Source organism: Megascapheus bottae, chromosome 23 (assembly GCF_031878675.1).
Source record: "Megascapheus bottae isolate mThoBot1 chromosome 23, mThoBot2.hap1, whole genome shotgun sequence".
NCBI classification, from domain to species: domain Eukaryota; kingdom Metazoa; phylum Chordata; class Mammalia; order Rodentia; family Geomyidae; genus Megascapheus; species Megascapheus bottae.
The window spans coordinates 24,363,693-24,652,050 of NC_143531.1; the positions used below are offsets into that span (position 1 = coordinate 24,363,693).

The window sequence follows — 288,358 nt, forward strand, 5'->3', positions numbered from 1 at the left end:
CTCTACCGGGACTTCCGATGCTGGAAATAGAATTCACAATAACGAGAGCAGGGTTTTTGGAGACAAGGAAAGGTATATGTATCTTGCCAGCCTAAAATGAGGACTGCATGAGCTGCTATGGAAATAGCATGTAGTTCTATTTGGGGGCAAGGATGGGATTTTTTAAAGGACAGCCTTGGCCATGTGGCCAAGGTAGGCCTTGGTGGTAGCTAACAGCCTGCGCTCAGCTTCCTTCCCAATGTGCTGGTTTTCGTCTCCAGATTTGTACCCTTCACTCTCCCAGGTGTTGCCTCATGATGGTGACCACAGTGTCTCTAGGAGCTGTAAAGATAGTCTTAAATTCCCTCCCATGTGTGTGGTTAAGGACAAAGAAGATGTTAACACATCTTCTGTGACCCAAAAGGCCAGTTAGTGAAGTGAGTTGGCTGTGGAGCTGAAGCTACCACTGTGAGCACATTTGGAGTCTTGCTATGTCTTAATCAGGAGTGGCCTGAGGTCTTGCTGCCCCTGCGTAGTGCTATTCTGATGCAAGGTGATGCTGTGTCTCAGGATGTCTTACCACTGGAAGCCCCGTTCTTGTCTTCAGCACTGGTTAACCAATCAAAGGAGCTGAATACTTTCCACTGGGAAGAGAATATGGAATTCTAGTAGGAGGATTTTAAAAAAAAAGTTATTCTTCAATGTAACTTTCAGGCAAGCCGAATCCCGTATAAAAAAATTCTTGCCCTCTGTCTTGATATTAAAATTTGGTATGACAATGAGAACGGATTAATCTGTGTGTGTGTGTTTGATATTACTATATCTGGGGAAATTTTTAAATCCAGTTTTATATTTTTTAATCTCATTCAAATTGCTGTTTTGGATTTTGTTTTGTTTAAAAGACAGGGTCCTACGATCGAACCCTACCATCTATTGTAACTTAGAATACAAGTTGAGATCCTGCTGTTTTAGTCTGGTATTATAGGCATGTACTGCCTTGTCTACCTTACAGACTTAAAATGGGCAGAGGAGACAGCTGCAGGAAAGTGGGGGGAGTAGATACAGCAAACCTGAGGAGGAGTTCGTACTCCCAGGGACAGCGCTCCGACTCACATGTCTGTAGCCAAAGATGCTGAAACCTCAGAGAACGCTCTCCATAAATGATCACCATTGCTAAGAAATGCACACCAATTCGACCACGAGGAAGCACTACCCAGGGACCAAGCAGAGATGCACAGGTCCAGCCACCAACTGGGTCTCACAGAAGCTGCTCACAAAGATGTGAAACCTCAACAGTATAAAGGGAAACACAAGAAATATCTGAACTCCAAGCACGACCAGGTATGGAAATTCATCTCTGGAGCGCAAGGGCAGCAAGAAACACAGAAGCACTGGGGCAAGTACAGGGCTACTACCAAGGAGCCAGCAGAGGTGCCCACTGCAAAGGCTCAGTGACCTGCTGGGTTGCCCTAAACAGGGATCCTCAGAGATGAACCAGGGCACCACAATTAGGATACCACATACATGCTATGTGACTTCCCTGTCATCTGGAACGGAGTCTGTACTCTACACACAATGGGTCCGTGTCATATATTAAGTGTATGCACACTTCAAGTATGCCCACCATTTCCTGGACACTCAGTGCATGGCAGATGCCACTGACAGCAATGCTGCCCACTATTGCAGCACCAGCAGCAGAAGGGGGAAACCCCAGATGAGAACATTCTGAAATCTAGTGCTGCGAAGCCAGAGCAGGCTCTGAAGAGAGCTAAGGAAAGTGAGGGACAGCCACTAAGTTGCCTGGACCAAAAGAATTCAGCAGGAGCAACAACACAAAGACGCTGAGAACAGAAGACATTTTTCCTAGCATAGATGTACGACAGCAATTCACTTCCCACATAGAACAGAAGCGTCCATCTTCCTCCTCAGAAAGGCAAATGCATGGAGCCCAGTCACAGATGCCTCTGCCTCTAGACCCACCTTCAGGTGGGAGCTGAAGCACAACAGAAAAGACAGCCAGAGTCCTTGACGCACAGTGTGCCCTTAGACAGGGCTGCTTCCCTTTCTGAGCCTTAGAATCCTCAGACCATGAACTGGGAATTTTTCCCCTACCCTAAACACTTGACCCAGGGAATCCCATTTCTAGGCTAGTGATCTACTGCTTTGAGCCCATACTCCATTTCCAGTTTTCAAGGGGTTACTTGGAGATAAGAGTCTTACAGACTTTCCTGCCCAGGTCGGTTTCAAATCAGGATCCTCAGATCCTAGTCTCTTCCTCAGCATCTGGTTCTCCACTTCTTGCATGTCCAGAGAACCATGTCACACATGGCAACACAATCACCAAAGCACATGTGGCGAAATGCCAAATGTCACATGCATGCATGTTCATGTAGCTATTCATGCTCAGGAATATATGTGCACATATCCTAAACATTCTACTACCTGCTGCCATTTTCCCAGCCTGGAGTCTTCATGCCTACCTGCCTGGCTTAGCAAACTCTACTTTGATCCTGAGATCTACTTCAAATGGCATCATCTGTGACTCGTTTATTGGCTTTTCTTCTCTTGTCCTAACTCACCGAAGGCCTTGTCCTAGGGACAGCACTGGTCCCAAGTCCTGCTGTCCCCTGGAGTGGGGCTGCTTCCTGGCACAACAAGGACAAAAGAGGAATCAGAAGCTGTGGCTCAGAAGCTTAAAGTGAACTCCAGGAGCTACAGAGCTATGGCCAATCTGAGTGTGGAAATTGTGCCACTTATTTCAACAAAGGCCCGAGAACCCAGCCCAGATCCCACTCTCACCAAGATGCACAGCTCCACCTGCACTCTGCACTTTGCCCCTCAGCTCTGGACAACAGTTTGAAACTAACCACTTTGTACATGGTTTCTGAAGGGTCATCTTCCTCACATCATTCCATCATTCATATTCAACAGCTAAAAAAACAAATGGGCGGAGGAGGGTTTCCTGTGCTCATCTCTCTCCAATTTTCATGCGGTAGCACTAATACAGAGAGGTAGAAAATGAACAGGAAGCAAAGTTATTCACATCGTCGTCCATTCACTGCAGTTCACTTCTCCCGCGGCCTCCCCTCCTCGCCTGTACCGCTAGCCAGAGACGTGTGCTTTATACAACTTCCACAGACTTTCTCCATTTCTGGTCAGGCTCCAGTCTTGAACAGTGATCCCTGAGGAGCTGAAGGGTCACTGTAACAGTGGGTCTTGTGTGGGGGTTTATTGGCCTGCCCCTCTCTCCCCTTCAGCCCTCATCCAGCACCCATAAATCAGGCAGGATTTTTCTCAGCAAAGGAGTCTGTGTGTCAGAGTGAACTAAGCTGAGCTCCCATAACTCTACATAGATTCTCCGTGGGCCTTGGAAAGGGGTCTGAGACACTGGAACTACAGCCAGGCTGGGTGGATGGGACCCTGAGACCAGAAAGTGGGACAGGACTTGGAAGTTACATTGAGGCCAGAACCTAGTATGCTGATCTTAATAGTGTTTTCTTTCTTGGAAGGGACTGGCTGAGCAGCTCATCAACTCTTGAGTGGTTCTGTTTTTACTGAATTATTTCAGTTCTACTGACTCCCGCCTCCACCTTTTCCTGGGTGGTTCAGGGGATGATTTCCAATTGCTTTCACTCAGGGCCATGGCTTTCCAGGGGTACTTAAGGTCTTGAAAAACTTTCTACTCTTTCTGGATATTTCACTGTGATAGGATATCACAGTTAATAGATCTACACAGTTAATATCTATGAAGCTATTTAAAATCACCGAAGAGGTAGAGTACACACACATCCACCCATCCTTCCATACATACGTAGTTATGGGGAAATGTTAAGCTTGAAAAAAATGGAATGGTTGAAAATATTGTCAAAGTTTAAAAAAGGAAGCAATTAAAAACTCAAAAGTAGACTACATGGCACAAATCATGTAACACTCTAGGCATGGGTTAATATTTTTTAATTAAAGAATTTATTAACATTGATTTGTACATATTTCAAATGATGTATTTAACAAGTATTCAAGAAGGGAATCTCTATATACAATCACTGGCACTTAGATTTTAGAACATAATTAAAATTTGGCTGTATGTCATAGATATTAATCTATGTAATAAAACATTGTGTCTATAGAGTCATAGATTTTTATGTCTTATGTAGTTGTGTTTATAGTTCCAGTACCATGTCCATAGCATTGGGTATGTAAATATTGAGTCCTTGCTCTTGTACTGTTTGGATCTAATATGGGTTAATATTTTTATGACTGCACAAATACATCATAAGAAATTAAAAACCTTTCAGGAAGTATAATCAAAAGAATTTACCTTTATGTGGTGCAATTATATGTGATTTTGATTTTTAAAAATAATTTACGGGGGCCGGGAGTTTGGCCTAGTGGTAGAGTGCTTCCCTAGCATGCACAAAGACCCGGGTTCGATTCCTCGGTACCACATACATAGAAAAAAAAGCTGGAAGTGGTGCAGAGGCTCAAGTGTTAGAGCTCTAACCTTGAGAAAGTCCAAGGACAGTGCTCAGGCCCTGAGCTCAAGCCCAGGACTGGCAAAATAAAAATATATATAAAAAAATTTATGGGCTGGGAGTTTGGCCTAGTGGTAAAGTGCTTGCCTAGCATGCACAAAGACTCGGGTTTGATTCCTCTGCACCACATACATAGAAAAAAGCCGGAGGTGGTGCTGAGGCTCAAGTGATAGAGTGCTAGCCTTGAGAAAGTCCAAGGACAGTGCTCAGGCCCTGAGACCAAGCCCAGGACTGGCAAAAAAAAAAATTACTTCAAAATGTTTCTGTATTGGACACATGTAAGTGTTATATTAAGAAAAGCAATTTAAAAGCTACAAGCTATTTTTCTTTTTCACATCAGCTAATATGTCAAGTGTCCTGGCATGACAATATCTCAGTTTCCTGAGTAGCTTTATAGGTGTGAGCCTGGTATTCATATCTAAAACCAGTAGACATTAAGTTCTTATGTGAATTGCCTGAAAGTTTTCAGTTCTCAACAGTTGACTCTGCCCTGTGATACACAGTGCTAGGTTCTGACAACTCAGAATACATTTTGTTTTTCTAAGAACAGTTTTCTTTCCAGAAATTACCTCTTATTCAGCCAAGTGCAACTGTTTCCAGAGTCGAAAACTTTCCCTTAGGATGGAGACAGGCACAGAACCTGAGTTAAGCCACTGAAACCTTCTTTTCCCCATAAGTTTGAGTTTTTTAGAAGGACGGAGGGACAGTAAAATTGATTGTGGCTCGCTCAAGGACAAGCACCTTGTTCTTCCTGCTTCCTCATGTTGAAATGTTTTATTAAATGTCTGTTCCCAAGACTAAACAATTACCCTTGGCTAATGGGAATTCTTTTCCTTTGCTTGTAATGAGCCGACTTGCCCATTACTTTAGAGCTGGATGGAGACAGCTGTGTGCTTATCTCTATGGCTGCCTGGCTGTTTTGCTTCAGCTCTGGCCAAATTCAAGGTCACTGGGCTAAGTAACCAACTAGGGAAGGATTTATGCAGCACTGTTTAGAACCCAAACTCTGTTTTAGAAACAAGGCAGGCCTTCTGGTTAATAGCAATCCTTTGACCATATCAGATGGCCTAGTTTGGTTAATGTGACTAGAAAACATGAAAGATCTCAACAGAAACTTCTGCCTAGAAGTCTGAAGAAGTGGAGATTTACATCACAAATCTTACTGAATCTGGAGGGAGCTATGCAACTAAGACTATCACAGAACTGTGCTTTGGAGTTTCTTTGCCCCCACCCCCACACCAGGCTTGGATGTGCTCCCCGTCTCCTGTCTCCTGGGGCTACAGAACAATGACATTATTTGAAGCTGGTAAGAGTGAACGCTGCTGTGGCTCACATCTGTAATCCTAGTTACTCAGAAGGCTGAGATCCCAGTTCCTAGTTAGCCTAGGCAGGAAAGTCCATGAGACTCCTCTCTCTCAGAAGACATTTGCAGAACCAAAGTTTGTGTGTACATTTTCATAGCTAGGGCAAGGCATCAAAAACTGTCAAAAATTTTTGAAGGATAAAAGGAAGGGCAATAAGTTGATACAAGGAAGAAATGTTAATATTTGGCTTAGATAAACCCAAGAGGGTAAAACATCCACCTTTGCAAAGTAGGTTTAGAGGATCACTTGAGCCAGTTTCTTTGCCATGGAATAAGATAGCATTTCTTCTTTGCCATATAAATCACTCTAGCAAGTCCACGATATATCCCAGATGGCTGCTCTGAGCCTCAGATTTTGTGGAACCCTTTTGCTGACTTACCCTGACATATTCTCTCTCTGTGTCCCCCCCCCCCCCTGTTTTGTGTGTGTGTGTGTGTGTGTGAGAGAGAGAGAGAGAGAGAGAGAGAGAGAGAGAGAGAGAGAGAGAGAAGACAGAGAGAGAGAGAGAGAAAGACAAAGACAGACAGAGAGAGACAGAGACAGAGAGACAGAGACACACAGAGAGACAGCCTCGACCTTTTCTGTTGGTGCTCTATCACCTGAACCACACCCTCATGCCATGTTTTTGGTGGGTAAGTGGAGGTAAGAATCTCATGGATTTCTCTGCTCTGGCTGGCTTCAAATAGAGATCTTGAGATCTCAGCCTCCTTAGTAGCTAGTTTGGCTGCATGGCTCACCAGTGTCTGGTTCCTTTGATCTGTTCTTTTTCTTCCTTTGTACTATCTATAAATGACAGTATATATGTGTGCAGCTATAGAAATCTCACTCACGCAAGTGACTTAGGAACCAACTTTTGCACACAGAGGAATGGCTTCAAACATTAGGAGGACAAAAGCTAGGAAGGCTTCTAGAAAAAATATCTCAGAGCACTGTAACCCACTAAGACCCGTCTCTACAAAGGAGCTTACTTGTCCCATATAAAAGGCCCAGGTCTCAGGAAGCCTGAGTGGAGAGGAAAACTGATGGATTTGCCAAAGCTCAAAATGGGCTGGGTGATTGCCCTGATTTGAGAGACTCCTCATCTGAAAGCCTCTCTTGGAAGCTGTACCTTGAATCACCTTTGAATCCACAAACACAAGAGAACTTCCGTGTTATTTTTAGGGTTAGACAAACACAACATTGCTGTGGACTGACCCCTACTTGTGATTTTTAACATTTGAAGGCACAAAAGTTTGGGGATTCTAGGAATTATAACTGCTCAATCATCTTTACTGAAATTTGCATGTGGTTCAACTTGAAATTTTCCCCAACCCAATCCCCTCATGTCTTCAGTTGACCACTAGATGGCAACATTGCTCTTTTACTGTTTGTTTTTGAGGCCCTTAAACAAGATGGATTTATTTTCCCAAAACCAATTTAAAAAGAAACTGCAAAAGATGATCATTTAAATACATCAGTTTGTAAAGTGGGATCAGGACAGAACACATTTAATTGTTAATTTGCAATTGTGTTGCCTAAAGAGTATCCTTAACAATGCCCCATCTTTGTGCATCCTTAGAGAGCAAACATTTGTACCTTTAGAGGTAGGGGGGGCCTTACCCATCAGGTCCCTGTGGCTTAATGGAGTCACTAGATTCTTTCTTTTCCCCCACTCAACTCACTTCAAATCTCTTTTGCAATACTTTGGAGCAGTGCTTTGCAAACTTGCAGGTAGAATGGTCAATAAATGAACAAATAAGTAAAAGAGAAAAGAGTCCAGGAACTTGGAATTGATTTGGTAGTGTTGGGTTTGGAACAAGTATCACATTTGTTTTTTTTTAAATGGTGTTCTGTAGGCTTCTGAACATCAAGTTTGGGAGACCCTTTAGGGTCTTCAACTTTTCCAGCAATAGAAACTCAACATCCCATGAACTTTAAAAGAAAAATCTTGCCTATGAAAACAGCCAAACATCTCAATGACAAGCAAGCCGAATTTGCAGTAAAAGTTTCAGAGTTCCAGCAATTGAAATATTTATTCCTTGCGTATATCTAAGCACAGATTATGACCTGCATTTGGCTGGAACCAAAGTGATAAGAAAGATAGATAGCTTGCCAATGGCATAGCCTGTGCTTTGTTTCATATAAAGAACCATTTCCAGACTGGAGAGTGGTGGATTTCTGCAGAAATCACTTCTTACATTCCAGAATAAGGTTCTTATATTTTTGTTCTATCAGATGTTAAGATGGGAAGATTTTTAAAGGTCATGATTATTGCTAATTTTTTGAGGGTTCCATTAACTATATAAAACAATTTTTGTCAGTTTTTTAAATGTTTTCCCTTGACTTCTCCTTTCCTCGGCTTCTGTTTCCTGTCCCCTTTATTTCATTCTGGGTGTCTCTCTCCCTCTTTCTCTTCCTGTCTCTCTGTCTCACTTTATCTCTTTAGTTGAAGTTAATAGGTTGAAATCAATTGATCCCTGATCAACTATTACTTGCTTTGATCTATTTATATCAGTTAACCCCCTAAGATTATTTTTTCTTTGCCTACTAACATGCTTCCTTTCTTTGTAGTTAAAAAATATATAGCATGAAAAGCCAGGTGCTCATGTTTCACGTTTTAATCTTAGATGCGTAGGAAGCTGAGATCTAAGGGAAAATATTTGAAGCTAGCCTGGGCAAGGGAGTTGATGAGACTCCTATCTCCAAGTAAGCCCCCTCAAAAAGCTGGGGTGAAGCAAGTGGGAGGACATTAGGCTTCAGTGAAAAAGCTCAGGGCAGTGCCCAGGCCCTGAGTTAAAGCCCTAGAACTGGCAAAAGAAAGAAAAAGTATCATGAAGGTATCATGGGGGTGAATACTTAAAAATGACAAAATCATTTTCTAAAACTAATTATTGGATTTATATAAAAGCCCTGTGTTGACAAACAAAAAGTGAACGTTGCTTTCTTGTACAGGTTTATGATTACAAATACTGCTTTAACCTTCTAGAACAATTTTATTCCCAAAGGGAAAGAATAAATAGCACAATACCACAGCAGGATCTTCTGGCATAAATAGATCAAAGCTGAGACGTTTCCTGGCAAGAGGGCAGTGCCCTAAGAAACTTAGTACATTGCTACATTTTTATGTCTTTTGTTTCCTTGGTTCTTTATGAAATCCTTGAATTTAAAGACAGAAAGCCTTGTATAAGATTGCTTTTTAGTTTCACAAAAGCCACTTCTAATAGTAAAAGACAGTTGAATGCTTGGGGGAGGGGTACTGGTGACTCACGCCTAGAGACTGAGATCTGAGGATCACAGTTCAAAGCCAGCCTAGGAAAGAAAATCTGTGAGACTCTTATCTCCAATTAATCACCAAACAGCCAAAAGTAGAGCCATGAATTAAGCAATTGCAAGCTAGATTTGAGCAAATAAAAACTTGGGAACAGAGCCCAGACCCTGAATTCAAGTCCCAGGACCACACACACACACACACATACACATACACACACACACACACACACACACAAACACACACACAGACACACACACACACACATATACACACATGCCAATTGCCAAATGAATAAATAGGAAGGAAGGAAGGAAGGAAGGAAGGAAGGAAAACAGAATAGAATAGAAAATAAATCACAGTAAGTATGGAAGCATGCCTTGGCCTCTCAGAGATGAATCAGTTGGGGTAGCTATTTGGTTCTTGTGTCATATTTGGAGTCTACACTTCCAAATTTTGCTTTCCAGTGTTGGTTATTGGCATGGGGGTGAGAGCCAACAACACAAATGGTTTACACGTTTTAATACAGAAGTGGGCATTTCTGAGTCCACTGAATGGGTCCAGCAGAGGGACCTGGAGCTCTGCTCAGTGTCTACTGTCCCTACAGTAATCTGTGTGCCCAAATAAGCACTCTTTCCTAAGAATTCGATTCCTGTTTCTTTCCTTTAAAAAATGCAAGGGAATTATTTGCAGAAAACAGGTTTATATCCAAACAAAAGAACATGGAAGCTGAGCTCTCGGGTGAGAGAACTAAAATATAGCGCTCTCCCGGTCTCCAGGGCCAGTGGTTTTAACAGAGATCACTGACACAACCAATCAACTTGCTTTTAATTTTTAAAAGACACTTGAGGTGTGTTTCACAGGACCTCGTGCCTGTGCAAACTAAAAACTTAATAAAATATAAAAGTCTACTTGTTGATTGTTGTTTTGGAGTCCTTGTTGTTTTAAAGAAAGGACAGAAGGTGGAAGGGAAGGCCTCTGAGTTGAGAAGATGCTGGAATTTGTATAGCAGAAAACAGGTCCTGGTTTCTATATGTTTCCCTTTTTGCAGAGCCGGCCCCCAAACCTTCTTGCTTCAAAAGCAGGCCTGGCATGCATGCGCTGACAGCCAGGATTAAAATGGCTTGTTTAATGAGGAGCAGGACTGAGCGGCCATCTAGAGAGGAGGCATTTTCTCCCAAGGACTCAGCTTTATGTTTACATTTTATTATGTTTCCACTGTCCCTTATTTTGACAAGCTATCGAAAGTTTGGAATGAAGATAGGCATTTTTTTTTTTAACTTGGTGGCTGAAAAGGAGACGGTGCCATTTCTCCTGCGTTCTCACAACACACAGGCTGTGCCATTAAGGGAGAGCAGGGAAAATTCTTGAAGTCTGCGTAGTTTTGATGAGCAGGGGCTATGCTTACTGCGTTAAAGAACCAGAATGCTCTCCACTAAGGAAAGGCTATTTGCAATGTGGTGGGGAAATTTCCAGATCCTCGATGGATCATTAGCTGGTTAGCACTCACTCTGCCTACTCTCTCTAGGTAGAACTATGAGTGCTACCCCTGTGACTGAATTACTCATGCATTCACCCCAGTCTCTACTTAGTTTTGTGTCTTACTAATGGTTATCGTCTTAAAGGTGTTGTGCAAAGGACTTGTTAACTGTATGTGTGTGTGCATGTGCGTGAGTTCGTGTGTGTGTGTGTGTGTGTGTGTGTGTGTGTGTGTGTGTGTGTGTGTGTGCCAGTCCTGGGGCTTGAATGCAGGGCCTGGGTGCTGTCCCTGGGCTTTTTTGATCAAAGCTAGCACTCTTTCATTTGAGACACAGCTTCACTTCTGGCTTTTTGAGATTTCTTTTTGTGTGTATGATTAATCATCAAGTCTTACAGACTTTTCCTGCCAGGGCTGGTCTTGAACCATGATCCTCAGATGGTGAACAACTCAGTATGAGTTCCCAGTGCCCTCTGAGTCTTTTCTTTTGGGTGTACTTGACCACATCTTCTCACCGCACGCGAGAGCGTTTTCTTTATGTTTGAGGAGGAGATTGTCTTAAATAAGCTTCCATCTATGTGATGGGAATGAGATTTTCTTGCTAGAACAAATGAAGAACATTTCTTTCCTTTGCCAAATACAAATCCACCAAATTCTATCTGCTTTGTTTGTCATCTTGCTTTGCAATTTTGGTGAGTTCCCAGTTAATTCAATTTTATCTTCTCAGTCATTTTAAACTGTTCACTAACTTCCCTTACCTATGGAATGATTTACTGAATAAGATGATGTGAAATAATAAACTAACAGAACTAATAGAAACTCTGGATATAATTGAAAAATCATATGTGCTATAAAGGACACATCTAAAATATTCAGTTCTAAGATTGGTGACTGACTTGCAGAAATAATAAAATTATTTATACATAGGCTTCTTTATTTTCTTCTACTTCATAGAATTTAACTCATTGACTTCATTGGATCAAGCCCTTATAAATAGCCTAAATATTCCAGCCTTGTTATTTTTATCACAAGATTTCAAGATATTTGTAAACAGTATTTTTTTCTTTGTGTCTTCAAGGGGAAAAAGGAGTATGTGTTGTTCAAAGAATTTACATGTGTGTCTCCATTGCAGCCATTTGCAAAGGCAAGTTAATGGTTAGGAAATAACTACAAATATCTAAAATTCAAGAAGTGCATATTTCTTTTTTTCAAAGTTGGTGGACTTATATTTAATTCACAAGATTCAGAAAAGGCTGGATTTAAATTTCTTACAGAAACACTGAGGTTAAATAAGTTGATACAATAGTGAAAATTATTATGGAAGACTTCTTGAAGGAAATGACTTTATTTTTAAAATCAAGACTCAACATTTAAAAATCTTAGCACCTTGGAAACTAGAGTACTTACCATGAAAGTGAATATTTCTTTCACAGATAGATGTGGGTTTTAAAGGGAAAAAGACTAACATATATAACTGATTTTGATGAGGTGCTACATTATTCCCATCAAAGAAAAAAACTGTTTTCATCTGGACAGATTTCTACATTACCAGTTTCTGAGATTTCTCTTCGTATTGATCAGAAATAAATGCTACAATTTTAGGGAGAAAGCTGTCAGTATAAGGAAATGCAGAGATGGAAATGATCGGTAAAAGAGTGGTTGTTTGTGGGAGAAAAATCTTCAAGCAGGATCAGAAGAAAACATGCATGGGGCACTGACTTTAAAAATTGGGGGTTGTGTCCCGCACAACGAAGATATGTGTGTGTGCGCGTGCATGTGTGTCTGTGTGTTTGTGTGTAAGCATGTGTGTGTATCTGTTGATGTGTATGCATGTGTGTTTGTGTGGGCACATATATGCACATGTGGGTTCCTCCGTGTGTGTGTGTGTGTGTGTGTGTGTGTTCTTCTGCCAATGCCTTTCCCCTCTATGGCACCCGGAGAACAAGGACTTGGGGTCAGCCTTGACTCAGTTAAGTCTTTCTCAGTTTTGATGACCAGATCCCACAAAACCCAAATGTTTGATCTGGAAAATGAGAGAATAAAGTTCCATACAAAACCAAAGAAAATGTCACCAGCACGCCAGGGGAGCAGGCATTTGCAAAGCAGGTGTAGGTTCAGGGACCACCCAAACAGGAAGGGCTGAGAAGATGTGGCGTGCAGGTTGCAGGGAAGCCATGTCTTTCTGCGACTGCTGGCAAAGGCCAGGCCCTGCAAACCTGGCTTCCTCCTGTGTTGAAATAGATTGCTGCTCTCCATCTTTCCTCTACTCTACAGACACTCTTCTTCCTCTCTCTTCTCAAGGGGAGACCTTCATGAGGTACTAGTGTGAGTACTTGTTACAATCTGTCTAGGTTCATTAAAAACCTTAAGGTTTCAGCCACACTCCAGGCACAGAACAGAGTCTAAGGGGTTTACTTTCAAGCTGTTCCAGTTGGCTTTTGCTAGGAACATAGGGAAGAGCTCGATATGATTCACTTTCTTACTGCCAAGGCTCCTGGAATGCCAGCCACAAGGCAGACGATTGGTGAGTGCTTTGATGTGACCTGTGGGGAGAAAATGAACATTTACACGGTAGGACTGACTCGGGGGCAGCTAGCGACACTATTTTAATTTCTGATGCTTTGAACTTAGGAGCAGGGAGTTGTTTCTTTATTGCTTAGGCTGATGGAAAGCGCCATTGACTGGGCAAAAGGCAGTTAGGCTACCAGGTGCATTTCAGAATGGAAATCCCGAAAAGGACCAGACTGATTTCTACTGAAGCCTCAGTTTCCCAAAAAAAGGCAAACCAAGCCTTTACTACAAAGAAGATAGTGAAGACAGATGTTTGTCCAGAAATACAACAAAGGCAAAATATTCGATATCTGTGGTCCCTGACCAATGCCTAGGCGATGTCAGTTGTGATGAGATGTCAATTTGGGGGGGATCACACATGCTGGAAAAACACTACCACCCAGCTGCCTGCTTGCTGTGGGGCACACACCGCTTACAGGCCCGACACTATGAATGTTGCCCTAAAGAGCTCAACTTCTTTCATTTTTTTGTTTTTATTTTTTTTCTCTGTCCTAGGGCTTGAACTCAGGGCTTGGGCTGTATCCCTAATCTTTTGTGCTCAAGGCTAGCACTCTACCACTTGAGCCACAGCTCCATTTTCAGCTTTTAGATGATTCTCAAGGACTTTCCAGCCCAGGGTTGACTTTGAACTGCGATCCTCAGATCTCAGTTTCCTAAGTAGCTAGGATTACAGGCGTGAGCCACCAGCACCTAGCTGCACTCACGTTTAAACTCAGGCCTGGAGAGGAGGTTATAGACTGGGGGCAAAGGGGTGAACTGGCACCTGGGGACCTGTGCCCCTACCTTCCCACAGTCACACAGCAACAGCAAACAGTGTTACATTCACATACCTTAAAATACTTCCTTTGGCAGTGGAGTGAGTTATTTAACCCAAAGTAGGTGTATAATGGGGTTTCAATTCAGCTGGTGAGAACCACATAACTTGAGTACCGTTCTCTTGCTCCCTGCATCGCTTCCAACCCCTCCTATCCTCTCCATTTGCCTGGTCCCATGTTCACACACACACACACACACACACACACACACATATGTGTATATATACATTTATATCAAATATCATAGTTGAATTCTTGACATTCATTTTTGTACTCTTAGCCTCTTGGCTCCAAATCACAGCAGTAAGCTACAGCCTTTTGTACTGTGGCTTACATCTTTTGTGGAATGATGGCAGACAGGAGGAAAGAAAAGAAAGAAGGAAGAAAGAGAATATATATAATGTTGTCCTTAGGAACTGTAATCATCTCATTAAGTACATATATTATTATCATTTTTTAAGTAGCTCTATGTTGAGTCTGCCCTGAGTAAAGGCAAAGGCTTTGCATTAGGTCTCACATGCATTTTCACGATTGAGTGCATTATATGCTTGTGGAGGACATGACCCAGACAGCTTTAGCATTTTAGGGCCGACGGGTCTTTGCTCTTCTGCTTCCCATTCTATCACTATGCATATCGATGCATTAAATAAATGCAGCCAGAACAAGTGAGCGCAGCTCACCACTTTTACCCAGCGAGGGGTGTGAGAAAAGACTTGGGGAGCCAGTTGATTCTAAATTGCATAATAGGTTACCCTGAGCCCTTTACATTCAAACAAAGGAAGGCTTCAACCTGATTGGAATTAACCCACACGGGCTTGACTTCTGCTTCATCTTTCATGGATGCTGTGGCTGGATTCATGCGGAGTCAGATGGGTGCTAATAGGGGGGGTTTCGAGCTTGTCTTGCTTTTCTTAAACTATTATGAAAGAACAAAAGACATTATTTAGAATAGAATCGGTTTTCAGAAAGGGAAGAAAGAAAATGGAGAATTTATTATTAAAGAAAGAAATGGAGCCAAGATGGAAAGAAAAAAAAAAGGCTGTCTCCCATCTCCTGGCCAGGTGCTCTGTGCATATAAATGTTTCAAGTTAAGCTTTAAGATCAAGGGAAGGTCTGTAGGGAGTCTTGTTTCCTAGAGGTCTGCTGGCTGGAGCTGCTCCCGAATACCGGCTGCCCATTTTTATTTGGTTATTAAGGATTAAAGGAGGCAACAGTTCTGGGCTGGTAGCTCCTTGCTGTCCATTAACTTTGTACAAGAGAGTGAAATGCAAGCTTCCTAGGGATAGTTTGCATATGGATTTAGTTCTATCTGCTCATCTCCTTTCCTGTCATCTTGTGTGCATCTTTAACGTGAAATCCCCCCCCCCCGAACTGGAAGAAAGCTGCCTAGTTGCAATGATTGAGAATCTCTGTGCCCTCAGAAATCCTCCTGGTTTTCGCAGGAGAGTGGAGGAAAGATGAAAAGAATTTCACAGCAGATAGCTGGGCAAACCCTCGATACAGCAATTGCCTCAGAAAGCTCTTCACTGTGGTGGGATTTCTCAAGGCCTTCAGTGTCTGGACTCCATGTCAGGGAGGCAACGCATCCCTTCTTTTTTTCTTTTGTGTTGCTTTGGTTTGTTTCACAGCTTATGGTAAACAATTAAAGGGGGGGTCATCGTTATTTTCCTAATGTGATTAGGTTGAATGGTGGGGTTTGTGCCCCACTAGACCCTAAGTGTCTGCTCAGGGATAGAGCTATCCTCCAGAGGTGACTGAGAAGCCAGCCTGGGACGCACTGTAATCCCAGCAGAGCTCTGGACCAGCGCTTTCCAGTCTCACGGCCAGCCAGGAGAGACTACAAGTGTGAATCTCACAAAGCTTGCCCCTTATCTCTCCAGCTAACAAATCACAAAAGTTGGCAGGCAACCTACATATTTTAATTTCTGTTCTCAAGACATCTAGCAGCACTATTGTGGCTTCTATACTCTGTGAATGGGAGAAGATTCCCCGAAGGAAAATCCAGTTCTTAGACACTGTCTCTTCTAATATGATTTTTAATGGAAATCTTACATACTTGTAGCCAATTTATTTTACCTTAAATCACCTATGTTCACATACAGCCATTATTTAAAAAGCTATAGTTAATCATTATAATTATATTGCATAGTCATTTCTACTTAATGGTGAGCAGAGTTAACGGTTTCTAGACTCCGAGTTTAACTTCGAGGTATTTGTTCTGTTGTATTTGGAATAATAGCCTCAAGATAAAGATGTAAACATTTTGGGGGCCCTCTGTTGTCTTTCTTGCTGTTGTTTGGCACTCCTCTGTGAGCTGCCTTTCCCTGCTCTGTGACGAGGGGAGTCAGGGAGAGCATCTCTAAGAACACCAGTGCCCAGGATAGAAGGATGGCATCCATTGCTCAGACTCACTGCTTGCACCTTAGCAAGTGGTGAGCACCTGACCAGTGATTGAGGGCTGCTGAGTTTGCTACTTACCCCTTCACGTCTCTCTGCAGGGCCTTCAACATACAGGCCTTTGAGGAGACAAGCCAGTGATCTCACCCGGGCACCCACCAGATTCTCACCAGTTCCTTCCACATGCTTTTGAGAGCAGGGCGTTGTCTTCATGCAGGGCCAGTGTCCAGTGGAGGACAATGGAAACACCCAGAACTGTCTCAGTACAGGTGCTACTGGGAGTGATTTCCTACTAAAATTTGTGTTTCCAGAATGCGTGGAAAAAGGCATCATAGTTACCAAATATTGGCCAGATTTCTGATTACACACTGTTATGTGGTGGTGGTGGTGGTGGTGGTGTGTGTGTGTGTGTGTGTGTGTGTGTGTTGTTAAACAAAGAGAAAACTATAAGAATTAAGCAAACCAACAACATAAAAGTGACAATTCCTATGGCCTCAGGAAACACAGGCTGTAAACACCTCTAGACCAGCAGTAGGTTTCTTTATGCTTTTTCAGGAACTTCTGTTTTGGGTCTTATAATAACAACTTTGATCCCATAGCACAAAATGGTTTATAGAGTCCAATTACAGGCATTAAAAAAATCTCTATGACTATGAGCTTGTTAGAGCAGATTTTCTTATTCCCATGATATGGACAGGTAAACAGAGACACGGGAATGTAGTAAGAATCACCACTAAATGGGTTAGACTGGAGCTCATCTCCCAATCCAGGCATGATTCTAAATCAAATCTAAGTAGTTCAGTTAGATTTAAACATGATCATATGTTATCCCAGAAAGAGGAAGGAATGCAAACAGGAGGATTGTAATCCTGGCCAGACCTATCGGAACTGCAGAGCCTGTCTCAAAAAAAAATGTGACTCAGAAAGAGGTGGCAGAATGGCTCAAGTAATAGAAGAGCTACCTAGCAAACATAAAACCCTGAGTCTAATTTCTGATCACACCACTCAACAAACAAACAGATACATCTATAAGTAATGAAACCTGAGTACCAGCGGTATCCAGAAGTTTTATACACCTCACGTGTTGGGTTCAGGAGATGCTTTCTGCCACCCTGATCCTCCAAATCTCATCGCAAAACCCAGAGGTAATTAAAGGTTTTCTCCCCCTGGTTTCAGAACAGAGACTACTTTGGGAGGATAATTTTATTGGTATACGGATCACCAGTTCACTTAAAAAGGACTATCTCTTTGCTGCCTGTGGCTGGACCCGCACACATTCAGACCTTGTGCAAAAATGCCAATGCCTGCACATTTTCCTTCCAAACAGACATTTGCCATCAAAGCAGAGAGAAATGAGGTTTCGCCTGTCTGTTGCAATCACATTAACATGATCTCTGTACCGATGCTCTTAGAAACAGGAAGCTCTGAGATGCGCTGGGAGCGAGCGCACACAAGCTGTGCACAGCCTTTCGTGGAAGACCTGAGAAGCTGAAAATCTGCCGGATCAACTTTTTCGCCGTGACAAAGGAGAGCAAGGTCGCCTGTGCCACGATGAGACTGACAGCAGGGAGTGATGACAAGGAGACTGGTGTGGGGTGTATTTAGGCCACAGAGGCAGAGGAGGGCCTACATACGTGGCTTATATATGCTGATTTGGTCTTGGAGGATTTTGTAAAACGGAGACTGAATTCTGAAGGCCGTAAAGGGAATCCAGCGGTAGGCGAGAAGAGTGTCAATAAGTGTGGACTCAACCTTCACCACCACTCCTTGGTCAGAAGACGGTTGAATGAAGAGCCGGCATTTCAGAATTCAGAGGAGAGGAGCAGCTCTGCAGTCTTCCCTGCTGTGTGCTTGGGATGCATGGACCACAAACATGAGGGCGTCTTGTGGCTTGTGGCCCATTTCATTCCCATCCATTCTGCTGCTGTTAAATGAGGGAAGGGTCGCACCTCCACGCATGTGTCTGTGTACAAGCATGTTGATAGTGGGGCAGCGGTCGATTTCCTGTCTATTCTTCTAACTTTATGAATGAGAGGACAGTTTCTAAGGGGTAAAAATACAAAGCAGATCCATTGGAACTACCTGAGCCTGTAGGAAAAGGAGAAGAGTTCCCAGCTCATTGCCCAAGAGGATGGTTGAGAATCCACCACTGAAGATGAAGTTGAGCGTTTCTGACCCAGTCAGCAGCTCCAACCACCTGTTACATCTAATAGCCTTCTTCATGTCCTCAGCTCAGTGCAGGCCCTGTCCCATTGCCTTGGTTTTAATGTCTCTCCCAAATCTTGCAAACAACAGGTTTTCTTTTTAAAGATGGCGGTGATTAGAGGATCCACGATCTTATTGGGTATTGGGGCAGGAACTCAGGACTTTACACTTTCACTTGGTTTTTTCACTTCAGGCTGAACGCTACCTCTTAAATCACATTTCCACTTCCTCCACAGCCTTGTAGTTATCTAAAATCCCCGCAGATGTGAGATGAACAGTCTGGCGCAGACTGCAATCGTCCTGATTGTGCTCCATATCTAACCTAACTAAAAGTTGCTTTGCAATCCTCTTGTAATACAGAGTACAAGTGATTTACACATTTTCTAGCCACAGACACTCTGGAAGGATTCACTCCCTTGCCATTCAGGTCTCGCCTTTCATGTCTCATGGAATTAGAGCCAAGATGTTATTATTTCCAAAGTAATGAAATTAGAAACCAGAGTGCAGAAACTGGGAGAGTCAAGAGTGGGTCTTCACTTTTAGCCACAGGCAGTTGATTATACTTGGTAGGGGGGTTGTTTCTTTATTCCACTAAGAAAGGGCGGCTGAAGGATTCGTCTCATAGGAATTTAATGTGTGCCTCCTGAGTACCAGGAAGGGATGATGGTGAGTGTTAGGCATGCATGTACACACAGTCTGTGTCTTAAAAGAGCACCTAGGAAAAGGTAGGAGATGAGTAACGAGGGAAGTAATACTATAAATGCCCTAACAGAGGTGAAGTCAGAGTTTCCTACAAGGTAAGAAGAGGAAGAAAAGGTAGCATTGGGGAGATGACATATCACTCAGGTCATTAGTACTTCTTTGTTGTTACTTAGTTATGAGTACGGACTGATTATTTTCATCGATTCTTTTTAAAAATACACGGGGCACTTTATTCTACGATAGCTCGCCACCAGCTGTCAACACTGGCTTTCACTCTGCATCCATCATCTACCTTACTAGTGTCTTAACGGTGCCCTCTCTTATTGAAATTCACTTATGCTATTAATATATTTTCAGAATTATCTTTAGGTAGGGGTAAAAAGGGGTTCCCACTCGGTAAGTACCTCAGTTTGTGCTGTCTTGATCCATGCCACCCTTTCAACAACTGCTTCTCCGGGTAAAATAGTCACAGCGGTGAATCACCCTGCCCTATCCCCACCCATCAAGACCCCAACAGAGACCTCGCCTATGGCTTGTAGCACCCATGTCTATGCACGGATATTATTCTCCCCGTTTCATGTCAGAAAACTGAGGCCCATGGGATAAGTAACATCTCCTGGGATTTGGTAAACATGGCCTGGTTTTAAAACCTCGACTCTCTTTCAAAACCAGAAAGGTCCCCCCTTGATGACATGAACAGTGACATCCAGCCCTATCCAGTCATTTGGCTTCCTGTTTAAAAGGGGGCTGGTTGGTTGCACACTTGCTCCTAGGGAGACCGACTGCCCTTCTGGCTCAGGTACCTCAGAGCCAAAAACTTAGGAGAGTCACAGGCTCCGTTCACCCAATCTTGTGGTGACAACAGAGGCCTGAAGAGACTCCCCAGGGAAGGACAGCGTTTCTCTCCCTGACATTAACCTTAAAGGTTAGGTGTACTCTGAGTAGCCATTTATAGCTCTGACATTCATAAATTTGGTCAAAACCTTTATGAATCCATTTATATTCCTGGCCCGTACACCTCTTAGTGATAATGAGCTCCATATGGTTATCATTTTCTGTGTAAAGCTATGCCTCCTTTGATTCCTCTTTAATCCATCTCACTCAAGTTTTGAGGGACTCTCCCACTTTCTGCCTGTGCTCCATTTGTATTTGGTGCCCACAGTCTCCAGCTCTATTTTATTTTGTCTTGAGCAAGAATAAGTAATGCTTTCTGTGGAGAGACCAATATTTTATTTAAAGATTAGGATTCTGTCTCCTGACATCTTCTTCAATACACATTTTGAGGATGCTAAGATGATTCTCGAATCCTTTTGGAATAGCCCCATTCTTATTTGTGACATGCATTTACATACCAAAGACAGCTCCCATCTGGCTGTCTGAGAAGCTGGAGCTAATTTTTATTCTAATGTACAACACATTTGGAGGGCAAGGACATGCTGTTACAGTATATAGATTTTGGAAATGATTATAACTGCATTCAAGGATACCTTTGAATAAATAGTAGGAGAATGCTAGCCTCAGTGTCAGAAGTCAAATGTTTTAAACCATTCCTGGATGATAGTTTCTAAAGGAATGAGGTTAGGGGTTGAGTTAGGTAATTCTTAAGATGGCTTCACCTAGAGAATTTCAGTTCTCTGTTCCCGATACCGGGACGTGTCTTGGAGGTTTCATGGAATAAATTCATTTCTGTCTTCACTGAGCCCCAACCACCAGTTTCTAGTCCCACCATGACTAATTTTCTCTTTTATCTTATCATCCACCTCCCATCACAGAGATCTTGGTAAAGGACAAAAAGTTCTCTCTACATCCCCACTCAGAAGTTACTCCTAATTGGCGAGAATATTTTAGGCTTCACAATCTAAAATAGGTCAAGCTAGTTCTGTTTGGTGTGGGCTTAAAAATCCATGGGACTGTTTTCTTCTGTAAATGGTCAGGGCCATCTTTTAGGACTCGTTATGTATCAAAGATAGATATTGATCCAAGTCTCTCCGTTTCCATCTTTGAAATTGCTCAAAAATCTGAGGCTGATGCTATTTACCCCAACTACATTGGTTCATGGACTTGGGTTAGAAACTTGCCTGTCATTGGCTTCTTAACTGATTTTATACAAGGAGTTGACGGTGGGTCAGAGTTCTAAAGGCAGGGTAACAAAGTCCTCAACCAGCGGAACACAGCATCACTGTGGTCAGAAAACACTCCTTATATGTTCACCTGTGGCCAGGCCTGTGGCCCTACAGAGTGACACCATTGGTTCAAGCACATGATGCTGAGTCAGGACATGGATGTGAAGGCCCACCACGCCCATCTGTGAGGTGGATCCAGTGACACATCCATCCTGCAGCTGTGCTGTGACTGGTGTAAATCACACCTCTGTCACACAGAGCGCTTTGTAAATGTTTTAGCGATGCCAATTCTTTTTCTTTTTTAAAACTACTTTCTAGCTTTCTAGTTAGGTCACCGAGCTATTCAAAGAGAGATGACAGTTATCCGAGAGGCAGGAAAATCTTCTGACATGGACTTCAGGAAAGTCACTGCTTGCCGCGAGATGCTGTGATGTGTGAAAACAGACGTAAGTGAAGAGGATGCCCCTTCGAAAGCTGAGCGGACGGATGCTCATTGTGTTAAGAAGAGTCGTTCCTTCATGCTCTGATTGCTGGGGTCACCCTCAGATGCGGTGCTACCACGCTTTCTTGTTGTCTGTGCGGCTGGTATCAGCTGCAGTGCTCTGGCTCTCTCTGGTTCATAACTGACTTTATTAAGGTGTGTGAAATCAGGAGTCTTCTTTCATGATTTTTCCTGACAGGCCAATGATTCTCTCAGCCTCTTTTTGAGTGAGTTGATTTCCTCTACTTGCCCTAGTATAGCCTTAAAAGATTTTTTTCTCCCTATTTACCATTCAGTGTCACATTAGACATTTCTATAGAAAGGAGGGAAAAAGGAAACGCATATCCTGGAAATAAATACCTTGAAAATTTAAGTTTCCTGTACAGCTTACATTCATTGCTTCAGATTTTTCAAAGAGCCCCAAGAGGAGCAAACCAAAAGATAAACCACCATCTGGTCAGGACATTGCTGCTTTCTTGTTCTGGGTGGTCTTTAGGCTGCTGGGGAGGTAGAAATCCATTGATTTTACCAAGGAACATTTGTCGGTTATGGGGCTTGAACTCTGGGCCTGCACATTGGCCCTGAGCTCTTCAGCTCAAAGCTACTGCCCTACCCACAGAGCCACAGTGCCACTTTCCATTTTCTAGTCATTAATTGGAGATAAGAGTCTCACGGCTTTATAGTGTCCCAGCTGGCTTTGAACCAAGATCCTCAGATCTCAACCTCCTGAGTAGATAGGATTAGAGGCGTGAGCCACCATGCCTGATTCACCAAGGAACTTCTTTAAAAGGTTGTTAATATAGAGGTTACCATTTCATAGGTCAGGTAAGGAGTGCACTTCTTTTTGGATAAGGACTTTTTTGTCCCTATTCATAGTTTACTATGCAAAATAGAGAAGGCCAGGTTTACGATTAGGCACATGAGAAAGAGGCGTTGGTTCCAGTCGATGTTAAATGTGCAGTCTCTTCCTCAAGGCCTGCCGTGTGGGGCTGGGCGGGATGACCTTTGCCCATGCACGGAGGCTGGACTCCCAGGGCCTTCCTAGCAATGGTCCATTTCCCATCTCGTAATATTTATGATCCTCTCTGAGAGAAGACAGTGGACTGAACTAGGAAGTCATATGAAGAGAGAGAATGCAGGAGACAGTCTCCATAGTACAAGACGAAACCATAATGTAAACTCATTTGGTGGGAAAGATAAATGCAGATAAAAGCCCTGTGAACAGGCGCCAAACGCCTTGGCACAGGAAGTTCACAGACAATAGACTTGGCTGTGGGCCATGGAGTGTCCGCCGAGGATCTCCCCCTGAGTGCCGGGTGGGGAGTTAGACTAGCTGGAAGAGGACCATGGGGAAGCAACTGTAGGCAGAAAGGACTTGAGAGGAACCACAGGGCAGCCAGGAGCCGAGGCAGCCATTCTTCAACAGCTACACAGTCAGAAATTGCCTGAGGCCACAGGGCTCAGGAAACTTTCTCAGATATGCCCTTTGCTTTTAGAAAGAAAGCCTGGCATACCTTTGTCCTTCTTCATAGTGAAACATCGCTTTTCACCAGAGAATATCTTCATCCAGGAATGCCTAGAAGCACGCTGGCATGACGTGTGTGTGCGTGTGTGTGTGTGTGTGTGCGCGTGCGTGCGTGTGTGTGTGTGTGTGTGTGTGTGTGTTCTGATTTCATCTGATGAAGAAGACAAGGTACCACCTAGAGTGGCTCACACAGCCTGAGGCAATGCTGCCTCTTTGGGACAATCGGCCATGACGGTAGAATTTTTGGTGTTGGTGGTTTGGGGGAAAGGATGTTGTTGAAATCTGATGGACAGAAGCCAAGGTGATGCCTAAGCCTCCTAGAAGATAGAAGACAGAACCAACGAAGACTCATCCAGTCCCAAATGTCAGTAGTGTTGAGATTGGCAGGCTGCACAAAAAGAAAAAAAAAGAAAGCACTGGGTAAAATAAAAATGTGAGAAAGAATAAGACTGAATTAAAAAAAAATCCCAGTGGGGAAAAATGTGTGAATTGTAGGACTTGTGGATTTTGTCTAAAAGAATGTATGAAAGATACGAGAGTGATATAAAGTCTCCAATAGCTTTTGAAGGATCATGAGACATTAGGTAAAGGATGAGGGAGAGAATCAACTACAAGTAGGAGTATATGAGCAAGAGAAGGCAAGCTTAGAAATTTCACATTGTATCTTATGAGAGGTCAGAGGAGCCAGGAAATGATTCTGGAGTGGTAAGAGAAAAAAATTATAAATGGTCAGACTAAGGATTTTGAACTCAGGCCTATCAACTGAACACCACGAAAATATTCCATAACATAATCTACGTGGCAAAATCAAATTGTTTTTTTTTTCCCGCTCACACTTAACATATAGCATGTCTATTAGGACCCCTAAGAATTTTCCCACACCGAGAAGCTATCTACTTCTCTGTGGATATCAGCTGAGTAGTCTGTGATTTGACTCAGTCAAAGGTCACAGGTCGGGGACTCAAGACACTTTGTAGTCTCTGTTGTTTCTGTTAGCCATGCGACCTTCTTCCTCCCCATCAAGTTTCTACCCTCGCTGTCTTTCTTTCATCATTAGTCATACGGGTCCACAGCGCCTCCCATTAGAGCCCAGGTTTCTCTCTTCTTTGGACCCATGGAAACTACCATTTCAGGGTTCCTCAAGTCTTTTTGGCTTTACTTATTTGGGGGGACAGCATTTCATGCTTTCTCCTGGCTTGTGGTCCTCCTGTCTCTGAGTCCACATAGCTGGGGTGATAAGTACATGTCACCATACCTAGATATTGCTTGAGAGAGGATCTTGCCATCTTTCCTCTGGGCTGGCCTCAAAACTGTGATCCTCCAAAATTCTGCATCCTTAGTAGCTGGGATTACAGATATGAGCCACCAGGACCTGGCTTTGTTTTTCTTCTTTTCAACTGCATAAAAAATGACTTTGTATTGCTACCTGGATGAAGGAGTTCAAATGCTTATAAGAATGAACCATAGCAGGTAAGTAATTTAATGACACCATTAATCCTAAGAGTCATAAAACATTTAGCTGAAATGTATCCAGATTGCATGAGAAATGGAAACGAAGAAAAGATGTTCTTGGATAATATTTAAAATGTCAAAACTGTTAGACTTATGGGCCAGTGAAGACATTTTTCATATTCGAATAAGCAGTCACTTACTGTGTAACCAGTAAGCAGTATTCTGTTGTCTCACATGATAAGAAGGCCAAGTTCTAAATGAAAATAGGGCTCCTCTGGTTCCAGGACTAAGAATTTAAAGATGAAGACAACAGAGCATTAAAAAGAAGTGCAAGGCCCTTCCAGCCAAGGTCAGAGTTCTAGGTAATGGTTATGGGTACTTCTGGAATTAAAAATGTAAAAGAAAAAACTCAGAAACTTTGTATTAACAGAAACTCTTTTTTGAGGTTTGTGCCTGCAAGTGGAGTCGATTTGTCGGTGTGAGAAGTCTTAGGCTAGGTTGTGAACTATTTCAGTAGGTGAAAAAGGCATTTGGTAGATTGTTTCCTTCACTTCATTTATTAGCATTGGCTAATCACAATGAAACAGCTTAACCAGACTTTAAAAACTTCTTCATGAGGCTTTAAGGTTTTGTTTTTGTTTTGTTTTGTAAAACTAATTTGGCCAATCAATTCACTTTGATTTGGGTAAGTTATTACTTGATGCTGAGTGCAACTCTGTGATCCTGGCTGTCACTTATGACAAATTAGGGCGTCCGGCCTCGCAAATGCAGAAGCCTGTTCACAGGTCCCAGAAATGGAAAATGCGATTTCTCCCCAGGGTCAGATAGACAGACCATTATATCATCTCACACTCTGAGCCTCTCAGGCCCCCCCACTCCTGCCCCACCCCTCCATCCCCCCATCTAGACTGGCTGAGCCTCCCCGCATGGGACAGCATCTTTATCTCTGACCTCTACACAGGGTCACTGTTGTAACAGCCGACAGAAAGCTTTCAGGAATGAATGAGTGCTTAGAGGAATCAGGTAGCCTGCTCGGCCCAGCACGGTGATCCTTTCTGACAACGCTGATAGAGGGACTCATGGAGCAGTGCATTGATTTCAGTGTCAGGCAGATGAAGAGTAGCATATTGATGAGCCTTTGTCATTACTTTGCCAAAGGTGTCTTGTCAGATAAAAGACCGATAGAAGAAGCCAAGTTCAGACAGCCATCACATCAATGTTCTTGGTGCTGAAAGGGAAGAGAATGAGCTGTGATATTTAAACTAATCGATGCCTATCTGGGCACTCTTAAACTCTTACAGTAAATTGTTTTGATTTGAAAAAACAGTAGTCTGAATTATAAGTAGGAGGGAGAAAAATAGTTCACGGAGTAAAGTGTCCATTCATGAGGACACTGAAGTTACAACAAAGACTTGAAAATGTTTTGATATTCTAGATTTTTCTAGAATGTAAATGAATGCCTTGTGTGCTATGTTTGAACTTTCTGCTATTGGCTTGTGGCACCCAAAGTGGACAGGATAGCCATTCTGGTGCATTCTAAGTTCAGACAGAACTCTAGGCCTGGGTGCCAGTCATGTCCTCAAAGCCATTCACGGCAGTGCCATTTGGACAGAAGCAACTATACGGAAATTTCTCTTTCTTCCTTATCTTTCTCATTCTCATCCTGCTTATAGAAAGAAGACTGGGCATTGGCCCAGTGGTTTTCAGTTGTAATCCCAGAGATTCAGAAGTCAGATATCAGAAGGATCAGGTTCAAGGCCAGCCTAGACAAGAAGATATCACGTCAATAGCTGGGTATGGTGATATTCACCTGTGTGCAAGCTTTATAGGAGGCAGACAGAGGAGGATCATGGTCTAAGCACGTATTATTGAAATTATGAGATGCTGTCCCTCAAATAACTACATCAGAAAGGACTTGAGGAGTCCGCAAGTGGCTTAAGTGGTAGAGTATCTGCCTAGCAAACACAAGCTTTGAGTTTATGCCCCAGTACTGTAGGCCTTGGGAGCGGAGAGGAGAAAGGGAGGGAAGAAAAGGAGGAAGAAAAAGAGAACAGAAAAAGGAAGAGGGAGAGGAGGAGGAGGAGACTGAAAAAAGGCCACGGTTGTTTTTATTGCTCTTGTCATTGTGAGAAAATACCTGAGATACTCGAGCTAATCACCATATGGGGAGGAAAGGTTTATTCTGGAGTTTTAGCCTGTGCTCAGCCAGTCTGTTACTTCGGAGCCTGTGGCAGCTCAGTATACCATGATTGGAAGCACATGACAAAAGCAGCTGCTTACCTCCTAGGGACCAAACATTGAAAACACAGGGTCAGACAATAACAGCGGCCCATCTCCCCCAGGGGAGAGGTTCTGCTCCTCTTTTCCCATAGGAGAGGTTCTGTTCCTTCTATTGGGTGAAACACACAAGCTCGAGGTGGTAATGCCTGACCAGCTGGCCGCACTCACACCCAAGAAGCCAGAAAAGAATGTCTGCTGGCTTGCCTGACCCTCATGTCCTTGTCCTCTTTCTCCTCATTCCATACAATACCACAGCCAACTGCATTTAACACAGAATCTTCACAGATGGACCCACAAAAAGCCCTGACTACAAATGTGCCAATTTCAGCAAACAAGCAGAATAATTAGATAGTAAAGACAATGAAATTACTAGAAAAAAAAACACTTGAGCACATTGCATGAGTAGTATTAATATTTTCCTTAGGACAAGATAATATTCTTATCAAGGCATTAACAAAGCAAAATGCTTTGTTGAGAAATTAGCAATACAAGAAATACAAATATCATTGTCAAAATTAATAAATTTCCCATGGGCAAACGTTTATGTTGATCCTCTCTTTCAGAGCCAAATGAGATGATGGAAACACACAGAAAACACACATTGTAATTCATAAGGAAAATCACTTTGAATTCTAAAGTCTAACTATGGCCAAATCATCAGTATTGTATCCATAAGGAAAGTTCTTTGGAGATGAAGGTATTTTAACAAATTTTTAAAAATGAATACAAAAGAATGATAGGAGTTATTCAGTTAACACTAATAAGAAGCAAAAAGAATAAATAAAGTTTAGTCAGTTGTAAACATAACATAGCAAAAGAATCTCTCTGGGTTCCAGTGACTCATGTTTATAGTCCTAAGTACTTGGGGTATTTTAGACTGAGGCCATCCAGCTTAGACAAGGAAGTTTATAAGACTCCTTCTTCTTTTTCCTTTTTCTTTCTTTTTTTTTTCTGTTTTGATGCTAGTCCTCACGCTTGAACCCAGTCACAGTCCTTTAGCCTTTTTTTTCCTCAAGGCTAGCACTCTATTATTTGAGCCACAGCTCTTCTTCTGACTTTTGAATAGTTAATTAGAGATAGGAGTCACAAGAACTTTCCTGCCCACGCTGCCTTGGGATTTTAATCCTCAGATCTCAGCCTTCTGAACAGCTAGGACCACAGGCGTGAGCCACCAGCGCCTGGCTGGACTGCTTGACTAATAGTTTGATACAGTGATATATACCGGTCATTCTAGCTTTGCAGAAAGCATAACTAGGTAGATTGTTACTCTCAAAAACAATCAACCCAAACATTACTGGAGGCATGGTTTATGGAGACAGAATGCCCATTTAGCAGGTGCAAAGTCTGTCATTCAGCTCCAGTATGTTTTCCAAAAGAAAAGAAGAGAAAAGGAAAGAAAAGAAGTCTCAACATGACTGCTAGAGCAGTGAGGAGGCACTGGAAGAGAGCAATGAGGGTTATTCAGCATTGGTATCTACCAATCCTGCCTCACTGACTCCTCTATGAAAGGACAGAAAAGTGGATGTGAAAATACAAAGAGAACAGAAGTAAGGGCATGAGAGCATCACAGACTTAACACAGAGATTGGGAGTAGAGTGTGATGGTTGCAGCAGCGGGGGAGAAATTCTAGAGCCTAGAGGGCAGAGGCACAGGCGAATAGCAAGGGAATGAATGCTCTGACCCTGTGGCTCTCAGTGCTTGGTGTACAGTTGGAGCCCAGATTACCAGACCCCATGCCTCTAGTTGATTATGGAAGCTGGAAGAGAATCTGAGGATTTTCATCATTAATGAATCCTCAAATGATGTTCATGTGATTGGTTTGGAGAAAGCATTTATTCAGCCATACTTCTGAATTCATGGGGCAGTTTGAGGATGTTATATCATATATGATGGAGGGGAAGAATTATCCAGTCTGCCCTTCAAATACACAGGATGCCTCCCAACTGGAAAGACATCTCAGACAAGTAGTCAGAGAGTTTTCGTTGTTATTCTGGACACCAGTGAAATGGCTGGTGAGGAATTCATCTCCATTGTTTGAATTTCCTACAAGAATCATGTGTTCACATAGTACTTACACAACTAAAAATCATATTCTGATCATTATTGTAGTGGGATTTTATTCCTGTTTCTGTATTTACTCAGGTTGCTCTAAAAAGGCCATTTGGTCCTCAAGAAAAGAGACTTAAGCATCATTTCTTTGGTCTTTTGAAAAACTGAAAAGAAGAAGCAGAAAGGAAAACAATATATCTTCCTCATATACAGAAGAGTAAGTTTCTCCTTTCCTGTCAGAAAACAGATTATAGAATGTACAGATATGCATGATGAGCCTCTTAATATCTATATTTATAATGAAAACTTCTGTACAAGTGTTTGTAATGTGTCTCAGAGCCCAGATTTTCTTGCTAAAATTGCATTATTTAGGACCAGACAAGAAAGTTATAATTCATGAGACAAATAATCACTTTCTCTCTACAAAACGAACAAACATGAGGATATATGCCTTCTGGCATATGATTTTTAAAACAGCACATCAAATCTCTGTACCTTCAAGTGCTATTTTTTGCTTCTCAGATCTCTATGACTTAACAAATGTTACTTGAAGCAGTTAAGAATTTAATACCATACCCATCCTAAACAATACCTGCCTTTTCTCTACTGATGTAAACCTCCACCTTGGTGCATTACAAATTTCAGCTGAAACCATGAAAGCATTTGAAAGCAAAGGCTAGGAAATAATTTTGCTCATTAATAGGGAAGTCTGCAGACTATGTTTATTGCAAACCAAACAGACAGCAAGTAGAGCTAACTTTGTCCTAATTTAAGGCCCATTGTGAAGTAAATATTTTAACCCAGGTAACTTGTGCCAAAATCTATTTGCAAAACCCACTTGCTTTCCCGATTTTCCCACATGGCCTTCTTCTTAGTTAGCGTCACCAGTCAACTCATCACCAACACTGTAGGAGAAAAGGATGTTGCCAAAATTTCATGACTAGGATAATGCTAGACTGCTGAGTAGTAATTTAAATTAGCATTTCATTGGAAAACTAGATTACCTCACATTGGCATATAAAACCATCGCATCCCCAATTTTGCTTATCTACTAACCAGATTTCCAGTTGTCTGCTCGTGTTCCTAGTTTGTCTGTAGGCGTTGGACAGCTCCAATATTTGATTCACGATTCTTCAGTAAAGTTCCTTTTTGAGAAAAATTCCTCATTCTGTATCACAATCATATTTGTGTGCTTAGAATACAACTTTGACTTTAATACATACATATATCTGATAAATTAAAATAAATGTGACAGTAAAAAGGTTTTCCAGCCCAGCACTGGTGGCTACTGTCTGTAATCCTAGTTACTCAGGGTGCTGAGATATGAGGGTCATGGTTTGAAGCCGCCCTGGCTAAGGAAGTCTGTCAGACTCTTATCTCCAGTTAACCACCAGAAAACTCTAAGTAGTACGGTGGCTCAAAGTGGTAGAGTGCTAGCCTTGAGCAAAAAGAACTCAGAGATAGCATCTAGGCCATGAGCTCAAACCCCACAACCAACAAAAAAATTAAAAAAATTTCTAGCCGGGTATGGTGCCTCATAACTAGAATCCTAGCTGTGCAGGAGGATGAAATCTGAGGATTTAGTTTCAAAGCCAGCTTATCTCCACTTAACCAGAAATAGAGATGTAGTTCAAGTAATAGAGTATCAGCTTTGAGTGGAAAAGCAAAATGAGAGCATGAGTTCCTGAGTTCATACCCCAGCACATACACATGTGTGCATGTACACACACACACACACACACACACACACACACTTTTCAACTCACAACTTGTAAATAATGACATTGCCAGTGGCTACATAAGACAGCTGGTAGAAACTTGACAGAATTGAAAATAGCATCTACTTTTTAGCTAAGGGACTTGAAAGCTCTGTCTTTTCATCACCTCCCCCCCACACAATTTGTTCAAATTTACTTTTATTTTGTTACTCATAATTCAAAAACAGTTTAATGGAAAACTTCAAATGTTATATATATATACTGGTCCTTGATGAGAACTAGCAGGCGAGAATAATTTTACCAACATGGACTCTAAAGATTTATTTATTGAAGGTTAATTTTTCTCTTCTCAGGAGATCACCATGAGGTCTCTGCTGGCAACATCATTTCCACCAGGCAGCTGGCAATATTTTCACTAAACCACGGTTTCATTTTGAAAAATAACATGCCCAGTCCTTCCCCTGCAAGGACAAAAATTGGTGCCATAAAACCATTTCCTGGGGTAGAAGTTTGTCATACTTCTATAAAGTCACCATTGTCCCCTTTCTCCCTCTCCCCTTCCCCAATTGGCTCTATTTTCCTTTCATCTGTGTTGTTCTGTTTCTCCTTTCCTTGCAGATCTTTTTGGTTGAAGTTCCCAGAATGTCTCCCTGTCTGTCTTTACCAAATGAGAGGATTGGCCCAAGCAAAAGAGAGAGGTTCAGCACCCCCTCTTTAGATATCCCCAAGGAAAAGACCTGTGAGTGATCTGAGGTGTCCCTGCCTGGCTCTTCCATTAGAGTGAGAGGACCCTGCCTGTGTGCCCGGAGTGGATGAGAGCTGCCGCCTCTCCTCAGGCTGGCTGCCTGAGCTGCCTGAGCTGCCTGCGCTGCCTGCGCTGCTGCGAGTCTGGCCTAAAGATAACATTGTCCACGCCTTCTCCAAAGATGCATCAGGTCCAACAGCAACGGCCAGTATCTGGGCAGCCAGGTGGGAGGGGAAATGGAGGTTGCAGCGTGGAGACCCGGCTTGCTCTCTTTACACATGCCATGGATGGCTTAATGCTTACACAAAACCCAGGGCCATAAACTTCCTTCCAGTGGATGCTTAGAGGAAACCACGGCCTTCCCATTATGGACGGCAAGCCAGGCTGCCTTGCCCTGTGGGGATGAAGGCCCTTTGGCTCCACAAAGTCTCGGGGTTTTCTTTTCAGCTTGAGAGGTGGAACTGCTGAACTGTCATCTTTAGGAAGGAAATGATAATAAACAGGTTAAGAAAGCATTAAGGCAAACTTCACTCACTGGTGACGTTTCTTTCACATTCTTTTTTTTATTATTATTATTAAATGCTTTTAAAGCTCGCCATCAAATAGCTTTACAATGCATTAAAACTCATGCTGAAAGGCTCTGCCTAATAGAATATGGGCAGAGATGAAGGGCCATGAAATACCACATGGAGTTCATTGGCTCAGAGATGGAGCAAGCATCATCTTTGCGGTTCATTCTGCCATTATGAACTCCACTAGCGATGACGTATCCTTACCACAGTCGATGTGCGTAGCAGACACAATGTGAACTTTGGAGCAACATCACAGACCAAAGGGGCTTTTCCATCTCAGGGCACGTACAACCCCCTCCCCGCATCCCCAGCCTTGAAACAACACGCAGGCCTTCATCAGCAAGGAGACACTGTTTTATCTGGTCCATCCCTGGGAACATTTCTATTAGCCTCAGTTAATCCTTGACCCCTCTTCTTGTGTTGCTATTTAGGTTGCTTCCAGAGGGTGAACTGATGCTCCTGAGTTTAATCTGCCTTAGCAGTTCTGTCCTTTGAAAGGATTCCAAATAGGTTCTGCCCTGTGTGCTGCCATCCGGACTGGGGGTTGGCTGGCTGTTCATTCCTAGCATTTTTGCACCCTGAATGTGGTCAGGAAGTAGCCAACAGTTGGTGAAAGGAAGAAAAAGATTGTTGACAGCACAGCAGTAATAAACTCTCGAAGCCCCAACCGGGGAATTCGTCTGAGCTAGAAGATCAGCAAGACTGGAGAGGTCAAGAAGCAATGAACCTTAAAACGGCTTTAAAAGGAAACAGATGAAGAGAGGGACAAATTCACCAGGACACTACACACACACACACACACACACACACACACACACACACACACACACACACACACAGACTAAAAGCAGACCCAGGAATCTCAATAACACTACGGAGAGTAGGAATTCTCACCAAAGGAAGTCACAGCTGGATGTGGGTATTTGGGAAAGGAGACATTTTTGCAGGCAACCGAACTCCATGAGAGTGGGGAATGTGGGGAGATGGGTAGAATTCACAAGAATGTAATATTATTGCATTTTGCATTAAGGAGAGAATCTTAAAAACCTTCTGAAATGAACAGTTCAGATTTGGGAGCCATTTCACGTTGTATGTCTCTCTGGTTGCCTTCGTGCTCCATATGGATGCAAACCATTCAATTATTGTTTTATTTTTCTAATTCACAAATGTGGTACTTGGGTTACATAAGCTGTTTCCATAGATAAGCTAGCATTTCATCTGTACATCAGCCTCAGAATGCAGGTTCATTTTACAGATGAGGAAGTTATTTGACCAGGTCCACACAGCAAGTAAGCGTTGATTCCAGGATCCAGACCCAGGAGCTGGTTGTAGAGTCATGATCTTTGTCCAACATGGTGTTTAAGCTGGATTTTCCCTAGAAGACAGATATGGGAAGGAATGAGACAACAGCACTTTTATGAGATGATTTGCAAAGAATTTTATTAGCTAACTATAGACTTTTATGGAGGCCATTTAACTAATCTGAAACCATTCTTGCTATAATTTGGATCTGGAATGTTCTCCAAAGCATATGTGTTAGAAACTTGGTTCCCAGGGTGCCCTATTGAAAGGTGGCGGAACGTGGAACAGGTAGAACCTCATTGGGAATGTGTTGTTGAGTGGGATTGTGGGATCCCTGCTCTGTCATCCTCTCTTTGCTTCCTGGCTATGATGTGGTTTTGGTATACCCCATGAGAAGCAGGATGAGTTAACTTGCCATAGGTTCAAAGAAAATATTGACTAGAAACCCACTGACATTATAAAATTTGTAATATAAATGCTTTGTACAAACTCATTATTTTTTGCTTTATTTGAAAATTTTTTTTGCCAGCCCTGGGGCTTGAACTCAGAGCCTGGGCACTGTCCTTGGGCTTTCTCAAGGCCAGTGCTCTGCCACCACTTGAGTCACAGCACCATTTCTGGGTTTTTCTGTGTTGTACTGAGGAATCGAGTGCAGGGCTTCATGCATGCTAGGCAAGCACTCTACCACTAGGCCATGCTCCTGGCCTAATTTGAAAATTTTGTATATGAAGTTTGTGTAAGTTTTTTTTTGTTGTTGTTGTTTTTGTCAGTTGTGGATTTAACTCTTGGACCTGGGCATTGTCCCTGAGCTTTTCAGCTCAAGGCTACCACCCTACCCCTTCAGCCAAAGCACCACGTCCGATTTTCTGGTGGTTAATTGGAGATTAGAGTCTCATGGACTTTTTAGGGCCTGGGCTGTCTTTGAACTGAGATTCTCAGATCTCAGCCTCCTGAGTAGCTGGGATTACAGGTGTGAGCCACTGCGCCTCACTTGTTTTTTTTTTAAATGTGAGTTCAGCAGATAGAAATGATTATGAAGATGTCACTTTAGTTTGATAGTTTTGTGAGAAAAATTCTGAAGTAAAATGGAAGACGCAATTATGAAAACTGAGTCTTGTAAAGTTTAGCCTCAGTTCTGAGTCCTGCTGTACAACATAACATCATTAAAATAATATTTATGTCTGCTCAATAAAGGAATTGATGTGGATAAAATGGATTTTTAAGAAGTAAAGTCAATTGCTATGTTCTTCCAAGTTCAAGTTGTACATTTGTAGTTTGGCATTTACTTTATCCAGGAATATGGAAATTAAAAAAAAACAAAATAAGTACAATTCAAATGTTCCCATGAAGAATATGTTTTAAGATGAGAATCTTGGAGTCACTATTTTTTTTAGGTGACTAGAGGTGTAATAGAGCAGCTAGTTGAAATTCCAGTTGCTCTTGAAGGAGAAACACACACACACACACACACACACACACACACACACACACTCATTGAGGCTAAGGAATGTTATTGAGAGTATCATACAATAATTTTTTTAAAAAAATTCTAGACACTAATACTTTTAACTAAATGGTCTATAACACAAAATTTTATTGTCTTTAATAATCCTTTCCAGTTTTGGTTTTGAAGGTCACTCTCTATTTTGTTTTTCTTAGATATGCTGCATCATTGTGGCTTTCAGATCAGAGAAGTAAGCATGTAGTTCTCACATAGAAGAGGAGAAAGTAAAAAAACCTAAGGAACAAAGTCAGATGTCGACAAGTAAGAACTTTTGTGTTTTCTCCCTTCTTTAACATTGCTTTTTTTAAAAATAACTTTTATTGTGATTAATAGAAGGGTTACATTATATTACTTTTTTTATTTGTTTGTTTCTTGTTTAAAAAAAAAACTTCCCCAAGTTACTCATAATATTTTGGGGAAGTTCTTCTGAATGAGCTTCCTCATTTTGAGAATTTTTAACCTTTTGCATCTCTTCATTACCTCTACTGGACATTTTTGCTTTCATAACACCCTAAGTTATACAGATTCCAAATTGCTAACCTTTTGAATTCGCAAGAGTCCTTAAATAAATGTATTATGAGCAAAGTTTGGTTACAGAATTTGGCTTTTTTTCCCCAAAGAAACCACTAAACTCTCTTTCCACCCTCTATGTAAAATCCACAGTTTTTATGTTAAGTGGCACTTTAATGAAATGAAATAACTGGGTTCACAAACAAGTTTGATATGCTCTTTTCCCCCCGTATCACCTACCTTTGTTCACACATCTTGTTTTGGTGTTTTAAATTGCATGTGCTAACCTGGGAGCCCTCTTTCCTCCCTTCGAACATGGCTCTGTACACCTTGTCTCCAGATTCCACCATGTATGAAGACTGCTCGTGCTTGTGAGAGATAGAATTTCCCCGGAGCCCCACAAAACATTTAATGAAGTGTGAAACACAAACATTTCATTACAACATATTGTGTACTTTTGCCTTTAATAACTACATTCTTCATCCAAGAAGTCTCAATAGCTTTCAAAAATGAATTACAGTAGTATTATATCCCCCAGAATATAGTTTTTCCATGACAGAAGCAGCACTTTCCTAAACTATTGTATTTATTAGCAACCTGTTGCCCTTCAACACCAGTGCCATTTTCATCAACCCTGATCGAGTGTGTATCATTTAAACTTCCTTTAGAAATTATTAAAATAGTTTCATGTTATTGGATTCTCTTTCCTTAAGTGTGGGCAGCTATCACTGAAAATGGCGCCCTCGGCGGGACAGAGGAGCGTCGTTGCACATTGCATGTGGTGAATTGTTCTCCACTGCACTGTGCAAGTGTTTCATTGTGGAGTTCAATATGAGTGGGGTCTTTCCCTAAACTGGGCACCAAGGAGCCAAGTAAAGTCTGAAAACTGTGGCTAACTACTCCCTAATGAATCAAAAATAACAAGTTATTTTCTAACAAATAAATATTTATTCTACTCAGAAAAATTATTTCTATCATTTAGGTATGTATTAAACTGACGAAACTTGGTAATTTTTGTAACTTAGTTTTGAACTCAGGGTCTCATTGCTTATAAGTCAGGCTTCAGCCATACTTCCAGTCTCTTTTGCTCAGCTTATTTTTGAGATGAGAATTGGCTCTTTGACTGGGTTGACCTAGATTGAGATCTACCTTTTCACTTCTCCCTGATGATAGGCAGAGATTGCGTAACATTTTATATTAAGATTCGATCTTGTCAATTTTCTTCCTTCCTGTGTTGGCTACAAACTGGATCTTCCTGATTTCAGTCTCCCGGGTAGCTAGGACTACAGGTATGAACCACTGCTGCCTGGCTAAGCTGGCAACTATTTATCCATCAATATTTTCACTAACTCTGGTTCCCCGAGTTGCCTCCAACTTCCTGAAAAATTCTGACATTGGAGGATCTGTTATTAAATTGTTAGAGACTAAAAGAAACTTGTTTCTGTTTGTTGGTGATTTAGGGAATTGGGAATAGCAGTACCCTTGTTTGATAATGCCTGTCCTAGCTTCATCAGTGAAGTAGGTTACCCAAAACATATTTTACCATTGTTAATTTTTATCTCACTTCTGAGTTACCAGTAATTTACATCTAAACCATCATTACAAAATGTTCATTACCTTCTAGGATTTTTTTTCTTGGTGCATAACCCATGATCCTTAGATGCTGGCAAAATTATATAAGCAAATGAGCTTATATTGGTGCTTGCTAAATTTTTCTTAGATGGATTTTTCAAGAGAAGACATAAGTAAAATCATTCCAGTCATTTATGACTATGACACATATATTATCTTTTCTTATGGTTTAATTTGGTCTATAAAATTTCTGAACAAAATATGTATCGTTGTGGGGGGTAGGGGCATAGGACAAGAAAAGCGAAGCACTTTTTCATTATGAGAGAAAAGAAGATGCCATTGATGAGGACCCCATTTCTCTGTTCCTTAATTCCACACAGGTTTTGATAAACCAAGTAACTTAGTTTATGGCATGGTGGTTTGATGATTCCAATAAAAGAATCCATTAAAGGAAATCATAAGATTTTCACAGATTCCAGTTTCCTCTCCATAACCCACGTTTACCTTTATTTTGTTGGCTGTGCACTTGGTATTCATTCACTCATGCATTTTCTCATTGGACACAGCCATTGCAAACTTTCCCCTTTCTAGGGCAGACACAAATGACCAGGTCTACTGTGCTCTCAGTAGATCTATTAAATCTGAACAGTGTGTGTTCATCTGCATCCTCCCCAGCAAACCTACTTCTCCTGTGCTGCTCCGTGTCAGATGGGAGGACATCTTGAGCCCTATATTTCACCAAAACGGACACTCAGGTAAGACTTCAAAAGTGAAGATTAGCAGAATGACCATGGGGTCATGGGTTAAGGAGACCAAATGCGTGGTGGAAACATTTGGTTTTCTCCTGGCATAGAAGATAACAGACTTGATTCTTGGTCCTGGTAATATAAGAACCATGAGCCAAGAGGAGGCTGTAGCAGTAGAAATTCTATGTGAATATTTCCCTATTGTAACTTAACTGTCCTTCTGCTTGCATTGTTCTTGGTGGAAATGATAAAAGTTGGATTGGCTATCTATCTCACAGAAACCCCACAAATGGCAGTATGTTCCATTCTGCTTAAACAAATGGTAGCAATGAAGAACTCCAACCTCATTGATAAAGAGTTGGCAAATGGCGTGCCCCAAATGACTTGATTATCAAATGAACTAATTGGTGCCACAGACATATGAAGTTAAGTTGGTATGATAGATGAGAATCAGAGTTCTCATTTCTTGCTCCATTGTTTAGGCGGCGGCCAATTGTTGATACTCAAGAAAGGCCTTGAAAAAAAATGTATAAAGGCAAAACTTCTGATAGGGACAAAGCATGCCCAGCAAAAGAAGAATCTAGAAGATGAGATAAAAATGGCAGCAGGGCCGATACCTATGTGCATAATGAGCAATAACGAGAGAGAATGAGGTAGAAAGTTAGAAAGATAAATAGACAATAATGAGACTCAGCAATATTTGTGTCAGATGGATAAGAATCGCTGATTGATCCATTCATTTCATCAGTGGCTCTTGAGATCCTATTCTGTGCCAGGCATTGTGCCAAACAGAATTCTGCCTCATTATGATTAATTTAGTAGCAAAATAAAGAATAGATTTTAGTGGTAGGAGCATTAGAGGCAGGAAGTCATGAGGCTTTTTAACCATAGTCTAATGAGAAGTAAATAATGAGCAGCAGTTTCAGGAAAGGCATTTACTATGCTCTATGCCTTGCTGCCCAGTTGAATTGCACAGAACAATATGTGATTCCTTTACTGTTAAAATTTCTCATTCTATGTTTACACATATGTAATTTGCTTCTGTTTCATGTATGTATGGCTCAGCACCTCCCATGATGAGTAGGCATATAATAGACATTTAATAAATGCATATCGATTGACAGCTTTAAAGGTAAAAAAATCCCCAAATCTGCATAAGATGTGCAGAAATTTGTCACAGGACTCTATGACTGTATGGCACCACATGTAAACTGAGTGTTGGACATTAGCACAGGCCTGGGAGATTCCAGAAAACTGGGCTGGAACCCCTATTTCCTCTACAATGGCAGTTGGCCTCCCTGAGAATCTCTGAGTCTTCAGGGAATGAATTTAGTATTACCCACATATTCTCTGGCCCCGTTTCTGACAACCATCTCTGTTGTGTCCTTTCGTTCTATAGGAAACCCTAACTTCCCCCCACACTTTTTTCTTTTCTTTTCACAGTTCTGGGGTTTGAACTCAGATTCTGGTGTTTTCTAGGCATCCACTCTATGCCTGAGGCCTTAGTTCTGAGATTATAGTCATGAATAACCATCTGAGACATGTTTTAAAATTAAGGCCTCATTATCTTTTGCTGTGATTGGCCTCAAATTTTGTTCCTCCTGTCTTTCCCTCCTGAGCTACCCTGAGTGTTTACTGGCTCAAATACTAACAAACTCCAGTCTTGGTACAGAGTTGACTTGCAAAGAAAGGGTTCGTAAGGAATAAGGCAAATGCCTTGCATATGTTTCTCTTGTCAATTTTCTGTCAGGTCGAGCTCCCAACACACCAATCAGCTTATTCTCTCTCTTTCCCCTGATCTCATTTGGTCTTCTGTTCTTTCCATTTTGCTCCCATCTATACTGAGTTTTGTAAATGGCACAATTCAATTATTTGTTAGTTTTCTGCTCTCTCCTTCCAGCCATCTCTTCGGGTTCTTAGATTTCTCACCCAAGGCCAATCCACCCAAGTGAACTTTTTTAAACCTACAGAATGAGACTGTTTTGTTCTATGAAGACACTATTCATTCTGCCACACAAATGTGAACGAAGGAGGATGTATTCCAGGGAGATTCTTGGGTGAGAAGAGGATCTGTAGTCCTGAGAGGATAAAAGAAAGTAAAACTAATAGAATAAATTGGTGCTAGTTTACAGGAAAGCATGCCACACGATTAAAGTTTCAAGTTTTAAATTTCATGAAAGAGGGGCCGGGAGTTTGGCCTAGTGGTAGAGTGCTTTGCCTAGCATGCAGAAAGACGTGGGTTCAATAACTCGGTACCACACACATAGAAAAAAGCCAGAAGTGGTGCTGAGGCTCAAGTGGTAGAGCTCTAGCCTTGAGAAAGTCCAAGGACAGTGCTCAGGCCCTGAGCTCAAGCCCATGACTGGCAAAAAAAAATTTCATGAAAGAGTTAACTTATATTACCACTGAATAAAGGAGATTATTAAAATGTTCACATGTTTAGCTGTTGTGATTGCTGTTTAGTTTTTAAATGTGTGTGCTAGCTGGGCATGGAGTGGGCAGCTGGGGAAAGAAAATCTGTGAGACACTTATCTCCACCAAACTATCAAAACAGCCAGAAGTGGAGCTGTGTGTCAAGTGCTAGAGAGCTAGCCTTGACCAAAAGAAGTTCAGGGATAGATCCCAGGCCTTGAGTTCAAGCCATAGGATGGGCACACATACACAAAAATGATAAACGTGTGTGTTTATGAGTATGTAAGAAATTTCTTCAGCATTATTTTCAGAAAAAACTCCATTAATCTAATTTGTTACTCAAGAAGCATGGAAAATATCTAAAATATATCAACAGCTAAAAAAATTGAATCAATCCAAAACTAATCTCCAAAGAAATAACCATCCCATTAAAAAATGGGCCAAAGACTTAAAGAGAGTCTTCTCTGAAGAAGAATTAAAAATGGCCTATAGACACATGAAGAAATGCTCGACATCTCTGGTCATAAAAGAAATGAAAATCAAAACAACTCTAAGATTCCAGTTAGAATGGCCAGGATCAAGAAAACTAATAACAACAGATGCTGGAGGGGATGTGGCCAGGAGGGATCACTACTACACTGTTGGTGGGAGTGCAAACTCGTTCAACCACTATGGAAAGCAGTATGGCAGTTCCTCAAAAGACTAAACATAGAGCTCCCCTATGACCCAGCAATTCCACTACTTGGCATTTACCCAATCGTCCAGAAACAAGGACATACTAAATCCACTAGCACAACCATGTTCATTGCAGCACTATTTACCATAGCAAAGATATGGAACCAACCTAGATGTCCCTCAGTTGATGAGTAGATCAACAAGATGTGGAACAATGGAATTCTATGCTGCTGTCAGAAAGAACGACATCACCCCATTTGTAAGGAAATGGAAAGACTTAGACAAAATCATATTAAGCCAGACTCAAAGGAACATAGGCTCAATGTTTCCCTCATTTGTCATAATCAGTAGAAACCTTGGGCTCTCCTAGCAGAGATTTACAACAGAACAAAACCTAGATACATAAGGCCATATAGTATGATGCTAAATGAAAGGACCCTCAGGATATAGGAACAAAAGCCATATGATGAGTGATTGTTGTCCTTAATGTGCTATGTTATCTCTCATCTCTTTTGCTGTCCCTTGGTTATCTCATATTGTTATAGTATCTCACTTTGTTATCTGATATATTGTATACATGTTTATTTGGTTATTTGAAATAGGATAGGGAAGGGGGGAAAACAAGATGAGGGGTGGGGGTGGGGAGAGGGAAATGGGGACCAAGACATGAGAAAGGGTATCAATGTTTTTGAAGAAATGCGCCTTCTATCTGGTGAATATAATGTAACCCTTCTATTAATTATAACAAAAATATAAAAAAAGAAACATGGAAAGTCTTTGATTGTTGTTAAGTAGTTCTAATTACTTTCAAGAGATTTTGCTGCCAATAGAGTAAGAGAGTAGCCATTTGTCAAGTGGCCATTTTGGTTACAATCTCTTTCATTCTAGAATTTATTATTTTTTGTACCTTTTCTAAAAACTACATTGTTTTTTTTATTAATGGCTTAGTAAACAATCATAAACTTAATGGCATAAAGAAAACGAATACTACTTATACTTCTGGAGACCAGAAATTTGAAACTGATTTCACTTGCTGAGGCTTCTAAGAAAGAATCTGTATTCTTACCTTTTTGAGCCTGGAGGCTACCCTTATACCCTGGCCAGGAGCCTTTCCATCTTTAAAGCCAATACTAGCCAAGAGGAGTCTTTACCACACATCTCTCAGGTCCCAACTCTTCTGTCATTCGGTTCTCATTTTCTAATCTGATTTCATATGAGAATCTTTATCAGATAAAGCTTATCTCAAGGTCCTCCTTGTCAACCGTAATTTCCTCTTTCTGGTAACCTCCAGAATCAACTAGGCACAGGCACAAGGGGGTAGCTGTCATTCAATGTACCACATGCTTCATCTCTTATAAAGGAAAATATGACACAATGAGCCATTTTAATGGGTTAAAGATGTAATTATATGTGGGTCATTTCATAGATGTTGTACTTCTATGTGAATGGAGCTATGAGAATTTATATGCTTCCTTCTATACAATTTCTGAGACTTGAGACACCAGCTATATCAATGTCACTTAGATAATTAAATGTTTTGATAAGCAGGCAGGACATTTGAGCTTTAGAAAGGAGATCTTGGGGAAAAAAATAGTTGCAACTGCATAGAATTCATCATCCCCACGTTGAAAATACAAGGTTTTAGAGGCACTTTCATAGCTTCTCTTCTTGTCACTGATGCCCCGAAGATTTCAGGGTAGAGCAGACTCTTGGCATCCTCAAGAATAGGATTTTAGGGAGAACACTATTCAAAAGAAGCCCTTGAGTGAATGGGGGCAGATTTCAGCACTTTAAAATTCTGCAGGTTTAGCTGTGTGGTGTGTGGTCGGTCTGAAGGTTCGTGGAGTGAAATCACATGAAGGAAGCTACATGCCTGTCACAAAAATGACTGCTATCCACATTAATACTGCTCACCCAAATCCAGATCCTAGTCTGTGACCTTCATCTCAAATACTGTGCATGTTTGACTCATTTATTTCCATCAGGTAGCCCAGCTTCTGCTAAAAACACGCCACATTTCAACCCTTCCCAAATGATCACTGTATCACGTCAATTAAACACAGTCACTTTCACTTTGCTTTGGGGGCTACTTCACTGACCTGTTGGAAATGTATTTTCACAAAAGTAAGGGCAGGTAAACATTCATCAGCTCTCACAACTAAGTAAACACAACTATGCCCAATGCAAGGTGGACTGAGATCTGCGTGGGAATTTAAAGTTTGTTCTTGAAATTTCTTCTGCTATTTTTTCATTGGTAATCATTTTTGGCCATGTTAGGTCAACACTGCCTGTACTGCATCTTACATATAGGCCAGCGTATTGTATTTTCTTGCTTCGTTGGCATTGTTGCTGGGTAAAACATAAACCGATGAACCAGTAGATTGGACTCTGCAGTAGTCCTTCTCAAAGTGCATATTGGAAGGGGAGATTTTTAGACTATGCACTGAGCCAAGAGTGTGAGTGAATACAACTCGGCTTTCTGTGCCCCGGATGCTATATTATAACACCAAGACAGGTTCCAGACTGGAGTTTACTCAAATTAATTGTTTGGGAAAAAAATCAAAGTCTAGAGTAAGGTCTAAAGTGAGTAGAATGTTTTCCCTCAGAGTAAACTTGCAAGGAAGGGTGAAGGCTGGCTACCATGGCTTAGGTCCATCCAGAGCAACGCGAGCAGATAGCTCAGGCATAGTTTTAGCACCTCTGGTTTTCAGAACACAGTTGGCTGCAATGTCAACATCAAGGAACTGACAGAATGAAGCTAACTGGTGTGAAAAAACCCTCCATGCCTCATCCTTCTGAGGAAACTTCTAAATATCAGGTGTCTGAGCCTATTGATAAGTCTGGATGCATTATTGATGAAGCCAGCAGCCTGCCTGGTGCTACTCAGATGGTTCAAGCGTTTAGTAGGAAATGTTTCTGTGAAGTTCTGCACAAAATAATGACAGTGTCTGTCTTAAATCGAAACAAATGGCTGTTGCAAGCTCTGGGGAGGTGGAGAGCAGGCAGCTGTTCAGCAGAGCAAGGCAGAGGGCCCGCCACCTGCTGAAGGCAGGCAGGCAGGCAGCAGCCCACAGAATATGGACTGCTGAATAATTTAGGAGAACAGGAACCCTTGGCTCTTCAAACATGGCGCTGCCCCTTTTCATCACCCTAATGAGCTACTTGAAGACTTGGAAGTTAAAAAGTCTTCCAGCAATCCTCCGAAGTCTAGGACTCAGATTGCCGCCCCATGAAAGGTTGTCTGTCACTAAAGGATCGTTGTCTTCTTTTCATCTCTTTGCTTCTTTCCTGTTGTTCTTTTCATTCTTCCCCTATCTTCTCTTCCTTTTGTCTCTCTTAAATCATTTCCTTTGGCCTTTCAGGAGAAGTTAGAAGGCCTTTGAATTCACAACTCCTTGTGAACATGCGGTATGTTCAAACAGTAGGGGAAGAGACACAACTGGTGTCACTGGTGTCTACTGGCCGCTCGTGAAGAATGCCACGTGTTCCTGTGGCCATCCTGGACCTGCACAGCTGTGCCTGCAGAGAAACCCAAGCTTGCTAGCATTTAAAACAGACATGAGCTCTTGCTTCTAATGACTCCAGATACATGGACAGCCCCTTACACGGCTGCGTGCGAGCCTAATTCTTGTGATTCCTAACCACCCAACACACAAAACAACATGGTGAACTGATTTACTGGTTGAGGACCCAGTTTTCTTGGTGTGTTGCTATTTGCTTGGCAAGCTTTTACTGAACAGTGTGCAGGCAGAATGCTAGTTTCTGGGACAATAACCATGAGCAAAGGCCTCATGGGATTTTTACTTTCTTTGGGGATCTAAAAATAATCAATGAATTAACACTTTCTTTAGGGATATAAACATAAAGAACAAATGAACAAATCAGCTATTGCTGATTGTGTCCAGTGGTTTGGGAGTGCTCTCCACGGGAGAAACTGATGGCCTGGGGATGATTTGAGTTGTGATGACTCCTTGCTCAATGTCCTGGGTCAAGAGACAGTATGTTAGTTAGGACTTGAGAAAGGTCTGAACGTGCCCTCATGAGAAAGGGCCAGCTGTGGACAAAGCCTGATGCTGAGCATAATTCCCCTGTGGCTTCGCTCCTTTTCCTCTTTCTTCATACACAAAGTCTAGCTGTCGGCTGGGGTTCCGATAGCCATTGTGGGCTGTGGGCCTGAGGGACAGAGCATGCACGTGAGCAGAGGTGTGGTGGCAGAGCAATGGCCAGAAGTAGTCATTCAAGTGCAATCACTTGATCCATGATTCCTAGATCACAAGTTATACATGGGCAACAGAGTAGAGAGGAAGAAAGAGGCAGAGAGGAGCCAGGCACTGGTGGCTCACACCTGCAATCCTAGCTACTGGGGAGGCTGAGATCTGAGGATTGTGGTTCAAAGCCAGCCTGGACAGGAAAATCTGTGTGACTCATCTCTAATGAATCATCAGCAAACCTGAAGTGGGACTGTGGCCTAAAGTGGTAGAGCTCTTGCTTTGAGCAAAAGAGCTCAGGGACAGTGCCCAAACCCTAAATTCAAGCCCTGAAGCCAACAAAAGAAAAAAATAAGAGGCTGTGAGGTCAGGCTAAAGAACTCAGAGATGAAAATGCTGGTGACTTAATGCAGGAATGGAACCAGGAGGTGGTGGTAGTGGGTTTGGGATTGAGTTGTGAGGGTTCACTAAAAGATTGAATGGGACATTGGGACAGTGGGAAGGGAGGAGTGATATATGAGACTCTATGCTCCATACTTAAGGCCTAATATATTAGGAAGATGTTACATGAAGGCAGATTCTCTAAAATTTTCAAGATGTCTATTCTCCTTAATAATTATAGAGAAGCAAACTACCACAGAATCTCAAAAGAATAGTTTTTGTCTTGAAATACTTTCAAGTGTCTCCTTTGTTTTCATTAACTTCTCTTCTTGATTCTGGAAATTTAGAGCTTAACTTCCTTTTCTGGCATCCATGGTGAAATATTTATTTCCTGGGATGGTGGTGGAAAGATTCAATGGAATAATGGCACATCCCCTGAATGAAATTCTACCAATGGATGGAATCATTTTTCCTACCAAAACTTTGACTGGATTTATAATGAGTCGCAAAGAAGATAGATTTTTGTTCCACTTCGCATTCTCAGGTTTGCTCTTCATTTGGGGCAGTGCAGAGCTGAACAACCCTAGAGGCAGAAATGGATGCACAGTGTTTAGGTGCAGTGAGGTCACTTGCGTGACTAATTAGTGGTTGAAAAGTTATTTTAAACTTATCTCTGGACTACCATCTCACACACAGCCCTTTTAAACACTGGGAAGCTATGGATGGATAGGCCTTCCTTCCTCCCTGTTTGCCTATCTGCCTGCCTCCCTGTTTTCCTTCCTTCCTTCCTTCCTTCCTTCCTTCCTTCCTTCCTTCCTTCCTTCCTTCCTTCTTTCCTCCCTCCCTCCCTTCCTCCCTCCCTCCCTTCCTTCCTTCCTTCCTTCCTTCCTTCCTTCCTTCCTTCCTTCCTTCCTTCCTTCCTTCCTTCCTCCCTGCTTGCCTTTATTTCTTTCCTTCTTTCATCCTAATTTCAAACAAAAGTTTTCAGAACTCCAGTAAGGGAGAAAGTCAGTAATATTTTACTTATCTATCGGTGTTTCACGGCACTGAAGGAGAACTTCTTTTGAAAAATGTATTTTTAAGCGTCTTTCAAAGAAGTTTAGGTCTCGGCTCCTTGTGGTGCCCAGGAAGTGAAACGAACCATAAATGAGCCACATCAAAAGTAACTTACAAAGAACTTTTTTTAATATTAAAGTGATGAATCAGAGCTCAAATTAACAAGGCAAGAAGTCTGTCTATAATGAAAATCTTTTTCCAACATAACACTTCATTATAAAGGGAGTTTTTCTATAATAGAAGCAAGTGTAATTACATTTTTATATATAATTAGGACATTATTATCATTTCCCCATATCAAAGTTCATTAGAAGACATCTCCAATACATTTTTCATAGAGCAAAAATAAAAAGAGGAACAGGAGCCCTTCAATTAGACTCATATCAGGACATCCATAGAGACTTAAAGAAGCTGATCAAACAACTCAATCCAAAAGGGACCAGGTAGAAACCACATTGCTTTTATAACACAGAAATTGCTGCCCCCTCTTCTTTCTCTTTTCTAATTATAGTTTCTAATTATAGTTTTCAATCTCTCCTGTTCTACCACAAGAAATTAAAGGTACAAATGTTTTTGGTAGAAAGTCAACTTTGCTAGCTTCTAAGCCTCATTGTTTCCTGGGTTTAAAGTCATTTTCATTACCCTTCACCTGAACTAAACAGAAAGAGGTACACAAGCCGTTCTGCTTTATCTACTCCTTAGCATAACTAAGATTCCTTTCTTAACTTAATATTTTATTTATTTGTTTGGTAGTACTAGGGATTGAACTCAGGGCCTTGGGCTTGCTCAGCAAGCATTCTTCCATTTGAGCCAGGCCTCCAGCCTGAGTTCTTTCTAACGATGTTAGAAGAGCTTTTCGTAGCCCCACTATCTGATACCATTTTTTAAAGAGAGTTCAAGTAGTTTGTAAAAGCCAAGTGGCACATTTTAAAATACATAACTGAAATGTCTAGTGGGACAAGAGAAGTTAAGTCTTCTGTCAGGATTTTTAAGCATGTGTGCAAATAAATTTTGACTTGGGATTATTAGCATATTAATATGTTCAAAGTTAATTGAAACCAAATACATTTTTCATGCGGTGCTTTACCAGTCATGAAGCTCTGGGGACAGTTGAAATGTGAATCCAATGGGATTCCTGAAACTGACTCCAATGTCGAAATTTCTACTTCCTGTGATGACCCTCAATGAGCAATGACCCTGTGAATTTGTCATGTATGTTTACTGTGGTTTTCATATGCTGAGCCTTTCTTGTGCCTACATGGTATGCAGAATACAGTCCTGGATATTAGAATACTAGGGTTCCAGAGCCTCCCTGCAAATACACAGCAAGAGTGGGGCTCTCAGAACTCCTTTGCTCGCTCAGAATCTGATGTCCCAGTGCCACAGCCAGGGCTCTTTCTGTTCCCATCCATTCCAACAGCATTTGTGGTGGCTCAGGTGTCAGAGCTGTGATTTACAATTCTCATGCTTGGTGAAAAGAACTTTTTGAATTAAGTCATCTCTACTGCATTATGTAGTTTATCTTTATGTTAAAGGTCTTCTTATGTGTGGGGACTTTTTTTGTCTTATGCCATCTCAAATACCCTGATTTTTATTCATTTGGGGGAGGCGTGAACAGTTTAATACGAATTTAGCATGTGTAAGCACATAAAATAAATGTAGATTGTCTTCCCAAACTCATGATTAAGAAGGTATTTTAAAGCTTTTAAGTTAACAAATTAAAATGCCAATTACAGTTAAGCTATAACAGAAATATCATTTGACTGTTGATAAAAGGAATGTGCTTATTTATTTTAAATTATCTTTAAGTAGTTGTACAAAGAAGATACCATATAACAAGGCAGTTTATAAATACAATGCATCTTGATCAACATTCTCACTCCCTTTCCCATCCCTTCCCTTACTTTTCTTAGTTTTGTGATATATACAATCAATTCTTGAGATAAATAGAATTTAAATAGGAATTTACACATGGCTGTTTTAACTGAGGGGAGTCGCATATAATTTCTTATATTTTTCAGATATGTATTACCTGTTATAATATCCCCATAGATTGTTCATGAAAAATGTGAAAGAAGACTCTAAAGAGCCAGTTCATTAAGGCAGAGATTGATTCAAAATAACATTTTTTTTCGGTCCATCATGGAGCTTGAACTCTGGGGATGGGTGTTATCCCTGAGCTCTTCTGCTCAAGGCTACTGCCCTACCCCTGGAGCCACAGCCCCACTTCCCATTTTTTTCTAGGGATTAATTGGAGATTAGAGTCTCATGGTTTTCAGTGCCCAGGCTGGCTTTGAATTGTGATCCTCAGATCTCAGCCTCCTGAGTAGCTAGGATTACAGGTGTGAGCCACTGTTCTCAACATTTTAATCTCTGATATCACCCTGCTTCTCTATGCATATGATGGCTCAGGTGTCAGAGCTGTGATTCACAGGCTAGATGATTTCCCAGCATTGATATAATGTAGTTTCTTTACACTGAGTGGACCTTGTACCCCCCCCTTTTGTTTAAGCCAGAACAAATTCAGTAGTTGGTATAAAACAATCAGCAGAAGGGTAAGAAGGTAAGTTAGTAAATCAAGGATATGATTAATTTTATTAAACTTTTATAATCTCATTAAACTAGAAAAACTACTGTCCTGCTAATGTTGTCACAAAAAACCAAATGCTTTGACAGGAAAAGTATGATGTACATTGGTGGGCGGTACTGTCACCCAGCTGCGTTCATGTGTCTGGCTGTCCATGTGTCCAGACTGCGTCAGACAAAACCACACTGTCATGTCATTTTACTTGGATATGTAACAAAAAAATAGACTCTTGGTTTTCTTTTTCCATGGCAGCTACTGTTAGAAGTCTTTCTTCCCGACCCTCTGCACCAAGCTGTATATATTTTGTACACATCACATAACAAGCTGCCCGCCTGTATTCTAGGAGTTGCTTAAGGACTCGCCATGATGCTGAGGGTAGTTCTCCTGGGGTCTCAGCCTAGCAGGAAGGCACGCAAGAAACACTTGTATGCAGTTAATGTCTGTGCTATTTGGAAGCAAGGCTCCATTGGAAGAGAAGAAAGCTGTTACCTGCAGCCAATGGAACTAAGGAAATACAAGGCGAGGTTGGCTGACAAGGACAGTTGAGCAGTGAGCCTTATTAGATTACCTTGTTTGGCCTCATCATCTTTCTGAGAAAGTTGCATTGCCCCAGAACCTGATCCATTGGTTGAGAAAACAGGGAGTACCAGTGGCCAGAACCCCTTTTGTGTGAGAAACTGCAACTCCAGCTCTGTGAGGTTGCATCTCAAGGGCCAGGGCGACAGCTGTCATGATCAGCTCAGTTCTTGTCTCTTCTGACCTGTTCTGCGCTCCTTTCATCCATAAGTAATGTCTGGAGTCCCGTTCAGTAGAGGATGCTCTTGCTCTGATAATGCAGTTATTAGGGTCCAGTGGTGGACCAGTTGGCCGGACGAATGTGGAGAGCAATCTCTTCCAGACAACCATCAGTGCCTGACAGATGGCCATGTCAGTCACATTTAGAACACAGGCACTGATTCCTTTCCAGTCCCTTTAATGCTGCACCAGCAAAGTGCAGAGAGAGGAGAGAGAGAGGTGGGGGGGGAGGGGGGAGAGAGAGAGAGAGAGAGAGAGAGAGAGAGAGAGAGAGAGAGAGAGAGAGAGAGAGAGAGAGAGAGAGAGAGATTCAAACAGTATAACAGATAGGAAGCCACAGGCATAAAGGGAACACAGTTAAAAATAATAATAAGGAAACAAAAAAAAGAAAAGAAATGATAAGGAAACAACAGAGGCTAGTAGGTAATCAGGTTTGAGGCATTCTCCAGGAAACTGGACTTAGAAATGTTCTTTCCAATTCCTAGGTAATTATCCTGACTCTAATCTAGCCAGTATTTGTGTGTGGCTAGAAGAAAGGCTTCCTTCAAGGTGAACCCTCCTCTTAGATTTCAGTCATGACTGGTGTCTCAGCAGGGTGAGATTTGCAGGGGACAGCTGTATAACTGTCGCTTGGGTCATCTCTCCCCACCCTTTTCTACTATTTACCTCCTGTCAGCACAGGCCATGTCTTTCTTTTACAAATCAAGAGCTCATCGCCTCAAAAAGCACGAGGCTCTGGGATGTCACCACTGGAGCAGACCGGCCATGTGACCACATGTACCTGCCCCACATGCCACTTGTAGGTCCCGAGGTCACTGTGACCAACCATTACTTTGGCCACATACTCACTGTCTTATCTCTCATGACATTCTTCTAATACAAGATGGGAACTTTGCTGTTGTTTATGGTAAACTGTCACTTCTGTCTTCCCTAGAGAGAAAAAGGTAGCCTTTACAGGCTGACACGTATGTTAAACAAACACGGTGTGTTTTCAGTCCATGGGGGAGTCTTGCATTCCATCACATTCCATCTGTGTCATTTATTCAGATGGCATGAAGTGTGTGGCTGTGGTGATGTCCTCTTCAGATGCTGGCAAAAATAATACAGTGCACGTGGAGATGGGGAATGTGGCTTAATGAAAGAGTGCTTGCCTGGCATGCATGAGGCCCTGGGTTCAATTACTTGGCACCACATAAAGAAAAAAATACATTAAAAATAATAATACAGTGCACGGGACCTGCTCACAGCAAGGACACATGACCTTTCTATTAGGAGTAGGATGAGAATTTTAAGCACTGATGTTCCTTTGTCCCAAAAGAAGCCTGAGCTTCTCAGCAGATTCTCTCATCCATCTCAGGTTAAGAGAGTCCTGGGGGGTAGGGGAAGGGGATGGCTGTTAGTTCTAGATGAAGCTTCATCCCTCCCTCACCTCTTAGACTGCTTTTCTCCAGTTGTGTCTGTCATGCTAGACTGGAAGAATTCACCTACCTTCTGCTACCCATCTCTCCTACAAGGGGCTCTCATTGTTTCTAGACAGCCGTCAGAGTTGCCCACAGGAGGACATCTAACTGTCATGCTTCCCCTTTGCTGGAAGCTTCCAGTGTTTTTCCTCTTCCCTGGGAGGTGGATTCTGAAAGCTTGAGCTCAGCATTTCGAGGTACTTGTGTGGCGCAGGGCTTACAGTCTGAGGACTTACAGAGAATGCTCCGAAGCCATTTCCCCAATACACAACCTAAACTCTGTAGATGTCCACACCATTTCCCAGCTCTGCTGCTTTTCCGGGGTTCCCAGCCCTACCCATTATGTAAGCCGTAGGTGAGTGTCTCCTCACCCATCCCCGAAGCAGACCACACATGTGGCCTGGCAGGCAGTATCCATCCTTCCCCAGGGGTGCAGAGGATCTCTTCCCTCCTCCTTCAGACATGAAATGGCTGGTTTTTCTGCCCATAGACACCCTCTCCACTGGGCAGAGCCTTTCCATCCCAAAAGGCAAAGGACCTAGCAAAATCCTTAGCAAGGAAAACAATGCTAACAAATGTTTCTTGAGAGAAAATATGCATGGAAGGGAAATTGAATGTGTCTGCTCCAAGGCCGTATGTCATCAGAGGTTCTTTTTTTCTTCATTGTTTCAAAGAGCTTGATGATAAAGTCATTCTTTGGTATCTGGAGTGAGCATGTGAACAGCTCTGAGAACACACCACAGTCAGTATGAAGAAGAAGAAGAAGAAGAAGAAGAAGAAGAAGAAGAAGAAGAAGAAGAAGAAGAAGAAGAAGAGGAGGAGGAGGAGGAGGAGGAGGAGGAGGAGGAGGAGGAGGAGGAGGAGGAGGAGGAGGAGGAGGAGCAGGAGGAGGAGGAAGCTGCAGATATATTGAGTGGAGCTGCAAAGAGCAGAGTATATATACACTCACAGGTAACTCCTTAAGTTTTTGGAAACATGGTTCCCTGTTTCTCCCAGGTCCTAAACTCTCAGCAGTTGGGGGCAAATCTCTCTCTTCAGAACAACCTGTAACCTTTGTTTTTTTTTTCCATTAGTATTTTCTCAAAGAGGTACGGCAATGCTTTTTGGATGGGCGTTTCTCTGTGAAGTCAAGATGTTTCAGAACAATGTTATGATGCTTGGTCTTACCTACTACCACTGAGAGAAACCCAGAAGTTAAATTATGAAGCAAAAGTAAGCTTTGAAGAATTTTTTTATTTAATCTGTATTCCCCTGTTTCATCTGCAGATCCATCCAGCACAATCTGCATCATTATTAGCCACATCAACTTGCTTTAAAAAAAGAGAGAGAGAGAGTAAAAAGTAAGACATCTGTGTTATAGCATTAATATATTCAAAGGTTTTCACTTTCATCTTGCAGGCATTAACAGTGTGTAAATGCAATGTAAGCCCAGCTTACAACAGCACCAAGTTAGCAGAAGGAAAAGAATATACCTAGGAGCATGCAGAAAGAAGAGGACTCTCCCAAGGAAAAAAAAAGGCAAAAGAAAAGAATGAAGGGAAGAAAAGGTGGGAAAGAAAAAGAGAGGAAAAATGGAAAGGAAGGGACAAATGAGATGGCAATGATGGAAAAGAAAGATTTATCCACAAGTAGATTAGTTTGCCTATTGCTCTTCCATTGCTTCATTTCTAATTGCCAGCACAGTTTCTAAGGCACTGAGGCAAGCCTCTAGCAGTGTGCTGAAGGTGTGTTTGTGCTGCTATGCCCTCTGGCTTGGCTGCCAGCCTATTCCCTCAGATCAGAGCCATAAGGCAGACTGTTTTCGAATACCGATCACCTCACCCGGACCTAATCCTTTGAGTTCTCTTTGGCATCTATTCCTTCTGCCAGTTTCCTCTTCTGTTCCTCTCTTTTCTTCTGAAGTTGACAACAAAGACATCCTCGGGGCCTTCCTTGATGTAAGACCACTCTTGATGTTATTACAGTGTGGTTTTTTTTCCCTGTACCCTAAAGTTGTGCTACTTTTATATTCAGCTAGCACAATATTTGCACACCAGAAGATAAAGAAAATGTGAATATGTTATACAGAGCAATAGGTTCTTTTTCATTTATACCTCTCTATGTTTCTTTTGCTTTCTTTCTTTGTGATATAACCCTTTTTGTTCCCTGTCACTCATCTACATACCTGATCAAGAACCCTGAGGTCTGCCTTTTATAACCAGTGCTACTTCTATACCCTAAATTGGCCTGCCCTGCCACTTTTAATTTAAAAAATATATGGCTGTACAGGATATGGATGAATATGGAATTTCTCTGAAGCGCAAAACTTTTGAACAGTTCCTGTCCTCTGTGATAGTGAGTTTTAAAAGGGAAATCTCCAAAGAGCTAATTAGTAGACAAGTAGAGCCCAGCCTGAACAAAGCTGAAAAGATAGCAGATAACTAAAAGGACCTGGCCATAGCTGACAAAAATCAAAGCCCTGACAGAGGGCTGGCAATAACCTTGGGCTGCTAACTGACAGGGACAATAAAATAAATAAATAAAATAAAACCCTTCTGAACCCAGTCAAGTGACAAGTATACTACAGGCTCTCTGAAAAGCACAATCTCTCTACCTCAAGGAAGTAATCATCTTCCAGCAGGCAAAAACCAAAGGCTTTCTGGAGCCCACTTCAACTTCCAAAAGATGTGAGCTCACTATATGCAACGTTCACAGAGGAGGAGACAGCAAGGGAGGCCCAAGAGCTTTGACAAAACTGGTTACATCAAGAGTTGGAAATGTCTTCCTGGAATGATGGGAAATTTTGGGACAGTTCAGGGAAAAGAAAGAGCCAGGCTGTGGTGGCCTAGCCAGGCAAGCTGACAAAGAAGAGCTGCCCTGAAATCTAGATAGGCAACATCACATGGCTTCCAGGACTTAGCAGGCCCAAAGGCCATAAAAAACAGAGTGCCAGACACAGCCGTCATTGTTCTTCATTAGAAAAAGAATCTGCAAGGAGACAAATATCTGTATAAATAGTTCCATTTTAAAAAGCAAGAGCTGAGATATTACTGGCTCATGTTCGCAACACTAGCTACTCAGGAGACTGAGATCTGAGAATCGTGATCTGAAGCCTGTTGAGCCGACAAATCTAATGACTCTCCAATTAGCCAGGCAACAAGTAGGGAACCAAGACTCAAGGGCTAAAGCACCAGCTTTGAGCATGAAAATAAAGAAAGAAACAAAAATACTAGGCAAGAGCATGAGTCCCTGAGGTCAAACTTCAGTGCTGACACAAATTAAAAATAAATAAATAAAAAACAAAAAACCACAAAAATATGATATTTGGAGAAAAATGCCTTTAATCATCATGGAGAGAGAGAGGAAGTTACGGTTTATGTTAGGCACAAACGAGGCCTATTTTAAGATTGTAAGGATAAATGAGTGTGAGAAATAAGAAAAGGTGCTTCAAATCGAGTTACCTTAAAATTTTTCTCCATGTACCAACCCAGATGCCCCTCAGTTGATGAGTGGATCAACAAGATGTGGTATTTATACACAATGGAATTCTATGCTGCTGTCAGAAAGAATGACATCGCCCCATTTGTAAGGAAATGGAAAGACTTAGAAAAAAATCATATTAAGTGAAGTAAGCCAGACTCAAAGGAACATAGGCTCAATGGTTTCCCTCATTTGTCATAACCAGAAGAAACCTTGGGCTCTCCTAGCAGAGATTTACAACAGAACAAAACCTAGATACATAAGACCATATAGGATGACGCTAAATGGAAGGACCTCCAGGACATAGAGACAAAAGCCATATAATGAGTGATTGTTGTCCTTAATGTACTATGTTATCTCTCATCTCTTTTGCTGTCCCTTGGTTAGCTCATATTATTACAGTATTTCACCTTGTTACCTGATATATTGTATATATGTGTATTTGGTTATTTGAAGTCAGTTAGGGAAGGGGGGAAAAACAAGATGAGGGGTGAGGGTGGGGAAGGGAAATGGGGACCAAGACATGAGAAAGGGTATTAATGTATGTGAAGTAATGTACCTTCTATCTGGTGAATGTAACCCTTCTATTAATTACAATTAAAAATATATGAAAAAAATTCTGTCCATGTATGTGACATGCTATATTGAGGAAATAAACCAATTCCTTATCAAGTACTGCTGTCATGATGAGGAGTAGACCTTGAAAACAGACTCTTAAAAAACCTTCTGCTCTAAAACCCAAAGGCTAATACCATACATTGGGCTATTTTTTTTTAAATTTTCCCTAAATAAGGGTCTTAGATCCAGATGCATTCTTCTGGTTTTCTGAGACTGGAAAGTGAATTCTTACTGGCATTTTAGCGTTTGGAGGTACAATCAGCAATTGCAAAGGGACATTATCTGGGAGAGGAGTCAGCCAAAAGACCAGATGAAAACATCAGTGGTAAAAGCCCAGGGGATTCTTGATACGAAAAGAATAAGAGCATATAAATATACTTACGTTCCAAGAAAACACAACTTCATTTTTGTCCTTTCTCAGCGGCTAGTGTGTGTGATACCTCACCACGGAGGAGATAAACAAAAAACACTTATGTCATCCATTCGTTTCCACTGCCCTCAGATTCCCACATGAGCATGTGTTTGGTTACTTATAAAGCTTAGTTTCATGCACAGTGAGTCCAGACTCATCTATCTTCCTGAATCTAACCAGGAGTGATGGAGCACTGAGAAAGTTCTTTCAGGTCAAGGCTGGGAGACTTGGTTCCCTGCATTGAACTGGGGGGAGAGGATGAGAACAATTTCCCCTTTGATTTGGGTTTGAGATTAGACCTTTATTTTGGAAACTACATCAAAAATAATATTTCATAATCTATTTGCTCACCTTTAGAATTGCATATACACATTTTTTTTAAATTTATTTTAAGCAAAGGACTAAAAACCTATTCTAAAGCACAACGGAGAGAGTGGTTTTGAGTAGTCTGTCATTCAGACCTACAAGAAAATGAGCGCTTTTTTATTTATAGTTGAGGATGATAATCCAAGTTCACTCCGAGTAGAGTACATTATAAGTTTATTTGCTCTAGGAATGGGAAAATAAGATTTTTGGTGAGCCATTGCAAAGCTTATTAAACATAATCCTGGATAATAACATATATTAGTGTATTTGTGAGACCTGAGCCGGCATCACATGGATAATGGCTTTCTGCTCCCCACTCCCCTTTTGTTTCTTAGTTGTGGGGCTTCCACTATGGGCCTGAGTGCTGTTCCGGGCCTCTATGTGCTCAAGGCTAGTGCTCTATCACATGAGCCACAGGGCCAGTTCTGGTTTTGGAGTGGTTAAATGGCTGCTTTATGTCCTTTCATACAGTACTCAAAGCCCAGAAAAGCAGAAAACCTTCAGTTCAATAACCACTGTGGAAGTAGAAGTCAGGCCTGACTCTCCATAGACCTTTGTCTATTAAAAATAAACGAACCAAAATGGTTGGGTGCTGCTTTGGTATAAATCTGCTACACGGCTTTTGTTTGTATTGCTTTTGTTTTTACAGAATGGGGGCTTGAGCTCCAGGCCTCACACATACTAAGAGACAGTTGACCATTAGGTGACCACACCTCTCCCCTTATTACCACAGCTAGCTCTCCAAAGACAAATGGTTTAAGAATCCACTGTAGGCTGAGATCCCTCTGTAGGTGGTGAATCTACTGAGATCCCTTCATAGCAGGAAGTAATCTTTATCCTCATTTTCTTCTAGAGTTCTCACTTTTGTTTTTCTTCATAAGACATAGGAGCTTGCAAAAGCAGAACAGAATTTGATTAGCTCCCCTTCTAATGGTATCTGATACACAGATAAAACGAGAGCTAGCACACTCTGGATGCTCAAAAATGGCCTTTGTGCCATGCATATTGGATTTCGCTTCTTCAGTGCCAATCAGATAGTGGCCTGTATAAGTTTATTTTAAAAAGAGGTCCCTTTGTGAATTTCAGTGATCATGCATGAAAATCACCCAACTTGTCTGACTGCCTTTACTTGGAATTTTTACCGATGGTGCTAACCTACTTAGTTGGTCCATAAAATGGTTTATTATATGTGACTATTGGTGGCTATTTTCCAGATCTTCGGATAGCAAAGCAGAGAGCAAATGTGTTAGAAAAGTTCCAACTCAGAATTAAGCCTGCGATTCCCAGATCCCTACAGCGTCCATGAAGCCTGCTCTCCTCATGCATTCCTTTCACACTCTTCCTCTCTTGTCTAAACTGTCACAAAACACTATTCAATAGGAAAGCGAATAAATTTTTATATTCTTTATATTGAAACAGTTTCCCAGTACCATAGCCTGACATCTTTTAAAAGAATACAAGATTTAGCCTCAGAGTTAAGTGTTGTAAGTGAAGATGAATGCATCGTGCTTTGCTCAAATACTTTTTCTTATCTGACCACTGCAACAAATGCCTGCATTCATCACAGATTTGGATTTTCTGAGATTTGATTAGGTTTGCTCATAGCAAACACCAACAATGGGTGCACGGAAGCCTGGTGGAAGGCACTGTAAAAGCCAGCAGCTGTTCTGCGGAATGGGCTAATTACGTATAATGAGTGTCTAATTTAAGAACAACGCAATGCACATTTTGTCTAACTAGCAAAGAAATTGATGTGGCATGACTGATGGCTCTCTTCTGAATTTGTTGATTGACCTGACCGAGTACAAAGATGAGGAGTGGAATGACGGGAAAATGTCACTTTCTTCTCCAGACTCAGGAACCAAAGAAGAGAGTTGGTATTGCTTGGGGAAGAACTTACGGCCTATCCATCCCACTGCAATTTAAGCTACTGCATTTGAAGGGCTATGTGTTGGCACTGAAGGCACATTGTGCCTTTATAAGTATGCCTGCAGAGCATCAGGGTACATGGTGATTTCATCGTGTTGACAAATTCTGAGACTTGGCCACAAATATCTCCACTTACCACTTTGCATGTTTAGAGGATGTTGGTTGAAATACATCTGATGAAATTAATGACCAGTTGAAGCCTGACAATCTGTACTATAATACTGGTGCTATTGATAAACTATTTCAAAGAAGCAGAATCTATTCAGACTTGACACTGCCATCTAGCACAGACAATAGAAGTCCATAGACCACTTTGAAATCCATACTGGCCAATCTGCAACATGTTGGTTCTGTGAGAAACATTTCCATCTGGCTGAGAATTTTATCCAAAATGTATACTTTGGATGAATGAAGGGATGGGTAGAAATGAAACAATTATGATTTCCTAATTATTTAAATGCCAAGGCAATTAGATGGGCAATTTCTCATTATTCCTATATTTTCTAATTCTTTTTATCTTTTGTAGGGCATGTGGCATGCCAACAATGGTGAGATGAGATCCTTAGAGGGCTGAATCCTCCATGCTGTTGTGCAACCACCAGGTAAATAAACATACAATTTAGAACTACACAGAATTAGTATCTCAAGATGGTTAAATCCTTGCCTTTAACATACTCACCTTGAAGCTGGAAATGTAACTGAGTGATAAGACTGTTTGATTAGCCTACACGAGGAAACTGGGTTCAATCCCCAGTATGGAAAATGAAAACTCGAAAAGCTGCTTTAGAATGTCAGTCTAGATGCATGCTACTCGTGACCTACTTTGTTGAATGGTAGCTCTTTCGAACAACAACTTAAAGATAATCAAAATAAAAGAAAATTTCCCTTCCATTGAGTGTCAGTGAAAATAAGAAAAGTATTGATGGAACATAAAACTAAAACAACTTCCCTCAATGAGATGAAAAAAAATGAACAGAAACTCCGCAACATTATAAGAAAATAGCTTCCCTTACCTTTAGAGCTATATAAAAATAATTACTAGATTCAGATCGAGAATTTGAGTGGAAGAATTCTTAATAACACATTAAAATATTAACCTTCTCTTTTAAGTTCACCGTAACCTGTGAATTATGCATTATTCTGCTGTCTTCACTTACAGCTCTGGTAGGCCTCTCATCTGCTTATTTGCCTTAGCATTCCAATTAAACAGAGGCACAGGGACATACATTTCTTATAGGAAGGACAGAAAGGGTCACTTCCAGGATGGCAACTCAGTGAGCTGCACCAGCACACGGGATCCATGTGAGCTGGCCTCTCCTCTTGACAGGCTAATTGTAAGGGAGAGAGGTGAACTGGAGGGGGCGGGACCTCACAGATGGTGGCAGAGTGGGAGACAGGTGTTGGAACAGACTCAACTTCCTACTTAGTGTGTCCAACTCAATGATTCTCCGTAGGTTTTGTATTCCTCGCCCCAGAAGTTCCATTTTAACTCCCATTGGTTTTGCAGATGGCTAATGAATAAACAGAAAAAACCGTGTTGAAATATTTACCATCAACAGAGGCTGATGAAGCCACTGGAGATATAATTGTGTACACAGTGTCCTTTTGTGATGAGAGGCCCCCAAGTGTTTAAAGTCGTCAGGGGGAATGAATTCTAAAAGCTACAAGCAGGACTGGCTGCTAGGGGCATATTGGGAAATCATAAGAATTATAGCTGATGGCCCCATTAGAGTTGACCATGCCATTGTCTAAAGAGACAAAGCACGTGTAATCAGTCAGCTAAGTCAACATCTCTCAAGCAATGAGGAAAGGGGTGGCATTGATTAAGATGCATTGTGTGCGCAAACTGAAACACCTTGTACAACTACTTGAAGATGATTTTTTTAACTTTCAAGTACTTTTTACTGTTTTAAAACATTTTAATACGACAAAGATATAAAATAATATATATTAGTTAAATCGGGATGTAATGTAGAATCAAAATTTACTTATGTACAATACTGTGCTTCAGGTATGGCTACCACAGAAGCTTTCATATCTTCAAGTAATACTAGCTTCTCTGTGGATGGGAGACTTTTAAGTAGAATTCTTAAAACTAAACATGCCCAAGCTAACTTTGTTTTTCCACTATTAGCTTCCACTTTCCTTGTTCAGTATCAGAAATAGTTCACTGCTGTTAACAATCCATAATTTTCTGAATGAAAAATTATTAAAATGAAACATTTTAAAAATAATCTTACTAACTGATAATCTTACTAACTGATAATTACAATATGGTCTGGCTCTGTTCAGTTTTTCAGACTATCAAGGAGTTCAGATAGAATCTAACATCGTGTTCTTTGTATAAAACTTCACTATGCTAAGGCATGAGGTTCACTGAATAAAAAGTCCTTTGGTTAGTTTGGAGTAGAATGTATTCTAAAACTCAACTTATTAGAAGCTTAAATACTAGCTTATAGATTTTTGAAGATAATTTTTAAAGCAATTTTAAGATCTAGCACTGGTGATTCATGCCTGTAATCCTAACTACTCAGGAGGCTGAGATTTGAGGATTGAGATTCAATGCCTGTCCAGGACAGAAAGTCTGTGGGAATAATTCATATTCCTGAATGATGATAAATTATCATTGAAGCTGCATTACTTCTACTTTCTTGGTGAAGTGTCTTCTATACTTTGTACCTGGAGAAAAACTGATTGTAGATAAAGAACATGATTAGTACTAAAATTTAGTAAGATTAAATGAAATTCTTGGACTATCATAGCTTAAACTGCAAGAACTCTAAGTCAATGATATGTATTTTATTTAGACTCCAATCAGTCCTTAGCTAGGCATAAACATTGGCTCTTCCCCATCTTCAGCTATCCCTATTCTGTCTTTAACTTAGCCCCCACTTGCCTGCTGAGCTGTCTCAGTTGCCTGTAAAATCTTCTCCATATTTTTTATTGTGCTACTTCTCCTCCTCTCTGCTCTCCCGTGTATTTCCTGCCTTTTTCCTGTTGGTTTTAGTTTCTGACTTTGTCTTTGTGTGTCTGTGCATTTCTCCGTGTTTATCTCACTGCATCTTGCTGATTCTGTCTGCTCTGTCTCCTGTCTCTGTTCTGTCTCCTTTCCCCTCTCACACTCTCTTTCTCTCTCTCTCTCTCTCTCTCTCTCTCTCTCTCTCTCTCTCTCTCTCTCTCTGTCTCTCTCTGTCTCTCTCTCTGTCTCTGTCTCTCTCTCTCTCTCTCTCTCTCTCTCTCTCTCTCTCTCTCTCTCTCTCTCTCTCTCTCTCTCTCTCTCTCTCTTCTATTTCCTTCTTACCTGCCATCTCTCTTCTGTCATTACACACTATTCTGATTTCTTGTCCTCACCTCCTATTCTTTGCTCTTTATTTTCTCTTCTACCCTACTGGTGCTTTCTCTCAGGAAATTCAGGAAATGCTGCTACTTTTCAAATGAGAAGTAAACCAACACACCCCCCATTCTGATTCTGTGCCCCTAATGAGGTCAGAAGTTCCATGGCTGTCCTGGGACCATGGCTCTGTGAAGGAGCAAGGCTTCATCAAGGCAGAATCTTGTTCTAAAAGTTAAATTTTATGCTCGAGTTCTCCTGCTACAGCTCCTGTTTCACATTATTAGATGGAAGGCAAGTGTTAGTGCACTTGTAATATTCCAATATCCTCACACACAGAGAAGCTGTGAAGTCACCACACCGTTATTCAGCTCTGTGGACACAGACATTTCGACCTGGAGGGGACATTAGAGCAATTCGAACAGCAAGCTGTTTTGTAAGAGTAATTAGATATCACCTATCGGGAAGATGCCTTATGGCAATGAAACGAAGGGCATCTCATTTTCATGAGACAAAGACACAGAAACAACTTGAGGCCCAGGGAGAAGGTTCTGTCCATCCTTGACGCCTATGGCGAGGTGTGCAGGAAAAGGCCACAGGCACGAATAACAGCCAAGAGCATGAGTGATGTGTACTTGCAATCTGGCTTGCTGGGCCATGTCTGTCAGCTTGGACACCCCAGATTATGTCCTGCCACTCATTTCTGAACTTCAGTAGCCAAGTCCCAAAGTCTCAGACGAAAGTAGTAAATCCATCATTCATTCATTCACTCATTCTGCAGATGTCATCAGTGAAGGTGGTATACCGTAGAATCACCAGCCCCTCTGGAGTCTGAGGCCCTGGAGCTCAGCTCTGGAATGTTCAGTGAGCAACCTCACTATGTGGACCTCGCTCTGTGACTTGCTACTCAGCTCACAGGGTTTGTTTCTCTCTGGGTGGAAGTAGTGATGTGATGAGGAACTCGGCTTTATGCTTGCTTTCGGGACAGGACCGAGGAAGGCACAGCAGACTTTACAACAGATCTGGGTACTCTAGACCACAGATGAATCACCAAGGTAGACAGACCGCACCTTCCCAACCCTGCTGATCTATTACCCATCCACAATGCGGTCCTTACAACACAGCCTAGGATATTTAAGTAGGTCTTCCCTGGTCCCTCCAGCCCAGATGGCTCCCCCAGCGCTGGTGCACCCTCTATTCCTACAAAACAAACCAAAAAGCCCACAGAGAATAACATTTCCTTGTGTATGTTGAAAGACCTTTATTTCTTACCGGGGAACGCTCCCTGGTACATCTTGTGTCTGCCCTTATTTCTGTATATGTTGTAACCGGCTCCCACATACAAATAGGACTTCTTTAAAGGTTAGGACTCTGTTTTAATTTTTTTTCCTTCCAAGAACATAATATTATGCTAACTGCATACAAAATGCTACGCAAATACTGATTTGATATGCTGTTGATAGGAATAATCATAAAAGAAGAAAACGGGTACACAATTCAATAATGAATTTAACACTGTGGTATGTTTAATAATGCTTAACACTATTTTTTATGCCAGTAAATTTGTGTGACAAAATGCCAGTGATGACTCTAGATTTACCAAGTGACAAAGAAATTTTATCTTCCAAAAGAATTTCGAAGGAGATGCACCCTCATGGTTTATAAGTAAATGATGAAAAAGAAAATAGATCCACCTGGCTTCTAATGACTTGGTGGGGGGAGAGGGAGGGAGAGTATTAATAGCATCTTAGAGCTTCTGAGTAATCATCTCCACACATTAATTATTAGATGGTTGTATTTAGCATTTTCTGACATATCTTTGGATTCCTTTACTATCCGTCCACTTTATGCAAATAAACAGATTCCAAAAGCCATGCAGTGTTTAAAACACATCATTTGATTTGATTTTGGAGACAGATGATTAATAATAAAAAGCAAATGTTAGCACTTTTTGTGAGGGGGAAGCATTTCAGTATAATGAAGCTCTTTGCAACATACATTTAATAAAACAGTAAAAACAAAAAACCAGTAGCTCAATTTGCATACACCATATGCTTTTTTAGCACAGTGTATTCTGTCTTTTTTAGAGAAAAATGATCTATCTTTTGTTTTCCTTCTTAATTTTTTTTGCAATTAAAAGATACATCGCGTGATAAACTAACACAGCCACATAAAAGAAGACTATGCAGTCATTGGCATGGAGTTGCCTTAGATGATATAAACTGGATCAAAATTAGATATTGAAGTAGACAACATTCATGGGGAAACTTTCCATTTCTTTATTCCCAATCCCTCCTCTCCCCCCACCCCCCAGAAACTTGTTTATTTCAGCCAAGAGTCTTCCTGCCTTCTTCCAAAGACATCAGCCTTTCGGAAGCTTTATTTAAATGCCTCTGCCAAATGAAAGGCTCCTTTCATGCCATTTCAAGCCCTGAAGTACCAAAAGGGTAAATAACTTGAAGTATCATTTTTGACTGACTTGGCTTTGAACCAGGCACAGCCTGCGTAAACAGCTGCTCAGCTGCAAGCTGCCCTCCTGTCTCCTTAAACACATCCCTCCCCACCCATCCTGCTAATGCAGGTAACTATGATAAACACCCTAATTCGCCAGATTAATGAGTTAGAGCCCATAGAAAAGGACAAAAACCCATAACTTTTCCACAAACTTAGTTAAATGTCAAGGTTTTTAAAGGCCTAGTTAGCAAGTATATTAGATGAGATATGTCAGTTTCCCAATTTACGACTCTGACTTGTCTCTTGTGATTCCTTATAGCCTCTAGCCATTCTCCTCTTTCCTGAGGCATTCTCTGGCAAAAACCTGATGCTTCCAGTCATTCAGCATTCTTGTGTTTCTTCAAAAATAATTGGACAGGCACCTTTCCATAAACAATCATCATTAGTTATATGCAGTACACAGATAAGAATACCACACAAATACATTTCAATGGAATGTCTTGAGCCACATGATAATAATTTGGCCTGCGTCTTACAGATGTGATTGACAGAGAGTTAATGCACTTAGCACTCTTCCTGGAGACTCTGAGAATGAGCTCCTTGATGCTCAGAAAGTCCTGCTCCCAGAAAAGTGACACAGACATTGACCATTGAGTTTGTTGCGTTTCCAGACTCTATGATTAAAGTCATTATAGAAACTGTCAGCAGAGGGGGAGAAATAGAAGCTGTCACAAGAAGCGACTGTCTGAAATGCTAAAGATTTCCATAATGTTTAACACTTTTAAAGCAGGGAATTTGGACTTAATGAATCAACTGAAATTGGAAAGCTTCGAGTTTCAAAAAATCTTCAGATTGATTATCTCTGCATCCTTCTTGGGTTTTTTGTTGTTACTGTTTTGTTTCACTTTTTTTAAAAGAAAAATGAATAAGCCTTTAAAACTCTGAAAATAAAGCCAAAACATCTTTGTAAACAAGTTCACAAAACAAAATTTTGGAATGATCAAATTTTGAGTGAACCACAAATATTGAATTGATCTACTTCAGCAGTTCTTTTTCCTTAAAAGCACAAATAATCGGTAGTAAAGACAGAGGAAATGGAAGTAGAAACAGTAAAAGGAAATCATATTATTTTACATGTTTTAGTAATTGTCTTTATACACAAAACTCCATACTAAAATGTTCAGCTCCTCATGGAATCTCAATTCCAGTGAGAAGCTTGGACACATTTGTAAGTTGCTACTAGATTTGATTTTAATTTTGTCCTCATTAAAATGAGAATGTGTGATTTACTTTTGAGATTTGTTACTATCATGTACATATATATCACTGGACATATAGACTATGAAATTATTTTTACAAGGGATACAGCTTCTGGAATTCATTAATTTTAGAAATTAGGTTTTGAGTACATCTATCCAGAGTTTCCTAGCATTGTTAGATGGTTGGTAAGTTATTTGTGCTCACAATATAATGTACTTAAAGCATGTAGGAGGTCTCTGAAGCTATTGCAAACCAAAGGAGCCACTGGGAACACTTATGCCCCAATATTAAGGTGGTACTGAGATTGAGTTCGTAGAACAGAAAAGAAACATGAGGAGAAAACAAGTGACATTCAGAGGAAGTCTCAAATACAGCTCACCTAAATTGGATCCTTAATTATGACAGTTGTTGCAGAGGTATCTCAGTAACCAAAGTGGACACAAGACACCCAAATACTGAGAAAGCATTTTATTATTTAGAACAGAAATTCATGTTGAGCTGGGTTTCCTGTATTTTGTCAGTTAAATCTGGGCACCCTTAGAATGAGGGTGGGCTACATGCAGCATGTGTCTCGGGGACAGGAATTCTCAGTAATACCTGTGCCACTTTTCTTGAAATTGGGAATTATTCTGAAAAGAAAAGTACATTTATACTTAAGCCAATTGGAGAAATACACACAATGGATTTAACTTTATTATTTTAGTTGGAGCATTTTTCTACCCCTTCCCCCTAAAAGATTAAGTTTTGATAAAGTTTTTTCCCTCCAACATGTAAACAAAAGCATATATTTAAAAATATATGTTATAACCACACTTGCCAGGTAGAAGAGACCATGATACAATATATACTAACAGTAATATTCTATTTACTTTTCTCTCTTCACCTGCTTGGCCCGGGTTTTGACATTAAGAATATTGTGTTTGATATTTTCTGCATTAAAAACCTCTTTAGGCTTTGGTTGCATTTTACTTCCAGTGAGAAAGATCAGAAAAAGCTCAAGTCACACAGAGAGAAACTTTACCCACTGAACGAGACATGATCCATTCCACCAGACTGCAAATCAAAGAGTATCTCTTATGCTGCTTAAAAATTCATTTTAAAATCTGATCCTGATTGTACTTTTATGGTAATTTTATACCATCAATCACCCTTTTACCTTTAGTCTCTGGGTCCACAGCTTTCCCAATAGATCTCATTCACTCTACCTCATTATAATTCGTTAGGTGAGAAAACAGGATAAGAAACCTTAACAGAAAATGAGAGAAAGATGTAAATTTCTTGAGAAAAGTCAGGTTCACTAAGAAACAGAGCTAATGATATGTGCTTCTGATCTTTTTCTTTTCTTTTTTTTATAATTCAAATATGTGAGGCCACATGTACCTGAAACCACCCACCCCCCAAAAAGAGAAAAAATATCTTCCATCAAATAATATCAGAGTAATCTGTGGGCAGTCTCAATTGTGTACCTTACAGTTTTTTTTTGTTGCTGTTGTTGTTTTGTTTTTAGCTATCAGAGCTCTGACTTGATTCTGCCATTTGAAATGAAATGAAGAAATACTTGCGAAACTTTTGAGAACTTTTCTCTCGGGGTGTGATGGCTGCCTGTTTCTAGCAGAGGTCCCCTCCCCTCGGACTATCTTTTCAGTCAGTGAAATCACCAGAGTGGAACCATGTACACAGCTGGGGGCCCTGCAAAGCAGGCCCCTTGCTCTGTCTTAGACGTTCATGTAGAGTTATGGGAAATCAATAATACAACTTTGGCTATTATTCTCCATTTGGCAATGTATACATGCCTGCTCCCACTAACAATTAATCATTGGGAGGGAATAATGTGTGGCTGTGTCAGCCAGAAAGCGCTCGTGGCAAGCGAAATGAATTCTAACATCCAGTTTCAGTCAAGCATTCATTCAGCCCTTTTCCACATGATTCAATTTTCCTCACAATAAATGTTAGATTTTTTTGTCCTATTGATTTGAATGCTGACTCCGGTGTAAAGCATATTTCTTAGAGCAACGAGAAATGTAGCAGGTAATAAAGCCCAGCTCTCAGCCTCAGTACATTTGGATTGGAATTAAAAAATAAATAAAAGAGAGAGAAAAGGAACAGGAAAAAGACAAAACCGAAATGGCCATTCAGCAGGATGGAAAGGATGGCTTTCTCAGAAACCCCAAGTCCAGCTCCACTGCCGCCTTCCAACGTTGTGAACAAAACGTTGCTATAAACCACAGAATGCCAATAATAGCAGTCATCTCTCCAAAACGGTTGTTACCAGCAGTTAGTGACCGGCTTCTTAGTTAATGGCCTGAGGGGAAAGGCTTGAAGAAAGCTGTATTCACTATTTCCTCTCAGGCAATTTAACGGGATGCATTAAACTGCATTTTCATTGGGATTTCAAATGTTTGTGCTCTGACAAGGTACTCGTAGGAAGGTCTTTTGATTAAATCTCCATTTCCTCAGTCTTAGGAAGTTAGCCCAAATAAGCCACACATCCGGGGTGGGAGAGTGATCCTTTAAAGTCTCTTAATTAACAACTTAAGTGATATACATTTATTTATAACACACACACATATGTGTATATAAATCATATATGCCCATGCGTTCACACCCAACTGCTTTGTTTGTGACTTTTGTGCTCTGTGCTGATGATAGAGCTGGAAACTGACCCCTGGAGTTCATTCAATGGTTTCCATGGGGAGAGGAGAGCTCTCCATCTTCCCGACCTCCCATGGTGAGTGAGGATCAAAGTGGACTGGATTTGTGGGGTAGAAAATTAAGCAGCGCTCTCTCCATACCAGAAAGCAGGGACTCCAGCCAGCCCTGCTCCTTCATCAGGGGTAACCTAAACGCCTGTGCTCTGACAGAGCCAACTGGTTAATTCTCATGTGTGCCTGGAGGGTTAAGTTTAACTCTGTGTCACAGGGTGGGGTGGGGGGAGGTGTGTGAGTGTGGAAGTGGGGACATGGCCAAGGAAATGCGTTTTGCTTCTAGCAAATCTGGACCCATTCAAATTTGTATTGAACATTCGAGGTTTAAGGGATTTAACTTTTAGAGCTTATGAAACACCATTACTCTACTTCTTTTGGAAATGTGAACATAATTTTTTTTGAATCAGAAGTCATGAAACATTTGATTCTTAGAGGATGGCTTCTGTTATATCTAGCATGCAAATGAACCCAGATTTGGGACTTTGAAGAGATGAGGTAATTCATAAGTAATTCCCGTATGTGCACCAGAGTAAACTCATAAGTGTAGGAGTGGGTGACAGAAGGTTTGGGGTGACAATCTTGTGTTCCATCATTGAAATGGTCATTACTATATCATAGTAATAACATACTATTTTAATGATCGCCTGTGAAGAACTTTATTTCCATAACCTCCTATCTGACATGTGGTTTTCTCTGACTGCCCTTAAAATAATTTCTGCTCCTGATTTGTATTTTACCTATATTGTTAGCATGCTAAATGAAACATGCCCCCCAAAATACTTTTCTTGTTTTAATGCATTGATGTTCAGAACAATCTCTCAGGTTTAAGCTAAAATATCCAGACATTATTCATAAATCACCCCAAAACCAGAATAGGTTACACAGTGTTATTTTGTTTGTTCACATCCTGGCTCATTGGTTTTACGTGAAATACTTCACATAGTCATTAATTTGCAAACATTAACCCAACTGAAAATATAGGCAAAGATGATGAACATTGCAAAGATTTGTGTCAGGCACAGCTCTTCTCATATTAGCTAAATCTAATAGTATCTAAGGCCGCAAGCACTTTTACATGTGTCTAGAGAGGATGGTGGTCAAAAGCATGCTGTCTCTTCCTGTGTGTTATATGTATGTATACATATATATACATATAAACTATAGGTTATATAATTGTAATCCATAGCATATTTTTCTGTGTAAAAAAAATCAAAGAATGTAAGTGAATCCTCACAGAATAAGTTTATCAGGTTGAAATCACATTTTGAGGAACATGACATACATGCACGAAATCAGAAGTTTTTTGTTTTCCAGTAACCACTACACACACTGGGTGTAGTCTCCAGCTCCACCGAAAGGACTGTACAAAGGCAGATGTGTCATCTCGAGTGGGTCAGTGAAGAGCTCAGAGGGAGATAGAGAGCCGGCTGAGAAATTCTCCCCCAAGGACCAGGCTTGAGCTGTGGCCCAGGAGAGTGAAGCAAACCCTGGTTTCCTCAGTTCTGCTCATTTTCTTCAGGATATTTGACATTCTTGCAATTTAAAAAACAAAAAAGAAAATGACCTGCAGGGCTTTTGACCAGCCATCTTGCCAGTCCATTTATATCTTAGAAATATCACAGAGATTTACAGTAGATAAGGAGAGCTGAGTTCCTCACAAAAAGATAAACAAGAGTTTCAAGAAATAAACAGAGATGCAGATCTGACCCCCTCCTCGTCTGGCTCTCAAAGTTTCTGTCACCCTGGTTCTTGCTCAACTTAGTATTGTGTTATCTCTCTCTACTATGCCCCTGTTGTACTTAGCTTCTCTCTGCTCCATCTGTGAACCAAATTGTTTCCAACTCAGTCATGCTCTGCCTGCAGAGGCCTACAGACTACTTGTCATGAAGGCCCAAGTGAACGCTCCCCTTGAAAAGGCTTTCTCTGATACAAACGTGGACCTCAGTGTGTCCATCCTTCTCATTACTAGTACTCATCATCACCATCATCATCAGCTTTTCTTTCTTTGTTTGTTTGTTGTTTACAATGCTCCAGGGACAGGACATGGGGCCTTGCACATGTTGTGCATGTATTCTTCCACTGAATTGATTGTTTTCTTCTACTGCACTAAAAGTTGAATACTATCAGAGCTTGTTCAAGAATGAATCTCTAAGACCCAAGCAAGTCTGACTTTGAATAAAATACTCAAAAATGAAACAAACAAGTGAGAACTTTGTCTTGGCTTGAGAGTTTGTCTTGGCTTGAGAGTTTGTCTTGGCTTGAGAGTTTGCCTTGGCTTGCGGATTCTTGCTAGAGGATCTTGACAAAGAATGGTCATTCTCTGTATTCCTCTGTATTATGTCCCAGTACCCAAATGATATAACTGGCAATATCAGTTAAGCAAGAATAATGTTTACTACTAGGTTAGCATGTACCCCAATGGCTTCGTGAGCAGTATTCTTGACCTATTTAGAGTTCATGTCAGAGGAATGAGCTGAACTGCATTTAGTAGTTTCTGATGACTATATTTTTAAGTAGTTTTTAACAAGGCATTTATAAATACAATGAGTATTTATCAGTGTCAACCCTTTTCAACCCTCACCCATCTCTCCCCTTCTCATTCCTTCCCTCACCCATCTTAAGTTTGTAGGATACACACTGAATTCCTGACTGCTTTCTCCCCATCTTCTCTTCTTTATTCACTACTCTTTTCCCCTGACTCTACCCTCTCTTTCAAGTACTCATTTGTTTTTGAACTTTGATTTTGCCTTCCTAAGGAATTACACTATTTAAGTTTTCCCTTGAGTCTACCATATTTCAGTTAACATATTTATATGCACTTGTATACTCCCCAACATATTTACTGATAAGTGTATAAGCTAAACTCTAGCTTCCAGGTAGAAGGGAAAGCATGTATCCTTTGTCTCTCTGAGACTGACTTATTTCATTTTATCTGTGGGGTTTCAGGTGTCATTTTTTCCCATCCAGTCAGGATGGGTTTTTGCCTATCAAGTTTATGAAATGGTTGACAAATAAAACTGGCTGTCTCTGGAGGCAGTGGAGCATCCCAATAGAATTTGCAGTGGGTTGGAGGAAGGAGGAAGGATGGTGAAATGGGAATCTGTCCACCCACACTGGCTTGAAAGTCTGCTTTCAGACTCACCCAGCACCAATGGAGCTTAGTATGGTTGTTACCGGGAGTCTGCGCGCTGTGATGGTAATGTGTCAAGCCTAATTGGGACCTTCTGAAAGCTAAGAGGACGTGTGGTTCTAGCAGGAAGATGTTAATCCAGTCGCAAACACTGCAGTCGCAGGAAAACTTCCTTCAGCTCTCCCTCCCTCTCTCCCTTCCTTAGCTATTCAAGAGAAGTGATCGATGCATGCAAAACTTATAAAAATTTAAACTATTTGGGTGCTTTTGGAAATGTGTTACAGAATGCCACTGACTGAACAAACAAACAAAAAAATTTCTCCATGAAAATGAGATGCTTATTAAGTCTTGCTGACCTCTCTCTCGTGCCCGTTCTTTCTCTCTCCTGTTCTGGACAGGTCCAGCCAGGAAGCAAGCCACCTGGATTTAGAGGAGTGACATGTACAGGTGATTCAAATTCCACCCAGGCTTATCCAGTGACAGAATCCCACACATGGCATTTGTATCTCTCCAGATCATTATCTAAAATTAAGGAAAGTGTTTCTGAAGCAATAGGTGGAAAGTAATATGAAGGGATCTGGAGGCAGAGGAGAGAGAACATTGTCCGTGCTGAGAAGATTGATTCTGGAGTTGTCATGAACCATGCTGACATCTGACGTTTGTTCTCTTCTGGGCGCTAGCAACATAGGTCCATGGGGCCTCTGCAGGTCATGAGGAGGTGCTCATTGGAGAAGGATGGACAAGAAAAGCAGCCAGTACCTAGATGCACCAAAATAGTTTCCATCCCGCCTTCTGATGTAGTACAATGTGTTCTACCCCACAGAGATGCTCTCTCTGGCAATCTATGATGCCCCCGAGACCAGGCCACAGGAAATGAAGCCACAGACCTTAGACACTCGTACTTTTCCTTTTTATTTAGAAAGCAGCCCAACAACCTCTCACGGGGTTCTCTGGGTATCCAGATCCATTAGGGGAAGTTTGATGTGATTATTGAATATTCCTTGTCTTAGCCTGCTTTGCTCTAACATTTGCAAATCACTTACTATGTGCCAAACATTAGTGTTTATGGGCATTCACTCACTTGGTTTCCACAAGCACTTAGAGAGGCAGGAATCCCTGTTTTGAGGCAAGGAAATGCACAGGGTCATTGCTTGAAAATTGTAACACAAAGGATTTGAGCAAAAGTGGGAGAAAAATGTATTATATTAAAAGATTTAATTAGATTAGACTGGGGATATATAGGAAAGGCAACAGACAGGAGAGGAAGAAAGAAAGAAGGAAATAGAGGAAGGAAGGAGAAAGAGAGTAGAGGAGAATGAGGAAGGGACGATAAAGAGGAAGGGAAGAGGAGGTATGAAGGAAGGAGAAGGAAGAAGGCAAGAGGAGGAGGAAGAAAGGAAGAAGAAGGAAGAGAGGAAAAGGAGGGAAGGAAGAGGAGAAAAAAGGAAAAGAGGAAGAAAAGAGGGAGCAGGGTAGGGCATTCTAGACTGAAACATGACCTCTCGTCATAGATCGGGGCACTTCTAATTCATAACCTAGAGTTTGAAAAAAATCAGAAGCCTTGAAGTCCTCCTTTCCTTCTGCTACCAAAAGTGAAAGGAGATTCTGGTAAACTTCACCTGCCATGCTGGCCCACCATGCATCCTATCAGCTGTTGACACTGTGTCTGTGTTGAGCTGTGCAAACCTCTAGTCCCAAGGGTGCAGGCAGCATGGCTGAGCAGAGGTACTCTCCCGGTACCCGGAAATCACTCACAGGGGTGAATGGTGACACTGGAGACTGGATGGCGTGATGTGCCACGCCAGGATCCCCCAGAAGCAATTCTTTGTTCATCCAGATTTCTTCCAGATCTCCTCCAATGGTCTATCTGCTTGTGTTTTAATCACCCATGTTTTATTTACAGCATCATGCTGAGACCAGGAAGTACAGAAAGAGACTTGGGTTTTGTGACAGATTCTCCTTTCAAGCCCTCATGCTCAAAGAGAATTGATTGCAGGGTGTCAGGTGACCTTTCACTGATGCTTCGCCACAAAGGAGGAAACAGGGATCAGAAAATGGTTTTTTTGGATGTCACATACCAAGCCACAGAAAAATGTCATGCGTCCTTACCACATCTCCAAAATTTGAGTACTTTACATTTATAAAAAGAAATTTAAGAACATTCATGGCACAATTTGATTTTGTCCCCTGTTATATTTTCATCCCAAGTAAAACTTACTCAGAAGTTGCCATATTTGGCTCAGCAGGAAACAATGTCAGTCAGAGATACTAACTCTTGCTTGTGTGCACATGAAAGTGTCCTCCTTACCTACCATGCCAGCCCTAACCTTATTTGAGAAGAGAGAGAAAGAAATAAAAAGATCTCAGCATGCAGCTCCGTCTAACTCTAGGATACCCCATGAACTATGCTGAAAAATTCAGCAGAAAATATCCTTGTCCCACACGTGAGGTTCATTTTTAAATGCCTAAGGCTTCAAATTTTAGGAGTTCTTTTCATGATTGTGTTCCCATGGAGTCTATAAAAGCAAGGAAAGACGCTGCTATCGGTGGCATTGTCTGCAAAAGATGGGTTCCCTGCTACAGCGCTCCATGCAGCCTCGGCACTCCTTGCTGGATTTTGCACAAATAATGAATGTTTTCAGCACTGCCTTGTAATACTTACTTCTGAGGCCAGTGAAGCAGTATGTTAGTCAGATTTTTGTTACTATGACAAAACACCCACAAAATCAACTTAAAGAAGAAAAAATATTTATTTTGGTTTAGTGTCTCAGAGCATGATGGGTTGGCCTGAATGTCTTGGGGCCAATGACAGCACAGTGCTATGTAGTGGGGACAGATTGTGGCGAGGAATATGCTTACTGTGGCAGCCAGAAGTGAAGCTAAGAGGGGGGAGAAGCAGAGGTTCCACGCCTTCAAGAGTGTGCCTCCAATGACCTAACTTCCTCCCACCGAGGAACGTTCCACCCCTGCTCAATTGTGCCACGAGCTAGAGACCAAGCCCTTAATATGTAGGCCTTTAGGGAAATCTACAGTCCAACTAGAGCAACCTGCCAATGACAAAATAAAGGACACTATCAAACAGTGTCAGACAGTCAGAAGGCCAAAATGGTGCATGGGATTGGACCGGTGGCACTACAAGAGGCAAAAGGCTTGTGTTCTAGTGGTTCCAGAGGACTGAGCAACATATTGGGAAGTGCAGAATTATTAGAGGACTGTGGGTCCATTTCCAGGTATTTAACAGCACCACTGGGTTCTCTCGGTGACACCCCCCAATTCAGGCCAGCTAAAAGACATTTCTAAATGGTCAAGGGCATTAAATTGAGGAATTACTAGAAACCAGAGTTGGAGAAGAAAGTTAGGATCAGAATCAGAGATTCCTGATTCTGGCATGCTGTTTATTCTCAGCTTCTAGTCATTGGGTACTTGGGGCTAGAGAATTAGAGAATTGCTATTGTCGTTTATGAACAATAAGTGGACAGTATGCACATGTTTATGAAAATGTGTGTATTTACATTTCCATATAATGCCGGAAATTTTTTAGTTTTGGTGCATCAGTTTTCTCAAATATAAAGCAGGACCAACCATGGCTTTGTAATGAGGATTAAGTGAAATGATTCACTTAAAAATTGTACCAGTGAGTCGGGTGAGGTGGCTCAAGCCTGTAATCCTAGCTACTCAGGAGGCTGAGATCTTAGGATCATGGTTCAAAGCCAGCCCTGGTGCTAAAGACCATGAAATTCTTATCTCCAATTAACCACTCGGAAACAGGAAGTGGTGTTATGGCTCAAGCGGTAGGGCAGTAGCCTTGAGCTGAAGAGCTCAGGGACAGCACCCAGGCCCAGAGTTCAAGCCCCACGACTTACAAAAAATAATGTGCCAGTGTCCTGTTGTTTTCTTTTAATTTTAATTTTTTGTAATGTCAGGGTGATGTATAGAGGGGTTACAGTTACATTGGTCAGGTAGTGGGTACATTTCTTCTTAAAGGTCCTGATCAGAATCAATAGCACATCATCCTCCTGGGAAGATGTTTGCTCCCATTCATCCTTCAATCTCAGAGTCAGAGCTAATGAAATCACCTTTCAACCCCTAACTGGGGACAATGTTCAAGAGAGAATTGAAGCTGATTTTTTTTTTAATCTCAAAAATATATATGGGGATGCCCCAGAAACCATGGAAAGACAGACTGAAGGAAGGCAGCAGTCTAAAACTCCTCTGCTGGGGCGGCTTTGAATGGGTCGCCTTTCCACCGTGTAATTGCTAACAAGCCACAGGTGCCAAGCCACGGGAGTCGAAGATAGCCTGATTCTTGAGGGGAGAAGTGACAATTCTCTACCCATCATTCATCCCCAGGTGCGCCTGTCATCTCCCATCGCATGGAGCGAGTTACCTTTTTATTAGCGGCTTTGGGAATATGTTCACAGCGAGGCTGCCGCAGAGACCCTCTCTGCAAAACTCTGTGTAAATGAGACTGTGTGGAAGGCACGCGAGACACCTGCCAGGAAGATGAAAGGTTTGGGTTTGAGCTCTCCAGCACCACGGCCAGGCATTGCTTCCTCCCTGCCTTTCCAGGTCCAAACCATAACAGGAGTGAAAGGATCTCTTGCTGGTACAACTGGTAATGTCCAATATTATGTCCACTAGTATATGAAGTCATGTAATTGGGTATCAAAATCAAGACCTGACAAAATAGTGAAGGAGAGTTTTGTCTCGTCCTTTTCTAACTACCAGGGCTCCAGAGGGTGCTTGCAGTCAAGTGGTGCAAATTCTGCCATCCATCTAAATTTTGTCCTTGTTTTATTCTAATCTTTAATCTCTAAGAATAATTAACACTGGATAAATTTTTGTGGTTGTTATTCTAGCCTAGGGCTTGAACTCAGGGCACAGTTATTTGTCCTGGGGTTGTTTTTGTTCAAGGCTAGCATTCTACCCTTAGAGCTACAGCTCCGCTTCTAGCTTTTTGGTAGATAATTGGAGTTAAGAGTCTTGATGGGCTGTCGTGCCTGGGCTGGCTTCAAACTGTAATCCTCATATTTCAGCCTCCTGAATACCTAAGATTACAGGGATGAGACACAGTCCCCTAGCCAAATAATTTTCTTCAATGAAATAAGTGATAATGATCTTTTGTTTTCAAATGTGGAGAGCAGAATGGGATCATACATAGATTAAGAAGTTTTGGTATTCGATCTATAGTTTAGGCTCTTCTTCAAGTGTGTGAATCTAGAAGGACAAAATTCTAATTGTCACTTCTATATTCCTAAGAAATCTTCATCATTAACGGGGTGATAAATTGTACTTAAGTAATCCACTTGGCTCAACTTGTTCATTGATGTGATAAGATGAAAATTTGAGATTTGTTGAAAAGCCGCATATCTTTGGCAGAAGTTGAGATGCATTGTGGGGACGATGAGTCACTGTTCTGAACTGTCTGTGGCCTGAGCATCCGGTGTCTCCTCAAGGGTTGGTCCCTGGATCCATCTTCCCGTGGGTACCAAAGGTCTTAGGTGGAGGAGCCAAAGCACAGCCAGGTTAGTAACTTCCCCCGTGATCTCAGAGTTGTTGTGAACGCTGAGACCTCCTTACAGAAACTCTGCAGTTATCAGTGCAGCATCGTGTGCAGCTCATAGAAACAGAGATGGAAGTTAGCGCTCGAGTTCAGCGGGCACACTTGTGTATAACATAACAGGATCAAAACAATACGGTTACCAGGACTCACATCTGTAATCGTAGGCACTCAGAGGCAGAGATCAGAAGGAACACAATCGAAGACCAGACCAGACAAAAACTTCACAAGACTCCCATCTCAAAAGAAGCTTGGTGGGCGTGGTGCCAAATCTGCCAGCACACTTACATGAGAAGCATAGCTAGGAGGATCGTGGTCCAGGACTGTCTGAGCGTAAGTGCAAGACTCTCCTCAAAAAATTAACCAAAGCCAATAGGGTGTGGGTGTGACTCAAGTGGTGGTGTACCTGCTGAATAAGTGGAAGATCCAAAGTTCAAACCCAAGTACTGCCCAAAATAAATGCAAATTGAATTCGAAATTGGGGATAAGTCAAAAATTCGTTTCTGTCAATATTTTTCTTAAATATTCGTTAGTTGGGCTTATGATATCAAGCATCGATGAGTTCAGTGCACCTTGCAATGGATGGTTATAATCCCTCAAAAGGCAAAGCAAAAAGAAAAAGAAAAAACAAAACACACCTGATGCTTCCATGTGTCTTTTTGCACTGAAAGTGAATAGAACTGATCACCTTGGCTAAAACAGCCCAGCTTGCTCAACTTCAGAGCAAATGATGATTCTTTACTACCAAAATGGCAGAGTGTCTGTTGGCTTCACATTCTCTCAGCTCCATCCTCCTTTGATTTTTCTCCTCCTTTCACTTTTCCCTTTCTTTTCTAAGATGAATTTCTTAGTCCACCAAGCTTAGAAGAGACTTTAAGTTCCAGGCTGGATTTTCCCATTTGGTGAAGTCAAATGGTTGAATTTATCAGCACAAAAAGCACAGCTGAGCAATTATCCAAAGCCAAACCAACTTCTTGTGACTTAGCATCTTGTATTCCTTTTCTCATTTAAATTAAAACTTAGTTACATTTAAAATGCATGTTTGGTTAGACAATGAAAGACATGTTTCTGTGAATTTGTACATGTAGTCAAAATTTTATTAGTACTCATATGTAGAGAGAGCTATATTTTCAAAATGCTGAATTATTACACTCAAAACTGTATCCATACAAACAATTCTGCATCAGGAAGTAGCGCTCAGAAGCTCCTGGTGATAAGCTAACTCATGAGTTATTTATTTACTTATTGCATATCAACACTGTGCCAAGTAGTGTATTGAAACAGGGAGAAAAGACTTTCCAGACTCTATAGTTCCCTGGGACTAAACATGAAAATAAATACCAAGCCCACAGGGAAAGTGCCCGCACTCTCCTAGCTGGGATTGTCAGAAGTATTAGTTGGTGGAGCAGGTGGTTGAGAACGGGGCTAAGGGAGGCTGGATCTGCCCTCTGCTCAGTTCATGTAATCAGAGATCCGAATGTTCTTAACCTTCCTTTCTTTCGGGTGGATGAACAACAAATTAGGAATTTGGAATTGCCTTTTCCCCAGAGACCCTCTGTTCATCCAGGCTGATGTTAACTTTTTGTGAAATTAAGAGACCTTTATTTGAAAACAGCTTCTATAGCTGGAGGCATGGAATATAAGAAATCCACTTCAGGCTGTAATAATTGCTGGCTGCCCTGGGAAATGGCTTCAAGGCCGGAGCAGTCCTGGCTCCACGCAAGCACGTCCTCTAATTACTGGCAAACCTGTGTAGAGCCTCTATGTTAATCAGTCTCTCAGAGACTTCAGCTTTATGTGCTTAGTGCAGATTCATGGCATTTTTCTTTTCACGTTATTAAAACTGATATTTCACAGAGAAGAAACTATCTCCCGACAACTGTTAAAATGCAAAGTTTCCCTCATAAAAGAGAACTACAAGATTATTCTGAGAATATCCCATAGAGAATTCCAAACAAGGCTAAGAAACAACACATCAAAGGAGGAGGGGCAAACATTTTTTTAAAGGCAACTGAGTCTAAAATATTAACAAAAAGACTCAACAGTTGGCCCATAGAATCAAGAGGTTATAGTATAATTAATTTAAGTGCTTGTTATAATTATGGAAATAAACATTTCATGCATAAATGCAAACCGAATTATACATAATTATGAAAGTACCAAACTAATTGGAACATTTGGTAGAACATAGCAGACGCCAAATTGCCATTTAAACCAATGACACAGTGCTTTGCCTGCGCACGGGAACTATTAATTAATACTAAAGACGGGCATGTTTGGAAATCTGTATATCTGCCATATTGGAATTGCATTTTATTTGTTCATTATACTGCACATTAATCATGAAGTAATGACACTTTATGGAAGAAATACAAGAGGAAGACTGACTGGCCGTGTAAGTTTAACTAGGTATAGAAGCCAACTGAACGAACGGACAGAAATATTTTCAAGATCAGATTTCCTACCCACTCCCCACCTGCCATATTCTCAACACTGGGCCTCCAGGGGACCAGGGAGTGAGTGACAGGAGCTGACCATCAGACCAGTGAAGAGAAAACTGTGTTCATGTGAAGCGGGTAACAGTGAGTATAAGATTCTTCCTTAAGAAATGGAAAGACGGGGCTGGGAGTTTGGCCTAGTGGTAGAGGGCTTGCCTAGCATGCACAAAGACCCAGGTTCGATTCCTTGGTGCCACATACATAGAAAAAAGCCGAAGTGGTGCTAAGGCTCAAGTGGTAGAGCTCTAGCCTTGAGAAAGTCCAAGGACGGTGCTCAGGCCCTGAGCTCAAGCCCAGGACTGGCAAAAAAGAAAAAAAAAGAAAAGAAAAGAAATGGAAAGACTTAGAAAAAATCATATTAAGTGAAGTAAGCCAGACTCAAAGGAACATAGACTCAATGGTTTCCCTCAGTTGTCATAATCAGTAGAAACCATGGGTTCTCCTAGCAGACATTTACAATAGAACAAAACCTAGATACATAAGGCCATATATATGACGCTAAATGAAAGGACCTCCAGGATATAGAAACAAAAGCCATATAATGAGTGATTGTTATCCTTAATGTACTGTGTTATCTCTCATCTCTTTTGCTGTCCCTTGGTTATCTCATATTGTTACAGTATTTTACCTTGGTATCTGATATATTGTATATATGTGTCTTGGGTTATTTGAAATAGGATAGGGAAGGGGAGAAGAAAACAAGATGAGGGGTGGGGGTAGGGGGAGGGAAATGGGGACCAAGACATGAGAAAGGGTGTAATGTTTGTAAAGTAATGCACCTTCTATCTGGTGAGTATAATGTAACCCTTTTTGTAATTACAATAAAAAATATATGGAAGAAAAAAAAAAGATTCTTCCTTAAGAAGCTTAAGTTTCAAAGTTAACCTGAACCTTCCAAGATCCCTTTTGGCTTTCTTTTCTTTCTTTCTTCTTTTTTGTTGTTTTGCATTCATGAGTCCTGAACTCTGGACCTGGGCGTTGTCCCTAAACTCTTCAGCTCAAGGCTACCACCCTACCCCTTGAGCCACAGCGCCACTTCTACTTTTCTAGGGTTAATTGGAGATAAGTGTCTCACTGACTTTCCTGCCCAAGCTAGCTTTGAACCATGATCCTCAGATCTCATTCTCCTGACTAACTAAGATCACAAGCATGAACCACTGTACCTGGCTTTTCCATTCAGCGTTTTTAAATGCTTTGTTTATTGTACCTTCTTTGTCTTCTTGCTCCACCATATAACTTTATGGAACTAAGATTATGCAACTCCTTTTTATAGCCATGAATGCTAAAATGTAGGTGTGTTTCCTGCTTGGAAAAAGAAATACAATATCACAGTAAAAATATTTTCTACTCTTCTTCTGTTCCTTTGAAACTCACATTCCTATAGAGCAACTGACTTCAAAGAAGAGAATCGGTTCTTGAAGAATTTACTGCTCGTGTTGCCAAGAGGCCCATGTCATTTGTCCTCCACATGTTTATACATACATATATGCATAAGGTGGATTTACTCAAAGACCCTGGAGAGAAGGAACCGTGATTTCTCTTCTTTTACTTCTCAGTGACTGGTATGCATGTGGAGTGGCATAGCCACTGAGGACATTAAGAACTTCTTGTCTCATAACTGAGAACTCTTGTGGACAATCTGAAACTGTTTCCATACACCTTGCTTAGATTCCTATTGGTGTAAAATATTCCTCTTATGGAACTGTACATAAGAAATGTCCATCTTTCCTATGCATTCTTGTTACAATAGAAAGTAAAACATAGAATACTGAAGAATTAATAACTTAAAGCCCTCCCTGCTTAAGTGCTAAGGATTAAAGTAGGGCCTTGTGAATACCATGTAAACACTCTACCTCTGAGATAACCTCCAGTGTCTTCCTCCTCTTCCTCCTCCTCCTCTTCCTTTTTCCTTTCCTCCTTCTCCTCCTTTTTGCAAAAGAAAGTCTACTTTGCTTTATTTTTTCAGTAATTACTTCATCTAATAGAAGTGCAAACCATGCAAATCAATAAAAAAAATTCGTTCATCACAGGACTGTTGAGTTGTGAGTTTGTCTACCTGGTTTTCCCTTTCCTCTCTCTGTGGGCATGGAAGGCAGTGTTTGAGATGAGAAGTTTGAGTTAAGATTTAGTCAAGAGTATATGGCCGCTTCTCTGAACCTCAAAAATCTCCACTCAACAATGTAAATGGCAATTGTTTTGAAGATTAGATGATGTAGTTCAAGGGATCCAGTATTACCTGGCCTGTGGGAAATATTCAATAAACCACATGATTTTGCCAAGAAAAAAATGCTCTAGAATTCTAAAGTACTTGTCCTTGTTTTCCTAGCCAAAAAAACCCCCAAACCAACAAACTGTGTGTGTGTGTGTGTGTGTGTGGGTGGGTGGGTGGGTGTGTAGGGGTGTGGGTGTGTGTGGAAGTGTGTATATGTGTTGGTCCCTGAACATTTTTGATCAAGGCTAGCACTTTATCACTAGAGCCATATTCCACTAATAGCTTTTTGGTGATTAGCTGGAGATAAGAGTCTCAGGGACTTTGTTGTGAGAGCTGGCTTCAGACTAACATTCTCAGATGTCAGCCTCCTGAGTAGCTAGGATTACAGGCATGAATCACAGTCACCTGGCTAGCCAACAATTTTATATCCTTAAAATATGTATAACAAATTGTACTTTCTGCAACTCTTCCTCATGAAATCGAATTGATCCTTGACAATTAGAAGGTTAAGTACAGATATATTCATCCATTTATCACTGTTCTCTTAGTGGGTTAAGAAATGTTTAATACTTATGCATGTGTTTGCTTCATAGTCAAAACATACAATACACATGTATATGCTACCATCATTTAGAATAAACTTGTTCAGGGACAATTAATCTTGAGCTTATTTCATTCAAGTCTATTTAGTTCCTAGGTACATCATTAGATGTGCAAAGATGTTTTAGTGAACAACAGATCACACATCCTGTAGTAGCCCCAGGAGATTATATCACCTGCTGATGTCATGGCTGGTTTAGTTTATAGGGGTACACTATACAATATTTGTCCAACTAAAAAATAATCCCCAAATGATGCATTCCTGAGAATGCATCCCTGCTATTAAGTGGAGAGTGACTTTATATGGAAGTATTACACAAATAGTCCCCTGGTTGCCTGTTGCTAGAGTTTCGCTTACCAGTGACTCGTTTCCTGACTGTTTCATATTCTAGCATTTTTCCCTCTACCCAGTGCTTACGCCACTGCCATGCATTTGTCTTTGTGTTTGCATTGTCTGGTAATTTGGATATTTTTATTTGAGATTATTTGGCCTGTGTCAGGTATTCTTCTCTCTGGTCCCCTGGGTCTTGTATCGTCTTTTAAACTTCTCCTTTTTCCTTGCTCTCTTTTTATCAGATGTCATCCATTGTGCCTCAGTATTTTACCCTTGGGTGTTTCAATTATGCATGAAGGAGATCTGCCTCCCGCATTTCCATTTTCAGTCTAAATAATGGCACCTGAGAATGAAAGTCTCTGCATTTAACTTGAGGGGCTTCTCAGGGCCAGGTTCCACTTGCGCTTTCTCCTGTTCTTTCTCCATCTTGGGTGTACCTTTAAATGAGGAGTGCTCTGCACTCACCCTGCACTGGAATTGTTTTCTCCCACCTTCTAGCTAAGCTGTATTCCCATGTGTGTGTGAGCTTGTCACTATTGTGGTTCACTTGACAGTATGGTCTTTGAGACTGCTGCGGCCTATACAGGAAGAACCTTATTTGATTATTTCTTCAATCCCTGTTAACAGTTTAAAATTCTCCTCATTCTGCCTCAGCTTGTGCTCCACGCTGCTGTGTAAATACGTCTTAGAACCATTCCGCTGGAGATTTGTGCAGGTATTCCCTCTAGTCTGTGTACACACGAAGCACGCTCTATGGCATGGTGAGCTGTGTTCTGAGCTGTTGAGAGAATCTCCCAGCACCCTCGCTGTCCTACCTGGTCACATGATCACAGAAGCCCACTCTGCAATATCACAGAAAGTGTGCCTAGAATCCAGAAGCAGCAGCAGGAGTAAACAGAAACCCCAGGGGAGTAAATAGTATTTTCCAGGCACTAGGATTCCATAACACTGAAAATGTCTAAATAGTTTCGAAAAGATATACATAATCAAAATAGAGCAGAAAACTTTTCATTGTAGAAATAAGATCATTAAACATACACACCTCTTACCTTTAACTGCCACTATTAGAAGGAAGATGTGAATGTGACAGCAAGACCAAAAGATAGTAATGGCATAGCAGAAGTACCCTTAGCTTTCTTTATGGCTACTGCCACCAGATGTTTTTGGGGTATTAACATTCTCTTGGAGGGGGGAGGGAAATGGGGACCAAAACATGAGAAAGGGCATGAATGCTTGTGAAGTGATGCACCTTCTATCTGGTGAATATAATGCAACCCTTCTATTAATTACAATAGAAATTAAATGAAAAAAAAATTCTCTTGGAGCCTGAACTGAAGATCTCCCATTCCAAGGTGGGGCAAAGTAGAAATGTTATATTTCTTCAGCAGCTTGGTATGGTTTGAATATGAAATGTCCTCATAAGCTTGTTGTTGGACATTTGATGGTTGGCTCATAGAACTGTTTTTGGAAGATGGTGAAGACTTTAGCAGGCAAGATCTCTCTGGAGAAAGTCAGTCACGGAGGAGGGTGTGTCCTTGAGGGGTCAAGCCTAAGCCCTTCTCTACATTCTTCTCTTCCTGCTTGCCTAGAGGTGAGTAGTCTCTGCCACTTGCTACTATTGACGCGATGATCTGCCTATCAGGGCCAAGAATCAGTGGAGCCAAGGGCTGAACTAAAACCCCAGAAACTGTGAGCTAAAATTAATCCTTCCTTTCCTTAGGTACTTTGCCACAAAAATGATAAAATCTGGCCAACACAGTCTTTAACCAAATAAAGTCTCTGTGTGTTCCTGAGATCAAAAATATTCAATACCTCTTTGGTTAATGCCAGAGGAACCCTGTTTTGCTAGAGGGACCCACAGAGAGTAGCACCATGAGAACCTCAAATCAGCACAATCTGGGTTTTGCTTAAGCTTCATTGTCACTCAAACCAATCACTGATTGCTGAATATGAGTTAAATGCAGTTAAATGGGTTAAATGTAAGTTAAAGACAATGAACAAAATATTCGTTTGTGTAATGATCAGCAAAGCTTCTAATAGGACATGAATGAGTGGCAAATAAATACAAACCTCAAACACGAGTGGAAAGAAAACAAGCAGGCAGAACCCTCTCTCTTGGGAACTGTGCTTAAAAAAAAGGAAAAAAAGCTGCTGAAACAAAGACTGAATATGAAAGATACAATTATTAGTTAAATCATCTTAATGAAATATACAGACCTATGTGCTCTTATATAGATAATTCATATGTAATTTTATTATCTCTCAAGGTTTAATTAAATCTGTGCCTTTTGGCTAATCAACAGCAATTAATGGGAGATGCTTATGTTCATACAACTAATAAGAAACATTGATGTAGCCTTCACCGAAATTCTACTCATTTTCTGTATGACAAACAAGAATAAACAATGGCATGGGATGGTGTATGTATGTGTGCAGCCAGAATTAAGTAAGTGAACATCAGTCTAGGAAAACAGAACCTATGTGATGTGATGTGCGTATGTGTGTGTGTGTGCACTTAACTGTGATTCTGTGATTTACATAATGAAATCTAATATTCTGGTTCTCATCCCTGCTTTAGTTCTGATATGGTTTTCCTACAACTTATAACTTCCTGATTACAAGAGGTGGTAGGAGAATATTGCACCTAATCTTTACTCTGGACCCTGGTTCCAACCAGAATGTCTAACAATCTGAATTTCCTAGGAGATGGACCACTACTTATGGTAGGTTCCTAGATAGGGGTGGATTTAATCTAAAATTGTACCTTCATAGTAATTTCTAGGCTACTGTTTGAACTGTAATCCTTGGCCTAGCCAAGTTGGTACATAAATTAAACATAAATGAACCAACATAACCTTGGAAAGAAGAACAAAGAAATGGGAATATTTATTTTAAAATAGGAGATCAGAGATAGATGGATATTCCAACAAGGCAAATCTAATGAATGTCTTCTTTAGGTATGACATTTTATCTGCACATAACTTACAGAAAAAATTCAAATGGATTGAAAAGAAGAAGGGAAAAATGAATGACTGATTAGGATTATCTGAATTGGTTGAATGTCATTCTGGTTTTATGAATATAAATTCACTCCCAGCAACTAAAGCATGTGTACTTGTCATCTTTGAAGCATGAAAATGCAAAGCAAGAGAAGGGACACTTTTCAAAAGCATGGAGAACCAAATGTGTCATTTAGTTCATAACTTGCCATAAAAATAAATTATGACTTGTTGATCCTCAGCTTGGCATCACCCTTTCAGGCAAGCAAGATGGTCATTTTTAAAGTCTTCCTATCTCTTGAGAATATAAAATCCGGTGAATCATGAATGATACTGATTCATTTTGTATTGGAACCATTGGTAAACCCCTTGGCAATGCACGAATAAACATCAGATCATTTCTGGTGGAAATTTGTTTTGATTTGTTTTATACTATCTTATGCTTCATTAAAAATAACTTGGAGGAAAGAAATTTTTTCTTGATTTTTTTGCATTGTACTTAATAGAGAGGTTACAGTTATATTCGCCAGATAGAAGGTGGATTACTTCTCACACGTTGATACCCCTTCTCATGTTTTTGTCCCCATTTCCCTCCTCTACCCCCTCCCCTCAACTTGTTTTCCCCCTTCCCTTTTCTATTTCAAATAAACAAATAAACAGATATACAATATGCCAGGTAACAAAGTCGGATATTGTAACAATATGAGAGTAACCAAAGGGCAGCAATAGAGAAGAGAAATAACATAGCACATTAAGAACAACAATCACACGATAAGAGGAAAGAAATTTTTTAAACCTCAGCCTGTATAAAGCAAGGCTTGGGGGAAAATGGGGGAAGCCGGCCCTACCTCCGCCCCAACCACACACAATTTAATCAGGGTAGCTCTGATTTGAACATGAAGTTAGATTTTCGTTTGCAGAAATGATTCTTTGACTGGAGAAGACTTTCAAATCACCATCTACACTATTTTCTTCATTTCATGACATTAGATTATTTGGATGTTCACAAAAGGACAGAAAAGTCATGCCAAGGCTGGCTTCTGGCTATCCCACTAAGATCCTTTGCCTCTGGCAGTTCAATTGGTTACCAAATCCTCTGCCTGGCAACAACCTGCCAAGCTGGCAGAGAATTTGGTCAACCAAAAGTACCATTGTGAACAATATATGCCACTCTTTCCTGTAGGTACTGCAGACTTCCTTGAGACACAAAGGCAAGCAGGTGGAAATGTGCTGGATTTCAACCCCACTTCCACCCATTCTACTTGGGAGTCTTTGGAAGGATAGAAACACACAGTGGATCTTCAACCTGAGCTGATTCAACCCAGCAGCCCAAATAAGGGATTGAGTGTGACCATATCTGCTTGGCAAAGTAATTCTGGTAATGTCTGGTTGCTTTCTCTCCTGCTAGTTGTATTGGCAGCAAGTTTTACAACACTGTCCTGACAGATCGAGTTAGAGCTTTCAGACAAAGAGAATATTAACTTATGTAGAAACACACACACACACACACACACACACACACACACACACACCGAAGAGGGAATAACATATTCTCTGCTTTTACATACTGCCCACTCTTCCTGACATTCACACTTAGAACAGGCAGGAAAGAGACAGACACTTTCTTAGATACCAGAGATGAAAGCCATCTCAAGATTCTCCTTTCCAGGAAGAACAGGGTTGATTTTCTAGATATTTCTCTTTAAGGGCAGTATCTCTGCCATTCCTCTTAAGGTCAGAAAATTCCCACTGGGCCTGGCTAGAAGCAGAATGTGTAGAATGGAAGTAATCCTGTGGATAGAATCTAGGTCAGGAAAGCAGTGTGCACTTGGAAGTTAGCAAAGTAGTTTGAGAGACTGAGTCTCTTACCATGTAAGAGACTGGCAGGGTTTGAATACGGAGGGGAGGGGAGGGGGTGAAGTGACATCTAAGGAAAGTGTGCTGTCTTTAGCACTGTTGTTTCCACACCACCCTGTTGCTATGAAGAATCTTTCACCAGAACCCTCAATTTGGGTCTATTCGCTATTTTCTGGATATCAGCACAGGAAGTAGATCTCACAGCTATCCATACCTCACTGCGACTTTAGTCTAATTTCCTAATGATATCATATGTGTTTATATTGTGTAACCACTGTATATGTGAATTCAAAAAGACAGAGAAAATCTTCAGTGGAATCAACGGGCATACTTTTCAATAGCAAGTCATTTGCTATAGAATATAAAGTAGAATCACCATTGAAATGTGAACACCTGAGGCATCATTTAATTCTTCCCACAAAAATAGTCTTTATGACAGGTCATTATCTCCATCCCTCATCAATTGTTTATTATCTTTAAAAAGTTTTGATACTTCATTCGCCAGCATTTTTTTTCACTTCTTTTGAAGGAATGATTACAAAATGGATCAGGCAGCTTCCTGTTGCCAGCTGTGGTGGTTTCACTTCGGTCCTCTGAGGACAGCCACTCTTCCTCCTCCTCCTTGCGAGATCCTTTTCCCCGAGTCACATTTTTCCCATTCTGTTTTACTTTGTCCATCAAACCCCCCACCCTTTTTTTTGTTCTCTCTCTGAAGAAATCTACTGGAGTTTCTAAAGCTTTCAGACACATACCTCATACGTCTGTCTTGAGAAATAGATGCAATGAAGGAAGCTTGATATCTTTATAATGATAATTTAATGGCTCTACTACTTGATGTTAGAAGAATCCTCAAAGTAAAATAGTCCGAATGAGATTACAATGTGTGCACTCATTAAGCATATCTGATAGGCACGATATGAATCATAGATTAAAATGTATTCTGAGTTAAATTTCATGCATTAGCTTAAACAATCCTCTATAGGATAAATAGTGTCTTGGCCTAGATTTTGATTATTATCTTTCATTCACTCCCAAGAAGACCTTCAAACTTACTTGCCTGAGGCATTCGTAAGCTCCAGGTTTTTCACACTCATGAAAGAAAGATAAGAATCACTCTGGAGAAGTGGGAAATCCTCTAGCAAAAATCAGTATGGGATTAACTCTTTGTATTTTTACCCAATCAATCTCACTTTTTAAAAATATTAATTTATTTTTATCAATTCACTTAACTCTTTAACCATAATCCCTGGTATTAGGCTGGCTGCTGCATGTTAACGTTAACTAAAAGATAAGAGAAAGTACTACAGGTCTGAATGGCTATATTCCACGCAAATTTATATATTAAAACTCTGTTGCAGTGGGAGGACAGCAAGAAACGGTCATCGATAAACACAGTAAATCTGCGGTCTTATCCTTGGATTTCCCAAACCTCAGAACTGATAGAAATCAAGCTCTGGCTGATAAGCTACCATTTTGTTGTGATTTATTAGAAAAGCCTGAACAGCCTAAGATAGTTGATATAATTTATGTAGGTGTGGACAATAATTCTCAAAGATATAATCCTGAAGGCCGTAGTCTCTAGTTTTAGAATCTAGAATGTTCAAACCCCTAAAGACTAAAATCCTGAGACACGGAAATCCCCCAAATACAATTCTGGAAAAAAAATAATCTAAAAATATCTTTCAAATTCTTGCTCTTCTTTTTTTAAATTGAGCATTCCTTGATACATTTTCTCTGCTATGGAAAATCCCTTACATACAAACAGATATAACCACAGACTGAGCAGGGACAACGCTCAGAGCCACATGGCTTATTCTACTATAGAAACAATTGTTTTTTTTAAGCCATTCATAAACTTCCATGGCTTCTGAGGCAAGTACATTTTTTTTTGCCAGTCCTGGGCCTTGAAATCAGGGCCTGAGCACTGTCCTTGGGTTTTCTCAGGGCTAGAGCTCTACCACTTGAGCCACAGCACCACTTCTGACTTTTTCTATCTATATAGTACTGAGGAATTGAACCCAGGTCTTCGTGCATGCTAGGCAGGCACTCTACCACTAGGCCAAACTCCTGGCCCCCAAATACAGTTTTAATTCAAGTAGAATCTCTTGGAATTGTATCAGCTGCAAAGAATGACAATGCAGATAAGTGCTATGGTTTTAGAATGAACTTTTTTACTTTGCCATACCACATAGAAATCCACTTATTTAAGTTTTCTGTCAAATGCACTGAAGTAAATGGAAACCAAAATCAAAGAAACACAAACTTAATTGGTAAGGTGAGCATCGCTTTTATTAGTCCAAATGGTGTCTAATTCCAAATCTGTCATCATAATTGGGGGGTTCAGTTGAAACTCATTTTCTTCCATGAGATCCACCAAATCTAAAAATGTCCTCCTCACATTCCCCCCCCCATTAATACATAAACTGATACGCTCTAGAATTTCCAGATCCAACACAGGGGTGCGAATTGTACAAAGCTGATTAGCTATTGCTTTGAAAGTGCCCTGTTGTCATTGTGTTCTACTTTGGTGCCCTGTGTCTTATGTACACATTTATCTGCTATGGGGAAGGGAAAAGGGGGGTCACAAAATGGTGAGACAAAGGACAAAAGATGAGCCAATGCAATAGTGATATTCACACAACACTATGTTGGAAATGAACTGTTACAACTTGAGGGGAGTGGAATGGGGGGAGGAAAAGTGGGAGAAAATGGGGAAGTAACTCCGTTTGATAAGAAATATACTCATTACCCAACTTAAGTGACTGTAACCCCTATGTCTATCATATTTACAATAAAACACATTTATTATTGTACTTTATTGACTGGGTAATGTGTAGAGGAGTTGCAGTTATATTTGTCAGGTAGTGGGTGCATACTTCTCGAACATTGATACCCCTAAGAAAGTGCTATTTGTTAGTCAAAATGAAGCATATATCCACTGTGTCTTGTTAGATTTAATGGTAGAGATGGGATGTCAGCCTTCTTCAATCATCAAATGTCTTTGGTTCAGAAGGTCACCAAGCTTGACACAATTTCTAACTTCCCCTTTTTCAATGAAGAATGCTAACTACTGATCAAAAGTTCTGCAGGCATGCACAGAATTAGATGTCTTTAACAGATAGGATCTTTGGCCACCTGTGGTATTGTACTTCTCTAGGGACATACATGTGTAGATGACTTGTCCTAGGGAGTGAACCCCAGCTTTTCAGCATCCTGCTTGAAGGACATTTGACAGAGTTGTGTTCATTCTTTGCCTTGCATTCCTCCTAGCAGTCATACCACAGCCTCTTCTAGGCAACTCATACTTGTTAGTGATATTAACTATAGACTCAATTTCCCCAAAATACAGCCAAGTCTTTGTAACATAAGTTCTCAGAGACAAAAAAAAAGTGAGTTACGTTTGCAGATGATTATTCTTGCTTATAATGGCTGACTGCTCATGTCTATTACAATAACCTTTATTTAAAAATATTTTTAAAAGATTTTCTTTATTTTTACAGCTCTCAAATTTATTTAAAAACCTCTTTTCCCTGTTGATAGATTGTTATTCCTTGGCTCCATGTAGCTTCCACGAACTGACTTTTACTTATTAAATAATCATCTGCTCTGCTTGCTGTGATGGCACTAATAGGGGAAAAATGAAAAATATTTTCATTATAAATTTCATCAATATTTAGAAGAATATGCTGTTGGAAAGCATATGTGGTTTTCTCTCACAGTGTTCAGATTTTTTTCCCCTTCTGGAGCAGAAAGTGATGAAGAGGACTGAAATAAACACATTGAATGTCAAGTTCCTCAGAAATATTTGATTCTCCTTTCAGTGTGCTGTTGAGCAGTGAACCCTGACACAAACGCGCTTTTCTGAGACTTTGACGTTTAATGACTTGCACTGTGAATTATATCTACAGAGAACCCTTACAATGGTGGGTTATTTCATTTTCTACATAGCTGTCTCCTTCTCACAACCTGAATGTCTTAGAAAGGACATGAGATTTGGGAAACGTTTGAAACTCGCATATTTGGAGTTAGTTCATTTTTCAGTACTAGAAAACCAGTAAGAATTATCACCATAATCAATCATCATCTAGGCTCTGCTTACATAAAAACACACCTTCTTTCTTTGATTATTGTCAAAAATTAAATGCAGAATGTATGCCTTTGTTCCATGTGGTAAACTGATTCAACCAAAACAGCCTAGGCAGATGTTGTTCTGCACCTCAAAGGGGACATTTTCCAAGAGGACTTTGACCATTTCAAGAGGAATTTTTAGGTGAGTCATAAGATACTGTTACTCTAGTTGTGGGGATTGGCAAAGAGCCAAGCTGAACAATGAAAAGAGCATACCAAAAGGAAGCAGGGAACAATTCCAGCATGGAACCGGACAGAACGGTCCACTGTGCCCGCAGTGATTCTCCTAGAAAAGGGAAGCCAGATAGCACAGGATTCCCTGGTAATGGGAAAGTTACAATGTCCAGCCAAACAGTGGGGACACATCTAGAACAATGAGTTCCGAAATTATTTCCTGATCCTATTTGATCCTATGGATTGCTGTTTTTGTTTGTTGTTTGTTTTTTATTTTGTTTTTCCAACCCTAAGCTTGAACTCTGGAGCCTGGACACTCTGTGGGCTTTTTCAGTTCAAGGCTAGCACTATACTATTTGAGCGATATCCATTTCTGGCTCTTTTTAACTATAAAACATTTATTACAATTACAATACAGTTATACATATTGATAAAATATTTTTAAAAGTCTTTTTACTCTAAATTTAGTAAAAAAAAAAAAGAATTGTTACTAGCAAGCATCAATAAGCAAATGACTTTTTTGTCTAACCTTAGAAATAACTAGTGCAGTACAACTGTTTTAGGTGAGATCAATAAATATTGACTAAACTTCTCCATCTGATTTAGTACACATATGTAAGAGGTTTGAACCTTAAAAATAATTTACAATATTTTCAGTTAGGTCAAAAACACATCACCAGTAGACAGAGGATAAACAAAATGGCTTGGCCTTGATTTTTTAATATTAATTTTACCAACAGTCTTTGTAATAATAGGAAAATATGCGAGCCACAGGGATGTGACCAGAAGAGATCACTACTGCACTGTTGGTGGGAGTGCAAACTTGTTCCACCACTCTGGAAAGCAATATGGAGGTTCCTCAAAAGACTAAACATAGAACTCCCCTATGACCCAGCAATTCCACTCCTGGGAATCTACCCAAATATCCAGAAACAAAGCCATACTAAACCTAGCAGCACAACGATGTTCATCGAAGCATTATTCATCATAGCTAAGATACGGAACCAACCCAGGTGCCCCTCAGTAGATGGCTGGGTCAAGAAGATGTGGTATTTGTACACAATGGAATTCTATGCTGCCATCAGAAAGAACGACATCGCCCCATTCATAAGGAAATGGAAAGACTTGGAAAAAAATCATATTAAGTGAAGTAAGCCAGACTCAAAGGAGCACAGGCTCCATGGATTTCCTCATTGGTAATAATTAGTATTCCGGTTTAGGATTCTCCTAACAGAAGATGATCACAATCGCCCAAAAGCTCCATACATATATCCATATAGGATGGGGTTAAGTGAAACGAGCTCCAGGATGTGGACACAAGAGGTTTATCTTCGTGATAGCTGTTCTTAATGTACCAAGTGAAGCTATTTCTTTTTTCTTCTTTTCTACTGTATCTGACTTTGGCACTTGGTATATTGTTTATACGTTTGTTTGTGTATTGAAAAATGGGAAGACAAGGGAAAAACAAGATGAGGGGCTGTGGGGAGGGAAAGTGGGAGAAAAACATGGAAAGGGCCAAAGCTAGCATCTTTCTGTTGTAGTAAGTGTCTCTCTCTCTGTGTCTCTGTCTGTCTGTCTGTCTGTCTGTCTGTCTGTCTGTCTGTCTGTCTCTCTGTCTCTCTCTGTCTCTGTATCCCTCTCTATCTGTCTCTCCGTCTGTCTCTCTGTATCTGTCTCTCCGTCTGTCTCTCTGTATGTCTCTCTGTCTCTCTGTCTGTCTCTCTGTCTGTCTCTGTCTCTCTGTCTCTGTCTGTCTGTCTCTGTCTCTGTCTCTCTCTGTCTGTCTGTCTCTGTCTGTCTGTCTCTGTCTCTCTGTCTGTCTCTGTCTCTCTGTTTCTGTCTCTCTGTGTCTGTCTGTCTGTCTGTCTGTCTGTCTGTCTGTCTGTCTGTCTGTCTGTTGTGGTTAGTTGTTAACAAAGGTGAGGAATTCCTTTCCCCAGTTTTAAGGACTCTCCTAAGGGAAGAACTGGTTTCCTGGGAGGAGCAGCTGTCCAGCCGCCCACCCCGAGGGCTGCCAGCTAGTGGGCTGTGGACGGGGCGGGCGACGGGGAGGATGGGGGGGGGTGGACGGGGGGGAGGACGGGGCGGGCGACCGGGCCTCCCAAGGGGAGGACGGGGGAGGGCGGGTGGGGACGGGGGAGGAAGACGGGGGTGGACGGGGGGGGGGGAGGACGGGGGGAGGACGGAGGACTGGGGAGGACGAGGTGTGGACGGGGCGGGCGACCGGGCCTCCCAGGGGGAGGACGGGGGAGGGCGGGGTGAGAGAACCGGTGAGGACGGCCAGGGCCCCGGGCGTCCCGGCCCCGCCGGCCCCCGCCGCGGGCACACGGCCCGGGTCCCCGCGCTGCACGAGGGCGCCCGCCGAGGCGCGGTTCTGGTGTTGTGGCGGGCTCGGAATGGAATCCACTCATGGTCCACGGAATGGCCGGGCCGGCCTCCGGCCGCCCAGTGGCCGGATCGCGCCGCCGGGACCGCGCCGCCGGCCGGGGTCCCCGCGCGTCCGGGGAAGCCGCGGCGGGACTCGGCCGGCCTCGGGTTAAGGGGAAGCCAGCGGTCCCCTCAGGCCCCGCCCCGCCCCGCAGGCCCCGCCCCCAGCCGGCCACGCCTCCGCACGTGCCCACGTCCAATCCCAGCCTTCGGTTCCGCCCGGCCCCGCCCCCTGCCCGCCCCCTTGCGTTCCGTTTCCCTGGAGACGCTCTCCGCGTCCCCTCTCCGGGCCCCGCCGCCGAGCCAGGCCCTGGGACCCGCGGGGCGGAGGGGGCGCCGGGCACCTGCCACCCCGACCCCACCACCGACGGGAAAACCGGATCGCTTCCCCCAGAGCCGGACCTCTGAGGTTGGTGCTGGGGGTGTGGGGGTGGACGAGGCTGGGATAGGACGCAGCCAGCCGGGTCCCCCCCCCCACCTTCAGACCCCCATAGAGAGACTAGGAAGTCCGTGCGCCCCGTGGGGGCCAGGAGGGAACTCTGGGGTTTCCGCGGACAGAGGACTCCATCCTAGAAAGGGACGAGGACAGACCGCCCCGCTGGTCGCGGGGTGGCCCTGGGCTGGGCCGGGCCGCCGGTGTTAAATGGGTGCCAGGCATTTAGTGGGTATGGCTTTATCCCAGGCCCGGCAGGCTCGGGAGTTACTCTACCGATTCTTCAGCTCTTGGCTGCTGTGTTTTCTCTCCTGATTTTCAGGCTGGAGTCGGAGAGACGTTCGACAGTAATCCGCCCATGTAGATCAGGGGAACTGTAGCCTTTCTTCGGATCCTTTTCCTAGTTTTATTTTTAAATTCAACGACCGACAACCGTCGGTTGATAGGAAACGTGTAATTTCGACTTAGTGAACGGCCTGTCTAATCGCCACAGCACTGGTGCCCAGAAACCTGAGAGAAGGGATACAGAGTGCATGGCTTAAAAAAAACAAAAAACAAAAAACAAAAAAAAACCCCATCCTCTAATTTCCTTTTAATTTTATGGAAAAAGAATGTGTGATACTATGAAAAATGGGAAGCCTGTTGAGTAATTTTGTGTTGTGGTGGTGAAATCATACTTATGTTGAGCTCTCTGGATGGTACCTGAGAAATTTGTTTGCTGTGGTTGATTGGCTTTATTCCTGTATCACAAGCTGTTACTCCAAAGAAACCAGACCCCAGAGACCTCTGGGCAGCCTCAGACATGGTCAGTCTGCTGCCCTCCCCAAGTAGTCTCTGTGTCCCCAGAAGCAACCCTATCTCCTTTGTGTTTCCTCTGGAGGGCATCTCTGGGGGTAATGGGCAAGAGGGTTACTCTTTGAAGAATTTTACTTGGGGGCCAATAATTTAAACTCACACCACGAGACACATTTGACCTGACCCAGAACTTACAAACCTTTCATCCTGTGTTTCTCCATTCTCATTTGCCTTTGCATGTGAGGACCAAACTTAGAGTCTGTAACTGCTAATATGAGAGCCAACCAGAGATCAAAGAAGGTACCAAATCTCTTCTGAATACCAGCAGTGGAAAATGGCTTCGGGCGGCCTTTTGATCTTGTCTGAGCCCTGTGGTGCCATGTGTAGCACTGCCCACTTGCTGGCACTAGGGGGTGGGAGGTGCCTCTGAGTCGTCCTGGCAGACCGCCTCTGCCTGGGTTCCAGTGCCTCAGCTCATTTTGATACCAGATCAGAGGTCCCTTTCATTCTCCTTTGCACTCTCTGGAACCTGACACCTCTCATTCTCTCTTACTCAGTGGAACCTGAGCAATTCTCTTTCCCTTGGACTCTTCCATCGTATGTTTTTCTTCTGTGGTGAGAAGCTGGGAGGACCCAGATAAGTAAGAGCTGAGGGTTCCAGTTCTGCTCCTGGTCTAGTGCAATCTCCACATAGCCCTAGTGGGACGATGAATTCTTCATTGTTGTCCCCAGGTGGAAGTTCATCTAGGAACTGGAAAGGCTGGCTGGCTACTCACGTTACAGAGCACTGAAGGCTTTCCTCACCACAGGTGTAACGAAAGCCCCACACAACATCCTCTACACATGCCTGCACACCTTTTCTACTTGTGTGTCTCTTCGCTGCTTCTCCTTGCTAGAACACAACTGCTTCCTACTTTAAGGAAACCAGGCACAAATGAAAAGGACTGTATAAGATAAAAATGATGTCAAAAAAAAAAAAACCTTCCACTTGGGGGCCAGGAGTTTGGCCTAGTGGTAGAGTGCTTGCCTAGCATGCACGAAGACCCGGGTTTGATTCCTTGGTACCCCACATACATAGCAAAAAGCCGGAAGTGGTGCTGAGGCTCAAGTGGTAGAGTGCTAGCCTTGAGAAAGTCCAAGGACAGTGCTCAAGCCCTGAGCTCAAGCCCAGGACTGGCAAAAAAAAATGTCAATTACTGGACAAGGAGTTTTTTTTAGCAGTAATAATAATTGGTTACAGGATTCCATTAAACCTTGGGTGCATATGCGCATCAAAAAATTCAGATCATACATTATCTATTCTATAAGGTAGATTCCTCTGTGGCTATCTAATCATTGGGTGAATTGGCCCATAAGCCTGGGTGAGGTAGAATGTGGGGTTGGGAACCAAGACACAGCCTGCTCCATTTCCATTTTCACTCCGAGCTTGAGTTTTCTAACAGAGATGGGTTGAGCTGAATGATATTTTTTCAACATTCAGTTAATAACTTTTTTCCTACTTTATAATTCAGCTCTGACCACCCCCCATTCAGAGTTTGTGCCTTGAGGCTTGCCAGCAGGGCTTGCAATACTTACATTAAACTAAATTTAAGAGTAAAGGTGCTCCTGCTGCTTGCACACTCAGATCAGAGGAGAGCAAAATGAAGGAACTGGCAGCTGAAACTTTAATGGTAGGAAACGTTGACTCAGAATTTGAGGGAGGAAAAAAAATCACAGTTGATCTGTGTGACAAAGATCCATGTGCATTTGATTTTATTAGACACTCAACGTTTCTTAGCAAAATTGTTCTAACCCTAGGAATCATGAAAAGGGGGTTGATTTTTGCATCATGCAGGTAAGCCAACTCTGGTGGGGAGTGTTAACTGTGTCAAAATGTCTGTAGACTGTAAACGGGGTCTTCAAAGTATTTGAGGGGGCTGTGGGGTGAACCCTTCAAAAGCCCCTGTAATTGTATAGAAATGATCCTAGCATTGGTGCTCATGGCACAATGCCCCGCAAAGCAAAATGGGACCCTTAGTAGGATGCATTGTCCTGATTCAAGGCCGAAATCCGCGAGGGCCAGCGAGGTAAGAGCTCAGAACAGCGTTGATTTAGTGATTCAGATTTACTCGGGACACATAAATATAGTGCTCATGACTCCTCTGGAGTAAGCTAATGGGAAGTGGATTGGGTAGGTATTAGTGTATATGTGTGTGCATGCGCTGGTATTGGAGTTTGAACACAGGGACTGGTTGCTGTCTCTTGGCTAATATTCAACTACTTGAGCCACAGATCCACTTTTGGCTTTTTTGGTGGTTAATTGGAGGTAAGAATCTTAGGGACTTTCCTTCTTATGTGGGCTTCTAACCCCAGTCCTGAGATTTCAGTCACCAATATTCATCCCTATTTTTCTCATTATTATTATTATTATTATTATTATTATTATTAATAAATCTTTTTTTTAGCAGAAGCATGGATTCTTTCACAACCAAAAGCCCTTGCAACATACTCTAAGTTCAGCAAGCCTCCTGACTGATACCAGACCGTGTGCCCCTCCTCCACACATCTTCCTTTGTGCTGGGGTTTCCCTAACTTGATTTTGTAGACCTGCCTTTCTCATGGCTCACCGTGGTAGCACGCCGCATTTCCCAGAGAGGCTGCTAGAATGCCTCCTAAACACATTCACATTCACTCATCAGCAGGTGCATCTGCGTTCATTTGTCTTGAACCAGGCCTTTTATCATCATGGAAGTGATATCCGAGGCCACGCCCTCAGACTGGGTGCAGCTTCTTGGGATAGCTCCCTTTAGAGCCGCATATTGTCCCTGAGAATGGAAGGAAGCCCAGGCCATGTGAGTAGACCACCAATGGGTTATAGCTGACAGCCTCAGGTAAGGCCCCATTAATAGGGAGCCTTGACCTTCAGGCTCCTGAAGAAACCATGGGCTCCTCCAGTGCTCAGTCTTCAGTGGACACTTTGTTATCATGGAGAAGAACAAAGGTGTCTCTATTGTGCCCTGCTCAAATTCCCGAGATACAGGAGAAGTGGGAGAGAGAGAGAGAGGTGTCTGAAACTGGCTTTAAAACCCCAGATCCTGAAGTGGTTTATTACACCACATAGGAGAGTCGTGTGCCTGTTGAAAATCTCCCTGCTGAAAATCTTCCTTAGTGTCTGTCTCTTCCAAGGGAAGTATTCGTTTATAAGTGACAGTGTTCTTAGAAAACAATCAAGTATGGGATATTTTCAGCTATTGCTTATAATAGAAGCAAAAACAACCTGCCACCAAACACCTGAAACGTGTGTTTATCCTATTTTACTCTTTGCTGTCATGACCCTCTAACAAAACTTTTACCCAAGCTGCTGATTAGCTGAATCTTCAATGCAATTATTGGGTTTTCTCCTTATCCACTGTGGTGAAGAGGCAGACAAGTAATAAATTGGACAAAAGGAGGACCGTAGGAAAAAAAATAATGAGAGAAGCAACCTGTAGAATCCACGCATGGAGCATTTTTTTGCTCTCAAATAACACAGCCATGGCTCTACCGGGAAGGAATGCCTACCCATGTGATAGACTGCGGGTCGTTAATCATGCTATGAAGGATCACTTGAAAATACATTCTTTAAATTACGTTTTGTGCTTCATTTTTACAGTCAAAATGACCACCTTTCCCCCACTGCCCATGACACGGACCAGACTTACCATCTTAGCTAGACAGAAGCTGCCATGCTCCAAAGGAACAATTCCAAGGTACATGCTCTGCTCTCACTGCTTCTCCTATGGAATAAACTCCACAGTAAGAGAGGTGGGTAACGTAACTCAGAAAACAATATCGTTTCAGGAGCCGAACGTCAGTGGCTCACGCTTGTGATCCTAACTACTCAGGAGGCTGAGATCTGAGGACTGCTGTTCAAAGCCAGTCTGGACAGGAAAGTCTATGAGACTTTTACCTCCAATCAATCACCCAAAAGCCAGAAGTGAAACTGTGGCTCAAATGGTAGAGTGCTAGCCTTGAACTAGGAGATAGTGTCTAGGCGCTGAATTCAAGTCCCAGGAAAGGCACGCACACACACACACACACACACACACAGACACACACACAGACACACACACATTGTTTTAGGAAAGTAGACAGATGAATGCACGCTGATAATCAGATATTCAGATTTGCTGTTGCAAAAGGATCAATGAATCTCACATGTATTTATTTGCCAATGTAGTGCTTGTTTAATCACTTTCCTTCATATTGCAGTTGTGTTGTTGGGACTAATAGAGTAGGAAGATGTTTTTTGTAAATGTGTGCAGAGGGAGGAAAGCAAAGGCTTTAAGGATAAAAAGTAGATAGTATTTTATCCACAGGACACCCTGAATGCTGACAAGGGCAAAGCCATTCTCCCTAGGATAGACCAGCCAACGTGATTTAGCTCTTGAAACAACACGAAGGCCTGAAAATATACCATCAAACGCACCGCTGCCCAGGGAACCAGTGCAGATACTGTGGTAGAGTAGCTGAGAAAATGCAGAGCTGAGAGCTTGATGCATTTAATCATATTGACTGAGACTGTGCTACTTTTGTTACCATTTCATGTTATTGGCTTGTAGTATCATGCCTGATACTCATCAGTATAAATAATTTGCATATGCAAGTGTCATCATTTTCTTCTCATACATCTCAATTTCTTCGAGGCATAACGATCAAAGTATAACGTGGCTTCTTTCTTCTCACACTTTAGTTTTATTATTTCTGGGGAAGAACAAAAGCCCTGAATTAAAATAAAAATGCAGTTAAATAAACATAAAGGTTCATTTAGGATGATAAATCAAGATTTCCTTTTCCTGGAGCTGACAGATTTTTCAATAGATGCAAACTTCCTGTGAGTACACATATATGCCTATATGTACACATTCCAGTGTTTTCCTTTTGAGTACTGTGAAATACTTACACAGTCTGAAAAGGCTTGTTCTGCTTTTGTTTGTTTGGTGCTGGCCCTCGGACTTGAACTGGGGGCCTCACTGCTATCCCTGAGCTTTTCTGCTCAAGGCTAGCAATCTACTATGTGAGCTAAGGCTCTATTTCAACCTTTTGGTGATTAATCAGGGATGAAACTTATGGACTTTCCTATCTAGGCTGGCTTTGAATCTCAGTTTCCTGATAAGCTAAGATTACAGATGTGAGCCACCAAAGCCCAATTCTTCTGTCTTTTTAATGATTGAGATTATATTTTTTTTCTCCAAGGTGAGTAAAAATATAGTCTAGCCTTACATCCTGAAAATCATATGGATTTTTAAAGAAAACTTATTGAAGGAAGTATTTAATCACTCACTATTTTAGACAGAGTTTGTATAAACATACTTTAATAATAATATTCAAAATGAAACACAGCTATTTAAATTTTTAGTCATATATTAACCCTGGTTAGGTGGACTATTTTCTTTCTACTTTTCTTTTTTAATGCATTTTATTTTTATTATAAAAGTAATAAGGAGTACATTTCTTTTGTACAAGCCAGATAGAGAGTAAATTTCTTTTGAACAAGGTGGACTGTTTTCAAAGGTGTAAGGAGACATGGGGAATGAACTTGCTGTAACGATGTAAGTATAGTACATTTCTCAACAAAATTTTAAAAAATCATTTACATCTTGAATCTCTATCGATACTTTGAATCTCATGTGTGATTTGAAACAACCACCTAAGCAGCATTTGCAGAGAAAAATTTAAAAAATACTTGGAACAAATAAAGTGTATACATGTGTATCAAATAGATGTGTTTGATCCAAGATTCTATGCCACATAAAACAAGATTTCCCCAGTTAGACACTTACGGCTATGAAATACCATTGAGCTAGATAAAGGCCTATACATTTTGAGAGAAATCTCTACTGAATGATGTTGCCTGTTGGTAGTTTGGTTTTCAACTAGATTTAATTTTCTTCCCTATTTTTTCCATTTAGGAAAAACAGAAATTTTGACTGATCTGTCAGTAACTCAGTTTTATAGCAATTCAAAATATTTATTATTGACGCTATTATGATAGCTGGCATACCCTCTTCTGTTCTCCTGGTGGCATGTCGGGTGTTTGGTACTGCCAAACGGAGCTGTTCTGCTTTCTTACTTCTTCCTATTTCATTCAGGTCTCAAATGATCAAAGAGAAAGATGACATAGATCGTTATCTGGAGAAGAATTTCAAAGGCTTATCAAAAGAGGAGGTTGCTGCGTAAGTATAGCCTCTTAAAGGCTTTCATATCAAGTTTGTTTCTTTTGTCTTGATTTTTTACTGAAATTTCAATGATCCTGGGTAGTACATTTTTTCACTGGAACATGGCATTTAAAAATTTAAACTCATATTAAATAGTGATGTCGCGTATTGATCTTACACATATCAAAGTGTGTAATTTTACCACTCTCAAATTCTTATATTTACTGAGATATTATTCTCTCGCATTTGCACTATTTAGTGAAGTCTGGGCATTCATTGCTTCTTAACCTCCATTTTCAGGTATATTGCCTGTACTGGAGAGAAACTTGCTTTTAAGAGGGAGACATGTATGTCTTTTTCCATTAGTGGTTAAATAAGAAAGCAAAAATAACCCTTACTAATGTACTATTTTTTTGTCCTCCAAGAACCTACAAAATTGAAACCTAATTTGAAATCATCTGGGTTTATTTTTGAAGTGTGCAATGTAAAGCTTGCCATTTTATCTCCAGTTAGAATGTAGTATGTGGGAAACATGGGAACCTGTGTACTAGTTAAGAGAGAGAGAGGAGTTGCAACCTCACACACGAGCTGAGCACTTAACCCTGCTTACCTTTGGGTGTGTTGATCATTATAGTCCCTTCCTCCCAAGTAAGTATGGAAAGCAGAAAACCTTATGCATGTATGTGCATCATGTAGAATTCATTTATGTTTGCAATTATAATATTCTATGCAACCAAATATTTTGGAAGAGATTCTACTGTTGAAATTTTCTCATGCTATTTCAGCATAGGTTTTGTTTGTTCTAAGGTTCTAAATATCTTGTTTTTTTCCCATGCCATTGGAAAATACCTTTGTCAGTTTGTATGCAAACTTGGGAAAACAAAGTAGTCCATCATGCCAGTAGCTCCTCTGTAGAGTGACAACACTTACAATAACTATTGTCCCATCTGCAGAGCTCTTTAGACAGCCCTCTGTAGTATTTAGGAGTGCCATGTATAGTGAGAAGAGCACTTAGCATTTAGCTAATAATATGTAAGAAATCATTGGAAAATATCTTTGAGGTTTTGTGGGGAGCATAGCATGTTTATATGTTATTTTGGTGGAAGTGAGATTGTTACAGTTTTGAGCCTCAACTAACAAAACCCACATTTTCAGTATGCAGTAGCCTCATATTCCTACATCCAATGAGAATGACTCTTAAATGCTGCAAAGCACAAAGCTTCACACACACACACACACACACACACACGAACACACTCAGCTTTTTGGTAAATATAAATTGCAAACTTAAAGAATCATTTTCGGTTCTACTTAATCACAAATGAGTTTGCTATTCTTAAAAATATGGAACAAACCCTGCTTAACAATTAGGTGTGTGTGTGTGTGTGTGTGTGTGTGTGTGTGTGTGTGTGAGAGAGAGAGAGAGAGAGAGAGAGAGAGAGAGAGAGAGAGAGAAAGAGAGAGAGAGAGAGAGAGAGAGAGAGAGAGAGAGAGAGAGAGAACTTTGCATCTAAGTCACAGTGATCTTTATTTGTAACTTTTCTTTTCCTCAGCTAAAATTAGGAATTATGTCAGATTACAGACTTTTTTACCTCTCCGTATACTAGAACATCCCATGTGAATGAGGAATTTCTTATGTTTACTGGAACTCCTTTGTAAATCACATAGTTTTGCTTCCTTTGGTAGGAAAGGGATTAGCCTTCTAATTGATGTTTTAAGTCTTTTCTAGCCAGTGTCAGTCATTTTTTAACGAAGTCTCCAATGCTAAATTTTTTATATTTATTGTGACAAAGTTAATGGTGGTAATTTCTAATAATGTTAAAATACTTCCCCATATAAATTGAAATAGTCTGTATATCTCAGAGATTAAAATACTAATGACTGGATATGTGAGTTCAAGAACGAGACTGGAATAACAGCCTAGCCCCTTCACTCACACAATGTGTGCTCCTCCCTAGTTCTGAACTTTTTGTTCCAGTTTCTACTTTTGTAAAATGGAGAGAAAAGTAATAGTTTACCCATCTGATTTTTAAAAAAACTGGGCTGGGAGTTTGGTCTAGTGGTAGAGTGCTTGCCTAGCATGCACAAAGACCTGGGTTTGATTCCTCGATACCATATACATGGGGGGGGGGGGAGCTGAAAGTGGTGCTGTGGCTCAAGTAGTAGAGTTCTGGCCTTGAGAAAGTCCAAGGACAGTGCTCAGGTCCTGAGCTCAAGCCCAGGACTGGCAAAAAAAAAAAACAAAAAAAAAAAAGGAAAGATACATTGAGAATAGCACCTGGGACTTAAGCATAAAATAAAAGGTAGCTATGTTCCCTTTAATATTCTGATACTTTAGATGACACCTATTTTTGTTTTTCTTGATTATGCTTGCAAACTTTTTGTCTTTTTACCTAGCTAGTTGTTTTGTTTTATGGGTCAACTGTTTTTTGTTCTTTATTAATGTTTTCTTTTACCGACGTATTTTCTTTTTTGTTTGTTAGGTTTATTTTTCTTATTTTTTTAAAAGAGTTTTAAAAAAGAATTTCTTGCATTCTAAGTTGAAGCTAGCTTTTCTTCACCTGTATCATTTATTCCTTTTTATTTTTTGTGTCAGTCCAAGGGCTTGAACCCAGTGCCTGGACAATGCCCTTGAATTTTTTGCTTAAAAATAGAGGTGAACCACTCTGTCACAGTGCCATTTCTGGCTTTTTGGTGGTTAATTGGAATTTTTTTTTAAAGTACACCTCATGGCCTTTCCTGAGCAATCTGGCCTTGAACTGGGATTCTCGGATCTCAACCTTCCTGTTAGCCAGAATTACAGGTGTGAGCCACCACCATCTGGCTGTTCCTAATTTGTGACAAATGCCATCCTACAAACTTCCTTTAGCCTATTGTGATTATTTCTTTCTCCAGATTTTGATGTTTAGGTGTTTTTAAAGTCCTAATTATAATAAAATCTCCATAATGATTTCATCTCTGGGAAATAAATGAGCAATATGGTTTTGATTTTTCAGGAAAATACTTTTTTTGCCAGGGAATGCACAGTTGTTATTAGCAAATATGCTGTGCATGATATCATTGTTTTGAAAGGTTCTAATTTTTATAAATATTCTGTGTTCAGAAATGCAAATATGTTCTCTATTTGCCGGGAAGTTTAGATAGAAAGTTACCAGAATTCAATGATCAGCTCAAATCTGTTATTTCCATTAACTCTGCCAAGAGCTAGTCATAATTCTTTTGCTTTACCTTATATATGTTTCTTTTAAAGTTCATCAAAATTAATCTGTCCTTATTCTATTAATTTCGCATATTTTGAAACTGTGTCATTAGGTTCATTATTCCCTGTGTATTTTTCAGTTAATTAATCCATTTATGAATCCTTGACAGTTTTACGTTCCTTTGATTGTGTTCTGTTTTAATTCTTTTTTGTTTAATAAGAATGTAATAAGGATTTGTTGCCATTTTCACTATTATGTAGGAATACAAAAGAAATGACATATTGTTTGACTGTTCAGTGTCTATTTTATCGACACTTTCAAGTTTGAATGCAAGGGTTTGTGGTCTTCTCAGAATACTTTGGGTTTTTTTTTAACCATATTTTTGCTGTTGTATGTTCCGTTTTAAATGACCTTAGTGATAACTAACAATTTTCTTAATATTTAAGAGAGCTACAATAAAAATTAGTATGACATTCAGGAGAACAAGATATTTATTTATACACAGATATCTAGTAAATGCATTAAAATGATCTATTTACTTTCCTTTTTTGGCCAGTCCTGGGCTTCAGCTCAGGGCCTGAGCCCTGTCCTTGGACTTTCTCAAGGCTAGAGCTCTACCACTTGAGCCTCAGCACCACTTCTGGCTTTTTATTTTTCTATGTTTGTGGTACTAAGGAATCGAACCCCGGTCTTGGTGCATGCTAGGCAGGCACTCAACCACTACGCTAACCTCCTTGCCCTACTTTCCATTTTTAATAACATAGTTTTCCTTATGTTCTGAGAGTTTGATCCTTGTGCCATATAGTCTGTAAGAAATTCTGGCATCAGACTCAAAGGAACATAGGCTCAATGGTTTCCCTCATTTGTCATAATCAATAGAAACCTTGGGCTCTCCTAGCAGAGATTTACAACAGAGCAAAACCTAGATACATAAGGCCATATGGTATGATGCTAAATGAAAGGACCTCCAGGATATGGAAACAAAAGCCATATAATGAGTGATTGTTGTCCTTAATGTACTATGTTATCTCTCATCTCCTTTGCTGTCCCTTGGTTATCTCATATTGTCACAGTATTTCACTTTGTTATCTGATATATTGTATATATGTGTATTTGGTTATTTGAAGTCGAATAGGGAAGGGAGGAAAACTAGATGAGGGGCGGGGTGAGGGGAAAGAAATGGGGACCAAGACATGAGAAAGGGTATCAATGTATGTGAAGTAATGCACCTTCTATCTGGTGAATACAATATAACCACTCTATTAATTACAATAAAAATATAAAAACAAAAACAAACAAAAAAAGAAATTCTGGCTTCACTGTGTTAGTTTGTGCCTCTGTAATAACACTGGAACAGTATATATTATGAAAGGTTTATTCACATGCTTATGGATTGGCATTTACCTTTCAGTGATTTGGGTTTGACTCAAGAAAATATTTTTCCTTATGGAAAAAAATTAAAAATGAATTTAGTGAAAAGACAAACTTCTAGGATAGGCACTTAAAAACCTTAAGAAATGAGGTCAACTGTTGTCCTTAAATAGTCAGAACTTGACATTTCTGTTCAGTTAAATTTCCACAGCTATTTTTCACCCCCAAAATATAGAATGACATAGCTGAAGTGAGCCTTAAAATGATTTGAGTTACTGTTTTAGTTATAGCAAAAGAGAAAACAATAGAGTAAATGAATAGAGTGCTAATGGGTAGTTTGTGAAGCAGAAGCGCTATGAACGAATGTCCTGTTTTTCTTGTGACAAAGTAGCAAAAGAACTGCCAGAATGCAAGAAATCTAAATGCATGCTTTCCTACTCATTTCTGTTACCTTTCATTACACTGCAGGAAGAACATAAATAATATTTTGTTTTCATTTTTGATGTATGCGATTTTTTCCTTTTGCATTTTAAACATTATCATTCTCTTAAATTTGTGTCATGCTTACAGCCTGATCCATGCTATTTTTTAATACCCTGTACCATCCTAACACTTGTTAAGTATTGTAAAGGAATAAGAATTTGGAGAAAGCAATATTAGAATATGTAGCACAAACCTATAAGGTATAAAGAGTTGGTTGGCTTCCTTTTCCCAAAGAAATCTCATATAGTTGTTTAATGTGAAAGGAAAAGGTGGAAAAAGTTCTAATCAACTTTTGTACATTATGTAGAACTTCATTTTCTAAACTCTGCAAAAGAAAGTTTCATATTTAATGGGCAATCATGAATTATTCCATTTATTATCTTCTTCCTCCTTTCAAAGACATGATCTGGATAAAAGGCGGGGTGAATAATTTCAAAAAATACAATACATTTTTAATGGGAAGGTGCAAACTACAGATTCTCATGACTATTAGCAAGTGCACAGGAAACAGAATTTAACTTGCAAAACTCGTCAAACTCTTGCAAAGATAAAATGTGTGACACACTTTTGTGAAAATAGAACACAGAGAGGCAAGGTTTTCTTTTTAAGGCAACTTGTTGTTTTTGCTAAGTTTAGTTTTTATGTTCCCCAGTCTCCTACTTTTATTAAGTCTGATATTTCACTCCATTAATATAGAAAGTTAGTGGCCCTAAAGATGTAGAAGGAATTGATAGAAAATAGTTAGAAGAAAAAAATTATCAAATGATCAGATTTTTGAAAAATAGAGGTTATTACTGTTATATTTCTAGCACAAAGCGAATATAGTTTTCTATGGAGTTTATGTTGACAAAATTTAAAATATTAAATTGGACAAAAATATTCAGTTGAGCTAGCATGAGGTGCGTCTACCAAGGTTTTCACCATGAGGTATAGCTCATATGTTTCTTTGTTTTCTTCCCCTTTTCTCATGTTTGCTGTCATTCTATTAGGACAGAATATTACTTGTTCAGATTTGGTTTTATCCTTATGAGTGAATTTAAAAGCTGTGAGTATTTCTGGCTTTATTTTCACTTGTATTTAAATGATTTCCCTGTCCTTGAAAAATACAGTGTAACTCACCAGAACATAAAATCATAGACTCATTTTATTTAACCAGAAATGATTCCACTCACATTTAGTTCCAGCTTCAAAATTCTTTCCTTGATAATATTTGCTTTGAAAATATTACCAGTCCATGGCTTTCCCTGTGGCTTCAATCTTCTTTTGTAAAGAAGTATGCATTTCTCATAGCAATTTACAATAATAAGATTACTTATCAAAATTGTGAGTATTACTGGCTTCATGTAAGATTTGCTTCCATTCTTTCTTTCTCACCACAGTTCTAAAGAAACTTAAAAAAAAACGAAGTTTTAAGTTTGAGACTTTTCAACACAGAATGTAACTGGTATTGAAACGCTGAGGATATTTTGATGGTATTATTGATTGATATTACGTTTACTCATTTTCAGTGGATGCCAGCCCTTGCACTTCAAATATGCTCTTTTTTTGTTAAGAAAAATATTTAAGGCATTGAAAAGGTGGCAGTTCTCTACTACCCGATTAAAAACCCTCGGCTTTCTGCTGATACTGTTTGATTATCACCATCAAAATCCTGTTGATTTATATTAACTGATCTTACAAAAAGTGATGGTGTTTAACACTAAACATCAGTTCTAACCATTAAACCAATGAATTGATTTTTTTTGTTCAATTTGACACAAATATTCTATGTGCCCTAAAAAAATCACCATGTTAAACTGAATCCTATGCTTTTAGGAGACTTCTTTACTAATCAAGTTTTAGAATATTATTTGTTAAAAGAACTATGTTAGTGATCTTATTTACCAAAATATTATGAGCCAATCTTTATTTCTTAGTAATTAAAGAGTTACAGGATAAATTAAGCTAGCTTTTTTTCCATGTGGTCTTTTTCAAGTTGTATACATATTTTACAAGTATTGGAAATTTCACAAAGCATTCTACTTCTTATTATTAGATAATAATTTGTATTTAAAAAAATGAAAAGCAAAACTTGTGCACAGAAGAGTCTCCTCCAAAGATTCAAGTTAGTAAACAAGACTGATTAAAAAATCACACAATTCTATTTCACGATCTTCTGGGGAGTAAATATTATTTATTTTAAAACTATTATTTTACTCCAGCTATCTAAATTGAGTCTAAATCTAAACTGAAAGAATCCTGCTATCTTAATATTTATATTCTGATTTGTTGACAATATTTCTATTTCTAGTTTATTTAATTTTTTAAATAATTTTTTCTTTCCTCAATGTATTTTGATCAAATTTAAGTAGTTGTAGAAAGGAGTTCTATTCAACAAAGCAGTTTATGAATGCGATGCATCTTGATCAATGCATCCCTTTCATCACCGTTTCATTCACATAACATTTATTTATAGATACATTAATTGCATCTAGATCATATTATATTTATTTGGACAGTAATTCCAATAAAATTCATAATTAGTAGATAACTAACGATGTTTCATTGGACTGAAACTAAATTTTTATTTTATATATTTCAATCCTTACATAAATATACTTCAACAATACAATATTTCAACAAATATATATTTCAATCAAATACTTTCACATCCAAATTACGTTTCTTTGAAATGTATAGCAAAGAAAAGGTTTGTTGAAAATGGTTATGCTACTGAAATTCTTATTGTATGATTAGTCACAATTTCAGTAATATAAAAAAGCTATCTTATTGAAACATGTTGGAATTATAATATAAGGTGTAAGGACAATATTGTGCTCATTTATTTGCAGTATTATTTTGAAGCTTTTAAGTATGTAAGAGAAATTAGCAATGTTCTTTTTAAGAATACCTCTGTAGTACTACTAATAATAAAAGTTTCTTTTGATTTTGACATAATAAAATACTACTTTCTGAATACTAGGACTACTAATCAAATACAATGTATAATATATGATCTTTTGACTAAGACATCATAAAATTCTACTCTCTGAAATTTTTTTCAGTGAATTTTATTTTGTAATTATTTTCTTTATGTAGTTATAACAAGGAGTTGCCGTTTAACCTAGCAGTTAATAAGTACAGCATATCGTGCCCAATGTTGCCTCTTTCTTTCTGAAATCTTAACATATCCCCCTTGACTAAATTTCACATGATCGGCAAATCTTAGTGACTGATGGAGGCACCGAGTGAGTTTGTTTCAAAGAAACCCTCAAAACTCAAAAGTCATATTTTAATCTGCATTCTATTTGAAACAATTCAAGTTCTTCACTAAATATAGGAGTGTTTAGTTCTAAAATACCATTGCTCATGTTTCCAATAATGAGAACAAAGTGATTTGGGAACTTCTTGTCTGTGACATGAGGTGTAAATCTGCTCTGTTCACATTTTGTGCAGAAGACTTGGTGAGCTGAGCTCAAAGTTGTATGTTTGGCTCCTAAAAAAAATGGAAAAGATAGGGGACCATGTACAACTTTATCTTTACAATTAGTGTCACTTTATTTACATGACAGTCACCATAATGCCTATATGAAGATAGTTAATGAAATTCATCAGATTTACATGATGTACCTGCAGTTTGCTAAATTTCCAGTAGATGCCTCCAGAGACCAGCCAACTCATTGGAAAGCCTATAAAAGGATTTTTTAAAAAATATATATATATATATTAACACTTTTCCAGCTGGGTACTGACAGCTCATGCCTGTAATCTTAGATACTCAGGAGTCTGAGATCTGAGAATCAAAGTTCAAAGCTAGCCAGGGCAAGAAAATGCGTGAGACTCTTCAATTAAACACCAAAAAGGCCTGATGTGGCGCTGTGGCTCAGGTAGTAAAGCACTAGCCTTGAGCAAATATGGTCAGGGACAATGCCTAGACCCTGTTCAAGCCCCATGACGCACGCACACAGACACACAGACACACACACACAGACACACACACACACACACACACAACTTTCTTGCTATATTTGAAGCATTTGGAAAATAACATTCTTAACTCTCCTTTAGTTTAGTGTTCTTGCTAGTGTTTATTACAAATATATGTGTGATAATACTCATCAGTAATAATCAATACTATGATGAATAATTTATGAAAACCTAAGTGCATAAAATTTCTGGTTTTATTATAATTCTATATATTTTTAAGAGTCAGTTTCTTTCTAACTTATCTTTTTATGTATTTATGTGGCTGAAGAAGTGCTGTATTCCTGTTTAGGGGAAAAAAACACCCTTTTCCGGCATGTACACATGTGCACACACACACACACACACACACACACACACGAATAAACATAGTCAAAAACCCATTTGTCAGTATGTATATTTCCAGTCCTTCAAGTATGCGGAATCACTACCTACGCTAAGAAGTCTGGGTGAGAATACTGATGTCACTTTATTTCATGGAAGATGGAAGTTATATTATCTGAAGCTATTGAAGTATTAATTTAAGTCAATGTAATTATCCTGTAGGCGATTTTAATAACATTTATCCCTACTGTATGAATGGGAGACTGCGGTAATTGGCCCAGATAACCCACTGGTGACTTATAAATATTAGCTTAATGGAAGAAAAGTATCATCCTGACTTTTGATTAGCCAGGACAGATCTTTAAAGTTTATCTTTGTGGGATTAGATAAAATTTATATGGCCTTGTGTTAAAGTAGAGAGTTTTTTTTTAATTGAACTGAGATTCGAGTATTTGCTACACCTTGATGTTATAATTTCAGCTTACCCCATGAAGAAACAGGTGAACCAAACCCATCATGCACTGATGAGTTCATGCATTCATTTTGATCTGAAGAGAATCAGGTCTGTTCATTTCATCTGCTTGTCTCTTTCATACGTGTAGAAGTGTGTGCCTTTTAAAATCCATTTAAATGTTCCTACGTGGCAGTGTTTCTCCTGTTAGGTTCTTGATTGCGAATCACATCTACTCAGTCTGCTCTTTTGTGGTGTTCCCAGCTAGTTGTTTGCTCTTTTTTAAAGAGGGGAACCATGGAGCACGATATTAACGATTGGATAGGGGCTGGGAATGAGGCCTATTGGAAAAGTGCCTGCCTGCATGCTGAAGCCCTGGCTTGAATTCCTCAGTATTGCATACAGAGAAAAAGCTGGAAGTGTTGCTATAGTAGAGAATTAGCTTTGAGCAAAAGAAGTTTAGGGACAGTGCCCAGGCCCTGGGTTCAAGCCTCGGACTGTCAAAAAATTTCTTATATTGATGATCTCTCTTCTAAATCTAAGGTAACCATGCATTTGAATGGATTTTTAAAAAAGAACTGCTCTTCAGGTTAGATCAAATTCTTAAACAACCAATGTAAATTGTGACCATCATGTGGAAGAGGAAGAGAATAATCAAGAGGAAGAGGAGGGGGGAAAGCTCCAATGATATTTAATATACTAGAAGGAAATGTAGGGAAATGGAAAGAACTCAGCATTTGTCACCAGAGCTTGGGATGACGCTCCGCTCTGTCCCCAGTGGATTTGTGAGGCTTTGGGCAGTGTGACCTTCTGAAGGCAGCAGTTTCTGGTTTTGATTCTTGTGAACATGGAAGCAGTACTTTACAGATACTGAGCAAGTTGAAAAATGATGTACACACGGGACCTGACTCACTGCAAGCACCCCATAAATCGTAGCTGTAAACCATGTAGGATTTAAAAGCCTGCCTGCTATCTTCCTAGCTGTTGACCAGAAAATCTCTGTCCCAAGACCTATGAACACCATAGAGTTATGGCTTCTAAGTGTGTGTGTGTGTGTGTGTGTGTGTGTGTGTGTGTGTGTGTGTGTGTGTGTGTGTGTTCAGCACCTGAGCACTGTCCCTGAACTTCCTTGCTCCAGGATAGAGCTCTACCACTTTGAAGCACAGTTTTACATCCAGCTTTTGGCTGGTGAATTAGACAGAAAAGTCTTGTGGACTTTTCTGCCAAATCTGCCTTTGAACCACAACCTTCAGATCTCAGCCTCCTGAGCAGCTAGCATTACAGGCGTGTGTCACCAGTGGCTGGCTTTGAAATGGAGTCTTTGAAGACTTTTCTGCCCAGGCAGGTCTGGAACCGCTCTGGTCTCTCTCCATCTCCACCTCCAACAAAGCTGGGATGATAGGCATGAGCCACCAGTGCCCAGTTATGGTTTTCCATCTTATTTTTGTTACCATTTTGTTTCCTCTTGCCTCATAGGCTTTCTTCATGCACAGGGAAGCATCGGTACCATCGGTATCCACTGTACAGACATACAGAGGAAGCAAGTTCAGTTTTGAGCCCCTGATGTCTGATGTTTCAATGCCATGCATTCTGCCCCTGGGTACCATTTGCATGTGGACTCAGACTCCCCCAGCTCCAGTTATCTAAACCCAAACTTACCTTTCCTTAGCCCTTGTGCATCCTTTTATCTCCAACAAATAAACAGTTACGATCCCCAAGTCTGAATGTCATTCTAGGGCCTCTCCTTCACCTCAACATCCATTCTGTCACCAAGAAATCCATGTTTTTCCTCCTAACTATTTTTGGATCCACCTGCTTCTTCTTCTGTTCCATAACCCATCATCAGTAGAGTCTTCCATCTCCTTCCTGGTCCCCAGTTTACCCTCCTCCTCTTCCCTTCTGCTGGATCACGTGTGAATTTCAGATTCACAAGCCCAAGGATGCTCAATTGAAAGTCTTTACTTTTTTATCACTTAATTTTAATTCCTGGCCCTGAGCCTTGATCTTCCCTAGTGTAAAAATCCAATCTTGTCACCCTGTAAAAGTCAGATCCATTCAGCACATCATCAGATTGCTCAAGATTCTAACACATCTTTCGTTATCCCTTCTCCCTAGGAAGGAGCTGCTGCATGCCTCAGAGCAGAGGGGAGTAGTCAGAGTCAACAAAAATATACAGCAATGGTTCAGTTTCAGGTTCAAAAAGCCAGAAACATTTTTTAGAATAAATATGTCTCATGTAGTATGAAAACAGTTCATTGAATGAATAGATGTCACTTTACCTCCTTGCTTATCATTAAAGTTGGAAAGAATAATTTTTGATTGAGACTTTGTTTATTTGAGTTGAAAGTCTTGCTAGGTTTCCCAGCCTGGTTTTGAACTCTTGGACCCAAGTGATCTTCCTGTTTTGGCCTCTTGAGTATTTTGGGGAAACTCAGTTGTTAATCTACCAAACCATTAAATTCACTCTACCTGAGAATCATTTGTGTGTGTATGTGTGTGTGCGTGTGTGTGTGTGTGTGTGTGTGTGTGTGTGTGTGTATGTTTCATAATAAATTACAATAAAAATGTTCACTATGGAAGCCTATTAAAGTTCCACATCATATAATGGAAAAACTAGCTAGTATAGAAAATACATGTATGTGAATTAAGGCACTTTCTATCTGGCAAATATCATGTAACCCTTTTATTAATTACAATAAAAATATTAAAAAAAAGAAAAAGAAAATACATTGTTGTTGTTGTTTTTAATTAAATAGCAAGCTTTAGTTTTTGGCCTGGATTATTGGGTTTTTGTTGTTGTTCATCAGTTGGTTGGTTGATTGTTGGTTGGTTGTGGTTGGTTGATTGTTGATTGGTTGGTTAGTTGTGGATGGTTGATAGTTGATTGGTTGGTTGGTTGTGGTTGGTTGTTTGTATTTGGTTGGTTTCAATGAGAAGCTGGTGTATCAAATGTTTTTGAATATTGTTAGCCAACTAGCTTATCTTAAAGGCAGCTCAGGTCTAGAATTGATCTGTCTATAGTGTCCTATTTAGGTAGCTTCTGGCATCTTTCATTCAGCTGAAGTGGTTTGGATGATAGGGTTCCTACCATAACTGAGGGGGGGTGGGGTCTCCTGTAGTGATGAGAGAATGCAGACATGAAGCAGACTGAAGGGCGGAGGGCCGAGGCCTGCTGTGTATCTCAGTTACAGGAACTCGTACAAGAAAAGCATCTGCGTGGACATGCTTCGAGACGGCTACCACAAGTCCTTCGCCGAGCTCTTCGGGCTGATTGAACAGTGGGACTCCCTGAGGGATGCCGCCCGTTTAAAGGCCATCTTCTGGCTGCAGAAGCCCCTGGAGGAGCGGCCAGACACACTGGACCATTTCTACCACTACCTGACCAGGGCGGAGACTGCAGAGAGGGAAGGTGGGTAGGTGGAGGCACGGGGTGGGGGGAGAGGGGAGAACAGTACGGGAAGGGAGGAGGGAGGAGGAAGACTTCAAATTGCTCTACTGATGAATCGGAAGCCTTAGGACAATACAGCATGATGCACCTCGTCCACTGAGCAAAGAATAATTCCAGGGGGTTTGGGAACACTAACTTACAAGGCTTCCCAAGCTTTGCAGAGCACCGAAGAGCGTGTGTGTGTGTGTGTGTGTGTGTGTGTGTGTGTGTGTGTGTGTGTGTGTGTGTGTGTGTGTGTGAATGTGATGTATGGAAATGTGTTTCCAGTATCACGAGGCCCCCTCCCACATGGTCCTGGGGTCTGAGACAATCACCCTGAGACAGCATGGCTCTGCACCTTGCACTGTCTCCCACCGGAGAGACCACAGACGGGGGTCACAACGAAGTTCATTTCATCAAAGCTGCAGCACTAACAATGGCCACCTCGGGTCACTTCCATCCCTGGGGATTTACAGAGCAGCATCCAGAGTTATTTAAATTATGTGGCAAACATCTCCTGCCATTTCACAGCGAAGTTGTGTTTAAACTCAGCTAGTCCTTTCTTTTTCATTTGTTCCAGCCTGGCTTTGTCTCTGCTACGTTTCTTCTCCTGTCTGTCACGTGAGCTACTTTTATACCATCTGTAATATTGTGGTGAGCGTCTTAGGCCTCTGGAAGGCACAGCAATAACCGAAAGGGAAAAGTAAATTGATAGATAATGCAAACTTTATTTACATTTGACTTTTAAATTCTTGTCAAAGGTTGAACAGCCTTTTTTTCCTACTAACATTGTGTCTAACATACACAAAATGTATCCTACCCTGGGCTCCACGTGATGCAGGTTTTATACAAAGTAAAACCAAGACAAAAGTTGTCTGGTATAATAAATTTAGCATGTAGCAGGTGTGAGCTACCTTTGAAGTCACAGATGTGAATCCATTGCAGGACTTCCCAGAGTCTTCAATATATTTGTGTATATTGTGTGTTCTATTAACAGAAGAAGATTAGCAAGAAGATCTCCCTGATGTATTTTACCATGAACAATCTCTTATTTAGGGAGCACAATGTCTACAAAACAGGCCAGCAATACGTTTTCATCTTCTGAGTAACCCCACTGACAAATGTGAAAGGATGAATCCATAGACAAGGGTAAAGGCTGCTTTATGCGAAGGGTAGACACAGAAAAATACCTTAGCTATGCCAGGGCAGTGGTGCATGACTGTAATTCAAGTTTCACAGGTGGCAGAGGTAGAATTGCAATCTGAGGCTAATCCAGACCAAGTATGAGACCCTATCTAAAAACAAGCTAAGGTAAAAAGGGCAGTGAGCCTGGCTTCTGCAGGAGGGGAATGGGAGAAATGGGAAGGACAGATGCAAAGGCCTGAATTCAAATTCTAACCAGTATGTACATGTGTGAGTGAGTGAGTGTGTGTGTGTGTGTGTGTGTGTGTGTCAACTTAGATGGCAGGTTACTTTAAATATGAAATCTTGTGAGCTCATATAAATAAAACCCACTGGCTTAAAGCTTCATTAAGTGTGGAGAATAGAATATTTTGTGTTAAAGTTTAATTTCTGAAAAATAGGAAAAATAATGTAGCACTGCATACTTATTCTTTAAATTTTTACATATGCCTCTTAGTATAACTATTATAATATTCTGATAATTTACTTTTCTAAAATGTGAAATATTTTATTTATGGCCCCTAAAATTAGTACCCATGATTCAGGGTTATGATATTTCAAATACTAGACTTCAGTTATCTGTTCACATACATACATACATACATACATACATACATACATATGTATAATACATGTATATATAAATAGGTATATAACTATGACCATATGTCTATATAGCATGCATAGGAAATGTAAAGGAATGTTGTAGCCTTTATAAATGTCTTTTGAAACATTGGAGAGACTTGTTCACAGGTTTTGACAGCTGCTTTTAATGGTCAGCCACTTTGCTTTTTGTGGTGCTCTTTGAGTTCATTTCATAGTTGTGCTAGTGGCTAATACTTTCTATACGATCATCCCTGTGGGAACTGCCCCTCTAGAGGCAGAGAAACCTGAAACTAACATGTAAAATGACTGGTAGGGGAAAAGAAATTTCTAGAACAGGAACACAAAGGCCATTCCATAGTCACAAATACTTCTTAGCAGTAAATGTAAAGCAACGACAACAATACAGAGATAATACCTTCATCTACAACGAAGAGGGGGTATTACAGGACTGAGCCCCAATGTACTAACACAAACATTTGCTCCAGGGGTTTGTGAAACTTCATGCTTTGTATCTCTCTCTCTCTCTCTCTTTCTCTCTCTCATATATATATATATATATATATATATATATATATATATATATATATATGTCAGATGCCACTTTGGTGGGGGAGGAGGAGTAGATTCTATTATTCACATAGGGTAAATTTGCTAGGGTACATTTTTTTTCAAAAGGATAAAAAGGAATGTGCATGGATTTGCAATGGAAAATTACCCAGAAAACAGAAGCTTAAGCCTACTCTTCCTTAAAATTGCTAGAAATTTGTGTTACCAGAAACAGTGCTAGAAAAGGTATGGAGCTTCAAGTCACCTGATCTTCCCTTAGCCCTCTCTGCTGTGGGATTTCTTCTGTCTTGGTGGAAACAAATGTCTGAATATTGCCCATCCTTTCTCCCTGCTTTATGTACATTTTTGCTGGGCTTCTCTGAAGTTGTTAACTGTTTTCAAACGTCCAATCAGAGAAGCACCCAGTGATACTACCTTGCTCCTTTCTTCCCAAAGAAATAACACTTTGCTAAAAGAAAGCACCTTGCCCTGACTCTTCTATAGCAGTCTCCTGTTTTAACCACAAATGTGTTCATTTCTAATCTGTTCTGTGTCTCCAGAAAGGCATGTATTGCTTTATTCAAGTTCATGTCCTTTTATTAACATGATTGTTTTCATAGACCACATGGAACTGTCACATTTAGGTATGATTTTTGCAATAGTTAAGGAAAAGGAAAGAGTACATGTCCCCACGTGATCACGCACGTTGAAAGACTAAACTGAGGAACTGATGGCGTCTCTGCTGTGTTTCTCTCTGAAGGCTACTTTGAAGAAGTGTATAATAGCTTTTACGCCCTGGCCTGTTACTTCAGTGACCCTGAAGACAAGTGGGTGAGAAACCACTTCTATGAACGCTGTTTCAAGATCGCGCAACTCATTAAATATGATGGAGGGAAGAAAGAAGCCGAGTCGGAGTCACACATGGGCCTTCTCTATGAGGAAGATGGTAAGTGGTCTTTGCCCAGACTGACCTCTGACCCTGGGTGCTTCACCACCAATCAGGCAGCCAGGGATCAGGCATGGGGGCAGGAGGAGGGGAAGGGGTGTTGATAACAAGACCTGACCCAAGAGAAAGGATGCAAATGATTGAGATCACAAAGCTGAGTCCAGGGTGTGACTTGTGGAGTGAACTGTAGTATATTCCTTGAAGTATATCCACTGCTAGGCCGCACTAAAGCCTGAGTCTAGAAGTTCCCAGCATGTCCTACAGCCCCTCTCTGCCCCCCCATCCCCAATCACGCAGGGAAGGAGGTGAGTTGTGTTGTTTTCTTCTCATGAGCGTCCTCTGGTCATTTGAACTTGGTGTCTCTCTCATGTAGGAAAATGCTTGCAAAAAATGAAAGCTACATTGGCTAATTCTCCTACATAGAATCCATGGTTTGTGTAGGTATGCAAATGTCTGCTATGATGATAGGATTCTAATTTCTGAAGGAAATACTCCTTTAAGTATGACTTCAAACTTTATTGCCCATAAGAATTTAAGAAAATTATTTATGGAAGAATAGTGAGTAGATGACATGCGATAGGTATAATACACACATATACCCATGCAATATGTAATAGATGTTGTATATATACAATATCTATACACTCAATATGTACTATAAATATGTGCAGGTAAAAATGTTTTATTATGGGACTGGGATGTATCTCAGTGGCAAAGCCCTTGCCTAGCAAGTGCACCGTCCTGGGTTCAATCCCTAGTAGGAAAAATAGTTTAATTATAAATATGCTATTTAGACTGTTCAATTTTTAAAAAAGAAAGTAGCCAGAACTATGTAAAACTGAAATTTTTTTAAATTAAAATTTAAACTAGTAGGGATCTGACAATCTTAGAATATGCTTAGATCCACCCACTGTGGTTGGCAGGGAATTCTGGGAAATTCAGAGGGGGATGAGAGTTTACGCAGGTGGGGGGTGGTCAAGGATGGGAGACCCTTGAGGGAGCTTGGGAAGTGAAGGGGATTTCGGCAGATCAAGAATAGCCCTGTACTCAGGAAGAAGCAAATATTACATAGCATAATCAGAGGCAGGGGCAGGGAGAAGAACCCACTGAAAGCAGAGAGTGTTGTATTTCAGAGCAGAGAGTCACAGCAAGAAGTAAAATAGCAAGAGGCTGGCATTGGGTCTGGATATCACGTCCATTCAGGGAGGCAGCAGAGGGGAAGGCAAAACTGTGGGAGGGGCAGGAAGAGAAAGGGATCAGGGAAGAAGCTGCCAGAAGAGAGCTGAAAGGTGTTTGAGAGGAGAGGGCACACTGCAGAGTTCCACTGTGGTACGATTTACAGAGATTCCTGTTGTAATGGGGTTCTGCGTTCAACCGATATTCATTCGTTCATTCATTCATTCAGTCAGTACTAGCAATAACTCAGCAAAGGAGACTTATCCTGTGCCGCCTAGCCAGTCCTGAGTGTACAGGGCAGTAGAGTCAGGTCTCTCTATACTGGTTGCTCATCCAGTCTCCGGAACGTTTTCATCTTGTGAAACTGAGGCTCTCCATCCATTAAACCACTCCCCTATTTCCTGTCCTGATTTTTGAAAGCTCGGAATGCATGTCGGTCAGAAGACTTATCCATTGCGTCCTTTGTTGTTCTGTGTCGCATTCACTCATTCAACAAACTGAGTGTCTCGTGGCCCTGTGGTCCTGAGTGGCATGCTGGGATCAGGCATGGCAGCTGAGGTTGAGGACGAGCTGGGGTGTGTGGTGTGCAGGGCTGCAGATCTCTGGCTGGTCTGCATTCGATGCTTCATCCTACAGCATGATAAAACACAGCCAGACCCCACAGTAAACAGAATGCTGGGGCTTTGAACCACCTTAGGATTTTGTGTTTGAAATGATTTTACACCTACCGTCTGTTATTTTGCTTTGGAACTCGCTCTTGTCAGATCTGAAAACGTGTTTTTCTAAACCTTTAGGTGGTGGATAGACCCTAGAACCATGCTTTTATTGCCTGATAAATAAAACAACTGTCAGTGTTGATGAAAATTCTAGAGACTATTTGATATGCCAAGTGATGATGAAGAAAACAAACAAAGAAACAAAACTTCCGTGTCGCTTTTGTAACCGGAGTTAGAGTTTTCCCCGGAAGAGTGAATGGGGAGGGCGGTGGACAGGACTCCCCGGGCTGGACATGGCTCTGGCTGCAGACCTGGTGGCATCGTTTCTGTGCATCCGACCTGATTGGTCCAGACAAGCAACAGCTAGGCGGCAGCACTGCTCGATGGCAGGTGTCTGCCTTCTGATTCCACGGGTGCCCCCGTTCAGGTGAAAAGAGACTGCCAGCCAGCAGATGGTAATGGGCAGGTTGTCAGGGCCCAACCAAGCAGGCTCCAGTCCAGGGCCAGCCTCCAGCTCCCTCTGGGGACTGTGAAGCAAATGAGGAACATGAGCTGAAGCCATTTTCACAGAGACTGGGCACATGGTTGCAGTCGGGAGTGATGTTCAGTCCACTGGCACCAGTGTGACCAGGCCCCACGCAGGGTAGAGCGAGGCAGACAGATGGTGGCCCGGGTAGATGCTGTGGCCTTGTTCCCACTGGCTCAAGGGCTGGCAGACTGATTCTTCACATCAGCTCTCTCTAGTAGGCCTGCATGAGTCCTGGGTTGACAAACACTTGTAGCAGATCTCTGGTGGTGTCTTCTTCTGGAATCTTCCCTTTATGTGTAAGGATTTTATCACACAAACTGGAAGCTCAGGCCAGCAGCATTCAGAGCACATCCCTGGATCCCTGGAGAAAGTCCTCAATGCTGGGTCAATATCATTCTAAAGCAGTCTTGTAGCACAAGCCCCCGCCTGTCCTGAGAGAGAAGGGACCTTTTCAGAAGCAATCAGGAAGGGTCCACATCCTCTTCTGCCACGAGGCCAGAACCCAACAGGAAGGTGACCTAGTGCAGCCTCAACTTCAGTCCTGTCCTGCCAAGACAGCCTTGGGGTGGTGCTTCATCAGCCCCTTTCCTGGTACCACCACAGGACCCAGGCCCAGGCCTCATGGGGTGAGAGATGGGTGCAGACTCGCAGAGGGCTCTCTCCTGCGGCACTTCCCTGCTTCTCCATCTAAGGACTAGGAGCTGATCATGGACTTGCTTTTGACCCACTTACTAGACGTAAGTGCCAAGGCAAGCTGGTTTCCCCCCAGCCCAAAGGAGGCCATGCTCTTTGGAGAAGGACCAGACTAAAAAGGGCTGGTATTGGGCAAGCTAGCCCTTTCTTTCAGTACACCTTTTACGCTGTCCCTGTTGGCACAATTCCAGTGGAGTGTCTTCCGAGCATCATCTCCCAGTCTTCCCCAGCTCGTGCCACAGATGCCTGCTGTGGGACGTGGTAGGAACAGTTTAGAGAGCCCTGTGTGGTCTCTGCCCAGGGCACTGACAGCCAGCTGTCAGTTCTAGGACCTGACCTGAGGGAGCCAGTCAGGACAGCCTGCTCTTTCTTGAGAAGTTCTTCCCCTAGTCATTGTAAGAATTGGGGACCAATACCACCGATCTGGATTCATCTCTATGTAGCCTATGCTGATGTCATTCATGAGGGCTCCCAGCCACAAAATGTCACACAAGACCTCACCTCATCAAAAGTTCCACCTCCACCCAGTAGCTACCTGGTCCTTGAGGGACATATCAGATCCACACTACGGGGTGGAATCCTTAACCCCCTGGACCTGAAAAACGTGACCTCAATAGGAAGTAGGGTCACTGGGTGTGGTTGCTCATGCCTGTCATCCTAGCTACTCAGGAGGCTGAGATCTGCGGGTCGCAGTTTCGAAGCCAGCCTGAGCAGGAAAGTCTGTGAGACTTTTTTTTTGCCAGTCCTGGGCTTGAGCTCAGGGCCTGAGCACTGTCCTTGGATTTTCTCAAGGCTAGAGCTCTACCACTTGAGCCTCAGCACCACTTCCGGCTTTTTCTATGTATGTGGTACCAAGGAATCGAACCTGGGCCTCCATGCATGCTAGGCAAGCACTTTAACCACTAGGCCAAACTCCTGGCCAAGTCTGTGAGACTCTTATCTCGGGTAAACTACTCAAGAAGATCTGTAAGTGGTGTTGTGGCTCAAGTGGTAGAGCACTACCCTTGAGAACAAAGAGGCTAAGTAATGGTACCCCGGCCTTGAGTTCAAGCCAAAGGACCAGCACACACATACAAAAGAGGGTCTTCGCCAGTAGGTTAAACTGAGGTTAAACCTGGGGTTCAATTCCTGAGTTCAAACTCCAGGGCCAGCACAAATAAAAAGAACAAAGAGGGGAAAAAAAGGTAGTATGGAATGCCCTAATTCAAACTGACCCTGCCCTTGTAGAGCAGGGAAGTGTGGCTGTAGTGGAGTGGTCGTGTGAAGACACAGGGATGCCAGCAAGAAGCCAGGAAACATCCTTGGCCACCCAGGTTGGCAAGAGGTAGAGAGTAGGCTGTTTATACTTTTTCTCACAGCCTTCGGAAGGAATCTGCTCTGCTGACATATTGGTTTGGGATTTCTGGTCTGGACTTCTACCCTGAACTTTTGTCTTTGAGAACATTGAGACAGTACATTTCTGTTGGTTTAAACAACCAAGATGCAACCTAGAGACAGAGGTTTCTCTAAGGAACCAAAGAGACATTATTTCAGAGGGAAACAAAAGATGTCAGTGGTGGAGTGACATCTGGAGAAAGTTGTGTGCCTTCCTTTTAAACTCTTGACATGTCAGAATTTGGGGTTTGTGATCAATTGAATGCTATCCAAAGTGACACAAGATATCCTGATAAACAAAAACCCCTTAATATCTCATACAAATGTTCTTTCCCTATCATTTTGGCTTTAAAAATTATTCTATATCCCCTTATAAATGTGGCTTTATTTTTATTCTATAGCATTTGAAGAGAGGTTTATGATCACAGTGCTCAATTCTTAATAAAAAGGTAAAAAAAAACACACAATAATTTAATACAATCCAAGATGCCACATCAAAATGGATAGAAATTTCATTGCAATTTCTTATTTGTCATGGAATAACATTTTCCAGTTTATTAGAAAAACAGCCTTAATAACTAAAAGACATGCAATGGATATATCAGTTTTTAGTGTGGTATTTTATTTTCTCTTTCATTTTATTAAAAATTAATAGAGATATAAGCGCAGTTGAGAGGATTTAAAAACCCATCAAATACACAAACTCTCCACTGGGGCAGCCTCTGGAGAAAGGGCATCGACTATGTGGAAAGATATGAAGACTTATTTTGCATGATATTTCCTTTCCCACTGTTAGAACTTTGTGCGTGAGTTATTTTTTAATTGGAGGAAACCTGACTAGCTTTAAGAAAAAAAAGTCAGCAAAAGTATTTAGAAAGGATAGGTTTTGATAGTGAATAAGTGATAATCAGGAAGATGAAAGAATCATTATAGATTCAATCACACCATCAGTGGTGCAGGGAAGTGTGAGATGATAATTAAATGCAGAGATGGAACTGTCAACAGCTAGCGACAGAAATCCAAATCTGCAGAGACTTTTGGGGATATGGGATGAAAGTTTTAAATAACAAATATCAGGCAGAATCTTGAAAATTCACTCATGGAGGTCAGACTAACGGTGCTGTAGACAATGGAAAAGTGTCAGGACAATCCACCCAGCGTCTCTCTTGACTGCCATTTGCTAGTGCACCTGACTCCAGGAAGTCATGTCCTCACTAAGCAGCTGGCTTTCCTCATCTTTAAATTAAAGGGCTGGAGTAGATCTTTCCAGAGTTCACATCTAGCTCTGGTTCCTACAAGTAGCTCTGTGGGTCAACTTGTTTACTTCCTAGGGTGAGGAAAATGCCACTTTAGGAAAGGAGGTGGAGTCTTCTAGTGACTTCTGTGCTTCTTCGAAAAGCATCTCTCTTCATCTCATCTCATGACGGTCCATCCCCAAGTCCTCCCACCTTCCGACCCCCCCCCCCCCCCCCCGCTCCCGACACACACACACCTCTGGAGTGCCCTCTGTGGACTCACATAGGCAACTCACAATGGCAACAAAGCAATTTAGGAAAACTTGCTTGTGAGCTGTTTTATGTTTTGTTTGTTTGTTTTTTTCAGTCCTTGGGCTTGAACTCAGGGTCTGAGCACTGTCTTTGAGCTTTCTCAAGGCTAGTGCTCTACCACTTGATCCACAGTACCACTTCCGGCTTTTTCTGTTGTGTGGCGAGTGCTTTACCACTAGGCCATGCTCCCAGCTTCTATGTTTTTTTTCTTGTTTTTAGGTTTTTTTTATTGCATTTTATTGTCAGGGTAATGTATAGAGAGGTTACAGTACATTCGTCAGGTAGTAGGTGCATTACTTCTCAAACCTTGGTACCCCTTCTCATATTTTTGTCCCCATTTCCCTCCCCTGACCCCTTCCCAATTATCTTGTTTTCCCCTTCCCTTCTCTATTTCAAATAAACATATATATATATACATATATACAAATGTATATACAATATACCAGGTAACAAAGTCAGATGCATTAACCACATAAGATTACCCCAAAGGGGAAAAAAAGAGAAAAATAACTTCATATTTTCACTTTTCCTGAAAATATGCACATGTGGAGAGAGGAGGCTGTGATCTAAGAGGAACCCGTCCTGTGCTTTTCTGAGCCTGCAGTTGGTACTCCTTACATTCCATCGGACTCTGTAACTTGAAGGTTTTGTTCTGTGTGTGTATGTGCAAGTTCCATTGTTTCGCTTGAGTGCTAGGCTACTGTATATAATGGAGTTAAAACTGCGAAGGAAGAATTGGGTTGACAATGGAAGAAGCAAGAATTGTTCTCTGCTGCCTTGTATTTCATAAGTCAGGATCTCTACAAACTAATGCCTGGGGAAAAAATGCTATAGGCACACAGTACAAAGGTCAAGAAAAGCTTGTTTCTGCAGAATGACAGGTAGAGGCAGATGTGGTCAATTGGAAAATAATTCTCAATTGCTTCATACTTTTAGGTTCTTCTTTCATTTGCCAACTCATGAAACCATCTCCCTTCATGGTTCTGTCTTTCGTCTTAGCCCAGCCCCAGCATCCTAGATTGACTCCAGCTAGTATCTCTTCAGTGGGTTTCAGAGAAACCTCCCATCATTACTCCAAACTATTCAGGTTACACCTTATAATTACATATTTAAGATTATAATTCTTTATAATTAGCTATTTATGACTGTCATTTTATAATTATATATTTAAGAGAGTTCCGTGAAGCACAAAATAGAAATTTTCCAGAAATGGAGAGCAAAATTGAAAAGGATTGATAAACTGAGTCAGCTGGAACAAGATGTAGATGGATTTACTTATAAAACAGGTTTTTGTCACATGTCGAAATCCAAATATGAATTAAGCTGTTCAATAATTGTGGGTAGAGTGACCTACAGCAAGGGAAAGTAGAGGAAGGAGGGAGATTAAGGAGGTGATAGGAGCAGTGAGGAGAGAGGTGGATATGTTGTATCACTGAATACAAAGCGGGGATGAATCTATATCACACAGGAAGACAGCAGCAGTATTCGGATGGAAAGCAGGGCGTGGGAAAGGGTTTTATATGCAGTATACATAGAAAAGAATCAGTAGCTATGGTTGATACAAAATATATATTAATGGATAAAGAAAAACACTAAGACCATTGTAAGTTAATAGTAAAAGACACGGTCAATTCACCAGAGTATAATAATGAATTCATAGGGAAAAGACACAACTTAAGAATCAATTTGAATAATTGTGAAGTACTGTTTAACACTTCTTAAAATAGAGAAGAGGGGGAACAACCACTATTCCTTCAAATAGGGTTTATATAAATTGCTGGTGATTGCTGGTGATACAGAGCATCATTTTAATGGTCTGGAAAGTATTATAGCAATATACAACCTTTCAAAATGTAGTTATGAAAATACACAGTATGAAAAATAATTCTAATATAGCAATCGAGATAAGCAGGAAACTTATATTCACCTCCTTCCAATTGTATACAAATTGCAAATGAATATAGAAACAGAGTAGAATAAAACCTAAACAAAATAAGCACCTTTCGAGTGATTGATGGTGTCACTGCTAGCAATATTTTAAGATTTTTCCCTGTAGTGTTCCATTTATGCTGATTTATTTTTTGCCTTTAAATTAAGTAAATGCACCTTGCACTATGATTTTGTTAAATATTACTTGTTTTGCTTTATTGGATTATCTTTTCAGAGTTCTTTTGTATTGCAGGTCAAAAATAGAGCAGTTTTCATCCCAGACCTGAAAGAGGTTCTTAGGACTTAGTGTGAGAACCAGGAGAGTCCCTGGGAAAGTGGCAGGAATGGGGTCACACTAAGAAGAGCAAATATTAACATTTCCTTTGTCTTTCTAAATCTGGTATTTTATTCATGCATTCACAATTGTGAGGCAATAACATAGTTATTATTTGCTATTAATAGATTTTTGACAAGCACGATAGGATTATTTTTTGGTTTTAAATGACTCTTATTTTCTGTCTTAAATTGCCATCATATTTTAGAATTTGTAAGGTGGAAATGTCTGTTATATGCCGTATGTTGTTAGAGAAATGGCATTTTTACACTGATAATGGACCTCTTTGTAAAATAGCCCTGAAAATGCACTTATTGTTAACTACTATGGATATCTGAGGGCAGCAAGCACAAACGAAAAAAATAAGCAACAATTCCTAAAGGTGGCTGTGAGTTTCCTTGTGGGGGTTCTGAAGTCTTCGTCACATCTTTAGTATAATTGGGCATGTCATTGGAACATTCCCCTGTCCCCCCACCCCAGTTTTTATAGTTTGAAAAAGTCTGTGTTCATTTTCCTCACTTGTAAATTTCTTTCAACGTGCATGGAAAAAGTTGCTCGGAGGAAACTTTTTCTAAAAGCTTCCGTGGAAAAGCAAACCTATGCTTCTACCCTGGCTTCCCCAGGATGGAGTAAAGTGACCAGCAGGCACCTGCTCTGAGCCTTCCTGGTTCAGTACCCGACAGCGGGGTGGAGAGCAAGTGTCTTCCCTGCCAGCTCTGGCTGTTCCCAACACTCACAACTTCCTGGCTACTTCTTCCCACACTTTATTTTTTGGAAAGAGATCCCACAAATGGATTTTCATTTACATTATCCAAACTGCATCTGACCAGAGCAATTATTAGAAACAGACTTACTTTATACCTCCATTAAGATCTTTCAGTAGAATCTAATAATCAAAACTATTTTTAGAAGTCAATTCGCACTGCTATTCCTATCTAAGTTAATTGTCCCTTTCTGGGTCATGTCCATTTATTCTCCATCTACTCTGTGTACACATTCATAAGGCCTTATAGTATTTAATGAAGAGATCCTTTTTAAGTATTGATAGCCATGAGAAAATTACCATGTTTGATCTGTGTTAAAGAATCCAAGTCCAAGATCTCTGAACGGAACTTAGAATAAAAAATGTAATTAGGTTACATCCCTAAAGTCTGATATATCTTTAAACAAGACTGCAAATGAAACTTTATTAAAGCTTCAAATGAATTATTTCATGGCATTTTTTGAAAATTCATTTTCTTCCTCTTCTCTTTCATGTCTGTGTTACTGACACTGCTGCTTGTATTTTACCTGTCTTTCTCAGGTGGTTTAATTATTTACTGCTTAACGAGTATCGCAGAAGGTTCCTTCAGAGATGCCTGCTCTGCAGCAGATTGTCTGTTTCAAAGCTTTGCAAGGAGGCCTTGAATAGCTGTGCCTATCAGCAGCTTGTGCTGCATTGAACCAACTGGTCTGGAGGCTATTACTTCCTCTGACTGAAACCGACAACTTCCCTAGAAAGTCCTCTCCAGACCTCTGTAGAGGCTTCAACTGACCTAGTGTCACATGGGTGCATGTTGAAGGACACTATTCTGTACCACTGAAATTTTAAGGCAGATTGTGTAAAGAGCCTATCCAGATTCACGATAAGTGGCAAATTGAAACAGGTAACAAGAGGTCACCACGTGTCTGCTAAACACCAGGCATCCGCACAGAAATAACAGACTCTTATTTGCATAGGCTGCAATCACACTTTGAGTGTGGCTTTGTGATCCTTGATCAGATCCTAACAAAAAAGGGGAGTGAGTAGTGAGTCGGCATTGTGGCATTGAAGTTCAAACCTGGAAGTCAGGCCTTGAACATCTGTTCTTTTGTTTAATCAGAACATAAATTTAGTCAGGATTATCATCAAAGCTCTGTTTCCTCATCTCTAAAATACAGATATTGTGTATGCATTAAGATCAATGAGTTTTTTCAAATATATACATATAGACATGTGTGCCTACATGTATGTATTTACATGTGTGTATGCATACACATAGACACAGCAGCTACTATCATGGCTGACATATTTAATATTCCATATTGTTATTTCTCTCTCTCTTGATTCACCTATATGGATAACTTTGTTTGATAGTGATTTTTTACTTCTACCATCTACAACAATGTATGTTCATCAACTCATCAAAGCAGGACCAAGAGAGGGGGAAAGTTAATATTCTTCTCTTTCCACTCACCTCTGGCTTCATTTGTCAGTACTGATACTTTGGTATATAATTCCACAGCTATGACTTTGCTCCTGGAAACATATATAAATCAGATTGAATGAAGCTGATTTAAAAATCATAAGCAGTATGTAACTAGATAAGAGCACCACTACTGATTAAATCTGAACAATATAACTCATTGTTAGCTACTCAAATATCAATATGGGGGACTGGGAGTTTGGCCTAGTGGTAGAGTGCTTGCCTAGCATGCATGAAGTACCAGGCCCAATTCCTCTGTACAACATACATAGAAAAAGCCAGAAGTGGTGCTGTGGCTCAAGTTGTGGAGCTCTAGCCTTGAGCTAGCCCAAGAACAGTGCTCAAGCCCTGAGTTCAAGTCCCAGGATTGGCAAAAAAGTACATCAATATAGAATTTATTTCCCAAACTTCTATGCCTATCAACACTTTTTACAAAACATCTTTATGAGCTGAAGATGTGAAGGTAAAACTATCCCGTGGGGGAAAAATTGTAAGTTCTGCTAACTAATAACAACTTCTATTCATTTCATTTTTATACAAAATAGAAATGTTGGGACATGTTATATATTCTTTAAAAATTTTTGAGTAAATTTGATGCCATCTCTTGTTTCCTTTTAAAAGAGCACAGGTTCTGGGTCAGACTGTAAAAATAAATGAATAACTGCCTGAGAGACATGTTAAGAGAACAGGATTTATTGTGTCTCGTGGCTTCTGAGGTTTCAGCCCCTAATGCACTGGCTCGGTTGCTTTGGATCTGAGTGGAGGCAGAGCACAGAGCTGAGGAGGTGGCAGCAGAGAACAGCTCATCTCATGATAGCCAGGAAGTCCAGGGGAGCAGGGAAGGGCCTGAGACAAGGAGTCTTTTTCTATGGCCAGACCACAGGGACCTGCTTCCTCCAATTAGGCTCTGCGTCCCAATGATACTGTCATATTATGAATCCATCAGTGGACTTACCCACTGAATCGGACAGAGACTTCAGAATTTCATTATCCCACTCTATATCCTCCCAAAAAATATCCACGAGCCAGTAGCCAGGTCTCTCACACGTAAGTGTTTTGAAACACTAACAAATTAACACTAACAGACTAACAGGTGCTTGATGATTGATGCCTAGACATGACCAAACTCAGAAACCAGTACTGAAGTTTATGAATAGAGAGAAGGTTTGAACTCATACACTGCCTCCTGCTCAGCCTCCTAAAATCATGAACTATAACAGCTGGTTGTTACCAACTGCCATTTTAAACTTTAGATAGGAGGATTTCTGTCTGAGGCTAGTTACAAGCCCAAAATGTAATATACTAGCTGAAAAAACTTAAAAATAATAATGTATACTAGTTTTTTGACATCACTAATAAAAACCCTTCTCCTGTACAAATCTTTCCATATTTTTGATGCCGTTTTCATTGATTTAGTAACTAATATTCCTTAATTGGTGATGGTATCATTCCTCTAATACTTCCTTGAAATCTGTGCTCAAAAGAACACAGAGATCTTTTTTTAAGGAAATAGCATTTTGAATTTCTTCTAAATACTCCCGAAGTCTCTACTCAAAAGTTATAGGTACACTTTCCTCACAGTTTATTAGGGATCTATTGAATTATGGAAACGAAACCTTTGTCCTCCTGCATTCCATTTTGTAGTGGTGTATAGTAGATTATAGCATGCAACAAATCTCACCCGACAGGAGATAAACCCTGCAAATGATCATGTGAATTGGAAGTGGGGTGAGCCCTTAACTATTTTGGCATGTGTAGTGCCGTTATAATTATCATAATTGAATGTAAGAAGCAGAAGATAATGTAAATTGTTCATGCAGTTAAGTCGAAATGGAAGGCGCATTGCCTTTTGTTTTTAGCAAAGGATAATGTTTTTCTCTTCTGCTACTGTTCACTATTGCTTTTAGCGGATTTTATGTCTCCACTGAACAGAATAGTAACTTATGCCAAAGAAGTTCAAGATTAAAATGCAACGCAATATGCATAAAGCTTTATTGTTCCTTTAGGTTGTTGTCTTAAATGGAAGTGGACCATTTCCCAAAGTCTTTTGTAACTGTGTACAGTTGGGAACTAAATATACTCAAAATATATACCAGGGCAGCTAAAAAGACAGACTTCTTGTACCTGCCAAATTATTTTCATACAGTTGTTCCTATAACATCATTTTTACTGGCGACTGTGCAACTTGATAGAAAAAGGAGATAATTAGGTATGTTCAGGATTTGCTGATGCACAGACCAGTCCCGGCGTCACACAGCCTGTGACATTTTAAATTACTTGAACAATAGCAGTAGCCATCTTTGGACGTAATTAACACCTTGCCTAATTAATGTCAGGTCTGGAGTGAGTCTCTATTTATGAAATGCAATTCTATTCAAACTTATACCTTGCAAACTTTGAATGTGGGTGTTGTTTTCTTAAACAGGGCAACTCCTTTTTTTCTGTTTTTTTTTTCTTTTTCTTTTCTTCCCTTTTCAATTTTTTTCTTTTTCTTTTTTCATTTCCCTCCCCCTTCAAGTAATCAATGCACTGCTGAATGAGTTCATTTTAATGCACTCAATCATGCCTCTAATGTTCGTAGCTTACGGGCGCAAGCATCAGTAATGCAGGAATGTTATATGGCTTTAGTTTGTGCCATTTCATAAAATATTCATGGAATCAAAAATGTGCATCAAAATAGCGGCTGGGAGAATTACATTTATGTTCCTGCTTTTATGGCAACTTCACATTTAAACCCATTTGTGTTAATATCTAGTCAATCTTCCTACTTTAAAAAAAAGCTAAAATGGGAGAGATCATATACATTCTCCTTTGCTTAATATTTGTTCTAGGCATCTGCGGTGATACAACAAATATCTATAAACTTGCAGAGATGTTGTGCAGAGGACGGGAGGGGAGCAACAATTTGGGTAATATCCAAATATATAAAACCTTATTTTTGCTATGTATTGTCTATATTCACATCTTACCAAGTATTTTGCAGTTTACAGCATTGTCTGCGTCTTGTTTGTATTTTTAAATAAATGAATGGATTCCTTGTTCATGTAGGCCTTCAATTCTATGAAACTTCCTTGAAGTACTTTTTTGTTTTTAAGTGTGTTCATTCCTTTAGGTCAAACACCTGCCAATTCATACCAAACTCTTTATTATTTATGAAGATGTCATGTAATTGCTCATGATGATGATAATAATATTACTACCACTACTATTCATAATAACAGTAATAGTGACTTGGGTTTCCTCTCTGCATACCTGGATATTCTTGCCCTGCATCATTGTTCGTGGTGACGTTCCACAGACACGTTTTCTGATATGATTTGATATCATTGAAATAAAATAACCATGGGTGATGTCTATGCAGAAGCATCCTCAGAAACACTGACGTTCCATCTCTTACCCTGATTCACGGGAAGAGCTGATAGTCTTCCTGGACTTTCTCTCGGTGTAGAATCAGGCACTGCGAGTGACCTGCCACCGTGTTTGCAGTCGTCGGTGTGTCTTCCATGACCTTGTCATAACAACTGTGATCCTAGTTATGCAACTGTCATGACAAAGGTGAGGATTTGATCCTGGAGTCCCAGGGCTAAGCTGTGGGATTCACCTTTTCCATTCAGTCCTCTGTTCGGTTGTGTTGTTGTGACACCTTTGGAAATCACTTCCCTCCTTCTTTTATTGGATGGAGAACATGACCGTAGCACTGGATCATTTCAAGGGCAGAAAATTCTTGGACCTGTGACAAAGCATTTGTCCTTGTCCCTGAAAGATGCATGATGGTACTTCACCAGGTTTCTGTCAAATTTATTTGATAAGAAAAGGTAGACTATCCATGAGCACTTTGAAAACTCTGGTTTGTTCTTATCATGGATATTTACATTTAACTTTGCATAATGACTACTGCATTTGTAACTGCCTTTTATAATATTTCTCTTGGGAGTTGTGAGTTCAAGTTTCTCAGAGACATGGGTACACACTGTATCTTATTAAATGCCTAGTTAACATCAGGGTCCTTTCTCAGAAGTAAGGTAATTTTTAAGGTCCTGATCATAGAAACACAAGTTGGATGGAAATACCATCATTCCAGTCATGCTGAAAGGTAATATTTGTATATTTAAATCACTGCCTTCGTTGCATGTATATGCCTGTGTAATATTTTTTTAAAAAATCAAATTTAACATTAAGACAGGGACTTTCAAATTCTGACCAGCCTTTAGAAAGAGTGGTCAGGTCATTTACGTGCTGACAGCTATGCGGATCAAGTCGTGCCTACATCATTTACTACTACCGCCTACGTTTACCAATGAGTCCCCTGCACAGGAGAAGGACTGGAAAATTCAACTTCTGTGTTGGCACTGTATTTAAAATAGCACTGAAGAGAACACCAGTGATGGGTCTCATCTTCGACAAGATGATGAGAGGCGAAGCCCGTGAATGGCTCGACGAGGTTGTCCCTGGCTGGTGACATTTGAGACACTGCAGGAGCTCTGGTGGCTCCCATAGGCATCACCCTATGGTCTGGAAGGGGTAGTGACATGGAGGTGTGGTTGTGAATCAGACTCCTTCAGAAAGACCAATTGGAAGCATGCAGGGCTAATGTCTTCCCTTTTGTCGATGGGATGGCCTGAGTAGGATGTGAGACCCAGAAAAGTCTAGGAATCATCAAGGTAACCTTTGTGCATAACATAACATTTCTGCCCAGGGGTCACTGAACTTCCAGACTCTTCATCTTCTGAGGAGTTCTTCAGTGTAGGAGATCCATTCGTGTGGATTTTCAGGGATCCTGAGTTGAACTCCTTCCACTCACTCATCCAAACTCCTGTTTCCGCTTTTGTGTCATTTGATCTACTATGAGCCTCAGTTTCTCTGTAGTGAGTGAGAATCATAATAGTCATAGCAACTTCATCAGTTAGCTTTTAGAAGGTTAAATAAGATGATGTGCAGAGAGGAAAGTCTTCCATTTTGACAAGCACGGTAAGGAAAATTCTGAGGGAAAATGGGGGTTTTCTGTTCACTTTCATGGGAGCAGCTCAGGCCTCCATCTTCTGAGATCTGAGCTTCGGCCCAGCTCTAGACTCCAAAGCTCCAACCAAAACCAGGGTCAACGTATAAGATTCTTGCTCACTATTCAAGATGTCTTCCATGGTAACTACATGAAATCCATTGTCCCCAAAACTCCCTTATTGTGCTTCTGACTAGGCAGCCAAGCTGTCCAGGTAGCCTGAATTCCCCAGGAAGTCAGTAAATCAGAAGGATGCCAGCTTACCGAGCACACACAGACACTCACCCGCCACCCCTCTTTCTTCCACTGTCCAGTACCACCCCTATTTTCTTCCACCTCTCTTCTTCCTATTTCTACTCACTCTTCCACTTCCTGTCCCTGTGTAGGTAGGTCTAACTTTAGGCATAGCGATCGGTTTTCATTTATTATTTGCATCCTTAATACTTCATTTGCAACCAGTGATAATTAATTGTGTTGTCTAAACTATCATCTCTTTCACAGTTCTTCATCGTTGGTGTTTATTTCACAGAAACTACCTGGTTCTCTGTTTCTTGTGTCTATTATTCCCTATTCATGAGACCCAAAAGAAATATGTATCTCTACTTTATGAATAGAGGGGGAGCAAGAACTCTCATATACGTCTTTCTAGGGATGTAGAGCTATAGTTTTAGGCAGAAATATAGTTGGCCGAGGAAACATAACACACGTGTGTGTCACTACTCCATTCCAGTTTTTAAAAATGAGGGTCATGGGTATGGGAGGAAGGCGTTTCTGGCAAGAAGTGCTACAGGACGGGGATGAAAAACGATGCCTGCTTCTGCAGGAGTGCAGGAAAAAATTCTGAGCTGAAAGAACAGATAGAGTAGTGAAGTTCAACCTTGAACATTTGTGCAAAGTGAAAAACGGATTGGGTGCTCTATTTAAAACAGCTTCTCTTGTATAATCCACTTTGACAAGTACAATAAGCAAGAGGAAAGCAAAGAAATAAGAAAATCAGGAAAAAGAATCCATCATCCACATTCCCAGAGATAATGCTTCGAAAGTGTTTGCTGGGGCATACCCTTATCATATACACCTTGTTCAATTGTGCATCACATTCTTCTTCTGTCACATAAAATTGATGGCATTATAAGTTTTCATGAATCAAAAAGTTTCATAGTGCACGTGTGTAAACAGCAGTACAGTGGGCCTTCTGTATAAGGTCTTTGCTGATACTCTCTAGCGTGGCACTGAAATGGATGGGAGGTATATGCTAATGATCCACTACTGTTGGTTGTTTTCCTTGAAGATATTTTTCTTATTTGAGTATGTGCTCTTTTGTTTAAAATAGCTTATTATTCGGGGGTGTACAGAAGGGCTACAGCTCCGTAAGTGAGGTCAAGAGCGCATTTCTTTTTGGACACTCTCTCCAAACTTTTCCCTCCCATCTGCACTCACAGGTTGTATAGTTTATTGTGAACACCACGTCCAGGGTGTGCCCACTGCATCTGCTTACCCTTTGTCCCTCGTTTGCTGTCCCCCTTACCCTCCCAGAGACAAACAAATCAACAAATAAGAGGGGAAAGGAAACCAAAACAGCGACAAAGAAAAAAAAACCTTGTTTCCATTCCATTTTGATAAGTATTATTTTATTTGATCAGAGGCACGTATGCGTTGTGACTGTGTATTTCTCTCCTAAGAGTCGGATGTGTTGTCTTGTTGCTGCAGCTGCTGTTGTGTAACCCAAGCTGGTCTCGAATGCCTCCTGTCTCAGCCTCCTTAACACTGGGATTACAGGCATGGAACACCAGGCCTGCCTGTGTGTGCAACCTTTCATACGAATTTGGGTAACAAATCCAAAGCAACAAAGTGAAATTTTATGCAAGGGTCCTCGCAGCTCACCCTGGACTTTCAGTAAAATCTATTTGAGTAAATATACTGAGCCTATACAAAGGTTAACTTGTCCACGTGATCAGATCATTATCATGTTAACTAATTTTAATACTGTAACTAACTATAATATTAACTTACCATAACTAATAACAAGTCAATTCTTACAATTCTTGTAGTTTTTATAATCATAACAAATCGTTGTTTTTTCTGGTGAGTAAGCTGGATTTTAACTTCTTCTCTCTGGATAATCCTTTCCTGGGTTGCCCCCTGAACAGCAAAGAGCTCTCAAGGACGTGCTCTGGCCGCGGTCTGTCTTTATGAATGACTTCGATTCCTCAGGTCAGCTTCAGGAGGCTGCGGAGCATTATGAAGCATTCCACCATTTGACGCAAGGGCGGATATGGAAAGACCAGGACGGCCACTTTCTCAACTTGGTAGCCTGTGAGAATCTCCTGAGGATCTACAGATTGCTCGCAGACAAAATGCTGGAAAATGAGGATTACAAACAGGCCATCAAAATTCTGAGAAAAGCTTGTGAAATTGCCAAAGAAGGTAGGTGGGAAAGAACACTGACTCCCAAGATGGAAGTCAAAACATATTGTCAAGTGATAGGCCAATTACTTCCTATGAACTGCAAAAACAAATATCCTCCATCTACCTTTAGATTTCACTAGGAAACAGAAGTGCTTAGTACTGACAGTGTCTTTAAAATGACAATCCAGTGGGGTTCCTGTTGTAAAACAAGGAACCCACACTGAGAGGATAAAGACATTTGCAAAAGTTGAGAGAGAGAGAAAGAGAGAGAGAGAGAGAGAGAGAGAGAGAGAGAGAGAGAGAGAGAGAGAGAGAGAGAGAGAGAGAGAGAGAGAATGTTAAGGACTGTGGATTTCTTGCAATTAGAGAGACCCTTCATGGTTTATTAATTCTCTCTTGTCAATTGAGAAATTATGATAAATACTTACTTAGACTCTTGCCTCCGAAAGCCTGGCCACACCAATGCCATCAGAAAGCACTATAATGTGCAGGTTAGGGGAATCCCAGGCATTTCTTATCGACACCATGGTAAAAATATTTTTGTGAGTGCTGAGATCCCCAATGTTCTATAGCATTCGTGTGTCTATAAAACAAAAACACTAAGACCAGACTCATCAGCTTTGGACTTGGCAAACTGCAAGTCTCTATCGTTATATAGTAATCTGCTGATGAAGTAGACTTTTCGTGAAGGAGAAGAAGGAAGTTCCAGTCTTGAGGTTAAGATTATTAGCCTTGTGGTTAAGATTATTAGCTCATGGAAGTATTTAATGGACTGATTTGTTAATTAACAGATGAGAGTAAATAGGATTGATTTTCTGGTTGTGATTTTAATCTATTAAAGAGTAAAAGTAGAACATCTTAAGCTTGGTCCCTCTGTGACTTCTTGTAATCATTTTGTTGAACTATTCACAGGGAGTGGCACTCTTTAAAGGTTGCATGCCAGTAGAGCGGTTCTTGAATAAGCAATGATGCCTTCCCTGACAGGTTAAATTCTGGCATCCACCACTCACTCCCAGGTCAATGTCAGCAGCAAACTTTAGTCCTATGAGACATTCCATGAGAATTTCTGTGGAAAGGAATGTTCATTAGAAAAACAATGTATTTCACTTAAACCTCGCTCTATGTTTTACAATCAAAGAAAAGAGGGCTGCTTGGCTTTCTCCTGTCCAAAAGTATCTCCCACAATGCAAAGAACTGATAGGGAGTGGAGGAGAAACTTACTTCTTATGATGTAATAGTTCTTAGCATTTCTTTAGACTAAAGATGGTATATATCCCGAAGACGTGCAGAGACCAAAATTCTTGCAAAAAAATGATTAAGTTTGTATTCATTGATTAGCAAAGAAAAATGTTTCAGCATCAAAATGTGAGTGGAACTTTTATACCCAGAGGTCAGTTATCCACTCACATTTTTACCACAGTTTTAAATTGCACATTATTGGGACAATTTTTCTTAATTTGTTGGTTATCCGTTCTGTTAGAAACTTAGCAGTTGTGTGGGGTGGATGTCCACCATTTAAGTAACCTACTAGCTGCTTCCTGAGAGTAGTAATACGTTGGACAATTATCTTTACATGGTAGACCAGGATAACCATTAGGTATGCCTGCCAAAATCATATCATAATTTTAGCATATCATGGAAAATGTTCATAATTACATTACCAATATGCTTTATTTACCTTATTGTCTGCGCCCAGGTAAGACATACTTATATCAGTCTAGTATTCATGTTCAATGCACAGCTAGATTTCAGGGTCATTGGTAAATGTATAGATTTTTTAATGAGCAACGTTCTCCTATCTTAACAAAGTAGAGATTGTGATAAATCATGTTCTGAGTGCAATAGTGATTTTATGCATTATTGCTTCAGGAAATGACAGAACGATGGAAGGCGAAGCATCCTATTACTTGGGCTTGGCACACTTATCTGCTGGAGACTATGATATCGCACTAAACGTGAGTGGAAGTCAATCTTGCATCCTTGCTGTGCTGGTTGTCATGATAGCATATGTTATTACAGGTTCTGCAGAAATGGGTTGGGCCTGACATCATAGAATAGCAGCTGAGCATGGGTGGCTCACGCCTGTAATCCAAACTGCTCAGGAGACTGAGATCCGAGGATTTCCAGTACAAAGCCAGCCCAGGCAGGGTGGACGTAAAGGCTTTCAAGGTTTCAGCAACATCTGCGTCCGTCAGGGACACGGGGACCCAATGTGGCCTTGGTCTCAGGCTGTCTTCTAAGACAGCAGGACACATTTGTTCAGGGAGAATGGAAGGAAGCTGTAAGTTAGCTTTCATCAGAAGCCAAGCAGGAACAATGGAGGACTTTTGGCCTGGAACACAATGCCAAGAGCAAAGCGATGTGGGCATCACATACTTGTGTATGAGACAGTGTCTGTGAAACAGATACTAAGGGAGTGGAAGTTGGACAAGGGTTTGCTACCAAGGACCTGTCGAGGGATGGAGGTTGAGTGGGGTGTTTCTGGACTGGAGAAAGGCAGTTTTGCATAAGTCTAGGGTGGGGGCCTTCTACCTTCTGCTGGTTTCTCACCTTGTTTTTCCTGTGATGCCACACACACAAAAAAATAGGTTCTCACGAAGTCTCACGTCATTTTGGTTTCAGAATTTTAAATGAAGTTTTAGTTCTCCTAACATTTTATTTTAGCTATTTCCTCTGTATCCTTCATCAGATTAAAGGACATTTTTCAGACTTTTGTGCGTGTGAACATTGCCTAACTTTTTGGTTTCTGGATCATGTTACATAAAGATCTATTATCAATTCCCAGCTTACTGCCTGGCTTTCTCTCTGCAGTCTCTTCTCCCCAGCAGTGTGGCTTCTAGCTTGCTAGGTGTGTGCTAGAACTCTGCAACAGGACAGAGCAGTCTTTGCTTAATGAATGCACACAAATAATACAATGAAAAAATAAAATTAAGATTGATAACTCAGTGGATTGAAGATCTGCCAAGTCACCAAATCACAAAGCAATTGCTTGATATATTAAAATGAATTTCTCTTTTGAAGACCTTTTCTGTTTTTCCTTTCTACTTTGTACAGTGTCACCAACCTTTATTTATTTTAAAGCCAGTGGCTTATCTCTGCCCTGATATGGCTGTGCGGAGGGATAAAAATGCCCCAGATAAGCTGTCATGTTGGAACCCATGTGAGACACACAGGCTCTTAACATTTTCCTTCCTTTTTATAATCAACTTTATCACAAATTCTTACCATTAATTCTCTAGCCTGTTTGACTTGTATTTTAAGCTCATGAAATATAAAATTTTCAAATTTGAAGCACTTTGCCTCTGGATTTACCCTCTCCCTCCCACAAAAGTCACTCTTCCAATAATCTTAGTCAAATATTTTTTTGGGGGGGAGGGAGTCTGACACTGCGACTCAAACTCAGTACCTGATGTTTTCACTCATTGGCTAGCACTCTATCACCTGAACCAAGCTTCCAATCCCAACCTCATTCATCTACTTAGAGGTTCTTAGGTGAGTTTCCCCAATAACCTGGCTTAGATAAACCTAGCGAGTAAATATTCCTAATCAATAGCTCACTTGATCTGAAACTGAGGTATTTAATATTTCAATGCCACAAATTCTTTATTCACCATTTGTGGCTTTACTTCTGTGCTCTTCCTTATTTCTTTTTCTCCCAAAGACAGACAAATGAACAAGACAAAAAGAAGAGAAAAAAAATCCTCTTGTTTTTTTTAAATGCCATATATTTTTTAAAATGGAAATAAGATAAACCAATATTTTATGGAGGATTTTGATTACTAAATTATTTATCATTTTTCTTGGAGTGAAAACAAAATGACATTAATCCAATGAAGGGAATTTGAGTCCTCCTTTTAATTACATATCAGGGATATTCACTACTCATCAAACAGACAGCATTTTTACTTACCAGTCAATGAGCCATCTCTAACATTTGGCCTGTGCTCTTGGCTTCATGGCTTCATATCTGAGTAGGTGGAAAGTGTGGCCTCTTGCTTCCACAGGAGGTCTGATTGTCATTAGATACAGCCCTGCACACAATCATGCTTTCAGCCAGTTTGCCTCCTGGTCCTGTGGAGATGCTCACAAGTGGCACAAGCCTGCTGAGGAGGCATTGCTGCCTAACTTGAGAACATTTGGGTGTCAGTTCAGGGTCCCAGCTATTATTATCCTGTGCCTGTTTCAGCCTGATCACATGACCCACCTTGGGCCTTGACTACAGCTCAGAGTCCTAGGATTTTTCTATTTGATGCTTGGGCCCATAGAAAACTAGAGTTTTAGAGAATTAATGTCCTTGGGACTCAACCAAGGAAAGATGGGAAGGTGCATGGGTATTCTTGTCTCTCCGCTGGAATAGGGCTCATTTCTAGACTACTGTTCTATGCACCATGATTCCAGAATGGCTGCGCACTGTTCGAGCCCATTGTCAAGTGGATAGGTGGCAGTGTACTTCCTGTTGACTTTTTTCTTCTTCCTGATTCTCCTTCTGGTACCCCCTCCCCCGCTTCAACCCCCAAGTTAAATAACCTGTGTTCACCATGTCTCAAGGTTGGCTCTAGGGAAACTCAATTCCTGACCTTAAGGTGGCTGTTAGTTTCACAGTGCAGAAAGAAAATTTCACCTGTATGGCCCACACTTTTAACAGAAACTCAGAAAATTCCTCATACGATTTCAGAAAAGATCTGAAAATGTGTATTTGAACAAGAGCAACGCAGCACATTTAGGTTGGAATCAGAATTGCATCTATCCGTTGTACAAGGGGCCCCATTGTGACATTTCTCTACATATATCCAACGTGCCCTGTGTCTCTCACTCACACGCCTCCAAACAATTCTAACAGGTCCGCTACTCTATATGTGTGCGAAATATTTCGACCAACCACTTCATTTCCTCCTTTTCCCTCACAGTACTGAATTAGCTGCCTTGCACAGAACAGAGCACATTTTTTTCTTATTGGTCTGTAGCCGCCCCATCAATTGTTTTGAAAGAACTTTTCTACATCTCTCCTCTTACTCATTTTCCTCCAGAGGCCTGGAGAGTTTTGGGGGGTACCTATGCCAACGTGTGGGCAGGTCGGTCACACATGGGATGTGTCTGTCCCTAACCGGCTAATACTCCTAACCCAGTCCCTGGGGGCTCACACCCTTTCCAATCTTTGCTATGATTTGACTTCTTTCCTTTCTCGCCTCTCAGCCGGGCTTTCGTGCAGAAGAAGTTAAAACCCTCTCATGAAATGCTCACCCAAAAAAGCTGTTACACATGTCTGCGGAGTCACCTCTTCATCATTCAGGAATTCACATTTGTTAACATGGTTGGTGTCTTCATTCACCTCCTTCTGTCTGGTTTTTTTTTCTTTTAGCTAACTATGATTAGTTATCGTCATCATCATTTTTAAAAATGATCAGAATCAATAGAGGACATGCTTGAGAAATGTGGAAAATTAATCTTAAACAAGTGTATTTTCTTAGTTATTAATTAAACATCTACTTATTAAAGAAAAATGGAAATTATTGGATAAATCAGGTTTTCACAAGTATATAGAATATAGATTAAACCTTAGAATCTAATATTAATGATTTTTTTCAAAGTAACCAAAATAGGTTACTTTTATTGAGCACTAATTATTCTGAATAATCTTTAAAGTCAATATTGAAGTTCAATTAATTGCCTGTTCTACAGATGCATTTGAGAATAATGTTCGGTGCTAGGGATTGAACCCAGAGACTTATGCATGCCAGACAAATGCTCTGACACTGAGCTATACTTCCAGCCCCTATCTGGATAAATTTGAAGATGTTAAATCACACACACACACACACACACACACACACACACACACACCTGTACTCCCTGTACGGGGAATGCTGAAACAGGAAGATTTCAAGTTTGGGGCTAGCCTTTGGCTGCATTATAAAATCTAGTCTTACCTTAGGTACATAGCAAACGCCTATCAGAGATCAAAATAATACAAATAAACCAAAAATCAAACCAAAAAGGGGGCAGAAAAAACCAATTCAGTTTCAGTTTTTGTTCATTGTCTTAGATGAAGTATATGGAGCTTGGCTAAATTTACAGTGACGTATGATCCTTACTCTCTTCCTGTCGCACATGTCTCATCCCATAAGCATCTCCTGGCTCTCCCAGGTATGGGGTCTCCTCCTCTTCCCCAACCCCCAGATTACCGTGTGCTAACAGCTGTGCCATCGCCTCTAGGTCTGTCACACAATTAGTCTTGTGATGAACTATGCAGGCTGCTTTATTGCTCCAGAGAACATTTTCATATGTTAGGCCTTGAACTTTAAGGAGTGTACATACATTATGATCCATATGCTCCTTACTGTTCAGTGGCGTTGATGTCTCAGAGAGGCCAATTTTCAAGTTCTTGAAGTTCATGTTCTTTGGAAAGAATGGAATAAAAACTCTTACCCATCTATTCATTTGCTTTCAGTGTTAATACCAGAAATGGGTGTACTATTTCTTAAAATGTGGATGACTGGAAACAAAAAAAAATTCGGCCATCTTGTAAAAAGATACCGCAGCAGCAGTTTATGAATGAGTGAAATCATGAAGTTTTGATTTAAGTGGTAAAATGAAATGTAGTGTTTCTAGCACCTAGGAAACATAGAACTTTGTTTTGTTTGAAGGAGGTTTGCAATTTTCTTTATTGACTTGGGAATTACTTATCTCAGACTTGATCTAAAGGATATATCTAGGAACACATGCAAAAGCAGGTATAATATTATTTGTGTAATAACTATTAATTAACATGCAGAGATAACTGTTATGAGCCACATAAATATAAAACCACAGCATACAGGCTAAAACATTAATTGTATATCCAAGGAAATGGAACACAGACAATAGAAGTTACACAATAAATATTTTATAACAATAAAAGTGTTATTGATACACTAAGCAAAAAAAATCAGGTTCAAGACACTATACATTATGATCCTACTTATATATGTATATATGCATTATATGCATATGCATATAATGCATATATATTCTAGCAATATCAGAATGGTTTTAGTGATAATGTATGGAGGTTGAAATAATAAATGACTTTAATTTCTATTATGGGGTGGAGGGCAATGAGCTTCATATCTTCCAAGTTCTTCTACAATTCATATATATTGATTTTTGCATCTGGAAAGGGAAAAACTATTGAAAAGTAAACTATTCCTTCTTTCCATTCTGTTAAAATTAGCAAGGATTCCTTTGATGTTTTCAGTAGGTTTTACATAGATGACTCATAGTAAAAATTCCTACCCTATGATTGATCATAGCAGTTACTCATTTCAACAGCTGTCTCAACCTAAAACATTAAAGAAAATTATTAAGTGTTTAACCAGTAATAAAAGAATTTAAGTATGATTTCTGGGGAAGTAGTTCTGCTGGGGAAGAAGCTGAGGAGAGGAAAAAGCCAAGGCTTGGAATAAGAGCCTCCCTCTGCTTCCCAAACCAGCAGGTTTGGAGGCATGTCTTGAGCAAGTGTCTGTAACGATATGGCTATTGCCAATGGTGGATGGGTGGGTGGCAGTAGACTGATTTGCAGCTCGTGGTCTGGTCTCATCGCAAACCTTCCAGATCAATTTTCAGTGACCATTCTCTCTGTGCTACTTAATAACAATTTACTGGCACAAACAACATTTTGTTATTCTTGTCCAGTAGACATGATTGTTGAATGACAATGATTTTGAAAGGAAAGAAAGAAAGAAAGAAAGAAAAAAGGAAAGAAAGAGAAAGAAAGAAATCCCCTTTCTACTGCTTGGCCAGCTGAGTTTGGGAATTTGGGGAAATAGTAAGAAAAGACGGAGAATGTCATGGCACCATGCCTGTGAGCCTAGTGACTCAAGAGGCTGAGAGCTGAGGACCATGAGTTGAAGCCAGCAGCCTGGGCAGAAAAGTCCACGAGACCTTTTTTTTCTGTTTTAATTGTTGGGGTAATGTATAGAGGGGTTACAGTTACATTTGTCAGGTAGTAGGTGCATTACTTCTCACACACTGATACACCTTCTCATGTTTCCATGAGACTTTTATCTCCCATTAATCACCAAAAAGCTGGAAGTGGAGATGTCTTAAGTGGTAGAGCCCCAGAGTGAAAATGCCAAGCAAGCGTGTGTGTCCCTGAGTTCAAGCCCTATTACCTATTCAAAAGAAAAGAAATAAGGCAGAGAAAGTAGAAGTTACAAGTGGTTCTGGGCTAGGAATGCTACCACTTCACGGAGTTGAAAAGGAAGATCTTTGAGCAACTCTCACTTCCTATTTCTCTCCATCAGTATGGAAAATAGGAACCATGAGTCTGTTATGATTTAACCGCACTGCTGAATTTGCTTCTAGATGCTTTTCTGGTGATAAACTGGGTGCACGTCAGAGTGAGTAACTTCTAAAAAGAAGAAGTAATATAAATCCTTTTCAAAAGCAGTATAGTCAGCGTGTTATTCCTCCCATCCCTGGAAGTCTCTTCTGCTTGTGGCACACATTTGCTATCTATTAACAGCTCTTAGGGCAAAGGAAAGATGCATTTGAAAAGTGTTATTTGTTAGATTTTTTTTAGTTTGCAAAGCTGGCAGCAGAAGATATTTAGAATTTTCAGTAAAAAGAAAGAGAAGAGGGTCAAGTCCTTTCCATAAACCATAATTTCCTTGGTAAACAGCTGAACTACTCTCACAGAACTATGACTTGAGCTTGGGTCCTGGAGTTACACCTGGGTCCTGCTGTCTAATCCTTGGGCCTTGAGGAAGTCAGTGAGTCACTCTTACACCAAGATTTCCTCACCTGCAGCATGAGGACCAGGCGAGTGCCTAACTCCAAGTGAGGGTGAAGATTAAATGAATTAATATTTAGAGAGTGCTCAGCTTTGTGTCTGGGATAAATGCTAGCCAGTAATTCTAGTACAGTAGAAGTGTAATTTGTTAGGTTAACATGAGGATTATGCCATTCCTGCAGCAACTACAGAAAATTCTCCAAAACTACACTTTGTTAAAATGCAGATGTTATTAGTATAGCACGTTGATGACAATTCCAATGGAATAGTAAAGAGATAATGGTTTATTGGTCTTTATTATTGTGCTGCCAATGATTTAACTATACATTTTTCCTAAATTTAATTAAACATATTCATTTTCCCTATGAGCTTATATTAGCTTACAGCAGAGTGAAGGTTTATTATGTGCATTTTGTATGTTTATAATATCATAGATATTAAAAATAAACATTTTCCTCTTCAAATATGATGTAAATAAACATAAATATCTGTCACAGGGTTTCAAAGCTAAAATTACCTTTTAATTGTTTATTGGTAAGAGATGATTGGGGAATGGAAAAGTGCCACCTAATTATCATTACAATCTTCAAAACTGGTTCTAACATACCATGAAGACCATCAAGTCTGGAATCAGACTTCCCTGGTTCTACTTATGGTTCTGATACAAAACTCTTCGGCCTTTCATAAGTCAGCAAATGTCATTCAATCTTCCCAATGACATTGGTTTGTGACACCCTTGCTAAATTCTTGTCATGTTGATACCAGAAGAGGTCATACACAAAGGACCCAGAGATCTGACCTGGATGGTGCGGCTATTAGCAGTTTCTGGGCATAGAGGAGGAGAAGGGGCCTTTGAAATTGGCTGGGGTTCAGTGTCTCTGATGACTCTCTACTGTCTGGCCTTGGCCCAGTGGTTTCATCTCTGTGCACCTCACCCTCCCACCTTGAAGAGATATTATCAGCAGTAACACCTGCTGGTCAGTTCTGAGAAGGCCTGATGGTCTGTGCTGGCTGAAGAATACAGATGCAGCCAGTGCAGAGTTCTGGAACACTCTCTGCCCCATTTTCAGTATGTGGGATATGCCAATAATAAAGTGGGCAAATGTCCTTGTCCTCATAGGGGAAAGATAAGCAGCAAGCAAAGGAAGGACTAGGCTTGTGGGTGCTTTGGGGCGTGTGTTCCAGGTGGAGGGAAGAACTGGTTCAAAACCTGCCTGGGGAGGGGGCTGTGAGGAGCAAAAAAAAGAGAGAAAGACAAAGAGAGAGAGAAGAGCAACTGAGGACTGAGTCAGAGAGGTAAAGAAAGGCACAAAGGAACTTGTACTCATTTTAAGACAGTGATTTTTTTTCTGATGTAAAACTTGTTCACTGCAGGTGAAGGAATGACATAAAAACACTCCATGTTGGCTATTATTAACTATATAATTAAGCAATATGATTTTTTAAAAGTCAGGAGGCAGTAGGCAAAGGCCTGACCAGGAAGCATGAGATGCAGAGCTAGGGCATCAGAGAGCGTGTGTGGTGAGTGAGGATGATTCTGACAATGGAGGCAGGTCAGCACGCTGAGAGTGAAGATCAAGGTCAACACAGTCACCCTCGGGGTGACTCAGTAGCGACCTTGAGAATACCAGCTCCTCACTCCATTGAACTCAGTTCAAATCCTCCCTCCATTACCAGTTCACTGTGTATCTCAGAGTAAATCATTCAACATCGCTGCATCTTATTTCTCTCATTTACACATTGGGTGCGTTAGTACTCAGAGTAAGAGCCCCCAGAGTGGTTAAACACACGATAAATAGGAACTGTACTTGTAGAGTTTGCCCAGGAATTGGTAATGCCTGCCATCGGCTTGTGACGAACACCAAGCCACAGAACTGGGGCTGTGGGGCCCGGGTTCCAGGACTGGATTTCTTGCCCAGGCGTACCTGTGGCAGTGTGGCAGATCTTCTGGCTCTTCCTGAGTAGAAAGTGAGCTGGGCACTAAGACAGAGTCAAACAAGACATGCAAAATGGCAAGTAGATAAATCCACAGCGTGGGGCACTTGTCTCAAAGGGCAGAGCCAAAGCCCAATGACATTAATAAATATTAAAATTCATCTTACGATCCAGGCAACCTGTTAGGTTCTCACCTGGATAGGCCACAGAAATTATCCCAGGCACCGAGACAGCTCGGAGTCACTAAATAAGAGACTGAGCTGGAGGAGGATGGGGGCCAAGGAAGGAGAAAAACTGGAAAAGTGATTCCCGAAGTGAACACTAAGATTCCTTCCAGACTCTATAATTCTCAGCTCAGTATTGATAAGCAGTTTGAAAATGCCAAATACAGTGGTAATTCCAGTTTGTTCTGTGAAACCAAAAGCTTGCTATAAGAATGCAATCTGTGATTTGTTTTGTCATTTTATGTGCGGTTGGTATGGGATTCCAGAACTGATCAGAGGCATTGGTTTACAAAGAATAAAATAAATCACACTTCTAAATAAACCACTAAAGAGTGTTAAATTGATTTAAGCGATTTGGAGATTATTAATATTTAAAACTGCTCTGTCCTATGCTTCTTTATGGCTACCTATAGCAATAATAACTCGCATTTCATTCCACTATTCTTCATCTTATAATATTACACAGTAAACTGTGTATAAGTGTTATTTTTTGTATTGGGAGGGAAGTGTCAGAGCTCTGCCACTTATTTATGTTTAGATATCTTGAGTTTTATTCAGTCAATAAAAGTACACCCACTTCATGCTTTTTCGCTTCCTTTGCATAGGTTGAAGGGAATGAAGTGCAGGGTTTGGTTGATTATTATTCCTATTATTGCAATTATTACAGAAAAATTTGTCTCCCCTTTCTATTCTTCTGCAACAAATTGGATTTTAAACAGCCTCTATTTCAGCTTTAGTGCCGATCTTCAGAAATGGTTGAGTTTTGTCATCTTGCATTTTTGGCTTATCTGAAAATATTCTTTAAAATGGTACAAGTGATTTTTAGACTTTTTTTTGACTGCATAGGGTGGGGAGGGGTGGGGATCCACAGGCAAGAATGTGAATGGAATTCAGATGATGTTTCCTCAGTGGGAAGGCTTGGGCCCCATGCCGGAGAGTCATCCAGGGAGCACAACGTCAGCCAGGTAGATGAGTGCTAAAAGCAACTCAGACCCCTGGCTCACAGCACCAGCATTCAAAGGCACTTCTAAACTGTTGGCATTGTATTTGTACTTACCCAGCCTGGTCCAGGACACGTTCATTTTCTCTTCCACCTTGGCCTGCCTTTGTCTTTCTTTGTACTTCAGCAACCTCCCTCTTCCTTGACAAGTCGCTTCTATCCCCTGATTTGTCTGTGCAGTCCTTCGGCCCCCTGACTCACGGAGGGAGTCTCCAGACAAGGAGCTGGGCTGTCTTCCCTTGCTTCTGCAGCAGCCACGTCTGCCACCCGCCTGTCACTACTCAGCACTCTGCACCACACTGGCTTGTTTGGTCAATAACCATTTATTTGTTGCTGGAATGCTAGCAGCCATTACATCTGACCTCCCTGTTTCATCAATTATGGATAGATTACTGGATGTGAACATCTGCAGAAGCTTGCTTGCTGAACTCCCCTCCTGGCTGGGATTAGATAAAGTATGAAACTGTTGTTTATTGTCAGGCCAAAACTCTACTGGGGAGCAGAGGGAATTGCAAGAGAGGTAGAGGCCCGACAGAAGTAGCAAAAAAATCATCTGCCACCTCCCCTAAGAATCCAGCCATTTATTATTTACACTTATTATGAGTTGTTATAGCCTCCTACTTGATAAAAGCTCTTGGCAGCATCCCACTGCCACTCACTGTCACTTCTGTCATGATAGAACTAAGAGCTGGTTTTCCTGTCCCTTCTATCTGTGTGAAAACATCACATGAAGCTTCCCTTTTGTGGAAGCATCTAGATCGTGCCTTTTCTACCGTTTTCACTTCGTGACCCACTACAAAAGCATGACACTACAGATCTAAACCAGGAGTCACCACAGCCACCAAAATATCACATTGTACAGACAGACAACCTATGCACAAAATGCTTTCCATACTTTTGGGCATTTCAGAGAATGGGAAATCAGAAAGGTCTTCAATGAGAAAGAAATTCAGTAAGAGAGACTATGTATAGGTAGTGGCTTCATTTTAGAGAGAGAAAGACAAATCTCCTCATGGTAAATGGATCAGTACTTATTAAAAACTCCAAGATAGAATATGAAACATTCCAGCACCTTCCCTGTGAGCCAGAGGTCATCTCACTGGATATGGACAAGGGGAGGGAGGTGAGTATACAGATTCTAGGTTTAAGAGATGTTGTCACCATGCTGGTTATTTCCACAGCATAACAATTGCCCTCTGTTTTTTACCTATGGAGAGAGGAAATGTAATTTTCTCACATTATTTGACACTAAAAAATGAAAGAGGGAAATGATTTGTGTTTCCATGAAAAGGGTGGAATCATTCCTACACTGGCATGCCTCTGCTCATGTACTTTCAGGTTCTGATCCTCCTGTTTCTTTAGCATGACCACTGGGGCAATCACAGCAAACCTTATTATTTGTTTGAGCCGATGACTAGACCACATAAGCACATGTTTACCTTGAGAGTTCTTGTGAAATTCATTTACGTCCTCCTCTGGGAGTCTGGCTTGTTTGCTGATACTTAAAAGTCTCCAGGACTGATTGCGAATCAAAATGTTCACACGCTTTACATTCTGTGTAGCTATCCAGTGTTATCTGTTGTCCTTTATTGAGATATAAGGCAAGTCAATATGTACAGAAGTTTACTATAGCAGCAAAATATGCCTCTACAGATACCCCACTACCAACTCCTTACAAGACCTCTACCATATCCTTCAACAGCCGTCAGTATTCACATAAGGGAGTAAGCAGACATGATACCTAACCTTGGGGCCCTTACCATCTAATTAGAGGGGTAGGGGAGAGAGATGATTAAGTAGGTTTATGTGGCAGGGTATTAAGAATTAGAGTAGAAAAGAGATGAGTGAGGACAAGCCTTGGAAGTGGCAGAGATGAGACAAAACAGTGTGAACAGCTGACAATGTCTACACGTTCAAGGGTCCAGAAACAGAGGGGACCCAAGGTCATTCCAATGGTGAATCCTCCTTATGGCTGGCACAAGACAGGCCAAGGGTCCAGCATGTTCTAGCAGGTTACAGAGGACAAAATGAATGACAACTTGCATCCAGCCACACAGGATCTGACTGGCACCACTTTCAATTTGGTTTGCCACCACTGTCTTCCGTGACTCTAAGTAACAGCGAATGTAGTCATAGGTACAGCAGTAGGATTGTTCACTTGGTAACTTGACCAAATGGAGTGTGAGATTTATTAGTTAAAGCAACACCCCACAAAACAATTCCCTTCCTACTGGCGCCGGGATTTGCCCACAGTCTACTGACCCAAATTGATCAGCCCACAGCACTCGCTGCTCATCCCTAAACACAGAGAGAGAAAGTCTGGAGTTCTTGCTCTGCCACTTTAGCAACAGGCAGTGGTTTTATCTCTCAGTACTTCAACAGTTTTATTCCTTAGGTTCAAGGAAGAGGCTCAGATTATATCACATAAGGGGAGATGGCTGTAATTGCACCATAATCACCTGCTTTCCCAGGAGTGGGCCTCACCAGCCTCCGGGGACCCAGACGTCTCCAGGGGCCGTTTGATTATTACCCTCAGCAGATGCAGTCAGTACATTCGCCCTGTTGTCCATGTCTTGCCTACTGTCCTCATATCTGTTATATTTGAACACCTCACTTCCGCAACCATCTGAATTTCCTAGGAGGCCATGATTGAGCTAACTCATCACTCTAATCTTCCCACAGAACAGAACTTGTTATATCAGGGCCAGATTGCTGGGCCGTTCATAAATTCACTACCCTTTTTGGTCAAGGGCCTCAAAGCCAAATATAAAACTAAACCTCCAAAGAATTTCCTTGCCAAGAGGTTAAGAGCAGGGAAATTTTTCTAGTGAGAAACTAAAAATATAACTCACACTATGATTGGCTGCCCACTATAAATATTTCCATGCTTCCCTGGGTACCAGAGGCTCACACTTGTAATCCTAGCTATTCAGGAGGCTGAGGAAAGTCTATAAGACTCTTATCTCCAATTAACTATCAGAATATCAGAAGTGGAGCTGTGGTTCAGAGTGATAGAGTGCTAGCCTTGAGCAAAAAAGCTCAGGGACAATGCCCAGGCCCTGAGTTCAAGACCATGTCCAACAAATAATGATAATAAATATTTCCATGCTTTCTGAATTTTAGTGTGGAAGGGAGCAATTAAGAATTTAGGGCATATTTATTTAAAATAGGAAAGGGAAAGGGGGAAACAAGATGATTGGGAGGAGGTTGGGGAGGGAAATGGGGACAAAAACGTGAGAAGGGGTATCAATGTGTGAGAAGTAATGCACCTACTACCTGGCGAATGTAACTGTAACCCCTTTATACAATTAGACCAACAATAAAAAAATTTAAAAAAAAGAAAAAAATTAGGATAAAAATGCTTTAAAATGCAATGACCAATTTTAGAAATGAAAGTATGGAGTAATACATTCCAATCAAGAAAGTCTTATCCACCATGTGTAGAGTTGTATGTCATTGTCATTATTTTGAGATTTGAGCTATATCTATGTATTGAATATTGGAGTTATTTGTTGATTTTGTGTTTATATGTGCTTGCTGGTACTGAGGCTTGAACTCAAGGCCTGAATGCTGTCCCTAAGCCATCCCTCAAGGTCAACACTCTACCACTTGAGCCACAGCTCTACTTTGGGTTTTCTGTTGGTCACTTAGAGATAAGCTCACTTGGCCTTTCCTGTCCTTGAACCATGAGATCCTCAGATCTCAGCCTCCTGAGTAGCTAGGATTATAGGTATGAGCCACTGCTCCCAGCAATTTAGTTTCCTGAGTTATATTTCTCTCCTTACAGTGATATAAGTGATATGATATAAGTCCATTTTTTTCAGTCATGGGGCTTGAATTCTGGGCCTAGGCACTGTCCCTGAGCTCTTCAGCTCAAGGCTCCTGCCCTACCCCTTGAGCCACCGTGCCACTTCCAGTTTTCTAGTGGTTAATTGGAGAGGAGAATCTCATGGTCTTTAGTGCCCAGGCTGGCTTTGAACTGTTATCCTCAGATCTCAGCCTCCTGAGCAGCTAGGATTACAGGTGTGAGCTACAGCACCTGGTGGTAGGCACATTTTTTTTAAAAAGCATTTCTTTTAAGAATATGCAATACAGCTCAGATGAGAAGAAAATGGGAAAATAAAAATTATTTTATTGCCAAGTGCTGGTGGCTCACATCTGTAATAGCTACTAAGGAGGCTGAGATCTGAAGTCCCCAATTTGCAGTCAGCTCAGGCAGAAAAGTCCATGCAGGCCTTATATCCAATCAACCAACAGGAAACTAGAAAGTGATGTCATAGCTCAGAGTAACAGAGCACTTGAGTAGAAAAGCTCAGGGACAGTGCCCATGCCCTGAGCTCCAGCCCCATGATTGACCAAAAAATAATTCTACTCCTGAGATGATTCATTTTGTTCCATACAAAAAGTGTAAAGAAAAATATAAATGGATAAGGATTTTTCTAAGTCAAGACAAAATATTCAAAAAACTAAGCATATTTTAAATTATCAAGTAAATCAAAGTAGATTATGATTTCCTAAAATTCAAGGCATATTTGGGAAAGGAGAATCCTAGGCCATTTGACCCAAATATACCATATTTGGGTCATATAAGTAACCAGGAGACTTGACCGAGGCCCCATGCTGAGGTATGACAGAGGAAAAACTAGCATTCATGTTTTGTGAACACATAGCTCTTTCTTTTCTAAGCTTATTTTTCATTCTCTGTCAATGATTGTATATGGAGTTTCTATTCAACATGTCCATTTATGAGTACGGTGCATGTTGATCAATGTTACCCCTTCCATTCTCCGCCCCCCACTCAGCCCCTTTGTGGCCCCAAACTGCAGCCTCTTCTCTACATGTTGGGCAATGTCAGCAGTCCACTCGAAGCAGATGGTCTGAGTGGTGAGTGTGAGATTTCCAGGACACACTCCAATGGGTAAAGTAGACTGCCTTCAGCTTAAGGTGCTTTCACCAAGATGCAAAAATAATAGTTTTCTCTTTTTATCAAGTTTACAAGAGGCACACTCATATTTCCTCTGAGTTCATTCAAGGTCCCATATCTGCACGCACAAAAAAAATCACTGCATACATTGTGTGTTTGAATTCTTTCCTTTTTAGAAAGAAGACAAGGGTTGTCTTGGGGTTATGAGAGCGTTTTTGTGTACCTCTGTTTTCCTCATCTTTTCCCAATGCCTATTGCTGATGTGAGTAAAATTCTCCCAAATGCTCATGCTGCCCGCCCAGCCTCATCCAGCCCTCAGCCTGTTAACTACAGTCCTTGTCAAAAATCATTAGCCACTGATTTCTTTAACTAATGTTGTGGTTGATTGTCTGACTCTTGTTAAGAAACTGTAAATGAGGCAGAAATACCCTCTCTGCTCACCAACTGTGAAAAGACTGAGGGGACTGGATTGCCAGAAATCAGAATAAATGTACTTCCAATAAGATTTGACAATGATTTCAAGCACAAGATGGCAAACTGGATGTTTTAAAATTATTTCTACATTCCCTATTGCACACATTTACATCTGAATTGATAGCATTTTTACCCCCTCCAGGTAAAGGACTACATTGAAAGTGATGCAGAACTTTTGTTATTAAACAGCCTGATCTGGTATTTGAGCTGGGGGTTTGTGGCAAAATGTTAGCTGGACATCTTTTTATAGTAGTCAAAGAAAGAAGAGGTTTTTTTTTTTAAATGTTCCCTAACCAATAATAACTTCTTATTTAGAAACAAATCTGTTGGATACCATTTATTCTTTTATGGATGGTTTTTTGATCCAGGTGGGCTTCTTTAGACTCTTCTGATAGTAGAAATAAAGTGTTTGAAGATAGCTAAGCTGTTGGGGTTTCCTTCCTGCTTGTTTCAGAGCATCCTACATGGCTGTAAGTGTGGGGGGCTGGGTACAGACAGCAGCCATGCTTCAGGTTTAGAACTGTGACATGGAGATGGACAGATTTATCTTGTTGCCCTACAAAATATCTTCTTGGCTAGCAGGTGGACGTTACAGATCTTGCCTCAACTTAACCCATAGTTTTCTCGCGTTGTTCTCCAGTGATTGAGTGGCGCTGTCTCCCCAGGGAAGAGTTTCCAATCAGGAGAATTGTTCAAGCGAAGGCTAGATCAGAGTTTCTCAATAGTGGTGTTGCTCACATTGGGGACTTGATAATTCCTTCTCAGGGGGGGTGGTATAAATTGTCGGAGTACTATCTTCCTCAGCCTTAACCCACTAAGTGCCAGTCATGTCCATCACCACTGCCATTCTAACAACCTGAAGTGTCACCAGATATACGTCGGCAGGGTCAAAACAACTCCCACATAAGAACTGATAGGTTACATAACGTGAGGGAAAACTAAGTCGTTGCTTCAGCCAGATCCTTACCAAGCAAGTATATTTAAATACCGCATCCTATTAAAGCCCTGTAACATCCTCCTCACATAAGCTTTGTTATTATCCATTTTCCATCAGGGCAAATAGGCTCAGGGAGATTCATCTATGATATTTGGATATCCAGAAGGGTATTTGGTTAATTATCAAATGAGGCCTTGCCCACCCATGATCCCTGACCTCGTGTGGGAGTCAGGACTGACTCAGATATTGAATCCAGCTAAGAAAGAAAGCAATGGGGGAAGGGTAACAGGAAAAGGAATATATAGAGAAAAATAGGCCTCAGATAGGAAGCAAAGAAGGATTCAAATTCATAATATAATTCTCCGTTCAAAGAGGCGAGATTCAAGAAAGTCATTCATAGAATCAATCTGTGAATTGTCTTTACATCGAAACAACGGTGGTTAAAGCCATTTAAACGTGGAGTGGCTGACCTGATCTGCCTGTGTGTTTCAGAGCTGCGCAGTAGGAATAGAAAAGTAACTCTTCTCCATTCTGTAGACAGACAATATTTGAAAACTTGGGATAATGGGAAATAAGACAGCTCACCGGACCATCCTTGAATGTGACCAAACATACTCAGCTTCCCAGGAAGTACCAAGATAAACTGTTATTTTCTTTTTTAATTCTGCAGAGGCCTAGGTTTTGTGTATGCTGAAGAAATAAGATAGACATGGTCCATCTATCTTTCCTTCTCAACAATAAGCAAATGTTTTCTTTATAATTACAATTTGAAAGCTTGTTCCTTAGAGCAAATTTTTCAGTTGAATCTTGTTACTTCTGTGCATCCTGATAAACTCTTCTTTGCTTTGTACTAGCCTCATCTCTCATCGCCCTCCCCCAACCTTTCTCTTTAAAATGTATTGAATTTTCCTTTTCCCATGGACCCCTCCCAGTTATATTTCTTTTTAAACTTACGAGTTTTTAATCTGCTTATTTATTTTCTTACCGATTGACCCCCCCTTGTCCAGTTGCAATGTTGGTTATGTAGGGCAGGGAATCTTGTAGGTTCTAGGACCAAGAGCATGGCCTATCCTCTGAAGACACTCAACACCTATGTAATGAGGGACATAAATATTCTACACCTTTGGACTCCACTTTTATAGTCCTTTTAATGACTGTAAGTTTTATTCTTTTAGGGAGTAATGCACTTAGAAGTAGAGACACAATTTTATATCTAGCTGTCACACCTAATAGAATGGACTAGAAGAGTTCCTTGCAGGATACACTGGTTCTGAAGTTTGAGCAATATGAAGAGAATAATGACAGAAGGCAATGATAATAGCATAAGTCAACTGTCGAGGTGCATCTTTCTCCTGAATGTACAGAAATAGAGGAAAAGAAGAGATTTTACCACATGGTCCCTCGTGTGACCATTTCCTGTCCTAGTCCATTTTTCATTTTCTGCTTAGAAAAAGAAAACAAGGGAGCGTGATAGAGAGGGAAGGAGGGAAGGGGGAAGGAAAGAAGGAAAGAAAGGAGTAAGAGAAGGGAAGGACAGAGGAAACAGCAAGCTAGATTATTTAAAATCCAGTACCTGATAAATAGATCTCATCAAAGGTCAGATTTCAAGACAAGGCTGATCTTCTTTCAAAGCTTTGCTCCCAAACCACCCTGCCATGCACCATCTAAATTGTTTATTTGCTCAATTATATAAGATACCAAAAAAGGGGGGGCTTTCTCTTTTTGAAGCTGAAATTTCTCTGGCAGAGCTAGTGATCCCTGAGTCACTCACATCAGAGTATGAATGTGTTTAACCCACTTCCCACTGCTTGCTTTCTGTCTCTTAGCGGGGGGGTGGGGGTGGGAGGGTGGAGGGGGGCTTTCCCTGGGGAACTGCTACTGCCCAGGCTAACTGTGTACCTCAAGGACAGGGGACAAAAGACGCCAATCTTTCAGCAGGTTTATCAAGGTAGACTTTTCATCCCAGAAAAAGAGCCAAACTATTTCTCTCTCTCTCTCTCTCTCTCTCTCTCTCTCTCTCTCTCTCTCTCTCTCTCTCTCTCTCTCTCTCTCTCTCTCTCTCTCTCTCTCTCTCTCTCTCTCTCCTTTTCTAAGCAGGAAATAAAAAATGAACTGGGACAGGAAAGGGTCACACGAGGGACCATGCAGTATTAATCTGTGTACATGGCCCTTTCTTAATCCTTCGAGTCCACATATGATAAAATAGCATGAATCATACACATAGATACAAGGACGCAGACAGAGAACTGCTGCACTCTGAGAAAGACTGAGGGGTTATGCCATTGCCAGCTTCCTGGATGTGATACTGTGGTGCAATCACGTAGGAAGTCATCACAGCAGAAGCCGGGAGACGTGTGCACGGGCTCTCTCCTCATTATTTCCTGTGACTTTCCTTTAATTGTCTTTAAAACAAATGAGCTGGAACAATGTTGTCTTCAAGTGACCAGCTGTACTGTTGAAGAGTTTTCCATCCAATATGGCAAAGTTAAGTGTGTCATGATAATCATCAAAGCGATTTAAAGTAAGTTTGTGAGTGGAAGCTTTAGGGCCACAATTGCTGGAACTGAGAGTTTTCTTTGCTTTTTGTGTGTTTGGGTTTTTGTCTAAAATGAAGGACACATAGGAGAGGAAATGCATTGGGATTAGAAAAAGACAGAAGGAGAGATAAATGCCAGTCTACTATCTTTTAATTGGTTCTACATAGCTAGTGGCTTACAGCGTGCTTAGATGGGCTTATTAAATTATGATACCTCCCCTTGTGCAAAACCTTTTGAAGTTTAGTAAATAAAAAACAAAACAAGTTGGAGAGGCAATGAGCATTTAAATTTCTGCTTGACTGACTCTACAATGTAAATACACATGGTAGAGACAATTATTATTTGCGCATTAAAATGGATTGCATGTTTTCAAATACAAAATGGTCAAAGTTTTTTAACATTGCAGAATTAGTAGGAATGAGATCATGGGTTTACTATATACCCATGGATAAATTTTAAAAAACACACGAAAAAGAATTGTTATGAGATATCACATTGACCTCCCTGAAATTATTCTCTACATATTAACTTTAGAGAAGTAAAGTGGATTATCAGTCTTTCCCTAATACATAGCCTTCCAGGCTATCTAAGCAGGCATAGTTAGTACACAGGGCTCGTCTGAGCCCCTGACCCTACTAGCTCTCCTTGAATGCTGCCATCAAATGACTTCCAGAAATTCCTTCTTAGAAGATATGCAGAAAGGATTTTCATAGATGTCTTCGGAGATTTCCTGTGTCCTCATGTGTGTAATAGGTTGGGTCAAGTCAAGATAAAGGAAGAAAGAAAAGGGATTTTGTTTTATGGATATTTTTCCCTTGTGGCCATTGCAAGGGGGGGGGGGAATAGAAAAGAGGAAAATTATACCGTGCAGAGGATGTCAGTATTAAATTGAATTAAAATCATATATTTGGCTGTAGCAGCTGTAATCTTGTGATTATTGAAGACAATGTTGGTAATCAAGTAAATTGGGAAGGAATATTTTTAGTGTTCATCATGTACATATACTCATGTGAGCTATGCATCTCATAAAATGATAGATTTAGATATGCCTGTCACTTAAATTCATGCTCTTCAAATCGCTATTTATAGAAAGAAAAGTGATATGTAAACTAGCATCACAGAATATATAATCTGCCTTATATTACCTTAGATAATAGTCTCATCTTTTAAAGTAATGTTGGAAAACCATTCAATTATTTATTCACACCTAAGTTTTATACATTGGCAGATTTGGGATGGTGCAAGAGAATCATTACTTTTGCCAAAGTAAGACCTCCCTGTCAACACCCAAAGAGAATGCCATGGAACACATTATAGATAAAAATAACCTGAGCCAACATGAATTTTTAATCAATAAAAAAACATTTTATGGAGACATTAAAAACAACTGTTAATCTTAGTCTTCTCTGTTATGAAATGAACCATCAGTGGATTGGGACAGGCTCTATGTTCAATATGCATTTCTCTCCCTGATAGGACCTGAACAATTTCAGCCAAATCTCCATAGAACAGGACGATGATCTCAGCCTGGGCAAAGCATATGAGGCAATAGCCAGGGTCCTGCAGTGGTAAGTTGCTGCACCTCTTTCTTGCTGTCACTGTGAATTCACTCAGCCATGAAACACTTAAATTGTTTGAGGTCTGTCGCTTTCCATTACCGCTTGCTTAAATTTTAAGCAGTGTCCTTCTTAAGTGACCCTTTCATCATAAGTTATTTTAAAACAAGGTTTTATTTTTAAAGACGCACCCTCAAACTCCTCTTTACTCTAGTCTTCTTTTGTATTATTTTCATCCTTCTTCTTCTTTTTTTTTTGGTCAGTTTAGCAATGACCTTGAATGCAAGAGGGAAGGGGAGAAATCAGGTCACAGCTCCCAGGTCAGGAAAGCTGAGAACACACAGAGCACTGCCTTGTATGCTTCAGTGGCTCTGGCTGCCATAACCTTTCCAGAACTCTACTCTGAGGAAACTTTCCATTTGTTTCAACCAGGATCATCCATTAAGACATCTCTCCTTTGAGCATGTCTGGATGCACAGTTAGATGCAAAAAAAAATCCAATCTTCCCAATTTCATTTAAAATAGAAGATGATCAAAATGCATGTGAACAACTTCTGGTGTCTAGTGGCTGGTTGAAAAATAAATGACTTCCCCTTAGCTCTTATTTTGTAGTTATTAATATGTCCCTTTGCAGCATTCATTGTGTAGTACTGTCTTAAGCCAAGACAGGATAACAATAAGCTGTTCAAGATAAGGGCTTGGAACTTTCTTAATAAGGACCCAGAAACACAACAAATCAAAGAAAGTCTGGATAAGTGGGACTGCATTAAACTGCAAGGCTTCTGTATGGCAAAGGACATAGCTAGCAAACTAACTAGAAAGCCTACAGAGTGTAAGAAGATCTTCACTAACCATACAATAGACAAAGGCCTCATATCTAAAATACATCAAGAGCTAAAAAAATTGAATCACTCCAAAACTAATCTCCAAAGAAACAACCATCCCATTAAAAGACAGGCCAAAGACTTAAAGAAAGTCTTCTCTGAAGAAGAAAAAAGAATGGCCTATAGACACATGAAGAAATGCTTGACATCTCTGGCCATAAAAGAAATGCAAATCAAAACAACTCTAAGATTCCACCTCATTCCATTTACAATGGCCAGGATCAAGAAATATAATAACAACAGATGCTGGAGGGGATGTGGCCAGGAGGGATCACTACTGCACTGTTGGTGGGAGTGCAAACTCATTCAACCACTATGGAAAGCAGTGTGGCAGTTCCTCAAAAGACTAAATATAGAACTCCCCTATGACCCAGCAATTCCACTACTTGGCATTTACCCAATCATCCAGAAACAAGGACATACTAAATCCACTAAATGATGTTCATTGCAGTACTATTTACCATAGCAAAGATATGGAACCAACCCAAATGTCCCTCAGTTGATGAGTGGATCAACAAGATGTGGTGTTTATGCAATGGAATTCTACGCTGCTGTCAGAAAGAACAACATTGCCCTATTTGTAAGGAAATGGAAAGACTTAGAAAAAAATCATATTAGGTGAAGTAAGCCAGACTCAAAGGAGCATAGGCTCAATGGTTTCCCTCATTTGTCATAATCCTAGCAGGGATTTACAATAGAGCAAAACCTAGATACATTAGGCCATATAGTATGACGCTAAATGAAAGGACCTTCAGGATATAGAAACAAAAGCCATATAATGAGTGATTGTTGTCCTTAATGTACTATATTATCTCTCATCTCTTTTGCTGTCTTGGTTATCTCATATTGTTATAGTACTTTACCTTGTTATCTGATATATTGTATATATGTTTATTTGGTTATTTGAAATCGGATAGGGAAGGGGGAAAACAAGATGAGGGGAGGGGAAGGGGAAGGGAAATGGGAACCAAGACATGAGAAAGGGTATCAATGTATGTGAAGTAATGCACCTTCTATCTGGTGAATATAATGTAACCATTCTATTCATTACAATAAAAATATATGAAAAAAGATAAGGGCTTGGGTTGTCATGTTTCTTTAGATCCAGAATATGACTTTCTAGTAGCAGTAATATGGAGTCAAGTTCAAATTTCTTTCCATTTGGGCTTCATTGTAGACACATAGAAGGTGGTGTTTTCAAGGCAAAATTGTTATTGTTTAAGTGTCTAGTGAGTTGAAAGTGGATTAAAGGACTACCACTGCTAAATAAGACTCACTGGTTACTGTACTAATACTGATGAAATGGAAGGCTCCTAAGAAAGATGAAATATAATACAGTCATTGCTGGGTAAATGGTTTGGGAAGACAAATATAGAGATATAGATAAAGAGATACAGCTATTTCCTTCAGAAAGTAAAGGCGAGTCACAGCTAAGAAAAGCAAGCAACAAGCAAGTGTTATAGTCCCTTCAAAGATGGTGCAGTTCTTAGAACAGGCCAACTCCAAAATGCAGTGCTAGACTTGAAAGCAGAGGTTGGTAAGTATTGAGGTTCATGTCTATTTCGAGCAAATCAGCTCTGTACTCTTTGGTGTAGCTGATTTTGATTATTCAGTTATGATTATTAAAAAACTCTGATGTTATTACTGCCCCAAGTTAGTAGAAAATGACTGTATTCCACATTGTGTTTTGGATGATAAAGCTGGGCTCAGCAGTATTCTTTTAATACCTGTGCAAGATAGTTCAAGAGCAGGATCTACTCACTGGCAAATATTTCAAAACCAAAAGTTCTATAGTAGTAGAAAACACCTACCAGGCTATGAGAGATGATTTATTGAACAGAGTCTATAAAATAATCAAATCCTTGGATATGAACTTTGTGCTCATGTTTAGAAAATGCAGCTTCATGGGCTTGACATTCTTCAATAAACATCTGTCATCTGTCAACACACACACACACACACACACACACACACACACACACACACACACACGCATGTGTTATCTCTTTCATAGTCCTAAACTGCTCTCAGGTTACTAGCGAGTGCAAATAAAAATAAATAAATAGATAAAACAGAAAATCCACCATGGCCCAAATAGATGAAATTACAGTAGTGGAAGGTAAAAAAATAAATCAGGTTGTATATGAAGCTTAGCATCACCTTTAAATCTCTTTTTCCTAACCCGAGCAATTGTACCAGTTTACTAATGGTAGCCCTGTCTCTATGAACATATTTTATCTCCTTAAAGGAAATGGAGGAGAATAGCCATGTCTAGCATAAGTGTGTCGAGGGCCAGCAGCTGAGTGTGCATGAGAGGTGAATTTGCTCTAAGGCTGGAACTTCTAAATTGGTTATGAGAATTTATACTGCGCCCTCAATTGAAAAACACACCCCCTTCTCTCCAGATTGAGGAGTTGGTCATGTGGAGTTGCCCATTGGTGGATGCTAGATGTAGAGCCTGTGTTAGTCACTAAGGAACAAGTTATGCTGTTTATCTTATTGGCCTGAATAACATTAACTGCACAGAGTTTAAATATCATAAAAGAAAAATCAGTATTTACAGTGTCTTTCCCATCCTTACTTGGAATACAAGTGGGGGGAAAAAGGAAATAATGTTTCAAAATTGCTTTATATCACTACTATTAAAAAAAACACAGTTATACTTCAAGAAACAGAGAAAAAGTGAATTGAAAACCTACCAAGTAAATATTATTCCCATAGAAACAATCCAAGTACAGAAGTGAAAGCTTCAATTTTCTTACACACACACACACACACACACACACACACACACACACTCATGTATATTTTCATTTACTGAAGTAACTCATTTGCTGAAATGCCATGACTCCTCAACTCAACCAGGACACCTACTTGAGAAAATCCAAATGCCACCAAAAAAGAAAAATGTATTCAAGACACAGCGGCCTCCAGTAGACCCTCCTCTGGGTTTATTCCATACCAACTATAAATTTTCTTGTAAACTCAAGTTAAATTATTTCCTAGAGAACTTTCCACAGTGGAGATCTTTAAATCAATCAGTACAAAGTTTCACGGGTGAAAATTACCTCTCTGTTATAGCTGAAAATTAATTTCCACTTGCTTGAGAGCAGTGACATGCCCTAGTAATTTTACATAGATTCTTTAAAATGGAACATCTAGGTTTCGATGCAAAATTTCTGGGGGGAAAATGACCCCCAAACTACATGAAAACATCCCTATTAATTCCTGAAATGAAGAACGGCTTTTTTTACATTTTTCTCTTGTCACCCATCCCATTTGCCTGATGACTTTCATCTGTGGCCCACAAACTTAGTGGGACAATCAACCAACCCCTGGGTGACTGTTTCATATCTGCCCTATTTGATTTCTTCTCTCTGAGTAAATGATTAAGTTTTCATGCATTGGTTCAACCAAAATCTATGTTCACTCAAGCAAATCCTTTATTGATTACTTCTAGGGCAAACAGTAGGCCAAGTGTGATATACATAATTGGACAGTTGTCAAGGGACCTGGTGCTAACAGTTCCTGGTCCCCAGTCGAAAACTCAAATCACCTTGATACACAAATATTCTGCACTGTTCCATTCTCATTCTTTGGACCGAGGAGTCCTTTTCCTCGGAATATATGTTTTTAACTCTCTAAGGTCTGGTTGAATGAATTTAATGATTATACCAATATAATATGCTGTTCCAGCTGCACCTGTGCACTGCATATAGAAAGGCAGAAATTGATATTGGTCTAACATTTTAACCTTGGCCTCGAACTTGCACAAATAAATCAGTTGTCTCTCTGTAGGAAAATATTTGATTTTTCTCCTCTTCTGAGGGAAGACTTGCTTCTATATCCTTCTTTGGTTGACCAACATTCCTTGTTTATATTTCAATTCCTGTATGGATGACTCTGCTGGCTACAGGGCTACACATTCACTGACTTCAATAATTTTTATAGAAAGATTACTGTGGCATCGTTTTACAGCAATTTAAAATAATTTGAGATATCTGGGAGTTCTTTTGTTCCTTTGGGAAAATTTTAATAAGCTCAATCCCTAGCAATAACTACATCATGTTTTAGTTGTTGTTCATTGAATTCTTTTGGCATTTTTGTGGTTGTTCTTTTTATATGTTTCGATTTAACTATTCTTCATAGGCCACACTTAATCTAGAATATGCTTCATCCCAAAATATGCCAGCATTTAAGATCATAAATATAACCCTTCAGTAAGCACATTTTAGCTAAATTACAAAAAACATTGAATATTCCCCACAGTTTGAAATAAGATGTAGAGTCTCCATCTTTTTACCTTTTTTCTTGAATATTAAAGTCTAAGAAAGAGCTTAAAAGTTAACATCACTTTGATAAAATACCTTTATATTTTATTTTATTCACTTATGATTATATTTATTAACTTTTATTTTTATTTATGCTCATTTTATTAATATTATAAACTCTTGATTTCTTTCACCATATTGTAGTTGTCCCACAAGACAAATATTTTAAATAAATTAAGTAGTGAACCCTCATTACATGTTGCCCTGTGCTTACGTTTAAAGATTTCCTCAAATAATATCTGATTTTCCTAGGAAATTGCCTATGCCTAACTATGGAAAATTAGGCATTATTTTGGTTTACAGAAATGAGTGCCAGATTTTATAAACAGCTGTGTATAACTTTGAGGAAATGTGAAATTCCAGTTTCTTTCTGATATGTAGAGCAACCATTAGCATTAAGAAAGGAAGCAAAAACTATCTTTAATAGCACCTGATACTCAAATAATCAACAAATACAGGATCAAAGAACTTTATGCAAGTCAACGCCCGGAATTGTGCAGCTACATGTTTCGGACAAGCTCCTGTGGAAATGTTTTCTGACTATATCTACTGTTAAACTCTTTTGAATAGTGTCAATGTATTTTTTGAGAGGTAGATTTGGGTTTCTGAAATAGCCCGAAGAATTCATAGTCACATTTAAAAAGAGAAAATAATGAAAGAATTTTATGGACAGAATTCACTAGAGGAGTTCCCTCCGAATGCCGTGAGCCTATCCCTCAATATGTCATATTGGAAGACAACCACAGGGAGAGAATTCTGGGAAATCAGTTCTAAAATGTAGATCTAAACTATAGGAGAAATCTAGACCAGAAATAGATTTCCCAAGCATTGGCACCTAGCAGTTAGATCACGCCATAAAAGTGTCTGAGACTTCCCATTGGCTGGAGGAATGAGCAAGGCCCTGGCAGAGCTCTGGAAAGAGCCACCTTTGAATGTGCAGAGACATCATGGCCAGTGACTGATCTGGAGAGATGTGGGGAAATGGAGATTAGAGGCAGGCTGAGAGTATTGGAGACAGGAGAGGAGAAAACGCTTGGAGAAGAGGGGGATACTTAGGAGCAGTGACTCCAACTCTATGATCTGAAAACCCAGGAGAAGAGAGAGGAAGAAGAAAGAAGCCATCTGTGAATTGATGAGCACTCTAGCTGTGTTAGATTGTCCAGCCTTCAAGGATATCACCCTTGCACGGCTCACAATTTTTTGCACTTGATATTAATGCTTGGAAATCCTTGTGCTCACGAGATGGACCTTCACTAATTCATCAGATTCCTCTGAACTGCCTTGTGACGCTGTATGTGCCCTCAAATACTAAGCTGGGAAACAGTGAAATCAACGTCAAAGCACCACATAGGATTAACAGTTTGTCTCATCACCAAGTCAGCCGAGAGAGTCTTCCGGTTCCCAGACATAGTCTCAGACACTCGGATATTTTAGGGTATTTGCTAACTCCACAAATTTTCTTGATGTTATTGAAATCACGCTAGCCATAAATTCCATGCCTGAGGGTCTCACAGGTTACCTTCATACTCAGCTCTCGTGGGTACAAATAATTCCCTTCTCAAATTTTCATAAATTTGTATATAAATCCCTAGTACATATCAAGCACTTTGCTAGAACTTAGATGTCTTTGAAACATTTTGCCCAGATTGAGAACAACTCGTAAGTGAGAGGTTAGTGAGTGATCAGGGCTGAGGAAACCCTGGCAGAATAAACCAGCATTCATTTTTTATAAAGGTTTATGTGCGCATGACCATTATCTAATTTCAAGACCTATACAGTACCCTTTCTCATTTTAAAGTCATTTCTGAGCACCCCCTCCACCACTCCCCCTCACTGCCCCAACCTCCGGGAGAGACTATTTCCTATCTTCATGGATTCACTTCTACGACTTGGTATGTTTTCGAATTTCATCCATGTTTCAATATGTACTAGTACTTCTTTTCATGCCTGCACTTAATATCCCATTGTATGACCGCACTGTATTCTGTGGACCCTGGATTGTCTACAGCAGAGAGGATGACAAAGACCCTCTTTTCTCTGTGATATTAAATGTGATGATGGCTTCTCATGGTTTCCTATCTTATTCCTTGTAGCAAAGGAGAGACGACAGAAGCAATTAAATACTTGGAAAAAGTTGTGAAAATTGCTAGGAACAATTTCCTAAGTCTGGACATCGTGAGAGCAAGTACTATGCTTGGTGACATTTATAACAAAAAGGTGAGTATTGGTGTTTCTTATTTTTGGAGAAAATTTGCCGAGTTTTAAAGTCTGTTCTCATTTGATCCTTGCCTCCCCTATGTCTGTGCTGTTGAACAGTCAGGATTCAGAGTCCTGAGTACACAAGACAAGGACTACAAAAAGAACTGCCTCCTGTAGTCCCCTCTTCCTCCTCTTGTAATCCTTCATGCTGCGCGAGGCACAGCCCTACCAGCCACCAACCTCAATGTATGTGTGTACAAACCTAACCTTCTCTTTCTTGCTCCAGATTCTTGTTTTATTTAGCCATCTGTGACAGTGCTCAATCCTTGAGGAGACACAACAACCCCAAAGTGGTTCTGTGGGACACTTGAGAACTCTGACAGCATCCAGGTACACTGGTTGTTGTGAGCTTGTGAGTTCTTTTCTCCCCACTCTGTCCTTTGCCCCTCCTAGAATCTCTTTGAAAGATCATATGAAAGAGGCTCGTTCCTCTAGTTATAATTGCTGTTGTGACTGTGAACAGGATCCATTGTTTTCTTAGAGCAATAATATTCAATTGTACGTATACAATTGATTTCATTAAGACATTGAGTATGTAGATACCCCAACCCAATATTGCATTCAATATTTATGCAGTAGTAGTAGTAGTAATTATTGGTGTTATTATTATTAGGTTAGCATCATTCAAATTTTAAAAGCTACTGGTGCATTATCAGTATTATTTGAGTATTATTTGGGAGGTAAAAAGTAGATTCATTAAATTAAAGTGAGAGTTCTTTTTACCTTCTTGTATTTTTGAGATGGTGAAAATCTTAACACCAATCTGAATTTCTTTCAAGTTTCTAAAAAGCCATTTCCTAAGAAAACATTGAATAAATGATTTCATATGTCTACTTTTCAATGACTTGCAGGTATTTCCTAATTGATTAAATACCTCTATTCCAGTTACGTAGCTAGCTTAATTTCATAAAGTGCTTATACCGTGTGTGTGTGTGTGTGTGTGTGTGTGTGTGTGACTAAGAACAAAAGTACCAAACTTTTCCAAAAAGAAAGCTGTATCAGTCATACATGGTAAACATGCCCATTATCCCAATACAGTTAAGAGTGCAAAGACTTCCTAGACTATCTGGTAAGATTATATTTCAAAAGTAAAATGAGCCAGGTGCTAGTGGCCCTTGCCCATAAGGAGGATCACAGTTCAAAGTCAGCCTGGGCAGAAAAGTCCCTAAGACTCTAATCTCCAATTAACTACCGTCGGGGGGGGGGGTGGGGGGGTGGAGGGAATGAGAGAGGGAGAGAGGGAAAGATGGAGGGAGGGAAGGAGAGAGAGAGAAAAGGAGAGGGAGGGAGGGAGAGAGAGAGAATTAGTAATGGAGTTATGGCTCAGTTATTAGAGTACTAGCCTTGAGCAAAAAGGCTCAGGAGAGTCTCCAAGCCCTGAGCTCAGTCCCCCAAGACCAGCACCAAAAGTAAATTGGAAGCTACAGCAAAGCAAAGAGGAACTATCTTAGGTTTTATCCACCTAAATTTGAGCTATAGATTTAACCACTAATAAATGAGATGAGCCCTTAGGCAAGTTAATACTTAGATCCCGAGTTTCTACATCTCTCAGTTGTCCATACAAGGCCCTTAAAAACTTGGTACAAATTAAGTTTTAAGTAAACATCAGTATGTTTCCTCATACAAACATCCCAGTATAGATTGAATATGAACATGCGACAACTCCGAGCTTCTTAGTAGGTCAGGCCTGACTCTCCCATCCCCAACCTGAGACTCATAATCCACTAGCTAGTTAACGTACTCACTTAGTACAAGCTGAACTCATCAATATTTCCTCAAATTCAATTCTTCTTCCGGAGATCACCATATCTTTGCCCTTTAGAAGATTTCTCATTTCTTAATCATATAATTAAAAGAATCATAATTCCAATACTAAAATAATGAGAATGAGGGACAGGAAATGATTTATCCTTACTACTGAGAAAAAGCCCATTCATTCTGAGGTTGCTCTTCAGATTGAGTGATAGACATAAAGACTGATGGGTAAATCAGGATGCTGTGTGAAATTCTGTGACAGTGCAACAAACAGCTAGGGCATTGTTTCGTGTCTATGATGTCACTGGGATCTTACCTTAGAATTATCTCGCATGCCTGTCATTAAAAGACCATTGTCTTCTTCCTGTAAAATATATTTATGACATTTAAACTCACAGCATCTCTCAAACCCAGATTTAAGATTGTGAGGACTGATTTTTTAAAGTCTTTTGAATTTTATTAGAACAGAGATGGCTTCGTAGCAGGAATTAACTGGAAGATTGCAAGATGTTTTTAAACAATTTAAATAATAAATTCTTTAAGAATTAAAACTTCAAAACAGTAAGTATAAAGAAAATACTTGCATGTGAGAATTCACAATAGAGTTCCTTAGCAGTGTTTTGGACTATTTGTGTTTAGACCAGATTTGGGGCTATAGATGGAATACAATGCAAGATTTGAGTGAAGGATAATCATCTAATTACGATAATCTGTTCTAGGGAAAAATCACTTATGAATTAGAGTTAAGGTATATCATTACTTCCACTCTGTCCCTTCAGTATTGTTGAATTGCCATTGTCTGGCACGAGCAACCTACCTGCTGTTTAGTGAACAAACAGATGAATAAGGACATTTTACCATGATGATATATAAAAGTAATTCTCAAAATTTGAATATATGTCCATTCATTTATGCCACTTTCCAAGTTCATATTCTCATCTAAAACAATAAAATGCAGTAGCATATTTAGAACAATAGTTAGATACATTTTTATTAATTTTTTAAAAGGTGGTGTTTGACCTAATCATATATTTTCATGTATTTTACCCTGTACCTTTAGTATCTATCAAAGCAATCTATATTTTCATCACCTCTCACATTTCTACTTTTTCTCAGTCAGAATTTACTTCGGCATCATAGAAATATCACCTTTGCTACAGTTTTATTTTTTCCTAATTAAGTGATCTTTTTCTTGTATAAATTCCATGTAGTTTTTTTTTTCTTTGCCAGTCCTGAGCTTGAGCTCAGGGCCTGAGCACTGTCCTTGGGCTTTCTCAAGGCCAGAGCTCTACCACGTGAGCCTCAGCACCACTTCCAGCTTTTTCTATGTATGTGGTACCGAGGAATTGAACCCGGGTCTTCATGCATGCTAGGCATGCACTCTACCACTAGGCCAAGCTCCTGGACCAAATTCCATGTAGTTTTAATAAGACAAAGGATTGTTTACCTCAAGAAACAAATGTCACTCCTGTGGTTAACCCTCCCCCTTTTTTTTTTTAGAATTAACAGGTCGCCTCACCTGTTCTTGAGGGCATGATGCACACAGAGCGGTTGTTATCTGGTTGTTGTATGCACAACCTGTCACTCTGGTTTGTTCTCTCCCACTCCCGAACTTGCTTTTCCATCTATCCGATGCTTTCTTAACTCCAAAATTACACAGACCATCATGGAGGCAAAGACGTGTGTCCGCTGTCCCAGTTCTGATTCTGCATCGTTATGTTTATGCCCATTTCCTTCACAAAATATGAGGAAATAACTTAAAAATTCATTGTAAAATGTCCTCTCAGATAATAACTTCTTTAAGAAAGTGTTCACCCATATTTTAAGTTTACTTAGTGTGTGATAAGATGATGCCCAGCATCCTATCATCTTATAAGGAGGTTTCCATCTCCTTATCCTTATCCTTCGTGTTTGGAGGCTCTGAGTGCCTCTTTGTTACTGATACAATATAGGCCAGACCGCTGTAAACTACAGTTCTCCACCATGCTTGTCCATGTTTGAGTATTTTTGTTTCTGTGCATGAAAGTAGGGAGAAGAAAAAGAGGGAGGGGCATGGACGAAGGAAAACCAAGGATTATGAGTCACTATGGTCAGGAAGTTTAGTTTTGTAGAGTCTTTATAAATATAGCTCAATTTTAAACATAAAATCCTTACATAAAGGGGCTGGGAGTTTGGCCTAGTGGTAGAGTGCTTGCCTCGCATGCACAAAGACCCAGGTTCAATTCCTCAGTACCACGTACATAGAAAAAAGCCGGAAGTGGTGCTGAGGCTCAAGTGGTAGAGCTCTAGCCTTGAGAAAGTCCAAGGACAGTGCTCAGGCCCTGAGCTCAAGCCCAGGACTGGCAAAAAAAAAATCCTTACATAAAGGAAAGTTCTCAATGAGGATTTTTAGAGCATTTAATGGTGGCAGAAGATGGCCTCTTTTCTGAGGCTCCATTTCACTCTCACCCTGGAGTGACTGATGGAAGATAATGACATAATACATATAAAGTTTCTGCCACTGGTTTCAATGTTTCATAAAAAGCTTCTATTTGTGGATAATGGCTTTGAAGAGAGATAATGGACAAAAATATCTTATTTTTTTAAGTTTTAAAGTGTTCCAATAAACTTCATTTTTTTAAACACCATAGGTATTTATATAGTCCTTTTATTTGTCTTGGTGCTATTGAGATCGTGTATTTTTAAAGAACCTAGTTGGCTCACTCTTCTTGATTGAAGGTATTTATGAGAAAACAAGGACCAAATCAGCAAATAAACGCCTTTCTCTCCATTCATTAAATGAATTGGCAGAAAATGGCCTTTTCCTGTGACAAGAAACAGAGGATAATCAAAATATCACCTTAGGTTAATCCATTGCTATGAGGAATAAAATTCTGTCAAAAGCAACATGGCGTGGTCCCTTTGTTGCTCTTTCCTAGGTTGTATGGGGTACCAGATGAGGTTTTATATAATCCAGCATACTAACTGCAGCTTCTTTCCAAGTTAAAGATTCAATCCAACCGAGTCTACTGATGCCATCTGATGCCATCCTGCCATCTCAAAGAGCAGCCCTCCTGCCTTGAGCATGGCGTGGCAAGGTCAGTGAGCACAGACAACATTTGAAATGGTCTCTCTTTCCTTTATTTGCAGGGAAAGTACAACAAGGCTTCTAAATTCTTCGAGCAAGCTTTTGACACAACAGTCAAGCTAATGAATGTGTCTTTGATGGACGAAACCAAAGTTCACTACGGCATAGCCAAGGCTCACCAGATGATGATGACAATGAACAGCTGCATCGAATCTGACAACATCCATGGCTTGGACGGCCTGCTGTCCTGGAAGGAGCATCGAAGCCACATGGAGGTGGATTCTGTGGAAGGTAGGGCTTTGGGGTTTTCTGTCGTCCTCAATGGTTAGGTGGTTTCTGCTGGACGAGGTTGTCCAGCCATTGGTGATTTTAGTTTGGTTGCTGGTACATATCATTATGTAGGTTGGGCATTTAAGGGAAGCATGTGATAATGGTAAATGGTTAGTCCAGCCACTGTTCTCAAGCTGATATTTTTTTTTCTCCCAGTCATCTTTTTTTTTTTTTTGGCAGTACAGAGATTTGAACACAGGACTTCACACATAGCTGGCTTGCTTACTTGACTGGTACTTTACCACTTTAGCTATGTCTCCAACTCTACTTTTATACTCATTTAACACTTTCCTACCCCGCCTTTCTTCATGTTGTGATCCTGCAATCTCAGCCTCTGGGCAGATTGCTGGAATAAGCCAGCACACCCAGGTCTGAAATGTCCATACTAGTCCACTGGTCCACAATGTACGGATAAATTGTATGAAATAGAACATCACATTGTATTTCATTTCATTTAGAGGATATAGAAACAAAAGCCATATAACGAGTGATTGTTGTCCTTAATGTACTGTGTTATCTCTCATCTCTTTTGCTGTTCCTTGGTTATCTCATATTGTTACAGTATTTCACTTTGTTATCTGATATATTGGATATATTTGTATTTGTTTATTTGAAATTGGATAGGGAAGGGGGGAGAACAAGATGAGGGGTGGGAGTGGGGGGGAGGGAAATGGGGACCAAGACATGAGAAAGGGTATCAATGTATGTGAAGTAATGCACCTTCTATCTTATGAATATAACATAACCCTTCTATTAATTATAATAAAAATATATTTGAAAACTACATTATACTTTTAAAAATAATATTTATTACCATACCACATGTGGACAAGAGAAGGCCTTTAAGGTGAATATGCTATTTTATATCCTTCACTTACCTTACTGATAGTAGTTAATTTTCCTATTTTACTCATTTTTTTCTTGAATATATTTGAGAGTGAGTTCCTTTCATATTACATTTTCCTATATCCTTCTTTCATGGGATAAATAATCAGTTATGAATATCTCAAGAGCAAGTAAGTCAGTTTCATGTGACAACTTGGTTTAGCTGTAGTCTCCATATGAGAACTTTAAAAGAGAATGTTTTTATTTTATTTTATTGTTGAAGTAATGTATAGAGGGGTTACAGTTACTTTCCTCAGGTAATGAGTGTATTACTTTTCGAACCTTGGTACCCCTTCTAAATTTTTGTCCCCCTTTCCCTTCTCCCACCCTCTTCCAATCATCTAGTTTTCTCCCTTCCCTTTCCTATTTCAAATAAACAAATAAACATATACACAATATACCAGGTGACAAAGTCAGATATAGTAACCACGAGATTAACCATAATGGGATAAATGAGAAATTAAATAACTTTACATAGTACATTAAGAACAACAATTACAAAGATAAACTTGTTTCCATATCCTAGAGTTCGTTTAATCTCATCCTGTATGACCATATGTACATAGCTTTTGAGCTATTGTGATCCTCTGTTGGGAGAATCCTAGATGTGTACTACTTATTACAAATGAGGGAAACCATGGAGCCTGTGCCTCTTTGAGTCTGGCTTAGTTCACTTAATATGATTTTTTCCAAGTCTTTCCATTTCCTTACAAATGGGGTGATGTCATTCTTTCTGATGGCAGCATGGAATTCCATTGTATATAAGTACCACATCTTCTTGATGCATTCATCTAATGAGGGGTATCTGGGTTGGTTCCTTATCTTTGCTATGGTAAATAATGATGTAATGAACACCATTGCACTAGTGGCTTTATTATATCCTTGTTTCTGGACGTTTAGGTAAATGCCAAGTAGTGGAATTGCTGGGTCATAAGGGAGCTCTATGTTTAGTGTTTTGAGGAACCGCCATGTTGATTTCCCTAGTGGTTGAACAAGTTTACACCCCCCACCAACAGTGCAGTAGTGATCCCTCCTGGCCACGTCCCCTCCAGCATCTGTTGTTATTAGTTTTCTTGATCCTGTCCATTCTAACTGAAGTGAGGTGAAATCTCAAAGATGTTTTGATTTGCCTTTCTTTTATGGCCAGAGATGGTAAGCATTTAGAAGAGACTAGTTTTTTAAAAACTAAACAAGGCCAGGCATGATAGTGCATGCTTTAATCCTCGCATTTGGGAGGCTAAAGCAGGAGAATTGTAAGTTTAAAGCTATCATGGGCTAAATAGCAAGATTCTGTCAAATAAGCAAATAATGAAGCTGACTGATACAGTTATTTATCTGCATGTCAAACTCTCTAATGTAAAATATTTGAAAGATTTTACAGTAACTTAAGTGGAAACATGAAGCAAAACCTTTGTACTCTCTGAAGAAGCACTTTCTATGTGATTTGAACTCATTCTGGCTCAAACAAAGGCCCATTTTGGTATTTAGATATTCATAGGAGAAAATAATAAACAATAATAAGTGATGCATACGAGGATTTTATTGATGATTTTGGGTCAGTAGAATTTCACTTACTATTTGTGGTGCCCTGATGATGAAACCAGAAGAGGTCTTATTGCAAATATGTTTAGAGTAGGAGGAAACAAGATAAAGTATTCAAAAGCAGGCAATCTAGTGAGTATCTATGTGTTCAAGTGTTCAACCAGTAATCACTGTTAAATCATGATTTGCTAACATCAGAATTCTGTGTTGCCTTGGAAGTTTGTTCTGTAAGTTTTTTGTAGTTCTATAATTCTTAGTTTTCTGCCAACAATAGGAGAAGACAAAGCAGAGAAAAATGATTTGTGTTAGAGGACTTGCTCTCATAGAGGTTTGGTAGAAGATTAGCTGAGCTATTCACATTTTCAGAATTTATCTTGGATAAACTCTCACCATTGCAATGAGAATTACAGAGGAAAAACATTTCTCCTGAATGAAACCATCTTCTTATTAGCTGAATATCCATCTTGTTTTTGGCTTTTGAAAAATCTTCTGCTTTTGCTTATTCTACAAAGCCATTTGTGTTTTCTATACTTCTTACACTTTATCTCTTTATGTTTTGAAAAGGTTATGTTTTGTTCCAAATGACTTAGGAACAGAACCAACATTCTTTAAATATTAATAATCTTTTAAATATTATTCATATATTAGAAAGTCAATTATATGCAGTTTGAAGGAGGAGGAAGAGATTGCATCCTTGACAGTGTTACAAAACTCTTCCTACTGGCTGATTTCACACAGATCAGAAACCTGCGTATAGGTTTGCTATACCACTATAGAAATGAAAAATAATCATCTTTCAGACTGAAGGACAAATGAGAAAGTAACTCTAACATAACTGACAGATTTCATGTTTTGAGGGATAATTATTCTGTGAGGAAAAAAACCCATACAATATCATCAAGCATGCTTGATTGTTTATGCAGACATACTTTTTATTCAGATTATAGCAAAAAAAAAGTCTGTTTTAAATGCATCAAATATTTATTAAACACAACTCTTTCTCCTTACTCTGTTTGAAGGTCTTCATTGACTTCTCACTGCCTTTTGGTTAGATACATATTTCTGGACATTTTGTGGCCACTTCCTTGCTTTGACTTTCCTACGTCAGCAGCCTTCCACTTTATCACCTATCTGCTCAGCTTCATCCCTGGTAACTTGCCCTATGCACAAAGGTCCTTAAATGGCATGTGCTGGTGGCTCAGGCATGCAATCCTAGCTCCTCGGGAGGCTGAGATCTGTGGATCACAGTTCAAAGCCAACCCCAGCAGGAAAATCTGTGAGAGTCTTTTCTCTAATGAATTACCAGATAACTGGAAGTGGTGATGTAGCATTAGCCTTGAGTGAATGAAGCTCAGGGACGGTGCCCAGGCCCTGAGTTCAAGTCCCAATCGTCCTTAAGTGCAGAAATTTTCTCTGATCTCTTCCTTCCTTTCTTTCTCTGCGGTCTTTTCTCTGTGTTCCCAGATCAAATGTCATTCATTTCCCTTCAAGATCAGGTAATTTGTTAGACCCAGCAGCCTACCATTGCCTTACTGCCCAATTTAAGAGTAGGAATCTCTTAAAACAAACAGGTCCTGAGTCTTAATATTCTCTAGAAAAGATTATTTGGCTTACATTAGGACATACATAAATATTTGTTGAATTAGGCAGGATTCAGGATGTGTGTCTATGCGCTGATCATAAGCTAGCTAGCAAGAACCATTTTTTTAAAAACTAAATTTGTAGCTTCCTCGGAAAGCCCGTGCTCCCCATCCAATTATCACATGAATGAAGGAGGCCGCTCATGAAACACGATGTTGACAAAATGGAAAAAAAAAAAAAAAACTCCCAAAATATTTGGAAATCTGAGCTGCTTTTAAGTTTGGAATTTTTGCCTTTCTTCCACAAAGAGGCATCTTTAATCTTGCATGGAGGGGTCCCATGTATTCAGGGGGAAAAAATCAGATCAAAGATCTGAAAGATACATTATAAAAGCCGCCCGGTTATCACGGCCACCTTCCGTCCTCCAAACAAATCATTAGCACAGAGAGCAGGCAATATTCTTTTAAGCAGAGGACCTGGCCCCCTAAGGGAATGGGGGGGGTGAGAGCTGCAGTGACTCCACTGTCAGCTTTCAGAGGGAGCCACAGTCACCTTCCTGTTCTTCTAACACCAGATAAGGTTGCAAAGATTCATAGCTCTCCCTTTCTTCCCAGCAGAACCCCTGTACAACTACTTTCTGTAAGGTAAAAATTATAAAGATAAATTAAAAAATTATGTACTAATTAATAAAAAGAAATTTCTCCAGGGAGGGGGAAAAAAGTCAAATATTGCACTTCAATGAAATGATACAAGCCTAAAACAATTGGGAGAAATTGGCTACAGACCCATTCCTTTCTACTGAGTTCTCCACAGTACAGTTTAATCTTCTTACTGTACTAATTCTATAGTCAAGGAAACATTTTCTTTTTAGTATGTATAGTAAAGGCTAATTCATCTTGTTTTTGGAGATCACAGACCCAGATGTAAACTAGCTGCACAGAAATACTATTTCTTATTAAACTTACAGTGATAACCTAGACCTGTATTTATAGCCATTTAGATAGCTCTGTTATCAACAACTTCTACAGGCAATATCTCCCTTTTATTCTATTTTAGTATTTTTAGTTGACAAAATTGTGCATACTTATGTGCGATGTGATGTTTTACAGTATAAGAAGTAAAATGTTTCTTTCAAGCTAATTAACATCTGAATTGCCTCAATACTTATATTTGTAAGAACATTTACAGTCTGCTCTCTTTAGTGATTTTTCAAAATATATTGTTAGTAACTAAAACAATATTGCACAGTAGACTTCTGAACTTATTCCTTTTGACTGATTGAACTTTTGAGTCCTTTAGCTAATGTCTCTCCAACCTAGACATTTTTTTCTATTTCCAAAGCCACAAGTAGCTGGGATTTCTGTTACTAACAAACATAAAATTCTAGGCAATGCTGTCCGTTACCTGTCATGGAGGAACAACGTCGGTTATCTCAGTCTTCCCAGAAGTGAACACACACCTGACACATAATAGTGTGGAAGAAAAAAATCTGAATTATTTGTTGAATGACCTACTTTTTATGGTAGAAGTCTGTTAAATATTTTAAATCAGAAGCAATATTTCAAAATGTGATATTCTCTCTGAATTACAAAAAGAAAAAAAAAACAAAAAAAACCCTACTCACTGCTCTCACACACTCTTCCTCCCAACTTCCTTTCCTGATGAGAGTGACCATTCTTCTAAAACAGTCACTGTGATTGAACTGCCTGCAAATTCTTTGACTTGGTCTGCATAATTTGTGTTGGTTTCAATGCTGGGTGATCACCCAGGCTAGAGCTCAGGGAAACTGCAGCATAGTATGCAGTTAAGTCTTCTCAGCCAGAGTGAGACAAGATAATCGTGGGTGCAGCCCAGCATGAGTATTGTGGCATCTGGGAATTAGCACCGAATTGTACCTCTGTAAACCAATCCTAGATGTCATTTCTTTCCTTTCTTCAATTTGAATCTCCTTTTTTTACTGGAAAAAAAAAGTAATTAGTGTGTTTAAATGATAAATTACTCTCTGAGCTTTCATGAGAAAGCTCAGGTGTCTCTTTTCCTTCCAGAAAAACAATCGGTCATTAGTGCTGAATATTTCAACCATTGCTGGTGGAGGAGCACAAGCTGACATGCTTCTCGGCCTAAATCTTTGCTTTTGCCAAGCAAGTACTTCCTGGCCTCTTACCACTGGCAGGGTTCTGTAACATGGCACAGCCAAGATGACTGCTGGGGGGCTTCAGCCCAGGCCAGCCCACAATGTCCTTTGTTACCTTGAGGTCACCTAGGCTGTCCTGGCTCCCTCCAGGCTCTGGGGCTCCCTCTGAAGACAGCAGCAGTGGGGACAGCCATTTCTGTTTATAGGGCCTTGGGTCTACCTGTCATTCTGTGTTTTAAAGAAGCAGAGACCCTTAAAAATAATCTCTGGGTTGTATTTTCATTTCTAGTCACAGAAAATGAGTCTGATGAGACAAAGGGCATATAAAGTATTCAAAGATGTTCCTTATATATTTCATGTGAATGTCAAAGCATAGGAAAGGTAGGCAACATTGTTTTTGCTAAGTTTATCAAGGTTATCATAGATTCTACAAGTGTATTTCTCCTAATTATCAAGAAAGAGCCTCAAAAGTCCAAGGGTTTCTTCAGCTGATAAGAAAGCAGAATATTTCCAAAGCAGAAACAAATGGACAGGGATAAATTAACACTTAATTGTGACAAAATTTTGGAAGAAAAGAGAAAATTTTGAAGTTGAATTTCCAGTATTCTCTCTCAAATATAGTTCATCTACTTCCCCTCTGTTTTCTACACCACAAACGACAAGTTGCCTTCTGAAGAAATGAAGTGTTTCTAGTGTTTCTTCAGAAGTTGGCATTCACTTCATTGGGAAATAATAATGTAGCTCTAGATCCCTGGGGTTGAAAGATACTTTTTCTTTTTTTTTTTATTCCTTCCCCCTTCTGAGAATCTCCTTCTCTGTCCGCTGCCTTGGTTCAATAAAAGAGAATTCTTGATTGCTCAAACAAAACTATACTTCTTTTAGATTCTGCTCACACTTCTTGGTAGCTAGTGGTGGTACCAGCACAATGAACTCACCACTTCTGTGGAAAAAAAATTTTTTTTGCTGAGTTTCCCTAATCCTGTTTTTGTTTCCCTGCTGTCTTTAATTGCTAACTTAGAGTGCTTAAAGTGAGTGTGTTCATTGGCTGGGGCACAGGAAATGCTGAGGCTTTGTTCAGGCTAGGGTTTGAGCTCTGAGAGAACCTGCTGTTACCCGTTGGTATTTGTTGCAGAGGGCTTGTAGAGAAGGTTAATCCTCTCCTTCCAGCGATGTCCTTTTACAGTATGTGTCACATACTCCATACACTGCCACCAACGTAGTTAAATGCTTTTACTACTGCTGGAATTGAGGGCAGAAAGACTCACTCCTGTGTGGATCTCATTCTTCTTTGGTAATATTCTTTCAAGGCAGTGCTCTTGTTAATTGATTTATAGAATTTACTCTGGAAAGTAAGTGGCATGCCACTTAAAGTGTGAATACACACTAAAGGCACAGGTTTTGTCAGATCTGATTCTTTGTAAACTTACCCCAGTTTGTGTGTGTGTGTGTGTGTGTGTGTGTGTGTGTGTGTGTTGGTCACAGAATTCTACTTTAAATTCTGCCTTCCTTGTATTTTTTTTGTAATTAGCAGACACACCCGAATGTTCCACAATCTATATTCTGTAACACAGTGACTCTACGTGAGCCAGCACTTTACATGATGACTGTCACCCATAATTCTAGCTACTCTGGAAGCTGCCTTGGGGAAGGATCAGGGTTCAGGACCAGCGTGGGGGGAGTTCTCACGACTCCATCTCCATCTGTAATAGAAGAGTTGGTGGCAAGGCCCATACTTCTCATCCAAACTATGTAGAACACATGATTGCGAATCCCGGTCCAGGCTGCCCCGGGCTCCTGAGAAAGGAAATTTTGTTTTCAGGCTTCCCTATATTTTAATTTCAGATGTTAAACAAAGATGAAATGAAGTTTCAAAATCAAATTCAAGAAAATCAATTCATTAAGAAAGGCCAAGAAAGACTGAATAAATATAATAACCACCATAAGAATTTAGGGTTACTATTCGTTCATTACTACTCATTCAGACCATTGTTTGGCCCAAGCTCTTTCCATCACTCACTAACAAGGATATGAAAGAGCTAAATAAATTCTACAGGTGGAATTGACTACACCCAGCTATTTGCTACTCATTTCCTTCTATCTCAGGATTTTAAGTTGTGCTGCCTGCCATATATAAACAGAAGAAACTTTTGCCTCCAAAAATAAATTCCAATTAATGCAGATAAGCAGACTACTGCCCCAGTTTTATCACAGAGATTCTCTCTCATAACACAGGTGGCACTTTTCAGCCACATCTCCTCTGAGTGAATTCACCTTTTCATCAGTCCACTCACTCACCTCCAACCAGGATATGTTACATTGTAATCCTAATTTGAAAAGCTACATGATGAAATGTAAAAAGAGTCTATCCCTTAGTCATTTGACTGGCAAGAAATAGTGAGGAGAGTAGTACAAACACCACTTTTCAAAAAATTTATAATGACTTACATGATCCACTAAGTTTAGGCACACAATTGTCTGACTAATTATGTTGAAAATCCAAGTGGATGCTTCAGTAGAGGCACATGCCCCAAGGCCCTTCCACTTGTTTCTGCTGTCTCATTTAACCACGCAAATGTTATTAAGCATTTCCAACTAAAAATCTTCAAGCATGTAAGTGTAATTGCATAGATAATTATGCATAATTTTGCCAACTTTTGGTATCTACACAGAAATGCTCCTTTCTAGAAAGATATCAAGTTTCTACAGGATAGCTGTCCTTATATAAATGTAATTTCTAAAAGACAAGCTTATTGGGCAGAAAGATGACATATACTGAAATTAAAGAAAATTTTAAATAGTTATACATAAAAATATCTACATTCACAAATAGATCCACTGGAAAGTGTAATTCAATAATTATGAGATAATCATAATCATACTTATGTGAACCTAGGTCTTATATAAATATTTATAGAAATTTAATAGAGATACAAAAGAACTGCCTATAAATAAAAATATAGACAGAAAAAATTCAAGGTTTCATGTACCAAAAACCAGGTTTATACAACATTAAAACAAAAAGTCCAGAGAAAAGTTTTCAAAAGTGCCTATACGTTGACAGGTTATCTTTATGCCAGGAGGACTTTCAAGTGGGGCTTTGCAATACAGAGCCCTGCTGGCAGGGTGGATTCTAAACAGCCCTCTCACCACTGGCTCCCAGTACAAAGTTTACATGCACACAGCTGATTGATGGGGTCTGGCCACATGACCTCATCCCAGTTGCAAGGGAAGATGGGAAAATGAGTAGTTTTTCAACACCTACAATGAGAACTGGCTTCAACTCCCCATCTAACTTTATAAAGTAGGGAGTTTTGTAAGCATAAGATGGAAGTCCAGGGGCTCATGAGAGCAAGCTTTAGATATCATACTGTGGGCTACGAAGGCAAAATAAAGACCACTAAAAGGAAAGAAAGAGGTAGAGTATAGGGAGGACTCTCTCAAACAGAAAGTTCCAAGAGTCCTTTTAAAAGAGGCACAGTCTGAATGGAAACTTGGCTGAGATAAGAAAACCAGGTCTGCCTATATCTTAAGAAGGAGGGTAGAAAATGTAGGCCAGTTTGTAAGGACAAAAAGATCAATAAAGTTGCAGCAAGTGGAGCCAGGGAGAGATAAGTAAGAGTGAGCTTTGAGGGGCAGCAGTTAGGTTAGTCCTTAAAACTTTGGTAAGGTTCAGAAGGAGGATTATGTAGGTCTGAACGTTGAGGACCCTGCTGGATTCCTCACAAGGATCCTATGTGAAGAATGGATTGTAAAACAAAAAGTCAAGTCAAAAGGTTCTTGAACTCTTTTTCCTAGCTCCAACACCATATCAATTCTTTATCACTTCATAATGTATCCACACTTCTCTTCTTTCTACTTTGTCCTTCTAAGTATCTCTAAATGTCTATGCCTGACATTCATGGCCCTGTAGTTTGGTGTGGCAAGTGACGGCATCGGCCTTCCATACCTTTGCATGGTTTTGACTTTTGTTAAATATTATGCCCCACTGTAGAACAAGTGAGATGCTCTTACTCAGTCCTCTGTTGGCATACATTCTACACACAAGATTAATGGTCTGGGGTTGGAAGCTTTTAAACACATGAGCATGTGTGAGAAATGTTTCTCTGCTTAGTTTTAAACATGAAACATGGGGAACTTCTGACAGAAACTACACTGTGGATCACACCCCTATAAGACCTCTGATGGGACTGAATACCTGGTGTCACAGAGTCATTTTGTAAACTGGTTTCCAGTTTCACATTGGCTTTTGCTGTGAGTGGAAACATGCACCAGTGTTACTGAGATCATTCTAAGAGCTCCTGCCTTAGCTCTTGGCCAAAGCGAAACACTGTGACTTCTACGAAGGCAGGCAGCTACGTCGAAGGAACACCACCCATCAGTTCCCTTTCCAAAACTAAAATGGGACAGAATTCTCCTGTGGTGGCCAGGAAAGGGGGGTGAAAGTGGACTGCCTTTCTGGAAGCATTCGGTTGCCTGGCTATTCAGGGGAGGGCTGTGCTGTGGCAGCTAATGACTGGGAGGTGCTGAATCTTCAGCGCTCTCAGGTGGGTTCGGTCGATCCGTTTCAGCAGAATGATGAAAAGGTTGAGATAAAATAAACTGACAGTTGCTCCTCATCGCAGGCAGCAAGCTGCACCCAAGCAGCTGAGACCCCAGGAGCCTGCTTTCTTAAACAAAGGCTTCCACTGCAGTGAGCAATGAACTCCAAATAAGAAAAAAAAAATGGGGGCAGATTGGCAGCTGGTGACCGACAGGAGGAGTGAAGAAGAGGAATCAGGAAACAGCAATTGCTGGCTAATTAGAAGCCATTTCCACCTACTTAATACCAACCCATTAAGCAGAAGACACTGCTTCTTTCTCACTGGCTACCCATGGCATTGTACTCTTGGATCTATACCCCAGGCCAACCCCCCACGCCCTCACTGGCTGCCCCATGCCCACAAACCAATATACTCCATGTGGAAGGCTCCAGTAATTGATTTGGGACAGTGAAGCCACAGCCTTCACTGTCCATTTTCCAAAGATACTAATGCAGCATTTGTTAGACATAGATAAAGTGATCATACCTGTAAACTGACAGCTGTCAAAAACTGACAGGCAGAGAAGGGTTGAGTATGCTGAGATTATTGCCTCAATGGCAAATGAATTGTGTAAACCAATTTTATCACTTTGGGGGAAAAACAACTCAAATATTTGGCTTAAATATCTTAACTATCAGCAGAACTATTTCCACTCTCAAGCACACACACACACACACACACACACACACACACACACACACAGAGTATAATAGATGAATGTACAATTACCTTGCTTTGCCATTTGAGTAGAATTCTTTATTGGCCCCTTTTCTAAACTCATGGGAATGGATCGAAGCAGTATAAGTGAAATACTAGAAATGAATCCTCAAATCATCACACATTATTCATGTACTGTCACCTTCATATTATTTTGGACAATTTCCCATTCTTGCTAGGTAAGTTTGTTAGCTCTCAGAAACAAAGTTTATCCCTTGAAAATGAAGTATGTATCCAAAATGTTATTTTTGGTTTGCTTTATGACTTTTGGAAGGGCTAGATTTTTTTTCTGAGTTAATCACTTCAAAGGGCCAGTAATCTGGCCTAGTGGTAGAGTGCTTGCCTAGCATGCACGAAGACCCGGCTTCGATTCTTTGGTACCACAATACATAGAAAGACCAGAAGTGGTGCTGTGGCTCAAATAGTAGAGCACTAGCCTTACGAAAGCCCAAGGACAGTGCTCAGGCCCTGCGATCAAGCCCCAGGACTGGCAAAAAATTTTAAATTAAATTTAAATTAAAAAAAATACTCATTTCGAAACTTTACACAAGTTTTCTAAATGACAGTTGGTCACTCTTTGCAACCTGACTCCCTATTCCTGGGACTTAGATCACATTATTAGTCAAACATTTTATACATGTTGGGGTAAAGTGGAAAGAAGAATACCTGATTCTCCTAGGCTTTGCCTAAATAACCAGGAAAGAGTTGAGGAGCCAATAAGATTTCACAACAGAGGCTTGAATCTCTTGTGCAGAAGATTGTATAGCCATCGTATGTGAGATTGCAAAGGATGATGGCAGTGAGTGAGAACTTTTTGGATCAGAATATGGTCCTAATATTCCATCCGTGTGCATGAACCAACGGATGTGTGATAGCCAATGGCCCTTTCATAAAGAGGAGAAACTTATTGGTCCATCAAATGTTTCTTTAATGAATGTGGGTAGTGTGGATTATATTCTACAGCAAAGTTGCAGACATTGCCATAGAAATGCTTGGCACCATCAGACAAATACCAAACACTCAGGCAATATACCTTACACATATCCAGGAGGAAAGAGGGAATCTGTAAAGCAGAGGCACTAGAGGGAGAAGGGGAGAGCCCATTTGCTTTAAAGTTAGGGCTCAATTCCAACAAGCAACCCCACAAAACAATTGCATTTCTCAGTAAGTATTTGAACTACCCATATCAGGTTGTATATGTACACATAGGAGAACTCTTTTGGTGTTCCCCAAATCAACCACGTTTACTGTTTCTATTGGAGATACATATCATACACTCAAATATGTATGTGTCAATATATATGCATATGTTTATATATATTTCTTTTAAAACTCAATCTTAATAAAATATATCACTGATTTAGTGACCTTTAGTTAAATGTTTAGGCACTTTTATTTTAGATTCACCCTTTGTAACATGCATATGACATAAAAGACAGTAACATCATTTTAAGATAAAAAATCATAAATGTCCAAAGAAATTATTTGACTTTTTATTAAATTACTGTGATTTTGGTTTTGAAACTGGCCAGCTCAAAAGACATGTGAAAGGAAAGCAGTGAAAAGACTTTACAAAAGCGCAATGAGAAAGTTTAATCACTTGGAAAATGTGGCACATGAGCAAAGGCTGAGACTCTGAATTGTGGGGACAGGTTCTCTAATGACCTCACAACTGTGTCCAGTCAGTATCATTAGGGAAAGAAGATTTGAACCCTTGTCCTCTGTTGTCCTCAGAGGATGGGACGAAAGAAATCAATTGTAGCACAAGTGATTCATTCTGAACTCACTTGTGATTAGAATATAGAAATATCCCCACTTATCTGTCAGTCAAACCCTTGGTGACATCAACAAGCCAAACTTTTTGTTGTCTAGGAAATCACAATCTACTTTATAAAGTATTGCATTTACCCCTCTATAAGTATATTAAAATATGGCAGCAAATGATAAGGTAGATACCGAGGAAATGTCAATAAACAACAGCTGAAGTTCAAACACAGGCACACACATACACAAAGCTGTTGCCATCTGGGAACCAAGAGACCTTGCAAACTCAGTGACCTCCTACTATGTAGAGTGATCAATTTTCCTATTGATGACCCTCGGCCACCTAGAAAAGAATAAATTAGTTAAATTCAGTCCCTTTAAGAATGCAGGGAATGGGGCTGGGAGGATGGCCTAGTGGTAAGAGTGCTTGCCTAGCATGCACAAAGCTCAGTACCACAATTCCTCAGTACCACATACACAGAAAAAGCTGAAAGTGGTACTGTGGCCCAAGAGATAGGGTGTTAATCTTGAGAAAGCCCAAGGACAGTGCCCAGGCCCTGAGTTCAAGCCCAAGGACTGGCAAAAAAAAAAAAAAAGAATACAAGAAAGAAAGTGGAGCTGTGGTCAAGTGGTAAAGAGCTAGCCTTGAACAAAAAGGCTCAGGGACAGTGTCCAGGCCTTGAAATGCAAGCCCAGGACCCCTCCCCTCTCCCCCACACACAAGCAGATGGAAAAATGCAGCAGTGGAGCTGCTCACTGGACACTGATAAAAGAGAAATATACAACTTGGAGGGTGGAGATGGGAGGAAAGAACTGGGAGAAAGTGAGGGAACAGAAGACACTGAACGAAAGGAAATATACTTATTACCTGATTCATATAATTATAATATCACTGTATATCAGGCTCTGATCCCCTGGAACGAATCAAGCCATCACAGGCAATGTGGATCTGATAATAATCCAGCCACGCTTCACCATCTGACCCTCCAATTCTGTAATTTCTTGTATGAGCACATCATTCCAGGGGAACAGGACAACTGTGGGTTGTGCTTAGTTTGAGGGTGCTCCTCAAAGACTCATGTAAGGGAAAGGGAGGCTCAGTCCTCAGTGCAATGATGCTGGAAAATGCTGGAAGATACTGGAAACTTTAGAGGGTGAAGTCTAGTAGGGAGAAATTACCTCATGGAGGTGTATGCTTGTGGAAAAGATCAATGTAGTCTTCTTTTTTCATATTTTTATTGTAATTAATAGAAGGGTTATATGATATTTGCCAGATAGGAGGTGCATTAATTCCCATACATTGATACCCTTTCACATGTCTTGATCCCCATTTCCCTCCCCCCCACCCCTCTTCTTGTTTTCCCCACTTCCCTATCCAATTTCAAATAACCAGTGTAGTCTTCTTAAGCTTCAATTAGTTCCTGTAAGAGTTGAGGTGCTATAAATGAGGTACCTGAATTTTTCTGGTTTCCGGTCTCAGTGTGTGACCTTCCCCACTCACCTGCCTTTCCATTTTGATCTCTATCTACTGTGTTCTGAGGTAGCTAATGGGCCCCAGGGGCACAGCAGTGCTAAAACTCAGGACCTTGCACTTACTTGGTTTGCTTACTGGCTTGCGGACTTGGTTGGCATTCTACTACCTGAGCAACTCCTCCAGCCATGTTTTTGACTGGTTATCTTGGAGAGGGAGATTTGTGCACGCTTCCCTCTGGGCTAGCTTTGAATGGAAATCCTGTGGGTATTGGTATGTTCATGCTATGTCCCTGAAAATACCCAGTCCTGTGCACTGCAGAGGTGGCTGGGAGTACTGTGGTTTCTTCCCACATGTGCTATCCTTCAAAGCACCATGAAAAAAAAGGATTCCAACTAAGTTCACTCTGAGGAAATAGGATCGTAGGTTTGAATGAATATATGTATTCTGGAAATATAACACCAAAATTGCCCTTTTACAACTGTTTCAATTTAACTAAAACATTCTTAATGTTCTACTGCAAAGCAGAATGTGGCATCTCCTGCAGGTGGGAGGGTTTTTAGAATGACATAGGTAACTCGGTGTGCTAAGTATTTCTTTCCTTTTATCTGTCATGCTAAAAATTGATACACACTTAAATGTTCTTTGCTTTCTCTTAAAGCTAAAAATTTTGTTAGAATTGTGTTTACTGCCCTTGACATTTCACAGAAAGGTAAAAAAAATAAAATGTATAATATGTTCAAATTGTAAAATATTCCAATTTTTGAGAATCTCTACAGGTCTAGAATGCTGAGGAGCTATAAATGTCATTACAAAGCCTAGGTGGGGGTAAAATATAACATTTTATCAGGCAGAAAAGATGATTGGAATGTAGTGCTGAATTTAAGATTCACTTTTTCGTTCTGGCTGTCTGGTTATGAGAAACTCTAAAAGCAGTAGAAATAGAAAGTGGTTCCACTCTACATGAAAACCTATAAATTGAGCCTTATTTTGACTAGTTTCCCAGCCAGTCTTCCATTAAGTGGAAATTCAGAGCCAATGTACAGGAAGTAGAGTGAGCCTGTGGCAGTCTCACTGGGAGCTGGGAGATAAATGGGGAGCTGACCGGACTCAGCCATGTAGAGCTTACTCCTCTCTAACTCCAATCCATTCTAAAACCCCGGACTACAGGAACCTATGAGGCCAAAATGAAGTATCCACCTTCTTAATTTAAAATAATTAAGTAATTAGGTACATATTAAAAGCTGGGTGCACCTGTAATCCTAGCTACTCAGGAGACTGAGATCTGAACTCAAGGTTCAAAGCCAGCTCAGGCACAAAAGGACCTGAAACTCTTATTTCCAATAACTTCTAGAAAATGGGAAGTGGGGCTTAGCTCAAGGGTAGGGTGGTATCCTTGAGCTGAAGAGCTCAGGGATAGCACCCAGGCCAAGTTAAAGCCCCAGGACCCACACACAAAAAAAATTAAAATTACTTCTGCAGCTCAACTATTTCTACCAGTAAATCTAGTTTTGAGACTATGACACATCTCTTAATTACATTCAATTATACTGTCTCAAAGCTTTCTTGAAACGATTGTAAGAGCCTTTGAAAAATGTATTATTCCTATAGTTCTCATGCTGCCCCTGAACACTGGAAAAAGCTGAAATTACTTGGAAAAATTTGGGAGTTAATTGGAAAAAAATCAAATTACACAGGAAATTTCTACAAATGGTAACCAGAAAATATCCATCAAAGTTGCCAATAAATATTCTGAAGTCTTTTGTGTGCATGTTGGTACACTGGGCCTGATGCTTGAAATCAGGGCCTAAGCTCTGTCCCTGAGCTTTTGTGTTCAATGCTAATGCTCTACTTCAGATTCTTGGTGGTGAACTGCAGATAAGAGTCACATGGACTTTTCTGCCAGGGCTGGTTTCAAACCATGCTCGTCAGATCTCAATCTCCTAAGTAGCTAGAACTACAAGATGAGTCATTCACACCCAGCTTAAAATCTGTCTTTTAGGTCCTCACACTATTATTCCACTTATTTTTATTTTATTTTAAAATGAATTTTAACAGGACCAATTTATATTATAAACTTAAATCCTTCCTTGTTTTGCTCAGAGCTATTGCTGGGGATCCAAGTGCAAAGTTGACAAATTCATAAAACTCTTACCTTCAATTAACTACCAAATAGCCAGAGTGGAGTTGTGGTTCAAGTGGTAGAGTACTCATGTTGAGGGAGAAAGGCAAATAAGAGCACAAGACCCTGATTTAATACCCAGTACTGGCACAAAAGGAAGGAGGAGAGGAAAGAAGGAAAGCCGGCCAAAGATGTAGTTTAAAAAAGTCACAAATAACAATAATTGGGGTTTCACAGTGGGAAAATGGGAGAGAGGCAGCACCCAGAAGAGTGGTAGACAGGAGTCAGGAAATGATTGCTTAGCTACAAGAAGCACAGCTCAATCTGAGCAAAATAGGTCCGAAAGAACCTACAATTGAGCACAGTAGAGAAAAACTTTAGAGTAGTTCAGCGGTACAGTACATTCCTGCCATGTCTAAGGCCCCAACAACAGCTAAAGCTATGTCTCCTACGAGTGCAGAGAGAGAGAGAGAGAGAGAGAGAGAGAGAGAGAGAGAGAGAGAGAGAGAGAGAGAGAGAGAGAGAGAGAGAGAGAGAGAGAGAGAGAGAGAGGTCAAAATTCTAACATGCATTCAGAAAGGAAAACATTAAATAATTACATGAGCTATTTCTAAGAGTAATAAGATAATAGGATGCCCAACTTTTATCAATGAATTTAAATTCAAAAAAAAAACTTTTTTAAAAATTGAGAAATGTAGCCATTGCTCACCTTGACTGATCAGTTTCACAGACAAATATGCCCGTTTTCTCAGAAACATCTGAACATCACATAGTCTTTAGACCAAACACGGACCATGAAACTCACTACCAAAACCCAAGAATTTCTTATTAATGAAGGCCTTGCTCTCTGCTCCCAGGCATATTTACATAATATGCCAGTAAGGTCTGCTCTGCATCCAAAATTATGATTAGTATCTTTAATCAGTAGTTACTGTCCTCATCAGACTGTCCATTAATCAAAGTGGTACGAGCTAATTGGACATACAACAGGACTTTGGCACTAATACAAAATAATGGCTAACATTTTATTGAACCCTTGGATGTTAGGCCTCATGCTAAGAAGTTTCCACGTGGTATGCTCTATTTGCACAGAGGTATTATAAGAGTTCTAGGAGGGGCACCTGCTTGTTAGGGTCCTTAGCTCCTGACACCTGGCACTGAGTAGGTCTCAGCAGTATTTAGTGGCCAAATAGAACGAAAATCACAACTACTTCCATTTTTCCCATTAGAGAACTGAGGCTCAGAGAAAGACCACAGGCTACAAGGGTGACTTGAAAAGGAATCTGAACCCGGCTTTGAGATTAGTATGTGGTCATTGGTTCCAAATTTTCTGAATTACAAAATGTTACCTCATGCAGCATTTGGGATTCCCTGAGGAACAGAATTCAATGGAGTGTAATTTCTGTGAGGCGACTTGTCATTCATTTAGATGAATTGAATTACAGGCCCAGTAAGAAAAGAAAGAAACGATGGCTGGGGGGTGAGAGAAAGAGAGGGGGAGGAGAGAGGGAGGGCTAAAACTTGGTTGAGAATCAACAGCATTTTTGTAAAATTTCCCAAGTGAGTCTAAGCAGTAACAAGTGTTAAGATTAAAACTTGAAAGCTATATTCTAGCTTGAACCAATCAGCTAGACTGCTCAGTCTGCCTTTTAACTATTCAATGAAGATGATCTACTGAACACATTGCTTCAAGGGAGAAACATACAAACAAAAAGCCTTCAGAAATTTAAAATCCAGTGGCAAATGATGACTTTATCATTTGTATTTCTGTGTCTTTTGTAACTATATGTTCATTAAATTCATAATTAATAGAAATCTTGTTGAACACCAGCGGCTCACACCTACAATCCGAGCTGCTCAGGAGGTTGGGATCTGAGGATCAGAGTTGGAAGCCAGACCAGACAACAAAGGCCATGAGACTCTCAGCTCCAATTAGCCAGCAAAAAGCTAGATGTGGAGCTGTGATTCAGCTGCTGGTGCAGTAACCTTGAGCAAAAATGCTAAGCCAGAAACGCAAAAATAGAAGAGACCTCGAGTTCAAGCCAAGCTCCAGTACCGGCAGGGGGAGGGGAGGGGAACATTCCAAACATGACTTGAAAGGTTGCCTATTTGATTTTTAAGAACTGGAGAAATAGTCATATTGCTTGTAAGTCAGTGTTTATCTTAAAGGAAAGTCAAAAATAAGCCCACCACAGGAATAAAAGCATTCGTGATTTTGTCTTCTGTATCTTCAGAGTTTTAAGCAAAAATATTGTCATCAAGGAGCTTATTCAAAACTCAGATATTCTAAGGGCACAATATGCAGGTTGATAAAAATGAAAGGTTTGAAATAGGAAGAGATGCTTGAAAATAACAATTTGGCTGGGGAAAGTTAGGCACAGTTAATAGGTTAATTTCTGTTTATTGAATAAGAGAGGCCAATCCTGATTGATATAGTAATTTCATGTTTGCTATGGCAAATATTTAGCTCATTATCAGTTTTAATAGCCTTGTTGCAAAACAAGCCTTTGCTTGACATCTAGAAAATACTATTAAATTTCCCCCACATAGATACATTGTTATGACATGCAGTAACTGCTTGAATATAAAGGGGATTAATAATTTAAAAGGTGTTAACAAATTAGGGCCATCATTAAAAATAGACTTTGAACCATTTTGTAGCAAAATCAGATTGAGGTAATGCTCTGCTCTTATGATAAAGAATTACTGCATTAATTCGGCAAAGTGAACTTATTGCTCCTATTCGTCTCCAAAACCCTGGAGCATTAACAGACAGTAAGAGTGAAATGATCAGTGCTTTTTTTTTTTTTCAGACACACCAGCTCTAATATTTCCATCATTGATTCGCAGCTCAGTCAGCCTTGTTGTGTTAGCAGAAGGGGAAATCTTCAGAAAGTCTATCACCTTCTTTAATTCTGCTTTTAGCCTGTCATAGGAAATTAAACCAGATTTTTCTAGACAGTTTATAATAATAGAAACAGAATTATATTTAACTGGGGCAATGGTCAGTATTGACTTCATAGCTTAATATTGCTTTGCATCTGACTGTGTGTGCACACGCGTGTACACTAATACTAGGTCCTGGGCACTGTACCTTAGCTTATTTTCTCACAGTTGGCACTCTACCATCTGAGCCAGCATTTCGTTGGTTAACCGGAGACAAGAGTCTCACAGATTTGTCTACCTAAGCTGGTTTTCATCTGAGATCTTCAGATCTCAATCTTCTGAGAGCTAGGATTACAGGAGTGAGCCACTGACACCAACTGGCATCTTACAATTTAACCCCATGAGTATGGTGATGATCTCGTTTCAGTTTCATGTTGGTCACCTACTGATGGCCAGAGATAATTTAGCTAATGAACCGCTAGGCATCCTCCCCCGCTTCTTGCCCGCCCCCCCGCCCCAGGACTTCTCCCCTGCTTCAGAGTCACTAATCCTAAGATCTAGCACTTTGGAATGTAAAGAGCACACATAGAAGTGCTTACTTGTACTGGATAAAGAAGCATTGGTAACTCACTCTCCTACTTGGATCTGCAAACTGAATGCTGTTTCCTCTGTTTTCCTTTCTTCCCTCTTGAGAACATGACATACCATCACACCTTTTTGAAATGCTATGGTACTCGCTGACAACTAACTTTCCAGTTACAGTTATGGCCATGAATTGAAAATAAAGGGAAAACTGCATTAAACTGCAAATGAAATGTATGTGTTTATAAAATCATGGACTCTTAAAACTACCTTAAAAATTCACCTTACCCAGCCTGTCCAATTTAAGAGTGAAGGAAACTGAGCCCAAGACAGGCTAAGCAGATCACCTTTATCACATATGACATGAGATCACCACTTCTGCAACATCAGTTGTCCTTCCAAGCTGAGAGACTCACGCTTCTCAATGCCACCTGACGGTTTATTGATTTCACTGCAAACTGGGTCTAGAATTAGCTGAGTTCCGGATCATGCATGTAAACTGGGAGAAATCATTTCCTGTTAGTGTTAGATGCCTGGTCTACTGAAGGTAGACAGTGACCCCTACTTGGGGTAGGCTATGTGGATTAACTGAGATTATACAGATGCAATCCCAGAAAACTATAAATCTTGCTGCAAACATAAGTTGTTATGAAGAAGGAACAAACGTCTGCTTCCACGAAATTAAGGCATTTTGTTATCTGGGAGGGAAATTATGACTTAGCAGACACATTACCGAAGCCCTGAAGCCACGAGACAGAATGATCAGTATTCATTTGGAGGAGAAGAAAGGTAGAGAAAAATCTAAAGCATTGGCAATTAGGACCCAACAGTCAGGAACCCAGGGCAATTGTGGAAATAGAAGGAGATCTCCATTTTGATGATCCAGAGAATTGAGGCTATGAGAAGTTAAGTGATTTGAACCCAGTGGACCAGTCAGAGTAGATGAGAACTGGACAAAAACTAGGGACTGTAAGATTCCAGTGAGATGTGATTAACAACAGTCTTTCCACTAAGATCACGAGGCAAGATTCTTTTCTCATGTGATAGCTGGAGGAAGGAATTTTAGGTACATTCTGGAGGATGACTACAATGCGAAGTTCCTGAAGCAATGACCAGATGATAGACATAAGGTTTTATTTACAACACGATTGAGGAATGACTCTGAGGGCATTCTGGTTGATACTTGGCAATGATGTTTCCTCAATCAGTGCTAACTTGACTCACTGATTCATAATCCTTGTAACTATTCCCCTTTACCTAAGTAGAGCCTTTATTTTCTAGTTGAGCTGTAAATTGAGCTGAGAGAACGTTACTTACAATTTATTAAAGCTTATGATTTCATACTCTGCCCAAGATCACATACAATTTAATGCTGATATATGTGTGTATATGCACATACATGCATACATATTTTGCCCCGTTGTGATGATCCCCTCAATGGAATTTAGTAATCATGAGACTAAGGCTTTATTACAAGTGAACTTCAAAATTACTCACTTTACTTGTTTAATTTTTATCAGACAGGAAACATTTGCAATAAACATTTAATAATATGTTTATTTTAATGACTCCTAACTGAGAATATCTTTTCCCAATTAACTCTATACAATGATGCCATCCTTACCCACCTTTGATCCCAGAAGTGTGGAATGAACTTAAACTAATATTTAAAATACTTACATTTGAAATACTTATTGGTGTAGAAGTAGAGAAAGAAACAACTGTGAAAGCAGGAACAAATGAAAAGAGGACTGTGTCTTGCCAACTCAATGACCATGTTTGTACATCGTGATCTCCTGACCAAAGTATTTCTCCTGTGACAGGATTATTTGCTGTCATACATCTTCTCCTCTGTTTGTGGGACAGTACTGAAAGTATTTCTTTAAATTATCCAACATTAATTTTTCAATGCAAACATCTGTACAAAGTTTCATCCATTAGAATTGAGTGATTTTTTCTAGTATTTAGCACAGCTATACAACAACACTGGATCGGAGTAAATAACCCCTTGACCCTAGATCGCTCTTCCACTTGGATCTAGTCCATTGTGGAGCCTCCCATGATGCTTAGTGCTTCACTGTCCCGAAGAGGCAGCTACCTGTCCTGTGTCCATCATTACTTTCCCCAGGCCATGAAGCACCATCATTACTTAAAACAGTATATCTGAGCAGACACCAAGACATGAATGCCCACCTCTGAAAGGTCAGCATTCTCAAGTGCCCTGGGTTCAGGGCCACAGGAGAGACTGAGTCAGCAAAACTGCTGGTGCTTGTGTAGGAACGAGAAACCCCTGGATATTATGTAAGGATCATGTGTGGAGATGCTTTCAGAAAGACTCTATTAACAAAATGCTCTCGTGTTTGCAGGTAAGACAAAGATTGGAGTTTTGTTTCCAAACTGCCCATTCTTTGACCAAGAACACACACACACATACACACACACACACACACACACACACACACACACACACACACACACACACACAAAATCCAATGGGGGCCGGGAGTTTGGCCTAGTGGTAGAGTGCTTGCCTAGCATGCATGAAGACCCAGGTTCGATTCCTCCATACCACATACATAGAAAAAAGCCATCACTGGTGCTGTGGTTCAAGTGGTAGAAAACCCAAGGGCAGTGGTCAGGCCCTGAGCCCAAGCCCAGGACTGGAAAAAAAAATCCCATGTCTTTCACTTACATAATACCTATGGCTTTGCTTTCCTTTTAAAGGAATAACTGAGCATTTAAGTTGTGGCTTGACTTCATGCAGAATTGACGACTCTGTAAATGTGTTGCCTCTTTCCTGTGACTTTGCTTTAATATACACACTTTACCTACTAATATGAAACTACGGTAACATTGCTTAAGGCTAAACTCAGACTTCACAACAAGATTGTCCATGAAAAGTAAAATCAATAAACAAGAATCTGAAGATCTCCTGATCTTCATGGCAAAGGAAAAGGACGAGACGAAGAGCCTCTCTTTATGCTTGCTGTCACTTGTAGCAGACAGTGAGAGAAAAACACTGGCATTCACGTACCTCAGGACACAAGCATGCTGTTTGAACTGAATTTATTCAGCGCATTCCTGTGCCTCAGCTCCATGTCTCCAAGCGTCGCTTGACTCAACCTTGTTAAGAGTCGAAGTCTGGCAGTGATCCCTTTATTATATTTTGATCATCTGTAGATAAAATGTCAGGCACAAGTGATGGAATAGAAGCAAATGATACCTATGTTTGAACATGATATAAAACAAAGGAAAATGTGTTATAGAACCTAGACTCTGTGTGTGTGTGTGTGTGTGTGTGTGTGTGTGTGTGTGTGTGTTCTGTTAATGCCCTCCTGTCTTAGTGCTTTCTTTCTTCTTCTTATTGAAGTACTTGTAAACCAATTAACCGGGGAACTGGATGTCCAGTGCCTTCGGGGAAGTTGCTGGTTGAGAGGACAGGGCTTGGAGTTGAGATGAGACATAAGAGGCCCCACCTCCTCCACAGAGAGGTGCAGGCGGCTGTGTCTCTCCCAGTAGCCCCTTGAGGGTAGCTTAGAGCAGCACTCGTACATTGGAAGAAGCTGTCAGCCCTCTGGGCTACAGGAATATGCTGTTCTTAATAAGAAGCTTGCACAGACAGTATCTGTGAATTGGAGTCTATTTTTCTCTCCTATATAACTCTTGAAATGAACCAGATCACAAAGTGATTCCGTCCTTCACAGGAAGCTAGTTCCCCGTGTTGGAAATCACCAGGAATTTCAAGTTCCCCAACGTGGCTTAGGGCAGATGTGTCAGGATGGCTCTTCTGCAGTGTGCTCTGCTGCCCCTAGCAGAAGAGTCACAGTGAGAGAGTAATGAAGGCCCATGGATATGAGGGCACGCCTCCAGTGGGCTTTAACCATCGTCAGTCCCATCACAGTGTGGATGGAGTCAGCCTATAAATACGAAGACGTGTGTGTGTGTGTGTGTGTGTGTGTGTGTGTGAGTGACAGTATTGGGGCTTCAGGTCAGGGCCTCACATCCTTGCTTAGCTTTTTTTGCTCAAACCTAGCACTATAGCACTTGAGCCAAAAACTCTACTTCCAAGACCCCACATCTGAAAAGAGAATAAGGTGCACCCTGAAATCAGAGGCTTTCTGAGGAAATCTGTTAGTACTGTGAATCTGGCTGTCACTGTGTGTGACTTCTACCTTCTGCTCACTTCTAAGAAGATGGCCAAGATAAAGAAATGGATACTACTTTTATTAGGTTTTCTGAAAATGATTAAGCTCTATGAATTCTATTTTTCCAGAAGTCATAGCCCCATAAAAGCAGCCAAATAACCCCTAACATAAAAGATAAAATGAGAGAGCAGCCAAAAGGAAAAGTGAATAGCAAAGACCAGAAAACTGCTCCGACATGATCTTAGCCATAAAATAATACAAAGGTCATTGATTTGGCAGAGATTTTTTTTTTGATTTGCTAACAATGAATATTTTTAGAACACTTTTAAGAAGATTGTCCATCATTGAGGCATTATTTTAATTGGAATTTTTCAAACATTTCCCAAATTCCTAATGGCAATCAGTTTCATTCAAATGAAAAACTGAGATAAAATACAACTAGTTAGTTTTGTCCCTTAAATATGTATATTACCTTATTCAAAAGAAAGAGTAAAAAGGAGTGGCAGAGACAACCTTATGAAAATCATAACTGTTTGTGGACCATGCTCGGGCAAATGTCACATTTTTGTATGTACCAGTCTTGGGACTTGAACTCAGAACCTAGGTGCTATCCCTGAGCAGTTTTGCTCAAGACCAGCACTCTACCACTTGAGCTACAGCTCTACTTCTGACTTTTTTGTGATTAAAGATAAGAGCCTCACAAACTTCCCTGGCTTTGAACCTTGTAATCCCCAGATCTCAGCCTCCTGAGTAGCTGGGAGTATGGGTGTTAGTAGCCAATGCCTTGCTTGCAAATTCTACATGTTATCCCAAGGAACTCTAAGACAACTTTAACCCCTTAACTCAAAAGGTGTCTCAGACCAATTTTTAGCTCTTATTTCACCATGGATCACCCATGCAGCATACAAAGCCTGCATTGGTAGCATACTTAAAGAGATTTGCTCTGGAAATACTCCTAATTACTGAAAAATAGAATACAGAGAGTTCTCTTCCAGGCATAATCTGCAGTACAAGAGAATCTTCATAATCTCTTTTCCCTTTGTTCTTTAATTAACCTATTCTAATGTGTGTAGTTGAAGGTTATTTTCAGCTGTTAAAAGAGATAAAGGTCTACTAATTTTGTATTGGCAGTGGACCGAGTAGAAGAGTGTTGATTTGTATTGAGAATCGGCTTTCTCTCTGGAGGTAACATGTTCTTCGTTCTTTACTATCAGCACCATCTCCCTAACCAGACAATGAAATAACACGGCACAATCATGTAGATTCCAGAAGCCTATGTTTATTCTTTTTGGTAATACCATTCAGAGTCTCATGGGAGCTATATGGTGGGTAATGCCCACTCGATAAGATTCCTAGTACATAAGCATAATAAACAAAAACACCATTTGAACCTGACTAAAAGACTTTGCTAAAGAAAAACCATAGGGTCTGACTGCTTAAATACAAAAATGGAAAGTCAGCAAATAATAAGTGGAGTCTGTAGATACGCATTCATTTTTTAAGATCCAAAGACCTTTTGAACTGCAGATAAACTTAATTCCTGGAACAGGGGAGACTTGGTTTAAGGTCACTCTTCAAAGTACCTTTGGGCCTGGGATACAGACGCTTAAATTCATATCTCTGCCCAGAAGGGGGCAGAATTCACACTAAACTACAGTGCCAGAGTAGTAAGGAGGAAGTGTATCCTGGACAACTCTGTTGCAGACAACTCTGTTCTCTGAGGGTGAAGGGGCAGTGACATGAAGACCCCCAGGATATGTTCACAACAGTAAAATATGCAAGTGGCATAGTCTTCTGATTTTATCTGGGAAATGAGTTATAAGCCAATATCTCACCCCATTTGCAGCTGGAGCCCAATTTAGGATTTCTAGAATTTCATAGTTTGATTGACCTCCTGATAGCCTTACAAATTCAAATATCTAACCTTGTACTGTGGAGACAGTTGGCAGATCCACCTAAGTCGATGTGGAATCTTCTATGTTTAACATCCCTAATTCTGCCCTTGTTTCTTTTGGAATATTAACCAGTTCTGCCTAAGACTCACGCTGGATGGTTCCAAGAAGCAAGTGCAGACTTGTTGCTCACTTCGTGTAACCATAACCTTTGATTTTTTTTCTCTTTTTTCCTTTAAGTTTGTAATAATACTGTGACTACTGCTGTTCACCAATATTTTATTTATAAAATCTGTCCTCCCCTAGGGCTGGTACAGAGGCTCTACAAGCTCAAGGCCAATGTGTAAACTCCATTCACTCTAGGAGACTGAGATTTGTCCAACATCAATCGCTGAGCTGGGAGATGAGACAGAGTAAACTAGTTATGCTTCACAGCTACAATACGGAAAGCAAAGTGTCTCTTTGCAAATTGGTTTTCCTGTGAGGTATCCATTGTGAGATGACACTGCCCCTTCACTGATTACTCTGTGTCTCTCTGTCTCCCCTCTTTGTCTGTGTCTGTGTCTGTGTCTGTCTGTCTCTGTCTCTGTGTGTGTGTCTGTCTGTGTGTCTGTGTGTCTGTCTGCCTCTCTCTCTCTCTGTCTCTCTCTCTCTGTCTCTGTCTCTCTCTCTGTCTCTCTCTGTCTGTCTCTGTCTCTGTCTCTGTCTCTGTCTCTCTCTCTCTCTGTCTCTGTCTCTCTCTGTCTCTGTCTCTCTCTCTCTCTCTCTCTCTCTCTCTCTCTCGCTCACTCTCTCTTACACAAAGCTTTGTGTGGGGGATATGTAATAAAAGAACAAACACTTGAATTAGTCCTTTGGGATCCAGCCACTCCTTGGGTAAATGGTTCAACCAAGACTAAGAAGTTCTCGCTGTGCTGGTCTGTTGATACTTCTGGACCCAGATGTGAAGTGCCCAGGGTTGGCTGCTGGGAAAATCCAGGGGCCATCTTGTACCCCTTTATGGAACAGTGAAAATTAAATACTTGGCCACTTTCAAGCCCTGTGTGAATTTTGGCTTCTCAAAAGCAAAACAAGGAGCAAAAGAGCCAACAGAGAGAAATCAAAAGCCGTTTATTAATCATACAGTAGATCCATTTAGCCCGCACAAGAACCAGAAGGGATGACGCACTAACGGCATGTGAGATGAGCAAAGCATTTCTCTGGGCACAACAAACCTGAAGGGCACCCTACACTCGATGCTTTGCTGTCTTTAAAAGCTAAAAGGGGGAGAAAATAACAAAGAAAAGGCAGCCTGGCTATGCAGCAACTTCACTCTTGAACTCTCCAAAGCATCCACCTCTAATTCAACCTGACACTGCTAATTTTGGCATTAGAGTTTGGAATGAAAATCAATATCTGTTTGAGCTTGGAAACAGAGTGACTGTATCTTGGCTAGAGTGTAGCCAGGCACTTATTTTCAGCAAGCGATCAGTAAAAGAGGTAGCAGAAATTTTCCAATTTAGAACATGTAAAAAGCAATCATGCCGGTGAACTCTCACTGTCCTGATGAAATTAATTATAGACTGCATCCTCCCCCCTTACAAAGGCCAATTATAAAATGCTTTTCAAATGTCTCTTTAAAAAATGACAACTGTAGCTGGACACCAGTGGCTCGTGTCTCTAATCCTAACTACCCGGGAGGCTGAGATCTGAGGACTGAGGTTGAAGCCAGCCTCAGAGAGAGAGGAAGGGAAGGAGAAGGTGAAAAGTGAGAAATGATAGAAAATGAAAAAAAAGAGAAGGATGAAGGAACAGAGGAAAGAAAGATATTAAATCACATCAACATGTATGAACAAATTTTCTCAATGATGTGAAGTATTTAATTTGCCTGTATTTGTTAGATATATTTACTACACAGACTGATCACTGTAGCATCTCACCTTTCCAGGGACAGAAAATCTGCTCTCACAGAAAAGGGGGAAAAAGAACAGTTCTTCTCTGGGACTTCCTAGCCCAGAAAGGAATAGTAGACTGACAAAATAGCGTTTATTTATTAGCTTTAAATCTGAAATCATATTGTATTTTTAAGTCTAATGCTTCTCAGAAAAAGATAAAGCCATAGAGTGCTAGCCTTGAACAAAAGAAATTCAGGAACTACACAAACTCTGAGTTTAAGCCCTACCCCTGGCACTCACACACACACACACACACACACACACACACACACACACACACACACACAGAAAACATTTTAAATCATTGATGCAATTTTAGTTAATTTAAGCTAAAGAATCTCATGACTATTAATATCTGGGGTTTTTATGTAATATGTTGCCTTAAAGATATCCCTTTGTGACCTCCAGGATATAAAAACAAAAGCCATGTAATGAATGGTTGTTGTCCTTAATGTACTATGTCATCTCTTTTGCTGTCCCTTGGTTATATCATATTATTACAGTATTCTACCTTGTTATCTGATATATTGTATATATACGTATTTGGTTATTTAAAATAGGATAGGGAAGGGGGAAAACAAGATGAGGAGTGGGGATAGGAGGAGGGAAATGGGGACCAAGACATGAGATAGGGTATCAATGTATGTGAATTAATGCACCTTCTATCTGGTGAATCTAATGTAGCCCTTCTATTAATTACAATAAAAATATATGAAAAAAATCACATGGCTAAGACAAATTAGTAGAACAACAAATGACAAACTATGAACAAGGAAGTTCAAAGTGACATGATGAAGCACAGAGTGTTAAATTTTATAACAGGAAATGGATGAAGAAATGAAAATATATCAACAAAAACAAAGATATCCCTTTGGTCTCTCAGACAAAAGGAGCTGTCTAGGTTGCACTGGGAAAATGTTGTGTTCACATGAAACACTATTCATCATTTATCTGAAAATCATCAGTGTAAAAGTACTATTTCCTCAAAGCCTTTTTTGTGATGTTAAACAAATAACCCAACCAAGAACGTATTTTTGGTAGGCATTTGTCACTCATAAGGTGAAAGTGAAGATTTTAAATGATAATCACCCCTTTACACTTCCAGATAACACACCTACATAAAGTATGCTAAAGAAAATAAACGATAGGGCTGAGTATTCAAAAATACTTTTTAAAAATCCATTAACTATTAAATGGCTGCATTTTCAAGGAAAACAAGATTGAAATTGGGTCTGTGACTTCATTATTTTTTACGAGCTCATAAATTATTTTGTAATATACATCATATTTACAGAGTATATAAAATAAAACATTTAGCACCAAAAGATGATGCTAACTTCCATAGCAAGTCAAACCCCTACAAAATTTGAATGCTCATCACCCACTTTTTTTGACAATCCTGGAGCTTGAACTCAGGGCCTGGGGACTGTCCTTGGACACTTTTTGCTCATGGCTAGCACTCTGCCACTTGAGCCCCAGCACCACTCCTGGCTTTTTCCTTGGTATGTGGTACCAAGGAATCAAACCCAGAGTTTTGTGCGTGCTCGATGAGCACTCTACCTGGTCCACATCACCAGCTCTACACTCACTATCTGCCTAAAACCATCAGGAGAAATCTCATGGTGTTAGTTATTATAAAAATAATGACAAAGGTTCTTGATCTACCAAGACTTTCAGCCCTTATGGTGTAACCTTGATCTTACTTCCATCTCTTGCTAATTAAAACCATAATTATAGGTCTCTAGTAATCAGAGTATACTTTTTATTGTAATTAATAGAATAGTTACAGTTATATTCGCCAGATAGAAGGTACATTACTTCACATACATTGATACCCCTTCCCATGTTTTTGTCCCCATTTCTCTCCCCCAATCCCTCCCCTCATCTCGTTTTCTCCCCCTTCCCTTTCCTATTTCAAGTAAACAAATTAACATATCTACAATATACCAGATAACAAGGTAACATACTGTAACAATATGAAAATAACCAAGGGGCAACAAAAGAGATGAAAAATAACATAGTACATTAAGAACAACAATCACATTATATAGTTCTTGTTGCCTTTCTTTTATGGCCAGAGATGTTGAGCATTTCTTCATGTGTCTATAGGCCATTCTTATTTCTTCTTCACAGAAGTCTCTCTTTAAGTCTTTGGCCCATCTTTTAATGGGATGGTTGTTTCTTTGAAGATTGGTTTTGGAGTGATTCTGTTTTTCTAGTTGTTGATATATTTTAGATATGAGGCCTTTGTCTATTGTATGGTTAGTGAAGGTAATCAGACTATACTTTTGAAGATCCACCAATTCTGCTGTTAAAGAATCTGAATCACACCATATAAAACCTAGCAGATTGTTTTCCCCTGAGATTATTATTTAAGTGCATTTACATTTGCACTGTCAAAATATTTGTTTATAACCCTGTACCAGATAGCACATTAAGTAAATCTAAGAAGATCTACATTCAAAATCCTATTTCTTCTCTGAAGACCACACACTCATCCAGAGGTTGGCACTCTGTTGCCACTACCTAGAGGATGGACCCCTGTGTTATCTATACTGCTCCAAACCCCACCCCAGCACCTGCCCACAAATGGATGGTGAGATCATCTTCCCTGAGTGGTCATTGACTGAGGGTCTGGACATGCATGACCCATGAATAGGAATTGACACTCACTATTCAGCATAAACAATATTGACAGCTGGAAAACAGTCTAAAAGTTGTGCCATTCTGCGAGTGAAGTAGCGCAAATCTCTTTCCTCATTCATTATTAGAAAAGATTGCTAGAAGAGTTATCGGCCATTAAACAATTATTTGGCCACAGTTCAGAGGGTCTGAGTCAAACTGATACTTCAGGAATCTTGATGCACTTTTTCTTTTTTTTATTTCTCATGTCCTCACCTTCTCTGAAAAGAAGGTCTGATAATCCTTCCTGTGATATCTTAGCTTTTAAGAGTGTTGTTTTATCTATATTTTATGACTAACCTTACACTTGTTAAGTGTAATTTTTGCTTTAAGTAACATAAAAAAATCTATGATATGATGCCCTATGAATTAGCAAGAATGGCTGGACACAAGACAAGAAATCTTTTTAAAAACCAATGTTCACGTTAAGTACCTTGGATAGGTAGGCCTTCTGAGGATTTTTCTCTAATACAATGAAAGCGCACCATTCCTGTTTTCAGAAATAGTTTCTTTCAGCTTCATACTGAGCTTGTCTAAAGTCATATTACATAAGTCAGGGCTTAGTCTGTACATTAGTATTTTACATCTGAAAGTCTCCCTAAATCCTTTTTTGATCAATCTGATATTGAACAGATCTATATTGAATTCTTCTACACTTGTCTATGGCATTCATTTTGATAGATCTAGGATTAAAATACAAATTAACAAGTGTAATCGATTTTCTTAGTGATAGAGAAAAGTCCTCTAGTACCCTTAGATACATGCATCTGGGAATGAAAACCTGAAGTGAAGATGTTGTAATAAATGGATCGATTTATTCAATCACTGAGCATAAAAACATTAGCCCTGGGAAAGCATTTTCCTCTAAGCACTTTCGCTGCTGAGTTTCACTTGTGTGGCGCTGAGCGATTTGCATTTTTAGAGAAATTTCATGTTTGCAGTGAGCTGCAATGAAAACATAAATAAATTGCTTTCTTCTCTCCCTCCCACCACCCTTTTTCTTTTGTTACTTTATAAAGTTGAATCCAATAGGGTTAACTCAAAGTAAAATGAAATAAAAGCCATAATTTGTGTGGTGAGAACCAAGCTCAGTTGCCCAGGTCAGATGGGTGGTTTGCAGGGATACCCTTGGCATGTCTGGCTTATTTTTTTAAACTGCTACACTACAAGTAGTCTCTAAAAGACAAGAAATTAAACTACCAATGATTAAGAACGAAATGGGAGCTGGACATTGGTGGCCCACGTCTTGTAATCTTAGCTATTCATAAGGCTGAGATCTGAGGATCATAGTTCAAAGCCAGTCCAGGGCAGAAAAGTCTGTGAGTCCCTTATCTCCACTTAACCACAAAAAAAGCCAGAAGTCCAAGTGCTGCTCAAGTGTTAGAGCACCAGCCGTGAGCAAAAGAGTCAAGTGAGAGCACAAAGCCCTGGAATGTGACTCTTGATCTAATTTTATGTTATTATGAATAGGAATACTATATTTGTCAGTACTTTCTTTTTCAAGATAAACTTTCTTTACTTATTTGTGCAAAATTCTCAATAGGTTAAGTGTTAACCATATCCTAATGACAATAGGATTCGAGGTTTATAAAGTATGTTTTCTTTTTATTAAATTAATTTATTATTATATTGTACAGAGGGATTACAACTATGTGTGTTAGGTAATAAGTGAGGGAACAGAAGACACTGTATAAAAGAAAATGTACTTATTAAGCATTTAACTCATAAGTTATTTAACATGATTAAAAAATGTGAAGCTACACAACGATTGTCTAAAGGATAAACATAAATTGTATTTATTTATGGAGAGTGATTTTCTGGTTACAAAAATTTGAATGGAAATTGTTTGGCCTATTCACAATTCCAAATTACACCTCCATTCGCTTCAGAATTGTGGCCTTATAAAGTGGACTACAATCAGGGCACTGGAAGTGAACGCTCACATTAGTAGAAATATACTGACTCACTTCAGCGGTGTTCACTTTACATGACTGAGACTGTGGTTAGGAAGAGGGAAACTTCAGTTTCTGAGTCTTCTATCTGTAGAAAGAAGGACCAGTTTCACTAAAACTGAATCTGTGATTTCAAGTAAAATGTGCAGGAACACACACACACATGCTCGCGCGCGCGCACACACACACACACACACACACACACACAATAATAATGCCATAAGACCATCCATAAGATAGGAGAATTCTTATAGATAGGTTTTGCTCTTAATCAGTTTTATAAAATATAACCTGGGTTTTATTTCTAGCAAAATCTTTTGAGACGTTTTGATAAGGTCAACAGAAAGCTCAGTCCTTTACCATTAGGTGATCAACGTTTTGACAATTGGACTAGTGCAGCTAATGGAATAATAGCCTGCAGGGTCCGGCTAAATATGATATACGAATGTAATCGGCCCTGGTGATGGCTATTCAAAAGTAATCCCTTCAGCTTTGAACTACAACATATATTTCAACAACGCAAAACCCACGTGAAGAAATTCTCTGCAGACCACAGATACAATTCAGCCTTCATCTTCTGCTCTCTGGGTTTGCTGCTTAGTGAGTTTTAAATTTAAGGTAATGGCTACAGTATATTCATGTGAATACACAACAGTACTTCTGATTTGTCATGGGAAGGCTGACTCCATTACAGGGGGTCTAGCCTATAAACTCTGGCACCACCTCTGTGGATGAGTTATTGCTTGCCTTTTCTAGAATAAGACCACTAAAAGATGTTTTGCTTGATAAAATTGTAAACATGCAATCACCTTTCTAGTCAACAAAAACACTAGGGGTGATCTTCTCTGTGTTAACTCAAACTTCTCCAGAGAAAACATCATTTTAAATATGTTTGCCTGTTTGTTTATACAGTATCATATGAAAATTATATGCCATTGCTTTCACATAAAGGGATGTGATGGTAGGTGTATTGCAATTTAATCTATTGCAGTATTGGTCATATAAAGGTTAAATGTGATGTTTGTTTCCCACTTGCATTTGAGACTGTCTTTATTGTCCCCAGCAGAGACTTGTCCAGCTATATGGAAGTAGAAGACAATTACAAGCCAATGTCACACTTCCACTCACAGTGACTTCTGCCAGTGGCTTCCTACTGGAATGGTATTGGTCCCAGTCTTCCAGCCTTCTCAAATCCTTCTGATTAAACATCTCAAAGAACACCCTAAGTCAGACCCCCCTAGCTCAAGCACAGATTAGGAATGAAAACAAGGGCTTGTACAATTAACGGAACCAAAAATCAACAATTCTGTGGTGTCCTCCTTGGTGCATATGAACTCATGGAGTAGGAGTCAAGGTTGGGAGCCTTTCTGGATCCTATGATGTAGGAGGGAAAGACATTCCCTGGCTCAAGCTCAAAATAATTGCCCTGATGAGAAATCATTCCATTTGTGTATCTTTTTCTTTTCTTTAGGAGAGTCTAGAAGATCGACAAGAACAAGTATGGCCCAAAGTTCAACAGAAAACTTGGATGTAGCAAGGTACTGTATGTTTCGAACAAAACAAAACTTTTTTCAGGAGCTGGGAACTCATGCCTGGAATCTTAGGTACTCAGGACACTGAGATCTGAGGATCAGGGGTCAAAACCAGGCCAGGCAGGAAAGTTTCTGAGACTCTTATCTCCAATTAGCCACCAATAAACCAGAAGTGTCACTGTGGCTCAAAGTGGCCTTGAGTTCAAGCCCCACAATCAACAAAAAACAAAAGCAAAAAAAAAAAAAAGGAAAAAAACAAATCACCCTTCTATTAAGTATAGGACACTAAGTGGCATCTTATTCTACAACTACAAGAACAATTTCATCGGCACTTAAGAAGCTAACACTGTAATTCTAGCATTAAAAAATCACAAATTTATACTTACATATTATATAATTTAAATATTTTAGTATTGAAATTATGTCTAAAGGGTATAGAAAGCAAAATTTCTTTGATAGCAAGTATTTTTAACTTTCGAGTCTAATATAAAAGTTAATTTTACAATTTATTTTATTTCAGCGTTCCAGACGATGAAAATAAGACAGAGATGTAAAGCAGGTTTGATATCGCATCAAAGCAGGAAAAAAGTTATCGTGTTATCTTAGATTTCATTCCTATGTTAGGAGGATGTTAGATGTAATTTATTAAATAAGTTATTTACAGTAACTATGACTGATTTTATTGGATTTTTTTCTGTGTGCATGCGCTTATTCTGAGCCTGGAACTCAGAGCCTCAAATGCACTTTCAGATTTCTTGCTTATGCTGGCACTCTACCACTTTAGTCATGCTGCAAGTCCAGAGTTTTACTTATTAGTTGAAACTAGAGTCTCGCAGACTTCTCTGCTTGGGCTGGCTTTGAACTGTGATGTTCTAGGTCTCCGCCTTCTAAGTAGCTAGGATTATAGGTGTGAGCTACCGTCACCAGCTGTTACTGAATTTTGTACTGTGGTATACAACTATAAGTTTAGTCTGAAACATCTCGATTCATAAATATCAAATAAATTTTATATCCCAATGCTTGCAGATAAATTTACATTCATAAATTCTATATTCCAAATGCTTAGAGAGATAAAAAGAATCCATAGAGAGAACCAGAAATTTTCCTCTTCTCCACTGTGCTGTAAGAAATACTGAAATCAAAGACCAAAATGTGATTATTTAAGATGAGAAAATAATTACAAGTTGAGGAAACCTTTCATGCTAAATAAATATATGATCATATTTATTAAAATTCCAAAAGTACCACAAGCTTAAGGCTATCCTGAGCTACATACTAAGTCGTAGGCCAGTGTTGGCTACATGCAGAATTTTGCTTTTAAAAAAAGAGAGAGGGGCCAGGAATTTGGCCTAGTGAAAGAGTGCTTGCCTAGCATGCACAAAGACCTGGGTTCAATTCTTCAGTACCAAATATATAGAAAAAGCTGTAAATGGTGCTGTTCAACTGGTAGAGCTCTAGTCTTGAGAAAACCCAAGGACAGTGCTCAGGCCCTGAGTTCAAGCCCAGGACTGGCAAAATAATAATAATAATAATAATAATAATAATAATAATAATAATAATAGAGAAAACAAAAAACCAAACAGCTGAGCACTAGTGGCTCACACCTGAAATCCTAGCTCCTCAGGAGGCTGAGTTCTGATTATTCTGGGGAAGGAAAGTCCATGAGACTCTTTCCTCCAATTAATCATAGAAAAAATTAGAAGTGGCACAGTTGCTCAAGTGGTAGAGTGCTAGCCTTGAGCAAAAAGGAGTTCAGGGCCGAGAGTTTGGCCTAGTGGTAGAGTGCTTGCCTAGCATGCACGAAGACAGGAGTTCAATTCCTCTGTACTACATACATAGCAAAAAGCCGGAAGGCTCAAGTGGTAGAGCTCTAGCCTTGAGAAAGTCGAAGGACAGTGCTCAAACCCTGAGCTCAAGCCCAGGACTGGCAAACAAACAAAAAAAAGGAGTTCAGGACAGCACCCAGGCCCAACATTCAAGCCCCAGGACCAGAGGAAAAAAGAAAGAAAGGAAGAAAGAAAGGAAGGAAGAAAGAAAGAAAGAAAGAATCAAATGAATTCAAATGTCATCAATATGGAACATAATATGCAGATTCCTCAATGAAATCTGAAGCTACCATAGGATCCAGCAATATCACTTCTGGATAGAATTAAAAGCAGGGAATCGGAGGCAAGACAAGAGGATGGACCAGTAGCTTCTACCATTTTCACTCCTTAAACGAGAAAATCTCATGGTAATACAGAAGAGACTCGATTCTGAAGAGAGAAAAGAGAACCAGAAACCACAATGGGGTTGGTGGAGGGGCAGAAAAAGAGAGACAAACCCAACAGAAGCAAAGCAGGAAGGGATCCTGGGCTGCTGTGTAGCACCCCAATTGTGGGAAGGGACATTGAAATGCAAAATACATACTGAAAAGGACAGTTCCTGCCAACTCTAGTTGTAGGAAAAGTCCACACAGTTCTCAAGACTTAATCCTTGTAGTGACAAAGACTTGAGTGACAGTAAGTCCTCAGGTAGGAGGCTAGACTCGGTCTGAAGACAGGTGCTCTGTGGATTTTTAGCTCAAAAATGACAGTAAGAGACCATCTCAACAGGTACCTGTCCCTGGAGACCTGGAAAGAAGAAGCAATCGTGCATCAAAGAATCAGCTTTGATGGACAGCTGTCTGACTGGGTATGCTGGTCATAAGAGGTCGTTTAAGGAAAGGAAGAATGTCCATTGTGGTCCTGCAGAGAAATGTGAACTTCAGGAAGCAATCCAGTCAGCTGAGACCCCAGAGACAGTTTCTTGGGATGTCTGGAAGTGACTGAAGCTTGGAATTCCTTGCCAAGTCACACACAGAGGCACAGATGTGGCAGCTATTTGTGGGGCCACCTTAGTCACCTACAGAAGAGAAGTGATGTAACTCAGAACCCCCAGCTGAGGTGCTCACTGGAGATCACTGAGACTCAAGGTGTGGATGTGGCAACTGTCCACAGAACAGTCTCCTCAGCTGGGAGAGAATCAAGCTTGAGCCTGAGGCTTGAGAAGTATGCACTGGTCGAGGGCCTGTGTGCTGACCAGGGGGTAGAACTGAGTCTTCCTGCCCAGACCTAAACCATGTTGATTTCCACAGCTTCTTGAACTCCACAGGGAGAAAGATTCACACAAAAACAATCCGAACTTCATGTTTTGTTTTGTAAGAGTTTGCCTTTGTTTGCTGTGGGGTTTGACTATACATTTGTCTATCTGGATGTTTTTGCATATTTACACCATTTATTTTTTATTATTCCTTTTTGTTATAGGCCTTTACCCTTTCCCGTTTACTTGTTTCATTCTCTTCTTCTTCCTTTCCTTGTCTCCAAAGTCTTAAGACCTACAATTTCATTAAAGCCAGTAGTAAGTTTCCAAAAATTGTCATCTTTTATCCTTATAGCATGAATATCTATACTCCAACATATTTTATACGTTCAAAAGAGGTATTTTTCACTCCAAAGTATGTATGGAATGACAATCTGTATTTGATAATGAATAACCAAATCTGATGCTTACTCATGCATTCATTGTTATGGAGATTCGATGTGCCTGAAAAATTACACCACTGACCTGACCCAACAGAATGTTGAGGGATATCATCTGAACTAGGCATTTGGCCCAACACAGAGGCCACCATCAAATGACTCAAAAGGATACATGAGGGGGCCGGGAATTTGGCCTAGTGGTAGAGTGCTTGCCTAGCATGCACGAAGACCGGGTTCGATTCCTCAGTACCCCACATACACAGCAAAAAAAGCCGGAAGTGGAGCTGAGGCTCAAGTGGTAGAGCTCTAGCCTTGAGAAAGTCCAAGGACAGTGCTCAAGCCCTGAGCTCAAGCCCAGGACTGGCAAAAAAAAAAAGGGGCCGGGAGTTTGGCCTAGTAGTTAAAGTGCTTGCCTAGCATGCATGAAGACCCGGGTTCGATTCCTCGGTACCACATACATAGAAAAAAGCTGGAAGTGGTGCTGAGGCTCAAGTGGTTGAGAAAGTCCAAGGACAGTGCTCAGGCCCTGAGCTCAAGCCCAGGACTGGCAAAAAAAAAAAAAAGCATATGATCAAACATCCATTTCCTAGGCAAAGCATTATATCATAACCACATAATTGCATATATAAGTTCATTGTCACCAAACTTTTAATTTGCAGGCATGTAAGAAAATAAACATGGAGACAATGATTCTTAGTGAATCATGGCATTGTGGTTCTTTTTCTTATTGATAATTCTGATTTGTTCATCTGTAATCAATCCACCGGCACTTACACACTTCATGAGGGCTCCAGCCACTGTTACTTATATCCTAATCTTGTTTCCAATGTATCAACCCACCCTCATCTCACTGCTTCACTGAATGAAAGAACAGAAGTAAGATTGCCTGGCACATAGGTAATGTGGGTAGGAGTGTGATAGAGGTGGTGAGACTGATTGAGAATGCAGCTTCTACCTGAGGCATATATAACAAATCCACCCCTCACCCTGTCTAAATAAATGATATAAGCCAACAACAACATAAGGAAGTGATATAAATGAATAAATAGCATAAGTCATCAAAATAAGACAGAAAAAGAATCAAAAGAACAGAAAAAGATAAAATGCCCACAATACTAGTTGGTATTCTAAAGCAAAGAAAGATCCATCAGTGATACGATGTGATTACTAAGAAAATAGATCATGTTGAAAAGTTAATCACTTTTCACAAACTTTCAGACTTCACATATTTTCCAATTTCTCAACCCTTATTTGTAAACTTTTTCAGGAGTCTCTAGACTCTTAAAAGTTATTAAACATCCTAAAGAACTTTTGTTCATATTTACACAAAATTTTAAAGCATTCCTTTGTTTTAAAAATAACATAAGCCCTCTATAAATTAAGATAAATAGCATCTTTATTTTTCTTATATTTTTGTTTTTATTTTTGGGGGTTTTGTTTTGCCAGCCCTGGGCATGAGCTCAGGGCACTGTCCCTGGATTTTCTTAAGGCTAGGGCTCTACCACTTGAGCCACAGCACCACCTCTGACTTTTTTCTGTGTAGCTGGTACCGAGGAATCGAACCCTGGTCTTCGTGCATGCTAGGCAAGCACTCTACCACTAGGCCAAACTCCCAGACCCCAAAATTGTATTTTTTTAAACCAAAACAAAAGTGAAAATGGCCCATTTTGGCCCATCTCTGAAGTCTGGCTTGACAAAAAGTAGGTGGATCCTGAGATGTGATTCTCTATGCAGGGTCCCACCCTGCCCTCTTCTGCAGAAAAATCTTGCCTCACACAAGATACAGCTGGAAATGAAAGGGCAATGCAACACATTCTCCTTTGATTCTACTTGACAATTTAACAAATGCTCATGTCTTCAAAGTTGGTGGCCATCTGGGATTCAAAATCTCCCAGGTAAGCATTCCCTGATGGATTCCATTGTTTATTCCTGTGTGATTTTGTAACATCATGATTGCTCATTCAGAAAATTTTGGCTCAAGAAGCTCAGCAGATGTTCCAGATTGCCCACAAATGTTTATACAGTCTTAAATCACATTCCTTCAACACCCTTCCCAACTTCATCCGAAAGGGTTTAAGAATTGGGAAATGCCCCAGTTCATGATGACAGACAGAGGTTTTCTGATTTGAATTGGTACTTGAAAACTCACCATCTTCTAACTGGCAAGAAATTCTGCCTGCTATCACTCATGAAGTGACAGGCAGACGCACCCAGGGAATTCTGGAGAGAGTCTTGGTCAGATACCCTCAAGCTCCTGAGTGAAAATGGCATTCCCTGGGAAGGAAAGCAAACTGTCAGTTCATGGCTCAGTCTCCTCAATGGTGGTCCTGCTTTCTGAAGCATCGTGTGCCTCTTGTGACAGAGCACATATTGCAAAGTGGATTCAAGGGTGGGAATTTAATAGAATGAATACATTCTTGCTGCCGCAGCATAGAGAGGCTTCACTGGAACTGGCTTGTTTGTTGTTGAAAGTGAGTGTGCACTGTAAAGAAGTTAGAATCTACAGTCTTCCATGCATGTCGAGATTTGCACCAGTCTCCAACATGTTACCCGCTGCTGTGTTATAATGCAATATAATAAGTGAAAAAATAAAAACAAGTGATGGCTTACTACCATTATGAAGATAATTTTGACCTTAATTGCTTGGGTCCCATTTTGAGAGAATCTAGATAGACAGTCTTAGGTCACTGTTTTTTGTTATGGCAGCCTAGTCCTTTGCTATTCAGGAGAGCACGACGTTGTGATCTGTTTCCCAAGTTACTGGAGCAATGGCCCTGTGTTTGTGATGTTTTGTACTTAATGTGATATAAATATGCTGTATAAATATGCTGTAGATTCACTTTCGCAAATATGAAATTACACACACCTAGATTTCCACTACAATGCTTTCATAAAAGCCATAGGTGGGAAATAACCTAGGTATTTATTGATAAAGTACTAATAAGGGTGAAATGATGCAATGAAACCAAAAAAAATGAAAAAGAGGTGAAGGCGAGATGACTAGGAGAATGAGAAGAAGAAAGAGGAGGAGTGACGCTTTTTATAAACTTCCTTGGAAAAAGCATCAGGATACACTGCTCAAAGGGTGGGAAAGAACAATATCTCTGTGGTTTGAATCTTTGTCTCTTCTGCAAAACATTGGAACTTTTATTGGTGTGAAAGTTTGGGGATGATTAAATCATAAAGACTGGCCTGCCTGACAGGTCAACACCTGATAAACAGAGGCTTCACACAGCATTGTCCCCTTTTGTCTTCTGTCCTCCATTACTCAAGGACATAGGCACGAGATGACATTTTGGAAGCAAGGACAGGCGCTCACCCATCAGAGCCTCTGGGACTGTGGAAAATATTTCCTGGTCTTTGCAAATTGCTTCCTTCTTAGCTATTTTGATAGTGGCACTAATTATGCTATGAAAGAGGAGAAGGAATTGCTTTGCCAACTTACAACAAAATAATTGAAATAGTATGAGTGTTTCTATGAGACACACCACTTTATTTCTAGAAATGCACTGTCCTATTTCCTTAATCAGTGGAGAATAATTTAAGTAACACATCTGTGTATGCATTTTGAAACAACCTTAGGAAAGCTTGTACGTGTATTCCTAGACTACACAGCAAATTTCTCTCTGAGTGTGTTACTGAAGTGTGCCATTAACAAAGACTCAGAATACTGGCTGGGGGTGGAGTGTCAAATGCAGGAAGCCCTGAGTTCAAGTCCCAACATAGGGGGGGGTTCAATTTGCACTTACTTTAAGAGGGCAAACTGCTTAAATTATTTTCAAACTACCCAATGCCTTTCTAATTTAACCAATCAATTTACTTTCTCTCCCTAAAACCAATTTTGCTACTTCAATGCTAATGGTGAATGGATGAACGCTTGCACTGTGCTCCTATATATTTTTGCGTTAAAGGAGCAACAGAAATGCCTAGCTGCCACAGACTCCCCCAGAATGCTTTTTATTAATAGTCTCGTCTCTCCTGTTTAAACTCACTTGGATTCACTTCCAGTACGTGTCCATACATAAAGATGAAAAGTGTAAAACTATTTTATTAGAAATATTGATTTTAAATTTAAAACTGTTGAGAATAAATTGCTTGTTTAAGAAAAGCCAGAGGGGGAAACAGCAAACTAGGGTGTTCTGAGTAAATAAGTGCTGTTAGGGCATGCCATTCTCCTTATCATTTCTACAAGGAGGTAGCGTGCAATCAAGTGTAATTCATATCTCTGAACTGCAGCTTCAGAGTACAAAGAAATCTGTGGCAGAGGGTTGTCATGGGTGATGTCTGTCAACAAGTTAAATTCCTAGCACATACATAATACCTACACATTATTCTCCCTCCTCCTCCACTAAACTAGCTGGCAAAGAAACATTTTGTCAGAATAAAATAACAAAACTCAGAAAATATCTACAATAGGTTCTAATAAAGGGGAGGAAAACAGTGGGAGAAACTTTTGATATTCAAGTCCAGAAGCAATGATCTAGCCTGCTGGTTCTCTTCAGCAAATACTGCTTAGGCCCTCCCCTACTCTCCTCCAGACCTATTAAGGTGAGGTTCTCCAAGGAAATGTATGGGGAATATGGGGAAGGGGGGAAGGCATATGGAGTCCAATAAGGAAATGAGTTCTTCCCTCTGAGTGTGACGTCAGTGTTTGAGTTTTTCCTTTCAATACAAGGTTGTATGATGTAGCCTAAGCTAGTCTGTAAAGTGACCCTTCTGCCTCAGTTCCCCCAGTAAACATGTTCCCTTAGCTTAGAGTTTTTTAATTCAAACTAGGGGAAAAAAAGAAGTGGAAATAAAAATGAGGACACTGGCCGGATGAGGTGGCTCATGCCTGTAATTCTAGCTACTCAGAAAGTTGAAATCAGAGGATCGTAGTTCAAAGCCAGCCGGGGCACTAAAGACTCCTATGTCCAATTAACCACCAGAAGAATCAGACATGGCACTGTGGCTCAAGGGGTAGGATGGTAGTCTTGAGCTGAAGAGCTTAGGGACAGGGCCCAGGCCCAGAGTTCAAGTGCCACAACCAACAAAAGAAATAATGAGGACACTTTCAGGGACAAAACAGAAATCCTACTGAGACTACCTTGACCACCGAGAGTGATCTTGTTTATCGTAGGTGCTGGGGATGGGGATTGGGCCATAGAGCCTCTAATGTAATGTAGTCTGGCCATCTACCACTGAGCTACATCCCCTGGCACAATGAAAGGGTTTATTGACTCATAGAACTAGACAGAACACCAATGCCCTTGGCCTCAGGAATAATTGACTTAGAGAAACTCAACATTCTACTTCTTTGTTGTTCTGTTTCTTTTCCCCATTTCCTTCTTCCCTCTGCTTCCTCCCTTTATTCTCTCTCTTCTTTTCCTTCATGCTTTCCAGCCTCACAGTATCTCACAGTATCTCATCTCAACCTCTCTTTGTATTTCCCTCCTTTCCTCTAACTACAGAATTCCTTAAGTTAGTCATCTTGGCAGCAGATTGCTCCAACTTATTTCACCACACTCCAGACACCCCAGGAGGACAGAATATTGCAAATTTCAGTATGGAGACCTCAAGAAAGAGAGACTAATGGGCTGTTTGGACATGTCTTCATTAAATTAGTTGCTAAGACCGAGCAAGATATACTCATGGCTACCAGACTCTATGCCCTACGGCCTCTAATCAAATCTCTGGGATGAAGAAAATACAAAGGAAGTGGGGTGGCAGATGGTTTTGTGGGTGACATGGAGAAGATATTTCCCGTGGAGTGTACTTATATGCACACCATACACATATATAAACATTCCTGGGAAAATAAAATATCCCAATAAAGATACTGCCAAAACAGTCCAAAATGTTGACAAGATCTGTGAAGCCCTGAGTGACCATTTTTCCTTTCATACAGTCTTCTGGCATTTCTATCACGAATATAATTTTTTTTAATTTTTTTATTGTAATTAGTAAAAGGGTTACATGATATTTGCCAGATAGAAGGTGCATTAATTCACATACATTGATACCCTTTCACATGTCTTGGTACCCATTTCCCTCCCCCCACGAATATAATTTTAATGCTGGAAAGCCGTTACCTTCAAGGGTTAAAACAGCAGCATCACTTGAGCCTAGGTGTACTGATGAGCATTCCTTCTGATTTTTCATCCTGCCAGGTTTATCAGGTATTCCTGAAGATCATTTACTGCTTTCATGGTGTTACAGTGACATGAAGCCTCTGCCTTCAGCAGGAGAGTGAACACAGCTCGCAGAGTGAGCTCCGAGCCAGACACTCCTAGAGAAGGGAGCATTTCCTCATTTTCTGAACGCTGTACTATTCAGAAACCAAGGTCATTCGGCAGGATGCACAATCTAAAATGTTTCTGTAATTGTGAACTGAGCTCATGTAGAGTGGAATAGAAGCAAGCGGGCCTTTATAGGACGCTGGCAAACCTTGAAGCAGTACCCTAGCCTACTCCACCCTTCACACTGCCTATCTCTGTGGCCCTGGTGTACACTGATGTCATCCACTTCTCCCACTTCACAGGTGTCACCCCAAAATTGTCCTCTACCACCCCACACTGCACATCACTCCTGACTTCCAGTCTGAACATAACTGCTTGCGTCATGATCCACACCACTCTAAAGCTTTCCATTCCACAAGATGATGATGGTCATTCAAATTATCTTCCAGTCCTGAGGTCAATAAGGCAGGATAGGGACATAGGAAAATGACAGTCCAGTGGCAATCATGCTCAAAGCAGACACTCGTACAGAACAAACCACGTTCCTGGCAGGAGTTTTCAGAGTCCTGCCTCCCCAGTTGTACAAATGAAACACTGCTTGGAAAGTGATGGACAAAGGTGCAGATAAAGGGGTTCATATGTATAATAATTGACTTTGTTTTTATGCTAACCTAATTGTGTACAAGATCATTATCTGAAATTATAATAATGGTTTATTCTGCCTGATGTCTAACACTAAGTATGCTGCTAATGCTTCATGTGTGATCTAGAATATGTCACATCATTTCTTTATACTTATGAGAAGTCCAGATTAAATCATCTCTCAAACTTCTTTTGGCTATAACCTTTTATTATTCAGTGGAAGCCTTTTTACCAAGTTTCAGCTACTGTGCTTCAAAAAATAGGGCACAATAAATCCAACATCTTCTGTTATTGCTTGCTAACTCTCTTTCCCCAGAGTCCTTCTCACAGGATTCATTTGAAACTTTTCAGTTTACCATGTGCTTATTATGTGTACTAACTCTTTAAGCTCAACTATAAAAATCAAAATGCACACATTAAAAACAAAAAATCGCTTTCATTTAATAATTTTGCAGAAATTTTAGTTATTAAAATTTAGCTCTATGACAATGAATAAAATACCCATTGCAGTGTAAGATAGGCTTTCGATAAAACCTGTGAAGAGAGAGAGAAGGAAGACAATACAGAAGGAGATGAGCCTAAGGATAAGGCATAGAACGTCCACAGTCACAGTGGGAGAGGAAGAGGAAAGAAGGGTTACTCATCCTAGGACAACATAGGAGAGCCTCCCGGAAAGTCAGCGAATATTATTTTTCATGCCATATTTAATATCTAATGAGTAGAGATCAAATGATCGTGTGTGTGTGTGTGTGTGTGTGTGTGTGTGTGTGTGTGTGTGTGTGTATTTCTATGCATCTATCCTAAGGCATGAACTCAGGTCCTGGATGCTGTCCCTTGGCATTTTGCTCAAGAATAGTACTCTACCACTCAAGCCACAGCTCCACTTCTGGATATTGTTTTTATTTTTGTTTTGTAGTTAATTAGAGATAAGTCTCACACTTTTCTGCCCAAGTGTGAGCCTCCTGCACCTGGCAATAAACATTCTTGTTTTCTTATTGAAGGAACATATTGTTGCTGGTTTTTTTTAAATAAACAATGGCCACTCAGACTGCAATCTATAAGAATCAGGAATTTTTAAAAATAGTTATAGAGAACATACCTAGATTAAGAACATTACAAGGGCAATGGTTGCCAGGTGTAAATTAATTGACTGTGTCTACATTCATCCAGGTTATCTGTGTGCAAACGCATAAGCCAAACATGTTCAAATGCCTTCCTCCTCCAGTAAGCACCACCTGGGCCCTCAATATCCAGCAGGGTATCTCTATTGACTGAGTGTAGTTCCCAGGCTTGGAGATGTCTCCAGTCCCTCTGGCTCTATGTCAAATGTTGCATGGTCTTAGGTCTGCTGAGTATCCCTGAAAAACCTTGCTATATCTCTGCATTAGAATCCTAAAAGCTCAGGAAGCCGTTTTATTGTTTATGATGTAGTGTCGGTTTGAGGCTGAGTCCGAGCATTTGAAGTACAACTTCAAGCAGATGGGATTGTCTATGCATCTCAGTAACAGGAAAGGGTGAAAGAATTAATTAAAAGCTTAACTAATTCCCCTCACTTGACTTCCACAGTGCTTTTTCTTGTGGCCTGGAATCTAGCCAAGTCCTGCAGGGCATCTGACTGGCAAAGCCAAGCCCCCAGATGCTAAGAAAGGTAGGGTGACTTCAGTTCTGGATTATTACACAGGAAAAGCAAATTTGACATAGACTTCTGGGGCCTCAGGAGATACCCTCATTTTCTCTAGTGGTACTCTGAGAATCTCATGGAGAAAAATGATCACTGCTCATACCCACAAACACTCAGACAGGCAGGTGCTTCTCTCCCAAATGCCAGGTTTTACCAAAAATACTGAGCTGACACATTTGACCAGTCTTCAAAGTGAAGCACCCTCAAAACAGAAAATACAATCAGATAGTTCCATGAGAAGAATAAAGGACATTTTCCTATGTTACAAACTACTAAAGTCTTCAAAATTGTGTTGTTTGATGAGGAAGACTGGGGGTGCGAACCAAGAGGAGGAGGACAAAAGGGAAGAGGAGTTTGGCCTAGTGATAGAGAGCTTGCCTCTCATGCACGAAGCCCTAGGTTCGATTCCTCAGTGCCACATACTCAGTAAAAGCCAGAAGTGGCACTCTGGCTCAAGTGGTAGAGTGCTAGCTTTGAGCAAAAAGTGTCCAAAGATAGTGCCCAGGCCCTGAGCTCAAGCCCCAGGACTGGCAATTAAAAAGTGTTGGTATTGAAAATAAAACAACACTAGTCTGAAGGCTGCAGGTCAGCAGTAGATGCTTAGCATGTGCAAGACATTAGTGGAGGTACTCATCACAAAAATTAATTTTACAAATTAAATGCCATCTTCCTCTTCTAGTTGTAAGAGACTATTTTCTCAAAGCCAGCACAAGACAGTAACTGTTCTCACTAAAGGAATAACTGATGGAATGGTTTGGCACTGGTGGCTCACAAGCATGAGGATCCTAGGAAGATCAGGGTAGTTCAAAGCCTCTCCAAGGAAGTGACAGAGTGCTAGCCTGGAGCAAAAGAGCTCAGGGACAGTATGGGGCCCAAGTCCAAGCCCCATGACCACAAAGAGAGAAAGAATTGATGAATATATTCTTTTCCATTCCTTTGGCTAAGATGTTTACAATGAATGTGTATAAATTCTTGTGTAAATATATCATAAAATATTCTCATTTAAATGGTTAATTGATGAAGAAAAATGCATGCTAAGTTCAAAGACAAAAGTATCTTTGTGACTTTGACCAATAATCATACTTTTACGTAAGCAAGAAAAAAAATTCTCCAAAGAAATAAACTCTTCCTTCTGCCAATTCAGAGTTATGTGCTGCTGGTCTGAAGGAAAGAGTGGGGTTGTCATTGTTGGATAAAATATTAACTGGGTCTTCACCTCTTTCCCTGCTGTAGACTAGTCTGTGAGCAGTCAGCATTTGCTCATCAAGTTCTTTACCAAAGGACTGTGAACTTTGCATGGATGGACTGTGTCCTTCACCCCAGCATCTTTCAAATACCTGAAACACAATAAAAGATGGATAGATTCATGATTAGCATATTAAATTTACCAACAGAGGTCATCTTAGTGAAAGAACAAAATGTTTATATACGAAGAAGATCAAGAATCCCACAATCCATTCCACTAAACAGCAGAACTCACTAAATTGCAATTTGCTCCTAGAATATATCTTCGAATTTAGGTTCCTAACGTCCCCAAAGCATAAAAATAACTAGGGCATGATGTTGGGTCCATTTCCTTCCTATGTCTCTGCTGATGGTGTTAAACTTATAAATGCCTTCATTTTTGGTAGGTTGATTTCCTGCCTTTCGGGAGCATGAAGAACCAGTTTCTCATTCTTAGGTTACATTTCTGATTTCCTCCGTCCAAGATCTGTGGCTTGTTTGGGGTGCCTGGTTCTGCTAGTGGCTCATGTACCTCACTAACTAGTTCTGCTTGACTGCTGTTTAAATCTTAGCATTTTATTCCTGCAGCCACGATTTATATTTTAGCATCTATCCCTGAAGCTATTTCATATTTTCCTATATGCATTATAACCACTTAGGAGAACACAGAGGGTGAATTATTTTATCTTCAATTTCCTCCACAAATGTATGATGAATTTATGCCTAAAACACTAGTAAAAATTCTATATTTCAAGTTATTAATGTGAAAACTTGATTACCAAAACTAGAAGTAATGTTCTCTGTATATAGCTGTTTTTTAAGACATAGACACATGTCTTTTTGAGACTAGCCTTCGGATTATACATAAATGCCACCAATCTATATTCATGCTTCTAATCAATTGTTTTATGTAGTGATCTGTGATTGTGATTTTATAAATTTTTAAGGTAATCAAGATAAACAAGATTATTTTTCCCATGTTCTCAAAAAAAATGAAACCTAAGATTAACTCACCATGGATCCAACTCCATTTTCCAACACCAGTCATTTTATCTGTGATGAGATCCCTAGTGTCAGCAAAATAGAATTTTGTGGCTATCTTGCTGATTGTTAGACACTAATATGGAACACTTTTCATCCAGGAAAAAGACTTCCTTCCTTAGCCACACCAATCTAGAGGGCGTGGAAATGATACAATCCAAAACTTCTGATGTGGGAACTCTGCCTGAGAGGTCACAACGCAATAGTGCTAGCAGCATAGACTCCAGGGATGGTAGTTTGATCGCTGTAAGGAAAAAAGTCATGCTTACAGAAAGACAACAAAAATGTTGACTCAAAACAAGATGAGAATAATTAGTCCCAAAAGAAAACGATTCTTCGAGACAAGATAATAATAATGATGATCAGTCTGAATGAGACGGGAACTAGTTGAGAAAAGAAGCTATTGTATTTATTGATGAAAATCCATGTATTGATTAGGTATTCAAATTGATAAATATATCTCTCGTGTCACATTATGCACTCTTCTTTTGTCCTATCCATTTGCAGGTCTCTGAACATCTAGGGAAATGGCTGTCTTTCTGGATTAGTTATTAGCATAGCTATGTGAATAATCCCGGAAGCAATAACAGAATTCCTCGACTGAGCATCCCGTCTGGGGCTGCACTTTTCCTGGACTCAGCTCACTCTGAGTTTTGTTCCTTTGTTTGTTAGGGGGTGGTAAACATGCTTGTGTTCATATGAAGAACACTGCAAGCATTCTAAGCTAACAGAGGAAACCAGTAAATGGTTTTTTCTGCTTAAATCAGATCCACTGTGAAGGGTAGCAAACCCCGCTTCCCTGGCTCCCCCATCTGCGCTCTCCTGAAAGCACACAAGCAAATGCTACAGGCCTGGGTGACAGGCTGAGCCTTCTCTCAGCTCCACTAAGAAGGTCTTTGGGGTTGTAGGCCACTTTCCCAAAGGTATCTGTGGGGCTTAGCCACTAAAGGAGCTGTTCTTTATGAGTCTGATTTAATCTTTCTCTAATGTCAAAGATAATGGTGAAGTAGCATCTAGACCATTTTTCAAGTCTCACTTGAAACAAACTGGGTCCAGGCTACTCAGGTATAAAAACTGCAGGGAGAAAATCCAAGCGGGTCCTGTGGTTGAAAGGTCAGGTTTGGGAGGGCAGATTGCGTCTGTCACATCATTTCTGGTCGTTGCCCATCTGGGGTCTCCAGTTACACAGAGTCACTTGAAGGAACTAGGCTGCCACGATGGGATTCCGGAAAGGAACTCCGGGTTCCAGTGACCTTGCAGGCTTGGGACGCTTCCCCAGCTGAGCCCAAGTGGACAGTATATGCATCTGTAGGGGAGGCGGGGAGCCGCATCTGGGACCTGGCTTGGGAGGACAAAAAATTTAAAAAGCCAGAAGGCAGGCAGCCTGGTGGGTGTTGGGGTGCTAAACGCAGGCGCAGGCCTGGTGACCTGGGATTCTTGGGCGAGCTGGGGTTCCCCTAGGCTTGGGATGCCCCTTGTAAGGCTGTAATTTTGACCCAAGTGTCCCTGATCGGTCGCCTAAGGCCATGAAGAGGAGGGGGGAGCAGAGGGGAAGGGTGGAGGAGGGGAGCAGGAGCCATTTCCACCAACTGAGGCTCCTTCTGCCCCAGCCGCTCATCTGTCACCGCTGTCTCATTCCTGTTATTTACATCTGTCTTTAGCATTCTAATTACTCGCTTTATTACTTTAGCCTGGAGGAATCCTGTAAAAAACAACGGAGATGAGGAACCTACCACACAATAAAACTGCCCAAAATCCCCACTGCCTATTATACTGAGCACTTGAGAATATTTGTGCTGTTATATGACCTCAATATGTCCTTAAATTGATCTTATTATATCTTTCCCTCTCCCTTCGCTTTTTCAGGATGTAAGGAACTCTTCTAAAGTGTGGGATTCCAGAAGAAGCTGTTCAACCAGTGACCAAAACAAGATTATTCGTTTCAGAAGGAGGGGAAAGGAAGTGAGGTCAAGAAGCTCTGGGGGCACACGAACCAGTCCCCTCCCCATCCACACACAGCCGGTTTCTGAACTGTCCATTTTGACTTCTGATAAACTAGAGCCATCCATCCTCGCAACAAAGCTTTTATATCTCAACAGATTTAAAGGAGAGAATAAAATGCCTAGTGTCTTGTATTATCTTGCATTAATCTGAGTTCCTAGAATGTGTGTGTGGAGGGGGGGGATTAATTTAGAATAGAAATCTTAGATTGAGTCAAAATCACAGAGGCTACAAAGGCTTTTTGTCAATGTAGAGTTGACATAGAGGGGGTATATGCATACAGAATCTCACTGAGCCCCTGATAGCAACACTCACTGAAACATAGACTCAGGACAAATCAAAAGGCAGAGGATACAGTGTGCCAGAATTTCCAGGACAGGAATGCTTCTCTCTTAACTGTTATTTATTTCTGCTACTGGAATTATTGTTGCACTCAGTTGCAATTTTCTGGCTGTGCTAATGGTTTTCTTTATTGTGTTACACTAACATAATCTCCTCCAGAAAGAAAATGACAAAATATATGGATTTTTAGATAAATAACTGAGGTAATTTATTGGCCTTTATGCTCTTCTGATGGGGTGGTTGATAGATAATGTAATAATATGTACATAATTAAGCGGGTCTACTGTACCTCAGTTGGAATAGATTCATGGGCAGTATTTCTGTTTTAGGACTAGAGTTTTCTCAATGGATATTCACTCCATCCAGTGAAATAAAGGGGCAGACTTCAGGAAGTAAACAATAGGTGCTAACTATACTAGGAATGAAACTAAAGGGAAAAGAAAACACTGAGGTGGGGTGCCCTGACTAAGGCCTGTCTGTAATCCTATTTAGTTAGAAGGCTAAGATCTAAGGATCATGATTAAATGCTGACCTAGGCAACTTAAGTCCACTTATCTGCATCAACCAGCAAGAAGCAGGAAGTGGATCCAAGTGGGAGCATGAACACCTTGAGCAAAAGAGTTAAGGGACAGAACCCAGTCCATCAATTTAAGCCCTAGTACTGGCACACGTGAGGGGAAGAAAAGGGGAGGGGGGGGAGGGAGAGAAAGAGAGAGAGAGAAAGAAGGAAAGGAAGGAAGGAAGGAAGGAAGGAAGGAAGGAAGGAAGGAAGGAAGGAAAGAAGGGAGGAAGGAAGGAGAAAACGAAAGGAAGAAAGAAAAAACAAAGGGAAGAAAAGAAGGAAGGGAAGAAAGGAAGGAAGGAAGGGAGAGAGGGAGGGAGGGAGTAAAGCAGAGAGGGAGAAAGGAAGAGGAGAAGAAAAGAACCCACTGACAATTTCTCCTATAAAGGACAATCCGGAAGGGTCCATTTCCCATCCATTCCCCTTCTCTCAGGGTTCAGTAAGCTACTGTTAAGTAGGAATCATGATGAAAAGAACATTAAAGACAACGCCGATCTTTATGGAGACATTAATAATTTACAGCCAGGTCAGTGTGTAGGCCTTCAGAAGACATCCACACAGGACACAGAGCCCAACTGTCAAAGAGATCTGGAGGCTTCTGGGAAGTCATTCCTTGTGAACTTGGTCACCACATGTCCCCTTCTAGAGGTTGTCCATTCGAGGCATGGTGTACGAGCTCTTCCAAACTCATCTAAATTACATCAATAACAGAGCGCACTCTTTAATGAGCTCTCAACTTTAAAGACTTGAAGGATATTAACAAGCCGCTTGACAAATGGTGCTTAGAAGCACATTAAAGACGCTGCTAATGGAGCGCATAATGACGGCTAATTTTCGATCAGATATAAATTAGAGCCCCAACAGTTATTTGCCTTAAGGACTTTATGTAAATGATTCTGTTCTGTATAAACTGAAAAGGCGAAGAGAGCTCTGCCATTTTGGCAATCCTTGTGGAGATGATTAATAGATCTGCAACAGAACTGGGCAGAGACAACTGATGGCATTTCCATCTAAAAGTCAGTGGGTTTCAGTAGTAAATAGAGTCCTGCACCTCTTCTTCTAGCAATAGCATAAAAATGTCCTTGTCACCTCCTCTGATAGGCTAAAGAGGTGCAGGAAACAAGACCTTCCCTGTGGCTTTGTGGTGTATGCCTATAATCCCAGCACGCAGGAAGCTGGGACAGGAGGATTCTCAATTCAAGGTTAGTCTGAGCTACAAAGAAAGATTGTCTCCAAAATGTAAATAAGTAAATAGCGTCCAGACTCATCTCCCTTTGACCTGCAACATAAGCCCTATACACAAGGGCTATACACAATGTGCAGCGGTGCAGCCACATTCTCTTTGTCACTGGGACCCAAAGCTGATTTTTGTGCTGGGATCTAAGCCCTCTCTGACTCTTCTATCCCTAGCTTGGCCCACAACTCACTTCCTGCAAGAGGGTGCTAGAAGGGGTAGGAGAAAGAAGAGGTGAGGTGGGAAGAAGAATGGACAAGGAGGGTGGGAGCTGAGAGCAAGAGTGCAGACAGAAGAGGCTGGGAAAACCCTAAGACCCAACCCCCAGGGGAGGAGATGGGTTAGGATGGGACTTGACTGTGGATACTTAGTGTTTGCAAGCTGGTCATGCTCTGGTGGTTAGTGGCAAAGCTACCAGGGAGGCTGCCCTAAGATGGGGCTACCTGAATCCATTGTCCACTTCATGAGTTCTGCCTGCCAGCTGCCGGGGGCACAGCTCAGGCACCATACTCGCTGGCAACTATTTTAAGGACAGCATTCTCTCCTGAAAGGAGGCAACAGACTTTGGATGAAGTAATTTGCAACAACCGAATTTTTTTTAAAAGCCAACAATAACTTGCCAATTATTATTTTCTTAGGAATTTACCAACTAAACAACCAGCCTTGCTGCTACAAGAAAACCCAAACACTATTGCATCACAGGATCATATTGTCTCAATTCAAGATTAAATATGGAAGGGCAGGAGTGTGGCCTAGCGGTAGAGTGCTTGCCTAGCATGCACGAAGATCCAGGTTTGATTCCTCGGTTCCACATACGTAGAAGAAGCTAGAAATGGTGCTGTGGCTCAAGTGGCAGAGTGCTAGCCTTGAGGAAAAGTCCCAAAGACAGTGCTCAGGCCCTAAGTTCAAGCTCCAAGACTGGCAAAAAAAAAAAAGATTAAATGTGGATTGGGGTGGGATCCTTTTATAAACAACTCATAGTGAAGTTGATGGAGAAATCCTACATCAGCTGCTGTTTTTATCACTCACACCAGCCTCTAGGATTTCCTTATCCATTTAAGAAATGAGAGTAGGAGGAGTTTGGGAGGAGGAATGCAATGGGAAGGGGAGGGATTGAATACTAGAGACTTTTCTCTGGTGGATTAAATCATTTTACCTTTAGTAACTGATACCTAATGGCCAAGAGCTAAATAACAGGCAGAATGGGTGCTTCACACTATCATTACTAAGTTATGAAGTGGCTTCAAATTGGAGTACAATAAATAGGATTGTTCTTAGTTTCTATTAAGTGTGTCTGCTCTCCCCCCCTCCCATGGGCTCTTCCTCCTCATCTGCATACAATCCTAAAGCTAAAAGGACTTTCACCTGGATGGGATTTTTCCTCCTGCCTCCCAATTTAGGATTCTGTAGCAAAAGGATGGAATAGAAATCTCAGCTTTCTCTTTGTTTGGCCAGCAAAGCCCTGCTTACCCTCTCTAAGTGGCTGTCTCACACTCTGCTACATTGGAAAGCTCTGTGACAAAAACTAAAACTGAATTTAAAATGATAGAAATTTGGTCTCACCTGGTCTAGAGAAGAAACATAGTTGAAGCAGGAGTCGCATTTCCTGCTCTGAGAACTTGCTTTGGATTTTCTTCCCTCCCACCTAGGCAAGACATGAAGTCTGGCTCACCAAGATTATGGATTGCCAGAGCATTTGGTTTCCTCCTCTCGGAGCACGTGTGGCCTGCGGGGACTTCTCTGCCCATCACTCCTGCATAGAAGCTGTATCGGAATGAAGCTCCCTTTCTCTCCTTCATGTTAACATTCCAGGAGCTAGGACAGGTGACCTGCAGATATGGCCAGCCTTATATCCCCTAGTAGCCTACTATCTTCCCATCACTCTTCTCCTCATTCACCTCTGAAACTCTGAGTGAATCCCACAGTAAAGAGCATATTACTGTAAAGGAAAGTAGCATAAGGGGGGGAAAAAGTCAATGAAATGATTTAGGAAATGGAAGAGTGGGCCGTGCTGAGGCTAATGTAATTAAAAGCTCTCAGAGCTGCAAATTGGAGAGGTGATGAAAGAAAGTGTATGTTGTCAAGCAATCCTTTCCTAATCTGTTGGGGTCGTCCTGGGAAGTAAGAGGCTTAATTTAAAGGTACAGATCATGCCCCTCCCACCCACACCTCGTCCTTAAAACTACTCTGCTCCCAGGTGGAAGTCAGCCAGACCTCAGCAGGCAGGATGCTCTTTCTCTGCCCCTCAGTCTTTCTGACTCTGGAGGTGGAGCCTGGAAGGCATTCCTTCCAGCTTCCAGGGGAGAAGGGCTCACTCCAGGATCTGAAATGGAAAGTTAGCCAGCTCAGGTGCCATTTGCTGGGACCTTGGTGGTGTCACAAAAATGAGATAAGATCCATCCTCTCTGGAGGCCATTATGAAACTTGAAGCTCTGACCCAAGACTGTAAAGAGAACCCTCAGCCATGGGAAGCTCAACTGTAAGCCAGCCCCCCTTTCCTTCTTCCTTGGAGCCAGAATTGCTAGTGGTCCCGAATAAAAGCAGGGGAAGCAAGGAGGGTGACTAACAAATAGAAATGTCAAGCCCAAGATAAAGACACAAGGGATTGGAGGGTCTCAACTTAGGGTTTTGGTTAGACTAAGAAGGTGAGATTTATACAGGTGAGTTTATAAAGCCTCAATCCACGGGTGTGGGGGAGGAAGGAGGGCCGCAGAGGGTGTGTCTGTGTGTGTCCAAAGCCTTATCTGCAGACACACAAAAGAGCATGTGACACGGGTGAGCAGCTTCAGGAAAACACTGAGATCTTGAGATCTCCATCCCTTTGGTGAGTAGCCCACAGAAGGATCTGGCGGGCCCTTCTCCACACAGTGAATGTGTTCTCTCTGCATTATAAGATGGTAGAGTCTGGCTAGTTTTTAAAGCACCTTTACAATCTAGACCCTTACAATCTAGATCTTCAAAATGTAGAAGTGGACCCACCATCCATGGAGGTTGAAACACTCTGCCCTCTCTCCCAGTGCCACCAGTAGAAGCCCCTGAGTTTTCCAATGAAGAAAACCAGAGGACAGAACTGGAGATGAAACCATGGCAAGAGAGCAGAAAGCTTACCTTTATATTACAGACCCTGATCTGCTGTTGAACTCTGAGCTTTATATGACAGCTTTTGGAATAGGATTTCTCCCTCCGGCCCCCATCTACACTGCTTCTGAAAGTCAAGAGACCTCTGCTCGACTCAACCAGAATGTACAGCAATGTAGACTCCAATTTAGCCAATTGGGAGAATAGCTTTGTCCAGCCTGTTAGTCCAAAGAGAAAGAGGAGGTTGTGAAGAAGCTTGAGAAGAGGAGGTCGAGTTAAGCCTTTTGAATCACTGACAAGAACATCACTAACGTGTCTTAAAGAAGAGTCAAGATTAGTTTCCCACAGGATGACTTCGGTGGATCCCTTTGTGCCTCTACAGGTCCAGAGAGAGTTGTAAGCACTCCATCTGCCATCACTGAAGAAAAAAAAAAATCACTACCCACTGGCCCCAAATAAAACTTTGGCAATGCTCCCGGGATCCAAACACTGGCAATACTAGGAGGCAGAGGAAATGTGCTATGGATGAAAACGTTTTAGGAATCATGACCAATCCAGGAGGACGAGGGTGTACAGTGAGGCCATGGAGGGTGGCAGGTGGAAAGGGGGGACTTCTTGCTTTCTGCCCTGTGACAGCTGGACTGATGACTGCAGGCCCAGGGAGGGGTGGGGCGCGTGGGGGAGGGAGCAGTAATTACTAACCAGCCGTGCTGCCTGCCCCCTTCCCTTCCCCGTCCCACCAGGCTTTGGAGCCAGTGTATTCTTTTGGAGGTCCATCTCCACGCAGGGTTTGCTGCAGGGTCTGGGGCATCCTGATGCCTGAATGGAGAGGTGGGGTGCGTGCTAAAGGACTTGAAAACCAAGGTTCCTAGAAGACTTCTGCTACACACACACACACACACACACACACACACACACACACACACACACACCAGAAGTAGAGAAGATCTGGGGAAAAGTTCAGCAGGCTGTGGCCGCGGTGGCCCAGGAAAGGTCTGGGCGCATAGGACTGGCACCTGGCCACCAGAGCTGGAGGGCAGCCGGGAGCTCCCTCGGCGTCTGCCCACCCCCTGGTCCGTGCCAGCGCGAGCCCCGAGGCCGGGCTCCAGCCCCCGAAAGCGTTCACCCGGGGTCCCCGCCAGAGGGGCTGAGAAGAGGGGAGTCTGCGGGGGCCGGGGTTCGCCTCCTCCCGCAGGCTGGAAACCTCGTGTGGGATTTTTTTTTTTCCAGAATAATTGATGGATCCAGTTTCAGAGCTTTCCCGGTGAGAGCGCGGCGGCCGACCGCGCTAGAATTTAAATAGACGTGATTAGTAAAGGCGCGAGGGGCCGGGGGGCGCGAGGGGCCGGGGGCGCGAGGGGCCGGGGGCGCCGGCCTGGCTTTCTTGCGGGATTTCTGGCTGTGGGTCTGGCGGGGTCCGGCTCCTCCAGGCTGGCAGGGGTGGGGGGGGTGGAGGAGCCAAGATGATCACCCCCACTCTGGGACAGAGCTCTGCTCCCCACCCCCATCCTACCACCCTCTCAGCCCTCCTCTCCCCTCCCCGGGCGCTGGGGAGAGCGCAGGGAGGTGCAGGGGCTGGCCTAGAACCCGAGGCCGGCGGGTGCCCAGAGGGAAAGGGCCAGGAACGCAACTCTGCCTCCAGAGCCCACCAGATTGGCCTCCCGAAGCCACGGAAGCCGGGATTGGTGACTTTAGGCGCCCTGCTCCCTCTGCGCCCGGTTCCCCTGCGCCTCTGCCCAGGCCCCAGCATCTCTCTCCGGGGTTCCGAACCTGAGCGGCCCCAAGCGCGGGACTCGGGGCGCCTCCCCACTTACCCGACGCTCTGACCAGGTCCCCTCTGCAAACAAGTGACCTAGGCTGGGGAAGAAAGGCCTTCGCCTCGACTCTCCCACGGTCCCAGCTCACCGATTCGTTCCTGAAAAGGGCGCTGAGCATTCTTATAACATCTACTGCCAATTAATATTGCATTAACTCTATTTAAAAACACACGCACACGCACATGTACAAAAGCACCCGAATACTGCATCCTATCAAAGCCATCTATTATTCACGGAAATGTAATTGGAGACCTAAGCTATGTGTGTTACTGGGCAATGGAGAAAAACAGAGTCGTGACAATATTTCAGAAAGGAAGGGGATCCGGGGGTATCTAATATTTAATTTCAAGTCTGTGGTTTCTAATTCGAGATTAAAAGCAGTCACGTCTTTGAAGCCAGACAGTTGGTATAAATGTACAGTTAAAATATTCTATTCCATGGTCCCTAGACAGAGCTCTCCCCTCGTCCCAGGCTTCATTAAATTTTTATTATCATCCCAGACTAGAGCAGGGAATGAGCGGAAAGACTGTCCATCTAATTGCAATTGATAAAAAAAAAAGTGTGTGTGTGTGTGTGTGTGTGTGTGTGTGTGTGTGTGAGAGAGAGAGAGAGAGAGAGAGAGAGAGAGAGAGAGAGAGAGAGAGAGAGAAAGCTAGCTCAGATTTCCTCCTTCATTTTAATACATTAACAGCAGTTTTTTTTTTTCCACGTGGCCAGGCTCTCTGACCCTGTGATACACACAAACAATCACATTATCACACACAGACACATTCTTTCTTTCTAACAGGCACCAGACTTTGCCCTCTTCTTTGCCCTTTGGAAGGCCTGGGGGCTTGGTGCAGAGTAGAGGGAGGGAAGGTAGGAGAGGTTGGATTCTGAAAGTGATGCTATAAAAGGGAGAAAAAGTGACATCAGTTCTTGAAGCATCTGGCGAAAGATCAACGAGAGACAACATTTGCACTGAGCTGGGTCTTCCTGTGGCAAGATGAAAGCACATTGTTACCCAAACAAAACAAACAGATTATTAGACCGGGCTGCACTTTTCCACAGCCTTTCCACTATTCTGATGAAAGCAGAGAGCAATATTTTCATTTTCTTTCTTTCTTTCTTCCTGACTGCTACCTCCTCCCATCACAGAGAGAAGGGGGAAGGGCGCTCAAAACGTTTGTTCTTTTTTCAGCATTCTTCACGTGCAGCTAATCTGACTGTCACACCAGCTGACTGTAGATTCCTGTGCGTGTGTTTGGGGAGCCATTCTCAACAAGGTTACTTGAAAAAAAAATTGAAACTGAGGCAAATAAAGCTTTTCATCTCCAGGCATTGAAGGTAGAGAATAAAACCCACAGTTTGCTTTCTGAGCCTCTTTCTATTATCACCTCATCACTTAATTTTATTTCTATTCTCTCCAAGTTAAATACAAAGACTGGCTCACAGGGGAGCTGCCACGAGCCTACAGACGGGATGTCAAGCAGAGCCTCACTATGCAAAGTTAATTTCAATTCCCAGAGAGGATTTCACATTCTGGCTGGCTCTGACCCACAGTAATTAGCTGAGATAACTAATGATTACTTACTTATTCCTTGTAATTATCTGGATTTAATAATTCGCTGTGTAATTTATTAATTCACTCGTAATAGACTTGCAGTACTGGGAATGACTCCTTTAAAGGGGCAAGGCAAGGGAAGTTTAGCCACATTTTTTCCTCATTGCCATAAATCTGTCTCCTGACAAATACAGATTTTATGGACATCTGAACTACCCAGAAACCTCTGTCTTCCTTTTGGTTTTATCAGAATATCACCCAATCCCTCCCCTATTCCCTCCACCTCCCCTTTGGCTGCATCTCCTCCTTTTAAGGCCAAATGAAATGAAAAGTGAAGTTTTGAGTAAAGAGCTCAAAAGAGAGAAAAAGAGACTTGATGGGAACAAATAGTTATAAATACAAATTTCTAAGCTTACTTACCTAAACATTTTGAATTCATCCTCTGAATGATGGGTTTTTATAAAATCCAGTGACTTGTTTCCCATCATTTCTTCAAGAGCTTCTCCAATAGATGAAAACTAATTGATTCCTTAGAGGTATGAAATAAAACATTTTTGGCCCCAAGATCCAATTCTTTCTGCACAGAATTTGTTGAGTGCCATAAGACATGTTTACATATTGTTAAATAGTGTAATGTATTTTTGTAGGAGAGCATCACATTGCTTGTAAATCCTAGTTTTTGCTTGCATTTTCATGCTTTTCACCCCCCCATGTGTCATTAAAACTTAATTTGATAAATAATTAACCAACTGTGCTAACACCAAATGCCCAAAAGAAACTGCATTCTGGAGAGTACTGTAAATGATTTGGTGGACAGGACATTTAGATAACACCAAGAGTTTACAGATGTTGCTGTGTTGTGTTTCCCGAGAAAGGGTCTTATTATGTAACCCAGGCTAATCTTGAACTCATGATCTTCCTGCTTCCCAGGCCCACACCACCACCCCCAGCTCAGGCTCTTTCTTGTCACTGCCTTGCTCCATTTCGGCTTGCATTTATAGTATTTCTAGCCTGCTGTTAATGGCTTGTTTTATCTCACTTTCATGTGATCATTTTGAGCAGCAATAATTAGACAACTTGCTTTTAAAGAAGTTAAAAAAAAATAAACTACATTGTTACAAAACAAAATTTGGGAAGATTACTTATTACTAAGCTTATTCATAATATATCTCATTTTAATAAATTGTGAAAGTTGGAAATGAGATAAGAATGTCAATACATTTATCTGATATACAAGAATTTTCAGACACATTTTCATATCTATTTGGCATTTAGAAAATTTAGAGAGATGAAATTGTCATCTCTAAGGATTTGTATCACTTCATTCTGTTCTTATCTTTAACTTATCCTTCAATGTCCTTCTCCTCAAAACTTTTTGGGTTGGTATGTCTTTGCATCTCTGATCAATTAAAGACTTCAGAATGTGTTTCTTCCTGAAAAAAAATCTGCTTTCCTATAATACATATGTTTATGGTTTAAATATAAATATATGTTGCCTGTAGAATGGCAACATTTCCTTCTCCTAGGCAAGGAAGATTTTTGCCCTTGTAATAACTGAGAAGAGAAACTTAAACATATGTCATAGTTTTGAAAATCCTGAAGCACTAGAGACAAAGAACACTGGGTGGATTACAGGAAAATTATGTCTTCCAATGTTGAAGTAGTTGCTATGTTGTTTTGTAACTTCTCCCATCATTACATATATATATATACATATATAAGTTTAACGTGCTTCAAAACATGCCAAAGGAATAAATACACACTTTATTTCCTTGAGTCAACACTTATTAAAGTTTTAGCACTTTTACTACTCTTTACCACTCTTCACATAAAGGTGTCATTATTTAAAACACTAACACTAACCTATCTATCTTCCCCTCAACTAATTCACCTTTCCTTTAGTACTCTGAGCCTACCTTTCACAGTAGAAATTATATTAGAAAGTTTTATTTATTGGAGATATTTATTATATGTCTGATATGCTAAACACTTTAGTTATTTCATTCATCATCTCCACTCTGGGTGGAAAAAAAAAAAAAGCAAGCACAAAGTTCTTAGGTTGTTTGGAACTGTTGAGCCATGTGATTGCTAGTCATGGTGCTGAAATAGTACTCAGTCTTCAGAGCGCAGAGGCTGCCTGTTTTAAAAGACTTCCTAAAGAACTGAATACAGGAATAGTGGAGGGAATGGAGGAAGGAATTGCCTTTAAAACACAGAAATAAAATAACTGTGAATATCATTACCCTGCATTCATAGCTTTTTCTTGTCAAATCTTACGTGTCCAAGTTTTCTTATACCTTGGGTATTGTATACTTGGATTTTGTTCTCCGAATTTTTTATTTACTTCTAGTATAGAAGAAAAGATCTACCACCACGTTCCCTTACAACTTTTACAACTGTTTTGTTATATCTGGAAACTGTAATTGTTTTCCAACAACATTTAATCCCAACTTGAGCCACTATAAAATTTTCCTTAACTTGGGGGCTATTTTTTAGCCCCCTTCCAGCTAAGAAATGGCCTATGACTAGTGCATATCAAAAGGGTCACACTTTAAGTTAGCAGAATTAGCCCCTTGGGGGACAATCCTGTTCCTTCCTCTCATTTAATCTATGGACTGATATAATAACTAATTACATACACCAACTAATATAGTAACTAATTACATACACCATCGTTGCAAATATCTAAAGCAAAACCTTGTGGGAAAAAAATAAACTTTGAAAACCTACTATGTTGCTCAACTGTTACCAAGATCCTGAAAACTGTTATGATGCATAGGGAGGTGTCTTTATTATAGGATCAGATAAAGCAATATCTATATTGAATGGGCAGAATTTCTTTATTCCAGATTAGTGTTGACAGACTTCCTCCAACTCTGGGGTCAGATTGAGTCCCAGAAATGACAAAAACAAAATTGCTTCTTCCCTGTCTCACCCTGTCTACTGCAGTGATGTAAGATTCTTCAAAGGTTGTGGGAAGTAAAAAGACACAGAACCAAGAGATGAAGAGAACTAGAGAAAAGGAGAGTAACCCAGATGATTTCTGCCATGGCCTGAGCAATTGCTTTCCGGACGGACGTGGTGAGTGCATAGCTTTGGCCCTGGACACACCCAATCTTCCACCAGCTGTGAAAAAAAAGTGACCTGAGTTCCTTTCTTCTTTTTACCCATGGGAGATGGAGGGCAATGAGTGAAATTGTTTCCTTCCAATCTTTGCTTATACAGATTCTCTTTGCAGAATCATTTCAGATCAGGAGAAAGGAGACATTATGAGCCAAATATCATAATTTCATCAGAGCAGAAAGGCAAAGCACTCTGTGAGGTGAGCTCTAGCTACTACAATGCTATTATAAATCCTGCTCTTTTCTGCTTGCCCAGAGAAACACCATCCTTTGAGTCCAGGCCATACTTTAATAACAACCAATTTCTATAAGCCATCAAAAATGTGCTTCTGCCTTTAAAAAAGGATCCCCACCAAAGTATTTCCCACATAAATGATTAAAACAGCATCACATTTTTAAAAGCCATTTAATATTAATAGCATATTTTAATGAAAAAGCAGCATACTTTGCCAATAAAACAGTAAAATCATCTCTTCAAGGAAAGACAATCAAACAGCACCCAAAATAACTTAATACATTACCATAGTAAATAAACCATCTATTAACAAAAACAAGAAACCAGATCATATACAAAACTCAAGACTTCGGAGAGCTTCCGATGGTACAGCAATACAGCAAAATTTGTAAGAATATATCTATATGTGCATAATTTTTGGAATGAAATATTTACAACAGAGAAGGTACCAGTCTTCATGTACCTATATTTTTGTTGTTCAAAAAGAATTCTACCAAACAAGATGAATGTAGAAGCAGTGCACTGTCTTAAGAGTTCAAATTCGTTTTTCTACAAACAAACCTCCAAAAGGGGAAAAAAAAAAGACTGAAAGAATTTCTATAAATGTCCAAAGGTAGTCAACAAAGCAAGGGAAAACTGGAAGATTGAAAAACCTTGGTGAGTCTTAGATCTGGGGGGCCAGCACCAAGTGGAAGATGCACCCAATGCGAGAGAACGATGCGACAGCCATGCTTCCGATTGCTTTCTCGCTTCTGTTACTGATGAGTGAGTGTGTGTGTGTGTAGGTGTGTAAGGGCGAGTGAGGGAGCACTGTGCTTTGGGGACAATATGGGAATCCCCATTAAATATGTAACGAAGTAAGCAATACTCAGGACAGTGAATCAGGTCCACACGATTAAGACATCCATTATTGAGTGTCGACTCACAAATCAGAACACTACCAGCAAAAACAAAGGAGAAACGATCTTCATCCCAACGTGAGAATATACAAATAGGCTGAAAGGAACGCAGCCTAACAGGAAAGCTGTAGAAATTCAGTAAACTCATCAAATAAATTTTTTCAACAATACTAGCTATACTTTTCTCCCGGGTTTTTTTTTTTAAGACCAAAGCAGTCTAATTAATTAGAATGTGCACAAAATTAAGTTGCTAGAGAGATAAATTAATAATTTACAGAGGGTTGTTTGGCAATAATCTAATAATAGCTTTCAAGATCAGTGAACACAGCAGGCGACTCCTTTCTTAAGCATTAACACTTGAGAGAAGGAAGAAGGGGAGTTAAGAACCACAATAAAAATATATATATAATATACAGTGTAAATGCAGAAAATCTGCCATCTTTTTTTTAATTCAAAATACTTTAGAGATGTCTCTATCACATTAAGCATCCACTCTAGTTTAGAGTTTCAGTCCTGAATCAATTTTCTATTTCTGAAAAATAGCTGCGAAGTGTACTCTGAAACTCGTACAAGGGCGACGGCTGTAAGAATAAAAACAAATCTTACTTGCTGGCGGGCTTTGAAAGGGCCGCGTCTCCCGTCTTCTCCGCAGGCGGACGGCGCGCTCCGGGCGGCCACTCCACGAACCCGGCGCCCCCTCCAAGGCCAGGGGCCGCCCCTCCCCAACCCTCGCCTTTTCAGGATTCACATTGACTGGACTTCTTTCTGGTCCCCCGAAGTGGAAAGGAAAGAAGCTGGGATGGGGCGGGGGGGGGGGGAGATGGATAGAGGATAGAGTGGGGAGAGAGAGAGAGATGGAGGTGGGAAAGAGATGGAGAGGGGGAAGATGGAGCGGGGGAGAGCGAGGGCAGGGGGCCGGGGCGCGGGGGCCCGGGCGCCCGGAGAGGCCCCGGGCGCTCTAGATGCCGGCGGAGTACTTCATCCTCTTCTGCTTCTGCCTCTGGTTGCAGAACCAGACGCGCACCACGTTCTTCTTGAGGTCCAGCTTCTCGGCGATGGCGGCGATCTTCTCGGACGAGGGCCGCGGCTGGATGGCGAAGTAGGCTTCAAGCGAGCGCTTCTCGGGCGCGGCGATGGACGTGCGCTTGCGCTTCTTCTCGGCGCCGTTGAAGAGCTCGGGCTTGGTGAGCTTCTCGCGGTGGGACTTCTCGGCCTCCTCCAGCCAGGCCTGCAGGATGGGCTTCAGCGCGATCATGTTGTTGTGCGACAGCGTGAGGGACTCGAACCTACAGATGGTGCTCTGGCTGAGCGAGCCCACGCCCGGGATCTTCAGGTTGGCCAGCGCCGAGCCCACGTCGGCCTGGGTCACCCCCAGCTTGATGCGGCGCTGCTTGAAGCGCTCGGCGAACGCCTCCAGGTCCCGCGGGTCGGCGTCCACGTCGCTCATGCAGCCCATGTGGGAGGGCAGCCCGTGCGCGTGGGCCATGCTCAGCGCCGCCTGGTGCATGGGGTTCATGGTGGCCATGTGCGGGGCGTGCGCCGGCGTGGACACCACCGTGCCGTCGGGGCCGGCCATGGCGCCCAGGGCCAGCCCGGGACTCAGGTGCTCCAGCAGCTCGCCCTCGAGCGCCTGGTGCGGCTGGTGGTGGTGGTGGTGATGGTGGTGGTGGTGGTGGTGGGTGCCGGCCAGCGCCGAAGGGTGCGAGATGGGGACGGAGGAGGAGGAGGCGGCCGACGTGCAGGGGATGGTGTTCATGGTGTGGTAGGTGGCGTCGGGTTTGAAGGGGCTGTGGTGGGGCGGGTGGTGGTGGTGGCTCTTGCTCTGGGAGACGATGTCCACGGCGGCCAGCGCCTCGGCCCGGGCCAGCAGGCTCTCATCCAGCCCGCCAAATATATTGCTCTGCAATTGCAAGTAGAAGGCACACATTACGCCCAGCAGGGAATTGTGCGCGCCCCGCCGCCACCGCCGCCGCCGCGGCCCGGCGCCCGCCGCGTCACCGCGCGCCGCGCCGCATCCCCGGGTCCTCACGGGAAGCAACGCCCGCCACCGCCCGCCCGACGCCCTCCGCCGCCCGCCACGCCGGCGCTCCCGCCCGCGTACACTGAAAAGCCAACCCGGAGACGCGGCGAGGGACGGCCGCGGGAGAAGCGAGCTAGCCGAGAACACCGCGCCGCCGCGACAGCCAGCCCAGGTCATAAAAATTAATAGGACCGGCGAGGCCCGGCGCGCACTGGGGAGGGAGCGGGGGACGCGGGGTGGAGGTGCGGGGTGATTTGCTGTGCGGACATGAAATAAACATCAAGCAGATAAAGGAGGGGGGCTGTCAAGATGTGCCTGGAAGCGGTGATTATGCAGAAATACACACCGGTGGGGTCGGCAGACACGCTCGCCGCATCGCCTCCGAGCCCCCGCCGCCGCCGCTTCCGCCGCTTCCGCCGCCGCCGCCCCGGCCCCCGCCGCCGCCGCCGCCGCCGCCTGCGGTGCCCGAGCTGCCCGGGGAGCTGGCGGCCGGCGCGGCGGGCGCCGCGGAGCCCGGCGAGGCGCTGTGCAGGGCCGAGTACTTGGGCTCCACGTGCAGGCTGCCGCCGTGCGGAAGGCTGAACGCCTGCTTGCTGTTCAGGGACATCATCATCATCTTCCCGCCCGCCCGGGGCCGCTCGGCGCTAAGGCTCCCGGGCCCCCACGGCGAGGACTCTCCGGAAAAGTGCTCCGGAAAATGGGCCGCAGTGCGAAGTTGTGCGCGCTCGCCGCCTCCGCCGAGCTTCCCGGCAGGCAGGGCGCACTCGACCCCGGCTGCGCGCCGCGCTCCCCCGCTGTCCCCGCAGCCCAACCCGTGCCAGGCTCCGGGGTGACGCGCCGGCTGCAGACCTCAGCGCCCCAAAGTGCCCCCGCTCCTCGAGGCCGCGGAGTTATAGTCCCCTCTCCCGCGCCGGCCCCGCGCCCCCGCCCTCCTCCCGCCTCCCGCCCGCCCTCCCCCGCGCCTCACCCCCCCCCCCGCCAGGAAGCGCGGCTCCTCGCTCAGCTACCCCGCTCGCCCCCACTCCCTCCCGGCTCAGACCGGTGCGGATCCCCCGGCACCCCCCCCCCGCACGCACCCCGGCGTCGCCGCCCCTCCGCGCCGCCCGCGCCCCGGCCCCACCCACCCCACTGGCAGGGGGGCTGCTCTGCTGTCTCCCGGGGGTGCCCCTCGACGGCTGCCCGCCACCCCCTCCCGCCGCGGGGGCTGGGGTGCCGCCGCTGGGATGGCGAAGGGGGAGAAACTCCCCAATAAAGTTGTGGCCCGAGCGGGGGCAGGGCGGGGTTTTCCCTGGACTGGCGGAGTCCCGCGCGCCGCCGGCCTCCGCCCCGACCCCCGCTCTCCACTAAGTTTCGGGCCCGCGTCCCCACTCGGCCCGCCCCTCGCGGCGGCGGCGGAGGTCCGGGTCTCCGGCACCCCGCCGCAGCCGAGTGACCGGGCCCGGGTCCTGCGCGCCGCCGGGCGGTCCCACCTCCCCGCGTCCGGAGGTCGGCGCTGCGCGTCGCCACCCCGCTGCCCGGTGCGGTGCCCGGTGCAGAAAAGACACGGGGCCGTGGGGCTGCTGGGCTTTCTCTCTCCAGATTCCCCTCCGCTCTCCGCGGATTGGACAGCCGCGGAGCCTGCTCGGGTCGCCTGTGCGCATGCGACTCCCCCCTCCCCGGCTCCCGCCCCCCGGCACTCACACACTCACACACACGCACACGCACTCGCTCCTCTGCCTCGCTCTTCTTCCCACCTCTTCCTCCCGGGTGTTCCCGGTGCCGCCGAGTTGCGTTTTGGGAGGATCCACGAGCAAAACCCTGCCTCCAGATTTATTATTCTTCATTAGCTGCCATCAAAGGGAGGAGAGGCGACTGACAGAGGAAGAAAGGACCAGAAATTACAGAGCGCATGTGCTGCCGAATGCCACCCCCGCCACACACTCACACACACGCACACGCACTCACACCCCGACGGGCTGGCTCCACGGCCGCCCTGCGCCCTGAGACTCTTCGGAGCTTACACTTCTCTCCCAGTTCTGTCCCAGCGCAGAGCACGTTTGAGGTGGGCACTCGCTCTTAGTTCGACTCGGGGTGCTCGCCCCAGAGAGGAAGCCCCCCACGACCCGCGCGCCGGCCCCTGCAGGTGGCGGCCGGGCACGGGGTTGACCGGGAGCAGGTGCAGGCCCTGGGCGCCGGGGGAAGCCGAGCAGGTGTGAGCGAGCGCAGGCGGCGGGCCAGGGAGGCGCTGGCGTGCACCCCGACCAAAACAAAGTGCAAAGCTAGCCGCGTGGAAAGCGGGGACCCCCGAAGTGCTCGGCACCCCGGAGCCCCGCGGCGGTGGCACGGAGGACGTTGGGGGGAGGGGAATCCGCCGGTCCACCCCTGATCTGGTCCGCGCGCATGGAGGTGGATCAAATCCTGAGCGCCGCCCCACTGCGGAGTTGGCGGGGAGGCGCCCCGGGAGGAGCGCGGGCGCTGACCGCGGTGCTGAAATCCCCTCTGCCGCCCGACGCCTCTCGGCTGGCCTTTCTCTTCCCCGGCGTGCAGGGAAATAATAATAAATAGTAGCCAAAGGGGATTCCGAGGAGCCAGCCGGAGCCAGCCCCGACACAGGACTGGGGGCGGGGGGCGCTGACATGAATGAATGTGGCTTGTGCCGGACGGTTCAAGTAAGTGCGTAGGTGTTTAATTTCTACCTCAACCACAGTCAGGGTAATTTTCAAGTAAATAAATTAAAAAAAAAAAAAGAACACTGCACACAGCTCTCTCACTGTCTCAAGCTTCGCGAAATGAAATAAATCAAAGTTAAAAGCTTGAGTATCATTTAATTATAGTGCGAATAGCGCTTTGAAAGAAGTAGAACAACATCTCTAAACAAATTATGACGGGGCCAGGAAGGAATTATTAGATTGAAATTTCATTTAGGCTCGGGAGACACCGCGCTTCACTGTGTAATCTGCTATGCCTCATCTGATTTGTATGCTTAATTCAGCTTGACGAATTTATTAGTTTTCATAATAGTGAAAAAATTGAGCAGTACTACGGGCTAATGCATTGTGTATACTATAAATTGTATGTCATCTTGGAAAGGCTAAAGTCTATAGAAATCTTTTATTAATGTCGGTAGAGGGGAGAGGATTTTCGTGCGAGCCTGGGGGAGGTTCATGCCAAACTCCACTGTGGGTTTTGTCTCACTGGTCCATTAACATCTCGTCATCCTAATTAGACCACTTCATCAGTAATATAATTTCAAACTCCAAATTATGTTCTAATTAACAAGGGTTGTCTAATTTACTGAATCTTCAAAAGACTTCATATGGTCTAATTAGTATAAACTGTTGAGTATCTCAAAAATCAAAAACAAACCCATAAAAGAAATATTTTGAGTGCATTTTCAATGGGAGAGGGCCAGAGCGAGAGTGAGAAGGAAAATACCGAGATAAATGTTTTCGTCTAACCAGTTTCACCAGACTACTGTAGCAATTGAATCACAGCAGAAACTTTGGGGATATTGCAACTCTTAGGTAGTGTGTTTACGTGTTTAACTAAAGGCATAAGAATGCCTAGGAGAGAAACCACATTGGAGGGTGGAGGGAGGATTCTTCCCTTTCATTAGGTGCCTAATTAGATGTAAAGTAAAAAAGCAACCCTGAGGAGTTCCCTACCTATTATTGTGGCAATAGTCTGCTGAACTTGAATTGCAAAATCACATATTTGGGGTGTTTTCTACCTCTCCTTGTCCCCTCCTCCTTCATTTGGCTTAATTACTTGCAATAGCTGTATTAATGTATGTTGTCACCTGGGAGTATTGAGAAATGCATGTCGTTAATATGAATTAATCTTGATTTTAATAGCAACTGACAACGGATCTCCAAAATGCTAAAGACTCATCACCACTTCCTATTGTAAGTAAAGTAGTATAATAAATTCAGTGAATAGATGAGGCTTGTTGAAATAACTGGACAAACTTTGTTTGAATGGAGTTTATTGGCCAAAACTACTTTAAGTAAAAACTTCTATGAGAGTGTGTTCCTGGTGATTAAAATCTCCATGTCCTTAGTCATAAAATGCCATTTGGGGGTGGCTCTACATAAAACGGGACAGAACAATGGAAGGAATGACATCCATCAAGATAATGGATGTGTTAAAACTTCTTTCTACAGCTACTTAGTGATAATATTTTAAAATGTCTTTATTTTTCCTCTGAGATATTTCAGTGGTGTCTTTAATTCCAGACAGGGAAAAGGAAACTCCTGTTTTCTAAATTGGAAAGCGATTCACCAAGTTTACTTACCTGTCTATCTTCTCCCTCCCCGCTCCTCCCCAAAACAGATCCATTTGTTAAAAGTCAAGTCAAACACTTCTTTTCCCACTCAACGTGAAAAACGAATCAAGGTGATGGTGTTGCATTGTAGAGAAAATGCCATTCTGCCTTCATCACCACGACTCGAGTGTCCAGAATACCTACATCCTCGCAGTGATATCAATAAAAACCCATTTCAGTTTTGCCCACAGGCATTGCCATAAAGTGCTTCAGCGAGTGTGGATGAGGGGAGGGCTCTTGGAGGAAGAAAGATCCCCCAGCTAAACAGGGCCCAGCTTAACAGGAAAGTTTGACATTAAACCCCGAAAGGGTGGGAGTAAATGGTCTCAAACCAGAACCCTGCCTTCTGTGATCTCAGCATAGCCCTGGTAGGCACTGTGCCCCTGAACATGAAAACTGTTTTGTTTTAGGCTGAGGGCCGGGAACTGTATGAACTGTGTGATTACATGTGGAGAGGAGCAAGCTACTTCTGCCAACCCAGCCTCTTTGTTTGACAATAGCTGCGTGTCCCATCTGCGGACGTCTGTAGACAGTGGTGAACCTCCCCTCTGACTAGATGGAGACATCAAGGCTCACCCCCTCTCGCAGCAGGCCCGGCAGTCGGCGCCCCACACCTGGAAATCCACCCCCAACCCCAAGCTATCCCTGGGGAAGAAATCACTGCCTCCTCCTTGTTTCCGGGGCCCTCATTTACTATTAAATTTTTAAGCAGTGCATTCATATTTTACCGAATCTAATGTGTTTTATTAAAATTTAATCTATTAAGGGCAGGGTGGTTTCTTTGTATCACAAACCCAATTGAATTGGACGACAAGCACGATTTCTCAAAAGACAGACCTAGCCCTATTCCACGGGCCATCTCGCTCTTGACTTACACATGGTCTACTGGGGAAGAGCGAATGGGAATGGTGGGTTTTCCTTTCCCATTTCAGGGTTGTCAGAAACTCAAGGAGATCTGACAGTCTGTCTCGGATTCTGGATAGAAGACAAATGCCCTTTGCTCTGGGACTCCAGGGCTCGAGAGGATGTAAACGCCACTCTTTTCTTGGCCTCGGCTGTCTTCTCCTGGGGAAGAAAAGGGAAAAGGAGGATAGAATAGTCTCTCACACAGTCTTCCACTCCAGGGAGCCCCGCGCACCAGAGTGAAGAGCCGAGGAGCTTGGCGCTTCTGGCCTTCAGTATTGGTTGGGGGGTGGGGGACGACTGCGGTTTGTTTCAACACCTTTGCTTTCCTCCCTGGGTCCACTTTCATGATTTATGTCTAACCGAGTCCCCCCTTCTCCCCCCCTCCCCGCCGCGTGCGTCCCCGCACCCATCTCCCAGCGCCTGGACGTGGGGCGCGCTCCCCGCACCCACTCCCAACTTCCCAGTGCGGGAGGCAGCAGAACTCTCCACAAATCACAGCAGGCACTTTCCAGGCCCTCCTCCACCAAACTTGAATCCAACCTTCTCCCTCCCCTGCCACTGAGGCCTGACCTGGCCTGGACCAGAACGCTTCCCACACAGGAGCAATCGCGCTAGGGCGACGGGAGAAACTTGCACCTGGACCCACAGTCCCAGGCGGGCCGCCCAGGGCGGCGGAAAGCCGAGGAGCGGGAAGTGGGGAGGGAGGGAGGGAGGAAGGACTTTCTTTCTACCTGGTGCAGGAGGGAGTGAAGAGTCCATTTTCCGAAGAGGGCAGACTGGGAGGTGAGTGGCGGAGGCCGCTGGCGGCTCCAGCCCTGCGAGGTGCCACGAGGCCTGGGGGTGGGGGGGCGGTGGGCTGGCGGGGGCTGAGGCTGCGGGCGCTCACACGCTGGAACAGCCCCTTGGACCCATAAACGGGACTGGCACCAACAACCTAACCTGTGCCCCCGGGTGGGAAGGATTTCAGGTTCCTCGGTACCCAACTCCAAACTGGGACGTGCACGCACACTCGTCTGCACGAAACCCCTTTCACGCCGCCGTGCACTCGGACGCACACGTGCGCACTCTCCACGGCGCGCGCCCACTCGCCGGTCCCTTCCCCTTCTCTGCGCCCCCGGTGGGAGGAGACCAGACCCCCCCCCCCGCCCCTGTCCTCCCGCGGGCTCCCCCTGCGCACCCGCCTTACCACTCAGTTCTTGGGCATCTCAGTGACTCTGCCGGGGAATTTCTCTCTTCTCAAAGTGAAGTCCAATCACGAAATCAAACTTAAAGCATTGGAACAATCAATGAAGACTTTTGCCATTCGTGGCGCCTCGTGCTTCCTGGAACTAAAATGCAGGAAATCGAAACTTAATTACTTGAAAGAAATCCCTCTGCATTATTTATCCAGTCAGTTGTAGTAGCATCTGTGTTGGGTTCCAGTGTACGTGAACATTTTACTTTCCCTTCACTCTGCATCTCACCCTGGTGTTGTCCCTGGCAGTTTAGTTTCTTTCCTGCCTCCTACCACACCCCAGGGCTGAGCCTGCAACACCTCTCCTCAGACAAGAGCCAGAGTCAAGCTCAGAATCTCCTCAGCCAAGTAGTGTGTGTGGGTCAGATCTTTCAAATCCCCTCAGTCCGCTCTTCTTGTTCACCAGTATTCAGTTTTGAGTCTGTGTGAGTGTCTTAATAACAAGATCTCACAGCAGGCCTCTTGGCAAATACAAATCAAGCTACTTGCCAGAGGAAAACCTGTACCACCAAAAATGATTTTCATTGGGGTTGAGGGCTTAGCTCAGTGGAAAAGTACCTGCCTAGCAAATGCAAGGCCCAGAGTTTGGTCCTCAATTTGAAAAAAAAAAAAAGACTTTTTGCTGTTTGTGGGAAAATTAAGCAGAGATTCTTCTTCCTTCTCTCTATGGAAGGTTTCTTTCCTTCCCTTTTTGTCTTCCTTCTTTCTTAATTTCCTTAGTTTTTTTCCCCTTTCAATGTCATTTCCCACCTAATGACTAAGTACTAAGTATTTATTCTGATTACTTCTCTTTAAGGTACTTAAGTGGATCACCAATCCTGGGTACTGCTTTCTTATTCTGATGTCTCTCCCTTTCAAATTCACTCATTTCTCCTCTCCTTCTACCTAACCTTCTAAACAGCCACCCAGGTAGACAGCCCTGGGGGACCTCTTCTGTGAGGGCACCGAACACAACAGATGTTCCTGTATTGAACATGAAGGTTCTGGCTACGACCCAATGACTTTCCTATATATTATGACTCTGCCACTGGCTGCCACTGGCTCCTTATCAATTAGATGATGACTGATGACATGGTTACTGGATTTATAGGACCAAACAGTACCTGACTCTATTAGCATGGCGAGGGAGACTCCATTGAGGCAAGCATTTTCACAGACACCTCATAGAAATCTGAAGTAATGTTATGAAAGAATGAAAAATACATTGGGGAACAGCATGGAAACTGAAGTACATTTTGATTTAACTTACATTAACAGAAATGTAATGTAAAAGTGAAAGGATCTAACAAAATCATTAATAATTAAAAAATAATTACAGATATTCTGTCCTTACTATTCATAACCACTCAACACTTTAGAGAAAGAAAACGGAATGCTCTTAATGGGAATGAGATGTGAGCAGACTGGGAATGAGAAGTTAACCAAGGACCATGCATGTGTCAAAGGAGATATGTTTCTCTTGTTTCCCACCTGCACCATGTTTTTATTCTTTCACAGTTAGACCATTGTCTTGCATTAACATCTACACCCAGTGTCTGAGTTTATGCAACAGAAATCTCTTGAACAATAACAAGACAGACCTTATCACATTCTGAAGATCAAGGATGCCAGAGAGCTTATCTACTAGCTATCCTGATTGATGAATACTTACAGGTGCCTAAGAGATAGAGGGCATGAAACAGATTTGGCTGCATAATTCCATCCCACAAGTATGATTCTCCGAAGATAGTGGTTTGTTTCCCATCTCTATGCATGCTCTTTTCCTTGATAAAAGTAGCTATCCCTTAAGGATTCATTGTTTCTCTTTTTCTTGTATTCTTCATGGAAAGAGTATCGCATTCGTATTTTTCTGTTACCTAAAATTGGGTTTTACTTCCAGTATGTGTTTTTCAACATCCAAAGTCTTTAACATAACAATCTCCACATAAACATACCGTACATGTTCATTCATCACAAGACCTTTAAAAAATGTTAGGAAGAAGATACAGTGACTAGAATCTGATTTTTTTTTCCACTGCATATTCCCCTTTATTTTGTTTGAGAGACATGAGGGACTGCCCCTGGAGTGCTCTGCTTATGTTCCAGGCACTGGAAAGAAATCAAAGCAGCCTGGCAGCAAGCAAACTTCAGTGCCTCTTTTCAGAGATAAAGGGAAATCTTACTAAAGGAAAGATTTGCAGACATCCAACTAGCATCCAATGAAGTCATGGCTGAGACATGTGCTAGAAAGCCACCAGGAAGTAAAGACCTACAGCCCATGTCAAATCTTAGCATCTGAAGAAATTGAAGCTTCCTTCCTTCCTTTCCTCAGCCCCAGATGAATTCAAAACAAAACAACATGCCTTTTGTAGCAAGCAGGAAAACTTAAAGAGAAATGCTAATAGGCTGACTGTGAGGATTATAAATACTTCTTGGCTATATAAATATGAACTGAGTGCATAAAACATGCTAAATTCCTTATAGGCATTCTCTCTCTCTCTCTCTCTCTCTCTCTCTCTCTCTCTCTCTCTCTCTCTCTCTGTCTCTCTCTCTCTCTCTCTCTCTCTCTCTCTCTCTCTCTCACACACACACACACACACACACACACACTACATTACAACAGTGACAACAAATTCACCTTAAATATTTATTCTTTTTGTGAATAAAATATTAGATATGGCCTATGATTTTCCCACAAATCTTTTATATGCAAAAGTATGTGAATCAAACATAGAATTATAATATTTGTACCCCAAATGTATTCATGTGTCCCCTGCTTCCTCTTCTGGAAGAGGAATGTACAGAATCCCAAGATATCATTCAATGAACATGTACTCTAGTGATGGCTCTAGCCTGGCATCTTGACTAGATTTTTTTTTCTGACATGAGACATTAATTTGCCCAAGTACCATGATGAGGATGTTATACATGAGTGCACTGAGAACTTCTTCAAAGCACAGATTACTATATTGTGAAATCATGGACCCATCACACTTCTTCTTTGGCAAAGCCAAACCTAGCATTACCAACGAAACACTCATCTGGTGTTGATTCTTTTGTCTACACAGACATACTTGCCCTAGACTCCTACACTGGCAGTTATTCCTCTAGTGACCTTGCCAGGCCTTTATGTCTTTGCCTCCTTTCCAGATCCAAGTACCTACTTCTTTGCTTTTGTCTACAGATCCCTGGTTTTTACTAGAGAGGGCAAGGAGAATAGGCTAGTTTCTCTTCAAATTGTCCTTTACTATATGTTTATATATGTACCCATAATAGATGGATATAGTACTTCACATGCAATATCCCTTACCCTCTCCTGTTGTGACTTTTTGGTAAAAGTTTCCCATACACAGAGCTCAGACCAAGAGGTTACTATGAGCAAAAGGCTTAAGTGTGGCTCATTGATTCTGAGTTGGTGTGAGTCTAAGAGAAGTGGGCACTTTCTGAAGCAACAATTGTGTGCCTGTGAGATGACATGGTTTTCCAGGTACCTTCCTTATTTTCTTTACTGTTCAATATTAGTTCTACTCTATTTTATTTGACTGCCTTTCTCCTTCCCTAGAGACTCTATCACAGTTTCCATTTCTGCTATCATAACTTTGTGTGTGTGTGTGTGTGTGTGTGTGTGTGTGTGTGTGTGTGTGTGTGTCAGTCCTAGAGCTTGAACTCAGATCCTGGGCACCATCCCTGACCTGCTTTTGCTCAAGGCTAGCACTCTACCACTTGAACCACAGCACCACTTCTGGCTTTTTCCTTGTATATGGTACTGAGGAATTGAACCCAAGTCTTCACGCATGCTAGGCAAGCACTCTACCACTAAGCCACATTTCCAGCTCCCAGCATGACTTTAAGCATAGAATGACCTCATAATTTATTAAGAAGATAGTTCATTGAAATATCTTCTCTTTAACAGTTTTACTCTCCTAAGCCTTCTGTGTCTTGACTTGTTCCCTCCTGAGTTATGTTTTGAAGTACTTAATCCAGATAACAGATAGAACACTGGGAAAAGACATTTTCATGAGTAACAAGCACAGAGAAAAAAAGAATTATACAAAGTACCTTCAAAAATAACATAAAAAGCGTAAGGAGAAAGGACGTACATAACTAGATTGGCAAAGTTAAGTGCTAACCAAAGTGAGGATGCCAGATTTCACCAAGTGACTACTCCCATAATAATAAGAACAGTGAAGAATAGTTTCATGGATATAGTCTTTATAACACTGGAAAGTGAGATATGATACATCCCTACAGATGGTATTTTTAAATTAATAGCTTATGATTTATAAAATGTCCACTTGAATAATCAGGAAAGAAACTCCTTTCACAATAGCCTCAAAGAAAATAAAGTACCTAGGAATTAGCTTAACTAAGAATGTAAAGGACCTTTTTGATGAAAACTTTAAAACCCTAAAAAAGGAAATTAAAGCAGAACTAAGGAAATGGAAAAACCTCCCATGCTCCTGGATTGGAAAATCAACATTGTGAAAATGACAATCTTGCCAAGGGCTATCTACAAACTCAACGCAATACCCATCAATATCCCAATGGCATTCTTTAAAGAAATAGAAGAGGCAATTCAAAATTTCATATGGAATAATAAAAGACCCCGTATAGCAAAAACACTTCTTAGCACAAAGAACAGCGCCGGAGGAATTTCAATTCCAAACTTTAGACTCTATTACAGAGCTATAAGTCTCAAAACAGCTTGGTACTGGCACAAGAACAGGCCTGAGGACCAACGGAATAGAACTGAGGATCCAGATATTAAACCACAGACCTATGGCCACCTAATCTTTGACAAAGGAGCCAAAAAAATAGAATGGAAGAAAGACAGCCTCTTCAACAAGTTGTGCTGGCAGAACTGGTTAAGCACCTGCAGAAAACTAAAGTTGGATCCTTCCTTGTCACCTTGCACTAGAATTAACTCCAAATGGATCAAAGACCTGGAGGTAAAAGCTGACACACTGAAAACTTTACAGGAAGGAATAGGAGATACACTAGGCCTCCTTGACACAGGTAGAAACTTTCTTAATAAGGACCAAGAATCACAACAAATCAGAGAAAGGCTGGATAAGTGGGACTGCATTAAACTGCAGAGCTTTTGTATGGCAAAGGACATAGCTAGTAAATTAATTAGGAAACCTACAGAGTGGGAGAAGATCTTCACCAACCAAACAACGGACAAAGGCCTCATATGTAAAATATATCAACAACTCAAAAAATTGAATCACTCCAAAACTAATCTCCAAAGACTTAAAGAGAGTCTTCTCTGAAGAAGAAACAAAAATGGCCTATAGACACATGAAGAAATGCTCAACATCTCTGGTCATAAAAGAAATGCAAATCAAAACAACTCTAAGATTCCACCTCTCTCCAGTTAGAATGGCCCGGATCAAGAAAACTAATAACAACAGATGCTGGAGGGGATGTGGCCAGGAGGGATCACTACTACACTGTTGGTGGGAGTGCAAACTCGTTCAACCACTATGGAAAGCAGTGTGGCAGTGCCTCAAAAGGCTAAGCATAGAACTCCCCTTTGACCCAGCAATTCCACTACTTGGCATTTACCCAACCATCCAGAAACAAGGGCATACTAAATCCATTAGCACAACAAAGTTCATTGCAGCACTATTCACCATAGCAAAGATATGGAACCAACCTAGATGCCCTTCAGTTGATGAGTGGATCAACAAATTGTGGTATTTGTACACAATGGAATTCTATGCTGCTGTCAGAAAGAATGACATCGCCCCATTTGTTAGGAAATGGAAAGACTTAGAAAAAATTATATTAAGTGAAGTAAGCCAGACTCAAAGGAACTTAGGCTCAATGGTTTCCCTCATTCGTCATAATCAGTAGAAACCTTGGGCTCTACTAGCAGAGATCTGCAATAGAGCAAAATCTTGATACATAAGGCCATATAGTATGAAGCTAATTGAAAGGACCTCCAGGATATTGAAACAAAAGCCATATAAGGAATGATTGTTGTCTTTAATGTCTTTAATGTACTATGTTGTCTCTCATCTCCTTTGCTGTCCCTTGGTTATCTTATATTGTTATAGTATCTCACTTTGTTATCTGATATATTGGATTTATTTGTATTTGGTTATTTGAAATTTGATAGGGAAGGGGGGAAAACCAAGACGGGTGGGAGGTGTGGGGGGGAGGGAAATGGGGACCAAGACATGAGAAAGGGTATCAATGTATGTGAATTAATGCACCTTCTATCTGGCAAATATCATGTAACCCTTTTACTAATTACAATAAAAAAAAAAGAAAAAAAATGTCCACTTGACTAATCCATTGATCCTGCTGCAGCAACTAAAACAAACAAAAACAATGGTTAAAAATGAGCTGTGCATCGGTCCTAGCTGCTGGAAACAAAACCAGGACTTGGCACAGCAAATCCAGTTTGGATTCCACATTGCTTCTCTAGCCAACCTCAATTATTGAAAAAAAAAACTGGGAAATTTCAATCAGGATTCTCCAAGTCACAGAGCTTCCACAATGTAGGGCCTAGTGCAACGTGTATCTTGCTCTGGTTTAAAAGCAATTTTGTGATGCCAGAAGATGGAGAGGTTTTATTTTTATTTTTTAAAATAGTTTATGACATCTATGGGAAAAATTTATGCCAGGAAATAACCAGAAAACAAGATGTAGGGGGACATTATAGATATATTAAATACTTAGATAATATTTAATAGTATTAGATAGTATTTAATATTTAGATAGTATTTAATATAATTTAAATATTAGATTTTTAATGACAAGACAGACATTTAAATAATAATTACTATTATGGCTAGATAACCTGGATAACAATGGAAGTCCCTTAAAATGGAGACTCTAGAAGAGAATAAAGTAATATATGATATTAAAAACTCAGAGGCAAGCGTTAGGATGTGTGCTTTTATTCTCAGCATTTAGAGACGGAAGCAAAGTTTGAAGCCAACCTAGACTACATAATTAAGACCCTATCTCAAATATTCCTCTTCCCCAATGACACCTCTCTATAAAGTCTTTAATATCAGATTAGACAAAACAGAAGATGGGTTTGTTGGCATGGAATATGAATCTGGAGTAATCGTGGAGAAAAGAAGATAAAGACACAAGAAGAGCCACAGTTTCAAAAAGCTCTACACGCTTCCAGGAAGATCAAGCAAATGATATAATACAATATGTGGACAATTGCAGTAACGCTTCTGAAAACCAAGAGGAGAAACTTTTAACATAGCCGGAGGAAAAAACATATGAACTTCAAAGGAACGACCAGGCTTACAGCAGACTCTTCAAGAACAATACAGAATACGATCTTTAAAGTGCCAAAAGACACTGCCAATCTATAACCCAATAACTGAGGAAATATGCTTTCAAAGAAAGATGAAATAAAGACTTTTCAGATAAGTGCTGACAGACTTTTCCACCAAACTATAGCCAGTGAAATTCTAAAGTGAGTTGTTCAAGAAAGAATATAACCCACAAGATAGCCATTAAAATTTATGAGAAAATGAAACATGTGATAAAGGATTAGCACGGGGCAAATATAAAAACACACAGAATTAAAACATATGACAAACATAGTGCTAAAAGGAGGGGAAATTAAAGCGTTAGGATGTCACCATACCCAGATTAATCTTGAAGTAGCTACAAAAAGTAATAAAAACTAAAGGGGGAGGATGAGGTGTTTTTAATGCCTGTTTAGTCCAAAGGGTATGAATGTTATAAAGCAATGGGCAATGCTCAGAGGAAACAAACAGAAAACAAATAGCAAAATGAGTAACTCAAATGTATATAGACGAATAATTACATTGCTGTAAATGTAATGGGCTAAATATTCCAATTAAATAAAATAATATATCCTCTAGTTAAGGGGCTAGCTACCTTTTTATGTTCATTGACCAGATAGTGTTTTAAGCTAAATGTCTCTGGTAACTATTCATATCCCTTTGATGTTTATAACCCTTCAAGATATAAAAAGAAAACATAATCATCTTTAAGATAAATTAGAGAAACCAGATTTAATGTGAGTGCAATAGTTCACCGGTCTGTTGTAGATAATGATGAGGATTGTAATGTTGGTTGCTGTAAACTGTGATGACTTATTTAGGGGCTATTAAGAACCAAACAGACTTATAAGAGCATTGCATCTATAAACTGATCTGAGCATCATATCCATAATATGAAACAAGTACTGCTATAAAGTTCATCTTGCCAAAGGGGATCCCGAGACCCAAAGAAGGCAAGTAACTCACTCAAGTTTTCAAGCAAGCATCGAAGATAGGCAGGATAGCTTACAACTGCTTACAACGGATCATTTTCAAGCTCTTAATACTCGATAGTGTGCAGAAATTTCACAGAAGTAGTGGATTCAAACGTTACATATAGTTACAAATACCCATAGATGTGAACACTAACTTTATCCTTAATTAGAAAAGGCAACACAAAGAAAGATCTTCGCTGGGCACTGGTAGCTCATGCCGATAGTCCTAGCTACTCGGGAGGCTGAGATCTGGGGATTGAGTTTGGAAGCTGGCAGGGGCAGGAAAGTCCCCATGAGACTACTATTTCCAATTAACCACTCAAAAACAGGAAGCCGTGCTGTGGCTCAAGTGGTAGAGGGCCAGCCTTGAGCACAAAGAGGTTTAGGGTCACTGCCCAGACCCTGAGTTCAAATTGCACAACTGACAAAAAAAGAAATAAATATTTTAATTACCTTTGTAATTACTTTTGTACAATACAGTGAGAATTGTTTAGTCAATATTCAACTCTCAGATAAGCATTTCATATAACATCATTAAAAAAGTGGAGGGTTGCCTTATTACTAAGGAAACTTAAATCATCTGAAGAGGCATCAAGGAAAACTGGAGAAGGTTTTCTACAATACTCATGTGCAGAACTGATGGAAGATGATACATAACCAGAAGGAAATACATATTTATCTCAAGTTGGTTTCTTAGAATCTTAGCCAAAGCCCCCAACAGCTAATAAGCTAAACTTACTTGAAATTTTACTCATGCTGATCCAATTGCTTGATTTGATTACTCTGACATTTTGATGGTTAAAGAAAAATATGGCTTTTAAATGGTGAAAAATAGAGTAAGCTAAATTTCTTCCTTGTGGAAACGGCTTCTTTGTGCTTGCACAATTTGAAGTGGCAGCAATTAATTCCTTATAGGGAGCTAATCACTTGCATGAAAAGAAAACACATCATTTTAGATAGAGAATCAGCATTTGATTTGATCAGCAAATTCCTAATTTCAAGAAGAAAAAATAGCTTGAGGGCCTGGGTGGGCCAGAGTACTGAACCTTGCATGTAAAATGCTGAGCCTTGATTAGGAATATAAATAATTATTAGCTTGTACCACATGGTGTTTCGCCTTTTTTCTCTTTCATTCTCCATATCTGCAGGGTATTTTATAAAATTTAACTATGAGGAGGAGGGCAAACTAGCCAAGGGGTCTCTGTCCTCACTTACCTCTCATTAACACAGAATGCATGCCTCGGTTACTTTGGTTTCCTACACAGAGGGTAACAATGTCAGAGATGTCAGCTGTGTGTAGAGCATGTAACATTTTGGAGGTTCAAAGACAGCTGAGCTGGTGTGGCATTCCTTTTTTCTAGAATGACAACTAGTTGTCCATTCAAAAATGAATTACGGATGCATTCAATTTTAGGAATTGTGCTTTTATGCCAAAATTACCACCAAGATTATGTAGCACCTTTTCCCAAAATTTGTATTTCTGGAATTCATTTTAATCAGGTAATTCTTATTCAGCTCCAGTGATATGAAATAATAACTTATCTCAGCTTCTTACTAAAAGAAAAGATAAGGTCTGCTTTTGCTAAAGAATTTTGGTAGATTTGAGACATTAAAATTGGACCTTTTGGACTTAAAGAGAGTCTTCTCTGAAGAAGAAACAAAAATGGCCTATAGACACATGAAGAAATGCTCAACATCTCTGGTCAAATCAAAACAACTCTAAGATTCCACCTCACTCCAGTTAGAATGGCCAGGATCAAGAAAACTAATAACAACAGATGCTGGAGGGGATGTGGCCAGGAGGGATCACTACTACACTGTTGGTGGGAGTGCAAACTCGTTCAACCACTATGGAAAGCAGTGTGGCAGTTCCTCAAAAGACTAAACATAGAGCTCCCTATGACCCAGCAATTCCACTACTAGGCATTTACCCAATCATCCAGAAACAAGGACATACTAAATCCACTAGCACAACGATGCTCATTGCAGCACTATTTACCATAGCAAAGATATGGAACCAACACAGATGCCCCTCAGTTGATGAGTGGATCAACGAGATGTGGTATTTGTACACAATGGAATTCTATGCTGCTGTCAGAAAGAATGACATCGCCCCATTTGTTAGGAAATGGAAGGACTCAGAAAAAATATTAAGTGAAGTAAGCCAGACTCAAAGGAATCAAATGCCAGATAAGATCTTCCTTACATATCCTTGAAATAGAAATTGTTTTTATTGAATTCTTGACTGAGATGACCATAGAGGGGAAAGTGAAGATGGCCTTACAGATGAGAAGTTTATTTTCAAGTAATTCAAACCCAAAATTAGCAATGATAACTATTAAATTGCTCTTTGAGCTGTGGTTATTTCTGAACACTTGTTGGGTGATAGCTTCTTCTTAACTTACTTTCTTTAATTTTTCCCCAATATCTTCAAATACTTGATTGAAGGGGTTTTAATTTAACATGGCCCTGCTTGATTCACTTCCTACTTTTGAGTCTTTGGCCAAAGCTTTATTTTTTGTTTTATGTTGACCCACACATATGGGGACCTTCAATGGGAGAAGTGTAGACTAACCTGGGGGTTCAAACTTCTATGCATGTTTATCAAGTAAAGCTTACCAATTGGGTTTTTAAAGATCTTATTTATGAGGTAGGTGTCTGAGGATCATGCCTATAATCCTAATTATTCAGGAATCTGAGATCTGAGAATCTTTGTTCAAAGCCAGCTTGGACAGGAAAGTCCATGAGACTCTTTTTTAAATTTTTTTATTTTTTTTGCTAGGCCTTGGCTTGGGCTCAGCATCTGAGCACTGTCCTTGGGTTTTCTCAAGGCTAGAGCTCTACCTCTTGAGGCACAGCATCACTTCTGGCTTTTTTCTATGTATGTGGCACTGAGGAATAAAACTTGGGTCTTTGAGCATGCTAGGCAAGCATTCTACCACTAGGCCAAACTCCTGGTCTCATGAGACTCTTATCGCCAATGAATCCCCTCAAAATTAGAAGTGGCACGGTGGCTCAAAGTGGTAGAGTACTAGCCTTGAACAAAGAAGCTCAGGAACAACATCCAGACCCCAAGTTCCAGTCCCACAACCCCCTCCCCCACCATATACAACAACAAACCCCAAACTTACTAAACTTTCCTTATAAACTTTTCTTTCATTTTTATGAGAAGACTGTGTGGGGGGAGGATGTGGGTGTGTGAGTGTGTGCATTTGCGTGTATATGCTGGGAATTGAACCCAGGTCTCACACGTGCTAAGCAGGTTTCACCACAGAACCACCAATTCCGTTCCAGGAGGCAATCTTTCATTGCTATATAATGTTACCACTTGGCCTCTTTCTTCCCTGGCCCTTACCTTTAACAATTATTTTAAGATAGAGTCTACTTTGTGTGATATTCATATAGAAATACTTGGTTTATTTACAATTACATTTATGTCTTACTGCCTTTGCGCTTTCTTTCCACATTTCATCTGTTTCTCATTTACTTTGTTTCTATTCTTTTAGAGGCTATCTGTGGAAATTCACCACGAGTACTTCAATACCTTGAAAAATGATAAAGTTACCTATTGTTTCAACCCCTTTTCCAAAAACCAAGGTACCTTCAAGCTATTTTATCCCATTGCCCCTCCCTCCCACAATGACACTGATTGATTTTGAACAGGATTAGCTTGCCTTCTGGGTGGAGAATACAAGATAGGAAGAGCAGAAGGAGAAATGCCCGAACCAGTACAGGGGCACTGGCAGGGATCCAGGCAAACAAAGGTGGTGGCTTGGATTGATGGACTGTATGCAGTAAGACAAGTAAGTACAATTGCTTCCCAGCATAAGATGAAATCAAAGCATTATGTCACACAACATAACCGGATTCAATTGTGTTATACCAAATAATAGCCAATATTTAGTGAGAGCCTCTGTGGGCCAAGCATTGCAATAAACTTAAAATGGATTTCTTCTTTAATCTTTGCAAAAATCTTGTAAGATAGATGTTTTTTTCTTGTTGCTTTGCCCAGAAAGAAAACCACAGTTGCAAGCTAAGGGTGTGGCTAGCTTAACTCATGAGAAAGGTCAGAGTCCAGTCGAGCTAAGGTATTATGACTTAATATGGGAATAAAATCACCCTTATTGAGACCCAGTAACATTAAACACCTCACTTTGTTTGCTTGCTTTTACTCTATTTGAAGTAAAATTTTAAATACTCTCCTCTGTGTACTTGAGACTACCAAGTATGTAGAAATAGAATCATTGTAAACATGGAAACTCTTCTCTTGATGTGTTAGGCAGAGAAATATCCTATTTCTCTATGAAGATATTTCACAACAGTGAGATTATCCATCATGCATTCATAATCACCTTCAAATTAATAATCTTCAGGTGAAGTCTTCTCCCATTTTCTGAGACACACATGGAAGATTTCACCTCTGACTCTCAGAGCTACCTGCTGCCACAATCCTGGTAATAGCAACCCTTTTCCTGGAACCAACAGGTTAGGGCGCAGCATGTGAGGTTGAAACTTTCAGGTGATATTGGATCCTAGCCTTGTGTTGGTGTGCCTGACAGACAACCTCACCCAAAGTGCCCTTGTGTTCCCAATCTCCTTAACCCTGCCTCACTGACTGCCAGGAAGATGATACATATTATTATTTGAGATATAGGGGATTGAATCCAGGACTGTTACCTACAAGAATTCTACCACTGAGGAAAATCCCTAGCCAGTAATTTATTTTTTTGCATAGTATGTGAATGTAACATGAAGATCAGCAATACATAAGGCTGTATGGTAAAATCTCAGATTCTCTTCTACCTCTGTAAGATGCTGCTGCTGCTGCTGATAACAACGACGACGACGATGATGATTAGCTTTGACTGCTACTGTAATGAAAGCTACAAGAATGAGGGAGCTACGGGTATTCAGAGATCAACTACAGGCAGTGAGGAAGGACCACTGAATGCATGTTCCAGGTTAGTTTCCCTCCTATGCATTCTACCAGCACCCAATACTGCCTCTATCTTCAATGTATAAGGCCTTGCTATCTTGCTTGTGTCTACTACATAGTGTCAGCTTCTTGAGGGATGGGATTGTGCCTGTCTGGTTCATTGTCTCTCCAGCATCTAGCACAGTGACTACGCCATAGAGCTCAAAGCAGTGGATACTGGTGGAGTCGATAAATGCTATCACTAGCATTTAGCAAGTGTTAAATATATTGTATAAGGTTGTTATTTATGACAGCATGTGATGTGCGTGATCCACCCATTTCAATACACACAAGACCAAATTCCAAATGCATTTCTTTGCCTGAGGGCTTTCTCTGACCATCTGAGCCCCAAATACAAGGGGTCATCACCACACGGAACCCTCTGTCAACAACTGATGAGACTCTAGATCTAAATGCTCAGTTCTCTTGGCCCAAGGGAAGGATATCCCTGCGTCATGTGTCCTACGTTTGCTCCCAGGATTGTAAGAGATTAAGCCTCTGGTACACATAATAGTTACTGATTTGAAAAGGCACTAACTAGCTCCGATGTCCTCAAGTTAAATTCCATGTCTCTGAGATCTCATTTGGGTCATGTGCCCATCCTTCAACCAATCACTATCACTGGTTGTTTTGATTGGCTAGACTTAGGTCATATATGTACATGCCATCAGAGATGGAACAATTTCCATCAGAACTACAAAGACAGAAGAAGAAGAAGAAGGAGAAGAAGAAGGAGAAGAAGAAGAAGAAGAAGAAGAAGAAGAAGAAGAAGAAGAAGAAGAAGAAGAAGAAGAAGAAGAAGAAGGAGAAGGAGAAGGAGAAGGAGAAGCAGCAGAAAGAGAAGCAGCAGAAGGGGAGGAGAAGGAAGAGGAGGAGGAGGAAGAGGAGGAGGAGGAGGAGGAGGAGGAGGAGAAGGAGGAGGAGGAGGAGGAGAAGGAGGAGGAGGAGGAGGAGGAGGAGGAGGAAAGGAAAGATAACAAAGCCAGAGGCCACTTCCAGAAAAAACTATGATTAGGTATGAAATGGTTAAAGAACAACTGTACTGAATTACCAACAGAAGCATGCAACTCGCTGAAAAGGAAAAAAGTTTTTTCATTACAATTTATAGCTGATCTGAATTATTTATTAGGCCTTCTAAGGAAATAATATTTCTCTATTTTAAACTTTTCCAGTGAGCCTTAAATGAAATATTCCTCTCTTTTTTGAGCAAGATAGATATTTTTCTTTGGGCAGAACATGATAGCAACTACCTCTAGTGAAGCCAGAGGCCACAAGTTTGACTTTCAGGAATGCTATGAAGTATTATTCACCTCTGCAAATATAACTGAATAGACAGGATTTCTCACAATAATATTTTCATAAAGAGATAAATACCTTAAGGAATCTTCCCTAGAAAGTGTGAGGTGTCAGTAATGCAAAACACCTGAAGTTTCTTACTCTGAAAGTTCCATAACTTTTCAAACCATGGATATGTTTTTCTCTCATTGCTTTATTTCCTTTTCTTTTCCCTTCTCTTCTTTTAAATTTCTCTCTCTCTCTCTCTCTCTCTCTCTCTCTCTCTCTCTCTCTCTCTCTCTCTCTCTTTCTTTCTTTCTTTCATTTGTGACATATTTTCACCACATAGTTCAGGCTGACTTCAAACTTGTTATATAGCCCCAGCTGGCCTTAAACCCCCAATCCTCCTGCCTTAGCTTCCTAGAGCATCAAGATTACAATCATATGACACCATTCTTTTCTTGTTGTTGTTGTCAATACATTTCTCAAACTCAGAGACAAACCCTCTCATGAACATTTTTCTGCTTTTATCATCTTACTTTCTACTGTGCCCCTTATCAACTCAATATTTTCAACTATACTAAAAATAATCCTCCCCATTTTTGCTTGTATACGCTAATAAATTAGCAAATCTATGGCTTTTTGACATACATGGGTGGCTCAGTTTTGTCAAAACTAGTTATCATCACACAATAAGAGTGTGGAGGCCATGCCCTGCACAACACACACTGACTTTCCTTGCTTGAAATGGCACACTGAGCATGCATGTACACTGTCCATTAGGTATTTAAGGGCATAGCTCATGGTAGAATGTTAGCCAACCATGCACAAGGCCCTTGGTTTGATGCCCAGGGCTGTGCAGATAGACTCAGAAATCTTGCCCTTTCCCTGTAGTGCTGCCTGGGACCTTTGTGTTGGATTGACAATAGACAAGAGCACAACTGATGTCTGCTGCTGCATTTGGGTTCATCAGTGTAAGGAAAATGGTCAAGAACACTTAGCAGCAAGCCAGGATTTTGTGAGGGGAGTAATTGCTGTGATGCAATTCCAGCCAGACATCTGTTCCACACATACCCACAGCTGCTCAGAGCCACGGAGAAGCAGTTGTCAAATGTCACTCCACACAAAGAGGTGTGGGAAAAGAAACTCAAGACCTGGCTCTTTGCATCAAGACCATAAATGAGAGGTTCAAAGTTTATTTGACCAAAGTCATCCTACTGGGTGACAGAGTTAGCATTGAACCAGGCCCTCTGGCTCACAATGTGAGTGCTTTTCACTGTGTTTCTTATGAACACTGTGATTTGTTAATGAACCTAAGATGTTATTAATGAGGAATTTTCTCTTGCAGTTGTAACAGTTTAACTGAAATATAGTTTACACCTTAAGTGTGTTTATAAAGTATACTATTCGGTGACTCTCAGTATACTCACAGTTTTGTGCAAACATCAGAACATCCTGATTTTAGGGCACATTTGTCACTTTAAAAAGAAACCTGTAGTCTGACACTGGTGGTTCATGCATACAATCCTAGCTGTTCAGGAGGCTGAGGTCTGAGGATTGCAGTTTGAAGCAAGATCAGAGGGAAGTACCTAAGACTCGGATCGCCAATAAACTTCCCTCTAAAAGTTGGAAGAGGCCCACCAAAACAAGCAAAAAAACCACAAACCTTTGTATCTAACTGCAATCCCTCTTTAGTATGTTTTCTCTTCAGCCCCTGGAAAATATGATATTAGTACAGAGGAATATTATATAATCTTAAAAGAAAGAAAGTGTTCAGTTCAGTGTTATTAAATACATTCATATTGTTGTCCAATCATTGCCACTAACCATCCCTGAAAGGCTTTTTAATCAGTATTTAATGCTATGTCCATTAAATATGAAATTCTCACATTTTTCCATTTCCCTCCTCTTAGCCCCTAGCAACCAGTATTCTGCTGTCTGTGAATCTGACTGTTGTGTTACTTATAGATGGAATCGCACTTATTTTACTTAACCTAGCACCATTCAGGTTCATCCTTGTTTAGCCTGTGTCAAATTTTCAGGGCTTTTGAAGGCTGAGTAATATTCCATTACATGTATATAATCCAAATATTATGTTCCCATTTACCTGTTGTTGAACAGTTGGGTTGATTCAACTCTTTGACCACAGCAAATAATATTTTTATCATCAGAAATATTACCTGTCATCTGGGAGCTTGCTTTTAAACTTTTGCAGAATATAACTAGAGTAAAGCTTCTCTGTTCACATGGCAATTCTGTTTTTACATTTTTGAGGAATTGCCCATAGTTTTGTTTTGTTTTTGTCATAGGAGCTAACCGGAGATGAATGTTTCAATTGTTTATCATTATACGGAACCTCACATCCTGCTTAAAAATCAGGTTATTCCAAGTTCCCAAACAATAAGATCAAAGACAAAACTGTCCTTCAAACCACAAAGATTGCTTTTCAGAAACTTTCAAGTTAATGAAATCTCATTTTAAAAAAACCCAGTGACAAAAAACTTATTTTAATCTCAGTTTGTTGTCTATTATATTGAGCAAAAAACCCATGATTTTTTAAAAGCATTACTACCTTTTGAATAATGCCATAAGTCAAACTTGCCCCCTTGCTCTATGACCATTCAGAGGAAAAAAACCTATTTATGAATGTGGCCCTGAACAGTATACCACACACTGAATTTTCATCTGGGGGGATCCAGTTTGCATTCCCTAATAGTTTCCTAGCCTCAAGGCAAAGGAATAGCCCAGATTTTGTGTCACTTTATTTTTCTGACTCATGAGGGAACAGGAAGACTGAAACCATTTCTGATGTGGAAAGAAGGAGAAAACTATTGCCCCTTCTCCTTTGACCCTCAAGGGCTTGTTTTTACCTCTTCCTCCTGTTATCACCCTGAAAAAAAGGTGCTCACAGCCCCACACTCTTTAATGTCTCGCCATCCTTTTCTTTGCAGAAGCAATAGGACGAAGAAAGGGATGTTTCTGATGGCATCAGGAATCACCCATACTACGGTCACACTTGGAGGCCAGCACTGAGTTGGGCAGTGAGCCCTGGGGACCTTTACACACTGTCCTCAAGGAAATAGTGCGACAACGCCACTCATATTCTAAGCCAACTGAACAAAGAGGCTTAAGCATTTTTTAAAAATTTATCCAACTGTCCAAACTGCTTTCGTGTTCACGCCTTTGTCAGTCCCACCAAGTATTCTTCTCAGTGCAGCCAGCATCTGGCACTTCAAGTGCCTCCCCAAGTGCTGGCAGATGTCCACTCTCAGCCACTGGTACCTCTGGAGTCTTCTCAACACCACAGAGCCAGTCCTGTCATTAACCAGACTCTTCAGGTGTTTGACTCTTCCAGGCCTGGGTTTCACCCTATCACTGCCATCAACTCCCAGGGTCATCTGGGCCTTCTCTTTGCTAAGACTCCCTTTTCAAGGGTTTTTCTCTCCAACTTGCTTTACTTGCTCTACCATCCTGATGGCCACAACTCTTCACCCCACCAAGAACCACCCCCCACCCCGAAGCTGTCTCTTCCTCCATCTTTTCTCTCTGCTTACTCCCTTCATGCCCTTGCTTCCCTCCTGACACCATGTAGGCTCAGTGGTCCTCCATTGACATTACTTCTTACTTTCTCTCAGCGTCCTGGCTCTTCTTTCCATAGACACACTCTCATTTGGTGAAGTCCAGCTGTTTCCCTCTCGTGTTGACCTTGTTATAAACAGATCACCACTATCCTGGGTGTTTTTGCTCTGTCATACCGTGCCATATCCCTCTTCTAATCCCTCCTGGTTCCACTTGCATCCTTCTTTCCTTCCTCCTTCCTGTTTTCTTGTCCTCTCCTCTGCTCTCAGCTGATGACCTTGCTTCCTGTTTCACTGAGGAAATTGAAACAATTAGAGAATACCTTCCATGTGGCTCAATTAAACCACATCCTACTGTGTTCACAATTTATCCTTTCTAAGGTCAACCCCAAATTCCAGTTCCATTTGCATTTTCCATTCAAGGGCCTCACTCCCCTGAGAATGAGTCTTTCTCCTCTTTATTGGATCATCTCCATCATGATCATAGTCATATGTCGTCATCCAGTCCAACTGAAATGGAATGGATACTGACTTTCAACTATATTTGGCTAAGAAAAGTAGGGGAAGAATTAGCCTGATACTTTAAATGTCAAAATAAGTACATATACACATGTACACTCATACTTACATACCAAGAGAATAAACTTCATGGGATTATTGTAGGATATTTTCTTCTTGTGAGTGATGTCATTAAAAAGGAATCGATAGTTTGATCAAAGTATATCTGTACTAATAGTAAGATAAACCTGGGGAGTCTTTCCATGGAAAGTGATCTCTTCATCAAGGAACTGGCATAGATGTGATCTAGTTTCCTCAAAACAATTAAACATGTCAACTCAGTACCAACAGTCATGGAACATGTCATCCCGTGCAGTTCAATCAATTAAATTAATCCCAGGAAGTAAAAGGTGAGATAAAGAAACTATCTGAAATCATTTTGATTTGTGGCTGGAGACTGTGAAGACTCTTTTGACAAGCCTTACAACCCCTGTGGGTCCTGTACATCTCTCTCATTTGGAAGAGAGTACGGACCCTCTGGTTTCATGTAACTTGTTTCTGGGAAAACTGAAAGGTCCCCAGATGCTCCAGGGCTGCTGGAGGTCTCATAAGCAGATCTCCTGAATTTTCTGATGATAAACAACTGAAAAATAGGAATGTGCAGAGGCCATGGACTCGGAACACCATCTGCCTCCCACCACCTCTTGTAAACACTTTTCAGTGCTGTAGTCCTTTCTAGAATCCAGCGTGGCTACCCTGTGAGAAAGATTTCTTCAGAAAGTGAGATCCCCATAGGGAGCTGGAGATATTGGTGGCTGCTATGGCTTGTAGTCTGGTCTGGAGAGAGAAGTTGAGGAATTGTCTGGATATTTTCTATGCAGACCAATACAACTCTACCCCCAATATAACTAAGACTTCTGTAGCTCATGTGTTGGCTTTCCCCCCGCTTCAATTAAATGAATTAATATTGGGAACAGATATTTTGTATAATTATCTAGATAATACTCAGACTGAGTCATGGAAAGAACTTTATAAGCACTCCAAATGACTCTTTACACAAGCAAACAAACTTAGATGCAAACTCCCCAATAAGCCAAGTTGTGAAGTATGTCAGTCACAAACTTTCCCTTGATATTGGCTTTAGCTCCTGAGATTGGCTGTGCAGCACTGGACTTCAGAGCAGAGATCCAATATGCAAACAGAAAAGTCAAACTAGAAAGCTAACAGGAAATTGTATCTTCACAGAGGTCAAATTTGCTGAAACTTTTGAATAAGGTACAAAAGGGCAGGCAGACCAAACACCCTGGTGAAATCAGGACCCTGTCCCCTGAAGCCAATGACTGAGTGGGAAAATAATTTCATATCCTCATGCCGGGATTTTAAGTGCAGAAAGCAATATAGTGTGGCAAAAATATGGGACATAAATTTAATAAAATGAGTTTTATGAGATAGAGCATTGCAGAGCAACCCTAATTAAACTTTATCCTCATGTTAGGGCAATTTTCTTCTTTTGGAAAGTAGCCTATACTTTATCTTTAAACTTCCTGTCATTATTTTTTATTGGTAAAGCAATTATTTTTGCTAAAACCAGTAGACAGATCTCATAAAGCAGTATTGTTTTGCCTGTGTGCTGCATTGTTGAAAGATGTAGAAGAAATATACAGTTTGTGAAGGTAAATAAATCACCCTATTATTTATCATAGCAGATTGTTCACACCATCCTCATAACTTTAAATGGGTTTTCTGGATGAATGTTGGGAAAATAGTTTTCTTAACAGTGTTTGCTTGTGGATAGAATTCTAATCAGTTGTCTTAGATTAAAATATCAACTCATAGGACTCAAAAGAGATGTCACTCAGAGATCCTTGAATGGGTTCTATTATGTAAGAAGACTACCTCCACCAGTTGGAACTGAGAAAACTACTTCATGAACACATCTTAAAGTGGTTTGTTATCCTAAACTAAAATTGCCATGTGCAAGAGGACTAGGTCTGCAACAAAAACAAACTTGTAATACAAGTTACTGCAGATCTAGGAGTGGTAGGTAGCACAAACTGTAATTTCAGCACTCAGGAGGCTGAGGCATGAGGATAGTGAATTAGAGGTTAGTGGATTAGTGAATTAGCCTGGGTTACAACATGATGACCTGCCTCTCACTCACACACACACCAAAACAAAAACAAGAAGAGAAACTCAACAGGAACAAAAACATCCCTAGTCATTATATACTTCTATTATTTTTTTAAAAAAGCACATCAAATCTCATCATTAATAACCATTTTATCTATTGAAAAGTCAACCAGTGATGAGCACTCTGAAGCAAAGTGCCAGTGTCAAGTAGCCTTTCCATAACTGAAAGACAAAATGCATACACAAAATCCTATTTACAAAAATCTCTTATTTTGTTGTTTTGGTTTAACTTTTGGATAGATGGGTAGGTTTCTAGAAGGTAGATAGATAAATAGAAACTGATTTAGGAGGAAGAATTCTAGTTGGTTTCCCATATAAGAAAAGATAATATACATAAAATTTCTTAAGGTAAACAATCCTAAACTATGAGTGTATTAATAGAATATACCACATTTTTCAAGCCACAATTTGTTTTCAAGATACTATTGTATCTTACCCAGTTGAAATTATACAAGTAAACGCCCAGTCTAAGTTCTATCCAGCACTCACATTCTATTTTCTTATTTTTTTTCTTTTTCAAATGTAATTCTCTTCTGCAGCCTGTTGCCTAAACAGGACCATTTTGCCCTCCTTGTAATCTGGAAATCACTTAAAATGGGTTTTGCAAAAGAGAAAAAGTGTATACAGAAGGCACCAATCATGTCTCCAATCTGCCTCTGTGAGGATGGGGTATCTGGTTTATTTGTAGGATGAGTGGAGATGGAGGCAGGGAAAAGCAAATTAATACACGTTCTGCACATGCACAGTCAAGCTTCATAGTTTCTAACAGGATGAGCACTCAGGAAATGACAGTTTTTACGTGATCTGACGAAGAAATCGTCAGCACCCAGAGATCACTCTAGGACACTGAGAAGATCAATGGAAGAATTAGCCACTTACAAATTGTATGAGATAGACAAAAGCAGCCTCCGAGTCCCTGGAAAACAGCTCAAGTGATGCTTACTTACTCTTGTGATACACAGGGGAGATCTCTAGCTATGCAGTGTCCTGCCCAGCTATGTGCTTTCTACACCTGTGATTCAGGGACCAATAAGAAGCTAGAAAAGGTTTACAGTTACCCACCCCCTCCCCCACAGTTTCAGGCCCATTGCATTTCGTACAATTGTTTGGGAAGGCCACAAAAATTTCAAAGCCACTTGTTCAAGACAGATTGTTCAATCATCTCTGAGTTTGCTTCTTTTTTTTTCATAAAAATAATACTTGGATGTGGATGTTCATTAGACACTAAATTGAAAATGAGCTATGCAACTTGTGGGTGGGAAAAGGAGGGAGAAACTAGGGGAGAGCCAGGGCAAGGGGTGACAGTGTCCAATTATCTACCTATATGAAACTATAACCCCTCTGTACATCATCTTCATAATAACATTTTAAAATTTAAATTTAAAAGAAATAAAAGATTTGGAGGAGGTGGGGAACCATGTAAAAGCCAAGTAGAGGTAAAGAATGGGAAATAGGGAAAAAACAACAACAATACGAAAGGGACTCCATTTATTACCATTGCAGCCTTTCCTCCAGAAATAAAAATATTTGGAACACAAATACAAGGGAATTATTTGCTTCAGAACTACATTAAATAGAACCTAAATAAAATGCCAAATGCTGATTCAGTCAGCATCTTTTTTAGCATCCCAGCATAAGCTTTCTTAGTTTCCAAAAGCAGAATGGGACCATTTTCAATGTGATCTGATGTTCAAGAATATTTTACTTACTGTTTTTAATAAACCTTTGTTTATGCCTAGAGGTGCCATTAAATTACCAGGCAGACATTAATATACAGCTCACTGGGGACCAGCACATAGGCAGTGATGATTGCTGGGTGGTTCACTTGGGGCTCACAGAATACTGTTTATTCACAGCTACTGGACAGAAGATGAAGAAACAAAGGCCTGTGCCTCACTTGTATCTCAAGCTGCCTGTCAATAAAATGTGAAACAATTATTTATGAAGCAGCTCAGATAACCAGAGTAGCATGCTTTTTAACACATTTAATGTATCTTCAGAAAGTCTTTTTGTGGTGACAGTTCAGAAAATAATTTCATTTTTATTTCTTATGATATGAAGAAGTGACTGAAATTAGGGTGGTTGATATAGAATAGTGGGTCCTGTGTTATTCCCAATCCATGTCTCAGAGCTTGGCTTAGGGTCTGAAAGCAAGAGTTCAGATGGACCTGAGAAGATGGACAAAGAAATCCCAACTTCCACCTGTATAAACATTATTATCCTTTTCAGAAAGTCAATCCCAACACTACATACAATCTTAACTGAATTGGTTTGATAGGTGAACTTTAATTATAAAATTTAGGTTACAAATGATTTATCAGGTTTCAGTACAATGAGTCAATCAGTATTTGACACATTTATTTGACACATGATCTAATTTTCCCCCCCAACATTTAAAACACCAGATTACCTGCAAGAAGCTGAGACTCACAGTTCTAAACTCTTTTTCCCCCTTAAGTTCATAATGCAAGACAGAAATAGACATTCTTTTCAGTGATTTAAGAAGCATTGCTATGCTGTTTTCAGGTGTTAGCAAATATCACTGCAGTCTGATGAAAATCAGAAAGCAATGTTCGCAAAATGGAGTAATTTTTCTCTGCTAGATGGAATGCACAGAGCATGCTGAATGAGCACCTTCTCATCACGCTCTCAGGAACTGGCCAGGGAGTTCTCTGTGGCTACTTGGCATAGCTTTAGGAATGTGGTTATATTATGGCAAGTTTGTTTCACTCACATTTAAAATACAGTGAGATACTTTTAAAACCAAGGTAGTTGATAAAACTTGAGGAATAATCGGGTTTTTCTAGCATCACGAAGAATGCAATAGTGATAACTGGAACTACCCTGGCTTATATATGTGTGCATGTAAATACATTTTGGATAAAATATGAAGGAGGAATGTGAGGAAGCAATGTCTTTGGAGAATACTAATTTGGCCATATCCAGTAAGATTACAGACACACATCTCTTCCTCCAGCATTCCCATACAAATAAAGCAGTGAGTACACAAGCTTTGCATGTGCAAGGATGTTTACTGTAGTTTTGTTCCTAGTGGCAAAAAAGGAGACATGGAAAGAATGCTCTTGACTAGACAATGTGAGTAATCTATCCAGTGGTGCAGAGAATGTGTAGTGAAGAATGTGTTAGGTCTGCATTACTTAATTTGGAAGGATTTTTACACTAGTTGCTCAAGTAAGCAAAGCTGTTTTCTATCATTTTTTATGGTCATGGTAAGGAAGCATGAGTAAGACAGAAAAAGGAGATAAACAATTTGACTAAATGATTTTACAATATGCTCAATAAAATATGACCCCATTTTTTTGAAAAATTTTCATATCTATTTATAAGTCTGAAAAGATGTATTAGGGGGATAATTACCAAAATGAAAATAGTATTTATCTTGGGTAATTTTTACTTTCTGACATTAGTTTTTGTTACAGTAATATATTTTATTTGTACAATGAAATTAAAATTATTTAAAGAGTTAGCAGTAAAACAATCATTTCAGTAGCATAAGCAATGTTAAAGAAAATCTAGAAATCTGTAAAATACAAAATATATAAATAAATGTTTGAAAAGTAAAAAAAGTTGTTTTCAAATATAAGGCTTGTTGTATACTCTAGACTATTAATTCTTAAAATCATTTTAATAGACAACTATAATTGCATAAGGCATGGTGCCAGATGGCAGATTACAGACTTGTGCCCTATCTCTCTGTCCCCATGAACCAGTAGCAGATACTCTGGTGTGTGACTACAGATGAAAGTGAGTAAATTAGCACACAGTAAAAGTCAAAACAAATAGAGAAAAAAAATCAAACCCAAGATCTATAAAAGAGAGTAAAGCCTTCCCGTGTGTACTGTGTTCCTGCAAATGGGGAGCTGGAAGCACTTTCCCGTGCCCACAAAATCCTGCAGATCACCATCTAGCTGCCAAGACAGACTTCAGACAGAGCAAGGGACAAAGGCCTACATATCTGCAACTGGCCCAGGCTGGGGAAACAAAACAACCAACAGGATTCATAAACGCCCAATGGCCATTTCCCTTCAACTAGTTCAAGGCTGGGAAAAATATGACACAGTAGTTGAATCCCCAGTCTTTGTGACTGAATTTGTTCTCTGTGGCTGATACACATGCTGTGAATTCCAGTTTCTAACAACCACTGCTTGTCTCAGTGGGTACACATAAATATAGATACCCACCCATGAGAGACTTCTGGTACCATGTCCCAATCAAGACCCATGTATCTGCCCCTGGTCTGTGTCGGGGAGGAACCTGTTGGTAAGGGAGCCAAGCACATCTCCCTCTGCCCACACACTTTCTAAGATCATCACTCAGAAGAGTGATAAGTCAATTCAGCTGCCCATGAGGGACTTTAGGCAGAGAAAGACAAGCAACCACAGAAGAATGAATTCAAGTTACATTCAGACAATGCAGGGTCCAGCAGTCATGTTATGATATACACAAGGGAATGGCAGACACAAAAGTGCACAGAGGCTGAAGGAGAGTTTCCAGCACAGTGACAGACCCCAGCGTGTATGCACTCTTCTCAACAGCCTTCCCTTTGGGGTTTTTACAATTTATTTTATATTGATGCTTTATTTGACCCCTTGGGTTTATCACTCTTAATTCCACCATTGTAATTCCTGGCTGTGGAATTTCCATAATAATTGAACCATATTCAGGCACACTACTACTTTGGGTTTTTTTTTTTTTTTTTTTTTTTGCCAGTCCTGGGCTTGAGCTCAGGGCCTGAGCACTGTCCTTGGACTTTCTCAAGGCTAGAGCTCTACCACTTGAGCCTCAGCACCACTTCTGGCTTTTTTCTATGTATGTGGTACCGAGGAATCGAACCCGGGTCTTCATGCATGCTAGGCAAGCACTTTAACCGCTAGGCCAAACTCCCGGCCCCTACTACTTTGTTTAGTCCACACACTTCATAGTCTTTCCTCATCCTTCTTATTTCTTCTCTCATGCCTCATTATTTTAACAACCTAAGTTTTAACTCCCACACATATAGTTCCCCCCCCAAACTTTTAATATACTATATAGGAATGTTCATCCCTTTCATGGATAGCATGACTGGGGTAAATTACGTTGGCAATGTCTTTTCTACTTCATGTAAGTAGTCTGGTTTGGTATTGAGTTTTTGTTTTCAATGAGTTACACCCTCAGAGAGAGGTGAGAGATGATACAACAATCTAGCCGCTTCCTCATCATCACAGAACACAGAGAATATTTTTAACTGAAAGACTTTAGGTGACTAAAGCCACCAATAAACAACTTGACTTCAGAGGAGCAAATCTCAGTACAGAATCCCAAGGATCAGCATTTCTTGGGCTCTCCTAATTTCTATACCTCTGAAGCCTCCTTTTCTTAGAAAGAAAAACCAGTGGAAAGGAGAGAACGAAAGAAAAAGAAAAGGCAAATTAGTAAACGCCTTAACACAACAGACTCATTAGGCATTTTCATTCTCAGTCCCCAACTGCCTGGAGGAAGTGTTTTCTACTGCAGATTGTCACATTTCCAACAGTGTTTCGGTGTTTCCAAGACTTGCATAAGAAGACACTCAAGCTAGCAGGTCTGTTTCTTAGGCGCAGCATGAGTTCTGTCCTAGGTCCTCTGTGTGGGGCTTTGGTGTGCTTTCATTTTTAACATGGGTGTGGGGAAGAAGGATTACTTTCTTCACAGAGCTGCTGGAATGAGAAATGAAAGGATGCTCATGCAGCACTTTCGGACGTTCTTATGAAAAAGCACCTTTGTAAATATGACGTATTTTAAACGGTAACCGCTATTTAAAAATTTAAAAATCGCTGACAATTTCAATGCTGGAAAGTAAATACATCAGTTTGAAATGGAAGTGCACTTTGTCAGGTAGCAGTGGATGGCGATGTTGGATTCTTAACTGCAAATAAGGCTAAATGTTAGTGAGGATGGCTGTACACAGATCCACTCTGCTCTCGTGCTCTGCCATTTCAAAGCATCTGAAAGGATGTGCTTGTTTCTGCATTCTTTGTGACCCAAGATTTTAGAACTGCCAGGGGGCATTGTGGGTCCTATATCTCAAGAAAGCCAAGATTAGAGGCATCTTGTGGGTTCTGGGGTGCAGAGGATCCATGACTGTTTTTAATGATTGACTTTAGTCCCGGGAAGCACGTTAAAGTCTTCCCAGGGAATTAGTGTGAAGCTGTATGGATGAGACAGTCTAGGGAACGTTCATCCTGGAGACAGGTGCAGAACACACATCCCTCAGCCACGATCTGGGAACGAAGCCATGCTGCTGAAACCAATTTGGAACTATGTGTGTGCAAAGACTGTATGTTATCCTCTTCATGAATGCTGGGAGCTGCTCTAACCTTCAGAGGCACTGGCGTGTTTTAGGCCCTATCACACAAAACATGGATGAGGACTCGAGATTACATATGAATTCTACATTGTCTATGCAGACCCAAGCCACGTTGGCAGCAGGGAAGCTAATGAGAGGAGACAGGACACCACACCAATAAAGCCAGTAGGGAAAAGTGGGAAGAAAATGACTCTTGAAGAGTCCATTCCTAGTAGATATTCTGGACAAGTATGCAAGAGGAACTTGCCTCTGGAGTAAAATAGAAATAGAACCACAAAATCTCAATAAGGGAAAACTGGCAGATCACCCTGAGGCCAAACTCTGAAACAGAGCTGCTTCCCCAACAACCCTGACATGGCTGCTTCATGTTGTCTCTGTATGGTTTGCTCTTCACAATGGCCTTCTCCTTAGGACCTCCGTTGGCCTTCTGGATAAAAAGGATAAAGCACATAGTGGAATGACCATGCTGCAAATTCAGAGAAGAAAAAGATGTAGAGAACCTAAGAGTAGCGATCTCACAACTTGATGCTGATTCATGTATGAATATACCAAGTAGTGAGCGAAAGAATAATGTGCTTTTAAGAGTTTTTCAAATGTGGAGATTTCTGATACTCTGGATCAATTTATATGTAACTTGAGAGCTATAGCTATTATTCTCATTTTGGTGCTCCTACTATCTTTTTTTTTTTTTTTTGCCAGTCCTGGGCTTGAGCTCAGGGCCTGAGCACTGTCCTTGGACTTTCTGAAGGCTAGAGCTCTACCACTTGAGCTTTAGCACCACTTCCGTCTTTTTTCTATGCATGTGGTACCGAGGAATCGAACCCGGCCTTTGTGCATGCTAGGCAAGCACTCTACCACTAGGCCAAACTCCTGGCCCCCTACTTGTATCTTTTTAAGTGGTGAAAAACTGTGTGGTCTTTCCTCCATGCAAAGATACAAAGGAGGCACTGGATGTCTTGAGACCATTTCATGTTTATCATTCAGAAGTCTGAGGGCTTCATCCAGCCTTGTCCTAAGCCCATCCCACATGTAAGGTGTAAGCTGACTGGTGATTTTCTCCTCTTCAAGAACAGGAAAGACAAACACAAGGGGAAAAGGAATAAACATTGATTATTAACTCTACTACTGAATGCTTTTTTTTCATTTTTTCCAATTTTTTTATTGTATTTAATAAAAGGGTAACATGATATTTGCCAGATAGAAGGTGCATTAATTCACATACATTGATACCCTTCCACATGTCTTGGTCCCATTAACCTCCCTCCCACCCCCCTCTTGGTTTTCCCCCCTTTTCTACTGAATGCTTTATCTGTATTTAACCCTCACCTCTACCCTAGGAAGCCAGAACGTCTGAACGCTTCTTGCCAGTCTGGCCTTGAACCTTAGCCCTCCAGATCTTTGCTCCCTGAGTAGCTAGGACAACAGGTGTTTCATACAATTTTTAAAAAGGCAAAATTGCTTCTTTCCTATAATTTTTGAGAAATCCTTGCCAGATGTGAAAACTGTTCCTTGATTATTCAATTTGATCAAGAAAGAAATGGACCTGTAACTGTGGTTGTGTACTTTGCTCCAATGGTAAATGTGGAACTTGAAAGCTCCAGGTTTTCATTGCATTCTTAAGTGTTATAAAGGAAGGCATTTAGATCGGTTGAAGAGCTCATTCAACTGTAATCACCACTTAGCCTTCAAAATGAATCTTGAGGTAAATGACTAAAGTAATCAAGACAAAATCATAAAGCAGAGAAATGGATTCATTGAAAACATGTTTACTCTTTCCTTCTTTATGGCTTTTAGAGTTTGGTTTTGGGAAACTCAACAGGTGAGAATGACACTGTGACACATGATAGATTCCAGATGTTCGGGATGTGGGAATGCGATCCCTATCATGAGAGGAGGAAAGGTGGTCCATGCAAAAAGGGGCGGGCACCACACTACAGACAGAGTACTTTCTTATATTGCCTTCCTCTTCGTTCTTTTACAAAGCAATTTTTCTTTTGCCAGTCCTGGGCTTGAACTCAGGGCCTGATCACTGTTCTTGGGCTTTCTCAAGGCTAGAGCTCTACTACTTGAGCCACAGCACCACGTGTAGCTTTTTCTATGTACATGGTATCTAGGAATGGAACCCAGGTCCTTTTGCATGTAAGGCAAACACTCTACCACGAGGCCAAACTCCCAGCCACGAAAGCAATTTTTAAATGAGGATTCATTTTGTTTAAATGGCTGATTATCTTTTGGGTTCATACACTGCTTTCTTGGGTTAGACAGCTGTATTGAGGTAAGCTTCCTAAATATATACTTCAAATACAGGCATCCAGGTTATGAAGAAATAACATGTTATTTCTTGCTATTTCCAGCATTTGCTCAAGTTAACTCAGTGACATGACTCACACCCAGAGGGTAAAAAGATCATATTCTCTGACAGAAACCCCAGTCTTCTTATTCCAAGTAGAGAACCAGAAGCAGATTTTTTTCCTCAGAAAGATCTTTCAGTTTGAAACACAGGCCAATGACAAATCTATTCCAGAGCTCTCCAGGGATTTGGCTACCAAAAACCAATATATCGCAGAAACATTTATTTTGTAAGTAATGTTAATGATATTCTCAGAGCTCCATGTTTATTGTTTAACACTGCTATCATTTATTGATGACTAATGGCCAATAAACAGAGTCCCTGCCTTTTGTTAGCTTCCCCTCAATATTTATGGATTAGACCCATTAGTTTCCTTCTAAAATCCATTGAGACAGTACAGCTGGTACCCAGCTGAAGAAGAAATGAAAAAAAAAATCTCTGCCCCTCAGGTAAAGATAAAGAAGCAAACTTGAAGGGAAGATGTGCTCTTGCAATCACAAGGAAGCACTAAGATGGAAGTACTATGACGACCTGATTAAGATTCCCCAGGACATTGATCTCAATAGATTCCACATTTCCTCATGTGTCTCCATGAGGGACTATGGGAATACAGTGATTGACAGAACTTCAAGGAAAAGAAATGCTCAGGCATTGATAGAAGATTTGCAGGCATGAAGGGATGATAAGAATATCTAATTACTGAAAGAAGTTAGTAAAAGGAAAAGGCATCTAATTCAGAAATATCTTACAAAGACACAATAATTGAAACACTTCCAAACGTTATGAATATGTATAGGAAGGAAGGAGAAAAAAATATGGTGGCATTTTCTCCATCTCCAATTTTAATCTGAAGTTATGTGAGTTATACTAGCATGGTTGGGTTATATTGTAATGAATGTATATTTGAGAATTGATTTTGTTTTATTGAACTCTTTCCTATAGGCTGGTCTTCCGATTGTGAAGAGAGCTCTCTACATGTTTTATATTTTCTCTCCTAAAAGTATGTTTGGATCAAAGAATACTCATCATCAAGATATTTTTTTTCAGAGCATGTCCCAGTGTAGTGAAGTGATTGGCTGCTCTTGCTGTCATGTGATTGTGTAGCTACAATGATTAGGAGGGGTATAATGGGTTCTTTTAAGAATATTGGCCCAGAATTATGTTACAATTTGGTTCAAGTTAAAAATTTCTAAAATTCTAAGACAAAAGTAACATATTTAAACACAATTCCTCTAAGAGTCCTTTTATTTTTGCTGCCAGTCCTATGGCTTGAACTCAGAACCTAGGCAATGTCCATGAGGTTTTATGGGTCAAGTCTAGTCCCTGAACCATAGCCCCTTTTGACTTTTTTGGGTAGTTAATTTAAGATAAGCATCTCATGGACTTTCCTACCCAAGCTGGCTTTGCACTGCAATCCTCAGATCTCAGCCTCCTGAGTAGCTAGGATTACAGGCATGAACCCCCAGTACCTGTCCCAGTAGTCTTTTCTTTTTTAAGCACTCAAAGTAGAAACATGTGAATAACTTGCCACCAGACCAGAAAAGTTTAACTTTTCATCTTATCTGGACTTTTTCTTAACTTACCTTCTTGGAGTGCTTTTCCTTTTTGTTATCTTAACGTAGTTATCATTTCAATGTTATTTTTAACTTGTCCTAATTCTTTAACTTTATTTCCTACAGCTATGAATCTCTCTGCTGAGTCTTCTGTTTGTGTCTTTGATCTTGTATTGAACTCATTAAGTCTGAATTTTCTGTGCTCTCTGGAAAGAAACAAAAATGAAGTCATGACGGTCGCTGGCTACCTGAGGACATAACTTTCTAGGTACGTGTACTAAGTTCCACTGATATATTTTTGGCTTTGGGACTTTATATTTTGAGGGGCATTGAACTTGTTTGGGTTGTTGCAGGAAAAGTCACCAGAGGGAATTAATAAGGAAGTTCCTAAGAAAGGATTCAAGCTGAGTCCTGGAGCAGGGAGTTATCTCTGGCAGGGAGAATTTAAAAACACTTTTTCTCACCTAATTCTTTTGTCAAGGCAAACTCCTGCAATGTACTTAGGAATGGCTATTGTGACAAAGCACTGACTCTTCTCTTGAGACCAGAAGGTCACTAAAACTAGGATAAAAAGCTTGGCATCCCCGTTGTGTGTGTGTGTGTGTGTGTGTGTGTGTGTGTGTGTGTGTGTGTGTGTGTCTGTATACTGGTTCCAGGGCATCTATTCTTGTTTAGATTTTTCACTCTGGACTGGTGCTCTACTACTTGAACCACAGCTTTTCTTTCTCTCTTTCTCTCTCTCTCTCTCTCTCTCTCTCTCTCTCTCTCTCTCTCTCTCTCTCTCTCTCTCTCTCTCTCTCATTGTTGTTGGCTAACTGAAGATAACATTCTCACAGACTTTTCTGCCCAGGCTAACTTTGAACTGTGACTCTGAGATCTCAGCCTCCTGAAGTCGTAGGATTACAGGTCTGAGCCACCAGTAGCTGGCTCCCTCATTTCATGTTGTATCTATCTCATTTGTCTTAAAACCTTGCGTTATACTTTGTATGTAGACATGCCAGTCACTCGGGAATGTTTGTCTAAAAACTAGCAATAGCTAATCTCTCATTCCCCTTCAAGGCACAGAGATGAGAGGAGCAGAGGTGTATCCTGTGGCCAGATTTACAGTCCTGTTCCACACCAGTCTCAAGGGGTGGAGAGTTCCTAGTCATTGTCTGAACTGTGAAGTTACCAGGGATTCCAGGAATAGCAGATGGAGACACCATCCCCCAAATGGAAGCCACTGTTTCACTGCGATGGATGTGGACCACCCTCTCAGGTGATAAGGACTTTCTTGGGCCTTCCACAGAACTCTGAAAATAAGCAACCAGACCAAGACTGCTGAGTTATGTATACCTCTTGCCCCTACTCGAATTCTTCCTCAATTCAAACCTAAGGCTCATGTAAGTACCCCAGAGACAGACTTAGGGCCTCTATACCCCAGCAGGTTCTTCCTAGCATGACTTGAGTTCAGTTAGATTTTTCTATACGTGTCACCATTATTCATTTCTTTAGTTGGTGTATCTGGTCCTAGTTTGTTGGGACTTTAGAGCTGGAGTTTTCCCCCTAAAACTCCAGTGATATTTTGGCTTTGCTGGATAGTCTGGTCTCACTAGGGGACATGGTCACATGATCCATTCTTTACTAGCTTTAAAAGATTTGGTACTCTTTATCTAGCTGGAAGCTTTATCTGCGCAGTGAGAATCAGAGGTTCTATTGTAGAAGCAAAGGAAAGGAGCTGAAGACTGCCCTGGATTGTTACTGCTCATTTTAACTTCTTACTCCTTCTATCACTCAGCCCAGGCTTTTTGTTAAAATGTGCAGCCTTTAAGGGCTTCATGAGTTAACTGTAATATACACTTATCTTCCAAATTAGACACAGAAGGTTGTATATACACATATACACACATGTATATAACATACCCAGATACAGTGTGTGTGTGTGTGTGTGTGTGTGTGTGTGTGTGTGTGTTAATTAGAGATAAATCTCATAGGTCACAGGTGTGAGCTACTGGTACCTGGCAGCCCAGGTATAGTTCAAATCTTTTTCTTTCTTTCTTAAACTGGACGTGTAACTCCAGATAATACCACACCTTAGAGGCCACTCAGAATAATAGCTGCTGTATATAATTTTCTAGGAGGAGATAAAAATCCCCTCTGGAGAATTTTAATATATTTGGTGTTTCTTCTTGGAACATAAAGTAGGTAATCATTTTGTATTGCCCTAATGGAGGGCAAGCAGCTATTTGTCCCCCAAAATCAGTGCTTAAAAAAAAAACCAAACCCAGATAATTTGATACGTTTTTTTTCTGATAAGTTACCTATTTATTTTAAACATCAAAACCTGTATCATTCATGCTATTTTCCACATATGCATGGGCTTTTGAGTTTTCTATTTTTTCCTACTCCTTCTTCATTAATAGCACCAAATTGTGCCTTTGTTTTTAGCTTAGCTAGTTGTTTCTTTCCCCCAAGAGCTTCTGTGATATTGTTAGGCAGCGTTGGCTTTACCTCTTTTACTCCTTCTATCCTTCATCATTTATTAATGACACCGATTGTGTGATGAAGAGTTGTCAACATTATCATTTTTCTGTATTTACAGGTATAATAACCACATTGAAGTGGATTTGTTGTCTAATAGCCCTAAATGCTCCCTTTCCTCCCAGCTGCATTTCCCTCCATTATTTACTGTGCCTCTCCATCGCTTATCATCCGCCACTCTCTGTGCTCCTCTTTCCCCTTAATTTCCTGAGACAGATTTCCACTTACAAGACTGGGAGCCTATTAGATGAAGAAATTCCTAAAGCCTGCCAGCATACGGTCTTCTGTAAAGACACATTCACCCAGTGTGGGTTAACAGGATGACAAGGCGGTCTGATTCACGAGGAGAGGGTATAATCGCATTTGAATTGAGGGAGTCTACATGCATAACTCTTACTAACAGAAACACAATACAATCTAAGGCCCTAAATTCCCATGCAGAGGAAAGTGGTGATACTTACTAATGTAAAACATGGCTCCCCATATTTGAATCTGGATTTTCATAACTGCTTAATACTAGTTTGTGAGCTGTTCTAGGGAGAAGCAATATCAAAGAAGAGAATAGTACTCTATCTCTGTAAAGCATTTTAGCAATGCTCAGAGAAGTGGACTTCCAGATATATATTTGGGAAATTACCTAGCTACAATATGTTTTCAAATCGTGCAAGTATTGGTAGACTATTGTTGTAACTGACAAAGCCACTGTGCATCTTTATCTTTTGCTCTATTTGAAACAGAAGGAAAGAAATCAGCATTTCCTTTTAGGGTGGCCTTTTGGAGCTAACAATATTTCTTAGTATAAAAACAATTCTCAACTGGACACCGGTCTACCCTACATTGGTTTGTATTTGTTAAACTACCTCACAAAAATCCTTTCTTACAAAAATCATATTAAGTGAAGTAAGCCAGACCCAAAGGAACATAGGCTCAATGGTTTCCCTTATTGTAATAATTAGTACAAACCCTAGACTCTCCTAGCAGAGGATTACAATAGCTTAAAACCTAGATGCAAAAGGCCATATAGAATGAGGCTAAATGAAAGGACCTCCAGGATATGGAAACAAGAGCTATATAACGTGTGATTTTTGTTCTTAATGTACTATGTTATTTCTCTTCTCTTTTGGTGCCCTTTGGTTAACAGTATCTGCCCTTTTGTTACCTGGTATATTGTATGTATGTTATTTATTTGAAATAGGAAAGGGAAGGGAGGAAAAATAAGATGATTGGGAAGGGATGGGGGTGAGAAATGGGGACAAAATCATGAGAGGGGGTGTAAAAGTGTGATACCTCTGTCTGGCAAATGTAACTGTGACCCCTCTATACATTACAATAAAAAAATAAAATATAAAAAAGGAGAAATAGTGATAATAATGGTGAAAAGAGTAAAAAAAAAGAAGTCCTTTCGTACTACTGCTGATTTAGTATAAATAATACTTTGAAGGACATATATGAGTAATCAGGTGAAGAGATAGCAAGAAGTTTGGGATGAGAGCTTTTCTCCCTATGGAGTTGGGATTGACAATCTTCTTGGTGTATGGTTAGGCTTAGCAACATATCCACAGTACTGGGGTTTTGAACTCAGGGCCTTGGACACCACTCCAGCCCTCCAGTAGTATTTTTATATAAAGCCTTCACTACACAGGTGCGATCAATTTCACCAATGGCAATGGATGATAAACCAAATCTTCAACTTCTCTCCCCTCCTTGCAAGTGGGAGTGCCAAACCTCTGATCATCTGGTTGGCTTTCCTGGCAATAAGACCCCAATCTTAAGGGTTTGGATGGGTGGCTTAAAACAACACACTTATTCTCTTACAGTTCAAGAAATCGGAAGTCTGGCTGGGTGCCGGTGGCTCATACCTGTAATCCTAGAAATTCAGGAGGCTGAAATCTAAGGATCGTGGTTCAAAGCCAGCCTGGGCACAAAAGTCCATGAGACTGTTATCTCTAATTAACCATCAGAAAACCAGAAGTGGCACTGTGCCTCAAGTGGGAGAGCCCTAGCCTTAAGCTGAAGAGTTCAGGGACTATCCTTGGTGTGGTACATCATTCTAACATGTGCATCATTCTTCACATGATGTTGTGTCTCTCTTTGTATGCCTTCCTTTGACATTCTTAAAATGACAAAAGTCATTGAGTTTGGAACATGTCTTCACCTAGTATGAGCTCAACTTAATATCATCTATAAGGGCCTGGGTACCAGATAACACCAAATTCTGGTTTTAGATAGATAATGAATCTCGGTGAGGAGATATACTTACATGAAATTAAGTGAAAGATACTGAGAGATCATTCCAGCTTTATCTAGGTAGGCTCTCCAGCCACAAAGAGGGGAACCAAAAAGAACTGCGTAAGAACTGCAAGGACGTAGCTATCAGAGCCTCAAGTTTAACCAGGCACCTAGAGGAGAATGTGATGTTAAAATTGAGTTGGAGATTGGAGCATGTCTTGATCCCCATTTCCCTCCCTACCCCCACCCCTCACCTTGTTTCCCCTCCTTCTCTATCCTATTTCAAATAACAAAATAAACATATATACAATGTATCTGATAACAAGGTAAGATATTGTAACCATATGAGATAACCAAGGGACAGCAAAAGAGATGAGAGATAACATAGTACATTAAGGACAACAATCTCTCATTATATGGCTTTTGTTTCTATATCCTGGAGGTCTTTTCATTCAGCATCGACAAATGAGGGAAACCATGGAGCCTATGTTCCTTTGAGTCTGGCTTACTTCACTTAATATGATTTTGTCTAAGTCTTTCCATTTCCTTACAAATGGGGTGATGTCATTCTTTCTGACAGCAGCATAGAATTCCATTGTATAAATACCACATCTTGTTGATCCACTCATCAACTGAGGGACATCTGGGTTGGTTCCATATCTTTGCTATGGTAAATAGTGCTGCAATGAACATCATTGTGCTAGTGGATTTAGTATGCCCTTGTTTCTGGACGGTTGGGTAAATGCCAAGCCATGGAATTGCTGGGTCATAGGGGAGCTCTATGTTTAGTCTTTTGAGGAACTGCCACACTGCTTTCCATAGTGGTTGAATGAGTTTGCACTCCCACCAACAGTGTAGTAGTGATCCCTCCTGGCCACATCCCCTATAGCACCTGTTGTTATTAGATTTCTTGATCCTGGCCATTCTAACTGGAGTGAGGTGGAATCTTAGAGTTGTTTTGATTTGCATTTCTTTTATGACCAAAGATGTTGAGCATTTCTTCCTGTGTCTATAGGCCATTCTTTTTTCTTCTTCAGAGAAGACTCTCTTTCAGTCTTTGACCCATCTTTTAATGGGATGGTTGTTTCTTTGGAGATTAGTTTTGGAGTGATTCAATTTTTTGAGCTGTTGATATATTTTAGATATGAGGCTTTTGTCTGTTGTATGATTAGTGAAGATCTTCTCCCATTCTGTGGGCTTCCTGATTAATTTACTAGCTATGCCCTTTGCCACACAGAAGCTCTGCAGTTTAATGCAGTCCCACTTATCCAGCCTTTCTCTGATTTGTTGTGATTCTTGGTCCCTATTAAGAAAGTTTTGACCTGTGCCAAGGAGGCCTAGTGTATCTCCTATTCCTTCTTGTAAAATTTTCAGTGTGTAAGCTTTTACCTCGAGGTCTTTGATCCATTTGGAGTTGATTCTAGTGCAAGGTGACAAAGAAGGATCCAGCTTTAGTTTTCTGCAGGTGCTTAACCAGTTCTGCCAGCACCACTTGTTGAAGAGGCTGTCTTTCTTCCATTCTGTTTTTTTGGCTCCCTTGTCAAAGATTAGGTGGCCATAGGTCTGTGGTTTAATATCTGGCTCCTCAGTTCTATTCCATTGGTCTTCAGGCCTGTTCCTGTGCCAGTACCAAACTGTTTTGATGATTATAGCTCTGTAATAGAGCCTAAAGTTTGGTACTGAAATTCCTCCTGCACTGTTCTTTCTGCTAAGAAGTGTTTTTGGTTTTTGCCATACGTGGTCTTTTATTATCCTTGGCGTGCCTTCTAATTCACATTTCACGTTTGTTTTTCTTCTTTTCTGGATGAATCCTTCAGGTTCACCTGTGTCTTCCCATGAAGTTCTCGGTCCTCGGGAGGCTCACTCTCCAAGGCTCCGGGGAGCCTGGCCAGAGGTGGGCAAACGCGGTTCCCGTGGGCCAGGCCGGTCCTCCAGAGCCGGCTAGCGGTGGAGGAAGGAGCGCGTCTCCCTCAGGTCCGGCCCTGGCCCTGAGGGCGGCGGGGAAGCTGCGGGCGGGCGGCCCGGGAGGTGGGGCCAGCGGGCGGCCAGGGCGGTCTCCCCGCCCCGCGCCCTCCCCGGCCAGGCCCCGCGCATCCAGGTGGGGCCCGCCTTCCCGTGCAGCGGCGGACGTGAAGACCGGGTCCCTCCCGCCCCGCGCCCGGTCGCGGCTCCCACCGCCGCCGCCCACCCCGCGGCTCCCTCGCGCCCGCCCCGAGCCCGCGCGCCGGCCTGGCCCCGCCCCACACCCTACGTCACCGCCGCGTCGAGCGCGCCGTAATGCCGCGACGCGGAGCGCACGAAGAATCCGCCTCACACACCCACGAGGTCTCCGACTGAGAAATCCCGGGCTCCGGCGCCTCCCGGCTCAAGCAGAGCAGAGGGGATCCTGTCGGGCTTCCCCGGCCCTGTCACTCCGGAGCAGGCCCGCAGCCCCGGACGGCAGCCGGTTCTTCGTGCGCGTCGACTAGGCGCTGCGTGGTAGAGATGGCGGCGCGCTGCGCGGCTCTCCCGTCACCGGGTAACTAGTGCCCCAGCCGCGCCGCGGGAGCCGCCCACGGGTCTTCCCTCGGCGGGCAGCGACCGCGCTCGACCCGCTGCACGTCCGGGGGGCGCCGAGGGACGTGTGGAGACGCCCCGGGGCTCGAGCGCGCGAGGAGCCGGCCCGCCGTCGCAGCATGAGGCTGGCGGAGCGGCTGCGGAAGGACTGGTTCCTGGTGGGCATCGTGGTGGCCATCGCCGCGGCCAAGCTGCGGCCGTCGGTGGGCGTGAACGGGGGTGAGTGCCGGGGACTCGGCCCCTCCGGGACCGGAGCCGGGATGCGGAACCGGCCCCGTCCCGGCCGCGGGCTGCGGCCCCCGGGTCCCGCGCGGCCGAGCCCGGAGCTGCGTCCCGGGCCCCGGCGCTGCCCCGTCTCCTGGGGGCTCCAGGTGGGCAGCCGGGGCGCTGGAGCTGCGTCCCGGGCCCCGGCGCTGCCCCGTCTCCTGGGGGCTCCAGGTGGGCAGCCGGGGCGCTGGAGCTGCGTCCCGGGCCCCGGCGCTGCCCCGTCTCCTGGGGGCTCCAGGTGGATAGCCGGGGCGCTGGAGCTGCGTCCCGGGCCCCGGCGCTGCCCCGTCTCCTGGGGGCTCCAGGTGGATAGCCGGGGCGCTGGAGCTGCGTCCCGGGCCCCGGCGCTGCCCCGTCTCCTGGCGCTGGAGCTGCGTCCCGGGCCCCGGCGCTGCCCCGTCTCCTGGGGGCTCCAGGTGGCCCGCCCGGGGCTCTGGAGCGTCGTCCCCGGCTCTCACTCCCGTCCCAGGGCTCTAGGTGTCCAGGACTGCCTGCGGTGTGGTGATGTGGGCCTCACTGTCCCCCGTCCATACCTGACCCTTCCCTGTCTGCATGTTAAAATAATAATAATGATAATAATAAACAAAAGATGAGAAAGATCTGGGGGGGATTTAAGCCAGGGGAGGGGCCCCTCCCGTCCCCAGCCTAGATTTGGGGGCGCCGGTGCCCCGGTGGGAGGTGTGTCCGCCCGGGCAGGAACGCCCGCGCCCGCTAGACTGACACGTCGCACTGGGTGGCGGGACAGGACTTCCGTGTGCTGCCCGGGCTCCTGCCACCCCCGCCGCCTGCCTCACACACGCAGGCTGGGCAGGACGGGGCGGGACAGCGTGCAGGGTGGGTTTTGGCACAGGCGCGTGCATGGGCAGACGCCCTGTCGCAGGACACTGGTGGGAGCCCTGTCCCACGGGCCCCGGACACTGGTGGGAGCCTGCACGCACCCTGAACTCACCTTTACACAGCCCGGGCCTGCCCCTGTCTTGTCCCCTGGGCCTTGTTGGTAACGTTTCCGCTTCATTGGGACCTTTAGTAACTCAGTCATGCAATGCAGGCAGCAGTGAATCAAGGATGCCACACACTTAGGTTATGTTTGGTCCTGAGAATTGAGCAGAGAGTCGCATCCCTGCAAGGCAAGCACCCTACTTCCCGAGCCAGCCCTTGTGTGTGTTGCATTTTGTCCAAAGAAGGAGTCTCCCATCACTTTGCCAGCACTGACTTCCCACCAGTGATTTTTCTGTCCCTGGTTGCTGACTTACCATCTTTTTAGAGTAAGAAGCCCCATATTTGAAAGTTGTACCTTTTTTTTTTCTGATTTATGGTGGAAATGAAGGAAATGAGCTCCCTGGAGAAGCAGTAGACCTACGTCTCTGTTCTTTAATTTAGAAGTAGCTTCTGGAATTATTTTAAATGAAATTCTTTAAATGAAGATCGTAGACATGAAAGCTTTTTGTTTCACAATGTTTTCTGTATTCAATATAGTACATGTGTAAAGTATGAAATCGTGACACTAGCTCTGTTATTAGTGATACAGAAATCACAAGTTTGTTTTGCTTTTGACACTGCTCTCTCCCGGAGCTTTTGGGAAAGTGGTGAAAGTTGATACTTTAGGTTCTGTCAACTGGAAGAGCATCCTGTCCCCAGAGCTGAGTACTCAGTAAGAATGAAAGCTAAGAGTGTTTATCCTGGCTCCATGGTGTGAGACCCACCTAGGCAAAGTTGGAGACCCTATCAGAAAAGTAACTAAGGCAAAAAGGAACTGGAGTGAGCAAGGCTCAGGAATGCTGCTGAACAGCCAGTCACTTCCCTGGAGCTTCCTCCAAGGAGCTGCTTTGACACCAAGTTTGTCATCTTGTTTGTTTTCTTGGACTCTACTTGTTGAAGCTTTGCCATATTGTTGTGTCTTGGAAATCTTGCTTCCTGTCTCCAGAGGTTCTGGTAGTATTAATATAAGATAGCTCGAAGTGTGTTCACTAATTAGGAAAGAATGGAAGTATCATGTTAGGAGCTGAAGGGAATTTATCAAGTATTTTAAGTCAACAACCCTCCCTCCCTCTCTCCTGTTTTCCCTCTCTCCCTCCTTCCCTCCCTTTCTTTGCCTAGGGTTTGAAACCAGAGCCTCACACCTGCTGAGCACAAGCTCTGCCATTGAGTTACATTCTCAGAACACAGCACGTTACTCAGTCCAGTACAAGAGGGTTGGATAGATTATCAAATTTAAAATGTGAATAGATGCTAGTGTTTCTCACCCTGGGCACTTGGACATTTTGGGCATAATAATGTTTTGCACCAACTGTTTTATCCTCCCAGAGTGATTAGCACACCACCTGGTCTTCCCACACTAGATGCAGGAACAAACCCTACTCATCAGGTTGTTATAAAAAAGGAAGTTTCCAAACTTTTCTAGATTCATAGTGGAAACATGGAGGCACAGCGTACCACTACTACTGACCCACTGCTTGTACTGGTTTTAAAAAAATGGCATGTCGTAGATTTCGTGTTTTAAATGCATGGTGATTCTTTGGTTAGCATCTCATCTACTCTCCTTCAATACAGTCCTCTTGCATACTAAGTTATTTACTGCAAATTCCTTTCAAATAGTAACTTCTTTCTTTCTTTTTTAGGGCCACTGAAGCCAGAAATAACCGTATCCTACATTGCTGTCGCCACAATATTCTTTAATAGTGGACTGTCATTAAAAACAGAGGTACTGTCACCTATGGGGCACACGAAAATTTAATTTCTACTGTTTTGAAATCTCAGCATCCTTTTGTAAGGTACTTATCGCTATATAGGGATATAGTATAGTAGAAGATAATTAGAACTTTAGCAGAGGATTTGTATATTGTTTCAGCATACAGAAACTTTATAATTGAATAGTTTGAGTCCTGAGGATGGGGATAGAATAAGGTTTTTTTTTTTTTCTCATAAAAGTCCTTTTTATGAAGAAAGTCATACAAATGTTATCCTAATGAAAAGATAAAATCAATGAAACAGAAAATAAGACTATAAAAGATAATACATCTCACTTATTAATTTGGAAAAAGTTAAGGTATCCTGTAGTACTAAGAATTAAAAAGGTATAATTTTCTAAAAATTAGTTTTGAAGCAGGGCACTGGTAGCTCATACCTGAAATCCTAGCTACACAAAAAATCAAGAACTGAGGATTGTGGTTCAAAGCCAGCCTGCACATGTGAAACTCTTCTCTCCAGTTAATTACAAAGAGCTAGAAGCAGAGCTATGGCTCAAGTGGTAGAATACTAGGTATCCTTGAGTGCAAAAGCTCAGGGACAGCACTCAAGCCCAGAGTTCAAGTCCTAGGATCAGCACCAAAACACTCAGTTTTGACTGATACATAAATGCATAAAAATGATGAGTGGCTGTGTTTTTATAATTTTTTTGATTTTTTTTGCCAGTCCTGGGGCTTGAACTCAGGGCCTGGTCACTGTCCCCGAGCTGCTGTTGCTCAGGCTAGTGCACTACCACTCGAGCCACAGTGCCACTTCTAGCTTTTTCTGTGTATGTGGTACTGAGGAATAGATCCCAGGGCTTCATGCATGTTAGGCAAGCACTCTAGCCCCCATTTGGCTTCTTTTATTAATCATCTTTTTTTCTCACCTCTCATGCTGCCTAAGTCTTTCCATTTCTTTACAAATGGGGTGGTGTCATTCTTTCTGATGGCAGCATAGAATTCCATTGTGTATAAGTACCACTCTTAAGTAATTTTTATTTTAAAGTATATTCACCCCTAGTGTATTGGTAGTTTTAAGATAAAAATTGGTGTCTTTCCTCCAAAATCATAATCACACAGATGAATTTATATACTGATACAGGTTTGTCTAGAGGATTTTCTTGATAGAAGTAAAGAAATAAAGATACTTATATTTGAAAGAGGAATGAATAGAATGTGATTTTTTTCAACTTGTAATAAGAAAACAAAGAGAAGAGAATGCTTACTTGATTTTTAAAGACATCCTATAAAGTAATTTAACGTGTCTATCATATAGATAGGATAATTGTACTGTAAGAAGTGCTTTTTTAAAAAAATGCCTTTGGAAGTTAAAATCAGATTTAGCATCATGATTGCCTATGTTTTTTTACATATGATTTGAATGAAGAACAAATTTAGTATCTCCTTGTAAGGCATGGGGAATATATGAGTTTACTACATTGATACATTCCATAGGTTAGTATAAATTTCTCATAGCGTTTCTCTTGATATACAGGATCCATGTGTAGTGGTATCTCAGCTCTCAATATTCTCACTGATTTCATGTGGTTCTGGAAAACTGCTACAGGAAGGGATTTCCTAAAGATGCCATGGCCACTTCTGTACATATCATTATGAAAAGATCATTATTACTAGTCTAAGAAACTGACTTTTTCCTGTCAACCCTGAATCCTGAAATTGGCTAATCCAGTGCAGGCGGCTGTGACGCAGAAGCTAGCCGCCACATTGTGGCTCTGGATGGACATGAGCTGGAGGCCTTCCTGCAGCCCTGGCCACTGTCTGGTGGAGCAGCTGCCTTGCCCAGGTCTTCTTCTTGGGACACTGCTCTAACCACGTCTCCTGGTGGCTGCCTAATGGTTACAGCTGTTACCCATGCTCTGGGAAATCTGGCAGGAGACACCATGTCTTTCAGTCCTGAGCTTCTTAGTTAATGCTGTTCTGTAACACAGCCAGCCTGGAGGGATGCAGCCATAAAAGAAAGAAGAATGCTGCAGCTTTGAGCATTGCTGTAAGCACCTAGGAAACGTTCAGAGAGTCATCTAGCTGATTTGGATCGGGTGATGAAATGCCATCATCTGTGCTTTCTCGTGGCATTAGAGTAGCCATCAAAGCTGTTTACTCCATCAAAGACCCTTTTCAAACCAACACATTACATCATTTTCAGAAGCCATTTAACTTAACACATGCTAGCTTGCATCATTTTGTGTTATCAGACCATTCCTGAGCATTACTGTTTTTGACAACCTTGCTACTGCAAGGTAGCAGTCTTGTTGTTTACTTTTTAGTCAATAATACTCAAATACTAGGATTAGTAGGACTCAATACTAGGACTCAAATACTAGGACTTCTCAAATACTAGCACTATATTTGTGTGTCTTATTAGGTCCTAGAAGAGTGCATTTGTGTACCCAGAAGGCACTCAGTAAATTATTATTGACATATTTATTTGGAAATGTTTGTGTCAGCCCTGTTCAAGTTTGATTTATATTGATCATTTCATGTATTACTCATACATTGATTTAACAATGTATGTTTTAATATCTGTTTTACTAGTTTCTGAAAATTATGAAACATACCATGCTAATGGGATGCTAAATCTTTCATGACCATTGGTTTCTAGAATTTGAAATGTTGAAAAATGTGGAGGAAGATGGGAAAAGGCAAAGTAATAAAAAGCATTAATCTGATCAACATATAATATAAACACGGATAAAGTGTCAGGTTTCTGAAATCATGTAGTATTGAAGTAAGACCACATTTTAGACAGCCTTTATATTCAGATAACTTCAAACCAGTAGTACAGGAGGAGTTGTCACCAAGGACATAGTTAAGTGCCTGTGGCTACAAGGCATTGTGCTTGATGTGGGCCTCTGGGACTGAAAAGGGTCTCAATTCAGCAAAATAGGCAAATTTTCCCCAATTTTCCCGAACCAGTTTTGATTTTTTTGTAATCTCCTTGGCTGAAAAGTAAATGTAGCAGATTCTGTATTTGTGGTTTATGCTGCTTTTTTGAAGCCTAGAGTTACGAGGCTGACACAGAAAGGGATCTGACAAAGGCCGCAAAAGGGCTGGAAGGGAAATTGGTATGCAGTGAACACATTTCTACCTCATTTCATTGCCCTTAGTGCTGTAGATTCACACAGCTCTTGGTGCTAGGTGAAACTGGTATAATCAGCACATCATACAAACTATTTCCTAAGTTGATTCTTACCAGAATTTGACCTGCATTACATACAAACAAACAATATATCCAGCACAGTCAGCTTTTCAATTATTCATGGTGGCATATTTGAATTGATGGTCCTAAATTCTACATAGGTATATGTGGACTAACACTGATTTAGATTTCAGAGGATCTACTTGGAGATATATAGTTTTGTTCTATTTTCCCCATAGACCTTCATTGAAGAAGTCATGAAATTATCTAAGCCTGGTTTCAGCTGCTTGTCTATTCTAGTTATTTTAATTAATGATGAATTAATTACTTCTCATACTCCTTGACTTGATTGTTTGACTAGCATGTTACCACTTGAGTCACTTTTGTGTGTGTGTGTGTATGTGCCAGTTCTGAGCTTGACCTCAGCTTCTAGGTGCTTTTCTTGAGCTTTTGTGCTCAAGGCTAGCACACTACCATATGAATCCCAAATTAGCTTCTGGTTTTCTGGTGCTTAATTGGAGATAAGAGTCTCTTGGACTCTTCTGCCTGGACTGGCTTCAAACTGTGATTGTCAGATCTCAATCTCCTGGGTAGCTGGGAATATGGATGTGAGCCACCAGTGCCTGGCTGAGTTAAATTTTCTCCCCTGCATTTTACTGGTAATTTTAGAGACAGAGTCTCAGAGACTGTTCTGCCCAGCTTGGGTTCAAACCATGATCCTCCAGATCTTGGCCTCCTGAGTATCCAGGATTACAGACATAAACCACCTATGCCCAGCTTATGCTAGTTATGAATCTCATATCAAATGAATAGCTGCCATTTTTTTTTATAAGCTTTCTCTTTATTCTAGTCCCTGTTTTCTTTGCTTGGCCAAAACTTTTTAGTATGACTCCAATAATTGGTGAAGTGCTCCTGTAGTAGTTTCAAAGTTTTAGGTCTTATTTTAAGATCTTTGATCCACTTTAAAATGATCTCTCACTGTATAGTATGAGAAGCAATGATCTAATCTCAGTATTTACATGTGGATATCCCGTTTTTCCAGAATCATTTGCTGCAGAAGCTCTTTTCTATAGCTTTTGTTTATGGCACTTTTGTCAAAAGTTAGTTGACTATAATAACTGTTTGGGCTTATTTTTGGGTCTTCTGTTCTTCTGTCTATTTTTATGCCATTGCCATGCTGTTTTTGTCCT

At 41.0% G+C, this 288,358-nt stretch overlaps 3 protein-coding genes and 1 long non-coding RNA gene across 5 annotated transcripts in view; 2 read left to right on the top strand and 2 right to left on the bottom strand.

Annotated features, from left to right (window-relative positions):
• The first annotated feature begins 94,163 nt into the window (after positions 1 to 94,163).
• Ttc29 (tetratricopeptide repeat domain 29) lies at positions 94,164 to 205,774 on the top strand. The gene is made up of 12 exons (XM_090356872.1): positions 94,164 to 94,304; positions 98,755 to 98,851; positions 101,234 to 101,317; positions 114,277 to 114,500; positions 117,613 to 117,798; positions 135,529 to 135,741; positions 137,593 to 137,678; positions 158,001 to 158,092; positions 165,389 to 165,512; positions 170,439 to 170,667; positions 205,047 to 205,113; positions 205,628 to 205,774. Exons 2-12 carry the CDS (start codon positions 98,760 to 98,762, stop codon positions 205,659 to 205,661), a joined length of 1,431 nt encoding a protein of 476 aa, XP_090212998.1. The 5' UTR covers positions 94,164 to 94,304; positions 98,755 to 98,759; the 3' UTR covers positions 205,662 to 205,774.
• Positions 142,055 to 167,530, bottom strand: LOC150047456 (uncharacterized). The gene is made up of 3 exons (XR_016539438.1): positions 167,300 to 167,530; positions 149,092 to 149,236; positions 142,055 to 142,119 (listed from the first exon to the last, which is right to left on the bottom strand). It is a non-coding gene; the product is annotated as an uncharacterized LOC150047456 (long non-coding RNA).
• A 29,430-nt stretch (positions 205,775 to 235,204) lies between the features above and the next one.
• On the bottom strand, positions 235,205 to 236,882 carry Pou4f2 (POU class 4 homeobox 2). The gene is made up of 2 exons (XM_090356589.1): positions 236,613 to 236,882; positions 235,205 to 236,146 (listed from the first exon to the last, which is right to left on the bottom strand). The coding sequence occupies exons 1-2, from the start codon at positions 236,880 to 236,882 to the stop codon at positions 235,205 to 235,207; spliced, it is 1,212 nt and encodes a 403-aa protein (XP_090212715.1).
• Positions 236,883 to 280,993: 44,111 nt separating this feature from the next.
• The window catches only part of Slc10a7 (solute carrier family 10 member 7), a 137,925-nt gene continuing 130,560 nt past the window's right edge, over positions 280,994 to 288,358 (top strand). For both annotated transcript variants that reach the window (XM_090356873.1, XM_090356874.1), the window contains exons 1-2: positions 280,994 to 281,237; positions 283,904 to 283,986. In XM_090356873.1, coding sequence (XP_090212999.1) covers positions 281,138 to 281,237; positions 283,904 to 283,986 — 183 coding nt within the window. In that variant the 5' untranslated portion in view covers positions 280,994 to 281,137. The remainder of the gene's footprint in view (positions 281,238 to 283,903; positions 283,987 to 288,358) is intronic.

Excerpts from the sequence above, each read along its gene's own strand:
- Pou4f2 (XM_090356589.1), bottom strand. The coding sequence starts at position 236,882 with ATGATGATGATGTCCCTGAACAGCAAGCAGGCGTTCAGCCTTCCGCAC. Across the intron at positions 236,147-236,612 it reads CGTGTCTGCCGACCCCACCG|AGCAATATATTTGGCGGGCT; the intron begins GTGTGTATTTCT and ends TTGCAATTGCAG.
- Ttc29 (XM_090356872.1), top strand. The coding sequence starts at position 98,760 with ATGACCACCTTTCCCCCACTGCCCATGACACGGACCAGACTTACCATC. Across the intron at positions 101,318-114,276 it reads TCAAAAGAGGAGGTTGCTGC|TTACAGGAACTCGTACAAGA; the intron begins GTAAGTATAGCC and ends TGTGTATCTCAG. Across the intron at positions 158,093-165,388 it reads ATAGCCAGGGTCCTGCAGTG|CAAAGGAGAGACGACAGAAG; the intron begins GTAAGTTGCTGC and ends TATTCCTTGTAG.